Source organism: Lissotriton helveticus, chromosome 3_1, assembly GCF_964261635.1.
Source record: "Lissotriton helveticus chromosome 3_1, aLisHel1.1, whole genome shotgun sequence".
NCBI lineage: Eukaryota > Metazoa > Chordata > Amphibia > Caudata > Salamandridae > Lissotriton > Lissotriton helveticus.
Genome location: NC_136061.1, coordinates 929,025,818 through 929,314,175, shown reverse-complemented (window position 1 = coordinate 929,314,175; position 288,358 = coordinate 929,025,818).

The following is a 288,358-nucleotide window of genomic DNA, read 5'->3' as shown; positions in this document are numbered from 1 at the left end:
GGTGGAGGCACACCAAGAGACAAAGGAGGAGGATGAAGAGGTTGACCAGGACATGCTGGGGGAGGTAGAAGAGTTATTCCGCGATGAGGGGGAAAACTTACTCACCAAACCAATGTCCTATTCCAGTAAGGGCAGTAGCATCTCTGGGAGAAGCCTAACAGAAGCCGAGCTCACCGATAGGAGAGAGAAAAGACAGCTAAAGTGGGAGTTGGCTAAGTTGGACCAGGAGAAAGAGGAGAGGAGGATGGTCCATGAGTTTAGACTGAAGGAACTGGAGCTCCAAAGTCTGCGACGGGGGTCCTCTCCTGTTAGGAATGGTGGCAGCGAACCAAAAGAGTCAGCCAGGGAGACCAAACCCTATATTCCAAAGGACCTGATAGCGAGCTTCAGTCAGGGGGATGATGTAGCTAAGTGGCTGGCCGCTTATGAGGTTTCTTTGAAGGTTCATGGAGTGCAGGAGAAGCACTGGGGGGGTAGTTTGTACAAGTACATGCCTCCTGCTGGTCGGGACACCTTGCTGGCCCTGGATCCAGAGGAACAGACAAACTACCCCACCATGAAGTTGGCGTTATTGAGGAAGTTTGGGCTCACCCCAGAGAGGTACCGACAGAAGTTTAGGGGGAGTCACAAGATGGGCACTCAGAACTGGGTGGACTTCCTTGATTATGCCAGAAAGGCCTTAGAGGGTTGGGTCAAGGGCAGTGAGGTAAAGGATTATGAGGGGCTGTACAATTTATTTTTGAAAGAACACCTCCTCGAGAAATGTTTTCCCGAGCTGCGCCAACACCTGGTAGACAGCAAGCTGACCAATCCCCGGAAGCTTGCAGAGGAGGCGGACATCTGGACAAGTACTCGGGTGTCCTCCAAGGGGACTGGAGGGGAATCTCAAAAAGCCGGACAGGGCGCCCCCCAGAAGAAGGAGGGGGGGGAGAAAAAGAAAGAGTTCTCTAAAGGTCCCCAAAATAACTTCCAAGGGAAGGGAGCAGGTTTCACCCCTAGGGCAAACCCGCCCCGGAACCCTTATCCTGGCCAAAGCCAGCAGCCCAGGGTTCCCCACTGTTTTGAATGCGGTGGCGTTGGACATTATAAGGGAGATGTCAGATGCCCAAAGAGACCACCCCCTCCCACCGGAGGAAAGTCACCGGGAGTAGCTAGTGTAGCGCTCGGGGAGGAGTTGCCCTTAGATAAGGGGGGTGAGTGGGCGGGTGTCACCTTAGTGTCCCTGGGAGAGCGGGAGATGGTGCCAAAGATCCAGGTGCCCCCAAATACTACAAAGTATGGGCAATGGGTTACCATCAATGGCCAGAGAGGGGAGGCTCTGAGGGATACAGGAGCCAGCATGACTATGGTGAGAAGTCAGCTGGTGTCCCCAGAGCAGGTTGTTCCTAATGTACTCCACCCCGCCGCGATGGCTGACGGCAGAATGGGCCACTATCCAGTGGCTGAGGTTCCCTTTGAGTGGGAGGGGGTTGCAGGTTCACTTCGAGTTGCCGTAAGCCCTGCCGTGCCAGTCGATTGTTTGTTGGGGAATGACATGGAACACAACACTTGGAGAGAGGTGGAATACCGGACGCATTCTGCGATGCTGGGTACACCTAACTGGGCCTGTGTCAGCACAAGGTCTGCGACTGCCCGGAGAGGGAGTTCGCCTGGGTTGGAGCCTGGAACAATGGCCCAACCCGCTGCTAAAAAGGGTCAGAAACGGAGACAGGGACAGCCTGCTCCTGCTTCCACGCCCCATGTGACAGATCGGTCACCTGCAGTGGTAGGCCAGGAGTCCGTGGAGGGGGAAGTAGACTCTCTGGAGGATTTGCCCATCCCTGCTGAATGGCATGTGGAGGGAGGCCCTACCAGAGAGGAATTCTGTAGGGGGCAGAGGGAGTGCCCTACCCTTGAGGGACTGAGGCGTCAGGCTGAAGCCCAAGCAGCAGGTGATGCTACGGGACACCACCATATTTACTGGGAGGATGGCCTCCTCTACAGTGAACCTAAGGTTCCTCTACCTGGCTCATCAAGGGCCTTGGTGGTCCCGCAGCAATACCGAGCCTTTCTGTTGGAATTGGCTCATGCGATACCACTGGCAGGACACTTAGGCCAGGACAAGACCTTTGCACGGCTTGTTCTCCACTTTTACTGGCCTCAGATGAAAGCGGCGTCCAACACATACTGTAGGACATGTGTATCCTGCCAGGCCAGTGGGAAGACAGGGGTGAAGCTAAAGGCTCCCCTGGAACCACTTCCTGTCGTTAGCACCCCCTTTGAAAGGGTGGGCATCGACATTGTAGGGCCATTGGATCCACCAACAACAGCTGGTCACAGGTTCATCCTGGATCTGGTGGATCATGCCACACGGTACCCAGAGGCCATCCCTCTGAGGACTGTTACTGCACCTGTGGTGGCTAGGGCCCTGATGGGAATCTTTACTAGGGTAGGATTCCCAAAGGAGGTTGTGTCTGACAGGGGGACTAACTTCCTGTCTGCTTACATGCGGACTATGTGGAAGGAGTGTGGGGTGACCTACCGGTTCACCACTCCTTATCACCCCCAGTCCAATGGACTGGTTGAGAGGTTCAATAAGACCCTGAAGGGCATGATAAGAAGTCTGCCAGAGAGTTTACGGAGGAAGTGGGACATCCTCCTACCTTGCTTACTGTTCTCCTACAGGGAGGTGCCACAGAAAGGAGTGGGCTTCAGCCCATTTGAATTGTTGTATGGGCACCCAGTGCGTGGGCCTCTCAGCCTGGTGAAGGAAGGATGGGAGAAGTCTCCCAGAAAACCTCCCCAGGATGTGGTGAGCTACATGTTGGCCTTCAGAAGCCAGATGGCCAAGTTGTGGAAGCAGGCTGCTGACAACTTGGAGGCCAGTCAGGCAGTCATGAAGGAATGGTACGATCAGAATGCTCACCCGGTGGAGTTGGAGCCTGGCCAGAAAGTCTGGGTGATGGAACCTGGAGAGCTAAGTGCCCTTCAGGATCGTTGGACAGGCCCCTTTGAGGTGTTGGAGAAAAAGGGTAAGGCCACTTACTTGGTGGATCTTAAGACCCCGAGGCAGCCCCTACGGGTGCTGCATGCCAATCGCCTCAAACCCCACCATGAGAGGCCAGAGGTCATCCTGATGTTGGTGACTGATGGTGCTGAGGAAGCAGAAAGCGAGCCTCTCCCAGACCTCTTTTCATGTCAAGAGAAGGATGGGTCGGTGGAGGGAGTGATTCTCTCCCCGTCTCTCACTCCTGAGCAACGAGAGGACTGCCGACAGGTATTGGGGCAGTACTCTTCACTGTTTTCCCTTGTCCCAGGCAGAACCCACCTGTGTACCCATGATGTGGACACAGGAGACAGCCCCCCAGTGAAATCCAAGACCTATAGGCTGTCGGACAAGGTGAAGGCTAGCATCCATGGCGAAGTTGCCAAGATGTTGGAGCTAGGAGTGATAGAACCGTCCAGCAGCCCTTGGTCCAGTCCGGTGGTGCTAGTCCCAAAAGCTGCCCCACCGGGCACCACACCAGAACTGAGGTTCTGTGTGGATTACCGAGGACTGAACTCAGTTACCAAAACTGATGCTCATCCCATCCCCAGGGCGGATGAGTTAATTGACCGGCTAGGAGCTGCCCAATACCTAAGTACCTTTGACCTCACTTCAGGGTACTGGCAGATCTCCTTGACAGATGGAGCAAGGGAAAGGTCAGCCTTCTCCACGCCTGAGGGACACTTCCAGTTCTGTGTGATGCCCTTTGGGCTCAAGAACGCCCCTGCCACATTTCAGCGACTGGTGAACCAGGTCCTCTCTGGAATGGAGGGTTTCTCGGCTGCTTACCTGGATGACATTGCTGTCTTCAGTAGCAGTTGGGAGGACCACTTGCAACATTTGCAAGCAGTTCTCCAGGCGCTGAAACAAGCTGGATTGACCATCAAAGCCAGCAAATGCCAGATTGGGCAGGGGTCGGTTGTGTACCTTGGACACTTGGTGGGTAGGGGGTCCGTGCAACCCCTACAGGCGAAGATTGAGGCAATCATGGCCTGGGAACCCCCCAAGACACAGACTGAGGTCCGAGCTTTCCTGGGCCTCACAGGTTACTACCGTCGCTTTGTGAAGGGGTATGGCACTATTGTAGCGCCCCTCACAGAGCTCACCTCTAGGAAACAACCTCGACGGGTAGTTTGGACAAAGGCTTGTCAGCGAGCCTTTGAAAAGTTGAAGCAGGCAATGTGCGAAGCACCGGTCCTGAAGGCTCCCAATTTCTCCAAGGAGTTTATTGTGCAAACAGATGCATCCGAACATGGCATTGGGGCAGTGTTATCGCAACTCAATGAAGAGGGCCTGGATCAACCTATAGTCTTCTTATCCAGGAGACTACTTCCCCGGGAACAGAAGTGGAGTGCCATTGAGAGGGAAGCTTTTGCGGTGGTGTGGGCTCTGAAGAAGCTGCGGCCATACCTCTTTGGCTCGCACTTCCTGGTTCAGACCGACCACCGACCCCTTCGTTGGCTGATGCAAATGAAGGGGGAAAATCCCAAGTTGTTGAGGTGGTCCATATCCCTACAGGGAATGGACTTCCGGGTGGAACATCGGCCTGGAGTGGACCACGCCAATGCAGACGGTCTCTCCAGGTATTTCCGCCTTAGTGATGAGGACTCCCAAGGGGTTGGGTAGTTCTCCCCACTTTCAGCTGGGGGGGACGCGTGTTAGACCTGTCTGACTTTTTGGCGAAGTCCCTCCTAATTTTTATTTATTTTGTCCCCTTTTTGCCCCTCATACCCTTGTTAATTTTTGGGTCTACTGACTTTTTGTAGGTGTTGGTCAGGGGGATAGGTGTTTTCTCCCCCCCTCATAATCTTTTACCTGAGGCCCAGAGGCCTGTTCTGACAGGAAAGTTGGCACCACCTAAAATGGTGGCCACCAACTGCCCTAACTGTCACACACAGAACTTGGCCATAGCCTAACATAGGGCATTCTAGAACCTTCTGGTCCATTCTGGACCACTGTAGGGCAGCCTATATAAGGCGGAATGCGGGGCAGCCATTTTGTCTACCTGTGGAAGTCAGCTGGAGGACAGGTGGTAGCTAAGGGTGGGAAAAGGTTAGACTTAGGGTTGACCTCCTGAACTGGGAAGCTGCCTATTTGGTCCAAACCCCCAACTCCCCTTTTAGTTATTTGTCCTGGCCCCGCTGTGGGAAGTTTCTGGAGACCCTGGGCGCCTAACTTGCCCCTTTCTAAAATATAAAGGGGAAGTCTATAGGAGAAGGAGACTGCAGCGCTGCGGAGCGCAGTCCTCTGCTCAGCAGCTTGATTCTGTAGAGACTGTGAAGAAGGACTCTCCCACGGAGAGGGGCTTATCCTGGTGCCCTCTCTTTGCTCTGCTTGTACCCCAGTGCTGCCCAACTGTGGGAATCGCGCCCCCCCCTGGTGCCAAAACCCTTCTGTGACCGTCCCCCTACCTGAGACCACCAGGGCTGGAGAAGCGGAGACAGCGGGACCACAAGCGGTTCTACACCTGGGTCGGCAGGGGATTATTGAAGGAGCAGAAACGGCTGTTCAGCTGGCCGTGCTGTCCCTGCCTCGGTGTGGGCAAAGCGGGGCTGTTGTGGAGCTGTGATCGGAAGCTCTGAGGTGAGGAGCGGACTGCGCAAGCCCTCGTCAGTGTCCAAGGGGGCGGAAAAGGAAGGCGGCGACGATTGCAAAGCGCGACCTCAGGCGGTGAAACACTCGCCTTTCGCGCATGCCCATTGCGCTGCCGGGCTCCGTGAGGCGGGGCCGGATAGGAGAAGGCAGGTCCGGGAGAGAAGAGCGTCCTTCGCTGGAGGCTGCGCGTTGAGCGACGACATCAGCGTGTGCGGAGGAGCGCCGGTCACCGCTGCAGCTTGAGGAGGTGTTTGGCCTCACTCCCTCGCTCGAGCGCCAAACGGAGGAGCGGCGCGAGTGAGAGGCGAGAAACAGAGGAGCCGGCTGACTCCTAGTGAAGCGGTTGAAATCCATTCCCGCTCGAGCGCTACCAGAGGAACTCGCTCGAGTGGGAGAGGGGAACGCTGGTGTCCTGGAGACTGAGGTGCCTGGCTAGTGCTAAACATCCCTAACCTGGCACATGACCCGCTCCACCCGCTCTCTGACAACTCAGGACCCTGAAATGCAAGTAAGGTGGTAGTGTAAGGGGAAAGAGCCTTCTACCTAAGGGAACTCTGGCAGGTCTTAATAAACTATTGATCTGAGTGGTTCTTAACCAGTTGCTTTGGAGAGAGGAATAGAAGAAAAGCTGTACTGTTATCCATGCAACAGGGTGTTGCTCTGAACTGATTTATGTGTAGCTCTTGCCAACCTTTAACGTAATGCGGTGTTAAGAGTTAGGATAAGGTGCGCAGAGTACAGTAAATGAATAGCTTTCTCCCAAGATTCTAGCGGGTTAATAATTAGCCTGATTGAACCTGAAGTACAGTTTATCCGAATGTAAAAGTGTGATAAGAATTCAGAAATACAGTGACTGCTAGTAATTTAAAAAGTGATTATTTGCTAATGACTTAAAACGTGTAATTGCTAACCCTGAAAGTGATCTAAACTGATTTGAATTATTTATATGTGAATTACTGACGTGACAACACAGAGCATATTATTTTTATATAAAGCAACACGTATTTTCATATAAATTTTGGTGTAGTGTTTTTCTTTTTGAGTGCTATTGCGTGAAATTACTTTTGGGTGGTCTGCAACCTTTACACTGTGCCTCTAGATGTTAGTCTTGCCCTAGGCCAGGCTACCTAATTCCAACACAGCCTATCTGGGCTTCATTGACAAATTTACACCAGTTCTCCATAGGAGGCTTATTCGCTAGAAGATATTGGCACTATCTGAGAAAGATCAGGCTTGAGTTTGTCTGAAGTGGCAACTCAATCAGTTCCCTCAAAGTGGTCCGGGGGTGGGCCGGGGGGCTGGCAAATCATTACTGACTGACAGAAGATAACTCTGACCAAACAGGCGGCTAGAATCTCATCCTGTATTTTTAATTGGAGAGAGCAAAAAAAATCCTGTCTGTACAAAAAAACCTAGTGGTATAACCTTTATTTCACCCCCCATAGAGACACCTTGTAATTGCATATTTTGGAAAGTTGTGAGGCTATATTGAACCATACAAGGATATCTAAAATTCAAGATGATACAGTCCGCTTCCATAGTTTTCCTAGAGATTCCTATCCATTTGACTCTACCAACCATCAGAATTCCCATGAATAGCTGATCCACATAATAAACCCTTTGTGGTAGCCAGTGTACAACTTAGTTTTTAAGCTCCTAACAAGACTTGCTGCTTGAAGAGTTCAAACCAGGAATTACCTTGAATAAGGATAGCCCCCACTCCCAATCACCCACTTATCACTCCCCTCCAATGACCCAACCTCCCTCTGACCCCCAAACTCTCTCCCCCAACCACTCATGTACTCCACCGTCCTTTCCCCTCAAGCACCCACTTCACAGGAAACTCTGTACCCCCTGAACAACCTAACCCCTCCACTGACACTTAACAGTTCCATCACCCCTCACTCCTCACCTACCACCCAATCTCCCCACCCACACAACCGGCCACCTTTGGCAACTAATGAAGACCACTCCCTTTCCCCAGACCATATTCCTCTTTTCTCCTACGCCACTTCTATTCCTCCCCGTACCCGGATGGCTCCGAACCTACTCAACACCCAACTTAACCGATTTAATTTGACTATCGAACCCCTCACAACTCCCAGCCCCATCGCCCTCCACCACACATCTCCTTCCCCATCTCCCCCCTCACACACTAGTCCACCCTTCGCAAATAACACAGCCCGCGCCCTCTCGACACCTCACCTCACCTTAATTGCCCTGAGCCTACAAAACATTGAACGTGACCTTTCTAACTTAATTACTGTATTGGCCCGACTCAGAAAAGATTTTGACCCTCCCCCCACCATAAAACCCCCTCTCACCCTCCCTCAAAAATCCCTGACACCACACACAACTGGTGGAGATCACTCCCTCTCCGCTGTGGTATGCACAGACCTCACCGCACCTCTAACCATCTCTCCCCGTCTGACCTCGCCAACCTATGCAACTCATACCATCTTAATGCACCAACCACAAACCCCCCACTCCCCCAATCCCCCATCCCTGTTATCATAGATACTAATAGAACCCCTTCCTCTCCAGCTTCCCCCAGACCACCTCCCCAACTCACAAACCCTCCATTCCCCTACGCCCCATCCCTGTTATTATAGATACATATAGAACCCCTTCCTCCCCAGCTTCCCCTAGACCAACCGCTCCAACTCACGTCGATCCCCTCATGCCCACCCTCCATTTACAACCCCACACCACTGAAGTGTATGCTCATCAACTGCCGGTCTGCTGTTTTACACGCCACAGAAATTTTGGAAACAATCCTGAGTGAATCCATTGATATCGCATTCCTCACAGTATCCTGGCTAAATGACCACTCAATGAGCATTCTTGACCTACTCTCCCCTCCTGGATACACTATTCTTAGAAAAGATAGACCAGACAGAGTGGGGGGTGGTCTCGCTATTATCTTTAAAAATGATTTTCAGATATCCCTTGTCACTAACCCAGGCTACTCCTACTGCGAATACCTGGAAACTGAACTGTCAACTCAAATCTCCCTCCCAATTTGCCTACGCAACATCTATCACCCCCCGGGACCACCACAGCCCTTCATTGAGGACTCATCTGAGCTCCTGATAAAATCTGCATTATCCAGCTCAAAAAATCTCTTTCTTGGGGATCTTAACCCCCTTTGGAACGATACCAAATGACCCCACTATCTCCCTCCTCACTACTCTCCTTGAAATCAGTGAACTCAAACAACTTTGCTTATCCCCAACACACGCCAAAGGTTCCATACTTGACGTCATTCTGTCTAACAAAGATCTGTCCACCGTGACCAATATCATCCCCATTGTCTGGTCTGGCCATCACCTTATACTGTTCACCATCAATACCTCAGCAAGCCTCCCCGCCTCTAAAGTTAACAGGCCTGAAAATTGACAAGGAACCTAAAATGTATCCCCCAGACACTCTATAATCTAAACTCCAAGCTCAACTCCTGCAAATGAGCTCACTGAACTCTTCAATAATACTGTCACTGGTATTCTTGACGAACTGGGCCCTCCTAAACTAAAAAAACAAAGAAACACCCCCTCAAACTCTTGGTTTAATACCGAGATTAATAATGAAAGATGGGCACTCAGACTAGCGGAAAGAACCTGAAGACACCAGCCCTCACCCTCCCATCTTGCATGTCTCATACGTGCTAGATCCACGTACAAAAAACACATCCTCAAGCAAAAGGCATCCTTCTTCCGCACTCAACTTGATCGTGCCAAGAACAGACCCAGGGAACTCTTCAAAATCATTCGTAACCAAACTTCCCCAGCACCTCCTAATATGACAGCCTCCTCAGCCAGATGTGACAAAATTGCCCATTTCTTCATTGAAAAAATTGCCAAAATTGATCAATCCTTCCTTCCCACACAATCACCCTCCAACCCGCTCCCTAATGACCCTTCACACCCACCCACTTCTCTACCCCCCCAACCACTCCACTGGCCTCCCTGCGACCACTTCACCGGCTACCCTAACTCACAACTAAAAAACAATGCATCCTTGCTCGATTTCCTCCATGTCACTGTGCTATAAGTCCTCAAAATAATTGGCAATCTTAAACCATCCTCCCACACAAATGACCCTGTACCCTCCAACCTTGTCTCTATCCTTAAGCACATCATCGCCCCATTCTGGACCAAAATCATTAATACCTCTCTCTCCATGGGCTGTGTCCCCATCTCCCTTCAACTTGGACAAATATCGCCCATAATTAAATATCCAAGTGCTGACCCAAATGACCTAAACAATCTCCGCCCTATCACCAACCTCCCCCTTCTCTCAAAGGTCCTTGAAAAATGTGTGCTACTACAACTTGACAAACACATCGAAAACTTCAACCTACTTGACCCCCTTCAGTCTGGCATCAGGAAAGGCTGCAGCACCGAAATGGCAATGCTCAATTTCATAGATAACATCCATCAATCACTTGATAATGGCGAGACCTGCCATCTTATCCTCCTTTATCTCCCTCTCAGCGCTCGATACAGTCAATCATCCAGCCCTACTTAATGTTCTCAGGACCCGTTTCGGCCTTAATGGCACTGCCTTCAAATGGTTCACCTCTTACCTTCAACCCCGAACTCAGCAAATCAAAATTCAAAATTGTCTCTCTAAACCCACTCCAGTCTCCCTTGGAGTCCCCCAAGGATCCATTCTCTCTCCTTCCCTCTTCAACCTCTTTATGGAACCCCTCACTCTCATTCTTACACAAGCAGGTATAAACTACCACCTATACGCCGATGTCACCCAAATCTATTACAAGATTAAAACTCATGCTGACATCTTACACCTGAACAACACCCTTTACAAGATCCAAACCTGGTTCCATTCAAATCATCTCAAACTAAACCCTAATAAAACTGAAATCATTCTTTTCTCCCCTAAAAAGAACCTCGTCCCCGTTCAATCATGGATTTCAGACCTTAACGCACTCAACTGCTCACTCTCACTGTCAAACTCCGTCAAATCTCTTGGCATTACTATCAAGAACACCCTCACCCTTAATGTTCACATCAAAAACTCTGCCAAAAGGAGCTCTCTTCACTCTCCGTCACCTCAAGAAAATCAAACCATTCATACCCACTGATGATTTTCAAATTGCATTTCAATCACTTGGTCTTTCACGTATTGACTATGGATATGCCATCCTCAACGGAATCCCCAAGGTCCACCTTGCTCCAGTTAAAGCTGTCCTCAACCTTGCAGCCAGGCTCATCACCGACTGCAAACGCTTTGATCATATCTCCCCAGCTCTCAAATCTCTTAAATGGCTCCCTATCGAAGGGAGATCAGATTACAAAACTGCCTGCATTACTCATAAAGCCCTCCACCAAAAGACTCCCCAGTACCTATCCAAGAAACTCCTCATCGCTGGTACCACTCGTCATCTGAGAAGCACTAACGCCCTCCTCCTAATCCCACCTCTGCATAAAAAGAAAACCACACAATCTCGCTCCTTCTCTGGCAATTCTAACTACTATTGGGGATCCTAACATGTGCCCGACTGTGATCTCTTTTCACCATACCATATTTGTTTCAGTAATATATGTCCCTCTTCCTGTACTCCACCGTACCTAAATTACTTGTTAATGTATTGCTCCAGCTTCTGTTTTATTCCTTCTTGATTTGTAAATATGTTGTTTTTAACTTTGATATTTCACACTGCTTTCTCTGTTTTTTATGCTTTTATACCATGTTTGCCTTATACTATCTTGATCATGTAAAGCGATCTGATACCTCCGGGTCTAGCCAGCGCTATATAAAACTTTTTAAATAAATAAACTAAATAAATAAATAAATAAATCAATACATAGGGTGTGGCTTCTGGGAAAGATGCAAAACATCATTTGATGATAGAAAATTGGGGACCCCTACTGAAACATATCGTACACTGGTGACTCTTCCCCTGGTTTTACTAAATGCTTCACTCTTTGTTGTACTTCGATTACTTCCTCCAGATGAATATCCTTGCTTAGACCAAGTATCTGGCTGATTAGGCCTCTCTTGTACTTTCGTTGTATTACAGAGTCGCCATTGCCAAATCATTTGTAAATTCTGTCGCAACTTCACCAAGACTTTGCGTATGTACACATGAGATAAGAGACTGCCTCTCTAAAACTGCAAAGCATTAGTTATACTGTTTTTAGATTGGCAAGTTTATTAGCTATTCCCTCTGGGCCAACTTTACAAAGTTCTCCATGTTTTTCACCTGTATGACCAGTGGATGCCGGTAACTTTAGGAGGGAGGGGGCAGATGAGACACACACGCACACATACACATGCACACTCACAACCTTGCATTCACATGCATGCACACACACACACAAATATATCCATTGACAACACTCATTACAAAACATTCAAACATCCATGATCCATGTACGTATGCACGGACACACCAAACATTAAAAGAAACACACACACAATTACCTGCAGCTCTGCCTCAGAGGTCCCAAGAGGCTTGGGACTGCTGCCTTCCCACATTGGCTGAGCCTAAGGTCAGCCAATGAGAGAAGGCAGCAGTCCCAACATCATCAAAGAATGGGATGGAGTCATTGAGACTGCTGACCCCACTCCACCCCACCCCATTCTGTGATGAAGTGTCACTGATTGACAATCGGCACTGGGATCTTCAGGGCTTCAAACTGAAGTGCCAGGTGCGAAGCAATTAGTGACTCCACCCCTTGTCACTGAGGGGAGGGCCTCGGGGACCTTTGCTGAGCTGAGGAGGTCACGCCCACAGGAGCTGTGACTTCTTCAGCCCAGCAAAGTTCAGCTCAGGCAGCTAGGAGCCTGCGCATTTAGCGCATGTCTGACTCCTGGCTGTCCGACCTGAAAATGAACAGTGTATGTCAGGCTGACATTTGTTCAGCCAGACAGTCACTGTTTGTCAGGGGCAAAAGGTGGGGGGGCATGGCTCCTCAGCCCCATTGGACTGGCCACTGCTGCTGGGCGGGGAGTCACACCACTGTCCACCTTGAGGCCCACATAATGCTGTAGTTTTCCTTTGGGGCCAGACCATCCAAAACATCTGCCCCTGGCTACTGGCCTGCAATTAACTGCACTATACTTCCAGCCGCGGGCCGTGGAGGGAGTTACGGTGGGGCAGGGAGGCGGGGAGGGGGAGGGGCATGGTGGAGAGGGCTAAAAACCGGCATATGGATAATTACAGGTAAGTAAACAATTTAATTAATAAAACAAATTTCGTAGCGCGCACTGCATCGCATTTTGATTTTTAATTAAATTGTTTACTTACCTGTAATTATCCATATGCCGGTTTTTAGCCCTCTCCACCCTGCCCCTCCCCCTCCCTGCCCCACCGTAACTCCCTCCACGGCCTGAGGCTGTATACTTCACAACTAATTAAACTTTGTTTACTGTATTCAGGAAATCCATTTACAGGATGCCCTGAGATACAAAGGCGGCTCTTCAGTAATGGCAGAGGAGCATCGCCCCACTACTTAGAGCCAGCAGATGATAAATAAAATGATAATTAAAGAATGTTATTAGAATTTTATCACTGTTTGAGCTGCAAAGCCGAGGGAGTCTAGGGTGAGGCGGGGTCTTGCATGAAAGTGCGCATGGCGGTTTGGCCGGCTGTCCTAGGACTGCCACACCGACATGTGCACTTATGTTTCTCCATCCCAGCTGTGTTGCACAGTCAGGTGTAAAAAAAGGCACAGGCTCCCTGTTTCTGAGCGAGCGCAAGACAAGTCTGCTTAGGCCAATCCCGTCGCTTCTCTCATGCTAGGTATAGCATGAGAGCAGCATCTTGATTGGTTGGGGAGCCTGTGCTTTATGGCCCATCGACTGCCAGGACAAGAGAAGCAACGAGGTGGCTGGCAGCAGCAGCAGGAGTGGCAAGTATGCCATTTTATTTCACTAATATTCCCCAACACCCCTCCCGCACCGGCCTACTACTTTAGTTTGGCAGTGTCTCCACTGCTGAGGCGGTTCATTTCTCAAAATACCTGGGGCCGTTTTACAGAGACATTTATGAGTATGTGAATTAGTAATACATGAGTACTATTCTATGTACCCTTAAGTTGGCTTTGTGAATCAACCCTGAAACATACAGCTCCCTATTAATGACCAAAGTGCAATAATTGTATATGAATATTCTCTGAATATGTTATTCCCATTTCAGATGTTTTAGGGCCAACTCACATAGGTATTTAAGAGCATGTAAAATAGTTCTACTGGAGTACTAAGTTACATTCTCCAAAATACCTTGGTAAGTAGGCGCCCTGCAGTGCAGGAAGTTAGATGCACAGAGAGAGATCCGCATTATTTAGCCTAGTATGCATTATTCTAAGAGTAGACATTCTTCGAACATAGCCCGTTTAAGTGTGAAACAGTAACATGACATGCAATAATGATTAGCCCCCCAATAGGTCACTGGGGCGGCGTATTTCAAATATTGATGGAATCCTTCTAAAGAATGACACTAATGGATAACTGATGACAAAACACGGCGTGCAGTGGGACCGCTTTTCAACATTTCGATTCCTAATGCTTCAGACTCGGGTTACAACATATTTCCATTCAAACAGCCTCAGACATGCAAAGTGTGCTTCATATGCCTCCGCGCGAGGAAACGGTCACGTGATTTACTGTTTCTCAAGATGCAGCACCGGTTTTACTGAAAGGGGAAAGTATAGTGTGACCAAAAATAGGCATTTTACTTGCCGCAATGTTTGCCTTTTCAGTCCTATTATTGCTTTATTGTAACCCTTGTTTTAGCCTCTCCAGTTACCCTATACTTTGAAAACACACTTTAATTGCTGCGCATTAAATATTCAGCAAGCCTGGCATGCAGAAAATCAGTGTGCACGTGGTAAAATTCTAAATTGCGTCAACTGATTATTTCCAAATAATACCTTTGGATTCGGCAGAGGCTTATCCCATATTTTTTCAGATGTGCTAAATACATCGGGCTGATTGATTATAAGTGCCCCTGTTGGTTGAGATAATATTTTATTCCCGACACCCAGGTGAGAAAAAGATCACTTATTTCAGCATTTGAGGATTAACATACAGATGTTGGTGTTTACTGCACCAAAATCTGCACATCCTGTTTAACCAGATCTTTTAATTCAAGAAACGTAAGAGGATGCAAACGTTATCACAACCCGTTATAAACATCATATGGTTTATTATTTTAGTCCCTGTGGAAGCAGGTGCTTGCTCAGGAATAGCAATTTACCAGGCCACTCGGAACAATGTCTATAAGCCCAATTGTAAAAACAAAAAATACAAATAAATGGTACATTTATACCTGTAGTTTTAATCCTATCTTTAGAGTGAAATTATGATTTTGTGTCAATTCATTTAAAAAAAAGTCTATTTGTACGTGTATGTTCATGTTGAAATATATATATTTAAAAAAAATCCCTTCTTCTACACACCCAAAACCTTTTGGTATGTCCCATCACCATTTCAACCATGGGTAAGGATTTACTCCAGCTCATAAAAGGAGTACATTGTTTACCATATCCACGGCGGCGATGTGCTTTACAAAAGTTTACAAATACCCAGTTAACAAGATTGTGGGTGTTCTCCTACGTTTCAAAGCATCCTCCAACTGAAATGGACATCATTCTTCATCATCATTCATGAGGGGATTTTACTCCAGCATAAAATTACACTAGCATGGTGTAGCTTTATTTGTGGGTATATCATTTAAGAGTGTAAATGCACAAGTGGGCCTTTTACCTGCCTAATTTCAATTTAAATGCGCAATTGGCTTGAAGAAAAGGGATTATAATAATTCCCCGTCCTTCAACAAGTTCCCCTTTCCATCCAAGATGTGAAAATCTTGGTCTTGTGTCTCATAGGAAAAGCCTACACACCACATCATTGGTTGACAGTTAAACAAGTCAAGTAGTAGCAATATGGGTAGTGAACATCAACTACAAAAACAGGACAGATCAATTGTGCACCGTTTTGCTCCTAGTGTACGGTAGAAATTAAATTGTGCGTAATCCATACAATAGAAAATTATTTACAACGGGTCCATTTGAGAAAATAAATTGGGGACCATTTCCAAATGTATAGAAAAAGTAGCTGATTATTTTTTCGCATGAAACAGGGATTTTAACAAAGATAACCTATTTCATGAGCAAGATTTTTTTAAGCATCATAATATGGTCTGTTTTTTTGGCAATTATGTTTTGAAAAATGAAAAAAGCTGAATTTGCCTCAAACATTGCCCTATATTTCTCAGTTGAAAAGTGGATGCAAGTTAATTTTAATATATAAACAGGAAATGTAGTGTGAAATCAGTTTGTGCCATGTCTGCCTTAGAACAAAGAACATATGTGTTTCCCCATTAGACATGGATTTGCTGTTTTTTGAGAATCCGTACAAGGTTTTGCATTAAAGTGACTGTTGGCTTGTTGTATAATAACTTGTTATTTTATTGGTCCCTATTCATGCATTAGAACTACTGGGAGTGTTATACACAAATGTAAAACGGGTGCAAATAAAAATTAACAAATCCATTTGCAATTTGTTTTTAATTGTGTAATGGAGAATGGAGAAAACCATGGGATCAGCTCATGTGGCCATATTTTTGCGGTATTTTTATAATAACAAAGGAGAACACACTTTCTTCACTTTTAAATGTGTAAGGCACCTCACTGTCACTTTTTTATTTTTTAAAGAAATTCTTTTTTAAGAAAGATTATTATTGGATTAAGATTTATTTGTTAAAATCTCAATTGCACATAAACGATGATTTATAAAAATTATTGCTAGGCAAAATGTGTGTTAGATGCATTTGCATTAGTTCCACAATTTCGATTTTTTCATTTTGCTGCCTGGTTCTCTAGGGCCTGGCGACCCAAAGGCATTTAGGTGCCCTTATGAAAGGTACTGCCAGGCTCCTATTCGAGTTCAATGAATCACCAATGTACCTGCATTTTAGCCTTGGGCATACTGGTGGTAGCAAAGTCGAACAGTACTTTTAAAGAGTGGTACGGGCTAGTTATAAAAGAACATATATTACCCAGAATTAATATAATGTCCAAGAAGTGTGGTCAGTACAAAAGAAAAAGCAACAACCCTGCCTTAGATACACATGTGGGTCCTATAAAAGGATCCCTAAATTTACAGATGGGTGACTACAGATAGCATTAGAGCCAAAGACACATAGGGATTATTTAAACATAATTTTATCGATCATTTCCTTTTTTTTTTAAAAATCATAGAATATTTATTTCAACAATATCACAAGTGTTCGAATTGAATGGATGAGGCCTGATACAGGTTTTTAAAAAAACATTTTTTTATATACAGTAGCATACACATACAAGGTGTCCCACAAACAAACCGCTCATACCCACACTCTTTCCACTATCACACATACCAAATATCTACTCACATTCATCCATCCCATTCAAATACGAAAACAACAGGGTACGTCAATGCCTCAATGTGCAATCAGCATGGACAATATTGCACTAATAAGAAGGATTGGTTTAGGGCAGGGCAGAGATGGAATCGGTCATCAAGACCAGATGAAATTCTGTCACCAACAGGAAAATACGCCAACGCGCGTTTCGGGGTAGGGCCCAAATTAGGCCGCACCTTCGTCAGGGCAATGGGGTACCACGGTGTGAGGGACAACACAACTGTGAATAGAAAAATAAGTGCATATAAAATTCAACCACAATATAGATGATTAGACATTTATTATAACATAGACTTGTGTACTTGATCCATATGCAGTTTGGCTCTAATAGCTAGGGTCACTCCCTACAACAATAATTCCATAATCTAGAAGGACTTCATCCGACAACAACAAAAGGCTGAAGGAGCTGGAAACCACACACAAAAAAATCACATTTTATCATACATTTTCGGGTGTTTCTAACATTCATTCATGTTCCTTAGCCAGATTCCACAGAGTCGCATAGCTGAATACCTCCTGAGTTCATTAGGGAATCAGCGACTCCAATTAGGGGCCCCACTCCATGTCAATGTTATCAAAGAGAGCTAGATAAAGAGACCTATAAATCACACTTTCTTCACTTTTAAATGTGTAAGGCACCTCACCGTCACTTTTTTTTTAAAATAAATTATTTTTTAAGAAAGATTATTATTGGATTAAGATTTATTTGTTAAAATCTCAATTGCACATAAACGATGATTTATAAAAGTTATTGCTAGGCAAAATGTTTGTTAGATGCATTTGCAATAGTTCCACAATTTCGTTTTTTTCATTTTGCTGACTGGTTCTCTAGGGTCTGGCGACTCAAAGGCATTTAGGTGCCCATCTGAAAGGTACTGCGAGGCTCCTATTCGAGTTCACTGAATCGCCAATGTACCTGCATTTTAGCCTTGGGCATACTGGTGGTAGCAAAGTCGAACAGTACTTTTAAAGAGTGGTACGGGCTAGTTATAAAAGAATATATATTACCCCGAATTAATATAATGTCCAAGAAGTGTGGTCAGTCCAGACATAATATATTAAATGAGGAAATTTAAATAATCTTCACATCAGCAGCGAAAAAAATAGACAAAGATTTTTATTGTCAAGTTGCATAAAATGATCTTTAAGATTTTGTTTCTTGCTTATGATCAAATAAATGTGTTTTTTTTACACTTCCGAGAAAAAAAAGAAAAACAAGTAAATAATGTGTCGTTCATAGTTATTAAGATAATATGTTCAGTAACTTAATAGTTTTAATGGCATTTACAATACGTTTGCATAGCGTATTGAGTTAATCTGTGACAAAGTCAAAACATTTTTATTGATTTGGTACTCAACTGAGGACCACAATTTATATAACGACAATTTTCTGTACAAATCAATATAGTAACACAATAAGTTTTAAAAATTTGTAAAAATTATAACAGACAATTTCGTTGGGTGGGTGTTTACATGCAAGTACCAGTTCTTTTGCAGTAACTATTTTACAATTACGATATATAGGGTCTAGATATCTTGACCATGCTGTTACTACTTTTGCAGATGGGCATATGAATAAAAGGTGCTCTATGGTCTGGTTTCCCCCATGACAGAGGGAACATAACGGGGATCTGCCTGGAGACCACCTACAGGTGAAAGTTGACACTGGCAAAATACCCAACCGCAACATTACGATTGCTCTCCTAGCACCATGTGTAAGGGAATACCCCAAGTATGGCTGTTCATGCTTGTATTCCAATGATTCGATGTAAGGTTTGTACAATGATAGTTTACTACAGTGAGAAAAATCAAGATCAAAACTCAGTTTGGGGGTAAAACATTTTAGAAAAAGTTTAAGTTGTGAAGGTGTCCAAGTCAACAAAAGTTCAGAATTAATATTGGCTAATTGAAATGCCACTGACATGTTTCTACGGAATACTGAATATGAAGCATTTTGATCAAAAGACTCAGAAGCGTAATGAGCCTTCTTTGGCGTGAAGGATGTTATAGGCCCACCTAATTATATTAGCTACCGCTGTTGCGTATGCGCTAGTGATCGAAAATTCAAGTCTTAGCGCTTGCACCGGTGTTGCTGTGGAGACTTTCAAGATTTTCTTTAATATTTTTCCTTCTTTTTGATCCATATAGGACCACTGTTTTATGGCAATATGTTCAGTGGCGTACGATAAAACAGGAGGTATCTTTGCTCTGTACACCTTTAATAATGTAGAAAAATGCCTGTTCCCTGTAGTAGAATACAGTCTCAATAAAGCCCCAGCGTGTAGTTCAGATTTTATTTTTAGATGATTAATTTGTTTAAGATTTTTCAGATTCTTTGAAAAGATCCTACCTAAGTATGTATATTCCTCGACCTCTTCTATATGTTCTTCGCCCAACTTCCAGCAGTACTTTACTCTCTTTTTCTTAACGGTAAATGCAATCACTTTTGTTTTGTTTAGATTGGGAATTAGAAAGTTATCTTTTGAGTATTTGTGTAAGCTGTCGAGAAGACTTTGTAGTCCGAAGGGCGTTAGATCCAACATAACTATGTCGTCAGCATATAGTAGGGCATGTATGCTTTGTGTAGCGATCTTTGGGGGCAAACTGGAGCCTTGTTGCAGGTGAGATGGAAGGTCACTAAGGTACAGAGAAAATAAAATCGGTGCTAAAAGGCATCCTTGTTTGAGGCCGTTGAACGTGCTAATTATGTTGGTCAAACCTTTTTCGCTCCCCATCTGAACTTGGCACCATGTTTTGTTGTGGAGATTAACGACAACCCGTAGTAATTGTTCGGGGATACCCAACCTCCTCAATTTGTTCCACAGAGTTGGTCTATCAACCCGGTCGAAAGCAGTAGAGTAGTCGATGAAGGCTGCGTATATTGGTTGTGATCTCCCTACTGTGTATTTGTCTAATATGGACTGAAGAGTTGCTATATTATCTATAACGGAATGGTTGGGTCGGAATCCTGCTTGAAACATTGGTATGAGACCCTGCGAGAATGCCCATGATTTTAATCGATCTAATACTTCTGCAGCAAAAATTTTCCCAGACGCGTCCATCAATGCTATTTGCCGGTAGTTACTGGCTGTTTTTTTGTTCCCCTTTTTGTATATCGAAATAATTGTACTACCCAGCCAGGATTTCGGTATTTCTCCGGTTTCAAAAATGTAATTAAAAAGTGGAGAGAGCAACAGACTCCACTCCTTGGGGTCAATTTGGAGGACCTTGATGGGAATTTGGTCAGGGCCTGAAGCAGCAGTGCTTCTCGCTTTTCTGATGTGGATTGCAATGGAATTTGACGAGATCTTATTGATTTTTGTGTTGTTCCTTTCCGTAGTGGAATCAAAGTCCTTCCCTGCAAGGTCAGATGGGTTTGATTTATATAAATCATGCAGATATGTTTCCCAGTCCTTGGGCGAGACTGGAATAGCATCAAGTTTCTTTTTAGATCCAGTCATTTTAGCAATTAAAGACCAGTATTTTCGTTGATTGTGGTCTTTAGCGGCTATTTGTATGTCTACCCAATTACGGTCATGCAATATTTTTTTATGCTTGTTTTTCTCTCTTCGTATTTGGTTTTTGAGTTTATTGATTTCTGCCTTTGTTGTTATTGAAAAGTTCAGATGTTGTGCTCGAATGAGTCTATTGAGTTTTTTTGCAGCAGGAGAGTTGCGATTTTTATTTTTATTAGTGGTTATACTTTTTCCGTAACTGGCCTGCTGTGATTTATTTAAGAGTACATTCTTAAGGTTTTTGATTATGTATTCGAAATTTGTGATGGGATCATCTGAATGAGTGATAGTTAATAATTGAGTATGAGCAACCAATGTAGTGATATTGTCCAAAGTAGAGGAGTTCCAAAAGATCCGCCTCTGGCTAATATTAGCTTCAGTTGTAAATTTATGAAGTATTGGCTGTTTGGTGAGGGAGGTATATGCCATCCATAAAGTAGTTAGATGTAAGAGGGCGTGATCGCTTTCCTCTGTAAAGTAGATTTTCAGGTACATAACTGACTCCTTTATATCCATCCCACAGATTAGGTAGTCGAGAATAGAAGGAGTTCCCTTTCCCCGTCTAGTTTGTGATGCCGGTATGTCACCTTCCGTATTACCATTAAGTATTGTCCCATTTATACTTGGTAGTAAAGATAGTAGTGACCTACCTCTTTTATCAGATTTGTTACCTTTGGGGAATTTTGGTAAGGACATTTCCAAGGATTCTTCTTTAGCTGAATTGGCCCATTTTCCAATTTCACTATTAGAAATATTTCCGTTCAGGTCACCCATTATAAGAAATGGCATTTAGGTACGATCATCAAGGATATGACTGATTGTTTCCATTATCTCATCAAAAAGGACATCATGATTATTCCCTGGTGGGGCATATATGTTAAAAAGCAATATTGCTTTGCGGGGACCTGTGGGTAGTGATCTCAGTGCCACCTTAATACACTGCAGGTTTTCAGACTTTGTCTCGATATTTTCTTGGTACCATAGGTATTCTTCACTTAGCAGCATTGCCAGCCCGCCCTTTGCGTGGCCACGATTTGATTTTTTTGCTGGTATGTCGTAAACATAGTATCCTTTCTGGCAGAAAGTTGTTATTGCCCAAGTTTCCTGGAGGGCCAGGATATCGGGATGATTTTTTGTGGCATCGGTCATTTTGTTAGTAGTTTTCCCGGCCATATTCCATGATGTGATGCTCAAGCCGTTACTAACCAGAATATTGTTGATGGTTAATTATTTTATTACTGTTTAGTGTCTCCGATATCCAAGCCCAAGATTTTGTTGGTTTTTCGACAGCGCTTCCTTCTGAGTCTTGACTCCATACTGTCCTTTCTCCTTTGTTCACTTGGATTTTTAAAGTGTCATTACCCAAAACATATGGTACCGACTCTTCCCAATTAGTAAAGGAATTATGCTGACATTTCCTTGGTGTGACATTGTTAAATAATCCGTTAAATCCTTTATTATGTTTAATATTCCTGAGTTCTGTTCTTGCGATTACATCATAACCGTTTTTGTGTAATGTTTCTTTCTCGCTTAGAATTATCCCTGGAAGTACTGGTGACCAAAATAAAACCAACGCTAATTTGTTATTTTCTTTTTTCGGAAAAGACACCAAATCTAATTCATTACTTGTGAGCGAATGCAGGGAAGGTATTTGTTGAAGAAGATTGACTATTCTTCCTCGATTCAGTGGCACGTTGTCATTGGGGAAGAGTTCTTCAATTATAAGATACTTAGATGTTATTCCTTCCCCAGGTGTATATTTACTGATTTCTTTTTCTCTTATTCCATTAGTTATCGGCCCAGTTTTACAGAATGCTGTGACCGGAAGATATACATTTGCTTTTGGGTTTAAAGGTTTCGCATTCAATGTAATTTGATTAATTGAAGGTACCTCTGGTTTTGTAGCTTTAGAGTTTATAATAGCTTTTTTTCCCTCAGCAGTTATTATCGGAGTTGTTTGTTTTTGGAATTTGAGTTTGCGCACCTTTTTTTTGTGAATTCTTCTTAATGGCTTTCTTTTCCTTTTATTCCCCTTTGCGCTTATAATTCCATCTATTTCTGTGGTCTCATCCTTGGGATCATTTTCTAGTTCATTTTGAGTGGTGACTGCATGAACATCACCAGCGTGCTCGAGGTGTTATCGGTGCTGGCTGGGGGCGTGGCACTGTGAGGGGGCGCGGCTCAAGCGGGAAGAGGACCAGCTGAGGGTGTTGTATGCTGGTCCTCGCAGTCCCGGGGCCGGCGCCTCTCCCTCCTCTGCGGCCACGAGGTAGATTATGGACTGTCAGGCAAGTCCAACAGCAGTTCTGGATCCTTGTTAGCTACTCCAGTAGCGAGGCAAACACAACAGCAGCAGCTTCACTTTAGCGAGCGGCACCCACGAAGTGGGGGCCGCGAGAAGTTATCGGTGCTGGCTGGGGGCGTGGCACTGTGAGGGGGCGCGGCTCACGCGGGAAGAGGACCAGCTGAGGGTGTTGTATGCTGGTCCTCGCAGTCCCGGGGCCGGCGCCTCTCCCTCCTCTGCGGCCACGAGGTAGATTATGGACTGTCAGGCAAGTCCAACAGCAGTTCTGGATCCTTGTTAGCTACTCCAGTAGCGAGGCAAACACAACAGCAGCAGCTTCACTTTAGCGAGTTAATCTGTGACTATCATGTGCCCTGCAGGGAGAGTGCACATAGAAGATAGATGATACAGTTACGAATTGTATGAAACTGTACCACGGCCACTGGAATAGTAAAAAATATTAACTTCGCACATCGTTCACTCACCGATGCAGATTTTTCAGATTGTAACCAAAAATGTGTTTCGAGCTAAAACAGATCAAAATCTTTTTAAAATATACTGCATGTGGTTCACCACATTACAGAGATTAACTAGCCTTCTTCCAGTTACTTGCTTTTTTATTCAGGTATTAATTAGCTGGTTTATTTCCTGTACTTGATGGATTGGGGAATGGTGTTTGTCCATAGCAATAAAGAACATGATTCTGACATATTTGAATGGAATTGAAACTAGAAGGAAACAATGATAGATTTGATGTCATGAACATGTTTTCCTTGTGCCAGACCGTGTTACTGGGGCAACGGGGTAGTCAAGGGTTACTGACCCTCAACAGAAAGGGTTTGAGGTTATTTGCCACTGATGGTTCGGGGTCCATTCTATTATGACTGCAAACTGGGCCAAATCAATCCCTTCTGCTTTCATTCTTAGAATGGTCTGTGAGAGGAGCCATGGGCTTGTCATGGAGGTAATATGGGAGCGCTTGGGCTCAGAGTTCAGCAACCAACCAACAGACTAAAGTAAGTGAATGTCCAGCCCAGTGCTTAACTTTACAAGAAAGAAAAGTCGTACTAAATAATACACAATTCAATAGTCATATACAAATCAGTGTCTGGGCACAATCGCTCGTAGGTGCTGTACTGCTCTTTCTTTGTCCCTCTCTTAAGTCTTCCCCCCACCTCCCCGGTTCCGGTCACCCCCCCACCCACAGTGTGAATCAGGGTCAGGTGCAATTCAATCACTCTTAATTTATAGTGTGCTCAGTTGGAAGATTTACCCCTGGTGGGATGGAAGCGTTAATTTAAGGTGTCGTCAGGGTGATCTTACACTCTGGCAGCTCTCACACACAATCTCAAGAGCTGTGGCGCACTCAGTCTTGAGCAACATTCCTTCATGCTGGGTGCAGGGCTGCGTGCAGCAGCATGGACACCCAGTCTTTCTTTTACAATTATGGCTACCTGGATGGAGTGGCTACTCTGTGACCAGTGGAGACACTCACCGGACAATTGACAGTCCTGAAGATGTATCGATATTATCCTTTTATTTTTCCTATTGAAGTCAGTGGCTCTCAAGGTAGGGCGGGGCTGGCCACAGCAGGGAGAGAAGTGGTTTGCACTTAAGTGTGCATGACTGCTTGGCCAGCCCTCTCAAGCCGGCAAAACAGTCCTGCACACTTTGCATCTTCCCTACCAGGCTTGCTTAACACAGTCTGGTGAGGAACATGCAAAGCCTCCCAGTCCCCATCTGAGCTCAGTGGTTCGGCGCTCGGACCAATCTCAAAGTGGCACTGCAGCATTGTGATTGGCTATCGGGAGCCTGGGAGCCCGGATGCTTCCTATTGCTTCCTGCTGCCGGCAGAGACAAGAAGAAGAAGACAGAGAGGCGGTGGCCGACCTTCCCAGGTTAGTGTTTTTTTTGTTCATTTTCACCCGCCCATGCCTCACCACTCCCGATTGGTAGCAGCTGCTACTGTAACTTTCACAACGGAGATGTGGATCCACTGTCTCAAACTGTATAAAGAATTTGTAGTTATTCTTATATCAAGTGTCTTTTACAGAGTAATCTATAGACACAGCCTTTTTGCAGAATGATATTACTCACAGCAGGATAGTCTCATCCTGCAACACCCACCACAATGTCACAGAGGGTGAGGCTTCTGCACCTGACTGCAGGAGTAATCAGAGAAAAACAAAAGGTCAGGCCCATCTAAAAACTTCCTCACCTTTCACAATAGAGACTGCACTCTCACGACTCACCCCTACTATCCACCAAATGGCAGTGTTGGGGAAGACTCAGCAGCTTCCTGCTATCCAAAAGGCCTCATAGAATATCTAAAGGAGCCCTGTCTCTACTTCCCACACTTCAGTCTCTAGGTCACCTCCCTTCAGCTGCAGGTTTGTATGAAATGCACTGTCTGGGTGCACAGTCCTCACCGTCCATCTTTTGCAAGGTCAAGGAGATCTAAAATGAATCTACTGGCCTCTATCACTCTGGTTCACTTACAGATACCATGAATGTTCCCCACTAGCCACACACACAACACACTGAACACGCACTCGGAATGTTAGCGCAAGGCACTGAGCTAGTGCATAGATGTGGAGCATTACCCGGTTGGACCAGTACTTTTCCACTCCAGTGACTCAGACTAAAAGGTCCAGTCAAACTAATGACTCTAAAACACGGTGGGGCAGATTTACAATAACTGGCGTTTCCCTGCATATCAGCAGGGATGCGCCAGTTATTGTGAGTCACTGCTCCGCCACGATGGGTGCGCCACATTTACAATGCCTTATAACAATAACAATTGCCAGTACTGATGATCATTCAAAAAACTGATTTATTTCAGAATGTCCAATTTATACACATCTGAGAGCTCCTAAGTCGCTTTTTTAATTTCAATTTTTCATTTATCATGTAACAAAAAGCATTATTAACACATAATCAAGATATCAAAGACACCATTTATAATAATTCGGGGGACAAGTAGATAAATATTCATACCGTCAATCATTCCTATCAACAGCAATCCGCATTTATTCACATTCATACATCATAATATACATATATACACATGCCTCAACACTAGGACTGAGCCTATGGAGTAACAAAAGGTCTGCCACACAGTATATTCAACATTTGGTACTAGCAGGTGACTCGTCAATACACAAAATTGAACATTTGATACTTTTTTACAATTTGTCCATAAACCAATTTTTTTTCAAATTACGTCATCTCGAGGCAGCGCTGGTGTTCAGCTACGGAGACGAAAGGAATTTGGAGACTCGGAAGGTGATTTGAATCGACCACAGGGACCTGACATTGAACAATTGAAGCATCAGGTCAACATTAAAGTACTCCTCGCCGACGGGCGCCAGGAGATGGTGACCCAGTGAAGGCATCTTATCACGTGGCCATTCCAGACTTAGAGGCCACATAGCACTCCTTTGGGGACAGAAAACATGCACTTTTCCACCTGTGGGTGTGATTTGAAAGTGATTTCTATGGTCCTGATGAGAATCCCTACAACATTTGGGATTTGAAACGCGTAGACTTTCGGTGCTGCCACAAAATATCCATATAGATAACATTTTCTGAAAAGAATTGTCTCAATTGTCTCAAACCACAGTTTGAGAGGTCTGAGGTCACCATGTTTGGTGGTGACAAATGATGGGGAGGAAGGGGAGAGCAAACCTCTTCTTACCTCTACCCTCCAAAGGGAAGGATGGTTCAGTGGAAGGTGTAAACCTTTCCACGACCCTGACTTCAGAACAGCAGAGGGACTGTCACCAGTTTGCTGGGACAATTCTCCTCTCCGCTTTCCATCATTCCTGGGATTACCCATCAGTGTACCCATAATGTGGACTCAGCCCCCCTGTTAAGAATAAAATATATAGGCTGTCTGACAAAACGAGGGCCAGCATCAAGGATGATATATTCAAGTTGTTGGAGTTAGGCGTGATTAAACCCTCAAGAATCCCCTGGTCCAGCCCTATGGTGCTGGTACCATAAGCTGCCCCACCGGGCCCTACACCAGAACTCAGGTTCTGTGTGGATTCCAGGTGGCTCAATTCAGTTCTTAAGACTGATGGTCATCCCATTCCCCATGCTGATGTGCTAATTTAGAGGTTAGGGCAGCCCAGTTCCTGAGTACTGTTGACCTTATTTCAGGGTACTGGTAGATTGCCCTAACTGAAGAGGCCAAGAAGAGGTCAGCCTTCTCCACACGAGAGGGTCACTACCAATTTAAAGTGATGCCCTTTGGACTCAAGAATATCCCTGTCACCTTCCAGAGGCTGGTGAATCAGGGTTTGACTGAAATGGAGGCCTTCAGTGCTATCTCTGCTGTTAGGTCCCAAATGCACTTTTGGAAGGCACTTCCATTGAATATCATGAGCCACATCACAAGATGATAATCCTACCAAAATTAATATACTACTTTTCGAACCTACCGATCTATGTCCGACCAAAATTTTCTGTGAACTGGAACGTCTGTTCCGTGACTTAATCTGGAACAAGGGCAGGCCCCAGGTTGCATTGTGGAAACTATACGCCCCTACCAGCCAAGGAGTGCTGGCAGTCCTAAAGATGTAGCTATACTATTTGGCGGCCCAGCTGCAATGGGTGACAATGTGGCTGCGTGGCAAGGGATTAGAGGACAAGGCAACCATGCAGCAGCCGTGGACACAATCTCAGATCTGCCACTTGTTCCACCCTATTGCTAAAATCCTATGCTCATCTCTGATACATCTGGAGCTAGCACATAGGTGTTACAAGAGGAGCCTCCACCTCACGCAAGATGTGTCCGCCTATGCTCCAATACTGCCACTCACAGGGACACTTAGAGGGAGGGCAGGCACTTCAGACGGACTTCTTATATACTGCCATGCAGTGGGCCTAGAAATTTTGGGCGACCTCTATGCAGACGGCTCCCTGCTCTCTTTAGAGGCACTAACAGAGGACTATGACTTACCGGCAAGACAATTCCTTCTACATACTTCTATTACGAGATCTCTATCATCAGCATAGGGGGACATAACGATTGAACCGACAACACACCTGCTGTTGCAGTACTAGCACATTATGGGTGCAGGTTCACACATAGCACATTGGTTGGTGGACGCTCTACTTACACACACACTGAAGCCCATGTTGAGTCTTCGTACACATTGGGAAACAGATAGAGGGCAACCATGGACAGAGAAGGGATGGGCCACTATTCTTGCCAGTTCCTCACATATATCAAGGAGCCCAAAATTTAAGCTCATATAAACATACATAATACCGAGGACATACCTCTTGCCCAATAACATAAATAAGTATTTTAACATTGCCACCTCCGCGTGCCCACAATGTCAACAGATAAACGCAATCCTTTTACACATGCTCTGGTCCTGCACCTCCCTTCAACTCTATTGGCACACAGTTTCAACAGCACTCGCGAGCTGTACTGATGTGCCACTGCTGCACACATGGGAGGTCTGTATACTGGGCCTTTATGCCAGATCTAGAAAGAATAAAGTTACCTCCAGATTTAGAGACCTGGGACTGATAGTGACAAAGCACCTAATCACAAAGAGGTGGAAATGCAATGCCTCCCCCACCTCCCAGTAATAGTAATCTGGGAAAAATCACTCACAGTGTGGGCTCAGACAGAAAGTACAACACTACATAGGGAGGAAACCATGGGACTACGCAAGTACCCGATAGCGCAATACTGGGAAACCATCTTTACAGCATTCACACAAGGGTGCAGTAACGACAGCAGCGCCCCCCCCCCCCCCTTGCTGGAAGCTAACGCAAGCAACGGAGCCCTGAGCATGTAGACACATGTCACCTAATACCTCAGCTGTGATCCTTGACGACGTATACGTATGGCCTAATTTCACCGCCGCATACACACCCAGGATATCACCTGCTCCCCCACGAACCCGGCTCCCAACTGTGTGCACAAGCCGGCATGCCACCCTGACAAACTACCTGACTACGCATGTACAAGGCGCACACACCTAGGCTCTGCTGCGATACGTTCCTGATGGCAGTTTTAGAAAATTATTAGTTTAGTGGATTAAAAATATACATATATCTTGTTAGCATACTTCGCAGACTTCCTAGTTGTATACAGAGGTGACCCTGTATGTATAGCCTCCATGTGATATACAACTGTGCATTACAAGTGACAATTGAACGCAGCCGTGCTCGGTGCGATTGTGTGCCTCACGGGCACTATTATTTGTAAACAAAGGAATGAAGTGACACAGAACAAGACAGACATGGTGTACAATTGTTCACTTTAATACCACGAATACAGAAACATATATGTACGTGTCCTATAGATGTAACTGTATTATTGAACACCAGCTGCATGTACTCTTTCGCAATGTATGTCCATATGGGTATAAATAGTTTTGAACGACCTCTGTATGTTGAAAATTTTTAAAATGCAATAAAGATATTTAAACCAAAAAAAATGGAAGCATTCAGTGCTGCTAACGTGGATGATATTGCTGTCTTCAGTAACAGCTGGAAGGATTAATTTTTTCACCTGCAGGAAGTGCTTCAGACCATGCAAAATGCATGTCTGACTATCAATGCCAGTAAGTTCCAGATAGGACAGGGGTCTGTGGTATACTTGGGACACCTGGTGGAGAGGGGTAAGGGGCAGCCCCTCAAGGCCTAGATAGAAAGCATCATGGCTTTTAAAATGCTAGTGGGCCTGCAGCATTGATTTTGCCACCCACATAAGTAGCGCTTTACCATGTTGTCCTATGTCTTAACAGCCTACAGATACTCTCAACGGGCCGTTCTCATGTCGGTCCCAGATGCCATGAAATTGCACCTCCCTGAACGCGTCCTGTACTCACAATTCTACCAGCCCGAAGCCCTTCCTTCAAAATAAATTCTTTGGCCCCACAAGAAGATCGAAATGCGCCAGCGTATAAGACTGAGTGTCCAGGAGTCTTCCATACCTCAGTAAAGAAAGAAGAATACTTATATTAGGCAAAAAGTGTAGTAATACCTCTATGACCTTTTGGGAAAGATCTCTGACCACAAAAAGGGCATTCAAGTACCACTTGGACTGTAAAATTGAGGGTCAAAATATGTCACCACAAATCTAGAACATATAACCCACATAAGGTTATACTGTAGGACACTTTTCTTCACAAACACACATATGTTGTGACTAGATTTGGACAACGCATATATATGTAATGTGTTTGCGTAATAATTTTAAGATTTGTGAATATATGTTTTTCGTGTGTTTTTGTATCTATAAGGATTAATAGAAAGTGTCTATTATTTGTCTGCAGCACTCAAATAGAAGTAATATGGCTGATGTTTTGAAGTAAAAATAATGATATGTAATAAAAACACATCTTTTAAATGACATGTCTCCTCTTTACTCTGAGCTATACACTGGGTGAACAAATTGACTCTAACAATAGACAAGTGGTAGTTGAATGCTCAAGGACAAAGTGTAAATTGCATAGAGGTTATTACTGACAATAAGAGATACAATTGAATGGTGTATCTCTGTTGAAGAATCCTAGGGGGTACCCGTATTTTCAATAATAATAATTGATCCAAGCCCCCTACGCCCATAACAGGATCACACCCCATTGTGACAGAACTTTCTAAAAGTGGCATTTTCAGAATTGTGATTTAAAATCTGACTTTACCATTAAAGAGGAATTTAAATCACAATTCTTTTGAGACAAATTTGACTTTTTTACCTATTCCCAATTTAAAGTTAGCACTTCTTAAATCTAATATGGCAACTCAATGTTATCCTATTTGAGAGGTATGCCTCACAGCAGTGAAAAACAAATGTATTTTTTCTCTACCAGGACATGTCAAATCTAAAAGTACATGTTCAACATTTGAAATACAATAGCCCCTGCCAGCTGGGCTGTTAGGGGCCTACTGTAGGGACAAATTATACGTAAAGAAAATGGAAGGTTTAGGCCTTGCAAAAACGTTTTTTTACCAGGATGAAATGACAGTTTAAAACTGCACACTGACTGCAATGGCAGACCTGAGAGATGTTTAAAAAGGCTACTAAAGTGGGTGGCACAATAAGCGCTGCAGCCCTTATAGTAGCATTTAATTTACAGGCTGTGGGCATGTGTTACCACTTTACTGGGGTCTTACAAGTAAATGATATGTTCCAGTTGGGTGGAAGCCAATTTTACCATGTTTAGAGGAGTGAACACAAATTGTAGCACTGGTTAGCAGTGGTGAAGTGTACAGAGTCCTAATGCCAACAGAAAAAATTAAATGTAATCAAAACAGGAGAAGAGAAGGCAGAAGGTTTCGGGGAAAAGCACACCAGTGATTTCAGGTCTATCAACTGAATTCCCCCTGTCTCTGTGGATGAGCCTACAACCTTAGAAGCTAGACACACCCAGGGGAGGCAGCCCATAGGTACATCACTTGTCTTGCATCTAAGCATTCTAATGCACAGAACATACAATATTAGGCCAAATCATAACATACTACATGGATTTACTGATTACTTCAATGTTGGACATGCTAATGTATTGTGCTTGCTTTCAAAATTCAGTGCTGACCCATTGCTTTTCAATTGTCATCACACATTCCTTGCATTATAGGTAGTTTGTTACTTACCATTTATTTTATTTCACATGATATCTTGGGAGACGTATTGAGTGTGAGATACCATTGTATTGATTTTCCTAATATACCAAGGAAGATGCATTATGTGTGGATTGAAAGGTTAAGGGAATTAAGAGATAAGATGAATCAGGCTGTGGGAAATTATTTAATTTACACTATAGGGGATAGTCTCAATGGAGATTAATATTTGGTTTTTAAGACAGACCCTTTCTACATGCGCAGGAGATACCCAGCACATGGACTTTGGTGATCGTTCTCCATGTGAACTGAATGGAGCATGGTTCTGTGATTGTGGTCTAAGAGGATTATTGTGCCAATGGGTGGTTCACTGTGCAGTAATATATAGTTGTGACCTGTAACTCTTGTGCTATTTGTGATCTCTGGTTTTGTTTAGTCTGGTACATCCAAGTGGTCATCGCCGTAAAGGGATTGGTTTTTCCTCTCTTTTTTTGTTTTCCAGAATGAAAGGAGCCTGTTTCATCGTTTGACCTTATGGAACTGAGAGGTGTGATAGCACGCATCTGTGTATATGTTTCCATTTGAGCCTCCTTCATCAATGTGAGATAATGTCACAAAAGCCATCTCGACCCATGCACGTTAGTGAATGCCCCATTCACCTTGCACAGGTGCAAAATGTACACCTGGACATTGCACATTATGGAAAGGCTCACAAAAGTATCTTTACCCACTTCGATAATTTGGAAATGACCAGGAGTGTGAAAAGAAGTGCAGAGAGCATTTATAATCAGGCTCAGGCTTCAGGAATACTTATTGGGAATGGTCCTGAGATTCAGCAAAGAAGCAAAGTTTAGAAGCCTAACACACGTAAGGATGCTTGACGGGGATAAAGGGGTAACCATTTCCCAAATTAAACTGAGACCTTTAGTCCTTCAATGTTTATACCACTTTTTATTTTTCTCATTACTCATATTATGATAAAAAACAAACCCTAAAAATCCCATATACAAAACAAACACTAGCCTGTATAAAATGCAATCCTGCAAGAAACGTATCATTAGTAAATGGAAGTAAACATCAGCCATGAAGCACTTTATGGAAAATGTGTACACTGACGTCCACGTGCAAAAGTCAATCAATCAATCATTGCATTTATAGAGCGCACTACTCACCCGTGAGGGTCCCAAGGTGCTTGAGGATGAAGGGGGAGGGCGAATGCTGCTACTGATCGAACAGCCAGGTTTTGAGAAGTCTTCTTAAAGCCAGAAGGTCCTCGGTCTGTCGCAGGTGGGTGGGGAGAGTGTTCCATGTCTTGGCGGAGAGGTGTGATGGAGCGGGATAGAAAACAGAATTCTGTTTAAACCCGTGAAGTCACACTTCCATAAATAAATTAATAATGCTAACAATTTGTGATATGTGTATGCTAATTCAACCTAGTTTAAAGTTACATTACATTACAGAACACGCGGGAAATTAACATGTGTGCTCATAAATGTGCATTATGTTGCATTCTTATATATGTGGAAAATAATAAATTAATCCTGTCTATTGTCATGTCATAACTAATAGCAGCTGTTTTTAAAATAATGGCATGTGCTTATTTTGCTTCCCTTGTCTATGTGGTGTCACTATATTCTTTATAGGTGCATAAAGAACCCTGCTGGATTAAATGAAGACTGGTAGATATAAAATGCTGCTTTATTTGTGCTTTACTGCTAGGTAATTTAGACTAATGGGTTAATAATTAGCAATGATGGGAGGCAACAGAACAAACTGTATTTCTTTCATTAATTATTCTTTGTGTTTGTTTATATAATAGTTTTACAAGTGAAGCTTAGAGATGGCTGCAAGAAAATAGTACCCTTTTAAAAGTGACGCAAGGACAGTGGCGCAGAAAATTGACGCTTTCTGAAAGAGGCCTAATGATGAAAATGGCTCAAGTGAAAATAATTCTGAAAGGATGGAAAAGGCCTCTGAGCTTTTATTTTGAAAGGTTTTGGATTGAACTGCTAAAAAGATGACTTTTTGGAGAAATTTGCTAACGGTTGCTAACGTGCCACGGGAGTTCAGAGCTGACTGGCTCAAGGTTAAAAAGGAAGCTGCCGCTACAAAATGTAGCAGTCTAAGGAGAGCTGCCAAGACTTCTAAATGAACAATGAACTAGTGAATTTGCCCGGGCATGTAAGAAGGAGGTGTCACAGTTTACTGTGGTACGAGGTGGCTCAGCCAATGGAGAACTAGAATTCGTCTGCTGGAATGTGAAAAATAGTTAGCTCAGCTCAATTTAGGGTATAAGAATAGGTTCAGAGAACACATAGTTGGCTTACGCTCGAGAATTCTGGAGGACGATGTTATGCTGATGGACTTTACACGTGAGGACAGGAGTTTTTATTAATTACTTTATTACTAGGTGATGAGGGTAGAGACAGAGATATAGTTAGGATTTTGGGAAATGCTTAATTTTACTTATTCCTGCTAATGAATAATAATTCTTGATTTATGCTCTTTTTATTAATACTGAATAAATCTTTCTTTATGACATTTTCTAATGCTTGTTTAATAAAATACCAAAACCTAAGTTTTTCTAGATGTGTTAAAATAAACTTTCTAAAATGACAAGCTGGTCTTGATTATTGCAGATAGTTTAAACAACTATATTTAGATCTTATCGCCTCATGATTCAAGCGCTCTAATGTTGTTATGGGCCTAGTGTTGTAGTGTAAGTTTTGTGGTAGTAAATAGTGTCATTTGTGCAATATTTTGGTGAGAGCGCTGGATCAATTTCTGGTAGCCATCGGACGGTTTATATATGTTGTTTTTGACATACATGTTACATGCATGATACATATATGTTGGTAAAATCATAGGATTAAGTTTTAACACATGTTGAGTTTGTTTATTTTGTGCTATGTGTGTACCGGTACAAAAACTGTGTGATGAGAAGGTAGTCATGCAGAATATCTGATCTGTTTCTGTGATATCGCCGAGTATCACTGTTGGTATCGCCGTGTACCAGAAGTATTGTCGCCGTGCAATACAGTGTTGTCGCCGTGCAACACAGTTTTAGGGCTAGGTGTGAATCTTGTAATAGTGAGGGTTTTCTAAGAAATTAGAGCAGCATGAGAATAGGGACAAAGCGCCTCCTTAGTGTGAATAGCGCCGTCTATTCCGAAGTGTGGATACTTGAATGTATGTAAACTATCCTAATTAGAGAAGCAGACAGATGTGTTTCGTTTTATATATTCACTAAAATGTACCAAAAGTAATTCTAAGGTACTTAGGAAAGTTTAGTTAAAGTCTGTACCATTCTAAGACTTTCTAAAAGTATTGTGCAGTGTTTAAATACATTTAAAAGCTCTGCACGTTAATAAAATTCAAATCAAAAGTATTCAGCATAGTTGAAAAGTATAAAAAGGTGAACTGTGCTAATTTAAAACATTCAGGAGCATTTTAGAATGTTCTGTGTTAATTAGGCTATAATTAGGGTATTCCACGTTGTTAAACATTTTTAAGTAAATAAAAAGTGATTAGTATTGAATTTATAAACATTCCTCGCTTTAAATATAGTATTATACTGTTCTCCGTAGTTTAAAACCATTAAATTGTGCCCCGATCGAAAATTGTAAGGGAGGGGCTGGTTTTAGGAGTGAGAACGTGTGGGGAGAGAGCCTGCAGCTGCAGCAGCTGCCTACGTCAGAGCTTGCCGCGCTCTGGTTGGTAGAACTGTCTGAAGCGTCATCATTGACTAGTGCTCTGATTGGTTCAGGCGTTTAAAATGTCTTCTGGCAAAGCTGCTCTCTGATAGGTTCAGGCACAGCAAAACAGCGCTGTAATTCGTTGACAGTGTTTCTGTGTCTTGAGTGGTTGCGCAATGACTGCCTGATGCATACTGAATAAATTACTATAATTAAATATCCCCGTTTTTGTTCCCTTCCTTGCCGCGCTATTGTGGTAAAAGGGAGCAGCTGTGTGAGCCTGTGACGCTATCATTTAAAAGAAGAGCATAGTGCGCTCTGTTAAAATTCATTTTTGCGAGGGAGGGGCTGTTTTATTCGAGTGAAAAAGCGAAGGGGAGAGCTGCCAGCTGCAGCGGCTGCTTGCGTCAGCCGCCGCGCTGACATTGGCTGAAAGTTCCGACGTGTCATAGAAAAGTTATCCCCTGATTGGCTAAAACGTCGTGAAAAGCAGCTTTATGATTGGCTGTAGAGTGTTTCTGTTGATAAACTATCTACATGAACTGATGCCCAATATATAGTAAAATTAGAAAAGAATGACCGTTTTGATTTTCTTTGTTACAACGACGCTGTTGTTTTAAAGAAAAGCGTGTCATGGGAATAGCGCGCTTTGTTAAAATACATTTAGAGAGGGAGGGGCCGTTTGTCGAATGAGCAGTGAAGGGGAGAGCTGTAGACCGCAGCGACTGCCTACGTCACAGCCGCCGCGCTCCTATTTGTCAAGGTACTCGTAGCGTCATACCAGGGCCGCGACCCTATTGGTTAAGGCTCTGTGAGCCCCGCTCTGATTGGGCGAGGCTCTATGAACTGCGTGTAGGTTAGTTGCCGAGTTTTTTTTTAAGAAACGGAGATTGCAGTGACTGTAGGTGTCACACGAAAGGCGAGTTGGAAAAGGCTGTCGCATCAAAAGAAGAGCCGCGCTCTGGTAGATTGTGGCATCTGGAGCATCGGGCCGAGGGAGAGCTCTGATTTGCTAGAAGGTTCACCCAATGATAGCGAAGCTGCCTTGTAATTGGTTGAAACATCGCTAACAGCCCTGGGATTGGCCGAGACAAATTAACATTAAAAAACATTTATGAGAGTCCTCTGCAGCCGTATTATTAATGTCACTGCTAATAATAATTGTAGCAACTGTCAGCGAGCGTTGTTAAATAAATTAATTAAGCGCAAGGGTGTGATGGGAAAAAGAGAGCATCAACAGCAACTATAATGTGTTGAGATTGATTAAGTGTTGCGAGGGCAGTTCTTTGATTGGCTGGAACTGCCATATTATTTACAATTGTCCCCGCTTTGGTTTCCTTTCAAATGCGCTATTGTTTTAAAACGAAGCGCATTGCAGCTAATGTGAAAACTGAGCGTTGTGCGCTGTATATTGTATTGGAGCACGAGGGAAGGTGCGCTCTGATTTGCTAGCATAGTAAAGACATGCTGTGACTGGCTGTGACGTGTATAGTCACGAGAGAGAGGAGAAAGAGGTCTGCAATGATAGAGTGTGTCCAAGAGGGGAGGGTTTGATGTACATTGATCAGATAAAAGTGTCCGGAGATAAGGCAGTACATTGATTGACCAAAACAATTATAATGATGTAATTAGCTGGGTATCCGCTTTTGTTTTAATCACACCATTGTTTTTAAAGACTGATACAGTGAATATTGCTTGCTGAGTAGATTTGCATAAAATAAATATTACTGTTTTGAAATTTTCCAACCTTCAGCGTTTTGTGAACATTATATATTATTCACAATTTATTAGAATGTCATAGTAAAAATTTTATTACATTTTATTGATAAGGAGTTTAAAGGTTATTTACAAGCAAGAAATTATATGTAAATTAAGGCAAAATAGATTAGGTTTTCTTTTTTCACAGGTATACGTTGCAGAAGGTGTGTAAGTGAAAAATAAGTACATTTAAAACACACATGTGATTATATGTTGATATTATTGTTATAAATAAATATATTACGTTGTTATTGTTTTTCCAAATTGATATTTTTCTTTACAGGTTAAATTAAATTTAGTGATACAGGTAAATTAGGAGAAATATTAAATTGACCAAATTATAAAGTTTTCTACACCTGATAGTGTTAAATTAATTAATTAATTGATCAGCAAACGCTGCAAGGCAAATTTAGAGAGTACGTTTACCGAATTATATAAAGAGAAAGAAAATGTCTTCCTTGTATAAGAAAATGAAAAAGGTAGTAGCCAAATGTGAGAATAAATTAAAGATTCCAAAATTAGCAAAGATAAATAATAAAGGCGTCAGAGTAGAAAATATAGATCAGTGTACAATTGATGTTGTAAATATGGATCAGAACAGGAATACAAGAAGACCCCCAGAGCAGATTAATGTAACGCCAAAAGTGTCAGATCAAACTGATAAAGTGCCAGCTCAAACTTTTTATAAAATTAATGCGATAGAAAAGCATGATGAAATGCCGAGTACTTCTGGAATTAATATTTCTGATCATGTAAATTCATCAAATGATTTAAAGGAGTCCATGAAAATTATGAAAACAGAGATAGTCCCTGTGCTGGGAAAGGATGAAATTAGTTCAGCAGTTTTAAAGGTCCCATTAACTGAAAAGGTTTATTCTATTGTACTTGAGATTGAATTAGTAGGGACTACAGCTCAGCAAGAAACAGAGATGACTTCAGTTCTGGTAAGTGAGAAGTCTGATACTGATCTGATTGAATTAATACAGCCTGATGAGTCAAAATTCTGGTCAATTAAAAGGGAAACTGAGATAAATGAGATAAATAATGAGTTACAAATACAGCAACAGGTAAGAATTCAGCAGAATGACATGGCTTCATTGCCATTGCAAAATTTTGTTAATGAACAGACAGAGAATACAAATACAGGATTAAATAAAGAACAAGAAAACAGTCCGAAAAGATTAAATGCACTTCCAGAATGTTGGAATAAAAATGATGTTCTTTTAAGTGAAGACATTAAAATAAAGGATGCAATTGATCAACAGATTGAAACATTGACTTTTACAGGTTCGCTTTTCAAAAATGCAAATTTAATTAAAAGGTTGATTGATGATATTCAATTGGCAGAAAGGTTTGCTGGTATGATATGTGCAGCATACAAAATGAACGATGAACATGCTTTGAGTTCACTAATACTAACATCTGTAGTTGAAACATGGCAGGTAATCAAAGACTTACAAGATGATGCAACTCATGAGGAGAAAAACACATGGTTGAGAAACACATGGTTAAGAGCAGATTTTAAACAGCGAGATGAGGATGAGATTTGGATACACAAAGATGACAGAGTAGTTTTACCAAATAGCATGATTACTGACATGGACAGAATGTGCCATAAAATTGCAGAATTTCTTTACCAGAGGTGTCTGACTTATCTGCAAGTGAACACAATTAAGAGATCAATTGTGAGATTGGGAACAGAATTACAGGAGAGTGGTTCATTGACCAGATTACAAACGGATTTCCGTGAGATGTCACTGAATGACAAACTGTGCTACATTTTTGTGATTTACTGTTTGATTACAAAATGGTTTGAAACATTTCAGATGCGACATGATGATAAAATTACTGTTGCAAATTTAGCAGATGGCAAAAGACATATTGAAAACAGACTGTTTCATTGTGCAGATAGACTAGAAATTTCAGATGTTGAGGAGCATGAGAATGTTATTATAAAAGACAGAGATGCAAAAATGTGCCTAGCTGCAGGTACAAAGTGGACAGATGTTCTTCCACTTGTTTTGATGTTTCTGAGAAACACTACTGATAAAAAGACAGATTTAAGTCCACGTGAGATTATGATGGACAAGGTCATGAGACAGACATTTATACCAGAGAAAAGAATGATGCCTATCAATGATAGCATCAATTTGGAGAACTGCAGGAATTTATCAGATGAAATGATTTCTGTGTTTGATGAAGATGAAACTGAAGTGCAAACAAGAGAAAAAGAGCAAGCACTTGATTTGTTACCAGGTAAAAGAATAAGGAAAAAGGTTCGTCTAAAAAGAAATTCTCTAGTGCCAAGGTGGCAGAAAAGGAGGCTAGTCAGTCTTGTCACAACAAATGCAGAGAAGTGCAAAAGACTGAAGAGGTGGATTGACACTGGCCATACTTTTCGTGTATCTACACCTGAAAATCCTGATGAGGATAGTGTCACAACTGCTGATTCAGATTCTGAAGAAGAGCCTGAAGAGATCTTGGATCCAGATCTTGAAGGTCGACAAGTTGGTCGATATCTGGAGAACACGAAAAGAAAACAAGCCTTGATTGAAGAAGACTTGAACGTTGTGACAGAAGACTCAGAAAATGATGGAAATCTGCTAGAAAAAGAAGCAGAAGAAGAATGTGATCAGATTGTGATTCAAGACCAGGAGAGTATTGAAAAGCAGAAGAGTAGCTCTGAAAGCAGGAACAGGAATTCTGAAACTGGGAAGTTGAAGGTAATTGAAAATGAAGAAGATGAATTGCCAAGTACCAGCTACAAAGATGACGTTCCTAATGGAGTGAAGCTGCTGAGTAAAGAAGTACCTGAGTCCAGAATGAAAATATCTGACACTGAAACTGATGAGAATGATGAAGATTCTCAAATAAGAAAATTCAGAAAAGGTGCTTGGAGAACAGAATGTAATGTGACCAAGCAAAAGAAGAAATTACTAAGAAAAAGTGATAACTGGCCAGAAGAAAATGAAGGCCTAAAATTCAAATTGAGATACAGATCAAAGAAACAGATTGATGAAAAATCAAGTCAAAAAGATACTATAAAGAAAAGTGAGGCAGGAAAGAAAATAGAAATGACATCTGTAGTGGAGGTAAATGATGAGAGTCAAAAAGAGATTGAAAACAAAGGTGACAATGATTGAAGTACATACCTGTTAAATTTTAGGTATTCTGTTTTTGGCATAAGGCTGAAGAAATCTTGTTAGATGACACAAGGTCGAAGAAATTCTGTTAGCTGAAAAATTAATTTGTGACATTAGGTCGAAGAAAAACTGTTAGAAGGTTTAAAGAGTATATAAAAAAAAAAAAAAAAAAAAAATTTGAAAAAGGGGGGTGTTAGAAATTTTTAGAAAATTTAGGTAAAATTTTTAAAATTTTTGTTTTATTTTTCTTTGCAAGCTTAATGAAAATATAATTCTGCTTTGGTTAATTTAGGTTATTGTTCTTTTTGAAATTTACAAGGAGAAGTTTTAGGTCAATATGACAAGCAAGATACTGACAATTTATTAGTTATAGTTTTTGCAACACATTTATTGAAGCTTAGTTGTATGTTACACAAGAGAAAGAAATAGAACTAGAGGGGTTTCTTAAATATATATATGAGAATTGTAGATAAACTGATGAGATAAGTCTTTAGAAATACTAACACAGGTGAAATTGAATCATGTTCATCTTAGATAAAATTTTTGCTAAAATATTGGGTGGTGGTGTGGTGATTTGTTAATCACCAGATGAGGGAGTTGATGGAGCGGGATAGAAAACAGAATTCTGTTTAAACCCGTGAAGTCACACTTCCATAAATAAATTAATAATGCTAACAATTTGTGATATGTGTATGCTAATTCAACCTAGTTTAAAGTTACATTACATTACAGAACACGCGGGAAATTAACATGTGTGCTCATAAATGTGCATTATGTTGCATTCTTATATATGTGGAAAATAATAAATTAATCCTGTCTATTGTCATGTCATAACTAATAGCAGCTGTTTTTAAAATAATGGCATGTGCTTATTTTGCTTCCCTTGTCTATGTGGTGTCACTATATTCTTTATAGGTGCATAAAGAACCCTGCTGGATTAAATGAAGACTGGTAGATATAAAATGCTGCTTTATTTGTGCTTTACTGCTAGGTAATTTAGACTAATGGGTTAATAATTAGCAATGATGGGAGGCAACAGAACAAACTGTATTTCTTTCATTAATTATTCTTTGTGTTTGTTTATATAATAGTTTTACAAGTGAAGCTTAGAGATGGCTGCAAGAAAATAGTACCCTTTTAAAAGTGACGCAAGGACAGTGGCGCAGAAAATTGACGCTTTCTGAAAGAGGCCTAATGATGAAAATGGCTCAAGTGAAAATAATTCTGAAAGGATGGAAAAGGCCTCTGAGCTTTTATTTTGAAAGGTTTTGGATTGAACTGCTAAAAAGATGACTTTTTGGAGAAATTTGCTAACGGTTGCTAACGTGCCACGGGAGTTCAGAGCTGACTGGCTCAAGGTTAAAAAGGAAGCTGTCGCTACAAAATGTAGCAGTCTAAGGAGAGCTGCCAAGACTTCTAAATGAACAATGAACTAGTGAATTTGCCCGGGCATGTAAGAAGGAGGTGTCACAGTTTACTGTGGTACGAGGTGGCTCAGCCAATGGAGAACTAGAATTCGTCTGCTGGAATGTGAAAAATAGTTAGCTCAGCTCAATTTAGGGTATAAGAATAGGTTCAGAGAACACATAGTTGGCTTACGCTCGAGAATTCTGGAGGACGATGTTATGCTGATGGACTTTACACGTGAGGACAGGAGTTTTTATTAATTACTTTATTACTAGGTGATGAGGGTAGAGACAGAGATATAGTTAGGATTTTGGGAAATGCTTAATTTTACTTATTCCTGCTAATGAATAATAATTCTTGATTTATGCTCTTTTTATTAATACTGAATAAATCTTTCTTTATGACATTTTCTAATGCTTGTTTAATAAAATACCAAAACCTAAGTTTTTCTAGATGTGTTAAAATAAACTTTCTAAAATGACAAGCTGGTCTTGATTATTGCAGATAGTTTAAACAACTATATTTAGATCTTATCGCCTCATGATTCAAGCGCTCTAATGTTGTTATGGGCCTAGTGTTGTAGTGTAAGTTTTGTGGTAGTAAATAGTGTCATTTGTGCAATATTTTGGTGAGAGCGCTGGATCAGGTGGGAGAAAGATTTGCCTCCGATGGTCGATAGGTGGATGTGTGGGACGGTGGCGAGGTCAGTGGAGCTAAGCTGGCGGTTCGAGGTGCAGAAGGTGAGTCGTTTGTTGAGGTATGCTGGTCCGGCGTTGTGGAGTGGTTTGTGGCCGTGGGTGATCCTCTTGTTGATGGGGAGCCAGCGCATGTCTCTCAGGTGGGCAGTGATGTGGCTGTGGTGGGGGATGTCTAGGATGAGGCATACGGAGGCGTTCTGTATACGTTTGGAGTCTTTTCTGGAGTTTGGCCGTGGATCCCGGGTAGAGGGCGTTGCCATAGTCCAGCTTGCTGCTGACGAGGGTTTGGGTGACCGTCCTTCTGGTTCCCGTGGGGATTTATCTGTAGATCTTGCAAAGTATGCAGAGGGTGTTAAAGCAGGAGTAGGAGACAGCTTTGACTTGTTGGGTCATGGAGAGTGTTGAGTCCAGGATGACCCCCAGGTTGCGTGCGTGGTTGGTGGGTGTCAGTGCAGCTCCCAGCGTGGCTGGCCACCAGGATTCGTCCCAGGCAGAGGCGGTGGGGGCCGAGGATGAGGACGTCCATCTTATTAGAGTTCAGTTTCAGCAGGCTGGTCTTCATCCATTCTGCGATGCCTTTTATTCCTTCATGGAGGTTGGTTTTGGCGGTGGCCGGGTCCTTGGTGAGGGAGAGGATCAGCTGGGTGTTGTTGCCATACGAGACGATGTTGAGGTTGTTCGATCGGACGATGTTTGCGAGCGGTACCATGTAGAGGTTAGAAAGGGTCGGGCTGAGGGATGATCCTTGGGGTACGCCGCAGGTGATCTTGGTGGCTTTGGATCCGAAAGGGGGAGGCGGACTCTCTGGGTTCTGCCGGTGAGGGAGCAGGTGATCCAGTCCAGGGTTTTGTCGCGGATCCCTGTATTGTGGAGATGTGTGCGTAGGGTGTGGTGGCAGACGGTGTCAAAGGCAGCTGAGAGGTCCAGGAGGATGAGGGCCGCGGTTTCTCCATTGTCCAGCAGGGTCCTTATGTCGTCGGTGGCAGCGATGAGGGCGGTTTTGCTGATGTGGACGAGTCCAGGATGTTGTTTTCCTTTAGGAAGTGGGTCAGTTGTCTGTTGACAGTCTTCTCAATTACTTTTGCCGGGAACGGGGGCAGGGAGACAGGCCGAAAGTTCTTGAGGTCCTATGGGTCCGCCTTGTTTTTTTTGAGTAGGGCATTGATCTTGGCGTGTTTCCAGCTCTCCGGGGAGGTGGCAGTCTCGAAGGGGCTGTTGATGATCTTCCGGAGTTGGGGGGCGATGATGGAGCTCGCTTTGTTGAAGATGTTGTGGGAATCAGGAGGCCGGTGTGCTTGGGCGGCGGTGAGTCTGAAGTGTTGGCGTCTGTGGGGCGGGGGTCTGGGTGTTGAAGCTGTGGTGGATGTCAGCGATCTTGCGGTTTTGAAGAGTTTTCTGTGTCGCCCTCACTAATCAAGGGGAAGTTAACTCAGATAAGAGAAAGACCGCTGCCCCGTCTTTTGAAGAGCAAAGTTGATGTGATTCATTTCACGGTGCTCGAGGGGGAGCAGCATCTTGGTTTAAGGCTCCACAGAGAACTCTTCGAAATTTTCTAGCATATAGGCTCTCCGGCACTATTGCGTGACCCGTGCGGATAAGAATCCTGAATAAAGTTCGCAATAGACAAATAGATCGGCTGATCTATTAAAATTAAACAAGCTTTTTGATCCTGAGGAGAACACCAGATACATTGAAGGTGTTCAAAAGGTGTTGACATGTTTTTTTAACCTATTGAGTGTTTTCAATTATTGTAATTGTTCCTCGATTTTGACATGAATGATGTAAACTATGCACCTTAGGTCTTGTGATTTCTCAACAAATGTGTTTATGTTGAACCTTAAATTGTTAATGTGGTATTGAGTGTGTTCAGATGAATGAGTGTTTTTGTTCCGCATATTGTGTGAACTAGAGTGTGACAGTGTGCCTGTATTTTTATGGAAATTGGTAGGATGCGAGAATTGTTGTTTATTGTACTTTTTATTGTGTAATTATGACAAATATTGCAAAAACCCATACAAATAAAACTATGGTTTGATGAATTTTGAAAAATAAAAAACTAAAAGGCTACGTCTGTTTAGGTTTAGGTGACTCTATTGAAATTAAGTGAAACTAATTATCAGTACTGGCTTTCTATTGTTTTGTTCTCATTGTGTGGCTATGCCTTACTGATTATGAGTCCAAACCCTGGTTGTTCTCCATAGGGATGGATAGATGTCATCTAAAAAGGGCTCAAAATACTCGTCCTTCAGTGATAAAAATGTAGCCGTCAGACGTCTTATAGATGGATTCTCTTGCACCTCTGCTAGCTTGCTCATTCGGTAGACTTTTACTACTTCGGAACGGGAGATAGCAGAACAAGCTTCCTCTAGGTTACTCCACTGGCTTGGTTTATCAAGCTTGCTACATTCTTTTTTTATATAAGTAGGTAAACCAAGGGATTTTTGCTACTCCTGGAAAGCTCAATATCTCAGTTAATTCCACTCCGTAGACTGTCCGATCAGGCGATTTACTTGCACAAAATACCTAGCTTAGAATAATGTCTCTCTTCCATGCCTCTGTGGCACTAATTTGAATATAAAGCACAAACCAGCTGAAAAATTAGAACAAAATATTATATTTACCGTTTAATATCAAAATTAACAGAAAGTAACCGGCAGTAGTAATTTAACTGAGCAATGGATGACATGGGGTTTCCGTGAAACAGATTATGCTTTTCATTGTGATTGTGCTGGGTACAGTTAACAAACAAATGTTCCTTCACTTGAAGATACTCTTGACTTCACTTTTTTCAAATTCTTTTTTTTTAGGCCTTTTGCCAGTGCAATATTGTATGACAGGTGAATGACAACATAACATGTTTAGCAGAATTGACATAAGGCAACATGAACACATCAATCCGGGGGTGAGTCCGCTGTGGAGGGGCGCAGGGTGGGGGCTAAGCCATATACGGACACCGCCAGAAGAGGGAGAAATATATTCTTGACTCCATTGAGCACAATGTAACTCTCCCCACGTACATATCTTAAATATTCTTAATTATTTGTATATGGTTAAGGGGTGTTTAGATCGATAAAGTGGTAGGCCAACATGATTTAATCTTCCAGTTGACTATGCGGTAGGAATGAGCAATCACTCTGGCAGGCAAAGCAGCTCCATTGAGCCCAATGCAGTAGTGGTGAGGGGTATTAATAACTTTAAGAAAATAATATTCATTGTTCTTCTCTTTTCGGTGGTAGATGCCTTTCTTCTACACAATGTGGCAGCAGTGGGGTCCTCCATTGCGCCAGTGATGTCAGAGCTAATGGCATAATTTTTTTTTTTTTTTTTTTTAAAGACCTTTATTGTACATTCTGGATACATAACACAGCTGAAGGCCTACAACCCCGGGGGCCGGACGCGTCATTCGTTGTTGTCCGCCAGGGCTTGTGGATTGAGACACAGCCCTTCAGCCGACAACCCTGGGGTCCAGCGGCGAATATTATTGAGCGTACATGTGAGCAACTAGGTCATAGTTCGGATAAAACATAGGTCTAATATTTTTATTATTGTTTATGTAGATTGTAAACAACTTGCAACTTGAGCTCAAGATTTTAAACTTTCACGTTGGTCATTACCATGTCCATGCTTCCTTATAATGTATAAAGAATTATCAATAGAGACTGTGATGTGAGGTATTCTGTATGCAGTGGTGTATCCCAAAACTATCCACTTAGGTCAAATACCCCTCTATCTTCTTTCTATTCCCCCTCCTCCTCTTCATCTGAGCTAACGCTATCCTCTTCTGGTAGTGGGTCACACAAGTCACCTCTGTAAGTATTCCAGGCAGCCCATACCTTGTTCCACTTACGGGGGCATGCCCTAGTCACATACACCGCCCTCTCCGTCAGCATATCTAAGTTTCTGCTCCATTGCGACATCGTGGGTAGTTCCGATGCCCCCCATTTTTGTGCGATGTCTCGTTTCGCTACCATTATGGCTAGTGTACCCCATATGTGGCCGTATCTGGATAGCTCGGTCGGTTCCCATATATTCAGTATACACTTACGTGGTTCCGGCACCAGGGAGACTTTGAGAGTTTGCGAGAGAGTACGCATCACTTGACGCCAGTACTCAGCTATGAGTGGACAGTCCCAGAGTGTATGGAGCAAGGTGCCCTCCTCGCCACAGCCGCGAAGACAATATGGGTGTGGTGCTCTATGTAGTTTATGGAGCATGGGTCTAGTATAGTAACTGCGGTGTAGAATTTTAAGTTGCACTAATCTGAATTTAGCCGAGATTCCCACCTCCCTCGGTGACGCCAGTGCCTCATTCCATTCTGAATCATCAATATCTCCTACCTTTTCCGCCCACCGCTCTCGTAATTTCAGCGTAGGATCCAATAGGTTATTGAGTAGCTTCTTATATCTAAGTGAGGTTGCACCATGTTGCAGAAAATCAGTGAATAACATGTCCTCTAACGGGTGAGGATTCCGGGATGTCAGTGTCTGTTGGTATTGCCTGCAATAACGCGTGCCTGATTTGTACGTATCTGTATGTTTCGCGCGGACTCAGGTTATATTGTTGCTGGAGTAGTGTGAACGGGATCACAGTACCTTTATCCCACAGATCTCCCACCGTGGATATGCGATGCTGTCCCATTGCGCAAATCCCTTACTGTGCCGCAATCACCCTAGTGTTTTCGTGTCCCAGAGTGGGGTGAGTTTAGTGATGTTCCCCTTCCAGCTCAGTTTCGCCTGCGCGGTGTGCCACAACATGGCCGTGTGTTTCGTGGGTCCTAACAGCTTCGTTGCCTGGTGTCTGTTGTAGAGTACCGATAGCAGACTGTCTGTTCCTAATTGCGCCCTGTCGGTCCTGAAGGCCGGGTCCTCCCTTGGTGCGTGAATCCACTGATTCACAATTTTGAGTTGCGCAGCCCAATAGTATATTTCTAAGTTGGGTAGTGCAATCCCCCCTCATACCAACTTCTGTTCAGTTTGATATGGGCAATGTGTGACGGATGGTTACTCCATAATAAATTGGAAACTAACGCTGTGACCTGTTGGAAGTACCGCGGCGCGACCGGATAGGGCGTGTTTTCCAGGGCATATAGGAATCGCGGAAGCACCATCATTCTATAGAGCGCAGCGCGACCGAGAAGGGTCAGCGGCAAGGCCGCCCAATGTTTCACGTCAGTACGTAGACGCTCCAGGGGCGGTTTTAGATTTTTTTCTAAGAATTCCGTAGCATTGTCAGTGATATATAAGCCAAGATACTTGAAGGAGCCCGGTGTCTGCGTAGAGCAATACTCGGTCCTCCCATCCTCCCTTCCAACCAATCCCTTTCAGTAACGGCGTTGACCTAATAAGCGTAGCCAGTGGCTCCAAAACCAAGGCGAAGAGCAAGGGGGAAAGTGGATATCCCTGACGGGTTCCCCTCGCCAATGGAAATGTATGTGAAATGTGACCGTTAGCGGTGACATGAGCGACGGGGTTGGTGTATAAGAGACGGACCCAGGCAATGTAGTTAGGGCCAAAGCCCATATGGGACAAGACTGCGACCAAATATTCCCACTCCACCATGTCGAATGCCATTTTGGCATCTAAGGACAGGATCACTGCCGATTCGGACAGTGAAGGAGCATGTGCCAGGACCCCATGCACACGCCTGAGGTTCAGGGCTGTGCTCCTGTTGGGCATAAAGCCCGATTGATCAGGGTGGATCAACAGTGGGAGATGGTTCATTAGTCTGTTGGCCAATAGTTTTGCGAATATTTTCGCCTCTGCGTTTAGAAGGGAAATCGGGCGATACGATGAACAATCCGCCGGGGGTTTACCGGGTTTCGGTATAGCTACGATCGTTGCAGTACGTTGTTCCAGCGGGAGTTCCGCCTTTGCCAGGCTCTCAGTGTACATTGCTAACAGAGGCCTGCTGAGTTTGTCAGACATGAGCTTGTACCATTCTATGGGGATTCCATTCGGGCCCAGAGCTTTTCCTGACTGTATCGCAAGGATCGCTCGTTGCACCTCCTCCACCGTCAGGTCTGCCTCCAGATCATGGACAGCTTCCGGCAGAAGTGTCGGGGTTGTGATGGGACTGAGGGAGTCCAATGCCGCCTGTTCCATGACTTCCCTCTCTGGGGTATAAACAGCTTGGAAGTGATCCGCCAGTGTATGTACTATATCCTCGGGATGCGACTGCAGCTGCCCCTCACGGGTACATAACTGCTGTATGCCTCGGCTGCTCCCTCCTCGTTTGTCCAACCAGGCCAGCATTTTCCCTGCCTTGTCTCCAACATCATAAACTCTATGGGCCGAGTTGCTGATATCGTCGATTACTTGCGTTTTTAAATGGTCTTGGTACTGTTGCTGGCGCAGTTTCAATGTATGTGCGGAATCCATCGTGGAATCCACCATATGGGCCACGTTCGCTGTGTGAAGCGCCAGTTCTAGGTCCGAGAGTTCCCGACGGTGTGTGTGTTTGTGTCCCAAGATGGAAGCGATAGCCTGTCCCCGCAGGACTGTTTTGTAAGCTTCCCACAGGATCGAGGGGGAGGTCACTGACGATGCATTTTCAGCAAAGTAATAGGCGGTTGTTGTCTTAAGATCTTTTCTAATTTTAGGGATTTTTAGATAGTTCAGGTATATTGGATATATCCTTTTCTGAGTCTTCTCCCAACTGGAGAGGGTCAATACCACCGGAGAGTGATCCGATATGCCCCTAGGCAGGATACCTATGGTGTCTACGCCACCCATGCCATCGCCAAGCAACAAGAAATAGTCTATACGGGATAAACTATTGTGAACTGGTGAATGGTAGGTATATTGCTGTGCTCTGGGGTGTTTGAGTCTCCAGACATCTGCTAGGCCCATCGCCTCTAGAAATCCCGGGAAACTGGAGGGTCTTGGTGCTCGCGTCCGCACCGGGAATGTGTCTAGTGTCGGGTCCACAATGGAGTAAAAGTCCTCCCCAATGATGGTGTCTCCCCTTGGGAGATTCAGTAGAAACTCCCCTAGCGCTGGAAGTGCAACGGTGTGTAGGGCTGGTGGTATATAGACTGACACTATATTTAAAAGTCGGCCTTCCCATTGACCATGGATTGCTGCAAATCGGCCCTGATTGTCTTTCTTGTGTTGTATGATAATGAAGGTAGAGGTCTTTTTTACCAGTATACCTGTCCCTCTCGAGCCAGTGGTGAATTCTGAGTGCGCTGCCATTCTATAGCCCCGTCTATCTAATGCGTGGCACGCTTTTCCGGTAAGGTGTGTCTCCTGTTGTGACACCATGGCTGGGCCCTGGCGCTTGATTGCTTGTAGAACCAGCCCTCTCTTTATTTTGTCCCCCAGCCCTCTTACATTCCAGGTAAGTATTTTAAGAGGGGGAACTGCAGTATGGTGCATCGTGCCGTCAATGGCGGCGGATTGGGAGTGATGTGCCATCATGAGGTGTCCTGATTGCGCCCCTTCTGCCTGCCCTTAGCCTTGTAATACTCTTGTCGTCTCGTTGCAATGTGCGTGTGTTGTCCTTGACATAGTGTGTCCCAACGTGTGGACCTTGAGCCAAAACAATTAAACACCCCCCTAACCCCCCTCCCTGCCTCCCTGCTACACGGACATATAACCGCCCGCCCCCCCAACTTAGCAGAGTGCTTTACCCTTCCCCAACCCAGTGTACTTGCTTGCGGGGGTAAGGAGTCTCACCCGAGCGGCGGCAACGGCCACCCTCTTCAGCTTCTCCCGTTCTCGAGTCCAAGGGCAGCCCGCCCGTAACCGGAGAAGAGTTTCATCTTAACTGTGAGCCTGTGATATTCAGGAATCTGGCTGTTGTCTGCCGTCCTCGGATCCTGCCTCAGACGTCTGTTCCAGAAGCCCTGGCCCGATGCTTGCGTCTCTGTGGGTGTTCCGGCACGGTGGGGCCGCTGTCCTCTGTTGGTGCGGCGAGGTGCTCCTACTTGCCGCCAGCCCTCCAGCCAGTCCCGAGCTGTCTCAGGTGTGTCGAAGAACCATGTCTTCCCATCAGCAACAACTCGCAGCTTCGCCGGGAACAGCATGGAGTAGGGCAGCTCCTTCGCTCTTAGTGCCTTCTTAACCTCTAGGAAAATTTTCCGACGCCGGGCTACTTCCGCCGTGTAGTCTGGGAAGAAGATTCACGTCTGTAGATATCGAACCCACCGTAGCCTGCACATTGGACAATGTCCTCATGATGTCCTCTAGTGTCACCTTCTTGGCCCCTTCATTGTCTTAGCTTTTCCCCACAGAGGCGCGTCCTTCTGTTCGCGGCGAGTTGTTTTTGTCAAAAGCGTACTTGTCCAGTTTGGCTTGCGTCGACGTATGGCTGCCATGGCGTCAGTCCCTAATGTGACACAGGGAGTCGGTTACCTTGCCTCAGTGACCACTCCGACTGCTATGCTTTGTATGCCGAGTCTATGGGTTCAGCGCTATTCGGAAGCGGCCTGCAATAAACAAGGTCATGCCAGCATGAGTCTTCCGATACTATAGTTCGGTGTCCCAGGAGCGCGCCGGTATCCTCGCCGGCCAGGGCTGCGGTCACGCAATGTTCGCAGGGAGGGGCCTTCGTCTCATTAAATCTGCTGCCGATATATGCAGAGCTGTAGTATCTGTGGCTGCAGGCTTGTCACACAGTAGTGTGAGTCACGCACCCTGGTATGTCGTAAGTTTCCCTGGGAGTCACCGCTTTAGGTGTCTCGTTGGTAGGCTTCCTGCAATTATATACGGAGCTCCTTTTGACCTGTGTGTGCTGGTGTATCTCTGTGGTTCGCCGTGGTGTAGTCGGCTCAGGCGTCCCGGTCAGCGCCTTCCGTGCAGTATAGTCGTGGTTACGTTAAGGGTCATGTATCCCCTGGGCCTCCTGAGCGGTATCGCGCTGTGACTGCGCAGGGTTATACTTATGCCGGAGCGCTGGGTGCAACGTGTTCCGCGATGTATGTGCCACCTGGAAGTTGTCTCTAAGCGTCTCTCCACTCTTGGGCCCCGCCGCAGGTTTTCTACTGTGGGACAGAGTGCGGCGCTTTACCACGCAGCAGTAACCCAGTCCCAGGGGGTTGATCTGGCTGACTAGTTCATGTCCAGGGCTGCTGCAGTGGTACTATTGACCCACTGTGTCTGGTGACTTATATCAGACCGCCCTTGCGGTTGCGCTGCAATGCGAGGCCCTTCCATGCACTTCTCTCACATAGGATACTTGCCAGCCGCTGCCTTCTTGTTTTCCACTCCGCCCCTGCTCCAGCAGGTGGCGAATGGAGGCCGGGATAGTGACGATGATGTAAGGCCACGATCCGGGCCTCTAGGGTGGTTCCGGTTGCCGCAGTCAGTGCCCCAACAAGGTTGCGGCAGTCACTTCACCGTCGGAACGTTTCCGCTCTCACTCCTCCAAAGTATTAGGGCCTCCTAGCACAGGCACTCCCGCAGGGAGTGTTCCGGGCCTCCACCGGCGGCAGTTCCAGCGTCTCCTGGGCTTGTTCTGGGGGCACGTTCCGCTCCCTGTGCTGCTGTAACGGTGTCAGTGGTAGTCCGCCACAGGTCAGTTCTTCTATGACGCTGTTTACATCGGGCTTCTTCTCGATACCTCCGGGGCACTGGCCCACTTCCGTCTGCTGTGGCTGCCCACCCCTCACTTCCGCCTGGGCACGGGCGGACTCGAGGCCGGTGTCCCTGATCGGATGTTAGGCCACTTCCATCACCGAGTGGTCGTTCCGGTTCCCAGCGTCGGACGATCACCGGAGTCAGATCGGATGATGCGGGCCGCCCTCCGCTCTCGGGATCTGCCACCTGGGGTGAATTTAAGGCGGATAAGTGTTCGGATTAATGATAAACGCCGCTTCGCCTGCGGAGCTCCCTCTCTACGCAGCCATCATGCTTGGCTGCTAGCCACGCCCCCCCAATGGCATAATTTTTAAAGAAAACGGTGTTTACCCTGGTGAGAATGAGTGATATTATATACAGTCAATACTTCATCTTCAGTCGTGACCAATGTGAAAGGACAGATCCACATGCGATCATGCAGAAACAGTTAGAAAGAAAACTAGTTACAACACATTTAATTTCTAACATCCTATAGTAAAAATGTTAAAAAAAACACTGAAAAGTATTTACGAGGACAACCCTGATAATACGTGGCTGTCCCCCCCAAAGATGGCGGACCTATAATCAAGGCTCTGTAACAATGACTGAAAGATCCTTCCCTAACTTGCAGATTGTATAACACCGCAGAGTGAGTAATCATATTAACCATAGAGATATTATGCTAACATGCCCTTTTTGTAACTTGAGATAAAGCACAGAACACATCTAAATAATATGTTATTTGTTTTGTACACCTGCAAAAATTTAAAACAATCGAAATCTTAAAAAAGACTAAGGGGCAGATGAATAAAGAGACAGATCACGAGAAGTGCTCTCAAACTGCTCATTGAACTTTAGTGTTGCATTGCAAAATCTACAGTCACAGGGGGGTCACAAAATTACCTCCATAATGAACATTATTTAAACAGGTCCCTAGTTGTGACCCCACATAATCGGTTATAAACACAGGCCGGCAAGGAATAGCACAACGCCATCATGTGTTTGCGCGCCAAAACGCTCCTTAGAAAAATTCAGGGTTATATTTGCAAGCCCCCTGCACCCCCGGTGTGTCACTTTTAAAATGGGAAAAAGTGGCTAGGGTGACTAGACGTCCCGGACTTCCCCGGAAGGTCCCGGTTTTTAGAGAAGAGTCCAGGTGTCCCGACACTTTCCCCCAAATTAAAAATATGTCCCGGTTTTTGTGTAGTGCCCGGGTGAAGCAGAGAAATGTCCGTTTTTTTTGTTTATTCCCTGTATTGAGCATACCATTGGAGCCCTTGTTACAGAAGGATAAATTATGTTGTGACATCACTACGGTGAGTGTTGTAGCACGAAGGGAAATCCATTAAAAAGAGACATTTTTCTCTGGATTTCCCTCCTCTTTCTACAAAGGCTGGCCAACAGGGTGACCCTGCTCTGTCCTTTAAGGGTGCAAGCCTTGAATGTGTGTGTGTGTGTGTGTGTGTGTGTGTATGTGTCTGTGTGTGTGTATATATATATATATATATACATATATATATATATATATATATATATATATATATATATATATATATATATATATATATATATATCCAAAACAAAGTTTGCCTGAAAATGAGAAGGCCCAGACGAGGAGTAGAAAATCTGCAATTTATTTGATGGAGGATGCAGCGTGACGATACAGCAGAGTGCTTCACATCATCTTAGTCCAGCCCAACGCGTTTCATGCTTGCCGCACTTATTCATGGGCTCAGGGCTTGTTAAGAGTGCTGGCATACGGTGGTTTTATCCGGCATCCGTTCAAAAAACATTTTACACCCGCCCAGGTGGGCGTGGCCACGCTCGTGGCCTCTCGGTACTTGTGGTGCCTTTCATATTACTCTTGTGAGTCTCCTTTGCCATACTCCAAATGTCAATAATTAAAATCCCAAGTGGGTTGAGAGGCACTGCCTGCTGTTCTCACCCATCCGTTTCTTCCTCCATCTGCATTCCCGTCCTGAATTCGCCTCGACATTTAAGCGTTGCGACAGACTGCAAACATGCAGCCGGGCCCCTCACGCGGTTCAGACGGTACCGCTCAATATCCAAAACAAAGTTTGCCTGAAACTGAGAAGGCCCAGACGAGGAGTAGAAAATCTGCAATTTATTTGATGGAGGATGCAGCGTGACGATACAGCAGAGTGCTTCACATCATCTTAGTCCAGCCCAACGCGTTTCATGCTTGCCGCACTTATTCATGGGCTCAGGGCTTGTTAAGAGTGCTGGCATACGGTGGTTTTATCCGGCATCCGTTCAAAAAACATTTTACACCCGCCCAGGTGGGCGTGGCCACGCTCGTGGCCTCTCGGTACTTGTGGTGCCTTTCATATTACTCTTGTGAGTCTCCTTTGCCATACTCCAAATGTCAATAATTAAAATCCCAAGTGGGTTGAGAGGCACTGCCTGCTGTTCTCACCCATCCGTTTCTTCCTCCATCTGCATTCCCGTCCTGAATTCGCCTCGACATTTAAGCGTTGCGACAGACTGCAAACATGCAGCCGGGCCCCTCACGCGGTTCAGACGGTACCGCTCAATATCCAAAACAAAGTTTGCCTGAAAATGAGAAGGCCCAGACGAGGAGTAGAAAATCTGCAATTTATTTGATGGAGGATGCAGCGTGACGATACAGCAGAGTGCTTCACATCATCTTAGTCCAGCCCAACGCGTTTCATGCTTGCCGCACTTATTCATGGGCTCAGGGCTTGTTAAGAGTGCTGGCATACGGTGGTTTTATCCGGCATCCGTTCAAAAAACATTTTACACCCGCCCAGGTGGGCGTGGCCACGCTCGTGGCCTCTCGGTACTTGTGGTGCCTTTCATATTACTCTTGTGAGTCTCCATTGCCATACTCCAAATGTCAATAATTAAAATCCCAAGTGGGTTGAGAGGCACTGCCTGCTGTTCTCACCCATCCGTTTCTTCCTCCATCTGCATTCCCGTCCTGAATTCGCCTCGACATTTAAGCGTTGCGACAGACTGCAAACATGCAGCCGGGCCCCTCACGCGGTTCAGACGGTACCGCTCAATATCCAAAACAAAGTTTGCCTGAAAATGAGAAGGTCCAGACGAGGAGAAGAAAATCTGCAATTTATTTGATGGAGGATGCAGCGTGACGATACAGCAGAGTGCTTCACATCATCTTAGTCCAGCCCAACGCGTTTCATGCTTGCCGCACTTATTCATGGGCTCAGGGCTTGTTAAGAGTGCTGGCATACGGTGGTTTTATCCGGCATCCGTTCAAAAAACATTTTACACCCGCCCAGGTGGGCGTGGCCACGCTCGTGGCCTCTCGGTACTTGTGGTGCCTTTCATATTACTCTTGTGAGTCTCCTTTGCCATACTCCAAATGTCAATAATTAAAATCCCAAGTGGGTTGAGAGGCACTGCCTGCTGTTCTCACCCATCCGTTTCTTCCTCCATCTGCATTCCCGTCCTGAATTCGCCTCGACATTTAAGCGTTGCGACAGACTGCAAACATGCAGCCGGGCCCCTCACGCGGTTCAGACGGTACCGCTCAATATCCAAAACAAAGTTTGCCTGAAAATGAGAAGGCCCAGACGAGGAGTAGAAAATCTGCAATTTATTTGATGGAGGATGCAGCGTGACGATACAGCAGAGTGCTTCACATCATCTTAGTCCAGCCCAACGCGTTTCATGCTTGCCGCACTTATTCATGGGCTCAGGGCTTGTTAAGAGTGTTGGCATACGGTGGTTTTATCCGGCATCCGTTCAAAAAACATTTTACACCCGCCCAGGTGGGCGTGGCCACGCTCGTGGCCTCTCGGTACTTGTGGTGCCTTTCATATTACTCTTGTGAGTCTCCTTTCCCATACTCCAAATGTCAATAATTAAAATCCCAAGTGGGTTGGGAGGCACTGCCTGCTGTTCTCACCCATCCGTTTCTTCCTCCATCTGCATTCCCGTCCTGAATTCGCCTCGACATTTAAGCGTTGCGACAGACTGCAAACATGCAGCCGGGCCCCTCACGCGGTTCAGACGGTACCGCTCAATATCCAAAACAAAGTTTGCCTGAAAATGAGAAGGCCCAGACGAGGAGTAGAAAATCTGCAATTTATTTGATGGAGGATGCAGCGTGACGATACAGCAGAGTGCTTCACATCATCTTAGTCCAGCCCAACGCGTTTCATGCTTGCCGCACTTATTCATGGGCTCAGGGCTTGTTAAGAGTGCTGGCATACGGTGGTTTTATCCGGCATCCGTTCAAAAAACATTTTACACCCGCCCAGGTGGGCGTGGCCACGCTCGTGGCCTCTCGGTACTTGTGGTGCCTTTCATATTACTCTTGTGAGTCTCCTTTGCCATACTCCAAATGTCAATAATTAAAATCCCAAGTGGGTTGAGAGGCACTGCCTGCTGTTCTCACCCATCCGTTTCTTCCTCCATCAGCATTCCCGTCCTGAATTCGCCTCGACATTTAAGCGTTGCGACAGACTGCAAACATGCAGCCGGGCCCCTCACGCGGTTTAGACGGTACCGCTCAATATCCAAAACAAAGTTTGCCTGAAAATGAGAAGGCCCAGACGAGGAGTAGAAAATCTGCAATTTATTTGATGGAGGATGCAGCGTGACGATACAGCAGAGTGCTTCACATCATCTTAGTCCAGCCCAACGCGTTTCATGCTTGCCGCACTTATTCATGGGCTCAGGGCTTGTTAAGAGTGCTGGCATACGGTGGTTTTATCCGGCATCCGTTCAAAAAACATTTTACACCCGCCCAGGTGGGCGTGGCCACGCTCGTGGCCTCTCGGTACTTGTGGTGCCTTTCATATTACTCTTGTGAGTCTCCTTTGCCATACTCCAAATGTCAATAATTAAAATCCCAAGTGGGTTGAGAGGCACTGCCTGCTGTTCTCACCCATCCGTTTCTTCCTCCATCTGCATTCCCGTCCTGAATTCGCCTCGACATTTAAGCGTTGCGACAGACTGCAAACATGCAGCCGGGCCCCTCACGCGGTTCAGACGGTACCGCTCAATATCCAAAACAAAGTTTGCCTGAAAATGAGAAGGCCCAGACGAGGAGTAGAAAATCTGCAATTTATTTGATGGAGGATGCAGCGTGACGATACAGCAGAGTGCTTCACATCATCTTAGTCCAGCCCAATGCGTTTCATGCTTGCCGCACTTATTCATGGGCTCAGGGCTTGTTAAGAGTGCTGGCATACGGTGGTTTTATCCGGCATCCGTTCAAAAAACATTTTACACCCGCCCAAGTGGGCGTGGCCACGCTCGTGGCCTCTCGGTACTTGTGGTGCCTTTCATATTACTCTTGTGAGTCTCCTTTGCCATACTCCAAATGTCAATAATTAAAATCCCAAGTGGGTTGAGAGGCACTGCCTGCTGTTCTCACCCATCCGTTTCTTCCTCCATCTGCATTCCCGTCCTGAATTCGCCTCGACATTTAAGCGTTGCGACAGACTGCAAACATGCAGCCGGGCCCCTCACGCGGTTCAGACGGTACCGCTCAATATCCAAAACAAAGTTTGCCTGAAAATGAGAAGGCCCAGACGAGGAGTAGAAAATCTGCAATTTATTTGATGGAGGATGCAGCGTGACGATACAGCAGAGTGCTTCACATCATCTTAGTCCAGCCCAACGCGTTTCATGCTTGCCGCACTTATTCATGGGCTCAGGGCTTGTTAAGAGTGCTGGCATACGGTGGTTTTATCCGGCATCCGTTCAAAAAACATTTTACACCCGCCCAGGTGGGCGTGGCCACGCTCGTGGCCTCTCGGTACTTGTGGTGCCTTTCATATTACTCTTGTGAGTCTCCTTTGCCATACTCCAAATGTCAATAATTAAAATCCCAAGTGGGTTGAGAGGCACTGCCTGCTGTTCTCACCCATCCGTTTCTTCCTCCATCTGCATTCCCGTCCTGAATTCGCCTCGACATTTAAGCGTTGCGACAGACTGCAAACATGCAGCCGGGCCCCTCACGCGGTTCAGACGGTACCGCTCAATATCCAAAACAAAGTTTGCCTGAAAATGAGAAGGCCCAGACGAGGAGTAGAAAATCTGCAATTTATTTGATGGAGGATGCAGCGTGACGATACAGCAGAGTGCTTCACATCATCTTAGTCCAGCCCAACGCGTTTCATGCTTGCCGCACTTATTCATGGGCTCAGGGCTTGTTAAGAGTGCTGGCATACGGTGGTTTTATCCGGCATCCGTTCAAAAAACATTTTACACCCGCCCAGGTGGGCATGGCCACGCTCGTGGCCTCTCGGTACTTGTGGTGCCTTTCATATTACTCTTGTGAGTCTCCTTTGCCATACTCCAAATGTCAATAATTAAAATCCCAAGTGGGTTGAGAGGCACTGCCTGCTGTTCTCACCCATCCGTTTCTTCCTCCATCTGCATTCCCGTCCTGAATTCGCCTCGACATTTAAGCGTTGCGACAGACTGCAAACATGCAGCCGGGCCCCTCACGCGGTTCAGACGGTACCGCTCAATATCCAAAACAAAGTTTGCCTGAAAATGAGAAGGCCCAGACGAGGAGTAGAAAATCTGCAATTTATTTGATGGAGGATGCAGCGTGACGATACAGCAGAGTGCTTCACATCATCTTAGTCCAGCCCAATGCGTTTCATGCTTGCCGCACTTATTCATGGGCTCAGGGCTTGTTAAGAGTGCTGGCATACGGTGGTTTTATCCGGCATCCGTTCAAAAAACATTTTACACCCGCCCAAGTGGGCGTGGCCACGCTCGTGGCCTCTCGGTACTTGTGGTGCCTTTCATATTACTCTTGTGAGTCTCCTTTGCCATACTCCAAATGTCAATAATTAAAATCCCAAGTGGGTTGAGAGGCACTGCCTGCTGTTCTCACCCATCCGTTTCTTCCTCCATCTGCATTCCCGTCCTGAATTCGCCTCGACATTTAAGCGTTGCGACAGACTGCAAACATGCAGCCGGGCCCCTCACGCGGTTCAGACGGTACCGCTCAATATCCAAAACAAAGTTTGCCTGAAAATGAGAAGGCCCAGACGAGGAGTAGAAAATCTGCAATTTATTTGATGGAGGATGCAGCGTGACGATACAGCAGAGTGCTTCACATCATCTTAGTCCAGCCCAACGCGTTTCATGCTTGCCGCACTTATTCATGGGCTCAGGGCTTGTTAAGAGTGCTGGCATACGGTGGTTTTATCCGGCATCCGTTCAAAAAACATTTTACACCCGCCCAGGTGGGCGTGGCCACGCTCGTGGCCTCTCGGTACTTGTGGTGCCTTTCATATTACTCTTGTGAGTCTCCTTTGCCATACTCCAAATGTCAATAATTAAAATCCCAAGTGGGTTGAGAGGCACTGCCTGCTGTTCTCACCCATCCGTTTCTTCCTCCATCTGCATTCCCGTCCTGAATTCGCCTCGACATTTAAGCGTTGCGACAGACTGCAAACATGCAGCCGGGCCCCTCACGCGGTTCAGACGGTACCGCTCAATATCCAAAACAAAGTTTGCCTGAAAATGAGAAGGCCCAGACGAGGAGTAGAAAATCTGCAATTTATTTGATGGAGGATGCAGCGTGACGATACAGCAGAGTGCTTCACATCATCTTAGTCCAGCCCAACGCGTTTCATGCTTGCCGCACTTATTCATGGGCTCAGGGCTTGTTAAGAGTGCTGGCATACGGTGGTTTTATCCGGCATCCGTTCAAAAAACATTTTACACCCGCCCAGGTGGGCATGGCCACGCTCGTGGCCTCTCGGTACTTGTGGTGCCTTTCATATTACTCTTGTGAGTCTCCTTTGCCATACTCCAAATGTCAATAATTAAAATCCCAAGTGGGTTGAGAGGCACTGCCTGCTGTTCTCACCCATCCGTTTCTTCCTCCATCTGAATTCCCGTCCTGAATTCGCCTCGACATTTAAGCGTTGCGACAGACTGCAAACATGCAGCCGGGCCCCTCACGCGGTTCAGACGGTACCGCTCAATATCCAAAACAAAGTTTGCCTGAAAATGAGAAGGCCCAGACGAGGAGTAGAAAATCTGCAATTTATTTGATGGAGGATGCAGCGTGACGATACAGCAGAGTGCTTCACATCATCTTAGTCCAGCCCAACGCGTTTCATGCTTGCCGCACTTATTCATGGGCTCAGGGCTTGTTAAGAGTGCTGGCATACGGTGGTTTTATCCGGCATCCGTTCAAAAAACATTTTACACCCGCCCAGGTGGGCGTGGCCACGCTCGTGGCCTCTCGGTACTTGTGGTGCCTTTCATATTACTCTTGTGAGTCTCCTTTGCCATACTCCAAATGTCAATAATTAAAATCCCAAGTGGGTTGAGAGGCACTGCCTGCTGTTCTCACCCATCCGTTTCTTCCTCCATCTGCATTCCCGTCCTGAATTCGCCTCGACATTTAAGCGTTGCGACAGACTGCAAACATGCAGCCGGGCCCCTCACGCGGTTCAGACGGTACCGCTCAATATCCAAAACAAAGTTTGCCTGAAAATGAGAAGGCCCAGACGAGGAGTAGAAAATCTGCAATTTATTTGATGGAGGATGCAGCGTGACGATACAGCAGAGTGCTTCACATCATCTTAGTCCAGCCCAACGCGTTTCATGCTTGCCGCACTTATTCATGGGCTCAGGGCTTGTTAAGAGTGCTGGCATACGGTGGTTTTATCCGGCATCCGTTCCAAAAACATTTTACACCCGATATATATATATATCCACACACAGTAAATCATCAATAGTTCGCAATCACAAACCATTGGTACATGCCTTACCGAATCAGAGTTAGATGGGGACGCACCTTTCATACCCCTTCCAAATTGCGATTCAATATTCGTCACTAAATCCATTTCGCATGTCAGAAGATTTAATACATACATAAAAGTCATTTTGGGGATAAAATCCCCATGATTTAGCAAATTGCAGGGTTTGTAGGTGCAAAATGGCTTTGTAAATCTAGCCCCAAAACCGATTGAAAAGATTCTTCTTCTAAAATGCAATACGGGTCTCTAATGATGCAAAATGGTGAAAAGGTGCACCCTTGCCTTTATACAAGTAATTACAATGAATTTCATTATCCTTAATTTACTGATAAGACCAAAATAAAATGAACAGTGAACAGAAATAACTTGTTGAATCATGAATTTTGAAACCAACGTGCTTTGTGAGAAAACTAAAGTTGGGAAAAGGTATTGAAAATGTTATTGTGAGTTAAGAATTGTAATAACATTCTTGACTATTTGCAAGTTACTAATAGATTTTTCCTCCTGTTGTTTCTTTCTCTTTTCTTTAAATTATTTCTCAATTTTTTTTGTCTTTTGCTTTTTTACAACAAGGTGGATGAGATGTAGTTTGAGAAGGTGCAGCTATAACATAATATGCATAGTGGTTGTTTTAATGAAACAATTTTAATAATTAAAAAGTCAGAAAACAAATGTTGGCAAGTTGCTGTGGCAAGATGGGTTCCAGAAAATACAGCAGGTTGAACTTTACCCTTTAAACATAGCAAATTAAAAAATAAATAATATATATATTTGATAAAGTAACAAAGTGCCTCTAATTGTAATATTGAGTAAAAATAAAGGGGCCAAGGTGTAAAAAAACCTATCCATGACTAAAGGGGTTAGGGAAAGATTCGGTATTGTGTGGTAAAGGGTTAGTATGAAAGAAAGTGAAACGATCGAACATCTTCCGCGGCACAGATGCATTTTTTTCATTCTTGTTTTCCAATGTCGTCACAGGCCATGTCAGACGATAAAATACACACATTGTCTCATGAACATCTGCCTGGTTTTAGCAGTGCGGTTGACCCGAAATTTTAAGTGCTTTTTGAGCACATCGTCGAGGAGGTGTGGACAAACGGGGCAAGATCAGTGTTAAGTAGATTAATCATCGATGCCTCAAGCAATCGATTCTAAGGCTTCAGCCTTGACATTCTGTCAAACAGCTGATATTTTAAAGTGCTGAAATTAACATTAAACAGTACACTCTGGCCCATTTAATCACTTCAGCAAGCTAATTATATAGGGTCACAGCTTTCCCACATTGATTAAAGAAACACAAAACACAGACCCATGTGTAATCATCATGCAGTTGCTGTAGCAGGAGATCATGACTGGGGACACCACTCAGTGCCTCATTCGGAAGTCCCTGCAAAAATTCAACTGGTAATTCCACCTGGAGTTACCGATACAAGGGGTACCCACAATTCATGGGGAGGGAATTACCACAGATTGAAAGTGGGATCCTGAGGATCGCCTAAGAAATAAGGAATTGTCATGGAAGTAGGTAATATCTATCCCGATTCCCATGGTTATTCCTCATTAATCAAAAAAGTTTCACTCAGAGACTCCAACTGCCCTTAGTTGCTGGTCCACAGAATTTCCACAGATCTTCTAATCCCAATTCGTCCGGCAACTCCTGTTACCTGCAGAATCAAGAATCCTGGAACCATGTAATGCGCCATCAGTGTTTCGAGGGGCACTTTGGAAGAGCAGACAGAATATGATTCAATCAATCAATCAATCAGAGTACTTGTAGAGCGTGCTACTTACCCATGAGGGTGTCAAGGCGCTGAGGGGAGGGGGTGCTGCTACTGCTCAAAAAGCCAGGTCTTGAGGAGTCTTCTGAAGGCGAGTAGGTCTTGTGTCTGCCATATGTGGGTAGGGAGGGTGTTCCAGGTCTTGGCGGTGAGATAGGAGAAGGATCTGTCACCGGAGGTCGTTCGTTGGATGCGGGGGACAGCGGCGAGGGCGAGGCTGGTGGAACAGAGCTGGCGTATGGGGGTGTAGAAGCTGAGTCTGCTGTTAAGGTAGGCTGGTCCGGCATTGTGGAGTGCTTTGTGTGCGTGGGTGAGGAGCTTGAAGGTGATCCTCTTGTCGACGGGGAGCCAGTGTAGGTCTCTCAGGTGGGAGGTGATGTGGCTCTGGTGGGGGACGTTGACGATGAGTCAGGCGGAAGCGTTTTGGATGCGTTGTAGTCATCATAGGTGTTTGGCTGGGATTCCTGCGTAGAGTGCGTTGCCGTAGTCCAGTCTGCTGCTGACGAGGGCCTGTGTCACCATTCTTCTTGTTTCGGTCGGGATCCACTTGTAGATCCTGCAGAGCATGCGGAGGTTGTTGTAGCAGGAGGAGGAGATGGCGTTGACCTGCTTAGCCATGGAGAGGGAGGAGTCAAGGATGAATCCTAGGTTGCATGCATGGTCGGTGGGTGTTGGTGCTGTTCCCAGTGTGGTCGGCCATCAGGAGTCGTCCCAGGCAGAGGGGGTGGGAGGATGAGTACCTCCATCTTGTCCAAGTTTAGCTTCAGACGGTTGCTCCTCATCCAGTCGGCGACGTCCTTCATTCCCTCGTGGAGGTTGGTTTTGTGTGGGTCCTTGGTGAGAGAGAGGATGAGATGGGTGTCGTCGGCGTAGGAGATGATGTTGAGGTTGTGCTGGCGGGCCACTTTTGCGAGGGGGGCCATGTAGATGTTGAACAGCGTCGGGCTGAGGGATGAGGCCTGGAGGGCGCCGCAGATGATGTCGGTGGCTTTGAATCGAAGGGTGGGAGGTGGACGCTCTGGGTTCTACCGGAGAGGAAGGACGTGGTCCAGTCAAGGGCCTTCTCTTGGATTCTGGCTTCTAGGAGGCGTGTCTTTAGAGTGTGATGGCAGACCATGTCAAAGGCGGCCCACAGGTCCAGGAGGATGAGGGATGATGTTTTGCCGTTGTCTAGTTGGCACCTGATGTCGTCTGCAGCGGCGATGAGGGCTGTCTCGGTGCTGTGGTTTCGTCTGAATCCGGACAGGGACGGGTCCGAGATATTGTTGTCTTCCAGGTGGTGGGCCAATTGCCTGTTGATGATTTTCTCGATGACCCTTGCCGGAAATGGGAGCAGGGAGATGGGCCTGAAGTTCTTGAGGTCCTTGAGGTCTGCCTTGGGCTTCTTGAGGAGGGCATTGATTTCGGCGTGCCCCCAGCTTTCCGGGAATGTCGCTGGTTCGAAGGAGATGTTGATGACCTTCCGTAGTTGGGGTGCGATGGCTGCGTCTGCTTTGTTGAATACGTGGTGTGGGCACGGGTATAATGGAGATCCTGAGTGGATGGAGTTCATGACCTTGTGTGTCTCGTCGTTGTTGACGTTAGACCAGGAGGTCAGGCGGGTGGCGCTGGTGGTGTTCGCAAGGGTGGTGGAGTCTGGCGTAGTCGGGGCGGTTGTAGTCTTGAAGCTGTCGTGGATGTCAGCGATCTTTCGGTGGAAGAATATGGCTAGTGAGTTGCACAGTTCTTGTGAGGGCAGGATGTCATTGGCGTTGGCGAGTTCCTTTACGATGCTGAAGAGCTCTTTGCTGTCATGTACTTTGTTGTCCAAGCGGTCTTTGAAGGAGGATCTCTTGGCTAATCTGATGAGGTGGTGATGTCTGCGGGTGGCGTCCTTGTGGGCTGCGTGGTTGTCCGTTGTGCGTTGGTGGAGCCATATTTTTTCCAGTTTCCGGAATGTGCGTTTGGAGGTCTGGAGCTCGTCGGTGAACCAGGTGGCTCTCTTGCTGGTGTGGCTGTTGGAGGGTTTCTTGAGCGGGGCGAGGGTGTTGGCTCAGTCATCGATCCACTGTCTGAGGTTGCGGGCTGCGGTGTCTGGGATGGTGGGGTTGGTGGGTTGGTTCTGGGCAAGGGTGGTGATCAGCCGGTCTTCGGTGACTTTGCTCCAGCAGCAGTGAGGCAGCTGTTTGGTGTGGTGGTGCGTGGTTGGTTTCTTGAAGGAGAAATTAATGCAGCGGTGGTCAGTCCAGTTGAGTTCGGTGGTGTGGTCGAAGGTGACGTGGGTGTCTATGGAGAAGACGGGGTCCGGCGTGTGGCCTGCGGCGTGGGTGGGTGCAGTGATGAGTTGTTTGAGGCTGAGGTGGGCGAAGTTGTCGATCAGGGTGGCGGAGTTGGCATCGTTGTTGTTCTCAACGTGGAAGTTCAGGTCCCCGAGGAGGATGTAGTCCGTGGAGGCGAGTGTGTGGGTGCTGGCGAGGTCGGCGATGGCGTCGCTGAACTGAGCCCGGGGTCCGGGGGGTCTGTAGATGAGAGTTCCTCTGAGGGTGGTGCTGGAGTCGGTGTGGATCGGAAGTGCAGGTGTTCGGCGTTGTGGAGGGTGTCATCTGCGTGGGTGGCGACCTTGAGGGTGGACTTATGGACGATGGCTATTCCTCCTCTGGTTCCGTTGACGCGATCCCTGTGGGTGATCTTGTAGCCGTCCGGGATGGCTATGGCGATGTCGGGCGCCGAGGAGTCATTCCACCAGGTCTCGGTCAAGAAGGCCACGTCTGGGGCGGAGGTGTCGAGCAGATCCCAGATCTCAATGGCGTGTTTGCGAGCTGGAGCGGGTGTTGAGGAGTATGCAGCGGAGGTGGTTGGGTCCAGTCCTTGGACGTTTGGTGGTTCTGTCGCAGGTGAAGCTACAGGTGCGGCAGGAGAAGGGTCTGTGGGTCCGTTTCGGGGTGGCCTGGAAGCAGGTGTGGTTTCGGCCGGCGTTGAGTGTGTGGAGGCAGCTGGCGTCGTAGTGGAGTCTGGTGTTGTGGTGTTTGTGGCGCCAGCTGCGCCTCCGCTGCGCATCCCACACAGCTGCCACCATTTAAAGGGGAGCTGGGAGGGAGGAGCAGCTGGGAGGCGGGAGATGGGAGGCAGGGGACTGCAAATGGATACGGGGGGCGGGGCCACAGGAGCAGCAGCGGCAGGAAATGAGCAGTGGGCACGGGGGAGAGGGAGAGAGCAGCACCCAGAAAACAGACCAAGATGCGGGCACAAGGGCAGGTGGAGATGCAGCGGGGGGGAGCGACCTACCTGGAAGGTCAAGGGTCGCTCTGCTCATCACGCAGCTGCTGCCTTTTGAAGGGGAGCTGGGAGGGAGGAGCAGCTGGGAGGCTGGAGGCGGGAGGTGGGAGGCAGGGGACTGCGAATGGGCACGGGGGCGGGGCCGCAGGGGCAGCAGCGGCGGTAAATGAGCAGTGGGCACGGGGGTGGGGCGAGGGAAAGAGCAGCGCCCAGGAATGGGCAGAAAACAGACCAAGATGCGGGCACAAGCGCAGGTGGAACTGCAGCAGGGGAAGTGACCTACCTGGAAGGTCAAGGGTCGCATGTCCTAAAAAAGTGTAGCAAAGGAAATTGGTGATAGCTGATCTCTACGATTCTTCATCATCACTGAAAGAAGGAAATTATTAATACATAGACTTTTTACCCATTCTCACAACATAGATTTATTTATAATCATGAGAACGGCCTAAAAATGGAGGCCCATTGCATTTTCATTGAGATATGCCTAGGAGGGTATTCAAAAGTGGGTTTGCTACTTTCATAGAGTTCATCATTTATTTATAAAGTTTTAAATAGCACGAACATGATCCCGAAGGATATCAGAGCGCTTCACAATTAAGGATGGTCAGGCAGGCATCAAATACAAATCAAAGGAAACAGTTACAGAGGTTACAACAAAGCAGTACAATAGTTGAAGAAACAAAATAGAGGGAACTGGGAGGGGAAGTAATAATTGGTATGATCTGTATGTCAGAATATATTAGCAAAAGTGGTATGACACAATGGGGCATATTTACAAGCCCCTATCGCCACAGGAACATCACTTTTAGTGAAGTGGTGTTGGCGATTCGGAATTCGCCTTATTTACAAGACAGCATTAAGCCACTTAATGTGGTTTAACACAGCCTTGTAAATATGGCACCCTTTCACACTATATTTAGTGTGAAAGGGGAGGGTAAAGGGTGTTGCTGTGGGTGTTCCACCCCAACACACATTAATTTTGACGCTGCCCCATATATACAAGGGTGGAGTAAATATAAGGTAGAAGCAAAATGAAGACAAAAAAAAAACCTGGTCTTACTCTGGAAAAACAAAGAGTAATGCTTTAATTCTCCTTGTATTTGCTGTTTCTATCTGTGCTGCATTGTGCAGCACACATAAAAACAGCTAAAATGCCATTGATTGTTTATGTGCAGGAAGGTGTCCCTTCCTGCACACAATCTTTTTAAAAATATGACGAGTTGCAACTTCCATGTGCACTGCATTCTGCGGCACACATGGAAGTTACAAAACGCCATAGGTGATTGTTGATATGCAGGAAGGGACACCTTCATACACATAAACAATTGTTCACTATAACACAGGCATCCTTGCACAATGGCGCAAGAGCACCTGCATTGGCGCAAGGCAGCTGCAATTATCGCAAGTGGAGGGAGAAATGCAGTCTGCACCGCATTCTTGTAAATACTGTGCTGCCCTGCAATTCTGAAGTGGCAGACACAGAGTTAGGCCAACAAGGCTAACACCACACTCTGTCACTTCATTGTGAATAGGCCCCAATATGTTGTCCTAAATAATACTTACAACAATATAATCCCATTCAGCGTAGATTTTCTGTCACCATCTCCAAAAGGGGGTAAAGTCTTTGTAAAAAAAAATTAGGACACTATATTTTTGTCAGACGATATTTCGGTACCATACCATTAGCTACTTTTTTTTAAAATAAATAATTTTCACTTGCTTAGCTTGATAATTACTTAGCTGTCTGAAAGCCGTGGCTAATTGGGCAAATCTCTTTAAACTATTGCTCTATATCACAAGAGAGTGATGAATCCCTTTCAACAATCGTTCTATACCATAACTGTCTGAGAAATGCTTTTCAACTATCTTTCTATACCATAACTGACCGAGGAATGTCGTTCAACTATCGCTCTATACCAATACTGAGGGAATAATCCCTTTCAACCAATGCTCTATACCATAACTGAGTGAGTAATGCCTTTCAACCATCTCTCTATATCAAAATAGGATGGAATACTTTTAAACTATTGCTTTTTCCCATAAGTGAGTGAGGAATGCCTTTCAACTGTTGCTCTATACTATATCTCAGGAAGAAATCCTGTTCAACTATCGCTCTGTACCATAACGGAGTAAAAAATGCCTGTCAACTTCCGCTTTATACCATAACTGAGTGAGAAATGCCTTTCAGCTATTTCTGTTACCATAAATGAGTGAAGAGTCCCTTTCGACCATCGCGTTATATCATTGTTAAGTGAGGTATCCTTTTCAACTTCCGATCTCTATCATAACAGAGCTATTGCTCTATACCATGAGTGAGGGAGGAATGCCCTTCAGCTATCACTCTATACCATAACTGAGTGAGGAATGCCTTTCAACTATACGCTCTTTACCATCACGGAGTGACTAATGCCTTTCAACTATTGCTTTATACAAACTGGGTGAGGAGAGCCTTTCAACTATCACTCTGTACAATTACTGAGTGACAAATGCCTTTCAACTATTGGTCTATACTATAACTAAGTGAGGGATGCGTTCCAGCTATCACTCTATAACATAACAATTCTACTTCTCCCAATTCAACAGCACACCCTTAATACAGAGTCTCCTAGAAAATCAGCAATCTGGTTTTGCCATGTCAGGATCCAATAAGAACCATAAGGGCTGTCAGGAAGCAGCTGTTTCCCAGATTGGATGAACACTAAGTTGGTGCTCTAATTCTGCTGAGAATTTGATGTTTGACCGAATTGCTTAAACAACAAGAAGATCAAATAGGGTTGTTAAAAATGGGGGTCTCTAATTGGCAAAGGCATGCACCTTTGTCCAAGTAGTGACCATTCAATCTAGTCAGGGTAAGGGGATTACACACTTTAGATAACCCCTGCTCACCCCCTTGGTAGCTTGGCACGAGCAGACAGGCTTATCCCTAAGTCAATGTGTAAAGTATTTGTATCCAAGCACACAATAACACAGTAAAGACACCACAAATGAACACCACACCAGTTTAGAAAAATAAAACATCTTCATCTAAACCAAACAAGATCAAAACGATAAACATCCAACATACATAACTCAAAATATGACTTTTAAAAGGTTTCTGCAACCGTGTCCATAGAAATCTATGGATGCTGCAATTCTTACACAACGCACCTCACAAGGGTCACAATTCCAAGGTCCAAAGGGCAGTGGAGGAGGGAAGCAATGCGTCAGTTCCTGAGCCCTTGGGGAGGCAATACGACAGTCCTGCTGCACCCAGGAGAAGTAGTGCATCAAATCCAGATTGTAGGGGGAAGTGAGGCATCACTTTCCCAGGGATTTTGGTCTGCGGGTGTTGCATCAAAAAAACTTGCAGCTCAGGTGCCTTGCAGGAGAAAATCCAGCCACTATGGGTGTTGTATCAATTTTTGTAGCCGCTGACCATTGGTGCGTCAATTCTTTTAGCCGTTCAACAGGGCCTGTGGGGGATTCGGTGCATAGGACTTGGCGTGCATAGATTTCTTGGGCCACGAGCAGGAGCTGCGTGTGATTTACGGCCGCACAGCAGCCGAGTGGGGAATTTCTCCCATTCTGTGGTGCTGCGTCAGACAAACAGCTGCTAGAAGAGCCCAGCATCAAGTTGGGACAGCGTCTTGAAGCAGAAACAATCACCAGAGGCCCAGAACTGGAACAGGCACCCCCTGGCAGGTCAGAACTCCCAGCAGTGGAGTTCAGAGAAGTTGGTGGTGAAGTCTTTGTGTCCCTGAGACTTCAGAACAGGAGGCCAGAACACACAAGCCCTTGGAGATTCTTCTCAAGTAGATTCACAGCAAAGTCCAGTCTTTGTCCTCTCCTTGGCAGAAGCAGCAATTGCAGCTCAACCCAGAAAAGCAACACACAGTAAAGGGGCAGTACTCCTCCTTACAGCTCTTCTCCTTGACAGAGGTTCCTCTTGATTCCAGAAGTGATCAGATTCTCTGGGGTTTAAGGTCCAATACTTATACCCCATTTTCTCTTTGTGGCATGAGTCTCTGAGCCCAGTCCAATCCAGTTCTGCCCTCTTTAGCCCAGCTTCAATACAGGAGGAGGGGACAGCATTGTGCAAAGTAGACACGGCCTATTCAGGTGCTAGTGAAACTCCTCCCACTACTCTAAATGCAGCCCAGGTCTATCTTGCCCACTATGAGTCATCCAGGAAAGGCAGGACACACTTCCATCCCCCTTTGGGACTGTCCAGAGTAAATTCACATTCCCAGGCCCTGTCAATCCAAAACCAGACAGTGAATACACAACAGACAGAGGCACATTGAATGGTTGAACAAGAAAACGCATACTTTCTATAAGTGGAATTTTTAAACGCACAATTTAAAAACTATACCAAAATATATGGTATTAAATTCTGAGTTCAGAGAGCCTAAACTCCATTTCTCAATCTTGTACCAATGGAAAGCTATTCTTGTCGGATGTTACAAAGCAACTCCCATGTTAGCCTAGGGGACAGGTAGCCTTTCAATAGTGAAAGACGAAATTGCCAGTATTTCGCTATTAGGACATGTAAACCACACCAGCGTATGTCCTACCTTTCACTTACACTGCACCCTGCTTATGAGTGTAACTTGGGCCTACCTGAGGGGTGCTTTACATGTAAGAAAAGGGAAGGTTAAGGGGCTGGTAAGTGGTTGCAAATGCCAGGTCAACATGGCAGTTACAAACTATGTGTGCAGACACTACAGTGGTAGGTCTGAGAGAGATTTCCAGGGCTACTCATGTTGGTAGCACAAGCAGTGTCGCAGGCCCATTTGTAGCATTTGCTTTACAGGCCTGGCAGACTCAGTGCACTTTACTAGGGACTTACCAGTACATCAAATATGCCATTTATGGATAACCAATCATATTTACAACTCAGACGGGAAGCACTGCACTTCGACACTGATCAGCAGTAGCAAAGTGTCCAAAGCATCTACGACAGCAAAAACGAAACTCATCACATAGTTGAAAAATACAGGAGGCAGAGGCAACAATTCAGGGGAAACCACGCCAAGGGTGTCAAGTCTAACAGGGGGTAAAGGGCTCAGCTATGACTTCCAAATTCCTGTCCTTTTCATATAGAAGATACTGGCTCAGACGGAGGAGTGTTCTTCGCTGAAAGGATGGAAATTAGTTTTTAGCTCTTCAGAGCCTCTCCATATTCCATCTTGTTTATTCAGTAGACAAATTGTTTAAAGATCATATTCTAGTGTCTGATTTTTCTTTATTAATCTTCGCTTTGTAAACCTTCCAAATCTCATAGATCACAGCCTGCGTAAGTCACACACTTACCTGGATGTGAGGCAGCTGTCGTTGGCTTATTGGAGGAAACACAATGATCCTTCTTATTCGGAGTGATACATATGTCACATTGTTCATTGACAACTGTCTCTCTATCTCTGTTCAACAGAGTGGTGCAGTCAGTTTACTGAAGGCTACCAGTGCTGTAGGGAGAAGTGGAAATCTTATCACTAGCAAAAACTCTGACTGCTAACATCTCCACTTAAACCGTTACTCTTTAAATGTTAAGCTTTCTCCAAAGAGCATTTGCTAGCACCAAGAAACTGGCAGCGAGGGCGCTTTACAAATAAATAACTTTACTATACTACATGTGGAATCACACACATCTTCCTCAAGTATGCGTGATGTGGTACGAAGGGTTCTATGATCAAACGAAAATGGAGGGAACAATTAAAAAGATTGAGATTGCTTTTTCTCATATGATGTGAAACAGACTGACATCTCATCAGTATTAAAGTATCAAATTGAACAACTTTGTAAGGCAAGGCCTAAAAAAATTTGTTTAGAAGATAGGATTTCTTGAAGCCTATTCTCGGAAAACACCCTCTTGATAGAGGCCGCGTCGTGTAAGTAAAGTTCATAGAATCAAGTGCATTTGTTTACTTGACCTGACTGACACATGCATTGATTATCTACTTACAGTTCATTCATAAAAGCAAATTGAGCTGGCCTGGCAGACAGAACAGCCTTTTAGCCAGACCCTTAGGGAGCCCAAATAATGTCTTCTTCTGAAATGAGAATGTTGGAAAGGAAATATGTACCAATGGATCTGTTCTGATCACTTCATTAATACACTAAAATTTCACTTAAGATAAAAGATGTGTTAAAATCGTGTAGGAGTTTGTAGTCTCGGTCATTAGCAGGGAAGCAACACAGTCTGTCATGTTACAAGCAGGGGAAATACTCCAGTGAAAGCAATAAACAGCCTTCTGGCCAAGCGCCAGGGCAACTTATACCGAGTGGCTCCATGTACAGTCGCAGTCATAATGCAATATCTTTCACTTTTATCATATTATGTAACATTTCTCCACCTAAAGAGCCTGCAATATAATAACTTGTTTATTGATAGCACTAGCCCGACGGTGTGTCTATTCAAGAATCCATTTATAAATGTTTATTTTTTAAACTGAACGCCTGACAAATGGGGGCTCTGTTTTAGAGTGTTCTGTCTCTTTAGTGAAAGGAAGCGCTAAGGTTCCACTGTGATTGTCTGGTTTATATTGCAAAGTACAGAGTTGGATTTAAACCAGGGCTGTGCGAAGTTGCAAAGCGTGTCGGCAAGCACCTTCCGCAGCTTTTTTTAAAAAAAATTAAAAATAGCTTTCTAGCTGTGCTAAGTATGAAGTTTAGTTGGAAAAAAAGGCAGGAACTTGGCAATTTGATGAAGCTGCAAATTTCTGTTGCCATGCTTGTAGTGGCAGCTACTTGCCTTCTCTTCAGCAGGTGCATTTCTCCGTTCTCCTATCCCAGAAACACCACGGAAAGACTTCCGGGTCATGGACTGGCCGAAGACATGACCAAACTGCTTCAGTTGTGTTTACCCGCTGGCACCTGACTCCAGCCTGATGTGCTGTCCATGTTAGTTGGGACATCAAGTTGCAGGGATTGAAATGTAACAACTTCAAATGGGCATATTTAGGGTACTTCATAGTTCTTTCTGAAGCACAAAATTGCCAGACTGTTGCCCTCCCTTGCATAAAGTATGAAGTAGAAAAGAAGTTGCCCTTCCTTGCATAAACTATGACGTAGAAAAGAAGAGAACTAATGAAGAATAAGGCAAACGTTTTAGGATATCCTTCTCCATTTGCTAGACACAACCTTAGTAGATACTTTGGGTATGCATGAAAGAGTTTGCCAGAAACTTTCTGCAGGCCAGAATTTAAAAACACCAAGTGTGACTGCAGGCCTTAGCCTTACACCTATGACTTTGTAAATAAATATATTAATTTTTGGGAATTTACTTTAATCTGCTGGAGTGCACCTGGACATATTTGAGAATCGCAGATTTGCAGGCATACTGCCCTTTTCTCATTTAAATTAAAAATAAAATGAAACTTACCTCCTCGCCGCATCTTACTGGTCGCATCTATCCTCCTCGACCCTCTGGCCGGAACACGGACCAGGAAGCACCCAGGCTCCCCTGATCCAATCACAATTCAGCTTTGTGATTGAGCTGAGCGCAGGGGTTCGGCGCTCAGATGGGGACTGGGAGCCTGGGCATATTCTCCACCCCGGCTATAATGCAGCCTTGGTGGAGAACATGCTCAGTGTGCATGAATGTTTAGCGGGCCCGAGACGGCCAGCCACACATTCATGCGCACTGTGGGAGTGAAAACTATGTCTGGGTAGTTACCTCCACTCCACTCGCAGAGTTTGTGGAGATTTCTGCACTTCGCGTTACGCGGAACTCACGGAGTTCCGAAAAACTCCACTCCGCATAGCGGAGCAGAGTTTTTCTCTGGCTTGCGTTCGTCAACGCCAAGTTGGCGAGTGAGAAAAATACACCTCCCGGTGAGATTTTTCCTCGTTCGCGATCATCAACATCAAGTTGGCGAGCGTGAGAAATCAACCTCAGGGCGAGATTTCTCAACACGTGCAGTCATGTTTCACATTGAGAGTGCACGTGTATGCTCGTGACCACTCGTGTTGAGAAACTGTCCGTTCGCGTTGAAAAAACTGCTGCTGAAGTAAAAATCTACTCAAGTGGCAGAAAGGAAGCAACACCCGCTTGTGCTGTGCCTGGTGCCGTTCGTGATGATTGCAAAGTGCAGACAAGCACCTGCGACTGAAAATCACAGCGAACAGCATTTATCTAACACACTCCGCCACTTGCAGAGCGGCAGAATTTATTTTGCACTTCGGGGAGTTCCGCGTAGCAGAACTCCGCGAACTCCGCCCAGGCTTAGTGAAAACCTCTCCTCCCTTCCCCTGCTCCATTAGCAGAGCAGCTCCGCCCCACGTGGCAAAGCTGCAGCGGCTGCATCAGGAAAAAATAAAATGATAATAACATGGAGTTATTATCATTTTGTTTATCCTTACACTGCTGAAAAGCAGTGGGGCGACGCTCCTCCATCGGAGGAGCTGTCACTGAAATACATGCATGTTTAATAAAACTTTCAGTGCTTAATTTGAGCTGGTGTTTGCCGGTGAGGGCCACGGGCACTCATTCTTGATGACTGGCACATATTTTTCCTGTTTGGACATTTCTCTAGAGGACAAGAGAGAAAATTCCACAAAGTGGAGCGAAGGAGGAGGAGAAACATGGAAAACTGCCACACAGGGAGAGAGCAGGAACCTGAAAGAGTGAGATAAAGGAGGCATGAAGTGGATGGAAGAATACGCAGCCTGGGATTCAGTATGGTGACATGTAATAACACTGACCGTAGTCTTCTGAGCACAGCTTTGGCCACCAGCACTTATTAATTCACAAAGTAAGCTCTGAACTATTTCACTCCCAGAACACATATTTATTAAACATTCATTCATAGTTATGTCAGGTACACATTTAGGTCCGGGTATGGCACTGAACAATTTTATATTATCTGTATTTGTAAAGAGCACTATCACCCGTGGGGGTATCCTTGTGCTGAGCAGGTGACTGCTTAATGCTAGGATACTTAAAAAGTTCAGACTTTGTACTTTTCTATAAAATTCACAATGGACATCACTCCCTACTCTCACGTGGGTACTCCCATATGTTCATCTCTTTCCTAAACTTACAATCACTAGAAAATCTGCCCACCTGTTGGATGGCCAAAAATGATCTCTAGTCCTGATTTTATGAATCTGGATTTGTCATTTGTGGTCCCAGGTGATATTTTTAGACATTTAAGTGAAAAACTTGAGTGTGCAAAAATCTCAGTGAATCTGGTTACCTTCTATATGAAATCATAAATCCAGCATACACATATGGTGTATTTTCAAAATTCCTGTTATTGCTCAGACTGTTTGATGCTCATTAGTTCCTTCAAATATACCCATGAATGTGTGTGTGGGAACCGGTTCGGGGCCATTGTGCATCATTCAAGTCCATTTATGTCTACTGTTGCAGGCCCTACCTTCTATCATACTGAAAACTGAGCACCAGTACACCCATTTAAAAGTTGAAATTCAGGATAGCTATGGAGAGTGGTGAAAGACTTACTTCTGCATGTGATTTGTGCTTACGACTCAAAACGCAATACACCACAGACTAATGCATAATCAATCAGTGTTTATTAAGTGCTTTATCTTAGTTAAAGTAAAACTACTTTATTCTTTAATCACAAGCTAGTAAAACAAAGAGTAATATGGTAGGACTGCCTGCTACCTTTGAAACAGCAGACTAACAGCCAGATGCATCAACAGATAGATATGCGATTCCTAAATAGCGATTTATAAGGAATCGCTATTTAGAAATCGCAAAAGCCTATTCATGTAGGAATCGCTATACAATTAGCGATTCCTACACTTTCCTTGATTGCGACTCGCAAATTGCGAGTCGCAATTAATTAAAATCTCTCCATTCATTCCTATGGGCCTAGAGGCCCATAGGAATGAATGGGAAGACAATCTCAATTTGCTAATCGCAATTAGTGATTAGCAAATTGAGATTGCGATTTCAAGGGTGCAGGGGTGTCCAAAGGACACCCTGTTGCACCCCTGAAATGATGTTTGCACATATGTTGCGCACACACATGCCCTTAGGGCATGTGTGTGCACAACAAGAAACTTTGAAAAATGCACTTAAGTGCATTTTTCAAAGTTTTTGCAAATTACCATGAAGTTGTACTTCATGGCAATTTGCGTGCCCTAATAGCGAATTCGCAATTGTTTTCACTTTCATGCATTGCATTTAAGGAATCTCAATTTGAGATTCCTTAAATGCAAAGAATCGCAATTTAGCGAATTCTTAATTAGCGATTTCTGCATTTGGGATGATGCATACCAAATGCAAAAATATCGGTCGCAAAGGGGCAGATTCTGAGAATCTGCCCGTTTGTGACCGGTTTTTAGGTTGATGCATCTGGCTGAATGTTCACAGTGTGTTCTTAATATTGCCCATGACCTAGAGGTCTGGCCGTATATATATTTTAACATTTATGTGCCCATTTTTGTGAATATCAGACTAGTGAGGTTGGAATCGGGCTCTTACTAATCCTGCTTATGCCTAAGTCTCTTGAAAGCTTTTGCCTTGCAATCCCTGTGATGTGGATCAGCTTGAAGCTGCACCATTTTGGCCACAATACCTTTTCATGTGACTCTCCCTGGCCCTGCCTGTTTCCATGCACGCCTCAGTAGTCATGCTGAGAGGGCATGCTGTAGCCAGGATTGATCGTGGTCAGATTCAGTGGCTGTCGCGGGTTGAATCAAACTAGGGGCGTAACACAGGCCCCTGCAGCCCCCGCGGTGCGGGGGGGCCCTCACCCTCCAGGGGCCCCCGTCAGCACCCCACTTCTGCTGGGGAGCTCTAGATTGAGTCTGGAGGGGGCCCCTTCAAGTACCCTGTTCGGGGCCCCCTCAAGGTTCAGTACGCCACTGAATCAAACCAGGACAAACAAAGAGGAGAGACCAACTAGAAGTCAGATCGAAGGGGGGCTCCCCCAGCACATGAGGCAGGAGTCTGTAGGGGATTAGAAACGTTCCCTGGAGCCACGCTCCAGGACCCCTAGTTTGCAGTAGTAATGGGGGTCAATGAACTCACCATGAAGGTGAGCTTTCTACCGTGCACCCTTGGAGAGCTGGAAAAAAACAACTGCTGATTTTGATTTTATGTTCTAAGCTTTTTGTGCTTTGAGGAGCTTTAGGGAGAACCTCCAGAGCTTTTAAAGTCTTTTGGTGCAGAGGAATTCCCAGGTGTTGGATCTGGGCCTCTCTGCAGTGTCACCCCAGATGTTTGCCTTCCTCTGCTTTCCTTTGCCAAATCCGGTTTGTTGGCTTTTAGGACTTTGTTAACTTTTTCCCTACTAACGAGTGATAAAGTGCTAGGCATTTTGAAAACATGGTAAAATTGGCCTACACATAATTGGTATATTTAATTTACTTATATGCCTCTGGTAAACGGTACTACATGCACCAGGGCCTGTAAATTAAAGGCTACAAGTGAGCTGCAAGCATTCATTGTGGCACCGACTAGAGCAGATCTGTAAAACCAATCAGGCCTGCAACTGCCATTTTGAGCTGGAAAGTTAAACCTTTTGCCAGGCCTAAACCTTCCTTTTTAATATTTATAAATCACGCCATATGTAGGCCCTAAAGGCTCTTGGAGCATAGTTCATGGTATTTAAAAAGTAGGACATGTGGGTTTAAGTTTTACATGTCCAAGGAGTGAAAAGTCATTTTTCACCTCTGTAAGGCTACCTCTCCCATAGACAAATACTTGGTTGCCTTACTACATTTAATAAATACTAATTTCAGATTATGAGCAGATAGAGAAATTATGTTTACACTCAAAAGATTTGTAATCCCTTTTTAATGATAAAGTCGATTTTTAAGTTGGAATTTTGAAAATGCCCCTTTTGGAAAGTTGTCATTTTCTTGTCCAAACCAACTGTGCCTTTCTGCCAGAGTCCTGGGTCACATAACTGTGAGAGGCTCTGCTGTTGTGGGTAGTTTATTTCTTCCAGACAGGGAGACAAAAGAAGCCTAGGTGTGAGAGAAGATGTCCTTTCTGACAGGATGTCTAGGGATGTGCAGTACCCTGCTCTGATTACACTTCAAAGGGCCCTGCCTACAGTACACCGAAAGAGCCTGGCAACAGTCCTGCCACTGCTTTTGTCACTCTAAATAGTTTGAAGTGAGGACTAGGGGAAGACGAAGAATTGATCAGACTGTATTTGGACGTAGATCAGGGAATTCCCCACACAAATGATGGCACCAGTTATAAAAGTGGGACATTTGGAACCCTTCTTGAGAACACTCCTAGTCCTGTGGAAGAATCAGAAGAAGAACTACCTTCTGAGGAAGAGGGACTGTCCTGCTGATCGAGGAAAGGATTTACCTACTGGCCTTGCACCCATAATACCAAGTGTGACTCCAAGGGTCAGTTGCCTGACCTCCTGTGTGAGCTACAGGGACATAACAAACTTCCAGATGCCTCCCAGGAACTGGCCAGCTGAGCAGCACCAACTGGACCTGCCTGAACCATGCTGCTGGCCTCTGCTGTAGTGAGCCCTAATCCACAAGAGGAGCCCTAGGTCCTCGTTCCTTGGCTGGCACCAGTGTGTACTTCTCCTAAGGAAAAGATGAAACTAAAATAATTGCCTCTACTTTCAGCCTGATTGCTATTATGCTAAGCACAGGTTAATTTAGTGACTGCTGCGGTTCACCCTGGCACGGATGGTGTTTATTATTTGAGTGGGGCCTCTTCCCTCTCAACTAATAACCTAATTTCTTACATTGATCCTCAATGTTGTGTTCTGGTATCACTCAGTGATTTGTGCAAAACTAAAAATCTGTAATTATAATCTGCCATCAGATTTGACTTCTTTTTAAATTCTCCTTTTTTTAAAGCTGTTTTTATTAATTTTGCAATATGACAAAACCATACAGAATAAAAAGAAAGAAGGAAACAACTCAATAAAATCTCAGTAGGCAGTAGACGTGGATCCAATATAATTAACAAAATGAAGGCCAGTAGAGCTGGAGCTCAAACCTCCAAGAGAGAAGAACACAAGCCCATAGGAGGTTCCAGCCCCTTAGCAAAGCCCATGCACCCTCTATATGACAGTCATCTGAGCGCCGATCCACTCTACAATACACTGCAACATGCCCATACAGTCCATGTCAAACCCTGTCACAGAGGGGCCACCCCACCTCAGTTATCGACCTGAACCTGCACCATGGCCAACTCAACCATAGCATGTGAAGAGTCTGAATCATCCAGAACAATATGCCCCTCATGACTCACCCAAGGACAAGCCATCATTATTGTGCACCATGTAAGCAAAATCGCACCTTCCACATTCCTCTGGCCTCTTCCCAGTAAAGGACCTCCCTTTCAAAGTCAGCACATTTTTCCAGCTCTAACCCCCATCGATATATGTCCAGACCCTGAGATGATTCCCAACTCATCATTATCTTCCTAAGAGCAAGAATCAGGGCAGGGTGTAGAATTGTATCCATAACCTTCTGGCCGTAGCGCTCTCCTCAATACCCAGGAGACACAGCTGGGGACTAAGGCTGACTATCCGATCAATAGCCCGATGAACCACCTGAAGGACGAACGTCCAATATGGCTACAACAAGGGGGAAATTCACCCCATATGCAAAAAGCCGGCATCCTCAACTGCACCACTCAGGCACACCGACGTTGCTAAAGGAAACACGGCGTGTAAACGCCAAGAGGTAAGCTAAGCCTGATGCACAAAATAAAACTGGGTAATCTTGAAGCGTCCATTCTGGGACACCCTCGAGGTGCACTCCACTACACTTCTCCACAGTCAGTCAGCAGCGTTCCAAAATCCTGGTCTCAGTGCACCTGGAGCTCCAAAAGTTCCAACCTAAGTTCTAACAGGGTCCCCAGCAGGAGGGACCTGTACAACAGGGGGAGGGGACCGTTTTTGTCCAGCCTGTGACGAGGAAAAGAAGGTGAAGACAATCATGTTCTGGTGATTCCGCCGCTACTGAGTTCCACCACTCATGCATCCTACACATCAGCATGCAGTGCAACATGAAATTCCCTGCTGGGAGGTCGTAAGACTCCTGGAGGGTTAAGAAGGAACACCATACACTCCCCACGACCACGACCCCGGCTTCCGTCCAGCGATGGACACCAGGCCAACCTCTTCATCACTCTCAGCATTGAGCCACCAGGAGTGGGAGCTCGTGTATATCTAAGGTTTCATGGTATGTGTCTCCTAAGGTCTGTGGCAAAAACATAGCGAGCTGTTCCATTCCGCTCATGGGGTGGCCTCAACTCTATCCTGGTCAGTATTTCCCTATTCGGGGAACCACTGTCTTGACTATCCACAGCATTCCATAGGTAGGTCCACCAGTAAGCAACCTATTGCAGCTGCTCTGCTGGATAATAGAATTCCAAACTGGGGGTCACCAAATAGCCCTCCAGCACCGGCAGGTGTAATTTCCAAAGCACCACACAGTGTTACGATGTGCCCCAATAGAAGGATTACAAGACACTATTGAGTTCTCAAAATAACTTCTGGTACAACTCAAGCGGAGGAGCCGCAAACAAATAGAGGAGACGGGGCACGAAAACTATCTCGGATACAGCAACCCTGTCACTCACAGAAAGCAGCAACATTGAGTTGAGTTTGAGTTTAAGGTATTTCTATAGCGCGCGTACACCAGGCGGTTTCATGGCGCTTTTTGTAGTACTACAAACCCAAGAGGACGAAAAGAACTAGAAGCCAGGTGCGAAGGTTTAAGAGGGAAATGCCTGGGAGAAAAGAAAAGTTTTAAGAGCTTTGCGGAAAAGGGAATACTGGGGACAAGATCTCAAGGAAAGTGGGAGAGAATTCCAGAAGGCAGGAGCCACAGTTGAAAACTTGGATCCTCCCCATTTTTTCCGTTTAAAACGGGGAACGGTGAGAAGTAGTTGGGTGGACGAGCGCAATTCTCTGGTCGGGGTATAATCTTGGATGGCAGAACTGATGAAGGCAGGGGCAGAACCAGACCGAACATTAAAAATTATACAGCCCAGCTTAAAAAGAGCACGTTGCTGGACAGGGAGCCAGTGTAAAGATAAGAGAAAGGGGGTGACGTGGTGTGACTTGGGTAGGTTAAACAGAAGGCGAGCAGCCTGGTTCTGGACCAACTGGAGACGCCGCATGAGGTACGCCGGCATGCCGCAATAAAGGGCATTGCCGTAGTCCAAGCGGGACGTCACCATAGCCAGAAGTTTAAGTTTAAGAGCAGATGGGGTAAAAAACCGGGAGACTTTACGTATAGTCCGTAGGGAAAGAAAAGCTGAAGAAACAACCGCACCAACTTGAGAGTGAAGGGAAAGTTGATCATTAAATTTAAAACCAAGGGTTTTAACTGAGGAGACAGGGGTGGGTGAGGGACCTAAAGAAGGGGGCCAAAAAAGTGAAGACCAAGGACTGGAGCAACCACCCGTCAACACCAACTCCGTTTTATCGGGATTGAGTTTCAGGTGGTTGTGATTCATCCAGTCCTGGATGAAGGTCATAACAGAGTGAAAATTGGATATAGACACAGAGGAGGGAGAAAGTGAGAAGATAAGCTGGAGATCGTCTGCGTAATTGTAGACAGAGACTTCCAGCTGCTGTAACGCAAAAATAAGAGGAGCAATGTATAAATTAAACAGCAGTGGTGACAATGAGGAACCTTGGGGGACCCCACACTGCACAGACCGGGAATCAGCTGAAAAATCGCCCAAGCGAACTGCTTGGGTGCGACCGCTCAGAAAAGAGGACAGCCAGACCAAGGCGGACCCCCCGATCCCCGCCGCCTCGACACATGAGAGTAAGATGGCATGATCCACCGTGTCGAAAGCGGCGGAGAGATCGAGAAGGACCAGGGCCTGGGGCTGATTAGCATCCATGCCCTCTCGGAGAGTGTCCAGGACGGAAATGGCCACCGATTCTGTCGAGTGCACAGGGCGGAAGCCGGCCTGCCTAGGGGCCAAGACACTGTTCCCTTCCACAAAGGTACTCAATGTACTAACTACGTGGCGTTCCAGTACCTTAGCTAGCAAAGGCAGGAGTGAGATGGGGCGGTAATTGGCTAAAACAGAGGGATCAGCACCTGTTTTTTTTAAGAGAGGTACAATTACCGCCGCTTTAAGAGAAGGAGTGACAATACCCTGGGACAGTGAACTGTTCAAAAACATAAGAGGTGGTGAGGGACAGGAACAGTAAATCTGTTTCAGGATATAGGTGGGACAAGGGTCCAATGGGGAGCCAGACTTAGTCGAAGAGAGAAGAGACAGAAAGGAGTCAACCGTGAGAGGAGGAAAGGAATCTAAGCGTGCTGCAGCCAGAGGAAGAGGAGGGTTGGTGAAGGAACGGGATGGAAGTGGAATATTAGCTCTGATCTTACTAATTTTATCGAGGAAAAAAGAATTAAGGGAGTCACAGAGGGATTGGGAAGGAGAGGGTTTGAGTGACGTCCTGTCAGAATAGGCTAGGTCTTGGACGATGTCGAAGATTTCTTTTGAACGGTTCTCAGCAAGCTGGATTTTAGCAGAGAAATAAGCCTTCTTAGTCTCCAAGATAGATTTTTTATAGAGGGCCAGGAGATTGGTGTAAAGATTTCTAGAAATAGGACAGTAGTCCCGTCTCCAGAGGCGCTCCGCTCGTCGAAGATTAAGTTTTTGAGTCTTCAACTCCTCTGAGAACCATCGGTTGGCATCTTTAGAACGCTTAGACGTGATCCGCTTAAGAGGGGCGACTGCGTCGCAACCGGCCCGCAGCCAGCCCTCAATGGATTCTGCTTGTCCAAGGGATGACAGTCCTGAGAGATCCGGGCTAGATGCTGAGAGTATGGTCGACAAAGCGGCCACCTCGACTCGGTTCCATGATCGTGCCCAGATGTTTTTAGCAAGAGGGGGCTTAGGGACTGGACGAAGAGATAGAGAAAAGCAAATAAGAAAGTGGTCAGACCAGAGGCAAGGGGAAATGGAAAGTGAGGTGACCGGACAGTCTCGATACCAAATTTGGTCGAGAGTGTGACCCAAGTTGTGGGTAGGGGCGTGAACAGCAGAGATGAAATTAAGAGAAAGGAGTGATTCAGAGAACTCCTTAGATGTTGTACATTCCGCGGGATCGGAGGGCCAGAAATTAAAATCACCAAGGACCATAACTGACGAATGATTGACCGTCAAGGTAGCCACCAGATCTATAAAATTAGGGAGAAATGAATGCGGGGAGGATGGGGGTCGATAAATGAGGACACATGTAAGGGGGGGAGTGAGGGAAAGTGAGCGAGCCACCAGGCAATCTGAGGATCCCAAGGGAGAACCAATTAACGGTTGAAAAATGATTTCTTTCCGGGCAATCAATGCGACTCCTCCACCTGGCTTGCCGGGGGAGCGATCCACTCGGAGAGCGTAATAAGATGGAGGAAGGATTGCCAGGAGAGAGGGAAGGGAGCTATCGGAGAGCCAAGTCTCGGTGAGAAATAAAAGGTCCGGTTTGCGCGACTCCAATAGCGTGAAGAGGTCCAGCTGATGCTTGACAGCTGATCTGGTATTGAGATATATCGCAGAGAGAACCGTTGGGGGAGAGCCAGTGGGTGGGCAGGTAACAAAGCACCCGCTCGATACCACAGAAGGAGGACAGGCGTGGGAAAAGACGTTAGGTTTAAGGAGGCCCAGCCTGTTAATTCGGGCCGATATAGAACCCTCTAGGGGCCACCGGCCTTGAAGATCAGTCAACTGAGCAGGTGTATATTGAATTAGAGGGGCAGAGTGACTAGCCCCTAGCCTCGGTCGGCCGCGGACGGGCGCAGACGGGCTTTCCTTTGGCGCGCCTTCGGCACGCCATCGTCGCGCCCGCTGCGCTCGTCCGCTGCGCTTCCGAGGGAGACACATATTTTATAGTGGAGGGCGGTGGGCGTGGCCTCTAAGGGGGCGTGGCCTGCGGGCAGAACGAGGCGCTGGGAGAGCGTCCCTCGCTTGGCGAAATCTGCGCTAAGTTTGCAGGTCTAGGCGTCGAGTAGTGAGGTAGGTAAGTTTAAAACACTAAGATCACACAAATGAAGAATCACAATTTTTAAAATACACAGCCTCCCGGCTTTCCACCTCAGGAGGGTAGTGCTTGCAAATGGCGACGCTCGTACTCAGCGTCCCACTTGTAGTGGAGGGCGGTGGGCGTGGCCTCTAAGGGGGCATGGCCTGCGGGCAGAACGAGGCGCTGGGAGAGCGTCCCTCGCTTGGCGAAATCTGCGCTAAGTTTGCAGGTCTAGGCGTCGAGTAGTGAGGTAGGTAAGTTTAAAACACAAAGATCACACAAATGAAGAATCACAATTTTTAAAATACACAGCCTCCCGGCTTTCCGCCTCAGGAGGGTAGTGCTTGCAAATGGCGACGCTCGTACTCAGCGTCCCACTTGTAGTGGAGGGCGGTGGGCGTGGCCTCTAAGGGGGCGTGGCCTGCGGGCAGAACGAGGCGCTGGGAGAGCGTCCCTCGCTTGGCGAAATCTGCGCTAAGTTTGCAGGTCTAGGCGTCGAGTAGTGAGGTAGGTAAGTTTAAAACACAAAGATCACACAAATGAAGAATCACAATTTTTAAAATACACAGCCTCCCGGCTTTCCGCCTCAGGAGGGTAGTGCTTGCAAATGGCGACGCTCGTACTCAGCGTCCCACTTGTAGTGGAGGGCGGTGGGCGTGGCCTCTAAGGGGGCGTGGCCTGCGGGCAGAATGAGGCGCTGGGAGAGTGTCCCTCGCTTGGCGAAATCTGCGCTAAGTTTGCAGGTCTAGGCGTCGAGTAGTGAGGTAGGTAAGTTTAAAACACAAAGATCACACAAATGAAGAATCACAATTTTTAAAATACACAGCCTCCCGGCTTTCCGCCTCAGGAGGGTAGTGCTTGCAAATGGCGACGCTCGTACTCAGCGTCCCACTTGTAGTCGAGGGCGGTGGGCGTGGCCTCTAAGGGGGCGTGGCCTGCGGGCAGAACGAGGCGCTGGGAGAGCGTCCCTCGCTTGGCGAAATCTGCGCTAAGTTTGCAGGTCTAGGCGTCGAGTAGTGAGGTAGGTAAGTTTAAAACACAAAGATCACACAAATGAAGAATCACAATTTTTAAAATACACAGCCTCCCGGCTTTCCGCCTCAGGAGGGTAGTGCTTGCAAATGGCGACGCTCGTACTCAGCGTCCCACTTGTAGTGGAGGGCGGTGGGCATGGCCTCTAAGGGGGAGTGGCCTGCGGGCAGAACGAGGCGCTGGGAGAGCGTCCCTCGCTTGGCGAAATCTGCGCTAAGTTTGCAGGTCTAGGTGTCGAGTAGTGAGGTAGGTAAGTTTAAAACACAAACATCACACAAATGAAGAATCACAATTTTTAAAATACACAGCCTCCCGGCTTTCCGCCTCAGGAGGGTAGTGCTTGCAGACTTATCCCTTTCTGCATGTGCCCTGGCCACATAAAAGTTATAGTCAAAGAGTTGCAAGCGTTCGACCAATTCAAACAACTTCTCCTTTTCCTCCAGCAGTTTATGCCACCCATCTGGAGTCCCCTCCAACTCACATGGTTGCTCATCAACCACGTCTCCTGACACTGCACATCTAAGAACAGTTGGGACCGTACCACTGCTTTATTAGAGATACAATAACCCCTAAGCATCACTTTCATGGCCTCCAATTCGAATCCCACTAACAAGGCCAAGCTCGCATTATCTAAACAAAAATTTGTGATATAATGACCTAAGAGGACCCGGGCATCCTGATCTTAAAACATCGCTGGATCCAAGCACCAGGTTGGGATTGTGGGTCGAGCAGAGGACCTTTGCAAGATGTACAAGATGGGGGAGTAATAAGAGTTTGTCTTCGCCAAGTGTTCAGTGCCCACCACCCTACCATACTATGTCCACTACTAGGTGTATAGTCGGTCAAGCCGGATCTCAAGGCCATGCATACCTAAATGGTAGGAGCAGACATGAGAACTTGGGTTGTGAGTCTTCCAACAATCAACTAAGTCCCAATGAGCCGCCCAAGAGTGCACCAAGTACCCCAGTTTAATCACCTGTGATCTAACAAAATATCCACCACACAATTAAAGTCCCCCCCAACATGTCTACAATAAGGTACCATGAGTGCTAAAAGAGGAGCCAACCCAGACAGGAATGCTGATTGGACAATATTCAGTGTGTAGACATTCAATAACCCACATCCCTTCAGTGCAGTCGACCCAATGCCTCCAGATCCACGACTGCCCTATGCAACTAAAAAGGGACCCCGGGCCAGACCCAAATAAGAGCTCCACGAGAGAAAGAAGAGTAAGTGGTGACATATAATTGACCTCGCCAGTGCCCCTCGAGGACCTGGAACTCAGATTTCACGAGAAGTGTCTCTTCTAAAAACGCAATTTAAACTCCCCTCAGTTTTAAATAAGCAATGATGTTATACCGCTTAGTAGGGGAGGCAAGTCCTTGCACATTCCATGTAATCACCTTAACCTGCATTGCCATACTTGGTAGCCCAATGGGCGAGAAGCGGAAGCGGCCCACTAAGGTCCAGCACCACCAACACCACCAATCGCTCATCACTCCAAACAAACGAATTCCACTGCCGCATACACACTGCCTGCAAAGAATGAAAGAATAAAACAGCAAATAATAAAAAACACACAAACCCTCCTCCCCCGACCAGAACTGAGACATACAACCATCCTTCCCAAACACTCCAGCATGCAAGGCTCACCAAGGACCCAAACACAGGCCAATGGGCCAACAAATTCCATAACAGAGAAAAGCAACTAAAGAAGGGGATCGCCAACTACAGTAGAAGAAAGGAGCACACTGGCAAACCAACAAATACAAGCAGACGTGTCCTGCAAGCACCCCATTACAGCCCGGCTCCCCCATCCCATTCTTGTCGGGATTCCACACAAGAGGAATGGACCACACACACAACCCGCACATCAACAGAACAGTAGAAACAAATGAAAATGATAACAAGGTAATATAAAAAAACATTACTAGCATAGATATAATTAAACAATATCATCCTGTGACCCCAGGGTGTCCCCCAGAAGAGTGTTTTCAAGCCATGGGATAAATGAGTCACCAGACTCAGATGTGGAGCTGCAATGTTACAGGGAAGGAAGTGAAGGAGCGCCCTCATGGGTTCCCAGTGACGCAGCAGTATTTATCGCAGCAGCCTCAACTGCCCTCGTTTGCTCCGACGCACATCTATGCCTCGATTGTTGATGCCATGGGAGTGGAGGACGCTGGGACTCCGGCACCTCAGTGCACACCGTACCCTTATCATATAGTTCAAGCCAATCCCAAGCGGCAGACGGGTCAGTAAAGAAGTATACCTTGTCCTCAGCCGGAACTCGCAGTAGGCGGGGAAAAGTAGAGAGTAAGCCAATCCTAGGTTGCACAACTTCTTCTTCATGCTAAAAACAAAGCTCTCTGAGTCTGAACCTGCAGTGTAAAATCAGGATACATAAATACCCTCGCATTTTCCATTGTGAAAGGGCCATGAGCACATGCCTGTTAAAGGAGGTGATCCCTATTGTGAAAATACAAAAAGCGTGCCACCACCAGGGCAAGGCAGTTGGTCCGGCCCTCTGTGTGCATGCTCTAAGGCAAAGGATTTGGATAGGCCCTCAGGGGCCAACCCCTCCTGCAATCTTCTACATATGCCAGCAGGTAGTCCTCCTCAAACCTCTCGTGCAGCCCAACAACACAGACATTATTCCAATGCGTACTACCCTCCTGATACTCCAGTTGCACAGCCAGGCACAGAGTCTGAGCCTCATGGGTTCTGATGCAGTGCTCTGCAGATTGGATAGTTGGGGCCAGAGACTTCACGGTGCTCTCCAGAAAATGGACCCTCTCAACAGTTTCTACGAGTATTCACAGATGAGACCCAGTACCACTGATAACAAATCAGTTTTGCCTTACAATCACTCACCAGAAGAGTTAATGGCTGCCAAGAGTGCCTCAAACTTGCGTCCATAAATCCCCTCCTGGGGGGCACAGGTGGCTGCATATTATTTGGAGCCTTGCATGCACCCCATGACGGTCCAGGCAAAGCAGGAAGGTACACCCATCTGAGTGTAATCATTCCCAAAGTCCCAAGACAATTCAGAAAACAGTTTGTGGGCAGCGCACCAACCGGCAGGACCCAGAAGCAGTTCAGACCATCAGACCCACCACGGGGTAGGTATGGAGAGACAGAAATAGATCCCCAGGCCAGCACCACTCTAGAATGGAAAGTAGTGATTACCCCAGCAATGATTACTAGGCATAAGCACAAAAAGCATAAATGTTTCCATGGGGATCAAAAGGAAGGCAGGCTGAGTCGCACGGAAGTCCCCTCAGCCCTCCAAAGTAGAAAGGCAAAAACACATCCTGTAGAGGTCAGATCCAGCAACACCTTCAAGTAGTATGTTCCCCACAGTATGACGTGAAGCAGGTCACCAGCTGCAATGCAAGGCACTGAACCCCTGTCCCGGTCCATCACGGACAGCACAGTCATGCACATAATTCCCTCCCAGGCACCAACAGATCATGCCCAAGACTGGGAGTGTGGCCCCGTGATCCGTGCATGGCTGCCAAGTCAATCAGGACCAAAAAACAACTGCAGAGTACTTTGAGGCAATGTGGGACACAGAGGCAAAACACCAAATTAATCCCGGGAGCCACGACGCATGTTGAAGCAGGAAGTCTAGCCCTACTGGACCACCAGGGTCCATTGTGCAGTTCCCCCCTGGCCAGTGACAATGGGAAAGTGCCAATCAATGCCCACAAGACGAAAGGGCTGGTTGCCACGTTCAGAGTGGGGCCACCATCTTGGGTGTGTTAAGATTCTCCGTGTCCCCACATCCATTGCCGATCCAGGCAATGCAGGAAAGCAGGGGTCATCCAGGTACTGCGGGTAGGAGGCAGGTATCTCCCAACACAGCCGCAGACAGGAATTAGAGAGACCGCCATTGTGCGAGCTGAAAGAGACTCCAGGAGTTGGGGACCGTCCATCACATGGAACTCCATCGTCAGTGCCAGGCTCGCTACCAGAGGCACCCAAGGGCTGTCACACATCCTTAGGAATCATTCCTGTGTCTGTGGGATCGAACGTGATGAACAGGAGTGGCCGGGGATTGCGGGTGGTGGAGAGCTGAAGCTGACCATATCCTCAGGCCATGGAGCTTGGCTCGGCCCCCTTTTTAAATTCCCCTTGATTAAATATTTTTCAATTTTTTATATTTAACTCCTGACTCACATTTGTGCACCTGTAAGACTTTGCAAGCATGCAGTCCGATCTCACAACATTGACAGCTGCTGTATGCAGAGCTGAAGAAGTTGTGCAGGGAGAGGGGACTGATGCTGCCCAAGGGCTAACCAAAGTTTGGGTCCCAGATAGCTTTCCGAGCCTTTGATGCGATCCGGATGTTGCAAGCGGCAGGGCAGGAGCAGGATGATTATGATGAGGAGGATGAAACAAAACGGAAGAGGGGGATGGAGAAGAGGATAACTTGGCAACAGTCCTAGAGCTAGAAGAAGAGGAGAACCTCTTGTCCCTGGTCCCAGATCCAGAGGATAGAGAGATACCCAGAGGAGTATAGGCCCCAGCTGGATCCGAGTAAGGGAGCAGTGTGTCCTCCCACAACCTGTACTCTGAGGAGTTGGAGGACAGGAACACAGAAAGAGAGTTTAAACTGCAACTGGCCCAGCTAGAACTACCTGCAGAAGAAAAAAGGATTGTGGCAGAGTGAGCCTTAGCAGAGAGGAAGGCTGAGGCAAAGAGAGCTCTAGCACAGAATTGGGCCTTGGAGGAGATAAACCTAACTTTGGAGGAAAAGAAACTAATGTTGGCCCATGAAGTAAGTCTAAAAGAGTTGGACTTGAAAATGAAGAAGCTTACAAAGTGTAAGCCATGGGGCAAGAAGGAGCTACTGGGCCCAATTTTGATGTTTGAGGCCTTTTACTCCTGATGTCCTGGGGCCCGACCTACTAGGCCTACTAAGCAACTAGGCCAAGTACCCCTTCTGTACTTGACTCTCAGTTGTAGCTGTGAGTGCGTAGTCAAAGGCTCCCTCAGGGGCAGGCAGTGTAGATACAGATAAGTGAACATGATTCCTAACTCAAAGTGCATACATTATGAACAATATATCCGTGTCCAGTTCAATACTTACTTTTAGAAGAAAAAGAAGTATTTAATTTCTAACTCTATACATCCAAAGGAATAACAATACTCATTTGCAATAACACACTCCCCTTGATGTCGGGGTTCTAGTAATTATCAGGCAAATCCCTGCCCCACCCTCTTCCATGTATTGTGTTTGGGGTAATTCCCTATTGACTGGGGGCTTCATCCATGAATTGCGTGCTAGTAGGCCGTACTCAAGACTTTCCCTTTGATTCCTTAATTGTTAGTCAAAAGTGTCTATAGTGCAGCAGCACCATTAGCAGCGAGAGGGGGGTATTCTATTGCTCCAGACTAGAGCTTCAGCAAAGGTATGCCATCTTCGGCTGTGTCCTAGTGCACCTCAGGGAATCAGTCAGGTGCAGTTAGCTGGCTGGACCAGCTGGGCATGGCAGTAATCCTCTTGTCTGGGCTACGTTCTGAACATGTGGCCATAGTGGTGCTGGCAGCCCCTCCTGACATATGAGGTTGCTGCGTTACTCATAATTGGCCACAGACTCATCTGGTGCAAAAGCCCTCACTACGTTGGCCCCTCCTGGTATACGGGGATATTGATCTCAGAGGACATGCCCCTAGTCCAGATAAGTTTAATGGTACCCCCCACACTCTGGCAAATGGGGTCACCGTGGTGCAGCAGTGTGGGATGGGCACTTCTTGCATGGCGCTTCACACAGGTCTTAAATGACCCAATTGGTGCACAGCTGGTCTCTTCACACCTTTCTTAGGAAGTCCGCTCAATAGAGTTCCTCATTGGATTTTTCACCCTCCAATGTTCTTTCTGTCAGGCACACTGGTCTTGGCACACATGCAGACACTAGTGCTCCAGGGCGGGTAATCTTGGTTTCTCAGGGAAATGTCACTTCACCCAGCAGGGAGATTAGCAGGCCTTGGCCCCCAGTCCTGGTCACCTGCAGAAGCCATACAGAGCTTCCCCTTCCCACACAGCCTCTCTGGCTTCTTGACAGATGACAACATTTGGGGTCTCAACCTCCCCTTCTTATAATCCATTTCTAAACACCAACATGTTATTTATGTTTTGAGTCTTTGAAGATTTATGTTGGGGTCCAGCTCCTTTTGAAGTGTCCACTTCTCTTTTTCCTTTGAAAGAATGTATGTCACAGTAGCCACTCTATAGTTGTAGTTAGGGTGACCTGAGAGGAATTTTGTGGATTTTTGTCCCTTAATAACTTTTCACCCTTTTGCCGTATGTCCAAAAACTGTGCAGACCTGCTGCCCCCATTGTTTCATTGCTGGAGTCCTGAAAGTTTTGCAGTGTTTTATTATAGGGATGCCAAGAAAAACGGGGATCCAAAATGGGTGTAAAATCCAAAGCATTTTACATAGACTTTTGTATTTGGAGAAGCGCGGAAACCGTCTGTCAGATTTTTACTAAGTTTGGAAAGATTATAGCTTATGGAGCACAGATGATTCTTTGGGGTACTGCAGGTAAATAGGGTAATACTGTTTAGCTGTTTTAAGTGTTTTTAATCTAACTATATCTGCGGCTGCTGTAGTATCACAGTACTCCTGAATTATATAGGGAAGACAAGTCATTAGATGATTCTCTAATAACGGCCCTTAAAAAGTAAAAGGCTGTCATCTTGTTTTCAGCTTGAGGTTCCCCGTGTTCTGTGTTACGCCATTCAATCTAGGTAAGTATAGGTTTGGTGTTTTTCCAATACCTATTACCGTTAGTGAAGTGGTGATAGGTAGGAAAAATAATTCTCCGTTTATATATATCTTTTAAAAAAATGGGAGTTTTGAGGTACCAAAAAATAAAACTGGCAATACAGTAAACTAAAGTGTGTTAGTTAGAGCAAAAAAAAAAAACCTAATGCTTACCTACATCAGAAGGGATACATTTCAACAAGGGGAAAGTGTACCCAAAAACAACACGTTTGCCTTTAACTTTTGTAAAGCCAATTATTACCTAATCAGCTAATGGCTTGCACCAACTATGTACTGTGGGTGTATAGCAAAATTCTCCAGCATTTTGTAAAAATACTGCAATAATAAATATTTCTAATTGTTAATACTTTAAAATGTACTTGCATTACAAAAAATAAACATGTGCTCACCATATTATGTAATCTTGCTAAGTGTAAACAAAGTATGACTCCCGTTTTTCGCTCGCAAGACAAATTTTAAATGTGTACATTAAGTTACCTCAATTTAAGCATGGTTTGGGACACCCTCTTTTTCTTTACACCCCCTTCAGCCAGCCCCATAAAACCTTTACCACTCCCACAATTAAACTGATGGAAGAACTCTGCTAAAATGTGCAGACATTCCTCAAATGGGAGCAAAGTTATTAAGGGATATTTTACTCTATTTGGCCAAATCCTGCCACTCTCTATAGAATTCTACATATATTTGCCCTTTTCTGAAAATATTCTGGATACTTCATAAATTGGTATAAATCACTCCTATATATACTCGTGGGAAGAGGTTTTGTTCCATCCATGAATTGTGAAGCCAGAGTGGTCAATGACGGCTTTCGATACTTGGGGAATTTTGTCACACCTGACCCGGTAGCATTTTATGACCAAAACTTGACCCCCCCGCTCCGTCGCCTACAAGACAATGTGAAGCACTGGAAAACCTTGCCACTGACGTCGCGGCGAAGAGCCGCACTATATAAAATGATGGACCTACCCAGATTCGTTTTTGCCCTATATAATGGTAAACAACCTTTACAACGTGGTCAAAACACCGCAGTGCCATCACAACGCAGATTTTACAACGCAAGTCGTTACCACGACTTGCACTGGAGGGCGCACTAGACTAAGGAATAGTAGATTTACTATTCCAACACCTTCCCTACTGTACGTAGGCTGGAATTGGAATAGTACATCCTACTATTCCTAAGTCCAGCACCATACAGTGCAAGTCGTGGTAACGACTTGCATTGTAAAAGCTGCGTTGTGATGTACCACGATCATTTTGATCGCGTGCTAACATCATACATCCTACAGAATACACCGTACCTTGTCCCAAATCAATACTTTCAGGTGGTGAACTCAGAAGTCCGGTCCCTTCTTTGGAATAATGGCCCTCCTCGCATCTCATTGCCAAAACTTACCAAGAGCTGGTTTGATGGGGGAATTGCCCTCCTGCCCTCAAAGGTACTACTGGGCATTTCAGCTTGTGGTAAGGAATCATTGGGTACACTGTCCGGTAACTGATCCTGCATATAGAATGGATAGATATAACATGACATCAGGGTCATATCAAAGGGCATTATATGGAGGAAAGACACATAGCCCAAGGTATATTCCAATGTGGACTCCAGTCACGGTCTGGCAGGCCGCCACGTCCGCATTGGGATGGAAAACAAGATTACGCAGGCCACTCCCCTTCTGGAGACGGTTCAACTTCAGCTTTTGGCAAAATTTGCTGGATTTGACAAATGGGACTTGATTGGGCTCTCAAGGGTTGGAGACGTCTGGGCGGGAGCTAAGGTAGTCCCCTTCAGTACCCTCCAAAGAGATTATGAGTTGAGTTTTGGGGAAACTTTTAGATATCTACAGGTCAGGAATGAGTTACACAGGGCTATTCCAAAGGATACAGACCTACCACCCGCCTCGCCATTGGAGGATAGACTCCATGATGACTAACTCAAAGACAAAGCAATCTCGTTGACTTACAGGAAGATATTAAATAACAACCCAGATGCGTTGGAGAAAATCCGAGCCAATTGGGCAGAGGATGTGGATGACTTAGATGATGATAAATGGCACGAGGCACTGACACCCCCTCGGGAGGTGGCTATTCGGTCCAGGTTCAAATTAATGCAGCTTAAACGTCTGCATCAAGTATATTATACCAGTGTCAGGTTGGTCTAAATGGGTGCGTTGAACTCCCCTTCATGCCCTAGAGGCTGTGGCCAGGAAGGGACGTATCTACACCAGTGGTGGGACTACCCGAAAGTAAACTTATATTGGGGGAAGGTGACATCCAAAATGTGGGAGATTTGTAGGAAATCGATGGAAGTCATGCCCTGGTTATGTCTTCTTAACATATGGGAGGCCACTGATTTGACGGCAAAGGAAAGAACGTGGGTCATCTTAGGAAATGAGATAGCTAAACGTTTTATTGCGAGAACTTGGAAGGGAGCAACGACGCCCAAATTCCACGTTTGGGTGACTGATATGGACTGAAGCTTGCAGATGGAGAGGGTAATATATGAGGCGAGAGGGTGCCCACAAAAATGGACAAAGATCAGGGGGGGCAGTAACAAATACAGAGGGATGTTGTGTGCATCATTGAAAGCGTCCCCCCTCTACTGGAGTAATGGCTACCTTGATGCGGTGTGGCCACAAATATAATTGTAAAAGCTGCAAGATGCAGAATATGTTGTTCTGTAAGCATTAAAAGATTGTATATTCTCCATGCACTGTTTAATTTTATTATCCATTGCGAATAATTTGTTTTTCTTCCTTAATAAATAGAGTTTAAAAAAAAAGTTAAGGAATATTATTTTAAAAAATCCATAGGTCTAGTATAAATAGAATTTCAAAACAAAAACCTTAACCTATTACTACTTCATAAAAGTGGTACTAGATTGTTAACAATAATCAAACCTACTAATTAACTATATGTAACACCCTAACCCAGAAGTTAGCAAAATGCTGATCGTTCAATAATGCAAAATTGTCATTAAAACTACATGGCTGATTTCTACTTTTGGTAAATACAACCATTAACCAATCACTTCACCAGTTCTAAGCTCCATGTGCTATGTCATACTGTGAACTATGCATGATATACCATAGCTCAATGTATAACTGTGTTTTATAAATGTATTAACTTACAATTACTTACACTATTTATATATACATCCAGAAATATAACATTTAGATATACATTTCAAATTTTTCAGATATAACATTTACATGTTTTCACGTAATTTTACTGTACCTTTCCTTTTAGTTACATACTTCACTTTATGCCACTCAGGCTTTCCTTCACAGCCTGTCCACAGCCTGTCCTTCACAGCGACAACGATCTACTTGTTGCCACATGTCAACGCAAAGCCCCATCTGAGCTCCTCACATCAATTGAACTTTAAGAAAGTAAACCCTCCACCTGGACGGACCTAGTCCCTTTGTCTGACCTGTGCTCCATCGAGGTCAGCTTGAACTTCTGACTTTCTCCTAGTCCGGCACAACCAGATAACCTTGAGTGGTGTTTTGTGCTTTTTGTGCTCTCTTCACCTGAAAATTTAAAAATTCATATTTATAACTCCGGTTTTACTGATCGGAATTCTGCTGTTTTTGTGTAATTTTATTTATATAATTTTGCTCTATTTTTCTTAATTAGATTGTTTTTTTTGTTGTGTTTTCACTATATTACTGTTTGAGTGCTGCATAACTACTTTACATTAACCCTGACTGCTTTATGCCAAGGCACCAGATGGTTAACAGATTTATTTAGTGACCTTTGTGGTTCACCTTGACAAAGATTGTGTTTATTAATTGAGTGGGGCTACTACCCTTTGCAACTAATACCTCCATTTCTTGTAACCACCTCCTTAAAAATCCTTTATTGAAGGAAAGTATTCATGGATTTCAGAAGGTCTGTTGCAACTCTTTTGAAAAAGGACTCTCTGGACCTCTTTGGCCGTTCTGTCCCCTATGTTTCCAACCTTTCCTGTTGTGCTAATACCCTGGAATAAATGTGACCTGTCACCCGAAGTCATTCCCATATTAAGTAAATTGCCTTTTCTATTTCAAGTAGGCTACAATACAATTGCAGTAAATGTGCCAATCCTGATTGTTCTTCTTGTCATCATAGATGAGCTGAGACAGTCCCTTAATGGTAATAAAGCAGGCAGGGCCGGCTTTAGGGCAGTGCAACTGGTGCAGCCTCACTGGGAGCTGACCTGTGGAAGGGGCGCTGACCTCAGGGGGGTGTGCTGTGTTTAGCAATAACTTATGATTGGAGAGGCACGTATGTCAGGTGGTAGTGAGAGAATCCGAGGAGGCAGTCATAGGGTCTGGGGGCACCAAAAATGATTGTCGCAACAGGCGCCACCAGCGCCAAAGCCGGCCCTGAAAGCAGGGGCTGTCACATTAATTTTTCCTTTTGTCGACATTTAATACTGTTGACACACCATCTTGAGCCACTGTCGGGTGAATATGGGAATGCAGGACTTGGTCCTTAAGTGGTTGATAATCTTCCTTACAAACAGCTCCTAATGGGTGTGAGTTCCACCTTTCACTTCCTATTCACAGCCTCTTCTCTATAGAGATTGCTCAAGTTCCTTTTTTTACATGTATGGATGATACCCATATTTTATATCACTTTCATACCAAGAAGCATGGAATGCTAGGTCACATAACATCTCATCACGTAATACAAAATCACATGACAATGCACGGTGCAACACCATATCACACAACATAGCATAAGCCCAACATCACACAACAAATATAACATCATACAAGACCTCTGAACACCAGACAATACAGCAAAGAACATTTCAGAACAACACTTCAAATTGCGACATATAGCTTACGACATTTCAGAGATAGTCGATCCTCCTGGCCATTGTGCACCTTTTGTTTTCTAACTTTCACTTTCCCTGGCTATGAGAGAACTCTGGCTGTAACATCTAAAATCCCTTTGGTGATTGATTGGGTTAGTTTGGCTGATCTTACTTCCTGGCCTGTGGGTCCTTCCTTGCTCTCATGCTCCTTGTGATGACCCTTTGTACGCTACTGTTGGTTTCGGATCTGATTCAGTTGTGTTTGTTTATTTCTGATTTACACTGTTCTCAAAGAAGACTATCTAGCATGGGCTCAGTATTGTAACATTTCTCCAAGCCTCTTCTGCCAGCATGCTGCAGTAGTAGTCGGTGGTGGGAGTAGCAGCCGGGCGGTAATGTGGGGAGGGGGAGGGGCAGGGTGCGGGGTAGTAATCTATGGATTATGGAGGGTTACAGGTAAGTAAACATATAAATAAGTAAAACAAATGTTGTTGCGTGCACGGCATCACATTTGGGGATGCAGTGCACGCAACGAAATTTGTGGTATTGCATTCATTCACAATGGTTCACTTTTGTTTATAAAACTAAGGGCCTTATTATCAAGAAAGGGTGATACATTATCGCCACTTTTATCGGCAGGAAACTGCCGCTAAAGCGGCGATAATGGGCTTGATAATATGCCCTTGTAAATTCCCATAGAAGCCCAGGTTCTGGTGTTAACCTGGGCTTCCATGGGAATTCACAAGGGCATATTATCAAGCTCATTATTGCCGCTTAACAGCAGTTTCTTGCCGATAAAAGTAGCTATAATGTATCGCCCTTTCTTGATAATAAGGCCCCAATTCGTTCTGAAGCCTCCGGATGGTATTAGGTCAGAGGGGGCTGAATCAATATTCATGGGGTTTCTCCACTGACCTTGCGGGAGTGCTGTTCCTGTTTTGCCCGTTGCTTCTGGCCGTTAAGCCACGCATCGCGGCCCCCGCTTCGCGGGAGCCGCTCGCAGGCAAAGACTTTGTTGGGATTTTGTCTTGGGTCCCTGTTTGTGCATTGGAGCAGCAACGCGCCTTCAGTAAGTGTCCATCTCCAGACCAAGGCTAGAGGCGGGACTGCGAGGACCAGCGTGCTGAGCGGCGCTGATCGGCCGCAGCTGGTCCTCTTCCCGCCCCCTCCACCCGTTAAAACCACCGCGGAGTGTGAGCTGCCTGGGTTTCTCCACTGACCTTGCAGGAGTGCTGTTCCTGTTTTGCCCGTTGCTTCTGGCCGTTAATCCACGCCTCGCGGCCCCCGCTTCGCGGGAGCCGCTCGCAGGCAAAGACTTTGTTGGGATTTTGTCTTGGGTCCCTGTTTGTGCATTGGAGCACCAACGCGCCTTCAGTAAGTGTCCATCTCCAGACCAAGGCTAGAGGCGGGACTGCGAGGACCAGCGTGCTGAGCGGCGCTGATCGGCCGCAGCTGGTCCTCTTCCCGCCCCCTCCACCCGTTAAAACCACCGCGGAGTGTGAGCTGCCTGGGTTTCTCCACTGACCTTGCGGGAGTGCTGTTCCTGTTTTGCCCGTTGCTTTTGGCCGTTAAGCCACGCCTCGCGGCCCCCGCTTCGCGGGAGCCGCTCGCAGGCAAAGACTTTGTTGGGATTTTGTCTTGGGTCCCTGTTTGTGCATTGGAGCACCAACGCGCCTTCAGTAAGTGTCCATCTCCAGACCAAGGCTAGAGGCGGGACTGCGAGGACCAGCGTGCTGAGCGGCGCTGATCGGCTGCAGCTGGTCCTCTTCCCGCCCCCTCCACCCGTTAAAACCACCGCGGAGTGTGAGCTGCCTGGGTTTCTCCACTGACCTTGCGGGAGTGCTGTTCCTATTTTGCCCGTTGCTTCTGGCCGTTAAGCCACGCCTCGCGGCCCCCGCTTCGCGGGAGCCGCTCGCAGGCAAAGACTTTGTTGGGATTTTGTCTTGGGTCCCTGTTTGTGCATTGGAGCACCAACGCGCCTTCAGTAAGTGTCCATCTCCAGACCAAGGCTAGAGGCGGGACTGCGAGGACCAGCGTGCTGAGCGGCGCTGATCGGCCGCAGCTGGTCCTCTTCCCGCCCCCTCTACACGCCCTTTTTCTTGATAATCAGTGTCAGTAACGCGCACGCGGGACGCGCGCGGGGCAAAGGCCGGGGCGAAGACCGGGCTAAGAGCGGGCCGTTTGAGGCCGTTCGAGGTCTGAGCGGTCTGGTCTGGGCCCTTTCTCTTTCACCCTAGCCTTATTTTCTTATTCGCCATTCGAACTGTCATTGGACATTATTATTGTTTTGGCTGGTAGTTTTTCTATGCCCTAATGTGCACGCGTGTAACTCGTAATAGGGCGGCCAAGGGGGGGTTGGTTCACAATGGTCCTATGGACGATTTTATTACACGCACTAATATTGCCATAGACCATGAAATTACTAAACTCCAAACTAGAGTGTCCCTTGACCTGGAAGCTGCTAGGAAGTTGTCACTCGAATTTGCGAATTCTAAGAAATCTTCTCTCGGGCATATAGCATCTGCCATCACGCCAAATCGCGCACATAACCCAAAGTGCGTATTAACAATGGCTAATGTTCACGACACTCCTGTTTTGTCTATCCCCTCGCCACCTCCGCATTCTTTATCCCTGCATGAAGGTGTGGCCATTCCTGTGGGAAGCCCTCCCCATCTTCTCACTTCTATTTCTTATTCTTCTGATATCTCTGTTGCATCCACTTCTTATGGTAGACTGGATAGTATCCCGGCCAATCCGCATAAAAGAAAACGTTTTCCCAGTATAACTTCTTCACAAAAAAAGATCAAAAACCAGGGGGCTAACCTTACTAATGCTGGTATCACCCCAGCCGACGGTAGTTTGGGAATGCTCTACACTCCTCCTCAGGCTCCTTGGTGTAACGTTAATGTGGAGTTAGCTCCTGCTGCTCCCAAAAACATTTCATCAACTGAGAGAGCAGATCTTGCAACTAATGATCAGGAGGGGAGGGAAAGGGAATTTATAGGAGTGGTTTGGGATACCTTGAAAAGTCTCCTATCTCCCCTGGATTTAAGACTCTCTCGAATCGAGAACAACCTCCTAGAAATGGAGAAAAGCATTATAGCTTTGGCCACAATTGGCCTGAGAGGCCTTGAACGCCAGGGTTTGATAGATAATAATTCGGCTCCCCAGGTCCCCACACCTTCCCCCACAGTTTTGCTTGGCCTGTCTCTCGACCCCATTGTGCCTTGTCCCACTCAACCCATCCCTAAACCACGTACTAAGAGAGTTGCCAACTTAAACCCGACACCCCAGCCTAGGGCTAACACCCCAAACTCTTCCACTTTGCAACCACACACCCGTACTAGGAAGGCTGCCCCGAGGACACAGAATCTTAATAGTTCCAGCCTCCGTTCCACCCAGGTCTATCAGGGAAAAACCTCTACTCACTCTACTGGGGGTCCTTATACCAAAAGCAATTTCCGAGGGGGATATATTGATCTCCCTCCCGAAGCCAATGAGTACGTGGTGGTTTTGACGGGTGTGCCAGAGATAGAGAATGGCCATCACGAATACCAGCATTCTTTACATAATAAGGTCATGCACTGGCTTAACACCTATAGACCGATTCCCAATGGCAGAAGGAGCAGAGTCACAATGGTACGTAGAGTACCGTGGGTGGGATCAACAAGGAAATCCATTCCCGGTGACTGTATAGTCGTGACGTTTGACGATCTCTTCACGGCTAATCATATCTGCACCTGGGTGAGCCAAGAGGGGGGTTCTTCCATTGCCCCGAGGCCTTTGTCATTCTTTTATCCACCACGTGTTGCATACCCACAGGGGGGCAATTGGGCTTTGGGTCCTCAACAGCCTAGTTGGGGGTACTCCTTTAGGGAGCATAATTCGACTAGAGGCTGGTGCGGGATCACAACTTCAAATAGGTTCGGCAGCCTTGAGGAGGTTGACTGACTCCCTATGTCTCCCACTCCGGTACCATCAACCCAACCCATGGCCTTTTTGCTGGAAGCTGATATCCGCCCCTTGTCGACTACCCTGGCTGTGACGAGTACTGCCCTTCCGATGCAAACTAGGACCCAGGTCTTACCTGTTCAGGGCCTGTTGTATTTTTCCAACGTTGACGGTAATACCAGTACTCCCGATACTGTGAGTGAGATAGCCCTTGACCTGCCGCCATCTATAGCTCCTCTCCAGTCCTCCTGGCTTGTCGGTCACGATGCTGCTCCTTTAGTCCCTGCCCCCCTGACCTGCAAAAGATCTGCAGGCAATTCCCAGCTTAGGATTTTAAGCTGGAATGTGGCAGGGCTTGCGCGAAATTTCGACAAGCCAGATTGGAACTCCTTTGTGGAGCCTTTCGGAATTTGTCTTCTCCAAGAAACATGGTGCCTGGAGCCCTTGCACAGGGTGGGTTTTACGACGTACTTTGTACCAGCATCTAAACCTAAGGGCAGTAAAGGCCGCCCTTCTGGTGGCCTTCTTATCTGGGTTAGTATTACACTGGGGCTCTCCATCAAACACATAAACACCCAATCTCCAGACCTGATGAGACTTACCATACAGTGTCCGGGGGGCAGGTTCTTAGAAGTGTTTAACCTGTATCTTAGGGGGGTCAGGGGGGGGAACTCTTCTTTATCTTCAACTAGAGTTGAAGAGGAGCTTAGTGGTTGCAACATTGACTCCCTTATCGTCCTGGCTGGGGATTTTAATTGCTGTTTTGAACCGTTGGCCAGTGAAGACATTCTGGACACCTGGGAAGACGATGCCAAGAGAGGTATCCCTTTGCTTGTTCTTGACCCAATCAAAAAATGGACACAGAATGCCATTGACATTAATTCTCTCTGTTTAGAATATGACCTCAGGGCCACTAATGGCCGTTCTAAATCAGATACCAGGGGTGCGCACACCTTCAACAGGGTGGGCAGCACCTCGAGAATAGATTATATACTGCTAAACCACAACTTATGGCAGTATTTCAAAGACATGGAAGTCCAACAAACAATGGATAGTGACCATAATCCTCTGGTCCTGTCACTTGCCATCCCGTGGGTATTAGGGAACTCATCATCACCCAGCTCTAACTGGAAATCGTCCCACGAGGTAGTTCCATCCAATTGTGGCAGGCGATTAAAATGGGCAAAGATCGCCAGGGACGAAACGAGAATGGCCCAAGTTGGGACCATAATGACGAAAGCTAAGCTCCTTTTAGGTGCGTTGAATTCCGATAATGCCGTCCTTACGACATTTACGGAGACCATTGCATCGCTCAGTAACCTGTTTTTAGTTCCTCAGGGAAAGGCCAGGGCTATTCGGAGAGCTGCAACTAGGGGTAGAGACCAATGGTACACCCCCGCCTGTCGTGCAGCCAAAAGCGAACTGATCCGGGCAGTTGGCAAGAAAGTGCCCGCTCTGATCTCACTCGCTAGGAAAAACTATAAAAAAGCCCAAGCAGTGGCAAAGGTTACCCATGAAACAAACTTCTGGAGAGATCTAATGGATGCTTGCTCCAGTAAGGACTCGAGGGGTTTTTGGGCCTTGCTTAGAGGAAGGGACAGGCCGGTCGACTCACTGTTGACATGTAACATCTCAGGGGTGGCCTGGTTGGCTCATTTTTCCAAACTGTACTCTGACCCATCAGGGGCCTTGGATCAGACTAGGGGTCCCAGTTACAGAGTACCTGACGCTAGCATAGATTTAGACCCCATTTTTACATCTAAGGAGGTCGAAGTAGCGATCAGTTGCCTTGTGCCCAATAAGGCGGCAGGCCCAGATGGCGTTCCGGGCGACTTGCTCCGGATTAACTTGGAGGTGTGGAGCCTACTCATTGCCCAACTCCTGAATGAGGCCATGAAGGGCGGTGGCTTCCCAGATTCATGGAGGGGTGCGGAAGTCGTCCCTATTTTTAAAAAAGGCTGTAGGGACGACCCTGCCAACTACCGACCCATAAGTCTGCTTGATTCTACTCAGAAGGTAGCAGGGAAGGTAGTTTTAGGGAGGATTTTGCAGTGGGCCAATGAAAACCAGGTCTTGTCTGACTTCCAGGCCGGTTTTAGAACAGGTACTGGCACGATTGAGCAGACATTTCGTTTCCTAATGCTTTATTGGAAAGTGGTAAAGCTGGGCAAAGGCAGTCTGTATCTCGCCTTCATAGATTTGCGGACTGCCTTTGACCTAGTCCCACGCAATCAATTGTGGGCTGTTCTTGAGGGCATGGGCATGCCCACGTACTTGCTCGCATTGATTATTAAATTCCATGAAAGCAATTTTGCTCAAGTCAGATGGGGGGCGCAGGGCGAAAAAACACCTCGCATCTCTGTAGACAGGGGTGTCCGCCAGGGGTGTGTGCTAGCCCCCACTCTGTTTTCATTATATCTAAACGGAGTGGTGGAGCATCTTCTTAAACTACCAGCAGATGCACCCTCCCTGGCGGGCAGGAAGATACCAACTCTCCTGTTTGCAGATGATACCCTGCTGATCTCGAAATCCCCTCTAGGCCTTCAAACTCTGTTATCAAGGTTCAAGGGTTTTTGTGATTCCAGGGGCTTGGCTATTAACATCAGCAAAACCAAGTTCCTGGTGCTGAATCCCCCTAGGAAGACAGTACACCCCCCAACCCTTGACTCAATTCCACTAGAAAGGGTAAGGGAATTCGATTATCTGGGCATCCGAATTTGTGACTCTATGAGTTGGAAGGCACATCACCAAAAAACTATTCTGTCTCATAGGAGGGTCACGGGTGCGCTATTAAAAGAACATCGTGCCTCTCCCCTTAAACCTATCGGGCGATACTAGATATCTATAGGGCCAAAGCTGTGAGTGCGGCGTTATATGGGGTGGAGCTGTGGGGCACACAGAAATTTGACACTTTGTCTCAACTTGAGAATAAATTTCACAAAGACCTAATGAGGCTCCCACAGAGCTCTCCCACTCTCCCTCTATTTCTTGACACAGGCACACGCCCTATTGCTGAGCAGGCTAAGCTACGCCCTCTTTTATTGTGGGCCCGCATATGGAATGTCCCTGAACTCTCAAGCTATGCTGATGCATTAGGTGAACTCCTCTCAACCCCGGGTTGGTATAAGATCGGATGGCTCCTGGAAGTGAAGCGCCTCCTTTGCGTATTGGGCCTGGGAGACGCATGGGCCAACAGATCTTCACCACCTAAACAGCTACTAAAGAAAACATTCTGGTCGTGGGTGGATAATGAGAGAGGGAGCCATCCCAATCTATGTAGATCGGCTGCTGAGTTTTTGGTCATCAAAAATCTCCCTTTTAGAGAACCTTATTTGGATGTGATCTCTAATCCAACAGACAGGGCACTGTATTTTAAATTTAGGGTCGGAGTTTTGCTCCTCGACACACGGACAGCGATGTGGAAACCCCCCTGGCAAACTATAGCAACCTGCCCTTTCTGTGCTAGTAGGGATGAATCCATTGCCTACTTAATGTTTGAATGTTCGGCGTATGCTGCTCCTCGCCGCAGATGGCTGAAACCGCTTTGTCTGAGGCTGGGCACCCGGTCACATGTGGAGGCCATACAGTTGTTAAGATCAGACACGCATCCCTTCATTGCTTGTGGACTGGCAAAATTTTTGGGATGGGTTTGGAGGATAAGATCTGCAAGAAAAATGATCCTCCAGTAAAGTCATCTACCCCGTTCCCTCTGGTTTTAGCCATTTATTGCTGTGCTCTTTTTCTCCCTAAGGATGATATATTGTTAAATGTGTATAAATGTATTTTAGACGGCTGATTTGTACAATTGCTGTATATTTTATACTGTCCTCTATTGATTTGCTTGTTTGTACTAATGGTCGAATTGTATAATTGTTTATATTTTATAACTATTTTTACACTGTAATGCTTTTAAGAAATGACAAATATTTCGAAATAAAGCTATACAACAACAAAATATTCATGTGGTGGTTAGTGCTTAGGTGGAAAGGCTGTATGCCAGTTCTAAAGTCTTATTTCTGATTAGATGAAAATGTATTTCTTTTGCTCATCATGATGAACCTGCAAATTCCATGCTTGTCAATGGGGCCTAGATAAACACTCGATTTTAGGAGAATTAAACTACTACTAGGAATGCTATCTAATTTCTTACTGACTTTGTTGCAAATTTGAGACATAGACTTTTTTTATTTTGCCTATCATCCTGTATTGTCCTATTACTGAGAGCCTTGGTGGCACTGACTTCGGAGTTGCACTTTACATTTTTTTATTGCACTATTTTTATTTTTGTAATAAATCTTTATACATTTCAAATTCCGCCCTGAAACTTATTTTATTGATTCTGTCCTTAACTGTAAATTTTCCATATGCTGCTTTGTATCTTATCCTGGGACACAATGCTTCATGAATTTAAAATGTAACACCATCCCCAATCATCCTACCCAAAGGCATGCCTATGAGGTGTACGAACTTTAGGGGTACACCACATTCATGAAGGGCTGCAAAAGCCTTTCTCTGAATCATAACTATTTTTTTCTGACTTGTAAAAGAGCTTTTGTGCATTATTATAAGCCCTTTTGTGTTCTTAAACCCTGTGAATCACATAATGTGTTACTGCAAAAGGGCATTTGATATATGTCCCTTAATCTCTAATTCTCTGTAAATCATATTTTAGGCAAGAGAGTGTAACTGTGGAGCACTTTTCACATTTTTAGAAACATTTTCAAAGAGTTTGTAATTTGTATATTATTTCTATGATCCAACCATGTACTCTTTAGTGGAAGCAAATCTGGAACTAAAGTAATTTCTTAAAAGATATAATGAACAAACCATTCCCAATAAGGAGAAAATATAACTTCCAACTATCATGCAAAAGTATTCAAATGTATCCTTTTTTATTTTGTTTTCATTTAGGTGAAAAAATATGAATGCCATTTGTATGTTTTAGGCAAACTAAATTAGGTACATTTTCGTCGTCTAAATAATTAACTTCCTGTTTAGATCTGCCCTCAAGGTCTTCCTTTACTCTGTCGTAAAAAATGCAAAGGTAATATTTTTGCTCACTTATGTTGCTGGTGGCTCATTCCAAACTAATGGGTCTGGTCATGGTGGTGACATTTGTGCTGCTTATATTTTTTATTTCATTGTCAACTGTGTAATTTACCTAAATGAAAAAAATGTCATCAACATTTGTGGAAGTTAGTTTTGTTAAATGACCCTACAATCTCCACGCTGCTTTTGGATCTTATTGCAGTGTTCACCAAGAATAGCCCTTCAGTATTTAATAAACCTCTGGCAAAGGCTAGATTAGGAGGAAGAGCAGTGACATTCTGCCATCCCTTTCTTTCCGAATGGTCTTCATGTGTTGATCTTATAGGATCTGTATCTCCTTTGCTTTCTCCAGCATGTGATGTCTCTGAGGGATGGGCATTGACAGCAGTCTACTTTAATGTTTACTTGAGCCCTGGGATCTCATTTATCCAGTGTTTATACTGCAGGTGTATGTGGGTGACATGCACACATTTGTTAATCTGTTCACAAAAAGATCAGATAGTGGTAATGAATTAAGGCAATGCAAGTCAGCAATACACACCCGGGAGACAGAGAACAGGTTCGAATAAAAAAACACTGGTGCTTGGGCAATGAAACTCCACTTTGCGGCTCAGCTTCTTGGCCAACTGATCTATGTAGCCCAGTGCCCCAAATTAGGCTCATAAATCGGTAATTTGGTAGTCATCTTTGATAAATGGCTCTGTAAGGATGCTCTGATTTTCATTTTCAGTCTTTGAGGAAACTGTTTCTTAAGCTGTCTAATGTCCTAGAAGTGGGGGCCACTGTGTCACTTCTGCTTCCCAATATAAACGTGTAGGACAGCAGATTACCAAAGAGGATGCCCTCAGAGACCACACACCTCCACTGCTTGCCCCCAGTTGGGTCTAGTATAGAGGGTATGCGACAGCAGATGGTTGGTGTCTTAATTGTTGCCTCTAAGATGGAGGACTAGGTTTAAAATCAGTTGCATTGTTCTACTTCGTTTACTGTAATAGTGGCCAGTCTTTCTCTATCAGAATATTCATGCTGGCTAATCCTTGTTGTTTTAGACGTGCATTCTGAAGGCTGCTATGTTCCATATAACTCGAAGAGTGGGCTGTTCTTCCTCTGTGTTGAACCTTTCCACTTGAGCATACATCCCTGAAGGCATCACCCAATACAACACCCAGCCAGTAGGACATTCTAATTTACCTGTCAACAAAATTAATCTGTGGAGGCCCCCGCTCTCACTTGAGATGTAAAATGATTGTTTATATGACTCACTTAGCTCCGGGATGCCTTTAGTTGAAGGCTGCACTTTATCAGCTGAAATAACATAGCATAAGATAGCATAAACAAGTGACTGAATTTTGTTAAGCTCAGCAAAGAAAATGTGTAGTTTAGAAATATCCTATTTTACTACCTGATAGAAGCAGTTTGCATAAGGCAATATATAACGTTTGCTATAGAGACACTGTGAGAATATATGTTTAATTTGTCAAGATAGATGGAGTGGGACCTTTAGAGAGGCTTACAGGCGGCGTGGTAGACCCAGCAATAGTGGGGCAATATCAGACTACATAACAGCAACAGTACGCACGTCTAGTGTGAGGACTCAGTGAGCGCGGCTGAGAGGATTATAACAGACATATTCACCTAGCTGGTCTATAGCGCTAGACTTTCATCATTCTTTAGGTTTCAAGCTGCAGCAGAGGGCAGACGAAGATGGTGCGTGACAGTGACTCATGTCTGACCTATGGGCCAACACTGCAGAAGGAGATTCACAAAGAGGGGAAGAAACAGCGATTAACGCTATTGACCAGCTGAGCGGTCAATAATGCTATTAGCACATGAAGTGTCACCTCTGTCACCCCTTCCTCCAGACGCCCCCCCTCCTCCCAACCAGCATTTAGTTCTTACTCCTTCCTAGATTTCACATGGTTTAACTATTGTACACCACAGATAAGTATGGTGTTCCCATGAACATAAAACGAGGAATTATCCTACAAACGTGATATTGGAGAATACACCAAAAAGGACAACACTGCACAAATCTTTACAATTTATAGACATTCTACGTGGGAGATTTAACAAAGCACGTCATCTCTGGGCGAGCAGGGAACACATTGATCCTTCTCGGAGGCGTTTATTCATTTTGCTGTCCTTATAAAATATTCATTGGCTTCCTTAAATAGTTATGAAGGGCAAGACTGCATTATCCTATGCAGTTGGGCTTTGTGGTCATTTTAGAGGAAACTACCTGCAGAAGATTAATGGTCCTCATGGCCCCCTGTGCATCCTGCTCTGGAGTGCACCATTAGGAGCTGGGGTCTCTGGTGCTCTGAAGGCCTGTCACGCCAAGTTCAACACATCTCTGGGTTTGGTCCTAGTAACCTAAACTGTGCCCCATGCTCAGGATAATAAACACACACAATACCTTGTCATGGTGACTCAGCAGTGTCATCTTAAGGATATAGGGGGCCCTGGGCAAGACATGTTATGGGGGTCTCGTTTGGGACAGCTTTGAATTGTATTACCCATTTTTTGCTACTTCAAGCCCTATGTTGTAAAACAATATAGAATTGTATTTTAAAAGTTGAGATACGAAAATATACAGAATGAGCTAGAGAGAAAGTTAACTTTTCTAGGGGGGGCATGGAAGGCGGGACCATGGGCAGTTGTTCACTTTGCCCATGCATCAAAGCATCACTGAGACTCAGTACAATCCTGGTCTAGGGGGAACGCCGAAATTTAGTTGCTGCCTTCCATGAAAAATGATTACATTTGGGCCTTTACTTCCTGTTCCAGTTTCAGCCTTCACGGCTCCAGAGACCAGTGCTAACATGGCCCGTGTTAGTAGTGCGTACTGTGGCCATCTGGACAGCCTTGCCAGCGTTACTGTAAACGTGTTTTAAGCATATTAAGCCCACTTGACATCTTAAATTGCCCCACAAGAATCCTCACAACTAAGCACGACTGTTTGTGAATCTCTCCAAAGGGGTGACAAAATGTCACGCGTGACGCTGTGGCCAACACCCTGCTTAGATAAATATATTTACACATATTTTTAATCTTGAGAGATTTTGCGAATTTTTCACCTGGGTGCCAACTGCATTAACAATATGTTATGATAAGGGATCCCCAATTCGTGTGTGATCTGAGCTAGCGATTCAGCACCATGGACAACCGGTGATGAGCATGGAATGTTACATTTTGTCTTTGAGTTTTGTGGTTTTCGTAGTTTGCTATTTCTGTCATGCAACCGCTGTTTTATATGCTAGAAAGCAGGGTTGAATGCGAGTATATCTTAATATGTAGCAGAGGCTTTTTATTATTATACATTATTTGGTGTAGGAACTTCCCTTTCAACCGTTGCTACCTCGTTAAAAACTAAGATTACTCTTGAGTTGCATACAATCTAAGTTTTTACAGCTTGTTAACCATTTCAGGTGTTTGGATGAAGTAACCTTTTCTCCATGTTAGCAAATGATTCCTGGGACATCTATACCTTTTATATTTAGTAAAATTATTTGCTTCAACACATTGTGCGAAAAACGAATGTCTTCAAAGGTCTTAGCACACTGAGCTGAGCCATGTGTGAATGAGGCACGCGATGGTCAACAAATGTCACAGGTGTAACACAGGCTCCAGTAGCCCCTGCGGTGCAGGGTGGTTGCAAACCCTTAAGGCGGCCCCAACCCTTTATGGGGCCTCTTTTAAGCCCAAAGCCTTTGTATAATTTTGAGATATTGGAGTGGGGGGCCCTTATCACATTCTGCAAGAGGGCCCCATCATTTAGTGCCTGCCACTACCCAAAAAACAGTCCACTTGAGAAGCATTGTCGGACAGGGACAACAAAAATTAACCTGGACACAAAATAAAAGTAGCTTCCATTAGGGAAGCAAATAGCTAGAAAAGTGTCCCACATTTGCAAATTAGCCCCGTTTTAAACTTGTAAAGACACGCTGTATGGGTAGTTTGCAAGGTATGGGAGACTGCATGCATTTACGTTTGCTGCAGGCAATGTTTATTGTAATATCAGGGAAATCAACAGTAAAAACCGTCCCACCTGGTCATAAAATAGGATCATGAATTGCTTAAAAAAACAGCCCACACATTGACCCGTCAGACCAGCTCATTGGACACTGCCTGATTGGGCTCAAAGCCAGGTCGACCTTGCCGAGGAGTAAGGAAACCTCTGGCTGCATGGGGTTTGGCAAATGTGTATGAAATGAGCAGGCAGAGACTCAGTGTGGTGTGTGTCGACGGTAAGTGTGCATTCGAGGATCTTTGTGGCGGCCAATTATCATACAAACAAAATATTTTCCCAGTAATTACGCAGACTATGTGTCACCCCATAAATATATATGTTTCCATTTAGCATTGCTAAAATAAAACAAGGCTTTAGACAAGCCAGCATCACCACCTCATCCTGTCAATATGGACGTCCAGACCATCCCATCCTAGATGGACCTGCTGGGCTGTGGCATAGAGGTCATACTCACCGCGTCATACTGTCGCTCTTAAATGTTTGTGGTTGACATATAATAGTTTATGAACCTATATTTGAACAGTAAAACAATATAGGATTTAAAGACGAATGTATATGGAACTTGGGGGATCTCCCCAATGCCATTTTAAACATTAAGGTCACACCATAGGGCATTCGCAGTAAATAATGCATTTGAGGCAAGTAACATTGATCTAAACCTCACGATTGTAGTGATTTGTTGGTTTTCCCTAAAAAAGCACTCAGGGAAAAACATAGAGGTAACTGGCGCCTTCTGACAATGGACCAGTAGCGTTGGCCAAAACTTGATGAAACTGTGGGGTCTTTCTAAATGAATGTACACATAACGAGGGCAAAGTTGCATTGCACCATTAACACTGCCAGTTTCCACATTAAAACCCAATGCATATCTCTCTGCTTCATTCGCTTCTCCTATCCTCCGACCTTTGCCCAGAATCACAGGATGTTGAGCAGACCTTGAGGCTCGAACCAGCTCGGAAGTCGGCAGCTCTATCCATTATTCCACACCCTCTCCCCACTTTCTGGTTAGTCATTGGTTCTGTTTTAGGCGGCGCTAACAGCAGACATGGACAGGTGCAGGCTGCCTCCTGAGGAGAGCCCCTGCACTTATTTTTTTAACAAATTAACCACTGCACTATAGTGCCCCTGTGGATGGTTCATTGAGGCCTTTGTACGGCTCGCAATGTTTAGGACCTTAATTTGCATTTAAAAATAAAGGCGTCATAATACTTCCACACCTAGGCATCGCAATTGCTACGGACGAGTTCCTACCGCAGGATGCTGCGGTGACAGAAAAAAGGAAGGCAGAGTCCCACCTGGTTGATGCTCAGCACTGGAAGAGTCATTTCTAATGCTTATTGGCTTATTTTCTGCACTCTGCTGTGGTCTGAGACCAAATTGTAAATACTGGTTGCTAACAGAACTGCACGAACATAGCTGGTGAACCACAGCCCATTCCATTACCCGGGCCAAAGGAGGAAGGTTAATAAGGTTGTAGTCAGAGACGACTGTGAGGTTTGAAAAGGATTTCAAGAGAATCCAAGCAATGGCGACCGCTAATTTTAACCGGTATTCGTGGCCTGAGATGTATTAGTGAGGTGAGTGATGAATGAAGCCGTTCATTGGTGCAGACCCGCCGGGCCAAAGGTCACGGCGAAGTGTGTGGTTGACCCTGCTAGGCTGATAAATCAAAGGCCGGTAAGGAGCTTCAGTGCATGGCTACTATCCTGGAAGCGGGAGCACGCGCTGTGGGTGATCATGGAAGGGTATGTTTATGACCCCCTTTGCATCGCTCTTGCGACAGGCCACCTTGCGTGGTCCTGCGTGGCTTCATAGATCTCAAGTAATGTAACGCACTGCAAATCTCTGCATTGCTACTCCACGCCAGGGAGGCATTTTTATGTGGGATCCCTGGGTGTTTCCACATAACGTCCAAGGATTTTGAGGCATTCCCAGAGTTAAAAAGCTTGTAAACCCAGGAATGCGCCAAAAAGATATGCCTCCCGAGGAGAGGAGTAACAAAAAGAAATATCTTTATTTCTCTTCAATTTTTCCTCTTTGTATGTGTGCTGCATTCTGCAGCGCACATAGAAAGTGAAAAAACCCTCTCAGGATTGTTTTTGTGCAGGAAGGTGGCCCTTCCTGCACAAAAGCAACCCTGCATTCAACGCAAAGATGTCGGCGTTGGAGCTAGGTCCAATGTGAGCCAGTGCAGGGGAAAGGACAGGAATGTGCCGTATTGACTTAAATACGGCGCAATCCTGTCCTTTCCCAGTGATGCAGCAGAGTGATTTGCCACACTGCACTGCACTGCGCTGCACCACCTTTTCATAAAAATGGTCCCCTTGGTCACTATCACGTCTTGTTTTTTTCTACGTATGTGAGCACTTTACTCCTTTCATGGATCATCATGTATGTTCTCTTTCTTTACACCCAAAATTTACACCTGTCTAAATATATGCTCATAAATACATCAGAACCAGGATTAATATGTAGGTAAGACTGAATTATGCCAGTTTTCATAACTCTTCTAGTGTGTAGTATCTGCATTGCGGAGAAGAAGACAAATTGTTAGTTGTTGTGTCCTATTCTTTTCTCTCTGTATTTATTTTATTGAGCTTGGGACGCTCCCCCAAATTCATCCTTCACATATCCCGTGAGAAGCCGGCATATTCTTACACTTTTATTCACTTTTGCACCACTTTAACTTAACCACCAGGGAGTAAGTGTCAAGAAGAGTGTTGTGCATTCATGCACATGTTTCTGAATTATACTTTGAAGGTGTTAGACTAATTTGCACCGCAAACTCTATTCAGGGTCCGAAATTTTACAGGATCTACTAAACATGCAAGTGCAATTATGTCAGAGGGCTACGGAAATAAGCAGGAGGTGGTGGGTTCAGCCGTGTGGGCTGACACTTTTTACCATTGATGTTCCGAACCCGACGTACTATGGATCCCGAGCAGCTGGGCCAAGTACCTGTTCAGCACTTCACTCTCAGAAATAGCATGGTCTGAGCAGTCCAAGGCTCCCTTGAGAAGGGGAGGGGGTGGTAAAGTGGATATATGGGGTGAGCACAGGCTCACACCTCAAAATACACACAGTAGCAGCAATAAATTATTGTGCAGCCAAATATTCACTTTTAGGATAAGAGAAGTATTTTATTTTACAACTATTAACACAATTAATATGACATTCAAAAACCACTACCCAGTCCCCCTGAGGTCAGGGTTCTAGTGTTTTGTATGCATTTCCCTGTGCCCCACTACTTCCTCTCCCGAGCGATAGTGGATATTTTGCATTCACTATAGGGAACATCCAGCGTAAGCCCCACTAGTAATCTAAGTCTCAAGAGTCCACTCTAAATCGGCATTTAAGTCACAACTGTACAGCTCCAAGGAGTGACCTAGCAAGCAAGTTCCCCCGGAGCTGACTGGCTGAAATCAATTTTACCCACACCTGTGGGGTCATGCAGCAGCTAGTTTAAGTGAGTTCACTGCATGTAGCCCAGGTAGGCTGCACTAAGCAGTCCCCGATTTCCTCACATGCAGTCATGCAAACGCAGTGACTTGAGGCTCCTCACAGCTCCTTGTGGCTGGGTAAGTTTTTGGTCCATCAGATGGTGGGGGGGAGTAGTGCAAGGATCCAGATACCTCGCCCTATGTCTGTGCATAGGGTTCTCCAGGGCGGCCTCACTACTCCAGCGACGATCCTGATCAGATCACACTTTTTGCAGGGCCCAGTGACCCCCCCGGGTATACAGGGTCACCATATCTCTAAATGAGCTTTAATGTTATCAGCACCGGAGATTTCTTCACTGTGGCTCTTCCTGACATACAGGGTCTCTGGCAATTTTCATGGTGCAAAGTCTACAGCCCACACAGCCCGGCAATCTGTCCACGGAGCCCCTCCTGGCATACAGATTCGCCAATCCATCATTGCCCATGGGCTCCAGGAAGAAAGGCACATTAACAACTACAGTTCACTTCGTGGCAGCTGCCGTCTCCTTACACCTCACAAAGGGAGTTCACTCACTCGGATTCCCCACTGGACCTCGCTCCCTCTAATGTTCTCCTCTTCCAAGTGCTGGTGCTCCAGGCTCCAGGACAGGTGGTCTTGGATTCTCTGGGAGATGTCCCCTCACCCAGCTAGGAGACTAACAGGCCTTGTCCTCTAGTCTTGGTCACAGACAGATGTCTTGTACAGCTTCTCCTCCTTGCACATCCCGGCTGGCTGCTTGACAGTTTACTATTTTGGGGTCTCAAGCTCCCTTCATATAGTCCATTTGTAAGTATCAAATGTGATTCACAGTCAGAGCCATTGAAATTTATGTTGAGGGTCTGCTTCCTCTTGAAGTGCTCACTCCTCCACCCTCTTTTCCTCTAGAAAGCAGTCTGTCACAGTAGGAGTGATTCCAAGGCCGATCACCTGACAACACAGGCCATGGGAGTGACTAGAGTTCACACTTGGCTGTCAGACACAGACCAGGGCAGCAGCCGCACTCTTTATGGTTTTCTTATTACCTGCAACTCCTTCCTGAAATGTGTCAACGCCTCTTCCTGGTGACCTCGCTCTGAATCAAAGCGCACCGTTAGAAGTATACTGGGGGAGCCTGGCTCTCTCTTCTCCAGTGTGTCCTGCTCAGCTTACAGGAATGCATCAATACAAAAATTTGTCTGAGCAGATTCCTCTACTTCCTCTCCTCATTTTTAGGGCTTGCCCCTTTCCTATTCCGCAGGAATAGGAAAAGAGCCCTAATGCAGCCAAACCATTCTTTAAGCCAAGGGCTCTCCAGCGGATTTCGGGAAGTGCACGCCTCGTGCACGAGCTTGCCTGAGCCTTCTGCCTATCAGCCTGCCAGTTCTCCTCCCCTAATTATTCACTTCACTGACTCTGGCTCTTCAAAGGCTCTGCTCCCCGCCCCCCGCCTGCACTTCGCGGCCGCTTGCCTTCTGTCGCTTAATCTCCCCGTGACTCCACCCTCACCTCTCCCACTCCACTGCTTCAGGCCCCCACCATTTGCACAGGACATTGCTTGTTTTTTCTTCCGTCACCCTATGTTTCGTGGGTCCTTTACATCCCAGTCTTTCATCTTGTGCCACTGTTTTATTATCTTTCTTTCCCCCTTTCTCTATTTAATGATTTCCTCTTTCCTGCTCAAGGTGAAAGTCTGATGACAAAAGGGCTGCTGGCTAAAAATGAGTGGCACTGGTAGCGCGCTCCACTTCCAGCCACAAATTAAGGACTAAGGCACAGATTACTAAATCTTTGTGCCGGCATAAAGCAACTGAAGTGATGCGTTTTATTTATTATCTAGCACAAAAGGTGTGTTGCAGGTTTTGTCCTGGAAGGGCATCCTTTTCGCAGCACAAAGACACTTTGCGGTCAATGCTTGTTATTTTATTTACCGTGCTTTCCCCTCAGCCTCCGTCCGATCACTTTCACTTTCGCGGCTTGTTATAATAATATGGGTAAACAACGGAACATACACTGTGGAAGAAATAAACTATAATAACACACATTAAATGCTATTTAAAATAAAAACATCGTAACTTGTCAATGTATTTCTAATCCATACATACACGTTTCAGAGTGTTATATTGACATTTAAACTTAGTCTGGAAATATTTCTGGTTTGCCCTCGTTTCTCTGCCTGGTTCACCAATGGAAGCTACACCCCGGGACCAAACGCGTCGCACACACGTGTGTTTCAGTCATGGTACCGCCACGCAGCTCACGATTGGCTCAGAGTCACACGCAGAGCACATGTTTCACACACGTCGAGACAGGCACCGCCGCATCATATGCAGCATGCATGTTTCAGGAGACAGGGGTCACACGCAGAGCATGTGTTTTAATCACATCGAGCGAGACACCGCCGCATGTGCAGCATGCATGTTTCAAGAGACAGGGTCGCCACGCAGAGCATATGTTTCACACACGGAGCCACCCTGTGCATGTACTTTTAGTTTTTAAATGTTTTGTGATGTAGAGGTCTATTTTCTTTCCTGAAAATGTTTCACTTTTACAAATGTTTGAAATCGGTTTCTTCCAAATTGAGCAGTGCGTTTACATTTTTGTGTGCACGATTGGCCAAATGCACGATTTTTGGACACATGGCATTGTCCTTTCCACAGTACGTGACTATCCTGCTTTTATTTTATGTATTTACACCATCCAACTACTTTTCTGTTTAATTCTATAAAAGCCACGGATCAGCGGGCGCGCGCGCGCACCACTCGAATGCTTCCCCCATCCTCCCCCCATCACTTTACCTGTTAGCATAACCCCCCTCCCTTCTCGCCCAGTCCTTCTTGTCACCTCGGCATGCACTCACCCCTCCTTTCTCCCCTTTCGGTCGCTTTGATGTTCTCGTCTCAGTGACCTGCGCGTGGGTATTGTGAGCAGCAGCAGCAGGACATGCTCTGCAATGATGTGCTGCCTGAGGGAGAAGAGGAAAATATACGTGCATCTGGACCCATTCAATCTCTGGCCTCTTTACTGAGGCTGCCAAGGAAGCAATATGAATGAATGTATTTTTAGGTCTCGTGACCTATCAATGCGCATGCGCATTGAGAGAAGCGAGACTATAGGGCTTTAAACAAAGTTTACCTAACTGTGGCGATTTGGTGCTGTGCCCGTGGCTTTTAGGTCAATGCGCAAGCGCATTGACCTAAAATGCGCGTGCACATCATCAAATCGCCGTCTGTTCCCTCAGCCGCACTCCTCCCACACCTTTGAAGTGAAGCTTAGCTTCACTTCAAAGGCCCCGGCTGCTTCACACCCTCATGCCGCTCTCCCCGCTCCGCCCCCTCCCGCCGTGTCGCATTTCTCCTCCCCCACTTTCACTTTGACGGCCGCAGGCCGTCTCTCGTGTTTCTCCTTGTTTTCTTACTACACTTCCCTTTCCTGCCTTTATTACAGGTACTCTTGAAGTATATCCACGGTGACACCGCCTGGAAGAATGCGGTATAAAGCGATCTGTACACTGAAAGCTTCCTTTGCAAGTAGCCATTTCCTTTTCTGTGTGTAGTAGAGAATAATAATACATACCGAGGCAGATGGAAGTCAGTGCAAAGATTTTTATTTGTGAATCACGCACATGGATATCTTGTTTTTTTATGTAGCGCTTTAGATCGCGTCCGTGCCATTTCTAAGCGCTGCAAAGGGCATGCGCTAATGTTTCCTAATGTAATATTACCCGATCTAGCCACCTCTGAGTGTTGAAAGGCTGGTCGTCTATGTCCTTACACTAAGGAACTTGTGACACGGAGACCACCGCATGTCTCAGCCGCGATCGTGCAAAATCATGGCGCTAGCTATCCTACCGGCATAAATTAGCTTGAATTAGTGCAGCAGCGTAAACAAGGCTGCGACACAGCACACCGCAGCGACGGACATTAGGCGGCCTCTGCTACAAATAAAAGGGAATATCAATGCAATAAATTCGCTGAAGTGCCTGTGTGCTTCAAATAGCGCACTACCACGCCACGCGTCCTTGAAACGAGGTTAACTTACTGCAAGGGAAGACTATTAAACAGCTTTAATGGAAAGCTGCAGACACGGTGTGGTGCTGCATTAAGCTGTCTCTTGAGGAAGTAGGCCTTAAGTGCTTGTTGTTGCGCTGCGCGCTCAGTGCCCGGTCTGTCTGAGCATCCCGGCTTCATCCACCACCACATCCACCACCACCACATCCACCGCATCCACCACCACCACATTCACCATCACCACCACATCCACCAGCACATCCACCACCCCATCCACCACTACATCCATCACATCCACCACCACATCCACCACCACCACATCCACCACACCCACCACAACATCCACCACACCCACCACCACTTCATCCACCACCGCATCCACCACCACCGCATCCACCACCACCACCACATCCACCACCACATCCACCGCATCCACCAGCACATCCATCACCACATCCACCACCACATCCATCACCACATCCACCACCACATCCACCACTACATCCATCACATCCACCGCCACATCCACCGCCACATCCACCACCACATCCACCACCACCACATCCACCACACCCACCACCACATCCACCACACCCACCACCACTACATCCACCACCGCATCCACCACCACCGCATCCACCACCGCCACATCCACCACCACATCCACCACCACCACATCCACCACACCCACCACCACATCCACCACACCCACCACCACTACATCCACCACCGCATCCACCACCACCGCATCCACCACCACCACACCCACCACCACATCCACCACCACCGCATCCACCACCGCCACATCCACCAGCACATCCACCATCACCACCACATCCACCACCACATCCACCATCACCTCCACATCCACCATGACATCCACCGCCGCCACATCCACCACCACCACATCCACCACATGCACCACCACCGCATCCACCACCGCATCCACCAGCACATCCACCACCACATCCACCACCACATCCACCGCATCCACCACCACCACATCCATCACATCCACCACCACATCCACCACCACATCCACCACCACATCCACCACCACATCCAACACATCCACCACCACTTCCACCACCACATCCACCACATCCACCACCGCATCCACCACCACATCCACCATCACATCCACCACCACATCCACCACCAACACATCCACCACATCCACATCCACCACCACATCCACCACCACCACATCCACCGCATCCACCACCATCACATCCACCGCATCCATCACCACCACATCTACCACCGCATCCACCACCGCATCCACCACCACATCCACCACCAAAATCACCACCACATCCACCGCCACATCCACCACCACCACATCCACCACATCCACCACCACCACCACATCCACTGCATCCACCACCACTGCATCCACCACCACTGCATCCACCACCACTGCATCCACCACCACTGCATCCACCACCACATCCACCACACCTACCACATCCACCGCCACACCCACCACCACGTCCACCACCACATCCACCGCATCCACCACCACATCCACCACCACATCCACCACCACCACATCCACCACACCCACCACCACATCCACCACACCCACCACCACTACATCCACCACCGCATCCACCACCACCACATCCACCATCACCACCACATCCACCACCACATCCACCATCACCTCCACATCCACCATGACATCCACCGCCGCCACATCCACCACCACCACATCCACCACATGCACCACCACCGCATCCACCACCGCATCCACCACCACATCCACCACCACATCCACCACCACATCCACCGCATCCACCACCACCACATCCATCACATCCACCACCACATCCACCACCACATCCACCACCACATCCACCACCACATCCAACACATCCACCACCACTTCCACCACCACATCCACCACATCCACCACCGCATCCACCACCACATCCACCCTCACATCCACCACCACATCCACCACCAACACATCCACCACATCCACATCCACCACCACATCCACCACCACCACATCCACCGCATCCACCACCACCACATCCACCGCATCCATCACCACCACATCCACCACCGCATCCACCACCGCATCCACCACCACCACATCCACCACCACATCCAACACATCCACCACCACTTCCACCACCACATCCACCACATCCACCACCGCATCCACCACCACATCCACCATCACATCCACCACCACATCCACCACCAACACATCCACCACATCCACATCCACCACCACATCCACCACCACCACATCCACCGCATCCACCACCACCACATCCACCGCATCCATCACCACCACATCCACCGCCACATCCACCACCACCACATCCACCACATCCACCACCACCACATCCACTGCATCCACCACCAGTGCATCCACCACCACTGCATCCACCACCACTGCATCCACCACCACTGCATCCACCACCACATCCACCACACCTACCACATCCACCGCCACACCCACCACCACATCCACCACCACATCCACCGCATCCACCACCACATCCACCACCACATCCAACACATCCACCACCACCGCATCCACCACCACCACATCCACCACCACCGCATCCACCACCACATCCACATCCACCACCTCATCCACCACCACCACATCCACCACCACATCCACCACCTCATCCACCACCGCATCCACCACCACCACATCCACCACACCCACCACCATCACTTCCACCACCACATCCACCACCACATCTACCACCACCACATCCACCACCTCCACCACATCCACCACCACATCCACCACCACCACATCCACCACCTCCACCACATCCACCACCACCACATCCACATCCACCACCACCCCCACATCCACCCCCACATCCACCACCACATCCAACCCCACATCCACCCCATCACCACCACATCCACCATCACCACCACCACATCCACCACCACCATATCCCCCAGATCCACCACCATCACCACATCTATATGTGTGTGTGTGTGTGTGTGTGTGTGTGTGTGGCTTTGTGTGTGTGTAGGTGCAAATGCAATGTTCTTGGATTTTCGTCACAATAAAATACACTGAACATAATCTTCACAAAAGTGATTTACAAACGTTTAAGCTATTGCCATTATAAATTACAATACATTTTATTTAAGTAATTATTTACAAAATTAAAAGCCATTGTTATTTGTAATATCAATACATGTAAGTCACGTAAATACAACACACATTGCATTACAAATGCTATAGGTGTCACATTTGCGAAAGTTAAAACTATTGACATTGTAACTGACAAAGCTATTAATTTAGCTATTTTCAAAACCAACACATAAATAAAAAAAATCAAACTTTCCTAATGCGAGACCTATTGCATTTCCAATGCTTGTTTATATTTGTATTTAGTCATTTGAAAAGTGTCGACGCGATTTGCATCCTCAGTTTCTTGAAGAGCAACAACTTTCTAGTATGTAAAAAATAAAAACGCTGCATACAATATTAAAAGCGAAAACGTAAGTATTATTTTTGGCCCAGGATCTGTGACTGCGTTATCTTGCTGACGGGACTGAAAAACATGCAGTCTCTTGCATCACTTCTTAGCCTCCATATGTCCAGGTCTTATCGAGGAATCTCGTCCTACAAGCACACCATCTGCGAAACGTACTAAACATTAGGTTCGACAGTCCCACTTGTGAACTAGTGCTTCGAAAACCAGTCAAAGGAGCAGCTCGTCCCCACCAGTGCAAAGACTGGTAGCCGGCGCAGGTCCACCCAAATGCACACAATATAGCCAGTCAGGGCTCCGAGTGCCACTGCCTTACCTACTACAAATTAACATGGAAGTCAAGCCGTTCCAAACGAACGCATACAAAAGCAGTATTTTCTTTCTGCCGCTCGCCAGTCAGGCTGCAGGAGTACAGACCAGCCCCCTCCACACACCCGAGAGGTACACATCTCATTAAGCGCCCGCGATCACTTTGGCGGCAACCCTTTGATGACCTCAGTGAGTCTCTTGGTGTATACATCCAGCCCCTCCATGAGCCCTCACAGAGTCCAGGTCTGCCCGCACATGCCTTTGAAATGTCTCTAAAGGACAGACAGGCTGCCTACTGGGGTGAGCCAACCCTTTCAATGCCTCTTTGATAAGCCCCGTCACCGCATCAGCAGGGGCTCTTCGAGACCCCCTGACATTTCTGCCACTCTTTTAAAGGCAGCTACACAGACTGTTTGGCTTCTGTGCCTGCCTGCTCACTTCCTCTGCTCTTTCCCACATTGCTTTCAACCCCGAATTAAACACAGCAAATTAAGCTTTCAACAACGCCATGCAGACCCTGCCCACAAACATGGCTTCTTCTGATCTTTTTTTAATCACACATGTGCCCACTCCTTATGCATCCTTCCCAGAAGCAGTTCTTTTTTGCTATCTTTATGTGGGTATTGTGAGCAGCCATGCCCACAAACATGGCTTCTTCTTATCTATTTTTAATCACACACGTGTCCACTGCTATCTTTATGTGGGTATTGTGAGCAGCAGGACATGCTCTGCAATGATGTGCTGCCTGAGGGAGAAGAGGGGAATATCTGTGTGCATCTGTGCCCATTCAATCTCTGGCCTCTTTTCTGAGGCTGCCAAGGAAGCAATATGAATGAATGTATGTCCATCTAATTTAAAGCTTCATCATTCGCCAGCAGTCTTTACATTTAAATATCTTGCGCATATCATTCAATTCCTTGATGTCCCTCCAGCGACTAGAACGCATGTAGTTAAACATTAACAAATGCCTCCTAGGGGGGAGGAGCTACGCTAGCAACCAAGATGGCCGCGTAAGCTTCTGGCTCCGCCGACCTCCGCCAGCAGCTCGAATATCCTGCCGTTAATCCTGGACTCACACCTGATTTCCGTGTTCGTGAAGTTTTTCTGCTTCTAAAGGTGCAATCCCGAGTTTTCTACCTCAACCGCAGACGAAGATACGCCGTGTTTCTACTCTCGGCCTAACAACGTGTGGAAGCCGGGGCCTCGATTTCTAGTCTATCCGGATCGGAATTGATCAACATCGGCCGTGAGACCTGGACTGAGCCCGGTCTCCCGAAGTGTGCCGTGAATTGTTGATTTTTGGTGACGATCCTGTGAACAGTCTGCACCGAGGACACACCGGCGTGCCACACTGGCTGCCGTGGTGGGGGTCTGGTGCCCGGAGACCTTGCTACCCTCTCTGGGTCGACGGGCTGGGGCCCTCGCTAGCGGCGACGGTGTGTTATGCCAGGCGAGGAGCGCCCACTGTTTGACATTTGATTTGCGTGGCCTGTTACCCTGGAGTAGCCGGCCTCCGGGGTTCAAGTCCTGCTCTATCGCCTATTGAGAGGGGATGGAGCGGACGGAAGGCACGCCTTCACTGCAGGCCGTCATGGCCGCCATTGGGGCGCTCCATTTGCACACCATCGCTGTGTTCCGGACGCTGACTGCAAAAGTGGGCGGTATCCTGGGACCGGAGGACGACTCTCCGTTAACTTTCCGGCTAGCTGTGGTGCCAGCGTTGCACTGCACATCTGAGATCGAGGTCCCCGTGCTGATACCGGATTTAATTAGCCTTGGCGGTCCCCAATTAACAACAAGCCAGCCCGTGCTTATCGCCAGCGTCTCCTGCGCGAATCTGCTGCCGCCTAATACATCTATAGACGGGTTTCTGTGTGGTAACAAGTTCCTCAGTGACTGTTGGAGATATTCGTTGTTCCTGGACACCTTTCCTCGTTCGATTGGTGGACTTCGTGAACTTTTATCCTGTTTTCGATCCTTCTGCACTGACGTGAACTTTTATGAACGCTCTGCCTTTTCCATCAAGATGGCGGCTCGAGTGAAAAAGACTCTTATGAAGGACCGTACTGGCCAGGGCTGAGCTTGATCGCTTGGATCTGATACAATAACTTTATACAATGCCGGGGTTGTGCCTACAATGTGACGGGAGTCGGGTGGTTATTGACTATACTCCCCCGACTGGTTTGTATAGTTTGCCGGATATTGATTTTACTATGTCTCGGGGTGGTCGCTACTGGCGGGGGGGTATGGGAGACCGGAAGTGCGTTTGCTTTTTCCTCCTCCACTTTCTCTCTTTTTCCCTTCTTTTAGGGTAGTTCTTGGGCGACAGGCACGCTGCTAGTGGGGTTAGGCCGTAGCCATTGCAGGGGTGCAGGGTGGGGGGTTCGGGGAGGTTTTTTTTATTTTGCCTTTGTTTTGTTCTATGGCCCCTTTTGTCTTTCCTTTTTCCTTTTCACGAGAGGTGGGCTGTTTCTTCTTCACGGATCCTTTATTGTCCGCGTGTCTACACTGGCTCTAATTATCCTGTATCATTGAGGACTGGGTCACGCGGATGGGATTGTTTTTGATCGCCTAATAGACTGTTTATTTCTCTTTTTCTTTTATGCGTAATCGCGATAGGCCATGTGTTCCTTACGATGGTTATTTGTATGTATAGTTCCCCCGCCTGTCCCTGATCTGCATTTTACTGTTTGACACCTGATATCTGTAATGCCTACTCTTGTCTTACTGTTAAAATAAAAAAATATATTAACAAAAAAAAAAAATGCCTCTTAACTGACACGCAGCTGGTCAGTGGACTTCGCAGTGCTAACTGCTTCAGATTGCACGCAGCGCCGATGGCTCTTAACCAATCTAACAAGGTTACTAACACAGTCTCAAGTGTGACCTTTCGATATCAGGCAGAATTTCATGTAGAAAGTCTTCTTTTTTTTAAAAATAGAAAAACGTCTCAGCGCTGCTCTCCTCGACAAGTTGGGTCCTTTATTTCCCACATTTGGGTTAATCTACCCTCTTCACTGTATCACCTTTCCCATCTGGCAAGAGTACAAGCGTCGCCAAATTTGTTGTAGTTAGAAAAGCAGGAAGACACAAAAGGGTATCTTCAGGTGTGTTTATTATAAATGAATAAAGAGCCCAAACAGCCTCTTGCCAGTCACAGCTGGGCCAACTGTCCCTAATGCCACTGGGATGACATCAGGCTAGAATCCCACAACATCACCTGAATGAACATTCCAGGTTACATCTTAAAGAAACATAACAGGGGCCTCTCGTACAATTCTTCAAGAAGAGCTTTGCTGTGGTTTGTTGAACAGGTTCTCAGAGCACCCGTTTTTAGACCTGGGGAAAAGGGCGGCTCTTACAAGAGAACGCGTTTCATGGGCAACAAAGTAGTAACATCACACATTTAAGAAATAAAAACATACGTATGTCCATGAAGAAGACAGTAAAATAAATGCTTTTTGTTTTGATGGAATACAAATTTTGAAAATAGAAATGTTTGCACGTGTGACCTTCCTAGGACTATTATGTGTTCCTTTCTCACTGTCACGGTCCCATTGCTTGTTTTTATTCCCACTTAAAGCCCTGCCTCACCCTGCATCTTTGACTGCCCATAGTAATCTTGGCCTTCTAATTCACAAGAGCTTATGTTTTCTGTAGTGTTTCCATCCAAACCCCCCCCACTCCATTCATCCATCCATCCCCCCATTCTACCCTATCCACCACTCTAGCGCCCACACTCTAGCACCCACACTCTAGCGCCCACAATCTAGCACCACAACTCTACCCGCCCACCACTCTACCCTCCAACTCCACCCTCAAAATCCACCATCCAAATCCACCATCCAAGCACTACTGCACCCTCCAAATACACCCTCCGACTCCACCCTCCAACTCCACCACCCAACTCCACCCTCCAACTCAACACTCCAACTCCACCCTCCAAATCAACACTCCAACTCCTTCCTCCAACTACAAATCCACCCTCCAAAAACACCATCCAACTCCACACTCCAACTACAACTCCAACATCCAAATCCACCCTCCAACTATAACTCCAGCCTCCAAATCCAGCCTCCAAATCCACCCGCAAACTACAACTCCAGACACCAAATCCACCCTCCAAATCCACCCGCAAACTACAACTCCAGCCTCCAAATCCACCCTCCAACTCTAGCCTCCAAATACACCCTCCAACTCCACCCTCCAACTCCACCCTCCAACTCCACCCTCCAACTCCACCCTCCAACTCCACCCTCTAACTCCACCATCAAACTACACCATCCAAATCAAAATCCTACATCCAAATCCACCCTCCAAATCCACCCTCCACCCTCCAACTCCACCCTCCAACTCAAACTCCACCCTCCAAATCATCTCCCCAACTCCACCCTCCTACTCCACCCTCCAACTCCACCCTCCAACACAACCCCTCAACGCCACAGCATCACTCAACGCCACAGCACCACTCAGCGCACAGCATCCCTCAACGCCACAGCATCACTCAACGCCACGTCATCACTCAACGCCACAGCATTAATCAACGCCACAGCATCACTCAACGCCACAGCATCAATCAACGCCACAGCATCAATCAACGCCACAGCATCACTCAACGCCACAGCATCACTGAATGCCACAGCATCACTCAGCACTACTTAACACCACAGCACCACTCAACGTCACAGCACCACTCAACGTCACAGCACCACTCAACACCACAGCATCCCTCAATGCCACAGCATCCCTCAACGCCACAGCATCACTCAGCGTCACAGTATTACTCAACGCAACAGCATTACTCAATGCCACAACATCTCTTAACGCCACAGCATCACTCAACGCCACAGCATCACTCAGCACCACTCAACGCCACAACACCACTGAATGCCACAGCATCACTCAGCACCACTGAATGCCACAGCATCACTCAGCACCACTGAAGGCCACAGCATCACTCAGCACCACTGAAGGCCACAGCATCACTCAGCACCACTGAACGCCACAGCATCACTCTGTGCAACCATTCAACAACAACTGGTTCTAATATGTTCTCTCAATGTTTCACAATTTATTACAAATGTCACAAAAAGACGTTAATATTTCACTTCTGTTCTTGGATTTTCATCACAATAAAATACACTGAACATAATCTTCCCAAAAGTTATTTACAAAAGTTTAAGCTATTGCCATTATAAATTACAATAACTTTTATTTAAGTATTCATTATTAAAAAATAAATAAAAGCCATTGTTATTTGTAATGTTAATACATCTAAGTCATGTAAATACAACACATATTGCATTACAAATGCTATAGGTGTCACGTTTGCGAAAGTTAAAACTATTGGCATTGTTAATGACAAAGCTATTAATTTTGCTATTTTCAAAACCAACACATAAATAAAAAAATTGTCATTTACAATACCAATACCTCAAACTTTCCTAATGCGAGACCTATTGCATTGCAAATGCTTGTTCTCTATGCTGCCAGGCATCTTTCTAAAATGGAACCTAGAATCCTTTATGTATTGTACCCCTTACGGGTACACATAAACCCACACATACACCCAGCACATACAATTTACATACACACACTACACAGCACTGTATCCTTCATTTACTGTACCACTCAGAGACACATACTCCCAGTACATGGATTTAAAATGCAGGCACTGCAAAGCACTACATCCTTAATGTATTGTACCACTCAGGCACACATACACCTTGCACATGCATTTAACATGCATGCACTGCATAGTACTATATCCTTCATATATCGTACCACTCACAGGCACATAAACACCCAGCAGAAGCATTTAACATGCAAACATGCACAGTACTACACTATCCATGCAATGTACCCTTCCCAGGAATACATACATGCAGGGCAGGTACACCACTCATGCGCTGCGCAGTACTCCATACCAAATCGATGTAGGCCAAAGAGTGTGTTAAATACACAGCAGCTGAACTTTAAATGAGTGATCCTGTAGGCCTCATCAAGAGACACAGGTTACAGTGCCCAGTCCAGCTACAATGAATGGTGGGAAATTGAATGATTGATTAGCAGCACTGGATACACTCTTATTTTGAGTGAGAATATGGTATCATGGAGAGGAAGCTGGGACTGCATCATGGCCCACTGATGTAACTGGGATTTATTATTTATGTAATTATTTATGGTTTTATATAGACCAATCGTCGAGTTTTCATATCTACTTAGTGCTAGTATTCCTACAGGGAATGAGGAAAATTCCAAGAATTGGATGAGGTGGCCTCACTCATGTAATGAGACATGCTACATCATTGCCACCTCATCCCACCCTAGTGAGATTATACTAGCCAGGATGATTCAACCTCAGGGGGTATGACCTGAGGGAGTTCTTAGAAATTAATTTTTTCTCTTGATAAACTATTTGGATCCAGCTTATGTCTTTAGGGTATGCCACAACGCATCTTGTTTTCAGGTGGTACCCTAGGCTTAAATAAAAAATACCATAAGGTAGCCTCAGAGGATGTATGTGGTTACTATGACCTTTAAGAACCTCTGAAGTTTTGTGCCAACATATTTTTGCCCTTCTTATAGAGCCTAAAAGAGGTCTCAGGCATTCATCAGGGCTGGAGGCATGTATCCTTAGACTTTATTGTTTATAGCGAAGGGTACAGTGGTAAATACTGAGAAGATCTACCTCTCTTCAATCAATCACCAGGATCGAGTACCTAGTAGAGGGAAGAAAGATAAACACAGAAACAGTGGTAGGGACAAAAAGGTACACCTACTTTATCGGCACACACACCAGTATCAACTTATATTGCAGTGTGATATCGTAAAATGCACATTAAATCAGGAGCAGGGGCCCCTCCATGTACCTTGCTGGGGGGCCCCATCAAGTTTCATTACGCCACTGCAAGTGGCCTCATTGTCACAAATGAACCTAGGATTTATTTTGAGTACAAAGAATTCAGGAAACACTGGTCCTTGATAGCCTGGAAGTGTAACAAGGTAACCCAAATAAAAACACACGAAATTGCTCTTAAAACTCAGGGGCATATTATCAACAAATAGCGATATTTATCGCTATGTAGGGTTAGAGACAATTTTTTTATCGCTAAGTATCGCTAAGCATCGCCTTTTTTTATCGCTTAGGAACCTTGCTATTATCAAGGTTTATCTCCTAAGCGATAAAAATCGGCCGAAATGCATGAATATCGCTGAAAAGTCAGCGATATTCATCCATTATCGAGCTAATGCTCTTAGCCATGTTATCCACCTCCCATTGGATAACATGGCTAAGAACTGCTCAGGGGCAGGTGTTAGCTTTTGGAGATATTCGCTATCTCCTACTAGCTGTCGCTAACTTTCTTGGCTTTCTTGGCTTTTAAAGCCAAAAAAGCGGAGATAAACCCCCTTGATAATATGCCCCTCAGTTTTTCATCACAGTTTACAAAAAGAAACTGGAAGAAGTGAATAAGGGACTAACAGAATTTAAAGACTATCTTACGCAATCAAAGGTAAATACATTCTTAAAAGACCTGCACAAATTCTCACATGAGAAAATATATCCGTACTCAAGAGAACACTACGTGGGAAGAGAAAGTGACTCTTCCTTCACACCAACTGGCCCACTGTCCCACATGTCTGGGCATAATGCTAGGACCTTCCACGGCCCCCTGGCTGCTTGGGCAGCCAAAGCCATGTGCGCAACACACTGGGGAGCGGGGGAGTGTATCCCACTCCTTCCTTGTCACCTAAAAGAAATGACCCCACGTTGCAGCTGCCCGGGCTCTAGCGGTGCAGCTGAGGTAAAATTAGGCTTGGCACCACAGTGCCTTGAGAGTCCCACTCCGGGACTCTTAAACAAAATCGCCCCCACATGCAGCTGCCCGTGCTTCTGCGGTGCAGCTGTGGAATTAGCCAGTGGCACTAAAAATCCCAATGTGAGCCCCACTCACCAGGACTCTTTGTCAGCTCCTTCGGTCTCCTCCAACGCGGGACATCCGGCTGCCATACGCGGGCTCTCCCTGTCACAACAGGAGCCCCGCCTGGAATTAGGCACAAGGTTGCCTGACTTGTGCTCTGGCCTCCACGCTCTTTTCCTGTCTCTCACCATGCCCCAGACCAGGCTCTCTACACCTGACTTCCAGGCGGCGCCCTCGGAATGAGCGGAGCGCGAGCCCTTCCTCCTGGGCTCAGGAATACAAGGAAAATGAAACGCTGGAGTGCTCGCCAAACACTCTGCAGACAAAGTTGGAGCCCACCTTTCTCAGCCTTGCAGCAACCCGCTGGGCTCTCCACACCACTCTGGGTGCCCTGCCCACAGTCAGGCTAAGTCTCAGCCTGACTTCCTCTGTTTAGGATTTCACCGGCGGAGTCTCCATCTGGGCCCCTCTTTGCTGACAGTACGAAGGACCGTGGTAACAGTGCCCACCACGTGCTTCCACTGCGGCCCTTGGTCCATGGAAAGGGAAGTGCTCAGCATGCGCTGGTGCCCATGAGGGTAAACAACCTTTACAACAAAACTATTACAACGCACTACCATTACAACGCGGTCATTACAACGCAAACCATTACAACGCATTGCGCTGGGGGGGCGCTCTAGGATAGGGAATAAGTTTAATTTTCTATCCAACACCTTCCCTAGTGTCCACGGGGACTGGAGTTGGAATAGAAAATTATACTTACCACTATCCAGCACCTCTAAGCGCTATGCGTTGTAAAGGTTTGCGATGTAAAAACCATGTTGTAAAGGCAGGCATTGTAATAGCCTGCGTTGTAACGTCATACATCCGCCCATGAGCCCAGGTCCAGGGCAAGGAACATAGCTAACAGTGATCAGCCCGTCTCACCCCGGCAGATACCACCAGACAACAGCCAGCACTTCTCCACCCTGCTACTGGGGACCCCAGCAGCTTCCAGCCGGTTTAGTGCTGTAGTGCACCAACGCTCCCCTTGTCCTGGGGCAGCTGACAGATGGAGCAGCGCTCACGAGGTGCTTGAATTCCAAAGGTCCAGGGCAAAGGTTGACCCCAGGCAGGCCAGCTCACAGAGTCCTCCAGCAGGGAGGCAGTCCCTCATGGCGGTTCCTCCTGGGGCCCAGCAGCAGCAAGTCCCAAATCACAAGGAAGCACACTTTGCATGGGGTAACAGCCCCATTATTTATACAACCTTTTCCATTTGTCTGCCCTGGCACAGGGCTTGGGGTAACAAGCCTCAACTGGTTCATGGGGGTGTTGAAGCACTCTGTTTACCAGGCATCCACCCTCCTTTGTCAGATGGGGCTCAGTCCTCAGAAACAACACAGGGCGGTGATACCATCATTCACCTAGGCAGGCACAGACCTATTCAGGGTCAGGGGACTACTCCTCCCACTACTTCAATTGCAAATCTCCTATTCAGCCTAGCGCTGACTCTCCCTGCCCTCCCTGGAGCCACCCACCTTACCAGCCCCTGTCACTCCAGAGCCAGACATGCAATACACATCAGGCAGGCAGACACATAGCACACAGAAATGCTAACTTCTAAAAGTGGCATTTATAAAATAGTGATAATAAATCTGCGCACACCATTGCACAGGGTTTATTAGTACTATTCCATATATAACAAACTTGACCATGCTGCTCCTCTGGACATGTCACACACTTAAGGTACATGTCCTACCTTTTACTTACAATGCACCCTGCCCATAGGGCTAGCTAGGGCCTACCTTAGGGGGTTACTGATACGCAGTAAAAGGGGGTCACAGATGTGGCACACACTTTAGTTGCCACCTCACAGCTGTAGTAAAACTGCGCGCACAGGACCTGCAATGGCAGAGGCCTGAGACAGGTTTAAAAGGCTACTTTGGTGGGTGGCGCAAGCAGCGCTTCAAGCCCACCAGTAGATTTTAATTTACTGGCCCCGGGTATATTAGATAACACTTTACTGGGGACTGGAAGGTAAATTAAATATGTCAAACAGGTGTAGACCAATCTTACAACGTTTTACCACAGAGAGCACATGCAGTTTACACTGGACAGCAGTGCTAAAGTGATTAGAGTCCTAAAATCACCAACACCATGTCAGAAAAAAAGGCTTAGGAGGAAGGCAAAAAGTTCAGGGATGACCCTGCAAAAAGGGCAAAGTCCAACAGATCATGAAGCAAAAGGCCCCCTGGCACTAGGTAAACAAATTGATGTTGATCATCACTGGTATTACATATGTCACATGTGCCACGGATTCAAGTTAACGTGGCTGATGAAGGGTGTTACCCAGAAACCGGTCCCAGGATGCTTGTTTCCAGTTCAGGGAAGACCTGGCTTGGCAGTTCGGGCTGGACTGTTCCCATGAGGCACAGGGTCAAGACTGATTCGCATATAGCTGTGTCTGAACTGGGGTGGCAAAGTGAGCGAAAGAACGATGATGGATTCAACCCAGATCTATAACTTGGGGTGAGTGTCTGAAAAGTTTCATCTCTCCGTCCATCATCTCCTTGTATTTGCTTTTTCACCCTAAATTGGCAGGGTATGCCCAGACGTGGGTCCCTTGATCACTTTGCCACTGGATTCAAGCTAGCCTGGCTGATGAAGGGTGTTACCCAGAAACCAGTCCCAGTATGCTTGTTTCCTGTTCATGGATGACCTGTCTTGGCAGTACGGGCTGGAATGTTCCCATGAGGCACAGCGTCAACACTGATTTACATATAGCTGTGTCTGAACTGGGGTGGCGAAGTGAGCTAAAGAATGATGATGGATTCAACCCAGATTCATGACTGGGGGTGAGTGTCTGAAAAGTTTCAGCTCTCCGTCCATCATCTCCGTGTGTTTTCTTTTTCACCCTAGCATGGCTGATGAGGGCTGTTAGCCCAAAACTGGTCCCAGTATGCTTGTTTCCGGGCCAAGGAAGACATGGCTTGGCAGTTCGGACTGGACTGTTCCCATGAGGCACAGGGTCAAGACTGATTTGCTTAAAGCCGTGTCTGAACTGAGTTGGCGAAGTGAGATAAAGAATGATGATGGATTCAACCCAGATCTGTGACTGGGGGTGAGTGTCTGAAAAGCTTCAGCTCTCCATCAATCATCTCCTTGTGTTTAGTTTAAGTAAGTGTCTGGCTTCGATTGGGAGCCAGTTGAGGTTGACCAGAATGGTAGTGATGTGGTCTCCCCTATTGGCTACTGATGCTAGAGACACTGTACAGTTTAATGTAGCTCTTAGTAGTGTTAGGTGAGTTTTGAGATACCGGTTTAGATGGTCTTTCCATAGACAAGTTTACAGAGTACTAGGGATTGGACTACGGTCTTTAAGTCTTCCCTCAAGATGCAGGGTTTAATGATTAGAAAGAGACTGATTGGATGCTGGATACCCTTTGCTAAGTTATTAATGTGGCTCTGAAGATTTGCTTTGGGGTTGCTTTGGGGAGGAGAGATATAGAGGTATTCTGTTTTCTGTCGGTTGATTTTTGGGTAGTGTTTGGTTATTCAAGATTGCGGGTCTTTTAGTACAGAACCACCCACCTTATTAATGTCTTGTTGGGAGGAGATCTTCTAGTATAGCTGGTTATCATCTGCATACAAATTGAATGGGATGTTTATGCATTTTGCAAAACAATCTTTATAGGTTTTGTGTAAAGGTTAAAGAAGGAGTGTGAATGTTTGGAACCTTGGGGAACTCCTTGGTTGAAAGGCGATGATGTTGATAAGTTGTTAGCTATTTTTATGTGATGTATGGTTGACAATGCTGAATTCCACTGATAGATCTAGTAGGGACAACAGGCATGAGTCCTTGTCTAAGATGGCGAGTGCGTTATTTATTATCTGCAGCGTAGCAGGTTCTATGCTGCATCTGGATCTGAATCCTGATTGGTGGGTGTCAAGTAGGTTATTTTCTTCTATGCAGGTTTTCAAGTGTTTTCCATGTAGCTTTCCAGAACTTTTGGCATGAATGGAAGGTTGGATCTTGGTCAGAAATTGTTGTCTTCTGGGTCAGCGTGGTATTGTTTTCAGCAGAGGTGTTACATGGTCTATTTTAAGATTGTCAGGGGCTATCCCTTGAGTGAGCATGTCATTTATCATTTTGATTAGGCGGGGAGTGTAGGCATTGGTGATGCTTTTGATGATTTTTGATGGAATGGGTTAAGAGAAGTGATTGTAGTGATGTAGTTTGGAGATGACTGGGATGGCATCATCTTGTGTTACTTCTTTGAAAGTAGACCATTTTGAAGGAGATTTGTTGGTTTGTTGAGCTGCTGGGTGGCTGTTGGTAGTTGGGTCTAGAGAGAACTATGTTGCTCTTACTTTGTTGTTGAAGAATCTGGAAGCATTTTTGCAGAATTCTTTAGGGTTTTTAAATGCCATCTCAAGGAGAGGTCTGTGAGACCAGTATTCCAATAAAGGGGTTCAAACAACGGGGTGATTTGATTTTAAGTACTCTAGCAGAAAAGACATAAAACATATATGTATTGATATTTCATTAGTACAAATGCAGCCAGGGAGGGCCAGTGTGCTGCACATTATTAAGCCTGTTGAGAGAGAATACAATGTTGTGTACATCAAGTAGGCTTGTATACATTTCAGTTACACTGTTGCCAATTCATCCTTGTGCCCAGGGCACCCCCATTTTTTATTGACTGGTACTGGTGGTAACTGCCTCAGACTGTCCATGGGCTCTGCTTAACCAGACCCAGGGCCAGTGCTGTGCTGAATACACACATAGACTACAGTGAAAACACCTACATACACTAGGGCACACTATGAGTTAGGGTTGCACTGTGATTGGCATGACCGCATCTATAAGGCCCTAGTACATAATATGGCATGGGGATTAGAACTACCTTTAAGTCCCTAGTAAATAATAGGGTATATTTCCAATGCGGAGGCCTGAGGTCAGTCTAAAAGCAGCCCTGAGTTGCAAGAGTGTTTTTCACATGTATATTGTGCACAAGCTCGACTTTGGTGGTTGGGGCACTTACAACTTAATAAACTTCAATATTTCGGCATAATATTTACCCCCAGGGTCTCCCCATGTTGCCCCAGTGGTGGGGGTGTCAGTATTTATACTGTGACCTTGATAAATTAAGTTTATTATGCCCTGGGTTTAGTGAATGTGCACATTTCACTTTCCACATTGTAGTAAAGTGCTTCCTAAAATCGAATTTGTCATAGGAGCACTTTGGAGTTGGGATTTGCAATATTTTTAACATATTCAGAACCCCTAAAGTCACTTCTAGGTGTTCCAGAGGTGAGGTGCTCTGTAGATGTAGGCAAAGTCCTTATAAAATATGTTTTATAAGCCCTGATATTAGAGAAATTGCCTAGTTAATTTTACCTAGACAAATAAGTTAAGATGGCAAGAAGTTATTAACTAAAAATTCTCACCATGAGAATCACAAAATATCATTTAAGGACTTACTAGAATGGGATTGATAAATCAAACAATGTGCTATTGTTGAATTTATACTAAAATGTACAGACAAGAAGTTATAAGACTTTCTTGTCTGGAAGCCAAAATTCAGCCTTCCAGTGCTATGTCCTGATTGGTCAGAGTAAAATGGATTAGCCCGGCTGCTTTGATGAGTTGATAAGTAGCCCTGAGGCAAAGGAGCCCTTATAGGAGGAGGAATGTTCTGCTACATAGGAATGCCAAAGCCCGGGGGAGGACTGGTAAAAGATAATCTTAAATAGAAGGAGGAGACAGACAGGAGAAACCATTTTCATTGCACCCCTGCTCTTAGAACCCAGCCCAGCCAGATGGCAGGCTTAAGAAAGGAATTTGCAGACACCAGGGAGAGGGAGAATGTGGAGACGAGCCATCTGGGAGGGTGGTTTAGTTAGCTCTTGTCTCTCTGCTGGGACTTAAGACATATTGAATTTTGGAGAAATAGTGCTTTCTGGGAGGCCATTGTGCAACACTTTGGAGGAAATGGAAATGCTCTTGGGTTTTGTCCTGCACCTCACAGGACAGGATTTCCCTCCCGTGTGACCCCAGAGAATATTGAATAGGTATCTGAAAGTGGCAGTGCCTCTCAGATCTGCTACTTGAAACTACAGAAGAGGAAGGGTCCATGCTGGAATTTTGAACTGCACCAACCAGGTCCTGCACTCTGACTGACAGCGCCTGGTTGACAATCTGGAACTATAGCCATGTGGATCAAACCCGCTTCATAAGGACTAAAGAGTAGATTCCCTGCATGCTACAGTTTAACAGAGCTCACCTGGACCATCCCAACCAAGAATCCCCAGCTTGGAGTATTACCAGTCTATTTGTACAAGTTTTTCCAAGTAGATTGTGGGAATTGAAGTCCCAAATTTTCAAGGACCATCTTGGAGCGTCCAGACCCTTGGAGTACGGTTTGGACACTTTGGGACCCTCAATGGAACTTCAGAAGAAGTTCCAGAAGTTTGATGAAGTTTGGAACAACTTTGGGAATAAGCTTCATAAGTGGACCGACTTGACCCGACCAGCCAATAAACCGACCCTCAACAACGAGCTGGCCTGCCCTTCAGGTTAGTCCCGGTGAAAAGCTGTGGAGGTCCGACTTCCAGAGTTTGACCAGGAGCTGAATGAAACCCATGCCGGTGAACACTCACTGAATCCGGCCTGGTGAAGAGCATTGAGAGACCTTGGGAGAAAATCTCTGTAAAGCCTTGAAGGTCTGACTTCCATAGATTTAGCCTGAAACGTTTAATTTTTCCCAGTCCAGCGCAACCAGATGTTCCAATAGGCGGTATAGGTTGCTCTGTGCAACAAAGTGCAACATCTTTAAAAATTCATATCTCTGGTTCCCCATATTGAATGTTTTTCATTTTGGTGTCATTTTAAAGATACAAATATTTCCTATATTCATAAATTGGTGTTGGATTTTTATTGTGAGTTGTGTCTTAATTAGGTGCTGAATTGGTGTTTTTAAATGATTTACATACCTGTCTGTGAAGTTGAGCCTGCCTGCTCGCAATCAAGCTACCAAGGGTTGAGCATGACAATAAATCTAAGAATAAAAAAATCAATTTTTAGCACTTTATTGTGTTAGTGGTATTATTGCCAGTGGTATATGTAAATTTACCACTGCTAATGATCTACTTTCTAACATATACCATCACATTATCCACAAAATTGCCTTCAATGTGATCAATTCAAAGTTAAAATTTTAGGGAAAGGGAAATTAAGAGATTTTCCAAGAACAACATGATTTTTAATCAAGTGACAGACCTATAATTAAAAACGAGGTCACCAGGCTCCTGATTGGGCAGTTTATTAGCCAGGCCACTAGGAGTGGAATATTGGCCACTGCAGCTCTTGGAGCACAAGAGCACCCGTCCGCCATTCAGCCTAAGGCCTATGCATTTCTGTCAGATATCGTACTCTGATGGGGCCCCTCTCCACATTCTGCAGGGTGGGTGCCATCATTTTACATTACGCTATTGCAGACCACATATGTTTTCTGATAAAAAAAATATTGCAAAGCAATAAGGGCGTGGGTATAGTGCCGTCTTGGGCCCTTTTGTTTCCAGCACTATTGTAGCGTTTGCGGATATATGGCCAATTGGTATCGCCCTGCTGCTTGTGCCCTGGACATCTGCCTAGTCCTGCATCTACCAGGAACTGGCTAGAAACCAATCAGAAAACCGAAAACGTTGGGAAGAAACCTCACTGTCAGGGTCACTGCAATTATGTGGCAAGGCTGACTAAATTATGCTGCTAGAACCCACCAGTAGATTTTAATTTACTGGCCCCGGGTATATTAGATAACACTTTACTGGGGACTGGAAGGTAAATTAAATATGTCAAACAGGTGTAGACCAATCTTACAACGTTTTACCACAGAGAGCACATGCAGTTTACACTGGACAGCAAATTATGCCGCACTTTCTGTGACTTTTTAAAGTTATTTTGACATTTTACCAAACATAGGGGTCGATTATGATAGCGGACGGAGGTGGAGGGACCGTCCGCAGAGTCAGCGGCGTTCCCTCCGTTGGAATTAGGATGTGACCGCCACCCTGGCGGTCACATCCCATATATTTCACATTGCGGCGGGTGCTGCTTTAAGCATCACCCGCCGCAAAGTTAAAAATGCATGCTGTGCATTTGCATGCACAAAGCGGCAGGCACCGCGCGGTTCCTACCGCATTGTGCATACAACTGCAGGGGGGTACCATAGGTATCCCCCATGTGCACCCCCCACCACCCCCTTCACCCTGGGGGTCCGCAACGGGCCCCCAATGCAAGGACCGTATTGCCGCCACGGAAAGGCATAGCCCCCAGCACATCCTAATATGGCTGGCGGTGTCTGATAGACACCGCCACCATACTAGAGCTTTTCCGCCGCGGTCGCCTTGGTGGACGGTCTCCCCGTCCGCCACGGTCTCACCCGCCATTGTGATATGGCGGGGGGAAATAGGTGGCCGACGGGCAAGGATGGCGGACGGATCGCCACCGACTGCATGGCGGTGGCGATCCGTCCGCCATCCTAATTGACCCCAGTATTAATTGTTCAAAAGGAGCCAAATATTGTAGAAGATAAAGGGATTTCTTAAGAAATTAAATAAGCACATTTAACAGATGATATTCAAAATGGTATCTATAATAAATATTGATTACTGTTTGAATTAAAGTGGAGAAATGTAATTCTGTTAATATTATCTGTTCCTCTAGAGTAAAGTGGTTTGTCTAAAACATGCATGGATGCATTTATGAAGAGACAAGTCCACATACACACACCTTGTAATACAACGTACACTTCTCCTATTCTGCATTGTTCTGTTGGGTTTATTCTGTGTTAACACTATGGGGTGCTTAGAAGCACCTTTATCCAGCAAGAAACAGCTCGGGAGACCCAGGTTGTAGATTAGACATTTACCTTTTATTGTGTGAATAGAGGACACTTAAACATTCAAGACTTCAGATCTAAAAAGAGATGCAGGAGGTCTCGCTTTAAATAACTGGTGCCTTGAAAACACCAGAAAGGATATATGACGGTACCACGCGTACTTTTACAACGCGTACCGTTACAACGCTACTTTTACCACGCAAGTCGTTACAACGACTTGCGTGGAGGGGCGCTGGATAGTAAATTTTTTAATTTACTATTCCAACTCCAGTCCCCGTGGACCCTAGGGAAAGGAGTTGGATAGTAAATTAATCTATTGACTATCCTGGAGCGCCCCCCAGCGCAAGTCGTTGTATCGACTTGCGTGGTAAAAGTAGCGTGGTAACGGTACCGCGTTGTAAAAAATGCGTGGTTACCGTTGTATACCCACCAGAAAACACTGTAGAGTGAATATTTCAAAACATCCTGACAAATATGGCATCACACTTTCTACCATCTTTTTTTGAGGGGCAGTTTTACATTGCGCAAACTTGACTTGAAGGTACCAAAGCACTTTACAGACGGACACATTTAGTTTTATTTTCTAGGAAGGGGAGATTAAAGGCCTGATTTTGATGTCGGTCGGAGTTGCCTCTGACCACCACCATTTCCGTGAGGGAATCACCCAACCATAGTTCTGCGGTTCCACACACCTGGTTACGATGCAACCGCATAGTGTGGTCTCAAGTTCTCATTTCTCTATGGGAGCTTGTGTGGCGGGTGGAAATCGCCCGCAGCACAAGCGCCCTTTGACACCCGACGCACAAGCTCCCATTGAGAAATGGGAGTTTGTTAAAATCCCTGCACCATGTGCCACATAAGGAGGACCAGGTGGGAAGGGGGCCCTGCCAGGGTCCCCTAAAGTCACTTTCCAACAGCCTTTCCATGTTGAAGCTCCAACATGGAAAGGATGTCGAAAACCGACATCATAATCCAGTCGGCGGAAACGCTGTCCTTAAGGGATTATGATGCCATTTCGACTGGCCGATGGGCTCGGAACCGTGTCGTATCCCCCGGCCGGTTTAAACTCCGACCACCATCATTGTAATATGGCTGTTGGACTTCAAACATACCATGTTGGTCAGAAACCCTCCGACCAGCGGTCCGAGGCTTTCCGAGCGACATCGCAATCAGGCCCTAAGTGATTTGGCCAGAATCACAGAATGTTTGAGCCTCCCACCAGGCTCGAGCCTGGTACCCCAGCTTCGAGGTCAGTCGCTCCAGCCGTTAAGCCACACCCTCTCTCACCCATCTTCAAATGTACAGTCATTGTATCCGGTTGAAGGCAAAAGCCCTACTTTCAGTTCCTCAGTTGTACCATTTCGGTGCGATTGCTTCCTCTTTAGTTCCTCTTTAGTTCCTTAGAATAGCAGTTAACAAGCTGAAGGTAACTGCTTAACTTTTACTCTCTGCCTCCCGTGTTTTTAATAACTTTTGATTTGTTTGAGATAATGATTTTTGTTTTAAATTTTCAACTTATGTAAAAATTATACTTTATGTCGAAAACCCAGCATACGAAGAATCCCATAATTGCACTGCAATGTGTAGTTTAAAGAGCAGGTCAACTAAGCGCTGTGTTGTTGTGAATTTAAGAAAATAAACATCTGGTCTATAAGCCGGCGCATTAATGGTCAGGCTGAGTCATGGACACGAGTGTCACAACTGGAAAGTGCTTTAAGTGAACAAAGCAGACTCCATCCCATAAACAGTAATGCGCCTGATTGCTTATTCGCAGACCTGCGGTTTCAATGCCTTTTACGTCCCTGAGTGCCGGCCTGTCTGACGGATACTTTTAGGGCCTGATCAATGTGGCATTCTTCAGAAAAATACCAAAGAGTGTATCTGGCTGCGCAGATCTGGCGAGGGGCAAGTATGTGAATAGAGCATGTACGTCGGGTTTTGGTGCAAGAAAATGATTTGAAAACTCGGGGCTTTGCATCATGCAGGGCTCGTGCCTTTTGTCCAAACAATTCCTACAGATATAACATATGAGTACCATGGCCCATAAAAGCTGTTAAGCGTATCCCTAAAATGATGGGCCCGAGTCGAAGATAAGCCTCAATTATGGAGCAAGGGGCAATTAACTACCATTATGGCCCTTCGGTATTTGATACTAATGATGCAGTAATGCTAATACAAAGATATTGGGGCATATTACCAAGGGCAAGTATTGCCGCTTTCTCGGCGAATTGTACCGAGAAAGCGGCGATACTGCCAGAGCCCTATTCACAAGCGCATTTTAAAGCCTGCCCAAACCCACTTTGCATGTCGGCGATAAACATCGCTAATGACATGCAAAGTGGGCGTTCCCACGTCCAACCACATGATAAATGTGGTTGGAGGTGGGAACACCCTATTACCAAGGAAGGCGATGGGAGGAAAAGACCTGCGATAAACTCATTTATAGCAGGTCTCCCAACGCCTGCTCTGACCAGGCGTTAGGCATTGATAACATGGGGGTGTGGATCATAAAGCTGAATCCACCCCCTCCATATTATCAAGGCCCACATTAGCGCGTGAAAACAATGTTTGTTTTCATGCGCTAATGTGCCTATCGCCGTATTTTTATTCGCCTGCCTGATGCGCATTGATAATTGCGCGCTAAAAAGGCGATGAAATCCGGCGATAGCCGGCGATACGAGAATGTGCGTTGTGCGTTTTCCAACGCACTCCTCGGTAATATGCCCCATTATTTCTTGTAATTCTTTTTACTGCTATGTTGTGATAATTTGAAGACTACCTTACAATCTACAAGCCTTGATTACACAGTGCACCACACATTATTGAGTACACATTTCACCAAAGATGGCTCTTAGACGAGTCAGGGAGGGTTAATATATTTTAATGCACAATATTCTAACGCTTTCAGCATATTGTTTATATATATCATAATAATGACATTTTTGTTTAATCGTGTGTTAAAATATGAAGGTTTTTATATTGGCCTACAAAAATATTGACTCTAGAATATAGACAAGAACAATATCGTCAAGGTTAGTATATGTAGGTATTAATATTAATTACATTATTAAATTGAATTTGTAGGGTGCACAGCTACCTCAAGGGGTTTCACGGCGCCGTCCTGGTAGGAAAGAAAAGGTAATGAACGAAAGAAAAGGATTTAGAGATTGAACAACCAAGTCTTCAAACTTTTGCGGAATACACCATACACGGGTTCCTCGCGTAGTAAGACAGGTAGAGAGTTCCACAGGGATGGTCCTAAATAAGAAAAGGACCGACCACGCATGCGGTAGAGTTTGACTTTTTTGGGACAATATAGATTTGCTACTTTTAATGACACATCAACATATCTTAATAATGTATATAAAATATACGGATGTCAATGTGTAGAATAGAAAATTAGTATTTGATACCCTGAATTCAATATTTGTGTTGGTCGATATAAATAAAAGTGATAAAGTGATGGGACAATAAAGTTCTGTACCAAACTTCTAAGTGCTGTAGGTGACAGGAGTTACTATTCACCAACCTAATAGTGCTCAATTTACCAACTTAAGAAAGAGAAAGGCCTTGTCGGCTCTGCCTGGCTTCAAACTCATGACTTCCAGACAAGGGAGTAGCCAGAAGAATAAACGCAACCCTCATTTAGCCGTATGGCACCAAATCACTACGCACAGCAATCAATTCTGACTTTACAGATGAAGGTCAGTGAGAATATATCCTCCACTGAAAATTTGCATAGAATGGTGCAAAATGGTGCTTTGTACAGCATGACTTTAAAAGAAATTGGGCAAAAATTACACAATTAGCATCATTGCTTATTAATTTTCTTTCTTATGTTCACCTTCTTTACTTTATCCTTCTTTTATTTATGTGCTGCTTTCTTTCCATTATTCCATTTTTATTTCTCTCCATTCTCCTTTCATCCATTCTTTCTTTTCTACTGTCCAGTCATCTTTGATTTAATCTCTTTCATTCTAGTTTTCTGTCCTTCATATTCCTTTATCCTTTTTTCCTGCTTTTATTTCGTGTTTCCATTCTTACAATGTTTGCGTGTTCCTTCCTTTCTTCTTTTAAGTCTCTTGTCCTGCCTCCCCTTTCTTTCTACCCTTGCTTCTATTTGTGTTCATTCCGTTCATTCTTTCTCTTTTTTCTTTCCATCATCATTTATTCTTTTCATCATTTCATTCCGTTTTCCTTCTTTTCTTCTGTCCATCCTGATCCTGCAAAACAATGTTTTAGTCCTTCCTTCATTTTCTTGCTGCCCTTCTTTTACATCCTTCGTTTTTCTTTCCTTTCTTTCTCGCTTCTTCATACCTTTATTTTTCTTTCCTTTTTACGTCCTGTATTTGTGTCTCCCGTCCATCGTGCTACCTTTTTCTTTGTTTGTTTATTTCCTTATTTGGATTCTGTCCGTGGTCCTTCCGTTGCGCGCTCTCACTTCATTTGTCTCGACAATAATTGATCTTTGTCATTTTCATAATGTACCTTTCTTTCTGCCATCATTGTTGACTTCTTTAGCAACCTTTACCCCCACTCCATTGCTGTGGCATTGTACTTTAATTTTGCAATATTTAATAATTTCGGCTTTTGTCTTGCCCTACCTGGGAGCCATGGATTAAGTTGAGAAAGCCAGGAAACAATTCAGTCTTCTGTAGTGGCACCCCCCCTTAAACTGCTAAAGCAGGGTCTTTCGGATCAATCGAAAGATGGAGAGATGGTGGGTGAGACCCTAGTGGATAGTTCCACCTAAATGAACATTTTAGAACTCCGTCCACGTAACAGGCGAGGTTTGACCGGCTGCCATCACCGGCAGATAGAATCTTGACCCGAGGAATAGGCACCCCTACTTTAAAGCACGGCAAACACGCAGATAAGCTACCTGATTCAACCATTGGAGCTATCTAGAATCTGCGAATAATCCCAATTCTCTAAGGTAATAATTTACCATGGTGCCTGAATGAATCTTTGAATCCTCACCGAGATGTGGTGACAATGGAATCCACATAATAAGGAAAACTAATAGGAAAGTTGGAATTCAGGACCATTTCCTCTTGCTTTTCGTTTTGTTGAAGGGGTTATTATTATCCCTTGGTTGCCTACGTTCGTTCTCCAGTCCTGATGAAGACTCGCAATCCCAAGGTTTAAATCACCAGTTGGGCATAAGACGAGTCGAAACGTCGACAGTATCCCTAATTACCCTTGGACCAACTCATGAACTGTATATAGTGCAAAATAATTTTCAGACATATGTCTATTTAAAAAATGTTTAAAAAATGTTCTAAAAAACTCAAAATTAGTTGGCCAGGGTCCCAATATGACTGAGTAGAAAGTCTGTTAATGCTTTGAAAATAATGTGAATAGTTGTTTCTTCACTCTTTAATTTGTTTCCTTTCCGTTCACTTGCTTTCACACTTCTGATCACCTCCTTTGCACAATTTTTCTCTTGGGCAACCTCTGTTTTTATCAATTTGGAAATGAAATGTAATATCTGTGTATAATATGAACTGTAAAAACATACAAAAATATCAAGAAAGATGATGAATAAGTTAATAAATCAAAAGTAATCTCTTGTTGGTGGTTTAGGTTTTCGTGTGGTACAAAAAGTTTTTTTTAGTACAATAGAGCAGATGGACTGTGTTTGCTCTACCTAAAAACATTTTTGATACTATTGATTTAAGTCAATCTGTATAATTAATAGGTCTAGGACCATTGTTGTTTTGATACCATTAAATGCCCAGGTCCATACCTTATGGGTTGCCCCATTTTCTTAATGGTTTCATTTTAGAACTCCTGCTGGAGTTTTTGCCTAGGAAACTCTTGGTCCATTCCAGAGAGATATGTATGAAGTTCGCTGTAGCTCTGAAACCCACACAGATAATTGTTCAAATATTAGAAATAGTGCAAGTCAATAGATTTGTTACACATCTTAATCCAGACTATCAACAGGTCAGACAAAAATAGATGGCTGATTGATTGCCGGAGATGCATGATCTGTCGAAATGCCTCTGATCAGATTACAAAAACATAATGGGCAATGCTAGATTTTAATCAGTACAGTTTATTAGCCTCCACAGAACCAGCTTAATACTTCAAAAGCTAAGTAGGATCTATGCCAAAAGGTCTTCGTCTTGTTAAAGCTGGAAGGAGTACAATTCAGACGTTCTCCATGTGCCCTGCAAACAGTCTTTTTTTGGAGAGGATTGGTAAACACATTTTAGCTGCTTGTGGATGGACTGGCTACTCCAACCCTAGAAAATGAGGAAGAAATTTGCAATATTTGGCTGCAGTGCTGGTTAAGCAGTGTATCGTTGCACACAGGCCGCATGCCTAAGTGCTACATTTAGGGCCGTATTATGAGTCTGGCGGTACACAGACCGCCAGACTCGTGGTGGCGGATCCAGCCATGCTGAAAGTTCGACTGCCCGATTGATTACGACTCGGGCAGTCGGACTACACTAGGACTGACGGCCTTGCTAGGGAACAACAGTTCCCTGGCGTATGAATGACAGTCAGAGGCCACTATATGCTTTGCGGGCCCACCACAGTCACGCCAAGCATATTACGGGTTTCCTCTCTGCCAGGCTTTTCATGGCAGTTCTACCGCCATGAAAAGCCTGGAGGAGAGGAAACAAAGGAAGCCCCACAGGGCCCCCCTGTGCCGCAGGCATATGTGGATGCACATATGGGTACATAACATATGCCCCCCTGTGTGGCTGCACATGGGTTCCTGCACAGCATGGACTTTCGAGTCCATAGCATGCAGGAACCTTACCATAAGGGTTTCGGGCCCAGAATTAGATGGGACACTGCTAAAGAGGTACGTACGGAAATCTCCAGGTGAGTTGATAAACTAAGGGAGGGTCTCTTTGAGTGCAAGGAAATGTGATATAGCTTATCATATCTATCAACTGCTAGACCACGGTGAATGGGGAGTGATGTGGGTTTTGAGAAAAAGAAAGGTGACCACTTCTTTGAGGCTACCCTATACATGAGCACTCACGATCAATAAGAATAGCACAGATAAGAATCTGCCTAAATACAATAGAGGGACAAATTAGCATGGTAAATACTGGAAACACCAACTCACAAAGAAGGGGAGAGGGTCAATAATTCTCCACCACCCCAAACCCCCTAGTTTAACATATTAACACAAAGAGGGGTAGAGAGAAAAATACAAATACAATTGTAGACATGCAGTGGCACAATCCGTGTGTCTAGAAAACTGCCCTCACTCACACACAAATGTGTGTGACATGCTTCATCATCGGGTCCGCTAACAAAACATCCTGGCGTAGCCACGCACAGGACGGAGCATAGGGAGGGGGAAAATCAAAACGAATACAAAAGTTATAAACAGTGATAACAGAGTGTGTGTTACCCTGTGACTAGGTACAGTGATAGAAAAAAGTGCAGCGATAGAAAGTGCTTAAAACTGGCTCATGGATACCCTTCGCGAGACCATTATTCTTGGGTTCCACGGTCAGGATTAAAATAGTGAAGGATGGAAAGTATTATAGAGAATGTCAAGTTCCAAAAACACCCCTCCTTAGACTGCAAATGCCAATATGTTTCAACCGTTTTACTGTGCCTCCCACTAAACAGGTCACACTGGTCTTCCTCAGAACCACTAACAGTCCCAGTCCACTATCCCACCTTACCTCAGTCTGGTTAATAGATAGGGTGAAAAGATCATTATCGATCAGAAACGTGTTGAGGTAAATCCCGCCATCACGGGATACAGATACTGTAGAGAAACACAAAATGTACAAATATCATGAAGAAGACTCACACTAATTGGAGCAACTAGTCCAATAAGAATGCTTCATTGTGAATGCCCAATTCTAATATTCTAATAGCAGTTAAGTTAAGCACCCACTCGAAGGGATTATTGTATTATAAATCCCCTTGTACACCATTATAGTTATCTAACAAGGCAACCTCTCAGGGAGTGTGCTAATCTACCCCTTGGCGAGCACAAATAGTATTAAAAGTAATTGTTGCCAAGCAGACCGTAACATCCTCTTTTGATTAAAAACAACTCTTCCATTACAAAATTACACAGGGGAGTACATACAGGCTCACCCCTCTGAACCAGTATTGACCGAGCTTATCAAAAAACCAAGCTCGAAATAGCGTTGGGCAGGGCAAACTCCAAAGAACACAACTTGTGTTCAAAAAGAAGGAAAAATGCATAACTGTTAGTAATTTACAATGCCACCCCGTGCTCTAAGGCTGTAACGACAGCGTTGTGATTCCCTGCGGGGAGAAATACAGCGGAATAATGTCACACATTCCTTGCAGACATCGCCACCATATCAGGCCCCTTTTTCCGCCTGGTCACCTGTGTGACTGGCGGAAAACCAGCAGACGGTCTTTCCGTCCACCTGGTTGCCCCCCGCCATCCTAATATGGTGAGGGGAAATGGGTTCCGGGCAGGGAATAATGTCTGGCGGATCACCACCGCCATACGGGCGGTGGTGATCCGCCTGACATTATAACAGACCCCTATGTATGTATATAATTAAAAAAATGAAATTATGAGATATAATTAATACATCAATACAACTAAAAACGTACCATTCATTACTAAAGTTAAAATGTTTTGAAAAAGAAAATGCAGAAAATTTAAACTATGTAAAATATAAATGTAAAATTAAAATGAAAATATATTTTTAAGAAATGCTGCTAAAAATAAAATCCAACAGGCCATAACAAAATATATATACAACTTGGATACGAAGGGATACTTTTTGCAATTCTAACTCCAATTTAATAGATAATAAAAATACATAAAAAACATACCATAGTAGCTCAATTAACAAAAATCAAGAGCACATAAAATGCATACATACAGAAAATCAAATTTACTATTCCAACTTCAGCCTGAACAACAGTTGAGAAAATGCTATACTTTGGGAAGGTCATATTTACTACTCCCACTTCAAATTGAACAACAGCAGGAAAAGTGTAGGACACTGAAGACGTCAGATTTAGTATACCCTCTCCAAACCTAACAAAGTTGTGGAAAATGTTGTACTTTGGAGGGGTAAGATTTATTATTCCTACTCCAACCTGAGCAACAGTGTTAAAAATGCATGCATGCATTTGCATACACGAAGCGGCAGGCACCGCGCGGTGCCTGCTGCTTTGTGTATGCAAATGCTGGGGGGTACCCCCCCGTGTGCATCCCCCACCTCTCCTTCACTCTGGGGGCCCGCAGAGTGAAGACCTCATGCCTTTCCATGGGCATCTCACCAAGCCCATCTTGATATGGCTGGCGGTGTCTAATAGACACCGCCACCATATTAATCCTTTTCTGCCACGGCCGCAAGGCGACTGGGCGGAAAAGCGTCGGACAGTATTTCCGTCCGCCGCGGTCCCCCCGCCATACTAATATGGCGGGGGGGAATTCAGGTGCAGATGGCGGGCGGATTGCCTCCACCAGGCCGGCAGTGGCTACCGCCAGCCTGGCGGGGGCAATCTGCCCACCATTCTAATAGTTAACACCAACAGAGGCTGTCCAATACCCCTGAACCAGGGACAAATGATAATAACACCAAACAAGAGGTTCAGATATCAAAATTAGATAACAAGATGGAGATTCACATGAAAGGAAATTCATGAAGCAAAAGAAATCAATCAATCAATCAATCAGAGCATTTATATAGCGCACTACTCACCCAGAGGGTCTCAAGGCGCTAGGGGAGGGGGGTCCGCTACTGCTCGAACAGCCAGGTCTTGAGTTGCTTCCTGAAGGCGAGGTGGTCCTGGGTCAGGCGGAGGTGGGTCGGGAGGGAGTTCCATGTCTTGGCGGCGAGGTAGGAGAAGGACCGTCCCCCTGTGGTGGCTCTTCGGATGCGGGGGACGGCGGCGAGGGCGTGGCCGGTCGATCGAAGCTGGCGTTTGGGAGCGTAGAAGTTGAGGCGACTGTTGAGGTACCCTGGGCCTTGGTTGTGTAGGGCTTTGTGTGCGTGGGTGAGGAGACGGAAGGTGATTCTCTTGTTGACCGGGAGCCAGTGCAGGTCTCTCAGGTGTCCGGAGATGTGGCTGCGACGGGGGATGTCCAGGATGAGTCGTGCTGAGGCGTTCTGGATCCGCTGGAGTCTCTTCTGGAGTTTGGCGGTGGTTCCGGCGTAGAGGGAGTTGCCATAGTCCAGGCGGCTGGTGACGAGGTCTTCCTGGTCTCGGTGGGGATCCACCGGAAGATCTTACGTAGCATGCGCAGGATGTTGAATCACGACGAGGAGACGGCGTTGACTTGTCTGGTCATGGAGAGGGAGGAGTCCAGGATGAATCCCAGGTTGCGTGCGTGGTCTGTTGGTTTGGGTGCGCTGCCTAGGGCGGGGGGCCACCAGGAGTCGTCCCAGGCGGAGGGAGAGGATCCCAGGATGAGGACTTCCGTCTTGTCCGAGTTCAGTTTCAGGTGGCTGTTCTTCATCCATTCGGCTACCTCTTTCATCCCTTCGTGAAGGTTGGCTCTGGCGGTGGCAGGGTCGTTGGTGAGGGAGAGGATCAGCTGGGTGTCATCGGCGTGGGAGATGATGTTGAGGTTGTGCTGGCGTGCGATGGCTGCGAGGGGGCTCATGTAGACGTTGAAGAGGGTTGGGCTGAGCGAGGAGCCTTGGGGAACGCCGCAGATGACTTCGGTGGCTTCAGATCTGAACGGGGGGAGGCGGACTCTCTGTGTCCTTCCGGCGAGGAAGGAGGTGATCCACTCCAGTGCCTTCTCCTGGATTCCGACGTTGCTGAGACGCTGTACTAGTGTACGGTGGCAGACAGTGTCGAAGGCCGCGGAGAGGTCTAGGAGGATGAGGGCTGCTGTTTCTCCGTTGTCAAGCAGTGCTCGGATGTCATCGGTGGCTGCGATCAGGGCGGTCTCGGTGCTGTGGTTGGCCCGGAATCCAGACTGTGAGAGGTCGAGGGATCCGTTCGTCTCGAGGAAGGCGGCCAGCTGCTTGTTGACGGTCTTCTCGATGACTTTTGCAGGGAACGGGAGGAGCGAGATGGGGCGGTAGTTCTTGAGGTCGGTGGGGTCGGCTGATTGCTTCTTGAGAAGAGCGCTGAGTTCGGCGTGCTTCCAGCTCTCCGGGAAGGTAGCGGTGTCGAAGGAGGTGTTGATGATGTCCCGCAGGTGGGGTTCGATGACAGCGTCGGCCTTGTTGAAGACGTGGTGGGGGCAGGGGTCGGTCGGAGAGCCGGAGTGGATGGAGTTCATCATGCGGACGGTGTCTTCGGTGCTGATCGGGGTCCAGGCGCGGAGGGTGGTGGTGGGGGGCGGTGGTTCGGTCGTGGCGTGCGTCAGTTGAGTGCTGAAGCTGTTGTGTATGTCCGCGATCTTGTTGTGGAAGTAGGAGGCGAGGGAGTTGCAGAGGTCTTGCGAAGGGGTGATGTCGTTGTTTCCGGCATTGGGGTTGGAGAGCTCTTTGACGATGTTGAAGAGTTCCTTGCTGTTGTGTGCGTTGTAGTCCAGTCGTTCCTTGAAAGCAGTTTTCTTGGTGGCGCGGATGAGTTGGTGGTGTTTTCGGGTGGCGAGCTTGAGGGCAGTCATGTTGTCTGGTGTTGGGTCTCTGCGCCAGGTTCTCTCGAGGGCTCGGCAGTTCTTCTTGGAGAAAGAAAGAAAGAAGCCTATATTCCCAAATTAGTTTCAGAGAAATGATCTTAATTTATTAAGCATGTAAATTCAGATAAAACACATTATAGATAAAAACAAACGCTCAAAGAAAAGTGTTGGCAAAAAACAAAGACAATCAACTCATATTACCAAACACGTGGCTAACATACAAACATTACATGTACAAAAGGAACAACAGCAAGACATATAGTATGTCCTTCACAAATTATGGCCACAAGAAGCGTCGACGGCGTTTCAACCGCTGGAGAACTATGCGGTCATCATCAGGACGAACAGTGATTTGAGCGTTTTGAGTAACAGCATAAGAGGAAGCCCATTCAAAATTCGAATGGCATATGCAATACGTTAAAACTAAATAAGTAAGTCAACTGTCCTCATATCTGGAGTCGAGGAATAATATAAAAACTTTTTATTCAGGATTGTCTCGGCACGAAAGGAAAATCAGTGAAGACCAATTAATTGTGGCCCAACGATAGCTAAATCAATCAGCATGAATCCGTTAGTTATGCCGGGAAAATTCGCAGCACTGCTAAACTCGGCGTGCTCGATAAATTAAGAGCATTTCTCTGAAACTAATTTGGGAATATAGGCTTCTTTCTTTCTTTCTTTTGCTTCATGAATTTCCTTTCACGTGAATCTCCATCTTGTTATCTAATTTTGGTACCTGAACCTCTTGTTTGGGGTTATCACCGTCCTAATGAGCCCCTTAATATATTGGTGTGTTGCTATGTCACCCACCTTCACCACTCACGAGGAACTCAGTCTACCGTATGTGGCCCATGATGTTAACTTGGCTCCTCTGATGCTGTGGTGTTCCATCTGGCGAAACCCTGTGGTCTACCTGAATAAGGTGATTATCAGGGTTTGCCTCACATATGACGGAGCTAAAACAGAATATTGAGTTGGAAATGTTTACTTACACAAATATCGAGTTGTAAATATCGTGATTCAGAAATGTCGATAATGATTTTTTAATTAGTGTTATGTAGTTTAGTTTATATTTTTAATGTATAATGTAAGTTTTCATGTATAAGTATTGTTTATGTTTTTAAATATGTGTTTACTGTTTAGTAGTTAGAAATTAAATGTTAATTAAATTTGCATTTTTTAGTTTTGTAGCGGCTTGTGGGTTTATAGGGGAATTGAATGGGAAGTAATTTAATTATAATAAATTATGTATTATTTTTTATTTATTTAATTTAGATTTTATAGCGTTAATTGTGGGAAGTAATTTATTTTTGATTAATTGGTTGTTAATTAATATTATATATATAATATCTATATATATAAAAACGAAAGTATGTCTGTCTGTCTGTCTGTCTGTTTGTCCTTTATGCATTACATTGGGAAGTTGTTGAGTACACTCCCGCAAAGGTTTCTGGCATAATTTTTTTTTAAATATGGGCCCCCCAGGGCCTTCATAATCTTTTGAATACTGATGTACGCACCAGACGGAAAAATAACAAATCGTGTATCCACAAGCACTCGAATAAATAAATAGAATTAAAACACCATTCATCTGATCGCCATAAAACTTTGGGAAGTTGTTGAGTACACTCCCGCGAAGGTTTCTGGCATAAAATGTTTTTAAATATCGTCCCCCCAGGGCCCTCATAATCTTTCGAATACGGATGTACGCACAAGACGGAAAAACAAAAAATCGTGTATCCACAGCACTCAAATAAATAAATAGAATTAAAACACCATTCATCTGATCGCCATAAAACTTTGGGAAGTTGTTGAGTACACTCCCGCGAAGGTTTCTGGCATAAAATGTTTTTAAATATCGTCCCCCCAGGGCCCTCATAATCTTTCGAATACGGATGTACGCACAAGACGGAAAAACAAAAAATCGTGTATCCACAAGCACTCAAATAAATAAATAGAATTAAAACAGCATTCATCCGATTGGCAGGAAACTTTGGAAAGTTGTTGAGTACACTCCCGCAAAGGTTTCAGGCATAAAAAGTTTTAAAATATCGGCCCCCCAGGGCCCTCATAATCTTTCGAATACTGATGTACGCACCAGACGGAAAAACAAAAAATCGTGTATCCACAAGCACTTGAATAAATAAATAGAATAAAAATGACACTTTGAAAGGTTTTCCATATTAAAATGAATAACTTTAAAAAAAAAAATGACACAATGTAAATTGAATGTTATCATAACGAGTTTCCTTGAATTTCCATTCTTCGGAGATTGCAGCAACGCGCAATGGGTAAGCTAGTTAATGTATCAAAAAAATTAGGTGTGAGTTGTGGGGTTTACAGGGGCAAAGGGTGGAAAGTAATTTATTTTTGATTAATAATTACTTGTTAATCGATATTAATTAATTGATTGAAAATTAATTTGGGTTATTCTGTGATTTATTTTTGGTGTGGTTTGTGGGGTTTATGGGGTAAAGGGTGGGAGTAGTTTAATTTTAATTAATTAGTAAATAGTTCTCAATTAATATTACTTAATTGATAGACAATGAATGTAGGAAATTGTGTAATTAATTTTAGGTGCAGGTTGCGGGTTTTATAGGGGTAAAGGGTGGGAAGCAATTTATGTTTAATTAATTAATAATTTGTTTGAATTAATATTAATTAATTAATTGAAAATTAAATATGGAATTTGTGTAATTAATTTTAGGTGTAGGTTATGGGGTTTATAGGGGTAAAGGCTCCATCTTGAGCCCATTACTTTTCAATATGTATGTCCGCCCTCTGGCCAACATTGCTGAGAAGTCAGGTTTAACTATTTTTTCCTATGCCGATGATACCCAGACTGTTTTCTCCCTTTCTGCTGCCCAGCACCAAGATCCTTCCTTGTTGCAGCTTGGCTTGAGGAATGTCTCTTTGTGGCTGTCTGGTAATGCTCTTAAGCTTAATAGCACCAAACTCAGGTGCTCATTCTTCGTAATAACCCTGAGCTTTGGGGAATTAAACATTGACCTGATAATTTGGGCCCGGTACCTGCCTCTGTCCCCAAAGTCAAAAACCTAGTTTGTATCATTGATAAGAAGTTGTCCCTCAAGTCTCAGGTCTCCAGGGTTGCAGCATCTTACTTTGCTACTCTTAGGTGCATCAAAAAAATCCTCTGGCTAATTCCACTCCCAGCTCAGAGAACGGTCCTGTTTGGTGATGTCCAGGCTAGACTACGGCAAGGAGCTGTACCTTGGGGCTGACAAAGCCTCTATACATCGCTTTCAGGTCATTCAAAATGCTGCTGCTCGCCTTCTTTTCCACCTAGATATGCTTCTGCATCCCCTCCACTCCGTCAACTTCACTGGCTTGGTGTTAACAAGTGCATTGAGTTCAAGGCCCTATGTTATATGTTTTGTGCTAAATGTGGCCTTGCCCGTTCTTATATTCAAAGTTTGGTTACAACCTATGTTCCAGCTCAACAGTTGAGATCTTCCAGCCTCTCACTGTTTTCAGTTCTAAGATTCCGACTTGCCTATATCAGAGGTAGCTCATTTGCCTGTCTTGGCTCCAAGCTCTGGAATTCCCTTTCAATTGCACTTAGGAACTGCCAATCCTTGCTACCTTTATGTAAAGGTTTAAATACATTTCTGTTTAGTAACTCAGCTTGATCTCTGTGTGCTCCTTTTATGCCTGTTGCCTAAATTTGGTTGTTTGCCTCCACATGCTCTCAGCAACAAGAAACGCTTTTGGGTAGTTGTGCGCCTTACAAGTGCAATACATAAATTAATAAAAGGGTGGGAAGCAATTTTTTTAAATTAATTTAAATTAGTTGATCATTAATATTAATTAATTAATTTATATTTAATTAGGGTATTTTTTATATTTTTTTGCTTGTATGTTTTATTGTGATAGGGGTACAGTGTGGGGAGTAAATTAATTTTACTTACTTTATAATTAGTTGTTAAATACTATTACGTTTTTAATTGAAAAGAAGTTTTAATTGTGTAATTCATTTTTTTACAATTTAATTTTAGCTGCGGTTTGTGGGGATTATAGGGGTAAAGTGTGAGAAGTTAAATCATTTTTTATGAGTTTTAATTAGTTTTTTAGTTAATAGTATTTCTCTAATTGGTAATTAATTATGTTAGTTGAGGAAGCACGTTGGTAATTTTATTTAGATGTGGGTTGTGAATTGTGTGATGTTATAAAGTAGGAATTAAAAAAGTTAATTTATGTGATAATTATTGTTTTTGTTTCTAATGAATTTCCAATTAAAAATATTTTTGTTTGGAAATTTTGTTTTATTTTATTTAATATAATATTTGTCGTTATTTGTTATATGTATTTGATATTATAACATGTTTGTTTGAAAAATGTAATATTAAATAGATTTGTATTTTAATTTGTAACATATTTATGTTTTTTAATTTAGTTTATTTAAATGTTTTTATTGTTGTTAAAATGTTTTTTTAACTGACTGGAGTGAGAATATTAATGGTTACTCCTCTGCAATCCTACACTTTCCCTACCGCCACACTCATTCGTGTTGGAATAGTAATTTTTACTCCTCCGCTATCCAACACTGTCCCTACTGTTGCACTCACTGGAGTGGGAGTAGTAATTTTTAACCCTCCGCTATCCAACAGTTTCACTACTGTAGCACTCACTTGTGTGGGAAATTTAAGTTTGAAATAGTTTAATGTTTTAATTTATAATATATATTTTTTATTAGATTCCATATATGTATATATATATATTTGTTCATTTTCATAACATTTTAAAATGATCACATAAATTAAAATTAATAGTTTTTTACTTGTTTAAAAGTAAATATATATGAATTATTATGTAGGTCTGTTTAACTTTTTTTAATTAAGTTTATTCAATATATATTTTTTAATTTATATTCAGGGCCTGATTCTGATCAAGGTTGGAAAGCTTCCCGACCGAATCGGTTTGGACATTGTTTCCGACCCCACCCGGATCGGAAGAGTCCGACCGACGGAGTAGGATGAATCCGGATGCTTCCAGATATGATTTGGTTGGACTCCCAATGACTTCAATGGGAGCGTATGTTCCAAACCGCATCATAATTGGGCCCTGGGTCAGGAAGACACGTTCCTGACCCGATTTAGAAGGAGCAAATGTCACTAGGAGGCCTTCCTAACCAGAATCAGGCCCTAGGTGGGAATGCTTTCCTAACGGCATCAGAATCAGACCCTTAATCTACTTTATTTTTTATATTAATTTTATTATTTAACATATTTAATTTAGATATATATATATATATATATATATATATGTATATATATTTATTTTTATTTATTTATTTATTTTTTAAACTTATAAAGCGCAACAAATACCACGAATGGTGTCTCGGCGCTGGGCAGACAGAGAGGCACCTCCTGTGCATTATTGGATGAATAGCCATGTCTTCACTTGCTTTCTGAAAATCATCAGTGAGGAACTGCTTTTTATATGGTGGGGCAAGGTGTTCCAGAGCTTCGAGGCGGCTACCAGGAAGCGTCTGTCTCCCCATGTAACTGTTCTCACCCGTTGAATGCATAGAGATGCGGATGAAGCAGATCTTAAAGCTCTATTAGGGACATACACCAACAGTGATTCCCTAAAAAAGTCAGGTCCTAGGCTGTTCAATGCTCTATAGATGATACATAAAGCCTTAAATTTGGTTCTCTTTTTTACTGGGAGCCAGTGAAGTTGGTAAACAATAGGAGAGATGGATGCGAACTTGGGAGTTTTGGTCAGAATTCGTGCAGCAGCGTTCTGCACCATTTGTAGTTTTTTAAAAACCTGCTCCTGGGCATTCAACAGAAGCCCATTACAATAATCCACCTTCCACCTTGGATAACACCAAGGAGGACATAAGGGTTTTTCCCGCAGACAGGGGAAGGAAAGGTAACAACTTTTTCACTTTTCGTAACGTGAAAAAGGAAGAGGAAACTACCGCATTAGCATGACTGGTAAAGCTTAGTTTGTTGTCAAACAACACTCCCAGGTTTCTAACCTTTGAAACTGGGGTGGGTGGATTACCCATTTCTGGTGGCCACCAGACCGGGGACCAAGATGGTTTTAGGTCTCCAAACACCATTACCTCGTTCTTATCGGTGTTTAATTTTAGACAATTACTGTCCATCCAGTGACTAATGGCTCTCATACCTGACTGAAAGTTGGCTGCCACCTCACTCCCATTTTTATGCACCGCTAGCACCAACTGAGTATCGTCGGCATACGAAGTCACTCCCATTCCATGGGTTTTAATGACCCTCGCCAAGTCCGACACATAGATGTTAAAGAGTGTCGGACTTAGCGAGGATCCCTGGGGGACTCCGCAGGGCAGCACAAACGTTGGTGAATAGAAGCTCCCCATCTTTACCGACTGTTCTCTGTTAGACAGGAAAGAAGCCAAGAGCTCCGCAGCTTTACCCTGTATGCCCATAGCAGTGACACGGTCGATCAGGATGTTATGATCGACCGTGTCAAAGGCCGCTGAGAGATCCAGCAAGATCAGGACTGCCGTGCCACCCTGGTCCATGATCTGTCTGATCTCCTCAGAAGCCTTTATGAGCGCCGTCTCCGTTCCATGGCCTCTCCTAAACCCGAACTGAGTGTTGTCTAGCAGGTTATTATAGTCAATGTAGTTGGCCAGCTGTTTATTTATAATTTTTTCAAGTATTTTAGAAGGAAATGAGAGCGCTGCTATAGGGCGATAACTTTTTAATTCCAAGGTGTTAAGAGTGGGTTTCTTTAGAAGTGGCTTTATTATAGCTGTTTTCCATCTTTGAGGATAGTTTCCTGATTCGCAGATGGTACTGCAGATGTTTTCCAAGACTGGAGCTACCACATCAGTTATTGATTTTATGATGGTCGGTGGGCAGGGATCCAAGGGGGAACCCGACATTGTAGATTTAATAAGATCTTTTATTTCTGACAGTGATGGGGGGAGAAATTCATTCAAAAATGAGGATGTGAGTTGTGTGTTCTTGAGGCTTTCTGATGATTCCCCTGCCATGTTATTGTTAAATTTATCAAAGATTTCTGTGACCTTGGTCCTAAAAAAATCAGCCATTTGATTGCAGAAGTCTTGGGTGATATCTGCAGTATTAGCTGTTGGTATATTTGTTAATGTTGCCACTACCTGGTATAATTGCTTACTGGAGTTCTGGGCCTTCTATATCTGTTCACAAAAGTATTTACTCTTTTCCAGTCTCAACAGCTTCCTGTAGCCTGATAGTGCTTGTTTGTACCTTTCTTTATCGTTATTATCATAATTAACTCGCCAACATCTTTCTAGATTGCGGCATTTCTGTCTCTCCAATCTTAAAGGTTCAGAGAACCAAGGGGCTGATGGTGTTGCGCGATTTGGACGCATTTTCTTTAAAGGCACTACCTGATTAAAAGTGTCTGTGAGCCATTGGTTGTAGTTATTTGCTGCTAATTGAGAATCTAACGCTTTAGATGGTTTATTATTTTCTAGTTTCTCAGATAGTGTTTTTATATCTATATTTTTCCAGTCCCTGCACATCCTAAGTTGCCTTTTAGCCGAATGTTGATTTTTGTGTTTTTTAACACAAATATGAAAGACCACCACTGCGTGATCTGACCATACAATTGGAACAACAGTAGGGGGGGTAATGGCCAGGTTATTCGTGAATAGGCCGTCAAGAACATGACCTGCTTTGTGCGTGGCTGTAGTAACTAACTGGTTTAGCCCAGCTGCCTTAAGATCCTCAATAAGGCTCAATGTATCTTTGTCTGTTATATTTTCTAAATGAAAATTAAAATCTCCCAGTATTGTGAAGTCGGAGGTTTCTGCCACTAGTTCTAATAAGGTACTAATGGATTGGAGAAAAGGCGCTCGAGCCGCTGGGGGGCGATAAAGCAGAACACCATTAAACTTTTGGATGGGAGACAAAGTAATAGAGAAGGCTAGTGTTTCTGCGGGAATACTATCTAGTGTTCCTGTTTTTAATGCTAGTTCTAACCGTAAAATTATGGCGAGGCCGCCCCCTTTTTTCCCTGTCGGTCTATCTTGTCTGACGATGTAGTAGCCCTCAGGAATGGCTGCCACAAGGTCAGGGTCGGAAGCCAAATCGGCCCATGTCTCTGTTATAAACAGGATATCTAGTTTGTGTGCCGAGATTAATTCGGCCACATCTTCTCTATGTTTGCACATAGATCTAGCATTCACCAGTGCGCATTTAATGCGTTTGGCCTCATTAAAAGAAGCCCCTAGGACTGGTGGTATCTGAGTGAGGGAACGAGTGAATTTAAAATTACAGTTTAAGCAAGCTACATGAGACATGTTAGAGCACTCTTCTAAATTGAAGTGTGTACATTTTTCCAAGGCCATCGTATTTTTTATATCTAACAGGTCAGATGAAGTGTATTTCAATAACTTACTGGAATGGTGTAGTACCCGGCCAGGAATTAAGGCACTAGGCACGGGTCCGGCGCGGACTGGTGCAGACTGGCACCCCTTTGGCGCGGCTTCGGCGCGCTGGAGGCGCTCCCGCTGAGCTCGTCCGCTCCGCTTGGTGAAGCGCATCTTTATGATTTATATATATATGTATATATATATATATATATATATATATATATATATATATATATATTACCTACTGGCGGTCGCCAGTAGGTATATATAGTTAGGATTTTTTCTCTATGGGATTTTTGAAAATTCTATGTCTAATAACTTTGGCGTTTGTGGACGGAATTGGCTGAAATTTTCAGGAAAATGGAACATTCTGTTTCTGAGCAGCCCCTGAAAATTTGGGGGGGTTGCGTCAAGAGGGGGCTGAGAAAAAAGGGGGGTCCCAAAACGTGTTTTTAACATTGAGTTTCCCATAGGGCGGTTGGCCTCACTTTTAGCCCGAACGGCTGAATGGATTTGCATGAAACTTGGCAAAATTGTAGGGACTGGTAGCCCGATGTGCCTTTGCTAGGTCTCAATATATGTGCTTCAGTGGATTTTGAGAAATTAACGTTCAAAAAAAGATATATATCTGTAACAGCGGACCGGGCAGCGCTCCGGTTCGCGGACTTTTCACGGTACGGAGCTTTGTGAAGCGAAGCTGATTGGTTCTCCGGCGTCTGTGAACATTCCAAACAGTCCGTAGCGGCCGCCATCTTGTCTCTCGGTAGGATCGAGAGACAAGAGGAGGCCAAAGCGAAGGGGCAAATGACCATAAGGGGGCATAGTAGATCCTCGCTGACTCCCTAGGTTTGATGTGGAGGTTTTAAAAGGGCCCCGCGGGGCAAAAAAAAAAATAATAATAATAATCGAACGGCTGAATGGATTTGCACGAAACTTGGCAAAATATTAGGGACTGGTAGCCCGATGTGCCTTTGCTAGGTCTCAATATATGTGCTCCAGTGGATTTTGAGAAATTAACGTTCAAAAAAAGATATATATCTGTAACAGCGCTCCGCTTCGCGTACTTTTCGCGTTACGGAGCTTTGCGAAGCTGATTGGTTCTCCGGCGTCTGTAAACATTCCAAACAGTCCGTAGCGGCCGCCATCTTGTCTCTCGGTAGGATCGAGAGACAAGAGGAGGCCAAAGCGAAGGGGCAAATGACCATAAGGGGGCATAGTAGATCCTTCCTGACCTCTTAGGTTTGATGTACCATTTTGCCAAGTTTGGTGTAATTCCGTTCAGCCATTCAGGCTGTAGACGTATGTAAATGTCCTATGGAAAATTGCATGGGGAAAACACATTTGAAAGTGTTGAAATTTAGAACCAATTAAAATGTTACTTTGGTTTTGTATTTGTGTGTGATGAAAGTTAATTGGTTATGTATATATCTCAAATGAGAGGAAACCACAGCCATTTTGTGATACTACTGTCTGAGGTACATTTGTGAGGAATTTTTGGTGGTGAATTTCTGGTGTTTGATTTACACAGTACTAACACTTCTCCTACTTTTAAAAAGGTGAGTTGTTAATTTGTAAGGGGAACTATGTTGTACACTTGAAGATAATTTGAAAAATGTTTTCTGTTATTTATTTGCAGTCCTTCTGTTATACTAAATACTTGATAAAGTTAGTTTTATATTATGTATTACTAAAAACGATAAATGAAAGTGATTATTTTTTTCTGCAATTTACAGCAAGCAATTTCAAAATAAAATGGCTCACAATGAAGAGACCGTGGCAATTTCTTTTGAATTGTCCACTACATTGATTGAAATTGACAGCACCAATAATGAAATATTGTCACAAGGAGGAGATGACTTGAATGATTCCACTACATTGATTGAAATTGACAGCACCAATAATGAAATATTGTCACAAGGAGGAGATGACTTGAATGATTTTTTTGATCAATCTGTTGATGGCGAATTTATCGAATGTTTGGAGACCATAGAGTTACAAGAATCATCATTGCAGACTTTTAATGAGGAGATTCCAGATGAGATGATTGAAGAGGAAATTCCTGATGAGGACATGTTACTAGTTCTTTCAAATTTAGAAAATTCAGAAGAATAAATTTATATTTAGAAATCAAAAATTGTTTGAGACATTATTCATTTTTATTTTTAATTCATGAGGTTGTAGCGAAGTGATTGTAGTATAAAATGAGACTTATAGTATAGAGTGCAACATTTTTATGTTACATGGTAAGTTTACTCATATTTACTTCCCTTCTCCCACTATATTATCTCCAATGTGTATTTGACATCTCTTCTTCATCTCCGGCCTCCTTTCTCTCACTGTGTGTCTCTGATGCATCTTATCGCTGCTATTTTGTGTAATTACAGAAGAGAGTAAAATAAAATAGTTCGGAACGTGAAAAGGGGGCAAAGTAGAGTACCCCTCACCCCCTAGGCCTTCTCAGGCGGTCCCAAAAGGATCAGTTTCTGCTTTCCTGAGAGATTATGGTATGAGTTCCATATACCACAATAATTTGCATTACAACATGCAAGATATATATCTCCTATTACCAACTTTATATCTCCAAATATCTCCAAAAACTAACACCTGCCCTGAGCAGTTCTTAGCCATGTTATCCAATGGGAGGTGGATAACATGGCTAAGAGCATTAGCTCGGTAATGCATGAATATCGCTGAGTTTTCAGCGATATTAATGCATTGCGGTCGTTTTTTATCGCATTTGCGATAAACCTTGATAATAGCAAGGTTTATCTTCGATAATTTCTGACGATGCTTAGCGGTAAAAAATTTGTTGGTAAGCATCGTTAGCGATAAATATCGCTTAACTTTGGTAATATGCACCAACGTCTGTTAACGTTCGATTCGAAGGAAATGAGGAAGTGTTGAAAAACATTGTTTGCGCCATCTTGCCTTTTTTGAAATGCCACACTTTTGTCGTGCACGGCAGCCATTTTAGATGCCTTGACCAGACCCACTCTCTGCACGCTGTCGATTCGTAGCATGGCTCCCCCTCGCAAGTATCTTCCCCAGGCACTGGTCACCCCCGCTCTCTGTGTTATGCATGGGCAATAAACCTCTCCCCATCTGCGCTGCTCTTCCCTGAGAATCACACTCTGTGCCCGCCCGACACCTCCCTTTCGCCCTATTCACTACCGCACCCTCTGACACTCCTCTTCCTCTGTGTCCGATTGTCCAGGCTATCAGCTAGCCCTGCAGATGTAGTTTATGGCCCCAGCTGTAAAGAATCACAGTTATAGTAGATCAAGGCCCACACCCGATGAGATCCGTCACACCACACGTGTTCCTACTATCTGAAAACCATCCTGTATTGTGATTGGGGAGGGGACCGAGCCTGAAGCGGAAGATTCCAGGGATGACTCTTTGTACATCAAAGTTTTTACATTTATGTGTCACATTAAAAATATATAGCACTCCAACAAAGTAGTAGGATTATAAAACTTTAATAACTTATAAATATATACAACAAAACAAAAACAGTAAAAACATTTAAACAACGAAGAGACCGTGGCAATTTCTTTTGAATTATCCAATACATTTATTGAAATTGACAGCACCAATAATAAAATATTCTCACAAGGAGGAGATGACTTGAATGATTTTTTTGATCAATCTCTTGATGGCGAATTTATCGAATGTTTGGAGACCATAGAGTTACAAGAATCATCATTGCAGACTTTTCATGAGGAAATTCCTGATGAGGACATGTTACTAGTTCTTTCAAATTATGAAAATTCAGAAGATGTTGCCTGGGGGTGTGTCGTCAGTAGCAGTCTGTTGTGCGAATAGTTCCAAGGCAGCAGAACGCGCTGAAATCTAGATGGCACGAAGGTGATGTCTAGTAAGTTGCCGCCCAGCAAATAACGGCGTGGGGCGCCGCGGGGGTGAGTGAGTCCAGTAGGCACCACAGCTATTCTTACCGGCATTGCAGAATTACTGCTGGGGACAATGCCTGTGCTGTAGCAGGGTCACAGCAGAAACAAAAAGGATTCTGTTGAAGATGTTGTTGGTTTTCAATTTGAAAACAGTTCTGGTGTCAACTGCTATGCTAATGTAGTGGTTAATGTTTTGTTTTCTCTAGAAAATGTAAAAGAGGGGGAGGCAGTCCAAAGTTCTGGTAAAAGGGCAAAGGAAAGGATCGGTGGTTTGAACTATCAGTCAAAAAGGGGAGGGGGTGCAACAATTTTTCCTACCGGGTCACAGTGTGCTTTCACCGGAACTGAGGTTTGCAGGATTCTAGTAATTCAAAGTGAGGCTGGCGCCAGCATGGGAGCGCCGACGTCCCGCGGATACAGTTTCGTCACTCCACGGGCGATCATGGCAGTCATTCCCCATCGGGGGTGTCTGCGGGGGTCGGAGACTCCCGCGGCTCCTCTAGAATCTTCAAGGTCGTGGAGGACTACGGTGGTGGAGTCAACCAGTGACCGGGCCATTTCTTTATGCTGGGCCCGCTCTTGCCAGGTCGATCGCCATTTTGAGAGTTCGGTAGCTACTGGCGATCGCGGGGTCAAATGAGCGGACGGGCTCCACCCTGCCGGGCGAGACGTTGCAGCATCGCCACAGTGGAAGAACCCTTTTCCGGGCGCCTGGAGCGCTGAGAGTGCAGGTGGGTTTTCTGAACCTTGAGGAAGGCAAAATCTGGCAACAAAGATCACACACTAACTGTAACAGCACATTTGTGATCTACCTTATCCGATGTAGCTGTGACAAGCCCTATGTGGGCATGACGACAAGAAAGGTCAAGCAACGAATAGCGGAACATCGTAGCACAATTCGATGCAAAAAAACGAACACCAGGCTCACTGATCACTTTCTCACAGCCCATCACACACCCAACGACATGAGATGGACTGTGATTGAGCAAATCCAACCAGGTCCCAATGCACAAGCACGACTTTTTGAAAAAGAGCAGCGATGGATCTATCGTCTTTCCTCCCATAAAATTGGGCTCAACGACAATATCCCATGGAACTCGGTCCTGAAATGAGACTCTATCCCTATGGTCACCAAGACCAAGAATTAACAACAGAGCTCTGCCACCTGATACTCTTAATATATTCCCAAGCTTTGCTTTACTGAGCGCTTAACTTATTGTTCCTCACACCACTAAATACCATAGCATGAATCACCTTGGCCCCACTGAGCCGCTCTGACGCCCCTGCGTTGGGCTTTTTTCCCACTTGATCCAGCAGTGTTAATTTGTTCATTTATTAAAATTTATTAAAATGTATCACCCTCAGAAACCTTGTAATAAGGCTCCTTTTGACACTGTGGCACCTCACTTACCAGTGATTAGACACAGGTCTCCAGTCCAAACGCAGTGTAAATTATAATGTCCACAACCACTTGCTGCGTAAATAACTGTTTATACTATGTAAGTCCTGGCGTGAACCTCACGCTTCGTTTTCATTTCTTTCCAGCACTGCGGAGCTACCCCGCGAGCCAACCGACCCTGCTATGTGTAGTTATACAACCTAACCTGCTGGCTGTATCTTCACGGTAGCCTAGCTACCGACAGCACGCCACCGCGTACTGCTAGCCCCGCCCCCTACACGCCCAGGCCGCGCCCAAACCCGGAAGCGGTCGACTCCTCTTTACCGCGTCCAGCTGCCATCGGAATTACTAGCCGAGCAGTGGACGCGAGGAGTAGGTCGACTCTGATCTTACCTGCCTGAAACTGTAAGTAGATTCATGATACCAGGCCCCGGGTACACATCCATGTACCGGGTCCACGAGGGCGCCGCCCACCACCCACACAGCGTCCTGAGCGGCGCAGAGATTTACAACGCTCGCGCACTGTTTGTCTCTTACAGAATTTGTTATTATACAGGCATTGACCCTACGCCCTGCCCGTTGAAGCGCAGAGCACTCAAATTTGAGTAAGCATATTCCCAAGTCATTCTGAACTTAAGTGTGTCCTTCAGTGTTACATGTATGTTTGTTCTTGTTTGTTGACTTAATGTTATTCACTTACACGTTTGAGTCGGTTGCTGACAAATGTATATAGCACTACCGAGTTACATCTATGCCCTAATTCACTTCACCGTACTTTCAACTGTAATGGAATAGGTTCCGCCCTGTCATTTAATATCCAGCGAGTAGCCTAGGCACCACGTGACAGACCTGTTCCGTGTAGCACAAGTATCTTACACCTAATACTCAAACCCCCCCTGGGTCGTGCTAGCACTGCATGCAACTTGCGTGCACCTACCCTTTGCCATAGATGTTGACTAGTATCACCCCACCTCGGTATAACGTATATCTGGAGAACCATCCACTTCATTTGGCACTATATATCAATTGCACTGAGAGACTGCACGACGTTACAGGAGAGTAAGTCTATCACTCAATACCTGATTGTTCTTTATCCACCCTTCTCTCCTTACAGGTCTCTTTTTTACCCGCCAGCTCACTTATTTTATTGAGCGGCACTCACCACTGGCAATTTTTGCCAGTAGGCACACAGGGGATCAAGGACGGGTGTGCTTTTTAGGGAGCACGCACCCCCTGTCCACCTGTTTTTTCTGGTCCTGACGAATACCGGGCAATAGCCCTTATGGTAGAAACATGTTGACCACTCAACACATATAGAGATCCCTGGGTCGTAACCCTCCCTACCAGGATCTCGCCAGTATTAATTTTAAAACATTGTTCAGTTGCTCTAAAAATAAAACTACTTTTTCTGAGTACAACCAGGACAATTTTTAACATTTTTTTGCACCTACAGCCACAACCCGCTCCACTGTAGTCCAGGTGTTGCAGCACACCTTGGTGTCGCTAGGACGCCAAGGTGGACCCCGATGATGAAGCATGTCACCACTAGGTGGTGAGTGAGGGGTTTCTATCAAAAGGATGAATTTCCTTCTTTTTGCCAAGAACCGGTCCTCCAGATACGTCTGTTCTTCAAAATCATAGTGGATACTCCTCTCTTTGTTTTTGCCATATCTCCTCCCAGGGGAATAGGAGAAGTCTCTAGTTCACTTTTGGGTGAACGAACTCCCTTACTCTCTTCTTTGTTTGGAACAGTGCAGGTGGGAAGCCTCCACTGGGGAGGCGGGAGAGGCCTGTTCGCACCGTCTCTCCCTCCCAGTGCACCCCACGGCGTCTCGCTTGAGATTTGTTATGGCCGGACCAGGCGATGTGGACGAGGGGGGGGGGTCGGAGGCATGTGCAAGACATCCCCCCCAGTGTTGTGAAAGCCATTATTGAAGAAAGAAGAAATGTCCCGTCCGTCTTCGGGCCGGGCTTCCGGTGGATGTCGGCCGGACGCCCCTTGCTCTGGCCCCATGAACGGGTTCCTTGGTTTATCGGCTGCAGCCGGATCCCATCGGCCCCGGCCGTTGGTGGCCGGACCGGTAGAGAATGTGGCGGGACTACCTGAAACTGTCAAGGGCCACCGCGGCCGGACTGGGAGAGAGAGGGGAGGGTCGAGGACACGGACATTCCCCCCCCTGCAACTCTCCAGCGTAGTCAATCCCCCTGGCCGGGTCCCGCTGGCCTCGGCCTCGGCCTCTCCTCCGGCTACACCCTACGTGATGATCTCCGAGGCGTGGCAGCAGGACCCGCCTTATATGTGTTGCTTCCGGCTGGGCGTAGCCGAAAACCTGTTGCCCTTTGGAAGTTTCTAGAATGGGGCGGATGTCTGCTGACTTCTATCTTTCCCAGTTTGCCGTTATTTGGCCGTGGCAGGACAGACACGTTTTGGGGCAGTGAGGGGCGATGTTTTCAGGTTTCTTATTACGGGCTTACTTCTAACGTTTCTTGTTTCTAGGACAATAATAGGTTTTATCATTACGTATTGTTATCGTTTCTTTGTTTGTTATTTAATAAAAAGTTCATCAGTGGCCTACTGATTTTCGTTTTCCTATTCTTTTCTTTCCAGGTTGTTTCATGCTAAAGTTTCTGTTAACAGGATACAGTGATCACTTCGTTATTATTGCATATGTCCTTTTCACTAGGGGTGCTCTCTTGTTGGGCCAGATGACCTATCTCTAGTAAATGGTCCGGGTGAAACAGGTGCATCAATCAGTGGGGAGTAGATAGGCATGACCGATTACAACGGGGGAGAAAGGTCCGCATTACCTACACTTTCACTACTTGCAAAGATTTTCCTACGTTTATTTGCAAACAGGGAATACCTCCAAAAAGAACTAATTCCCAAACAGTCAATGTTCGAACAATCAATCAATCAATGAGGAATGAAATAGGTACGACGTGTTAAAGGCTTGCGTTACCTACCCTTCACTATCTGCAAAGGGAGAGAGAATATTCCTATTCTTCCTCGTTTGCAGGCAGAGAAGATCCTTAAGAGAACCAACTTCGAACAATTCAATGCTCGATTCAAACAATCAACAAGGGGTACTGTGAACACAAATGAACGCCGCTTATGTACATACACATTGCTATTTTCAACAGGTTGTTCCTAATGTTTCTATTTTAGCGAGGTCAAAAAGAGATCCCATTAGTGGCCTACTGATTTTGCTCGATTCCTTTTGTTTTTTTACACGATTTTTCGCTATCTGCAAAGACTAAACAGAGTATTCCGACTCTGTGCTTGTTTGTAAATAGAGAATGAACCAAAGAGAACAATCAAATGGAGAGAGAAGCAGGCACGACGGATTACAAGGGGGGAAAGGCCTGCGTTAACTACCCTTCACTATCTGCAAAGAGAGAGTACTCCTAATAGAAATGAGGGGTGGGGGGCAGCATTCAAAGCAGATCAGTGTGCATAAACACGAAAATGTTTTTACTTACCACGTACTTGACATTCGACAGCTTATGATATTTGCTATTAAAAAACCATTGAAATTCACTGAAAAAACCATAGGTTATAGACCATATATAGTTAGGAATTAGCATTTACAAAACCTTGAAAATTCACTGAAAAAACCATAGGTTATAGACCATATATAGTTAGGAATTAGCGTTTACAAAACCTTGAAAATTCACTGAAATCAAGCTGCTTCTCGTGTGCTACTCAAAGGTGGACAACCTTGGAGCAACAATTTATACGCGGCCATCCAGCCGCGGAGTATGCACCACCCCTTCATCCTTGGGGTCACGGAAGTGAAACAGCAGCCGTACACGGGATCGAGGACGGTCCCACTTGCGGGGTCCATACAGGACTTGATTATGTGCTTTCCGCACCACACTTCCCATAATACACAATCTCATTTGAGCCTCCCATTGGTGGGTGTGTCATATGGAAAATGGTGAAGTGGGTCAGTGGTTGCGCACACCGCTTCCGTCAAAGCCCCTGAAGAGAAGCATATGGAGCTTCGAAACGCGTCGGGCAGATCCATTACGGAGCGGCATCTACAAGCGGATCCCCGTCCTCACCTCTACATAAATCAAGCTGCTGCTCGTGTGCTACTCAAAGGTGGACAACCTTGGAGCGACAATTTATACGCAGCCGTCCAGCCGCGGAGTATGTACCACCCCGTCATCCTTGGGGGTCACGTTAGTGAAACAGCAGCCGTACACGGGATCGAGGACGGTCCCACTTGCAGGATCCATACAGGACTTGATTATGTGCTTTCCGCACCACACTTCCCATAATACACAGTCTCATTTGAGCCTCCCATTGGTGGGTGTCTCATATGGAAAATGGTGAAGTGGGTCACCGGTTGCGCACACCGCTTCCGTTAAAGCCCCTGAAGAGAAGCATATGGAGCTTCGAAACGCGTCGGGCAGATCCATTACGGAGCAGCATCTACAAGCGGATCCCCGTCCTCACCTATACATAAATCAAGCTGCTGCTCGTGTGCTACTCAAAGGTGGACAACCTTGGAGCGACAATTTATACTCTCCCATCCAGCCACGGAGTATGCACCACCCCGTCATCCTTGGGGGTCACGGAAGTGAAACAGCAGCCGTACACGGGATCGAGGACGGTCCCACTTGCGGGGTCCATACAGGACTTGATTATGTGCTTTCTGCACCACACTTCCCATAATACACAGTCTCATTTGAGCCTCCCATTGGTGGGTGTGTCATATGGAAAATGGTGAAGTGGGTCAGCGGTTGCGCACACCGCTTCTGTTAAAGCCCCTGAAGAGAAGCATATGGAGCTTCGAAACGCGTCGGGCAGATCCATTACGGAGCGGCATCTACAAGCGAATCCCCATCCCCACCTATACATAAATCAAGCTGCTGCTCGTGTGCTACTCAAAGGTGGACAACCTTGGAGCGACAATTTATACGTGGCCGTCCAGCCGCGGAGTATGCACCACCCCGTCATCCTTGGGGGTCACGGAAGTGAAACAGCAACCGTACACGGGATTGAGGACCTTCCCACTTGCGGGGTCCATACAGGACTTGATTATGTGCTTTCCACACCACACTTCCCATAATACACAGTCTCATTTGAGCCTCCCATTGGTGGGTGTGTCATATGGAAAATGGTGAAATGGGTCAGCGGTTGCGCACACCACTTCTGTTAAAGCCCCTGAAGAGAAGCATATGGAGCTTCGAAACGCATCGGGCAGATCTATTACGGAGCGGCGTCTACAAGCGGATCCCCGTCCTCACCTATACATAAATCAAGCTGCTGCTCGTGTGCTACTCAAAGGTGGACAACCTTGGAGCGACAATTTATACGCGGCCATCCAGCCGCGGAGTATGCACCACCCCGTCATCCTTGGGGGTCACGGAAGTGAAACAGCAGCCGTACACGGGATCGAGGATGGTCCCACTTGCGGGGTCCATACAGGACTTGATTATGTGCTTTCCGCACCGCACTTCCCATAATACACAGTCTCATTTGAGCCTCCCATTGGTGGGTGTGTCATATGGAAAATGGTGAAGTGGGTCACCGGTTGTGCACACCGCTTCCGTTAATGCCCCTGAAGAGAAGCATATGGAGCTTCGAAACGCGTCGGGCAGATCCATTACGGAGCAGCATCTACAAGCGGATCCCCGTCCTCACCTATACATAAATCAAGCTGCTGCTCGTGTGCTACTCAAAGGTGGACCACCTTGGAGCGACAATTTATACTCTCCCATCCAGCCACGGAGTATGCACCACCCCGTCATCCTTGGAGGTCACGGAAGTGAAACAGCAGCCGTACACGGGATCGAGGACGGTTCCACTTGCGGGGTCCATACAGGACTTGATTATGTGCTTTCCGCACCACACTTCCCATAATACACAGTCTCATTTGAGCCTCCCATTGGTGGGTGTGTCATATGGAAAATGGTGAAGTGGGTCAGCGGTTGCGCACACCGCTTCTGTTAAAGCCCCTGAAGAGAAGCATATGGAGCTTCGAAACGCGTCGGGCAGATCTATTACGGAGCGGCATCTACAAGCGAATCCCCATCCCCACCTATACATAAATCAAGCTGCTGCTCGTGTGCTACTCAAAGGTGGACAACCTTGGAGCGACAATTTATACGTGGCCGTCCAGCCGCGGAGTATGCATCACCCCGTCATCCTTGGGGGTCACGGAAGTGAAACAGCAACCGTACACGGGATTGAGGACCTTCCCACTTGCGGGGTCCATACAGGACTTGATTATGTGCTTTCCACACCACACTTCCCATAATACACAGTCTCATTTGAGCCTCCCATTGGTGGGTGTGTCATATGGAAAATGGTGAAATGGGTCAGCGGTTGCGCACACCACTTCTGTTAAAGCCCCTGAAGAGAAGCATATGGAGCTTCGAAACGCATCGGGCAGATCTATTACGGAGCGGCATCTACAAGCGGATCCCGGTCCTCACCTATACATAAATCAAGCTGCTGCTCGTGTGCTACTCAAAGGTGGACAACCTTGGAGCGACAATTTATACGCGGCCATCCAGCCGCGGAGTATGCACCACCCCGTCATCCTTGGGGGTCACGGAAGTGAAACAGCAACCGTACACGGGATTGAGGACCGTCCCACTTGCGGGGTCCATACAGGACTTGATTATGTGCTTTCCACACCACACTTCCCATAATACACAGTCTCATTTGAGCCTCCCATTGGTGGGTGTGTCATATGGAAAATGGTGAAATGGGTCAGCGGTTGCGCTCACCACTTCTGTTAAAGCCCCTGAAGAGAAGCATATGGAGCTTCGAAACGCATCGGGCAGATCTATTACGGAGCGGCATCTACAAGCGGATCCCCGTCCTCACCTATACATAAATCAAGCTGCTGCTCGTGTGCTACTCAAAGGTGGACAACCTTGGAGCGACAATTTATACGCGGCCATCCAGCCGCGGAGTATGCACCACCCCGTCATGCTTGGGGGTCACGGAAGTGAAACAGCAGCCGTACACGGGATTGAGGACGGTCCCACTTGCGGGGTCCATACAGGACTTGATTATGTGCTTTCCGCACCGCACTTCCCATAATACACAGTCTCATTTGAGCCTCCCATTGGTGGGTGTGTCATATGGAAAATGGTGAAGTGGGTCACCGGTTGTGCACACCGCTTCCGTTAAAGCCCCTGAAGAGAAGCATATGGAGCTTCGAAACGCGTCGGGCAGATCCATTACGGAGCAGCATCTACAAGCAGATCCCCGTCCTCACCTATACATAAATCAAGCTGCTGCTCGTGTGCTACTCAAAGGTGGACCACCTTGGAGCGACAATTTATACTCTCCCATCCAGCCACGGAGTATGCACCACCCCGTCATCCTTGGGGGTCACGGAAGTGAAACAGCAGCCGTACACGGGATCGAGGACGGTCCCACTTGCGGGGTCCATACAGGACTTGATTATGTGCTTTCCGCACCACACTTCCCATAATACACAGTCTCATTTGAGCCTCCCATTGGTGGGTGTGTCATATGGAAAATGGTGAAGTGGGTCAGCGGTTGCGCACACCGCTTCCGTTAAAGCCCCTGAAGAGAAGCATATGGAGCTTCGAAACGCGTCGGGCAGATCCATTACGGAGCGGCATCTACAAGCGGATCCCCGTCCTCACCTATACATAAATCAAGCTGCTGCTTGTGTGCTACTCAAAGGTGGACAAACTTGGAGCGACAATTTATACGCGGCCGTCCAGCGGCGGAGTATGCACCACCCCGTCATCCTTGGGGGTCACGGAAGTGAAACAGCAGCCGTACACGGGAACAAGGACGGTCCCACTTGCGGGGTCCATACAGGACTTGATTATGTGCTTTCCGCACCACACTTCCCATAATACACAGTCTCATTTGAGCCTCCCATTGGTGGGTATGTCATATGGAAAATGGTGGTGGGTCAGCGGTTGCGCACACCGCTTCCGTTAAAGCCCCTGAAGAGAAGCATATGGACCTTCGAAACGCGTCGTGCAGATCCATTACGGAGCGGCATCTACAAGCAGATCCCCGTCCTCACCTACACATAAATCAAGCTGCTGCTCGTGTGCTACTCAAAGGTGGACAACCTTGGAGCGACAATTTATACGCGGCCGTCCAGCCGCGGAGTATGCACCACCACGTCATCCTTGGGGGTCACGGAAGTAAAACAGCAGCCGTACACGGGATCGAGGACGGTCCCACTTGCAGGGTCCATACAGGACTTGATTATGTGCTTTCCGCACCACACTTCCCATAATACACAGTCTCATTTGAGCCTCCCATTGGTGGGTGTGTCATATGGAAAATGGTGAAGTGGGTCAGCGGTTGCGCACACCGCTTCCGTTAAAGCCCCTGAAGAGAAGCATATGGAGCTTCAAAACGCGCCGGGCAGATCCATTACGGAGCGGCATCTACAAGCGGATCTCCGTCCTCACCTATACATAAATCAAGCTGCTGCTCATGTGCTACTCAAAGGTGGACAACCTTGGAGCGACAATACACACACGCATATATATATATATATATATCTATATATATCTATATATATATATATATATATATATATATATATATAGATATATATATATATAGATATATATAGATATATATATATATATATATATAACGAAACCGAGTGGGAGCGCTTATTAGACATTTATTAATTGCCTACAGTAAAAATTTTGGCAGACATTACTAAGACAGCCAAAAGGTTGTTTATTTAAACGAACATGGGAACTGTATTATGTGAGAGCAATTTCACTGCTGTAACAAAGTATAAGAACTCTCATTATACCAATGGAACATTCTCAAACAGAAAGCAAACGGATCTTGACTCTAACTTAAATCAGTGGGTAGAAAAGTGTTATTTGTATGCTTTGTGTCCCACTGTTGCAAATTAAGGGTTCATGGAACTAGTCTGGGGATAAAAATAGACAAAGCCACTTTTGAAACCGATCCTCCAAATAATAGACCACATCCTCTGTCCATGTCCTTCTCTACAGGACTTGAGAAAAAAGTACCTGAAACCTCTTTTCGAGAAGCAGGCATTAAAACACTCAAAGAAGGAACAATGTATTGTTTCACTGGGAGCAGTAACAATTTAATTGGTTGTACAACCAAATGTATTTCTTTGATGGGTTGCATCTTAGGGACCAACAGAAATTATTTACCCTGTTCACGTTATATTATACGTTTTTTTCATGAACTTTTTCCAATGATTAATCATGATTGCATTTTACAACCAGTAGTGTCTATTTGGCTGTTGTTCTATATTTTATTGGATTGCTTTTTTAAGTAAATTATACAACAAACATTTATATTTACCTTACCTGTCACAAAAATTACAAATACACAAAAATAAATTTTGAACTATCTATTGACTTAGTTAATTTACATAGTTAATACCCCATTAACCAATTAAAAAAATGATTAACAATATACTAAATAATAAACAACAACATTGTACTACACTTCCCAGTCTACTAACCTACAAATCCAAAAACATACCAATAAATCTAAAAAATTAAGTATAACTCTTTCAATATGCCATCAAGCTAAAAAATCAATAAACCATATGACAGATGATTACAACTAATTAGCACTACAATATTAATAACTGGTACAGCTCAAACTAATTACCAGTTTAAAAAACACAATATGATACTTTGTACAAGAATATTAAATGTAACAAGATTAAATATTCAGTTAGTATCAAGAAAATAAAAAAGTACAATATTCTTGCCTGTGAAATTATATCCTATGATTTTCGGGACATTGCAATATTTTTGCAATGCTGTTAAAGAATAATGATATTTTTGAGATAATATTACAGTCAACATCTCCATCAGGCTAAATTATAGAGTCATTTCTCTTGCTGTTATAATGGTCACATGAATCCTCTATCTCACTGCATGGTCACAGCCTAGTTAGATATTTTCTAATCATAGAAGACTATTTACTGCAGGGATTTTAGAATTCTTTAACTGTTACTTCTGGCATCACCTCATCATTTGATGAGAAGCACACACTTCCAAATGAAAAGGTGAGTTACCTCATATAGTGGAAAAGCTGTGAGGCGTTAAGATTCAGGAAGTAATAGTGAAAGAGCTCAAAATCCCTGCCCTAGATTGACTTCTAGGATTAGAAACATACCTGACAAGGTTATGACTGCCAAGTGAGCTTGAGTCTGCCTGCGTATATTGTAACAGGAAGCAAAGTATCATTAAGGATTTATCCTGATGGACAGAGTCTATGGTAGCACAAATTATTTCATAGAGAAGTAGCCAGTATCTGGTCAAGATGGTAATAAGAAGTGTTCTTAATTTAACATGACATGTTTATAAAATACTAAACTCTGAGTGAGAAAGTACATACAAGGATGTTTGAGTGTCATTTGTAACCAACTGAAAAATAGGGAGTCTGTATATTGTTTAAAAAGTATGTTCTATTATGTTATTATTTTCCTAATGAAGGTATTGTAAATGGTTGGTAAAGGACCAAAACATGCATCAACATGTGATGTAAGGTCATTGCGACAGGAAAGTCCACTCAGCAGAGAGAGTGCAACAGTTCGGTTCAGCGTTGGGCCTTGCAGCAGAGAAGATGCATCGGTCGGTTGTATCCACAGATGGGCTGGCAGAGCTCCTTCAATCCCAGTCCTAAGGGTCCAGGACTGGGGTTGCAGCACTTGGCAGGGTAGACCTCACAGTAGCTGAGACCAGGTGCTGGCTACAAGAGACTATCCCTTGGAGTCTCTCTGGTGGTCCTGGGCACTTGGAAGTGGGTATTAAATGCTGTATCTACAAAAATCCACACATCAACGATGCTGCACCTGTCGGAATCGAGGCGACTCCCTCGATGCCAACACATTGTCGCTACCACAATGACTGAGGATATCACATTGACATCTACGCGGCTCATCGCCTCCAGCTCTCAATGCATTGCCTACAGTCTGCAACTCAAGGACGATGTATCCAGAGTTGCACGGCTCAACAGCGACTCATCGCCTATGAATCCTGTACTTCATCACCGATGCATCGTCTCCTAATCCATGCATCTCTGCTCCGTTGTGGGTGTAACCAACTTTTCAGCAGTACGAACTTGGTGCCTGTATGCGACCCACCCAGTCAATCACGTCCAGATAGCCCCGGTTTGTTTATACTTTTCAGCACTATATTTTGATATATTCATATTTCAAGATATTCTTAACAAATTCATAACTTCAGTTCGTATTGGATTTTTGTCATTTTGGTCATGTTTTGCTCATTAAATTAAGCTCTATCTTTCTAACCAGGCGTGATATCTCTTTGTGTGGTTTTTTCACGGCTTTACTGTATTAAGTGTAGCACAAATACTTTAAACATTGCCTTTTAAGTTAAGCCAGAGTGCTGTGTTAAGCTACCAGGTGTGCATCCAACGGAATCCTGGTAGGAGGCCGTAGCAGGTATGAGGAGCGTGCCAGTGACCTCGACAAATGTAGGACTCCAGGTCCATCTCCCTCACAGGTTTCATGTTGCTCACATTTAAATTCTCATCATTTTGAGCAATCTGAGGGACAAATCCTCCTTCATTAAATGCACCTTAGCATGTGCGGTGCCACTTATGGCCTAGAAAACCACACCTGACCATCACTAATCCACTTCACACATAGGTCGTGACGAACGCCAGCACACATGGCAGCCTGGCTGAAACATGTAGACCTGACCTTTTAAAATCAGGATATTAGAGACATAATTTTACCTCCTCATATATCTGCCATGTTGTTTTTAAAGCCAGAGGAACAGAAGGCCATTCAAACTGTGTGTGTCTCCAGCAGCCATGCTGATTACTCAAGTATCCCATCAGGCTGAACCTGATACCGGCCGTACCGGTACCGGTCAAACATCGGGAGTACAGCATCTATGTGTAGGCATTTTAGATTATATGGTAGAGATGAAGAATAGTATTGGCTACGAGTAGGTCATCGTGGAGTGTGAAAAGGTTTAATAATTCTGAGAAGTTGATGGACACCATTTGCTTATTGCACTCGGACTCATGCAATGCGTAGAATATGATTCCAAGTTGCATTAAAATCTCTTCTTCCAGATTCATCTGTGGCTTGCATGATGCTATCCTGGGGTGCTTTGTCCCGAGCTTTTAAATGTATTCACTACCTTATCTCCCTTAAACTGTTTTCCTCTGTTGACATTGATGGAGTGGGATTTTCGTGAAATAAAATCTGCTAGAATTGAACACTCATTAACAAATATGAACAGTGTGCGGTGAAAAACGAATGCGGAAAAGTGCTTAATTGAACCCTCGGTAACAAATATTAACAGTGTGCAGTGAAAAATTCAATGCGGAAAAGTGCTTAACATGAGGTAAAATGCTACTGCACAAGTTCGTACTAAAGCACTGGACTAGGCCACAAATGCTTTTCGACAAAACAAAAATAAAAAGACTAATACTGCTTTTGTGCACTTTATTAACGTTTGCTGGGAAAATAATATTACCTTGGGATGCACATAGATGAATGCAGCATTGGGAGGGTGTGTAATGGAAAGCATTATAAGTGATTAATAATGCCTGTATTTGTTTTCCGTAGCAGCATGGTTTTATGCTCAGCAGAGAACATTTGAGGTTAATGAAAATAAGAAATAAAGCATCACTATAAGCAAGAACCATAACAGGTTCAGGACTGTTGGGGTCCAAGAGAATGCCAAGTTCACCTTGGTCATACCACCCCAACATAGAAGGCCTCTTTTTTGAAACATATAATTTACCATGGCTTTCACGACTCTTGTACCTAAAAACCAAATTTTTGAAACCCAATAAATCGATTCTCTCCCCAGAATAACCCTCAGGAGAAATGTCAGTATCTTCCAGATCAGCACCCAATTGTGGAGAAAAAAAGATACAGAGGTTATCGGAGTTTGTGTCTATATGTGAATGCCCAATACAGTCCTCAATTGTACTTCTTCAGAGCCCGTCACCATGCGGTCATCTGGTTCAAAGGTTTTGAAACCTTTGAACCATGGTGAAGGGCGTGAACATTCTATGAGACACTTTGCTTGACTCCTGAGCTGCTAAAATGATATCACATAGTCGTTTGAATACATATAATTTTCAAACCTTTCGGGTTCTAGTAACTGGAAACAATTTAATGAAACGAGCCCATTTACCACGTAAGCCCTGAAGAAGTCGGATTGAGGACGAAACGCGTTGGCGGTTTCGAATTTTAAAAGAACATGAATAAAGAATATTTTTAATATCACAAGACCTGATTGACTATCTTCATTTTTGGGAAGACTACTGTTCATTATCAATCGTCTATAATATAGATATGTTTAAATAAATTGTATATGTATACACTTGAACTTGTTGAATAGTGCAGGGCCGTTGTGTTCATATTATCTTAGAGTGATCAAGTGATCTGTTTTCTCTTGTTCCTCTATTTGGGACATTATGGGATTGTGTCCTAAGCCCGTTTGCACCTTCTCTCATTGAACATTAGTGTTTGGGAATGTTAGGACTGGTGCAGGCATTAATGCTTTGATCCCTATTTTTGTGTACGTGATCAAGCATTATTTGATTTGTGCCAACAACTTGTGAGAGCAGATCTAACACTCAACTTAGGAAAGTGTGAAATAAACAAATCTGAGTTAACATTTTATGGTCATATATTTTCTCAAAAAGGAATCAAACGTGATCCAAAAAAGATATTGTCTTTAAATTCAACAGCTATTCCCAAAGATGTGTCTGAATTGAGATCATTTTTTGGGAATGTCCAGTTACTGCTTGTGGTACCAAAAAGAGTATGCACTATAAGTACACAGCTCTGAGAATTAACAAAGAAAGTTCAAAAATGTATATGGGATGAAGCCTGTGGGAATGGATGTATGACGTTATAACGCATACTATTACTCCGCAGACCATTACAACGCGACTTTTACTCCGCATACCGTTACAACGCATAGCGCCTTGGGGCGCTGGATAGTGGTAAGTATAATTTACTATTCTAACTCCAGTCCCCCTGGACCCTAGGGAAGGTGTTGGATAGTAAATTATACTTATTCCCTATCCTAGAGCGCCCCCCAGCGCAATGCGTTGTAATGGTATGCGGAGTAATGGTCGCGTTGTAATGGTAGTGCGGAGTAAAAGATCCGTTGTAACGGGTGTATACCGTGGGAATGCTTTTAAACAAATAAAAGATGACATATTGTCTGCAGGCAATTGAAGTATTTTGTTCCACTATTGTGCACTGAGGTAGTGTGGATGCCAGTCCTGTGGAACTTTATGCAATGTTGGTGCAGCATAAACCTGGCAAAGAAACTCCATGGTATGTGATTTCACATGCCAGTTAAAGTGTGTCTAATGTTGAATGGAGATACTCTCGACCATAAAAAGAAAGTCTTGCCGTAGTTTGGGCTTGTAAATATTATCATGATTTTGTATATGGCAAGCCATTTGTTATGATTACATCAATGATTTGTTTCAATTTATGGAAACCCAAAAATGTAAATGTCAGCACTTATTGAAAGAGGGGGATGTGACTGATGGATTATGATTTCAAGATCATTCACAAAGTGGAAAAATAATTTAATCCAGTGGATTATTTGTCCAGGTACCCCACTGAAATAGAGATAAAAGAACAATGGGAGGCACACACATACGTATGTTTTATTATCAGGTCTACAGTGCCAAGCAACAGAAAAAGAGTTAGTTCAAATAACTCAGAAAGATTAAACACTCAAAGAAGTAAAAACAAAATATTTTTGAAAATAAAGGAATAATAAATGCTGCAACACAGTTTTAAGCAAATGTAAAGATAATTACCCTGTCATTTAGGATTATATATTTACAGCTATCAATAGCATCTTCTGGAGTGCTTCTAAGAAGGAATAAATTGATAATTCTGTGAAGCTAACAAAGACGTGTAATTGATCTGGCACATTAAAGCCACACCGGTGTGTCAGTGACAAAGAACGTATTGAGAGGAAAAATTTGATTTTCATGGCTGGATCGTCAAGTAGAGGAAATTGTAGGAACATGTCATCTATGTCAATGCACTACAAAACAGTAATGGAAGAATTACACAAACCCAAATTACCTGATGCAGTGTGGTCTAGTGTGGCAGCAGATTTTTATGGACCACTAGATTCAGGAGTCTATTTGCTAGCATTGATTGATGAATAGTATCTGTTCCTGATTATAAAAGTAGTATCATCAACTTCAATGTCAGCTGTGTTCCTATCCTTGATGAATGTTTTTCGACATGGTTAAAATTCAGGATTATTTGGGAATAACTCATAGAATTACACCAATATCGCCACGAGCTAGTGGAATGGTGGAAACACGAATGCCCACCATCAAGAAAGCTGGACAAAGAGCAAAACCATCTCAAATTTCAATAAATCAGGCATTGTGATCAGTTTGCAAGATTACAGAAATATTCCTAGTGGGTCTTAGGGCAAATGCCCTTCTGAGTTAATGTTTGGTCAGTCAAGACAAGTGCATCTGCCACATCTTCCATCTGTTCGACCTCAAGATAATGCTTTAGGAAAATTAAACACTATGTTGATAGCAAGTAATCTTTCGAGGTCAGGATTACAGTGTAGGAGATGCAGTATTAGTAAATTAATAGCGACTATGGAAGTACCAAGGTAAGTTCCATCAAGCTCCTTTGGAAGTGACAAAAATTAATGGGACTGCAGTTACTGCAAAAATTTGACTGCAGAGTAACAACAAGGAATAAAACGATTAAAAAAATCCATAAATTCCAATCAAATACCATGTAATGAGGAAAGGATCGCTTCAAACCCATGAGTGTCAGGCTAGTTGCAATTCAAAATATGCTCCTGTGCTGTTAGAAAATATGATGCATGCTTAAAAACATAAGAATGAAAACTTTGTATAGTTTCACAGATACATGCTCACGTGATACCATCTATGAAGGAAGGAGATAACGCATAAGGGTATGTTTGATTGTGCTGACATCATGTGGCAGTACCAACTTGAGTCAAGAGGTATGCTATTTTTATTTGTAGCAAATGGTTAGTGATAAGATATCACGACCTTACCGAGCGCACAGCAGTGCTATTATCTCACCTCCTGTTCTTGTTTTGAAGAACTTTACTCTACACTTTTGAAAATTGATTTCATGAAATTTTCATATTTATTAGAGAATTTTCATTTGATTTTTTTGATTGCTATTCAAGTTCAAATCATGAATCATTACATTCAATTCTGATTTTCAACATTACATTGAATCATTCATTTGTATTATAATTCATACAAGTATTGTTAACATTTTACGTCGATTGTTGAAGCGGTTGGCCCGATGCATTTCAGGACCGATGTCCCTTCTTCAGGGGCCTCTGTAAAAAAATTTGGTGAACATGTATGAATAACGCGTCACGCTCAATTTCATTTACAACTTAGAAATACATTAGCCACTTTCAGCTATTGAGTGCACCACCGTAGTTCAGCCATAATTCAAATTTGCATTGCATTAATGGGACTGCAGTTACTGCATAAATGTGATAACAGAGTAACAACAAGGAATAAAACGATTTAAAAAAAACATAAATTACAATCAAATACCATATAATGAGGAAAGGACCGCTTCAAACCCATGAGTGTCAGGCTAGTTGCAATTCAAAATATGCTCCTGTGCTGTTAGAAAATATGATGCATGCTTAAAAACATAAGAATGAAAACTTTGTATAGTTTCACAGATACATGCTCACGTGGTACCATCTATGAAGGAAGGAGATAACCATAAGGGTATGTTTGATTGTGCTGACATCATGTGGCAGTACCAACTTGAGTCAAGAGGTATGCTATTTTTATTTACCAACACACATCACTAGTCAGATGTCAAGACAACCCATGCCAAGAGCCATTCAAGCATCCTCATGTAAGTGACTTTGTATTCCAGCACATGTACCCATGAGTTACAAATGGCATCAAATACTACAAGTACGAGAGTGCACCCACTCACAGCTGGCCAAGATAATTTACTAACATAGAACCAACACATAGTTGTTAACGTTTGTCATATTGAGTTAAAATGAGACGCATTATGTTGGAATTGTTTGGAGAACACACTAGTGGGTTTCACAATTGTTAGTACTTTGATATGCACACAAGTGATGTTTTCACTGTGAGTGTTTTATTGCGTCTGGCCACACTGCTGCAAAATGCTTCTGTCTGAAATGCCTGACCTAGTTGCAAGTTTTGCATATGACATGGGTGTCACGTGGTAGGTTGACACCAGCCAAGACAAGTACATTCAGAAGAATAAATACGCATAAACATAGGGTAATGAAAAAATGATTTTTTCTTACAATTGTGAAATATAAGCAATATGCGTGTGTTAATTGGGAAAACATGTTGAAGCAGCTGTCTTTGCTGAGGAAACACTTTTAAACACAGTGTTTGCACAAAATACTTCAATGCTGTGGACAATGCAATGATTGAGTTTTACTTAGCTTATATTATTTGCAATAGTGTTAAATGTGAATGACATTTGTAATGTGCCACATTTTTTGTATGTCACTACAGAGGCATTTGTGTCCCTTTTCTTTGGAACATCGAGATTCTTACACCTATCACACAAGAACACTGCCTGTGACCTCCGAGGAGAGGTGCAGCATTACAGACTGGTTTCAAGGTCACACTACATGTTTCCTCCTTGGAGAGGTGCAGCATTGCAGACTGGTTTCAAGGTCACACTGCCCGTGTCCTCGTGGAGAGGTGACCGTTGCAGACAGGTTGCAAGGTCACACTGGGTCACTGTCTCTGTCCTCAAGGGAGAAGTGCAGCATTGCAGTCTGCTTTTAAGTTTTGTTTATGGCATTTCTGGGCCCATTGCTGGAGGGCTGGAAATGTACCCTCAAAGTGAGGGAAGCCAGGAGATGCCTAAATAATCGTCTGTTTAACGTGATGCGGTATCACAGCATGTCAGAAACTTTAGGCATTCATTTTACTGAAAGTCTAACCACCATTTCTACGGTGGTGCAGGACATGATGGCAGACTAATCACCCAAGATTGGACCTCCCTGTGAAACTAATTGTAAATTTGAATTACAGGATTTTGTGGTTGAAAATATATTTACTTCACATATAGCAGCTCTATTCGTCAAGGCTCTGAAAGGTCTCTCAGTCCTCTGTTGTTGTCCAGTGTATGTTTTTCTTTGCACATGGTACATAGAGCCCGTGTGCTTAGTGTTAAAACAGGACTGTAGGTACCAAAATGCAAAGCTAAAGGCTAGAATAGATGAGTTGCTCATGCATGAAACTAAGAAACTTTAAGGCTCTGGGTTCAGTTGGTGCCTGTTATCTAGCGGAACTGCCCATTACAGCAATCTATTGCATAGGATCTTAAATGTTCCTAGTGATATATAAACACTGACTCCTGGTAAATACTTGAAATATTTTGCTGATGACCACAGGCATTTACAAATGGAGTGTCCGGGCCCCACCCAGGGAACCGAATGTGCCTTGGGTGTGCTGCAACATCTGTTTACAGCGGAGCGGATTGTGTTAGGTGAGTGTGCAGTGGTGGTGTTAGGAGTGTAGGTTAGAGCACTGTCCTAAGGGTCCCAAAGACCAAAAGGAAATTTTATTAAAGGGCCTTCAGCAGTGTTAAAAGCAAGGCGATGGATGTGTGTGGAGGTAACTATGAGCTCCCACATGCATTGTTCGTCAACATGTTTCAGCCAGGCCTTGTGTTAATACTGGCTTTCATCAGGACCTTAAGTGTATGTGGTGAATAGAATAGGAAGTATACAGATTTTGTTATAGCTCCTAAGTGACACACTATCTAAGGTGCGAGATATGTAAGAGGAGGATTTCCTCTAGTTTAGCACCTGTGGACAAAAGGGAGGGGTTTCGGGCGGGAGTGGTATTAGATAAGGCACCATTGCATTGTGTGACTAAACATCATCTCGCCTGTGTGATACACGGTACATGTCAGCGCGTGATTCCGGATTGTCCTTTTGATCATATGCGGTAACGTGCTATAAACTCAAATAGCGGAAAAATTACTCTACAGGTACAAAACTAGAGGAAATTCTCCTCTTACATATATCGCAGTGTAAATGGAATAAGAAATATGACTCTAAAGAAAAAGAAAGATTTAAATTTGCCGTAGCAACTATAAATCCTCTTACTCAAAGAAAAAACATCCTACTTCACCCAAAAAATAATGGCCACAGACAAATCATCCAAAGAACTGTTCAGGGTGATATCTAATTTAACCTCACCACTTAGGAGTATCAACCCAAATAAGCGCCAAGCTTTCTGTGAAACCATGGCTAACGTTTTCTTGGATAAGGTGGCTCAGATTTTTAGTAAATTTAATAAACATCTATCTCAAAATGTAACAATTAAACTCAAGTCACCCCTGACAAAAGATCTTCCTAAACTTTTTTAATTCTCCCCACCATCATTACCAAAGGTAATTTCCTTAAATTTGTTTTTTTTAATGAGAATTCATGTGGTACAAAAGAGAAATACAATGTACAGAGGAATCAGATGAATGATACAGCGAATCTTCAAGATGTTAGAAAATTACGTCATATTAAAAAACAGTTCATGAAAAAAGCTTCGCAGACAATCCATAAAAAGACATGTGTAAATAAATATATAAATATCTATATAAATATGTATAAAGCTAGCAGACTAGACAGGGGTGCATGGGTGAGAAGGGGGTGAGAGCGTTTCAAGTATTTACAAGTTATCCATAAAATATATCCAGAATGTTTTTTTACAAACATAGGGTTCAAGTCCCCACAAACCCAGGCCTAGTTAATTATAACTGGCCCTCCCTCCAGGCTTTCAGGGGAGCCCAGATTTTACATCCAAGATCCCGCAGTTTCCTACCCTTGTACAAATACAGTGCGGATTCAATATTATGGATTCCGAGAAGCCTGGTCAGCCACATTTGAAAAGTTGGAGCATTTGAGTCTTTCCAGGCTGCCGCTAGCAGAATACGCAGTACAGCGACAGCTAAGAAGACTAATGCCTCTTTTTCCCTGTTATTAAGGCCAAGCTTACTATCGCTGCCGAGAATCATCACTGTCGGGAATAGACTGATCTTGGAACCTAGCAGCCCCTCCAGGAATTTCTCAATCTCAGTTTTGATTATACTAAGCTTCTCGCAGTAAAAAAACATGTGCAGGAGATCCCCAGGCCCTTTGTGACACCTGGGACAGTTACTATCCATCCTCATACCCAATCATGTAATTTAGATGGTGTATAATACAGATTGAAGAGTGTTTTAAAATGCTGCACCTTCATATTTGAGGACCGCAGTATCTGTTTGTCCAGATATAGAGCTTTATCTAGATCCACATCCGGGTCTTGCAATTTAACTGCCCAGGCGGCCTTGTGCTTCTCGAGATCGTCGGGCACCCTTTCGATTAGGTTCTGATATAAAACCCGAATCCTATTCCCTCCTGTTGCAAGGTATTCAATCATAGGGCATTGGGCGTCGATGGCTACATCAGAACTAGCAGCAATAAGCGTTTGTGAAACTCGAAGATACTTAAAGCTTTGACCGCTAGATAGACCATACTTCTGCTGTATGGCAGCAAAGCTCATGATGCTAACCTTCTGCATTACGTCGCCCGCCGTCTGGATACCCTGCTGTTCCCAGATTTTCCATGCACCGTCCAAACTTAGATTTGGAAAGTGACCTGATTTCCATAACGGCGTGTGCATGTTGGCTCTGGGAACGTGTAGCCATTTCTGCAATTTTTTCCACAGATCCCAGGCGCTTATAGGAGCCTTGTACCGGGTTTTCGTAAAAAATCTGCGGCCAGTTTTTCTCAATAGTACGCGCACGGCTTCCTTTCCCATCAGTAATTCGTAATTTGATGGGATAACATATAGATCGGAGGATGGATCATGAGTAGCTCTCTCATTAGGTGCTGATTCAAATAGAATGGGCATCTGCGCCAGCAGACAGGCCCAGTGGTAGAACCTTATGTTTGGGGCTCCTAAACCTCCACGTTCCTGAGGGAGAGTCATGAGTCTTGTTGACCGCCTGGTCTTACCATACTGCCATAAAAAGCTATTAAAAATAGACTACATTTTTTTCAACACCTTCTCCTCAATCAAATATGGGATGGATCTAAACAGATAGAGAAGCTTGGGCAGCATCGTCATTTTTAGCACATTTGTCCTTCCTATGAGGGACAAATGTAATACATCCATACGTTTCAAATCCATCTCCATTTTTTTGAGGAGTGGGTCAAAATTATCCTGGATAATTGAGCTTGTTGATGCATTAATTATTACCCCAAGATATGTCGCTGAGTTGACATACCTTTGATCAACTTTCACAACATCCTTTGAGCATATTATCTGGGTTTTTGCCTCATTAAGGCGATATCCAGAGTAGTATCCAAATTTCCGAGTAACTTCCACCAGAGTTTGCATAGTCTCGGGAGGCTCAGATGTAATCACTGCTAAATCGTCAGCATATGTTAGAATCTTGCTCTCGAATCCGCTGGTGGTTACTGGCTTGATTTCATGATTTCCCAGGATTTGCCTGACCAGCGGGTCGATGTACAATGCAAACGAAATGGGCGAGCAGGGGCACCCCTGACGGGTGCCCCTACTGATAGTGATCTTTTCTGAACTTTGACCCATTATCTGAATTCTGGCCACTGGATCGCAATACATAGCCTTTATAGCCTTCAGAATTTTTGGGCCAAACCCTCTACCAGCGAGGACATCCCACAGATACCGCCATCTGACGCGGTCAAACGCTTTCTCCACGTCGAGGAGGATCATAGCAACCCGCCTCCCCCCCACAGCATTAGCCTTGAACAACATAATTGCTCTTCTGATATGTTCTGTTGTCCCTTTTCCGGGGATGAACCCATGCTGCCAGGGGGAGACGAGGCCACCAATGACCCTCCCGAACCGCGTAGCCAAGATTTTTGCATATAGCTTGTTATCCGAATTTATGAGGGAAATTGGCCTATAGGACCCAGGGCTTTCTCTTAGACCGATAGGCACTTGTACAACTCCAAAGGGATGCTATCTGGCCCTGCGGCTTTACCAACAGCCATGTCAAGTAGAGCCTCCCGAATCTCATCAGCCGTTACATCTCGCTCTAGGTGTTCTATCTCGGACGATCCCAATTTGGGCCCTGTATCCGGATATCTGCCAAGTGGATGCTCACCCCCTATTTCTTCCTTGTACATGGTTTGATAGAATTCCGCAAATACCGAAAGGATATCTTGGGGCTCCACAAAATCCCGTCCATTTACATGGATATTAGTTATTACATTTTTGGTATTATCTTGTCTGATTCTCAGCGCCAGTGCCTTCCCTGCCTGCTCCCCCGTCTCATATAGTTTCCTCCTAGACGTCCAGTATTCCGTTTCTCGGCCAGCTGTTTTTGTAATCCCACTTTAATGAGGCAGATACTAGTTTGGCTCTCCTTGCCTTCCTTCCCTTGCCTTATATCCTGACAGTGCTGTTTTTCTGCTTTAACTAAATCTGCTAGTAGCTTGTTCTTACCACCCTGCAATTTTTTCCTAGACTGAGCGGTATAACTAGTGACCTCTCCCATCAGTGAAGCTTTAAATGTGTCCCAAACACAGTTCCTTGATGAGCTAAAGCGGTTGGCATCAAAGAATTCCCGAGCCCATTTCTGCAAGTACTCAACAAAAGGGGGATCAGCTAGGAGTTTCCGATTAAATGTCCATGCCCTTGCTTTTCTAACTGGCCCTACACCATTATATCTAATTACCAAAGGGTTATGGCCTGAGAGGACCTTGGGGAGATTCCTGATATTAACCCTATTATTCTCTCCTGATGAAATTAAAAAATAGTCCAGCTTACTATATTTCTGATGGGGGCACGAAAAATATGTAAATCCAGGATCATCAGACTCTTTTGCAACCCCCAGACATCTATTAGCCCATGTGACTGCATCATTGAGCGGAGTGCCCAAGAAACCCTTTGCTTACTGCCCGTATATGGATTTGGACTTCTCTCGATCAAATCAATATCTATATTGAAATCCCCACACACCAAAATAGGCAAGGGCCACCTTGACAATTCCCCCTCCAGTGTTTCATATACCTCTGGATCGTCCTGGTTTGACCCATATATCCCACAAATCGTTAAACCACACTCCAACTCAGCCAGGACCCATCTACCCCATGCATCTGATTTAACCCGTTTAGCTCCCCCAGCATTGTTTTGCCTAATAACACTACCCCCTAACTGTAGAGGTCTGAGAGGAACATGCCAAAATATCAAACCCACCAAACCTGAGAAGTTGTTTTTCCCCCAGGGTAGATGCGTTTCCTGGAGGCACAGAATATCTATGGGATCAGATTTAATAAACTCTGTCAATCTAGCTCTCTTTCTCCAATCATTCAACCCGCCAATATTGATTGAATATATATTAAGACTCAACATCCCTATTTTTTCCCAATAGTCTCCATGATCTTATCACCAAAGATTGAAAAAGAAGCAATTCCCATGGCATATCCACTGTGTCCCCCCAGAGCAAAAAAACAGCTTTGTACCATAAATTCTCTTTTTTTTAATGCTTTTTACCCCCCCTGACCCAACCACCCGGTCACCCCAACCCCACCCTGAAAGCCCGCCCCATCCTCCCTCCCCTCCTTTCCCCCCTACTCCCACTGGGAGCGCTCAGACCGAAGTCTGGGCTTGTGATGGGTGTGTGCAGTAGCGTGGTGGACCGGTGCAACTGCCATTTAAGACATATATACCAAAATTAGCATAACCGACCCCCAGGAGAGAAGAGAAAAAGAAAAGAAAAAAGAACACCTGCAAAAATAGAAGAACAGTCAAGTAGAAAGTCAAAAAACCCTCTACCTAAGCCAATTGTCATATATAAGACAAGTACTATTTGTAATTTTTCAGGTCCCTGGACCAGGACCAGACATTCTCTTAAGCAATCTTAAATAGGTTACAGAGAGTCCAGGAACTCCTTTGCTTTTACTTCAGACAAGAAGAATTGAGTCCTGCCATCTCTCACTACCTTAAGCTGTGCTGGATTAACTAAGTAGACCTGCGTATGTTTATCTTGGAACGGCTTGATCAGCTGTCGGAGTCTCCAGCGCCTCTCGACTGTTGCATGGCAATAGTCCGGTCTAACAAAAAAGGACACCCCCTCACAGGATCTTCTTGCATCAGGTCGGGCCTTTTCGGAAATCATTTGTTGGAGAATAAAGTTCCCTAGAAAGATTAGAACTGCTCTTGGCTTGTCGCCACTTCCTGCCCCAGAGCGAACTTTGAACGTGGTGCGGTGGGCTCTCTGAATTTCTGCTGCCCAGTTCCATTCCGAGAGTTCCGGAAATGCTGTCTTGAAAAGATTTATCATATAGGCCCTCAGATCTGAGCCCTCCAGAATTTCTGGAACCCCAGTACCCGTAGGTTGTTACGCCTTAGCCTATTTTCCATGTCCTCCAGTTTTCATGGACATCGATCACCTGGGTGCTCTGAGAGTCGACTTTAAGTGAAGCTGCAGCAGTTTCTGTTTCGGTTGCCACAATCGTTCCTCTAGATTGGTCACCCTGTCACCCACATTAGCATATGCCTTAGATAGTTTTCGCACAACACCTTGCATCTTACGCATTGCCGCCTGTGATTTCCGGGTGTCCTGCCGGGCTTCTTCCCTGTGCGTAAGGATAGTCTGATAGATGACATCAAGGAGAGGAGGGTAGGTCGCAGTGGCCTCAGTATTGGGACTTCCCTGGAGCGGCATAGCTGAAGAATGGTCCCAGTCCTAACCCCGGTAGGTTTGTGCATGAGCATACCCCTGCCCCTGAGCAGCTGGTCTTTTGGCCGTACTAGGGGGGTTCTGTTCCAGATCGTTATCAGACTCCAATTCAGCCCCCTCGAGGGAGGAGCACCTCTCGTCGTCAGACCATTCTGAGACAGTGAAAAAGCCCTCACTGCTGTCCTTTTCCCTCTCCTGCTCTTTATCTTTATGGTCTGTTAGAGTGACTTGAGACATGGGGGAAATATCAATATGCTCGCTTTCTCCTTGACCCCATCTTTTGCCACATCTCCTCCTGTTGCCCTTATTTGACCCTGATCCACCTCTTGTTGCCCAGCACTTGTCAATAAGGGTGTCTGCACCACTTTGAAGTGTGTCTTCGCTAGAAGCTGCATTGCCAGCAGTAGCCTCAGCAGTAGCCTCATTGACTTGCTCGACTAACTCCGGGGGGTCTAAGATTTCCTGTACTGACTCTAGTCTCCCATATTCAGTCAAATCAGCGGGCAGGCCAACAGTCATCTCTGCAATGTCTTCTGCATCTAAATCCTGAGGCAAAGGGGTATGCGCAGCGCTGGTACCTGAAATTTTGCTCTCCATAGAAATTCCCCCATTATAGTTAGTTCAGATAACTATAAATTGCGCGCCTGCAATGCACTGCTGATGACATTTGGGGGGTCATCAATGATGTCACTGACCATGTCATGAATGATGTAATATGTGACATCATCAGCAGTGGATTTCGGGCGCCCGTGTTATAGTGAGTCCAACCAATTATAACGGAGGAATTTCAATGGTTCTGAACGAGTGAAATGTCCAGCTAACTATAACACCCCTAAAACGTATGGTTTTTTTCAGTGAATTACTAAGGTTTTTTAAATGCTAATTCCTAACTATAACATCTGTAAAACCTATGTTTTTTTCAGTGAATTTCAAAGGTTTTTTAAATGCTAATTTCTAACTATAATGTACCTGAAACCTATGGTTTTTTCAGTGAATTTCAAAGTTTTTTTCAATGATAAGTTTTAAATATTAATAGTTATTTTTTTTTTTCATATTTTTAGTACATTTAAAAAAAAATCACATTACACATTTTTTATAATATATTTTTTTTAATTAAAAATATTTAACTTTAATTTTTTTATATTTTTAAAATGTATTTATAATATTTTCTTTATTGTTTCTTATTTTTTTCAAAATTTTTTCGGGAGTCGTGCACCCAAAGCGCACCTTACTCGATTACCGCGCGGAACATAGCCGCCATTTTAGGATTATTGTGTTAGATCCGCGTAGGATGTGTGATGCGTGCGTATTTCTCTACGCGATGGATAAACAGCCCGTACACGACTTCAAGTGCGTACGGGACATATACATACCACGCTACGTGACGCTCCCGTGTTTACACATGATGTCATCTACGTGCTCAACGTGGTGGGCGCACGACTTCTGTGAAATTTTTCGATGTCCCAAAAGATATATATATTTATTTAATATAAATATTAAGGCAAGACGTTATTTGAACTAATCAAAAAATATATATATTGTTTTAGTTTTAATAAACGTATTACTTTTAAATGCAATTTCGTGAAGTCGCGCTGGGTGCATGCTGTGTGTACGCACCCAGCGCGGATCCCATGTGACCAAAAAAAAAGTGAGTTGATTGGTTTATAACACTTACTATTCTAACTATTAAAGAACCCCACTCGTTTTATTCAATCTTCTAGACCTTCCTTCGGAGACACCTGTCCTGAGAAAAACCTCACTTTTGATTCATTGGAGACCTGAATTTATTTTTTTTTAGACAAAAAGGACTACACCACTAGAAGAATCATCTGATTCTGATAATTTTGTTGCTGAAGAATTTCTACCAGAACCTCCCCCTCCCGAAAAATACACATCAATCGTATGGACATTTTTTACTTTTCCGCAGGGGCAAAAGAAATGTAATGCAACCAAGGTGACTTGCAAGATTTGCCAGGCAGTGCTGTCCAGAGGAGATCCTAACAAAAAATAATCCTAAGGCACTGCTAGGATCCGCAAGCACCTTCGATCCCTGCATCCTGTTAACTATGCTCACAAAGAATGTAGAAGACTGCACCAAAATGTAGCTCCACCACCAGCAATACCAAGTACCTCTGGGGCATCAGCGTCAACCTCGCAACCAGACATACGTCCCCAATTTGGAAAAGTTAGAATGCACTGCGTGAAGTGTAATTGTTTAATTTGTGATGGGGACCAATCGGTAGACCTAATTTGCACAGCAATTGATAACCACCAATGCTATTTTTTTCCCCCTCAAAGTTCATGGTTTTGTTAATCCTATTGACTTTTTTTCATTTAAAAAAACCTCAAAAAAGAAAAAAAGTTAAAAAAATCTAAATAAATATATAAAACTACAAAAAAAAGTTATTTTCAGAACTACCTACTCCGGTTAAAAAAGAGCTAAATATGTATGCTAGTGTGTAAATGTTTAGATGAATGTATACATAGTGCATAATTGACTGAAAGAATGCATTTGTGGTGTATGGTGAATGTATAACTGCAGAACTATAAAGAAGTGCTGTATCATGACAATGTAAGCATATTCTGGGTAAATTGTGTAGACCCAGAACATACATCCAAAAGATTCCGAATATAAATTTTTCATAAACGCAATGCAACAATGAGAAAAATGTTTTTTCCCGATTCTCCATAATTTGCTGTTACAAAGCTCCAAGAAAAAAAACAACATTGACCACTACATTATCATAGCAGTTGACACCTGAACTATTTTCAAACTGAGAACCAACAATCTCTTCAACAGTGTCCTTTTTCTTTTTGCTCGCATTCACATTATCTTGTTTTTTCCCTTCTCTATACCTTCACTACAATGTTCTCATACCTTCTTTTTTGACCTATCACATGCTTTTCAGATACAGGATATTGACCTAAATTGGGAGCATATACTCTTCTTAACCTATTGTACTCTTTTACACAGTTTGCATCTGCAGTAACCTTTGTATCATCAAAATCAATCAAAAACAAACCAGATAAAGACACGGGACAAAGCAATATATGCCTTAGCCTCTTGAAACACGGTACTTCCAATGTTCACCAAAGCACTATCTACACTTAAACCTTGAGATTCATGAATAGTCACTGCATATGCCAGAGAAACTGGAAACGGTTTTCTACGGACATATAAATCTTTAATAAGCAAAAAACGAACTGAACAATGACCAATTTGTTTCATTTCTTCAATCGATTAAATTAAATTTTTAAGAACTCAATTCCATCTTTATTGGGATAATTAACAAAATCCACAACTTTGCCCATTGCTCCATTAACTAAACCTTTGTCTACATCCAAATTACGCCTTAAAATTACCCTACAGTTTCTACATGCACATAGATTCTTTTCCAAACCAGCAGTTTTAGTTTTAGTACATGGGGTACGGTGCGTACACCCATTGCACATGGGGTATGGTGCGTACACCCATCATACATGGGGTACGGTGCGTACACCCATCGTACATGGGGTACGGTGCGTACACCCATCGTACATGGGGTACGGTGCATACACCCATCGTACATGGGGTACGGTGCATACCCCTGCGATCATGGGGGGTACAGACCGTACAGTGTGTATGTGTTTGTGTGCTTTTCCATACGACTCGCCCTTACCTGACGTGGACCGTAAGAATCGCGTCCTCATACCCCGGTCTGGATCATACTCATCGGGTCATACGGCATGTGTACGAGTCATACGGCATGTGTACGAGTCGTATGGTTCACGGTTTCAGCCTTGCAATACGTACGGTTCACGACGATTCGGACGGATTCACGCAATACGGATCGTACTACGCGACTCGGACGGATGGGTACGATTCGTATGGAGAGGGCTCCGGATACAAATCGTACTGACTTTTTTTTCCCGAATCGGAATCGACCCCCAAGTGTCTTGTATTCAATATTTTTTATATTGGAATTTGCCTCTCGAAGAAATTCAAGTAAATCATCCCAAGCGTACTCAGCACAGCTAAGTTCCGTAGCATACATTTCAGTTCTCCATGACGACGGTACCAATATTCATTAGTGCCACGCTGACATGCCATCAGATTAATCAGCTGAGATTGCAAGTGATCATCCCTTTGGTGTACTTTATCCATAAAATCCTTTGCAGAAACATTTTGTAGATTTACTCCTGTTTTCAATATGTTATTGACTGCATATGAAAGTCCAGACAAGTCACTTTCAAACAAAAGATGAAACATATAAGGGATACATTGTCGAAATCTTGGATCTTCTGCATATAATCTTGTTGTCCGATATTCAGATGCAGGAATCTGCACAGTTCGTTCCTCATATCGTCCTCCTGTTGGAAACAACTGCGGAAAACAACGAGCTTCCAAGCTCTCTTCCCATACACTCATGGGACTTCCCTTTGCTGTTTTCATTTGGAACAACTCAATAGTGTTCCCCATCACTTATTTAGAATGAAGTGGACGTACACTGTAATGTTCATAGATTTCTTCACTTCTTGACATGTACACTTTTTTAATTTGTCCACTTGATGTTTCAGTATCTTCTGCTAAAACTATTTCTTCTTCTCCCATATAAACATTTTTATAGTACTCATTGTTTTGATAAGATACAATGTTGCCTTTTGCACTCTCCTAACATCCACTAACTCCTGCCAGATTTTCTTACTCTTAGTAGGCACACCAGTAACTAGAATAACTAATGGTTAATTTTCTACACTCTCTACACCAATAGTTGCAATATTTTTCTTTAAATCTAATGGTAAATATACAACTCTTCCTTTTAATCTTCTTTATAAGTCTAAAGGAGGCAATTTACCTGTTTTAGGCTCCATACGAACAATAACCTGAAACGGGTGCACACATTGAATGAGAATAGACTCATAGGTATTTAAATCTATCAGTTCTGGAGGAAAAGCAACCAACTCTAGATTATTATGGACAGCTCTAGCGGGCATTTTATTCTCATCTAATTTGATATAACAATATTTACAAATACGCTGATCAGAACCCAAATCAAAACAATTCTCTACCAACAAGTAAGTTGCAAATTCCTTCCACTTAATATTATTTTGTTTTTCACTTTTTAAATACAGATCAACAGTCCTAGTCTGATTTTAATAGTAGGTTCACCAACAACAAATACAAGAAAAATGTGGCCTTTCACCTGAAATATATATAATTTTTTCTAGTAGTATGTTGCACTTCTCTTCAACATTTTCTTCTACTAATGTATCAGTTTCTGCACTCTCTTGTTCAGGACCAAAGTAACAAAACTCAATTTCATCACAAACCCTTTTCACATCTGATACTGATCCACACAATAGAGCATTGTTCAATTCATTTAACATAAGTGTTGGACTTTTTGCATAATACAATTTTCTAACTAACTTCCGCATTTGAGTATGATGTACTACTAACATCCTGAAATGGTGAAAAACACTTTGACATACTTTTCTAGAAAGACAAGCCAGAGAATGAACTTGCAAACCAGTATTTTTTCTAACTCAGCAAGGGTCTAGCCCTTGCAACATCTTAATCTTTTGTTTAACACTTTTTTATTATATTCTCGTAAAAAATTCTGAAAAAGATCAACAGATTCTTGTAGTACACTACAAATACTACTGCAATCCCAAGTGTACACTGGGGCTTTAGGACGTCTGTCTAGAACTTCATCAGCTTCTGCATTTCTGGGAACAATTTTTTCTTTGTCAATTGGGCAACCATTTCTAACCTCATAAGCTCGACCACTGGTGTCAACTGCATGCAACAAATCCTTGGTCTAAAAATAGATCTCTTCATTAAAGAAAGGCTCTGAACTTGAACTGTGTTTCCATTGCCCCCAAAAAACATCACAAAAATTAGTTCTGTTAATTAATCTTTTTCTCTTACTTTTGGCCTTCATTACATGCATTGGTTTATCATGTGATCAAATTATGTTTAAAACTAAAATAAATAGTTTCCTTTTTATTTCAAAAGCCTTTTCAACAATGGATTCAATATGCTTCTTCTTTTTATAAAATAGTGTTCTCTTTTTACATTTCTTCATATCTTTCAGCAAATGATGTACTATATTATAAAATAATTTTTTACGTATCTCTTTATACTGATTCTCTCTTCTTTTACCATATGTCGAATGTTTTGATTGTACATTTGCTTTTTTTCCTTTCCTATTATTTTGATTATTTTTTGTGGTTGAAGCATTGTCAGTGGTTACAACATTCTGAACATTCTTTTTCGGTCTAGAAAGATGTTTAATACATTTCTTAGTAGTCTTACCAGAACATTTTGTCTTTTTAGCCACATGATGTTGCTCATCCAATACTTGTTGTTGACTTTTCTTCAAGTAACTGTCCTTTAGCTCTCTTTTTCTCTTTCTAAATTTTTCAGGCATGATAACTTTATTGTAATAACGATAAAGAATATCTGTAAAAAATAAACATAAATAAATATATATTAATAACTTTATAAATTATACTTTTCTATTACTATACAAACACATTCTATATTGATACTGACAGAGAAACTGTACACCTTAAATACAAGTGTGAAGGTGGTTAGACCACTACATGCATAGTGCATAAGAGTTTGAAACACTCCATGTCCTAACACCTGGTTCACTGTATGAGTATATGCATACTAACTGAATAATTGAAGTAGTACAAGAAAAGACACTGGGTGAATTTATAACTGGTTCAGTTTTACTTTACTGAATGGATTAAAACATAGTACTGAAAGATTCACTATGACATTGCAAGAGCAGTGACAGGGTGTTTGCTGTAGTGTAGGTATACTGACTGGGGAATTGTAGGCCTGAAACACAAATGTAAAGATGTTTAGACCAGTACATGCATAGTGTATAGGAGTTTAAAACAGTCCATGTCCTAAAACATGTTTTTTTTTAAAACTGAGAAATGTGCGCAGGGTGCATGGATCCGCAGTATAAAAATAAAAACTAAATACGGGTTCCTGTGCTTGTTTAAAAATTAGATACCTGGGAGGGCCAAATCCCGGGGTCTAAAATATTAAAGAGCAGATCTACAAGAAAGTGGCGCAGCGTGGCACCGCAAGCCCTTTGGCTGCACCACGCTGCGGCACTTTCAGACCACAGGAATGCGACATATCTACAATGATATGTCGCATTTCTGTGCTCTCCCCTGCACTGGCACAGAAACAGCTGCCAAGCACCGGCACAGGCACCCTTGCACCATGGTGCAAGGATGCCTGCACTATGGGGAAATTGTTTTTGTGCAGGAAGGGGTACTCACTTAAGGCTTTTTCCACTTTCAATGCGTGCTGTAGAATGCAGCACGCATTGAAAGAGGAAAAAACGAGGAGAAATGAAAACATTTCTCCACGTTGCGTCTCGCTACACCACCTCTAGAGTGGCGTAGCATTCTGACACATCTCCAGATGTACGATTTCTCGTAAATCTGGAGATGTGTCTTGTTCCATGGGTGTTGCATGGGAACACCCACAGCAATACCCATGGAACGCCCCTTCACCGCAAAGTGCTGCGTTTGAAGGGGCCTTATTTACATGGAAAGGAAAAGTCATGCAGAGTGACTTTTCCTCTTCTTGTAAATATGGAGCAGCTCCCTGTGCCACCAGTACATCACGAAAAGTTTTGTAAATCTGCGCCAAAATTTGATGGAGGTCCAGAGGGACCCTGTAGCCCAGGGACCAACATCCCTCAGTGCTACAAAATAATCGGGTGGGGGGACTCAAAGGTACTCCCCAGTAAAATACAGCTACTCTTTGAGGTTTTGAAAAACAATGGGTCGGAGGCTCAAAGGTCCCTCTAAGCCCCGGTCATCACCAACCTCCAGAGCTTTTTATATTGTAGGAGAGAGGCCGCGTGGCCCCCATTCTGGAGCACTCGAGGGCCTTGGGGAACACCACTTCCCAGGGCAGGCTCCTACTGTGTCTCGGGGTACCTACCCCCTGGACACCGCTGTTTGCTATAGCAGGGTGGGAGTTGAGGTTCTAGGTCTGGAATAGCAAACTTGACGGCATATTAACAAGTGCCATTTTGCCGCATTATTTAAAAAAAAGCCAAAAATGCAGTGAAAATGATATCGCCCTATTTACTAGGTGACGCTAAGATGCATTAACACATGTTAGCAGCTGGTTTGGTAACAGCTAGCCTCACATCTCCAATGAGTTGCAATGTAGGCGTTCCCAGAGGCAAGGTAAGTTTTCTTATGACAATAGAACATGGAAGAGGGAAGTACGACAATAGCGTTGTATTTACAAGGTAACCATGCACTTGAGGAGCGATAGCAAAACTCTCTCTAATTGCGGTTTATGCACGATCCTAACATGTGCTCTGAAGAAGACTTAAGCATGTTAAATATGGGAGGTGGATTGATACTTGATAACTTAACAACAATAAAGGTTTTTAAGCACTTATATGCCTGTAAACACATGAGGTACCCAAGGCTTCTCTCACAATTTTCCCAAATACACACTGACTCACTGTGTGATTCTAGACAAATAACAGCATCCTTTCACTTTACCAAAAATCATTTACTAGTCTGCAACAAGTGAAATGACTGCACACATCCCACTGAGCAGATCTACAAGAAAGTGCCACAGCCCGGCACTGCAAACCCTTTAGATGCGCCACACTACGGCACTTTCAGAGCACAGGAATGCGACAGATGTACAATGATTTTTCGCATTCCTGTGCGCTCCCTGGCACTAGCAAAAAAACAGCTGCCATGCGTCGGTGCAGGCACCCTTGCACCATGGTGCAAGGATGCCTGCGCCATGGGGAGATTGCTTTTCTGAAGGAAGGGTCCCCTTCCTGCACAAAAGCAATCACTGCAGGCATTTTCCTCTTTCAAAGCGCGCTGTAGAATACAGCATGCTTTCAAAGAGGAAAAAACGAGGACAAATGAGAACATCTCTTCTAGTTTCTCTTGCCTACGCCACCCCTATGGTGGCGCAGCAAACTGACGCATTTCCAGTTTTACAATTTCTCGTAAATCTGGAAATGCATCAGTAGAAATGGGAGTTGCGTGGGAACACCCACAGCAACACCCATGTCACGCTCTTAACATGCAAAATGTTGTGTGAACAAGGGCGATATTTACAACCACAGGTTAAGTCACGCAGGGTGACTTTACCTGTGCTCGTAAATATCCCTTAACAGGCTGCGTCACTGGTGCATCACACAAAGTGATGCACTGGCGGCACAAGGGGCTTGTAAATCTCACAATGTGATTCTAGACAAGTAACACTACTACCTGGATTTTACCAGGAAAAACATATTAATCGTATTAAAAACAAAAAACCTGCATAAAAAGCCTCACAAATTACTAACTTACCTTTCAAATTGATTTGTAGATTAAGAAGAATGTCAGTAACACACCACATTTTCTTATATAGAATCTCTGAACTGCACTACTCAGCAAAACCCAAAAAGAATTGCAAACTTTCCCTCTCATTCTGCACACATATACATATAAATATCAAATCATATTGCTTCCCACATTAATGCAAAAGGTAACACACATTTCTATTGGTTACACATTTTAACCCTTTCCAATTGACATAAGTTTGAAGCCTACCCCCAATCTGCTTACTGCCTGTTACCATGGTAACATTACATGGAACACTCAACTGACCACACAGGTCACAAGTTCAGCACACAATGTTGCTAATCCAAACAGCAAGTGTGCTTGACTTTTCAACATATAACAGAGGAGAGCCTCGGCTCCCGCCCTACCATAGCAAACAGCAGTGGCAGTCCTCGGGACAGGAGGGGCCTTTGAGCCCCCCTCAACTGTTTCTGAAAAAGTGCCGGAGGGTAGCGGGCCGTTTTGCTGGTGGGGGGGGGGGCGGTTGAGCCACCCCCAAACACCCATTAATGTTTTAGCCCCTCCGGGGTGGCGATCCTCGGAGCTAGGAAGCCCCTCTGGGACCCCATAAAATGTAAAACTTTTGCCCCCGGGATTTGGCCCCCCGGTAGCTGATTATTAAAGCTGCGCTTCGTTTTACTTTTTTGTTTACGGCATGATCCGCGCACCCTAAGCACAAACAAGAGAATTTAGGGGGCCCTGGGAGTCGTTGTGGGACCCTCTAAGCAGGTATAGAGGGTCAAGATATTTCTACCCTGCCCCCTTTATACGTTTTGCACACTTGTTCCACTGACTTCTTCAGCCTCGCTTCTACCAAGGCACAAAATGGCTTCCAACACTTCCTGGCTTCGAATGTTGACAACCACTTCACAGCCAATTATCATTCAGTGCGTGATCGGGACGGTGCGCTTAGGATGCGCGGATAAACAAGGCCATAGATATGTCTGTACTTTTAATTGTGATTTTCCCAAGAACTACTTAACGGATTTACACCATTTAAGAAAAAGGCACAAGTCTGAACTAAGGACTACCATTTTGCCAAATTTGGTGTAATACCGTTCAGTAGTTCGGGCTGTAGCCGCGATGAACGGTTCCTATGAACAATTGCATGGGGGAAACATGTTTTGGGACCCCCTTTTTTCTCAGCCCCTGCTTCACTTATCACCCCAAGACTTTCAGGATAGGAGCGTACCAGAGCACCCCACTAATTTTGAAAATTTCGCGAAGATTCGTCAACCTGCGCCAAAGTTATTCCAAATAGAATGCGGGTACGCAGACAGCAAATAAGAACGCCAGAGCCGGACTTCAAATCGTGATGCTTTTATTTAGTGCAAAATCGGTGCATGTCGTCAGACGCGTTTCGGGCACGTCCGTGCCCTTGCTCACTGATACTGGACAGTAACACAACACTGCATTTTAAAAGGAACGGGTCCTCTACAATTTTTTCGCGGCAACTCGTAATTGAAACATGGCAATAGACATAGGGCTGTGCAGAGAATGTCATCGGTAAACCTTGGGAACTACGGACGCCATTTTAAAATGCATATAAAATAACATATTGACATCAGACAACTCAATACAAAGTAAACAAATATTCACATTAAAACTTTCTTTGTGTCCTCTATGTATTACCGGAACTTATTTAAAGTGCAAAAGTGCTGTTGGTAAATAGCAAGAGTATTTTTGTAGAGAACAATCGTCAAAACATTATATATATATATATTGAATATAGGATCCTCCAACAGGCACCAGACAATCATCCGGCACTCCAAGGTAGGATTTAAAACTTACTCAGTTGTATTTTCAAATGACGAGTTCACGTCAACGCGTTTCAGGAGTCAAGCTTCCTTGTTCACGATGTTCTACCACCATTTTTTTCAGATTAAAATACACATTACAGTGATAGTAGAAAGCGATAATGGACACAGAGTTGCGTGTGGGACTCTGTCTAGTGGAATACAGCAGCCATATTTAAATGTGTTACTTTTACCAGCATTCACATATATATATATTTACCAAAAAAAAGCTTAATTTCCAATTATTCTCTTTCATCAATTCTTGGTTAAAATCAATATAAAAAAATGTAACCATATATATTAATTGGGGATATCACTTCCTCAATTTTGTACAAATAAAATAATCGCAAATTAAAGTATTTTTATAAAGAGATTGTACGTTCTAGAATTTCAAAAAGTGCAAGTGCTGTCAAGAATTTGCAATTTTCAGTTTGTTTAAAAATATGGTGGGAAGTGCCTATTTCCATTGGTTCTTAGTTCTTGCAAATTTCAAAGTGTCAGTGCAACCATACAATTCCACATTATTCATGCCTTGTTAATTAAGACTAAAAGATAATTTACTGAAAATCGGAAACACAAATCAAAATGATTTCCTATGATCTATATACCTATCATGAATTCATATCAATTCAAAAAAAGATTACAAACATCTAGAATCAACGTATGATTCTCCAATTACCTTTGAAACATGAAAAGTGCTTGTGCTTATGTAAACAATGATAATTTCTCAATGTAAACATCTCACTCCTTTCAATGTAAACCAATTTACGATACAGTATTCTATTTAAGGAATAAAGTGCAAGTGCATAGGTAATCTAGATACCATTTCTTATGTAAACAATGATAATTTCTCAATGTAAACATTTCAATCCTTTCAATGTAAACCATCTTCAATACAGTACTCTATTAAGAAATAAAGTGCAAGTGCATATGTAAACTAGATACCATTTCTCTCAGTAAACATTTCCACTCTTTTCAATTTCTAAAATCCATTTCATTTCAGTGCAAACATATCATAAAGCGCAAATGCATAATAATTCCTAAATTGCAAGAACTATTTTTACCCACTTAATACCACCGGTCCTATTATTACATATATCAAAAATACTATCACTGTAGAAAAAAAGAAGTTTTCTGAAAAACACAATCAATTCATGGTTCTAAGTGCAGGTTTATATATTATAAACTCTTCATCATATTTATCAAGACACGCAAGTATAAAGGTCCTCATCTACGTTAAGCCCATGCGGTTCCTTGCAATTAAATTCCAGAATGAAGTATGTCTCTAACTTCCGGAGTTCTCTTTCCCTGTCTCCCCCTCTCTTTCTCTTGGGGACATCCGCTATACATGTATATTTCAGGCTGACAGTCTTGCTTTGATGATGGGACTCAAAATGGTTAAAATTTTGTCAAAAAATGTTCTAAAATCGGTGGCATGCCTTAGATTTAGTACATTTTTTAAAACCAGGTTTTTGTTTTAGCCAGTTCGAAATACCCTTCTTTTTCTCGATGAATTCACTTCTAACAATCAGGTCTTTGAGCGATTTGGATTTCCGAGAAGTAACCTCAGGGTTTCAATTAAACTCTAGGTTCCAACACCAGATCATTTCTTACAAGATACCAGTGTTTTCTCAGGATAGATCTAACTTCCTTATGTTTTATATTAAAGGTAGTTATGACTCTATTATTATCCTGGTTACTCAAATGTGTATTCTGTTCCTGCTGTTTTTTTGTTCTAGAATGTTCAAACAGTATCTTTTGTCGCACCAGATTTTTAGCTTTAGTAGATGTCCCTTTCAATATGTCTGGTCTGTATCTCCTTTGGATAAATCTTTGGGTCATTTATTTTTCAATTTTATCAAATTCTTCCTCGCTGCTACAAGTTCTCCTAGCTCTCTAGAATTCCCCAAACGGAATGCTTCTAATTAATGCGGCTGGATGAACACTTTCTGCATGGAGAACAGAATTTCCAGCAGTAGCCTTGTGAAAAACAGTTGTTTTCAGTTTACCATCAAGGGGTCTGATCCGAACGTCCAGAAAATCTATTGTGGTTTTACTGTAATGACCTACTAACTCTAGATTTAAAGAGTTTTGATTGAGGTCATTGATAAACAGTTCGATGTCTGTCTCCGTGCTCTGCCACAGCACAAAGACATCATCGATAAACCTAACCCACAACAGGACAGGTTCAGTCCACTGGTCGAGGGGACCACCCCCGAGCACCCGGTCCTCCCACCAGCCGAGATGTAAGTTGGCATAACTGGGGGCGAAACAGGTGCCCATCGCAGTCCCCCGTTCCTGCAGAAAGAAATCATCGCCAAAAAGAAAAACATTTTTAGTGAGGCACCACTCCATAAGTTCTAAAATCATTCTATTCTGGGCGGCAAATCGAGCTGGTATTCTGTTAGGATAGTATTCTCCCCTTTGTCTGAGGGCTTTATCAGGAGTCCATCTTCATCCTGTAGTTTTTTCACTGTCTTGTGAAATAAAGCTTTCTTTGGATCTATTTTCCGTTTTCTTTGATTCACCACAGAATATAGATTTTTAAGATCCCTAGTTACATTTTCTCCAAACAAATCCAAATTATCTCTTACGGTTTGTGGTAAAAATCTGGATGGCGCCCTAAATGGTGTATGGTCGCTCTTATCCAAACCAGATCCTGTTCCAATTAGATCCTCCCTTTCAGTCTGATTAATATGATTTAATAGAGTAATCATGTCCTCTAAGGCCGGTATATCATTCACATTCAGGAAGATTGTATTGCTATTGGGAGTAGGAGTCAATTCTTCAGCTTGAAGATTATTATTTTCATGCTGTCCTGTATGCAACTTTGATAACTTGAGTTTACGGATGTAGCGATATAGGTCCATTCTGCAATTAGGATAATTATACTCATTATTGTCACAGTAAGATAGTCCTAATTTCAACATCATTTCTTCATCCTCTGTTATCTCCACAGAACTCAAGTTAATGAATGATGCATTATCAGTTGATCTCTTAATTATTTCTTTGTGTTCGAGCGCAATGATCTTTTTGTTTGCCAACCTTTCGCTCCTCCTATATCCCTCGCCTCCTCTTCTTTGTCTCCTCTTCCTCTGCCTCTTCCCATGCGATGGTCGGACTGTTGTTCCATATATATATATATTTGGACATTTGATGCACTAAATAAACATCATTAAGCAACAAGTCTTGCCTGCTTAGTCTGTTTCCCGCTCCCTGTGAAGGTTGCATCGCTGGGATCCTGATGTGATATATATATATATATATATATATATATATATATATATATATATATATATATATATTTTAAAGACATTGGCAAAATCAATGCGGAAATTGCGAAAAAGGAAGATGCTGGTTCCGCAGGCACCAAGAAATTGCTTGAGGCTATGAATGAACAATTAAATAAACATGAGGAAAAAATAAAAATTAGAAAGGCACATAAATTCGCCAGAGACCAGGCGGACTACAATAATGGTCAAATTTTTGCGTATGCCCAGAAGTATAGTGTAGTAAAACGGCAAGAATTCAGTAAGAAAGTAACGACAACAGCATTGCCACAGAGTGCCACAACCTCAAATGTAATAGCCAATACAGCCAACATTGAAATCTGCAGCAAGAAATGGATTTTGTGGTGGAAGAGAGGTTACAAACGCTGAGACCAAGGCAGCAAAAGAAGGAAGGAGAAAGAGGAAAAACCAGCAGAGACGAGAAAGGAAACGTAGATCCAAACAAAAATCAACAGCAAAAAAAGAAATAGAGCACTTGGGTGAGGAAACAAAAGTAGCAGAAAACAGCATCGTTAATTTATCTTCAGTTGTTCTCACCAAGGCGGAGGAGCAACTGTTGTCTTTGGGCTTGAATTTCTGTCCAGGGCAAAGTTTCAATTACGCCAAAACCCGTATTGATGTTTTCTGCTTTATCAGAAAGTTAAAATTGCAAAAGTTTTTCTCTTTGAAAACAGCCAAGGAGAATGGTGATTTGGAAAAGGATACAGTTCCCACTAATATTAAAAATGTGTTATCCTCTGATGTGTCGGCTTTCCTTTTGTTGCATGACCTCCATGCAGCCACTGCATCTCAACAATTGGGACCAGATGTAGATTTAGCTACGCAAGCACGTTTGAATAAAATTAATATTACACAAAAGGGCGCAGGGCTAAGCCCTTACAAATCAAAATCAAGTTTTATTCCTTTGATGACAAAAGACGCATTGGACACTTTTCACGACTGTGTCATTGATATGAAACAACTATATCAGCATACTAGGAGCAATAAATATAAGAAAATACACTATAAAAATACGGAATATGCAAACCTGATCAAAAAACTCAGCAACAATAATAAAATTGTAATAAAAAAATCTGACAAAGGAGGAAATTTGGTGATTTGGCCCAAAAAGGATTATATTACTGAGGCCAAGAGACAATTAAGTGATGGAGATTGTTATACTAAAACAACATACAAGGAATATTTGAAAGCAAATGTGACTTTATTTAAGCAATTGTCTGCATGGCGCAGGGAGGGGTTAATTTCGAATGATGAGTGTAAATTTATGAACAATGAGTTCCCAGTCCTCCCTGTCCTCTATTTAATACCCAAAATCCACAAAGAGAGGGCTGGGGAACAGGTGAGTCGTTATGTGGATTTTTACCTCCAAGATCTAGTTAAAGAATTACCTAGCTATGTGAAAAATATCAGCGATTTTTTAACGAAGATTAATGATTTGAGTTGGAGTGATGACATGTTGCTTATAACATTAGACGTTGAGTCTCTTTATACTAGTTTCAATCATGTACAAGGTTTGGTTGCTGTGGAATATTTTTTGTCTAAGAGACCTGGTGAGTTTTATGAACATAATAAGGTTTTGATTAAGCTCATTGAATGCTGCTTGTTTAATAATTTCTTTTTTATTTGGTAAAGACCTGTATAAACAACTAAGAGGAGTGGCAATGGGATCCTGTTTCTCCCCCAGCTACGCGTGTTTACACGTGGGCTCGTGGGAGGAACAGGTCCTTAAGACTCAGCATAAGGCATGGGTTCGAGAAAAAATAATATGTTATCTCCGATACATTGATGATATTTTCATCTTATGGCAAGGAGATGAATGTGAAGCCCGGGCTTTTGTGGATGAAATTAACCAAAACTCGCTTAATTTAAAATGTACTTCCCACATAGATAATAACAGTGTGGAATTCTTAGATGTGAAACTTTACATCAAGAATGAAAGAATAGAGACTTCCTTATTTAGGAAACCCACAGCCGGAAATGCCACCCTCCATGCCACAAGTCTGCACCCCAAGCACTTAATAGCCAGTATACCTAACGGAGAAATTTTGAGGCTAAAAAGAATATGTAGCACAGAACCTGATTTCAACAACTATATCGAAGAAATGCTAAAACGACTCAAAGCACGGGGTTATTCTGAAGGTATTTTGCAGAATGCAGTAGAAAAGGCGGAGTTAAGATCTAGGGAGAGCCTCTTCAAAAATAACGAAGTAGCTGCATCTTTTGAATCTAATAAAACCACACAAGAAGCTAGTATGAATGGCAATACTAAAAGTCCAAGGCTAATTACATCATATAGCAATGAAGAGAGAAAGATTAGGGCCATTGTGAAGAAAAATTGACCGATCCTGTTGACTGACAATGTATTGGGTTCAAGCCTACCAAGTGGTCCCACTATAACTTTCAGAAAGGCGAGAAGTATGGGGACTACTCTAGACAAAAGCAGTCCTGAGACAGTTATATATATATCACTCGCAAACCGTCCTGTCGCAGAGGGAGCACTTAGAAGCTGGTGCTGGAGTCAGGACCAGGACGGGGTCCCGAAGTTTATTTTTCACAAAATAAGGAACCAGCACTCCGCCCGTTAGTATCAGTAGATTTATTAACACACTGCTAACAGCCTACGCGTTTCGAACCAACAGGTTCCTTCTCACATATATTCTCATATATATATATATATATCATAGATATATATGAAGGGGACTGGGTAGGAATACCCTGACCCCCTAGGCCTCTTGGTGGGGGGGGTCCCTGTCAGGGCAAAATTTTAGAACAACTTTTGCGGGAGCCGCAACTGCAAGGCATAGGCTCGAGCACTTCTCTATTATTTATCGCACAAGTGGGCCAGGTCTCAGGGGCATGCGGCCATAAATGAAATGTAAGGATGGGCTTGTGCGGCCCTCCTACTGGAGCTATAGATGGCCCTGGGGACCAACATGCCCTAGGGCCAGCGACATAAATGTTTGCTGTAGTTTGGCAGGAGCTGTAGCCGCTCCTGCCAAGCCACAGCAAACACTCTACTTTCAGCAAGCGAGAACAATGAAATTCTCCTGCTTGCTGGAAACGGAGCATTCATCTGTTTTCATGCCAATGTCTAGCGAGCATGGAAATCGACAAATTGCTTTCACACACTGGGAGCTGAATGTTTAGCAGCTCCCTGCGTGTGAAAGAAATGCCAGCTTCTGCAGGAGTTGGGGAGCAAAACAAGAAAAAAGCCTGGTAACTTGTTGGAGGCCAGGCACACACCCTATCTCCACCACTCTGCAAACGTGCCTTATGGGCCGCTACTGGTTGGGGGATGAAGGTCTTAGGAGTGAAGTGGACTTCTTCCTCCAAACCCTAATGTGCCAGCAGGCGCATTTGCAGAGTGGTGGAGAAAGGGGGCTTGGCCTCTGACTACATCTCAGCAATCCATCTTTGTAGGTCTTACTGGAGGTCACAGGAGGGCTTGTTGGCCCTCAAGGACCCTCTGGAGCCAAGGTGACTTCATCCCCCAACCAGCAGTGCCTCAGGAGACAGGTTTGCAGAGTGGCTGTGAAAGGGGGTGTCGCTTTTGAAGACATCTCAGCCTTGGGCCTTGTTGGAGGTAACAGGAGGGCTTGTTGGCCAGGAAACACATTTGCAGAGTGGTGGAGAAAGGGGCCACTGCCTTCCAATACCTCTGAGCAATCCCGCTTTGTGGGCCTTAGTGGAGGTAACAGGAAGGCGTGTTGTCCCCCAAGGACCATCTGGAGCCAAGGGGACTTCATCTCCCGTCCATTTGCAGAAAGGTGGAGAAAGGGGGCATGGCCTTCTGAACACCTCTCAGCAATTGCGCTGTGTGGGACTTACTGGATGTAACAGTTGTTGACCCCCAAGGATGTCGTTGTGGGCCAACTACCTCTCCTGTTACCTTCAGTAAGTCCCACACAGTGAGGTTGCTGAGGGGTCCTGCCTTCTTTCTCTACCACTCTGCAAACATGCCTCCTGGAGCACTACCAGTTGCAGGATTAAGAACCCTTGGCTGCTGAGGATGTCCTTGGGGCCAACTAGCCCTCATGTTACCTCTAATAAATCCCTCACAGCAGGATTGCTGAGGTCTGCGGAGGCCACGTCTCACTTTGTCCTCCACTCTACAAAAGCTCCTCCTAGAAAACTACTGGTTATGGGATGAAGTCCACTTTACTCCTGAGGGACATGGGGGCCGAAGAAACCCTCTTGGCACCTCCTATAAGTCCCACAGAGTGGGATTCCTGAGAGCTGGTCGGGCGCCCAACCCCTTTTCTCCACAACTCTGCAAACGCGACTACTACTTAAAAAAAATAGATATTTTAAAAACCAAATGGTACAGGGATGTTATAGTTAGGAATTAGCATTTAAAAAGTCTTAGAAATTCACAGAAAAAATCAAAGGTTACAGGAACATTATAGTTAAGCTCAGATTTCACTCGTACAAAATCAGTAAAATTCAACAGTTATAGTTAGCTGAGCTAACTATAACTTGTCCCCCACGTGCTGCAACGATATTGCATCACTGATGACATTTCAAATTACATCACTGATGACATCACCCATATTGCACTTCTTTCTTGGATGTTTGTGACTCATTGTTCATCTTCTAACATATACCTATAACATGAGTCACAAAGAAATTAAACATCAAAGAAAGAAGTGACTGAAACAGATGGACATACTATTCAAACTGAAGAACACAGTTTCTATAGAAAGTTTTAAAGGCACCCATTTCGTCCTTACAATTATATTCTCACAATGCATTGGGCATTCCATATATAGAAGACTACATTAGAGCTCGCCCACCATTATTAAGGTTGGCCGTCTGGAAAAACAAGGAGGCGACTCTTACTAGAGACATTATTACAGACTAACTTAGCAGTGACAATGGTCTTAAGATCCCCTAGCTTGCCAGCTTGGATTCTGGTCTGCACTCTGTTAATTTGCAACAGTCCTTCTCTGACCCCAAGAGGCATTTTAGCATCACCAAAAGACAGTTAGAGCAGGCCCTAATGATTTAGCAACCACATAACAAATGCTCACTGAAAGACGAAAAGTAAGTGTTGCTGCTTAAATAGAATCTGTATCACTTGGCCAGATAGTCAGATATATGACCAGGACAACAGGGCACTGGGAAAGGAGCCCATTGTTCCGTTATAGAGCTGGCACAATTAAATATTTATTATGTTTTCCTCTGGGTTTTAATTCTAATCTTGATCTCTTGCCATGCCCCTGTAATGGGAATTCTGGTTAAAAAATGTGGCATTTAAATATTTTGTGTGGATTTTATGTAATTTATATTAGACATTTTCTGATTCCCTTATGAGGAAACGATGCATTAATAATCTCAGACAAGATTCAAATGTTCTTTTTCAACTAATGGATAATGACTTTTGCTTTTCTGAGAGCGGCGGTCAGAGCACGTGATATCATGAACACTGATTAGATCTGTTGTAATTATTGGAGTACCGCTTTGAATGTGGTCACCGGGGAATCAAACTTTTAATAGTTTTATCCTTTTGACTTTACTTATTTTATTTTATGTATTTCATTGTATATGCTTGTCCTTTTATGTGTACCTCTGGTATTAGAATAAAGTTTGAATTGATTGATTGATTGAGATGGACTCATCAAAGAACAAACATATATTTCCACTTCAATGTTTCAGTTTCCGCCTTCCTCAGGTAGTACAAGATGGTTTGCTCAGTGGCTGCACAGTTGTCACTGCTGTATTTTTCAAAAAGCATCTTGAGTGAAGATTCCATTTGGAATGTGAATTCAATGCAGTCCTGAGATCTCTTGAGTTATGCAGTAATCAGGTGGTATTGTCAGGAATGTTAAGTCCATTTGGATGCAGTGATTTTAAATGGTACATCCTGGTTTTCTCTGGAGTCCAGTAGTTCTTCTTTTAAGACATGTTCCAATGGGAAAATCTTCAAATCTGATAGTAAATGATCCACTTGGTTAAAATAATTGGCTACAGGATGGTCAAGTTTCCTATTAATTATTGCAAATTTTTGGTTCCTGAATCATGTGCGGAGGTTATTCACTGTTTAGCATACATATTGTTTTTTATAGTTTTGGCGTTGGTACTGAATCACATGAGTAATGCATGCTGACCGACTTTTAAGATGATGTGTTATTCCATAGGTGATTCTCGTACCAGAACTAGTTGCTGATGATATTTGTAAATGGTATTCACAAGTGATGCACCTTTTAGAGTCGCAGCACTGAACCCCTGCATTTGTTACAGCTTGTTTAAGCTCTGTTCACAAAATAAGAGATCATAAAATGGGAGCTCTGCGGTGAGCCATGACTGGCAGTTTTGGAAAAACTTGTTGCTGGGTCTCTGTTGACCTCCCCCTCACTCTACTGGAGGGAACCTGAACCAACCTTCTTGGGGACATTCCCAGGTACCTTGTTGTACACTCTGGTGCTGAACCAGAGGTATGCCTCCTCAGAAAGCTTCCTGGGGTCAGTCAACTTCCTATCTACCAGGTATTGGCGTAGCTCAGTAAAACAGTTATCAAACATGTGCACCCTAAAAATTAGATTGTAAAGCCCAGTGTCATCTACCATGCTGTCCCTCACCCAGCCCTTCAGTGCCTTGCTGGGATAATCTAGGAAGTTCACCCAGGTCTGTGTGGAAAGTTTATGGCTGCTCCTAAACTTGTCTATACCTCTCAGGGGTCAACCCAAACATATGGACATGTATTACCTTAATGGGAGTGCATTGCATCTGGTCCTCTAACTCTAGTGTTAGGAGTATGTCCCTCCCCACTGTGGGCATGTACTTCCACAGGCTACCCCACCCAATACTCCTCAGGCACCGTGTCCTCCCCACCACATAACGGGGTACAAAATCCTATGAGATGCACACCTTTCCTTCCCCAGTGGACACTGCAGGTATGCTGCCAATATTATTGCTGGACTCCACTTGCAGGGTTTTAATGTCCAGCTGCCTGAGGCTCAGCTCATGAGCCATTTGCTTTTTGTACATGACCAGCCTCCTTTCTTCCAAAGCTTGCTCTTTCTCCAGCTAAGCAAGCTCTAACTTAAGCTTTCTCTCCTGTCCTCAAGCTCCTCTGGGGACAGGCCTCTGGATGACACTCTGCTCCCTGCCCGGGGTGGAAACATCACTTCTGATGTGTTCCCCTACTCCACAGGTAGTAGTCCCAGACTCTCCTGTGAGTCTTGGTCCAAGTCTTTCTCTTCATCCATCTCCTCGTCCTCCTCTGGGCCTGCATCCATACTAGCACAAGCTTCGGCCCAAGCCCTTAGCAACTTTGGCAGCTCCAGCTTCCTGGAGGAGCTCTTTATAGAGAGCCCAACTCCTTATCAGAAATCCTTGAGCTGATCCGCAGTATAACCTTCCAGGTTGGTCAGCTCAAAGTCAATTTTTGCAGGTTTAGGGGGTGTAGAACGTGCAGATGTAGAACATCCAGTTAGAGACATGATTTTTAAGAACAAAATAAAATGACAATCAAGGAGAAAAGAAACAAATGCTAATCAGGGAGAATAGAAAAAAATTATAATCTTATCAATAAGAATTGATTTGAATTGGTCTTAGGTATGGATTGGTAGTGTATATCAAATAATTGTAAGGTACTGCACAAACACAAGTACTATCCTCACCTCTGAACAACAATGTTAGAAATTGGGTTTCTGGTTGGCAGGGGTATGCACCTAGTCCAAGCAGGAACCACAATCCTAGTGCTTACCCCCTGGTAGCTTGGCACAGAGGAGTCAGGCTTAACTGAAGAGGCAATGTGTAAAGTATTTGTGCAATACTTAATACGTAAAGCAGACAAAACACCACGCAAAAAGATACCACTCCCATTTAGAAAATAAAAAGCTTGATTAATAAGTAAAATGTTGTGGCAAGATGTATGGTGTAGGAAAGTAATAGCAGTGAAGTAACCAGAAACCTTTAACAGTATCGTGGAAAAGGAAGAAAACCATCTGAAAATATTTGTAGCGCCTTGTTATTTTGAGAAATCTTTCTAAGTTACTGCAAAACTCAAACTAAACTGTTGCCCAACCAGCTGCAGCCAATACCAAAGATTTAAGGGAATTGCCTATGATGGGGTAACGCATCACAATAATGAGTATAAACCAGTAATGTTTAGAAAGAAATCCAAAGAATTTATCCTCTGCTCTGCTTCCTGTAATGCTTCTAATGAAGAGTTTGACACGAGAAACAGCATGGATTTTAACTAAGTACTTTTAACGTTCAAGACACAGCTGCTAGAAAAACGAGTGAATCAGGTGGACACATGATCATTAATCTGTAAATGAAATGAATCATTTAGAGTCACGAACGGCAGAAACAAGTTCAAGTTCATCTACTGTGAATCTTTAGTGCTTGTTAATACCGTTATTTTCCCTTCGTGTTGATCCGATCTTCACCATGGCAGTTTTACTACTGATGACGCATTAGAATCTCTGTGGGACTCAGCGGAGTAGCAGTCTGTTCTAAAGTGTTGTTCTGTGTCCAGCGTCATTTCAGCGTGTGGAGGAAGCCTGGGTGCATCATCCCGAAAGCCGTGCTGCGTGAAACGTCACTGCGCAGCGTCAAGTATCCATTTTGTAATTCCATTCTCCGTGGTTTTTTTTGTTTTGTTTCCATGACAACATGGTTTCCTGAACTCAACGCAACTCTCTCTAAGGGCGGTGTCTAGAGCTGCATTAACTCACCACGAGTTTTAAGACTCTTAAAAAATCAAGTGGACGTGAGAGAAGTGAAAGGAGTTCTGCGTGTGTTTTGTTTCAGAATGATGCCTGCCGGAAATCATAAACATATGGAGAAATGAGGTATTGTCAGTTTCACGCTGTATGTAGGAATATCGATTTCAATGTGTATTCCATTCAGGAGTCAAAGAGCTGTTTTCCAGTGAACTCTTTAACAACAGTGCCATCCAGTGGTTATTTCCTGTATTTATTAATATTTTGGCAGAATATAAGAAACGTGTCAGTGAGCAAGCATAAGAAAATGTACTGTGTTTCGTGAAGCCACTATTATTTTGATCATTTTGCCTATGCTGTTTACTACCAACTGGAAATTAAAATTAGTTAAACTTCAATGTGCGGATTATTACTAGGGTACATAACTGAGGCAAAGAAGCCAAGTGTGACACAAAAAAAAAAAAAAAAAAAGTACAGTGCGTCCAGGAACAAGAAAGAGAAGCACAAATCAGTTAAGGAGCAGAGGCTGTTCAGAGGATCTAGAACAGAAATAAAGTCCCACACAATTAGAAGATGGTCGAAGAGCCTGAAAAAAAAAACAGAGCATGGACAATGGTCTTGCAAGTAGAGTCAAGTTTGCAAGATGAACAAAATGTTCACAACCGGGACAAAGGTCCCAGGTGAGAGTCTCGACGGAAGGTCCACATCGGGGACAGAGGTCCCAAGTGAGACTCTGGATAGTAAGTTCACAACGGGGACAAAGGTCCTGGTCCCATGTGAGTCTGTGGACGGTAAGTCCATAATGGGGACAGTGGTCCCAGGTGAGAGTCTTGGCGATAAGTTACGGGGACAACGGTCCCACGTGAGACTCTGGACGGTACGTCCACAACAGGGACAGAGGTTCCAGGTGAGACTCGGGACGGTGAGTTCACAATGGGGACAGAGGATCCACGTGTGACTCTGGACGGTAAGTCCACAACGGGGACAAAAGTTCCAAGTGAGTGTCTGGACAGAAAGTCCACAACGGGAACAGTGGTCCTAAGTCAGAGTTTGGACATGAAGTAAGCCTGTTCTTGGAAAAAAAAGGTTCCAAGATCTACAGCAGGGATGGACGAATCCATCTTTTGGAGTGAAAGCTTCAAGAAGGAAAATGAATTTCTTTACATTGCTTATGATACTGGGAGAGGACGAAGAATATCAAAGGACAAAGATTCTAGCATCTAAACAGGAGAGGGCAAACGATGTCAAGGAGAAGTGAAGGAGTCCAGAATAGTGGCGTGGAGTCTAGAGACTCCGAAACAGGAACAGTGAGTTCTGAACTGGGTCGGTGAACAAGGTAGAGTCAAAACCTATCTGGTGTCTCGGGACCGGAAAGAGACATGGATTCAAGTGTCTAGCTGGGAGAGGACAATGTTTACCGTCAAGTGGCCGGGACTGAGATTGTACTGATGGTGACTCCAAAACTTGGTAAAATCTGAATTGGGACTGTGAGTCCGGAAGTATGTCAATGAAGCAGGGTGAGGATTCTGTGTCGGAACGATGTTGACAGAGATGTTTCAAGTTGATTAAAGAAGAAAGTTAAAGTCCCTGTTTCAAGAGGTAAATTTGAGACTGAAGGGTTTCAAGATCTTCCAGGTCTAAGGATTTGTGACAGCGAGTTGTTACAGAGAGGTTCTAAGAGGAACCAGGACTACGAGCTATTGTGTCTTGTTGTTAGGCAGCTCATTAGCTTGTATTTTGGGGGTCAATGTGGAAAGTGTGTGGCTGTTCTTTCCCATGGCGGTGTCTTTTACCCAATGGTGTACCCTTCTTCGGGGAGGGGGTGGGGCCAGTCGGTACCCATGGTATACTCTATGTAGGGTGTGTTGGGGTATAAATTCCAAGGTGTGAACCTTGTGCAACGTTTGTTCTAGCTTGTATTTTGGGGGTCAATGTGGAAAGTGTGTGGCTGTTCTTTCACATGGCGGTGTCTTTTACCCAATGGTGTACCCTTCTTCGGGGAGGGGGTGGGGCCAGTCGGTACCCATGGTATACTCTATGTAGGGCATTTTAGAGTATAAATTCCAAGCTGTGAACCTTTTGCAACGTTTCTTGTCACCCTGTTTTGTTGTGTTGTTGGTGGTTAGGTCACCGAAATTGTTAGTAAATGTTGCATGATTGTGAGAGATCAACACCAGGTGTGTGATGACGGTTTCATGGGTCTCTTCTCCTTTTGTATTCTTTATTATGAGGTTGCACTAACATTTAGTGTCTCATTCTAGTCTGCAGGGCCATTTCCTCCGATGTACTCTATCTAGGAGGGCTTATGTGTTTTTCCTGGTGTGTTTAACCTTTTGAGCGTTTTGGGGGTCAGTGTGGAAAGTGTTTTGAGGTACCCATGGTATACCCTATGTAGGGCATGTTGGTGTATAAGTTCCATGTGCAACCTGTGAGAGTTGTTGTTGTTGTACTTTCCTATGGTGGTGTTTTTACCCATTGGTGTACCCTTCTTTGGGGAGGGTGTGGGGCCTGTTGGTACCCATGGTATACTCTTTGTAGGGCATGCTGTAGGTTTGGTTGCAGGGTTTGAACTCTGTGTTGTACCCTTCTTTGGAGAAATAGTGTTGGTAGTTAGTCAATCTCCAGGTTAACCATCCTGTGCTGTCGTGTGGTGTAGCCTACTTTGGAGGGTGTGGAGTTGGTGAATAATCAATACCTATATTAGTTCTCAGGTTGACTGGTTACGTTTTTCTGAAATAGGTTGTAGTGTTAGTGCTGCTCTTATTGGTCATTGGCCATGTAAGTTCCCTGGTTGTCTATCCTGAGGTATACCCTGTTTAAGGAAAGTTGTGTTATTTACCAGGCTTAGTTTCTTATGTTGTTCCTTATTTTGAGGGGTCTTGTTTACACTGTCTGTGTGTCCGTAAAAAGGGAACTGTTGGTTTCTTTAACTTTCTTGGGGTATATTGTGTTTCTCCCAATCTCTAAGGGAGGGGAATGGAGTGTAATGATATTTCGGATTTATCTTGTTATTGTACAACATGGGGTAGGTGTTGTTTGAGTGTTTTGTTTCACCTCACTCTTCTCTTTTCTTCCTGTGTCTCTGAATACTCGTTTGTCTTTGTGGTTGTCGTTGCAGTCTTTTGTATTGTAATCTTTGTTTTCCTTTATTTCTTTTCTTTTCTATAAAGGAGGGAGATGTGTTGTACATTGATTCTTCATGTAATATGGTTGTCTTTTGTCTTAGTCCTTTCTTTGTGTTTTCTTGTTCTCTGTCTACCACAATGCCTATGTATGTTCTGACTTCTACCTGGAGGATTCCACTAGTGTCAGTTGGTGGTCTGGTCAGCTGGCGAGGTTGTGTGCTTGGCTGTGTCCTACAATAAATCTACATGTAATCAACTGGAAGTATCTTGTCATCTGTGGCCATCCTATTTACAACATAAAACCATACCAAAATGACAAATATCCAATTAGTAGAACCGGGGTCATGAATTTTTAAAGAATATCTTGAAATATAGTGTTTAAAAGTATAGAGTGCCCACCAGGGCTATCTGGTCACACTTGATTGGGTCAAATCTGAAAGTTCAAGCCAACCACGATGGAGTGCATGTCGGATACAGGAACATAGTTGGTCCAGCTCAAATGTTGAGCCGCGCAACTTGGGGATGCATTGTCATTGAGCTGTAGACTGTAGGTGATGTGTGGAGAGCTGGCGGCAATGAGGTTCACAGACACGATGCGATTTCCCCAGTCTTGCAGCAGCTGCGTTGCATTGAGGCAGTTGCGTCAATTACAACTGGAGCACCATCATCGATGCGTGGATTTTGGTAGTTGCAGCACTTTATACCCACTTCCAAGGGTCCTGGACTAGATTGGCACCACTTTGTAGGGTAAGAATGGCCGCAGACAAGCTACAGGAGTTGCTGCAGGTGGAAGAGGAGTCGTTGATGTCTCTGAGACTGAGACAAGGAGGCAAGCAGACAAGCCCTTGTAGTCCCTCTGGGCTCAAGTGGTGTAGGTCCAGTCCTTCTCAGCAGGCAAGGAAGGCAGCAGTCAGGTCAGCACAGCAAAAAAGCAGTTTTTCCAGAGCAGCTCCAGCAGAGTGGCAGTCCTTCAGCAGCAAAAGGTTCCTTTCTTCCTGGCAGAGTAGCTACAGGGCCAACAATGTACTCAGTTGGTAGGGTCAAAAGTCCAGTTTTTATAGCCAGTGGTGGCTTTCAAGTGCAGGAGACTTCAAAGAGGGGGTTGGAAGTGCACATAGGTAATCTCTTTCCGGTCCTAGCTCTATACTCAACACAGGGGGTTAAGCACCCCTTTGTGTGGGGACAGGACACAGCCCTTTCAGGTGAAAGTGTCAGCTCCTCCCCCCATCCTGACCAGGATGGCCCATCAGAATGTGGTTGGCCCATCAGTCACACCTAATCTCCATTTGTGTGTGGCTGTCTGGAGGTAATGCACCAAGCCCAGTTGTCACACACCCCAGATGTGTATTCAGAGACAGGCTTAAGGCACCAAATGGCTAAAGTAAGAAAAAGCCAACTTTCTAAAAGTGGCATTTTCAGAATTACAATTAAAAATCTAACTACACCAAAAGTTAGGTTTTTAAAGTCGGATTCCAGAGACACCCAACTTGGGGGTTTCACCTTTTCCCAATTGGAAATTACACTTATAAGATGTATTAAGGTAATAGCAATGTTAACCTGTGTGAGAGATAGGCCTTACAGTACTAGAACTACCAAGACATGTAAAACTTAAAAGTGCATGTCATGCATTTTAAATACACTGCACTCTGCCCTTGGGTTGTCCAGGGCCTACCTCAGGGGTGACTTATATGTATTTAAAAGGAAGGTTTGGGCCTCACAAGAGGGTCAACTTGCCAGGCCAACATGGCAGTTTAAAATTATACACAACAGCTATGCAGTAGCTGGCCTAAGGCATGTTTAAAGGGCTACTTAAGTGGGTGGCACATCAGTGCTGCAGTAGTAGCACTTAATTTACAGGCCCTAGGCACATGTAGTGCATTTTGCTGGGTACTTAAAAAGCAAAATAAATATGCCAGTTTTGGATAAGCCAATGTTGCCATGTCTAAAGCAAAGAGCAAAAGCACTTTAGCACTGGTGAGCAGTGGTAAAGTGTCCAGAGTCCTAAAGCTAATAAACCTATTTCAGCAAAAAAGGGGAGAAGAAAGGCAAAATATTTGAGGGTGACCTTGCAGAAAGGGCCAGGTCCAACAGGGTGGAAAACCATGTCCACTGTTGTTAGTAGATAGGGTTTTGCATCAAAAACCATGGGTGGTGCATGGAAATGCCCATGCATCTCCCAGTTTTCAGAAATGTCTGGGATTGGTAGGGTACCCTAAATGGCTGCCAAACCCTGTACCTAAACCGGAGATGCCCCCTTGAAAAACCAGGTCATTTTGCGATAGATAGGGGACATCTGTGTTTTTGGTCCTGGGTTCGGCAACCATCTATGGAAACCTACCAAACCCAAACATTTCTGAAATCTATACACACCTGGGGGAGTCCACAGAGGTGTGAATTGTATGGACCCCCCAACGTTTTCCTACCCCAAACCCCCTGTTAACCTCAAATTTAGCTACACCTATTTCTCACATTTATGTGTGGGAAAGTTGTGGGATCACTGGGCTGACACAAATTTCCAACCACCCAATGTTTCCTCAGGTCTCCTGATAAAAATGGTACCTCACTTGTGTGCTTGTGCCAAGTATCTTTGGCAGGGAAGGGCCCAAAACATGCAGTTATTGCTGTGCAAAATGCACTTATCTGTTATGAGCATACAAAACACATTCTGCTCCGGAATTGCTCATTCATCAAATAATCTGATCTGATAATGTGCACGCACAAAATGTGCCAAGCTCCTTCCACATCACTGTCCAACATCACCTGAAGGAGGGCCCTGGTCATAAGCAGAAATAGATAAAGGGTTCTCAGATAATTGGGTACTACCGAAGCCCACAGTGACAAGAGCCCTGAATGAGAGATTTCAAGGAGAACTTGCCTGCCATTCCTGACCCTGTCCAGTCAGATGCTAACACACAGCTGTCTCAAAAACCTCTGCTCTGAAATTCAGCACAACCTGCGGATACCATCATAAAACCAATACAAGACCCGCACCTAGTTTGAACAATGCACCTCAATACTGAAAATCCACACAGCCCACTCTTCCAGTTCTCACACCCATGTGTGTATGACTTTTCCAATTCACCTCAATAATGGTTTGCAATGCCCCCTCCTATATTCACAATATAGTCTGAATACAGCTCTGCCAAGACACTTCAATCATGACCCATATCACCTCTCCAAGAATTAGGATTCAAACACAGTTGTACCTATGCATCTCACTCTGGATGGCAGCACCCAATATAGCTCCTAATCTTGCACTGAGAGGCAAAACTCCACCAGGGAGACATGGACATAGGAAATCATGCTCAGGAGAGAAACTGGCACAGAGACATGGGCAGGGGAAGACATTGTCATCTGGAGAGATTGACATGGAGCGGTCATAAGTCACATAGGGACATGGCCATCAGGAGAGCTTTGTTGAACACTTGGGTATCCTACCACCCTAACGACCAAGCATAAGCTCAGTTTGAACGTATTCCTGCAGAAAGAAGAAAAACATAAATATGGACCTTCTTAGTATGTTCTTTTTTTAGGAGGAATGGGTACTGAAATGAGCTTAGGCTTGCTTATAAGTGTGGTAGGATACCTAAATGTTAAACAAATGGGATAGGGAGACAGTATCCTGCAATTCCTCTATGCACATTGAACATCTCTCTCCCCTCCCCGCATAGGAATGTGGGTATAGGGTAAAGGAATGAGGGGAGATTGACATGAAGCAACATGCTCACTTGAAGATACTGAAACAGGAGACGTGGTAAAATGAAGACACTGACACACGGAGACCTGGACCAGGGAAGATATTGACTCCGGGTCACATTGACACTAAAAGACACAAGAAGATAAGGTTCCAAGGAAACATGTAACTAGGCCCGGGTGGAGTTCGTAGAGTTTTACTCCGCAGAATTCCACAAAGTGACAGAAAAGCTCCATGGAGTTTGAAAAAGCATCAGAGTATATTAGGCTGGGAGGTTCGCCCTCATTTTAAGTGCTGGGATTTTGTCTCGTTCTGTAAAATAAGCACAAAAGGCATTCTGCATCACGACTGACAGCGCTGTTGCTTTCAGCTGCTTGAGTAGACATTCTACTCTAGCAGCAGCTTCAACGCAAGTGGAAGATTTCTTAACACGGGTGGCCACAACCTGACATGACCGCCTGCATTGAGAAATCTTACAGAGAGGAGGTCCAGTGCGATTTTTGCCTCACGAGGGTTTGCTTACTTACCACTTGCGAGCAGCAAAAGAGAAAAAACTCGGCTCTGCATCACTTCGAGGAGGTTTGTGGAACTCCGCACAGAGCGCAAAGTGGGCAAAACTCCACAAACTCCACAGGCAGAGAGGAATTCTTCCTCCACCACTCCATGTAATGCAAACGATAGGGTCAATGGGCAACAATTAACTTTAGAGGCATGCTGACAGGGTTGACATTGCCAGGGAGAGACATGGACAATGGAGACAAGGTTAAAGTTGGAAACGGAAGTTTGTGCTATAGAGACTGATGGACCAAGAGGATACTTTTTCAGTGGAGAACAAGGAGATAAAAGGAAACAAGTAAATATTGGCTCGGCCAGATGTAGACATAGAGTGATAGCGATATTGGTTAGCCGATAAAGGAAACAATGGTACAGGGGTGCACCAACAGCCAGACACAACACCAGGACAAGGAGATGTGGAGATGGGTAAATGGTGATCAGTCTTCAGATGAAGGACAGGGAGATGAAAGGAAATACCATCATTCTGACTAGAAGACATGACGAAGCGCCAGTGACATTGACTCAAGGGAAAGGATAAATAGGCATGTGGCAAGGAGACACAGACCCCAACTGCAGAACAGGGGGACATGCACAGAGGACAAGACAGTTTCATCTCTGTCAGGACTCAACAAGCACTCCCATCTATTTTAGAGCAAACAGCCAAACAAAGCTCCAACAATGCAGGTATATAAAACTCAGATAAACCCCTTGCTATTCTAGTACTGGACCAAACAAACGGTTTGTTCATTACATATCTATGCTGCCCTTCAGCATCTCCTTTCATTCAAGCAGTGATACCAATAGACAAGCCTGTCTTCTACCACTGGGGCTTAAACCTAGTTCTTCCAGTCCACCCCAAGTCTGGTCTACAGCATCTACTACTGCTCCAGTGCAGAGATTCAACATACAAATCCATATTGATTTACACCTCCTAATGATATTCCCTTACTGACACCTTAACACAGCACAGCCAATGTAATTCTATCTTGAGAATTTTAGAACTTTAAACCACACAGAGCTCCAGCAGAGCTCTTCATTAAGGACAGGCAGACCCCTTGATATTCCATCACCGGGCCCTGTAAGACATTTCCATTTTATAGCTTGGGGTTTAGCAGTATCAAGAATAAAGATGGGTGTGTTCTGCTTCAGATAAAAAGATAGGATAGGCCTATCTTTTTATATGGGAGTTCTCTGCAGAGTCTTCACAGTTGCAACCTTACTCATTTACTTACTTATTAACTCTTTCTTTGTGAATATCAAAAAATTGTTTTTAAGAGTTTATGGGTGTTAAACATATAAACTTACCTACTACAAAAGTTTAATTAATATACTAGGTGCACTACTATTGAGCGATACTACTTTGAACATATATTATATGGGTGTTAAACATATATAATCACCTACTACAAAAATTAAATTAATATACTAGGGGCCAGATGTAGGTAATTCATATTTACCGACTCTTAAATACCGAATTTTACCGATTCGGTATTTAAGAGTCAGTAAATATGAAGGGGGGAGATGTAGGTATTACAGAATCTGTAAATACCGAATCTTTAAGATTCGGTATTTACCGATTCTGTAAATACCGAATCGGTATTGCCCATTGATTCCTTTGGGCCTTGAAGCCCATAGGAATCGGTAAATACCGATTTTAGCAAGGGTGCAGGGGGTGTCACTTTGACACCCTCTAGCACCCCAAAGACGGGCATGTGAGCCATGTGGCACACAGACATGCCCTGAGGGCATGTCTGTCTGTCACATGGCTAGGGTGTGCATGCACACATGTGCATGCACACCTGGATTCGGTATTTTACCACACAATTGGATTGTGTGGTAAAATACCGAATCTGTAAGGCCTGTGGCACTCTCAGGAGTGCCACCTACATTTGGATATACCGAATCGGTAAAAAATACCGATTCGGTATTTTACCAAATCGGTAAATTTACCGATTCTGTAAAAATATGCCCCTACATACCAATTCATACATACCGGTCGGTAACGGCCGAAAATACCGATTTTCGGACGTTACCGACCGACCTACATCTGGCCCCTAGGTGCACTAATATTGAGTGATACTACTTTGAATATATGTTATGTGAGTGGCAGTGTGTCTGTATGTATCCTTGTGTGTGTATGAGGGGTGAGTGGCTGTATGGTTGTAGAAGTGGGTGTGTGAGTAGCTGTGTGGGTGAGTGAGATGCTGTGTGAGTGGCTGTATTGGTGAGTGAGTGGGTAGGTTAGTGGCTGTAAGTAAGTGAGTGGCAGTATGTATGGCTATATGAATGGGTATGGGTGAATGAGTGGGTATCTGAATGGCTGTATGAGTGAGTGACTGGGTGAGTAAGTGCATGTATGGGTAGGTGAGTGGCTTTTTGAGTGGGTGTTTGGTTGAGTGAGTTGGTGTGTGAGTAGCTGTATTGGAGAGTAAATATCTGTGTGAATGGCTGTATAGATGAGTGAGCGGATGTGTGAGTGTCTGTGTGGATGTGTGAATGGGTATGTAAGTGGCTGTGTGGGTGTGTGAGAAAGTGTGTGCATACTGGTATGGTTGAGTGAGTGGCTGTGTTGAGAGGCTTCATGAGTGAGTGGGTGCGTGAGTAACTGTGTAGGTAAATAAGTGGGTATGTGAGTAGCGGTATGGGTGAGTGTGTGGCTATGTGACTGGGTATCCAGGTGAGTGACTGGTCGTGTGAGTAGCTGCTGTATGAGTGAGTGCGTGTGAGAGTGACTCCAAGGAGGAGTGAATGGGTGTGTGAGCACTGGTATGTGTCTGTCAACGGGTATGTAGGTGGGTGTGAGGGTGTGTGAGTGGGAACACGAGAAGTTGTATGGGGTGTGAGTGGGAGTGGGAGTGGTACTGTGCATGTCATCAGTGATGTCATCAGTCATGTCATTTGAGATACCATCAGTGATGTCACTGACCATGTCATGAGTGATGTCATATGTAAGGTCATAAGCAATGCAGTGCGGGCAATAAGTTATAATTAGCTCAGGTAACTATAACTGCTGAATTTCACTGGATTTGTACGAGTGGAATCTGAGCCTCAGTAAAACATCTCTGTGCCATTTGTTTTATTCAGTGAATTTCTAAGGTTTTTTAAATTCTATTTCCTGACTTTAACGTTCCTGTAACCATTGTTTTTTGAGTGAATTTCTATGGTTCTTTTAACTTGTAATCGTGTTTGCAAATTAGTGGAGACAGGAGGCGGGTCCTCTGACTAGCGCTCAGCAATCGTGCTGCGTGAGACTTACTGGTTGTAACAGGAGGGGTTCTTGGCCCCAAAGACCCTCAGCAACCAAGGGGACTTCATCCCCCAACCCGTAGTGTGCCAAAAGGCGCGTTTGCAAATTGGTGGAGAAAGGGGGCGGGTCCTCTGACCTACTTTCAGCAATCCCACTGTGTGTGACTTACTGGAGATAACAAGAGGAGTTCCTGGTCCCAAGGACCCTCAGCAGTATAGGGGACTTCATCCCACAACCAGTAGTCTGCTACAAGGCACGTTTGCAATGTGGTGGAGAAAGGGGCGGGGAATGCTCGCTGTGTGGGACTTACATGAGGTAACAGGAGAGGTAGTTGGTCCTAAGGACCTTCAGCAATTCTCGGGACTTCATAGCCTATCTAGTAGTGTTCCAGGAGGCGCATCAGCAGAGTCGTGGTGAAAGGGAGAAGGGTCTTGGGCAGCTTGCCTGGGCCGGCCTTTTTACTTTTTTGATTTAATTAGGGATGGGGGACCGTGTGGCTTCCCTTGGCCGATTTCAGCACCAGGAACCCTATCCCCCGGGGCCCAGTCTTTTTATATATATACTTTTTTTTAGAGTATGGGAGGGGGGTGTGTGCCCCCCCCTCCCGGGCTGGTTTTGGCCCAGGGACCCCATCCCTTGGAGCCCAGCCTTCATTCTGGGTGCCCTGGGGGTAGCATGAAGGCCCTCGTGATCCCTGATGGCTCCTGCCTCCAGTGGGAGACTGCATTGCTTTCAGACACAGGGAGCCACTGGAAAGGCACCTCCCTCGTTGTGAAAGCAATTCTGCTCTGCTTCCAGCAAGCAAGAGCATTTTTGATGCTCTCCTTTGCTGGAAGCAGAATGTTTGCTTTGGCTTTGATGGAGCTGAAAAGTTTCTGACAAGCCACAGCAAACAGCTATGTCTCAGGGTCGGGCACACCAGGACATAGCAGGAGCCAGCTAAGCCTTAGCAGTGAACTCCACTCCGTTTGCGGAGTTTGCTTAGTTTTTCGCACTTTGCTGCGCTCCCCGGAGTGCGTGGATTTCCGAAGAACTCCACCGGCAACCATCAGCTCAAATCGAGCACTGTTAATCCCAGTTTACTACAAACATCCACTTTGAAACACAATAAGGCATCAGTAATATTAAATCTTACAGATCTGGACTAACGTTTCAGTTTGGATGATTGGCTGCCATCTGTTCAATATTTGCACAGCTGTCTGTCCAAAAGATACTATTCTTTTTTGTCAACAGGTCACACAAAACCAAATATGCCTTCCTCTGTTCTATGGAGCATAGTGTGAATTTCTAGGGGGCATATTATCAAGGAACGGCGTTCAAATTATCGCTGCTTTAGCGGCAGGAAACAGCCGCTAAAGCGGCGATAATGGGCTTGATAATATGCCCTTGAGAATTCCAATAGAAGCCCATGTTCTGGTGTTAACATGGGCTTCTATTGGAATTCTCTACTGCATATTATCAAGCCCTTTATTGCCATTTTAGCAGCAGTTTCCTGCCGCTAAAGCGACGTTAATTTTAACGCCGTTCCTTGATAATATGCCCCACAGTGATTAGTTTTCTCTCTCTTTTTACCTTACTTCCTTTGCTGTACTATTGGTAATCATTATGTGGTGACCACAAATATCTTTTCCCTACACATTTTCGAAAAAGAAGTGAAGAACGTATTCTGAGTTGCCTGCAGAACCTGGAGACAATAGCCAGAAGTCGTAATCCCATTATTATAATCAAATATAGGGTTAGAATGGATAAAAGGAGGAATACCCTGCAGCACAGTTATTACTGCAAGTCTTTTTTTATCACTTTCCTACAAGCAGCTTCTAATTTTTGGTAACAAGTGCGCCAATCTCAGCGCAGTGACGCGAAGTTTGTGCATCACTCGCACTGGAGTTCAGGGCTGAAACATACGCTAAGTCGGTTATACCTCATTTTTGTCTTACTCCAGAACTTTGTTCTTCAAAACTGAACTTTACATAAGCATATAGACAGAACCAGCCCATGTCCAACCAGGACAACCACCAGTGACGTTGTGCTCCTCTCACTCGCTGCCATCATTCCTGATCCTGTTTGCGGCGATCTTGAAGTTGTACATACTACAGAACAGATACATGATAAAGGTGGGTTCTACACTGCAATGAGTCTTCTATTTAAGCAATATTACCAGGCTCATCCCTCATGGGCCATCACAGAAATTCAACACGAAGAATCTAAATGGAAGCAATCTTTTTTCTATGATGTGATCACTTCGACAGAGCAAGCCACAGAGCAGATATTCAAATTGGATTGTGATGTATAATATAGAGAGGTCCTGGAAGAGCTTTCAATGTCAGGAATCCGCATAACTTGTTTGGAGAATTTGCCAGTTCTATCGCTCTACTGCATTGAGCAAAGGAAAAGGTCCAGTGTTTGTTTTTATTGAGGAGTAACGTAGAGTCTGTGGTAAAATAAAGAAAAGAATTGAGGGTTCCGCGATCACAATGTTTAGTGGAAATCACAAAGAAATGTTGGCATTATTGCTTAGACCTTGAGATCATGATGTAGAACAAGTATTTGCACGATGAGAGAACAAATCATTTGTTGACATTTTCCGTGCCTGAGAAATTCAGGCAAATTTTGGGTTAGTAGTTGAATGCATCAGATGAAAACTGTTCTCATCTGTACTCTTTAGTGATCTTCAGGGTCGGCATTTGCTCATGTTGGTGAACAACTTTTCCATATCCCTTGTCACTGATGCTTGAAATGTGTAAAATTAAATCTAGCTCCTGACTCTACAGTGGCTTTAACAGAACAAACCTTGGACTAACATTGCTACAATCTGTCAAAGTTTCTCCTCAATGCTCATTGGTGTAGGGTAGTCAAGCATTTGCTGAAGACCTAAGGCTGCCAGCATGTTGTTGATATTATCAAAAAGGTATATTTATTATATTTTATGTACTAGGCCTGGGCAGAGTTAATGGAATTTCAGTGTGAACTGCACCATGTGCAACGCAAGAGGGCACTGCTTCTTTCTGCAGCTCAAGTAGATGTTCTACTCGAGAGGCAGCTTCCTCAATGCGGATTGAAGGTTTCTCAATGCGAGCAGTAGCGGCCATCTGCGACCAACAACTTTGAGAAATCTCGCCAGGAGGTGGTCCGGAGTAAGATTCTCCTCGCCTGCGCTCACCAACTTTATGTTGGCGAGCACAAGTGACCAAAACTTTCTACTGTGCTACGCGCAGTTCCGCAAACAGTGAAGTGCAATAGGATGCGCTGTTTGTGCTGATTTTTAGCACTGGGTGCTTGTCAAGTGCTGTAAAATCAGCAGGAACTGCACCACGCACAGCTCAAGTGGGCGCTGCTTCTTTTTATGGCTCGAGTAGCAGCTTCCTCAACGCAAACAGAAGATTTCTCAACATGAGCAATAGCTGTCATCCGCAACCGCCCGCATTGAGGTGGTCTGGAGTATGATTTTCCTCACTTGCACTCTCCAACCTAATATTGGCAGGCAAAAGCGAGGAAAAAACTCTGGTCTGCAGAGTTTGTTTAACTCTGCACGCTACGCTGAGCGTGCAGTGGGAAAAACTCTGCAAACTCCAGGAGCGTAGTTCAATTTCATGCCCAGGCCTACTATGTACCCCAAAATTGGTATTTTGTAAAGCAATATGGTCAATATCATAGCAATTCGCATTCCACGCAGGATCCACCCCCAGCAGATGCGTGAGTCTACATGTGCATAGTCACATCGGTGCACAGCAGCACATATGCAACTATGCAATCACTTTCACACATGGAGAGGTTGTCTATCTTCCTTATCACCAAAAGTCCCCTCAAAACACAGCTTTAAAACAATTCAAATGTACAACAGTCTATTTTTTAAAATCAAAGACGCTGACATGATTAGAAACGTGTCATAACACCCTTTGCACCGAACTGAAACTTAAGAGAAAGTAAACCTCAAAATTATCAAGACAATATGGTCTTGAAACAAGGATCTTACTGAGAAAATTCTCAGATAGCAGACACAGTTTAAAATACACCGGAATCAAGATAATCCAAAATAGTACTGTACTTTGAATTCACATTCCTCTTGCATTCTTTAAAGAATTCAAACCGCTGAAATATTTCCAAAACACCAAATACCTCTCACTACCTGAGCAAAACCTGAAAGTATGTATGTGGCTGACGTGCAGTAAAAAATGAAAGCAGTAAGGGGGTGTCTTCTGTATTTAAGGTTATAAAATATCACGAGTTTTTAACATATTCTTGTACTCTTGCTGCAAGTGGCAGGCATTAAGCACAACATCCCCATTGTCTGAAAATGGAATGATCCCATTAAAGTAACATTTCATGAATGTGGCAACTGCTCCAGACACTGCTCATTACTTAGGAGGGGTGATTGATAATGATGATTGGAAGCCTAGAATACTCATGTGACGCCACACTACTCACTCGTTAACTAGTAGATGTAAAGCTGCTCCCTCGACTGGTTTCTGATGGCGACGACAAATTGCCGCTTCATGACTAAATGGGTCCTTAAAGTACTTTGTGCATTATTGATCAGTGTCTGATAGACTCCAGTGCTCTGTTGTCGAGTAGTCCTTGAGGCAGCTGTCAGCGCCGCATTATATCTCTGGCACAGCTCTCTTGGCTGTATGATACACGGATTGGGTAAATGTTCCCATAGGATCTGTACAGCTTGTCACAGCTCATATAACACACTCTGTGTGATAGAGTTTACACTGTCCATTATTTCCAATTTGGAGAATACACTTGTTGGCATATGATTTATACTCTCTGTATTAGCAGCCTTGTGTTGAAATACAAACACGTTCTCACTTCAGGGAGGTTACATTGGTATCGAGGTACTTTGCACCCTAAAACATCCTAAGGAATGTATGAAATGTCGTCTCCAAAATGGGTTCCCTCCACTCCACACACCTCATGCAACAGGAAAGAGAACACAACGTAAAACACAACCTGAAAACCATCATAAAAATGTGAAATAGAAAAACAACACAATTTATAAACCGCAAAACAATCGAAAGCATAGGATTACATGTTTGAGTGTTTCTGGGGCACAACATGGAATTATTAAACACTGGTACTTCATAGTGAGCCGTGAAAATATTTTATGGGTTGCAGTAAAATATGGAATTCATACTCATATGACAGCCTCTCAAATCAACTTTACTATTGTCAGTCAAGGATTATGTGGCAATGTACGACTTAAAATGTGTCAGGTTTTTTAAGTTATGCAGCAAGAAAAAGCAAATTGAGCAGCAATATGTGGCACATATCTCTGGGATAATCTCTGAGATTATTATTTTTATATATTTGCTCTAGAAATAACAGGTTTGTGGCAAGTGCATGCAGTAAATGCACAATTATACAGAACCGGCCCTGAGAAGGTGCTCGTCCGGCCCTCCCCCCCCCTGCAAAATTGGCCCTGTAACAAAAACGGCCCCCAGGGGCCCAAAACCGACCCCACCTGTGCGGCGCACCGAGGGATTGCCCAGTGCCCGCTACGGCCAGTCCAGCCCTGTAAGCAAACCAAAATCTAACTATCTTAGCTACCTACTGCAGTTAGCTAACCACCATATTTGCCTTTCACCTCCCAGCTGCTCCTCCCTCCCACCTCCCCATATAGGTCGGCCGCTACACGGTGAGGACAGTGACCCTTGACCCCACCAGGTAGGTCGCTCCCCTCCGCACAGCACCGCCTGTGTGTCCTTGGCCCAGCTGCCGCTGCTGAGGAAGTTCGAGGCCCTCCACCACCCGCAGGCTACCACCTGCGCCTCATCCCTGGTGGCCAGTGGTAAACCTTAGGTTTGTTTGTCATTTGTCATTCCATTGTATTGCACTCTCTTGATGTCCGTGACTGCTGTTTTCTGTCTCCCCTTCGTTGCCCCCGTGATTCTGTGTCTTTTTTCTCCTTCTGTTCCCTTCGCTGCCCCGGTGATTCTGTGCCTTTTTTCTCCTTCTGTCCCCTTCGCTGCCCCGTGATTCTGTGCCTTTGTCTCCTTCTGTCCCCTCTGTTGCCCCCGGGATTCTGTGCCCTTGCTTCTGTCCCGCCACTGCATCCCCCACTGCCCCACACCACTGACTGCCCATTTGCTGCCCAGCCTCCCACCTCCCAGCTGCTCCTCCCTGCCACCTACCCATATATGGCGGCTGCTGCCCGTCCGCGCCACAGGCGCGCCAAAGGCATGCCTGAGGTAAGCCCGTCTGTGCCCGTCCGTGCCTGGACCGTGCCCAGCGCCAGAACCCCTGGCCCCCGCGCCCACCACGACGACTGCTGCCGCTACGATGGCAGCATACTGCATGCCCTCAACCTCGGATGGACCCACACCTGCATCAAGGCATCACCGAAACACACACATGGTCCCTTCACCTGCCGGAACTGCAGCTACACAAGCCTCAGAGCTGCCGAACCGACCGCCAAGAAAAACCTCAACCACCTCTGATGCATCCTACTGTACACCCCCTCCGACTGCAAGCACGCCGTTGAGCTCTGGGACCTGATCGACACATCATTCACAGACGTCGCCTTCCTGACAGAGGCCTGGATGAATGGCTTCTCCACACCCGACATCACCATAGCCATCCCAGACAGCTACAAGATCACCCAAAGAGACCGCACCAACTTAGTCGGAGGAGGAATCGCCATCGTCCACAAGAACAGCGTCAGGGTCTCGACCAACACCAACGACACTCTCAGCACCGCCGAACACATGCACTTCCAGATCCACACAGACCCTAACACCACCCTCAGAGGTACCCTCATCTACAGACCCCCCGGACCCGACCCCAATTCAGCTACTCCATCGCCCACTTCATCAGCATGCACGCCCTGACCTCCACCGACTCCATCCTCCTCGGAGACCTGAACTTTCACCTTGAGAACAACAACGACAGCAAATCCACCACCCTGATCGACAACCTCATCAACCTCGGACTGAGGCAGCTCGTCACAACACCTACCCATTCCGCCAGCCACACGCTCGACCCCGTATTCTCCTCAAGCTCCCACGTCTCCTTCAGCCACACCACCAAACTCCTCTGGACCGACCACCGCTGCATCCACTTCACCTTTCAGAAATCCACCACACACCACCGCACCCAACAGATCCCCCGCTGCCGCAAAATCACGGAAGACCAACTACACGCAAACCTCGCTCTCAGTCCACCCACCGACACCTCCAACATCGACGCCGCCTGCAACTTCAGAAGCTGGATCAACTACTGCGCCAACACCCTTGCCCTGCTGAGGGAACCCACCCACATAGACACCAGCAAGAGAGCTAGCTGGTTCACCCCAGAACTCCTAGCCTCCAAGCGAACCTGCCGGAAACTAGAGAAGAAACGGAACAATGAAAAGACACCGGACAGCCTCGCAGCCCACAAAGACGCCATCCGCAAACACCATCACCTCATCAGGTCTGCCAAGAAGACCTCCTTCAAAGACTGCCTCGACAACAACGCACACAACAGCAAGGAGCTCTTCAACATCTTAAAAGAACTCTCCAATCCCAGCTCCAACACAAACGACATCCCGCCGTCGCAAGTCCTGTGCGACCCCCTCGCCACCTTCCTCCACCGCAAGATCACTGACATTCACGACACCGAGACTGCTCTCATCGCCGCCACTGCCACTGATGACATCAGGACCCTGCTGGACAACGGTAAGACCGCAGCCCTCATCTTCCTGGACTTCTCCGCCGCCTTTGACACCGTCTGCCACCGCACACTACGCACACACCTCCACGATGCAGGGATCAGAGACAAGGAATGGACAACCTCCTTCCTCTCCGGCAGAACCCAGAGTGTCTGCCTCCCCCCATTCTGATCCGAAGCCTCCAAGATCATCTGCAGCGTACCCCAGTGATTATCCCTCAGCCCGACACTGTTCAACATCTACCTGGCCCCCCTCGTGCAAGTCGCCCGACAGCATGACCTCAGCATAATCTCCTATGCGGATGACACTCAACTGATCCTCTCCCTCACTAAGGACCCCCTCACCGCCAAATCTAACCTCCACGAAGGAATGAAGGCCGTCGCCGACTGGATGAAGATCAGCCTGCTGAAGCTGAACACGGACAAGACGGAGGTCCTCATACTTGGCTCCAACACTTCAGCCTGGGACGACTCCTGGTGGCCTATGGCACTGGGAGCAGCCCCGACACCCACCGACCAGGCACGCAACCTGGGAGTCATCCTCGACTCAACACTCTCCATGACCAAGCAAGTCAACGCAGTCTCCTCCTCCTGCCTCAACACCCTCTGCATTGCTCTGCAAGATCTTCAGGTGGATCCTGACAGATACTAGAAGAATAGTCACCCAGGCCCTCGTCAGTAGCAGACTCGACTATGGAAACGCCCTCTACGCAGGAGCCCCGGCCAAGCTTATCAAACAACTGCAACGCACTCAAAGGGCCTCTGCACGCCTGATCCTCGATGTACCACGCCACAGACACATCACCCCCCACCCGAGAAACCTGCACTGGCTCCCATTCAACAAGAGGATTTCCTTCAAGCTCCTCATCCACGCACACAAGGCACACCACAAGCCCGGCTCAGCCTTCCTTAACAGACGACTCTTCTTCTACATCCCCAACCGCCAGCTCCGTTTTGCCGACCATGCCCTCGCCACGTCCCTCGCATCCGAAGATGAACCGCCGGCAGCATATCCTTCTTCCACCTCGCCGCCAAGACCTGGAACACCCTCCCACTGAGCCTACGACAGACCCAAGACCTGCTGACCTTCAGGAGGCTACTCAAGACCTGGCTGTTCGATCAGTAGTGCCCCCCTTTTTTCCCCCAGCGACTTGAGAACCTCACGGGTAAGTAGTGCGCTGTACAAATTCTTGATTGATTGATATATTTAAGCATTTCAGTTACTGCTTTAAATAAATATTTCCCTATTTGATAAAGCACATTTTAAGCTAACTACCACAAACTAAACTTGTAATATAAATACTGCATAGCAAGCAACATTTGTTTTATGATCCTAAATCAGTATATCATCATTGTGATGACATTTATATATCACTCAGCGTTCGACTTCCTGGTTTTTGATGTCACCAAAGCACTTCAATGGCAACACTGGACCATAATACACAGTAATTTGTGATATATATTTGGTATATAAACCATGATGAAACAGCGTAAAACACGACCTAACATAAAAATAACATAACAGGGTGTAACATAAGCCCTATTGCTCACCAAAGCCTGCCGCATGAAGTTCTTTTGAGCCTCCATTAATTATTGGAAATGGGAGGATGTGTCAGTGTCATAATTAACTGAAAATGATCATGCATCCATGTCAAACTTGCCAGCCACAGTCTATTGCTAGGTCTCCATCACCCCAAGCCAGCCTAGCGAGCGTCCCACCCTCAGTCCATGCTACCCCATGGGCGATCCCTGCAAGTAGGGAAAGAGGGCCCATGGATCCCCTACATAGACCCCTACAGGGGGTGAAGTCACTCACTGCACCTACCTGCAGGGGATATCTATTCTTCTTTCACCTACACAGTGAAAGTCAGAGTGGCTGCTTCAAACAGTTGGTCTGCCTTTCACTAGTGACCTGTTTCCAGGGCAGCGCCACATCGCGGCTGCCCTGGGGGCAGCACATATCTGTAATAGGGTTAATTGTCCCTGTTTGAGCCCAGCCAACATTGGTAAAGATCCAGCACAGTGAGAAGCAGGGATCCTACGCCATGGCATAATTATTACTCCAGGTTAGTGCATTATTTAATATTATTTTAGACAAACAGCTGAGAAACTGAAAGAGGCATACTCTGTTCACTGTTTCCAAGTGTACTATCTGAGATGGAAGCCCTAACTCAGAGAAATAAATGGTTAAATGAAATCACCTTACACACTGCAGACGCATCAAAAGTGTCATGATCAGTCCATCATGACAGGGCCCCTGCAGTGCAAATGACACAAGACAAAAGTTCTGCTCATCCCTGCACACACAAAATCGAACACAGAGGGGCATATTTACAAGCCCCTATCACCACAGGATCATCACTTTTATCAACGTTCCAGTGGCGATATGGGCACCACCTTATTTACAAGGCTGCATTAAGCCACTTAACATGGCTTAGCACTGCCTCGTAAATAAGGCCCCCTTTCACGCTATACTTAGCATGAAAGGAGCAGGCAATGGGTGTCGCTTCCTGCACATAAACAATCTTTCCATACAGAGCAGACACCTTTGCACTATGGTGCAAGGGTGTCTGCATTGGCGTTATGCAGCTAAAGTTTGCGCCAGCACAGTTAGAAATCACAAGGCTGCACAGCATCCTTGTAAATACGGTGCAGACCTGCGTTTTGGAAGCAGCGGAGTGCTGCATTAGGCCAATATGGCTAACACCACGCTCCAGCACTACCTAGTAAATATGTCCCAGAGTGTGATGTGAGATCCTCTGTTGGAAAATAAGAGAAGTATGCAGCTTAGTTTATTTTATTATCCGTAACTCAATTTTGACTTACTCCATCTTTGTGTAGAGATAAAGAGACATCCTTGCTATGGAAGCAGGTGTAACTCATTTACCCCATTTTGTGAATCAGGCAGCAAACTACAATGTAATACCTACACTTTGTGCAAATCATTTCACGCATCCTTGTACATACCCATTTTACATACATAGAAGAGGTTATTTGACTGGTCAGACTTAATTCCCACTAGCAGTTTGCACATGAATAAGTTCTGCACATGGACTCTGTTGCTGCACAAGTTTACTGTACAGATATTTTGCATGTTTTTAATTTATACACCTTTTTCCCCAAAAAATATTGGTTTGTGAAAACTATTTTGTGATTAGGAACTTTGATTTGTATTTGGAGCATTTTGTTTGAGTTTAAAATGTTTTATTGAGATTAGAAAATCGATGTAAAACATCAGTACAAAATCTAGCAGAACAGGAAGTTTGATAACATGGAATATGAAGCAAAAGCGAGGTGACATAATATCCTTAAGAAATAAAACTGTACTTAGTGAAAAAGCATCTTAGAAAATTTTAACGTAAGAAGAGAGGAGAAAAAGAAAGAAAAGAGAAGAGAGAAAGAAAAGGAAAAGAAAGAAGGAGGGGAAGGAAGAGAGAAAAGTCCTGATAGAGGAAGAGTACTAGGAAAAGAAAAATATTGCAAACCATGTACAGTTTAAAATGGATAACAGTTCAAAAATAGTAACAATAAAGGTTAAAGGTTGACGTTCTGGATAAGTTAGTTAAAGGTTACCATAATAAATCTCTTTTACTCAACACGGAGGTGGAGGTTGCATATGGTCTGTCCATTCTGTGATGATGACATAATAAATTCCACCATGCTTGTTAAGAGATTTTGGAAGTATCCTTCCAGTTATCAGTAATAATCTGAAAAGTAATAGCTAAGAACAGATTAATAAAAGTACCTACATCCTTATGGTTAACAAACACTGTGGAAAAACTACCCAGTAAAACATGGTTAATGTGAAATGGTATATCTAATAGGAGGATATCATTGAGTTTATTCCAAATAGTAATCCATAAGGTTTCGACTAGGGGACATTGAAAAAACATATGGAGTAAGTGTGCCGTAACATGAGGGCATGACCAACACTTGGGAGAATCAATTAAATTAAAACGATGTAGGTCACTGGGGGTCAAGAAAAGTCTATTGTAAAAATAATATAAAGTCTGCGTCGTGCTAGCTGAACGGGAGGTGGTATGAATCTTATACCAGAGAAGATCCCAAGTACGCACAGGAAGATCAAGGTTTAAGTCTTTTTCCCATAATAATTCGAGATGGGATTTAACTCTCATGGAAGGGGGATGGGATAGTAATTTATAGATGGTAGCTGCTTTGAATTGGGTGGAGAAGTCAATAGGGTTAGAGGGAGGAGGTGAGTGGTCGGAAAAGGTAATAGAATTAGAGTTTGCAGGGGAGTAATAACAGGTGAAAGCATCTTTGAGTGTATTATAGTGGGAGGCGTGTTGTGAGGAGATTTTATATAGAGATTGAAGCTCAGAAAAAGACATGAAAGTGCCACCTTTCATCAATTGTTGAGGGGTAATGATACCTTTATCTATCCACTCCTTCCAAAACAATGCGCGATTATTAATATTAAAATGTTTGTTATACCAAAGAGGGATGTCCATGGAGCGGGTGTTGAAAGAGAGATGGACACGAAGCGAGGAGAGAACTAGTGCCTTAGAATGAACAAGAGTGGGGAAAGAAATGCGTTTTGGATGCAAAGTAATCTGAATGGCAGAAAGAAGAGAAAAGGGAGAATATTGAGCCTGTTCTAAGGCACTCCATGCCGTACAAGACGAAGAAGTGGAGTCAGACAGAAAGGTCCAAACTTGTTTCAAGGTGAAAGCTGAGTGATATAATCTAAGGTTAGGGAAATTAACTCCTCCCAAATCTTTAGGGAGTTGAAGTCGGGCAAGTGAGATTCTAGATTTGCGATTATTCTATAGAAACTTGATGAGGATACTATTAATGGTACAAAAGAAAGTATTGGGAAGAGAAATAGGGAGCATAGAGAGATAAAAATTAATAATTGGAAGAAGCATCATTTTGATCGTAGCTAATCTACCCCACCATGAAAGTAAAAGAAGGGACCAACTATCAATGAGGGCCGAAATTTTCTTAAGATTTTCAGTATGATTGATTTTAACAAGGTCATTAAGATTGTTACAGTATAAGATACCGAGACATTTGATTTGAGAAGAGGACCATTCGAAATCAGAGTCAATAATCATAGAGGGGAGGCAAAATGTATTTAAAGAAAAGATTTCAGTTTTATCAACATTCAACTTGTATCCCGAAACATTAGAATAACTATTTAATAGGGAAAAAATGCCGGTAGGGAGACAGATGGATTTGAAATAAAGAGTAAGATGTCATCGGCATAAGCAGTAAATTTTATGTCCACATTTTGAAACTGAAAACCCGTATAGCATTTAGAGCAGGGGTCTCCAACCTTTTGTGTAGTGAGAGCTACTTCTGGTCAGTAAAAATCGTCGTGAGCTACTAAACCCCAAGCAACTCGCACACTTTTCCGAGTGACCTCCCCCGCCCAGTTTCATTGGTGTTAAGCCTATTTCTTCAGAACCCATGGGCCCCATACTGTGGTTTGAACACAATAACACTGAAAGAAAAGACTTTGCATGACAGCACCTTGAAATGCATAAGTTGAAGGTACACTGTAAAACAGCTTTGAGGCCACACAAAGCCACCCTGTGTGGCCTTTAATGGCCTCAGAGATATGGAGGCAAGGCAGCGTAAATCGATGTGCTGCGTTACTCTACCCCCGCGAGGTGTTCCATGAGTGGAGCATGGGTGCCCTTTCCTGTGTAAAAAGAAATCAGGGGTGCCTATGTTGGCACTAGGGGGCAGCAGTTTGTGTGCCAGTGCAGGGTAAGAATAGGAATGCATCATATTATGTTAAAATTTCAATGCAGTGCATTGACTGCCACAACAGTGAGACAAACAACTAAAGCACAAGCCACAACAATGACACAACAAAAGCACAAGCTGTGCAAGCGGAGGCCAATGCTTGTCGGACTGGGACAGGAAAGAGGCCCTGGCACCAACTTAGAATTATTTGCCCCATAAGCCGGGTCTGTTGGCTCAGTGCACTAAAGCAGCCACTGCAGGGGCCTGGGTCCGACCTCATGGTCACAGGTTGAAATCCCAGCAGGTCCACTCAGCCTTTCATCCATTTGAGGTCAATAAAATGAGTACCATTGAGTTGGGTAACAATAAACATCTGTTATTCAGCGCCAGGACACCTTCGGGTAATCGTGCACTTTACAAATAGACCTGTTCAGTTATGTTATGTTGTTAATATAGGGCAGGCAAATCAAATAGCTGAAAAAAGTGGCCCACATTTGCAAACTAAGTTTTTAAACTTAGACATGTTGTATATAGGTGGTGTTCTTCAAGGTATGGAAGACTTCAGTAGGCTATTTGTGCTTGCAGCAGGCAATGTTGGTACTATTTGAAAAATTAACAAAACAAAAAAGCCCACCAGGCAATAAAATCGGCACACAAGATGCCGGAAATCCACAGACATTCTGCAAAGAAGGGGTTTGGCCCAACAGGATGAAGGAGAGAAGGTAGGGCCTATTAACGAGGAAAAACAACTTGTGTACCTTCTCAACAAATTTTCAGGAAATGTTACTTATATGAGGAAATAAACGAAAATGAATGCGTTTATCCCAGCCATCGAATTCGGCTGATTAGTATTTTCTGATACTATATCAAATTCCAAAAAAGAACACACAATCTGCTAAACAGACAATCTCATTATGTACAATCTCAAAAAACAATACCACAAACATTTAAAAAAAAAAACACAATTATTTACAATAATCACAAAAAACAAGTGAAATAACAATAATTCACAAAGATGACTACAAATAAACAGTTGTAACATGTGACTGAAAATCACATTCTCGCATTTAAACAACGCATCATGTTCCCAAAGTAAACTGATGAATAATTGCAAAAGACTTCTTTTATGCAAAAACGATGTTAAATATAGTTGCCAAACTATGTTTAGTATAGTTGCCGACGCGTTTCGAGTCCCGGTTTTTTTGTATTGCCGGACTCTCCTCAGGGCTGGGTGAGTCTTTTGATACAAGCCAACTGTTTATAGTGAAAAAAACAACAAAAAATAAATTGTAATGCGCTTCCCATTAAGTCTAAAAACTGATGTCGTGTTTATCTGAACAAAAGCCAACATACCTGGCCAAAACCAGCGCAATTTAGGGGCTTGTGGTGTATTTTCATGCAGTGCTCGTCACTCTGCAACAAAATAGCAGGGACTGAATAGTCTTGTAAACAAACTAGCGTAAACTTGTGTTACTATATCTCAAGAAGAAGGGTTACCTTGAAAGTGCTCTTGTGGGGCGTAATGTTGTAAAGACTTCACATTCTGTGTCCAAGGTCACAGCACTTGGGGTCATAAAATCTAAATGGATGAAAACGGTTCAAAATACCTATTAGAAACTTGTCCCCTTTATTTTTAACGACGCAAAAAAAGCGTTCGAGTGTGTTGTACTTACACTAGGGTCGATTTCAGTTCGGGCAAAACGCCACGACTTTTTAGTGTTCAAATCTGTTCCAATTCTAGTTCTGGAAAGGAGAACAGATAAAGTACATTAGCGGTTAAACACCACCGCATGTTTTGAAGATTATGCGTATGCGCGGACCGGATAAGGACACAGAGACACGCTTACCTTTTGTGCAAGCCTCATGGTCGTTTAAAGTAAATCACTCATAATCAGTAAGAGCGAGAGCTTGCCGCCATACTCCAAACGTCTTTACCGGGTTCGAAAGAACACATGGTGTAGGGAAGGCGGAACTGCACAACTACTCAAAGCAGTGAATTCTGGGATTTGTATTTCTGATATGTGCATTGAGAAGGCAACAATGCAACCCATATTAATTATCCGTGATGTCATGAAGAGATGGAGTAAAACAGGTAGTTAAACTCGGTTAAGCTCACTCATACAGTTTAGTCCTCGACTTATGCTGTCAAATTTCATGATCAGGTAGGCTTCTTTACGTAACAAGGCACTTTCAATACCCGTGGAACGATGTCCAGAATCAAATGCGAACAAAATAGTCCATTTAAATTGGTTCTCATTATGTTTTAAGGACAAAAAATGTTCGACCATAGGGGCAGATTGAACCCCCTTCTTTATTCTTGATCTGTGTTGTGTTATCCTTATGTTTATTTGTTGACTTGTTTTGCCGATATAAATTTTATTACAAGGGCATAGCACTGCATAAACTACATTTTTTGTTTTGCAGTTCGTGAACTGTTTGTGCTTCCATATTGTACCGTTATGGTCAAAAACATCTCCCTTCAACGTTGACGGACAGGCAACACAATTACCACATCTGTGGTGTCCAGTGATTGGTGGTAGGTTCCATTGTGTTAAAAGATTGCTTTTAGGTATTGGAATGTAGCTGTCAGCACGTATTAGTTGCTGGCCAACACTCAAATTCTTCTTCATAGCAAAAATTGGTTTTGACATTGGACAGTCAAGATTCTCCAACAAGTGCCAGTTTCTTAAGACAATTTGTCTGAACCTGTTAGTGTGAGATCCAAAGGTTGTCACACAGACAAGCTTATCCAAATCAGACTTGACCTTTTTATCTAATAGAGTCTCTCTAGGGGTGAACCTAGCTCTTTTCTTCGAGTGTTTCAAGAGTTTTTTAGGGTATCCTCTATCTATCATTTCTTTACAGAAAGAATCTGCATGCACATCGAAATCCGCCAACTCAGTGCAGTTTCTTCTGATCCGTAATAGTTGTCCATACGGTAAATTTTGTTATAGGCACTGTGGGTGCGAGCTTTTATAGTGCAGAATAGTATTTCTATCAGTTTCTTTCTTGTACAGTGATGTGACTAGTTTTTCATCTTGACAACAGAGTGAAACGTCAAGAAATGTCATTTTGCTTTTGCTGGATTGTATGGAGAATTTTATATCATTGTGTCGTGAATTGACCCAATCATGGAATTGATCTAACTCGGTCTGGCTCCCCTGCCACAGGAGCCAGACGTCGTCTATGTACCTCCACCATTGAAGTATGTTACTTGAAAAGGGATTGTTGTTGTATATAAACCTTTCCTCGAATTGAGCCATATACAACACCGCCATTTCCGGCGCATAAGGGCAGCCCATGGCCGTGCCCTTAACCTGTACAAAGAACTCATTTTCAAACTTGAAGTAATTACTTCGAAGTGATATCTCAGCCAATTAAATTATGAAAGATGTAGGGACCCTGTGCGGTCTTTGCCTTGACTCCAAGTATACTTCTATCACCTCAAGAGCTTCGTCCTGAGGGATTTGTGTATATAAAGATGTTACGTCCATTGTGGCCATAATCTGTGAGTCTCTATTAAAATGGAAACCCTCCACCTTTGTTATGAAATCTGTAGTATCTCTAAGATAAGATGTTACACTAGAGAGAAACGGTTTCAAAAAGAAATCAATGTACTTAGAGGCTGGTTCTAAAACTGAATCACAACCCGAGACAATCGGTCTTCCCGGTGGTTCCAAGTTATTTTTATGTATTTTGGGTAAAAAATACAATACCGGTGTTCTCGGTTGTTTCCTATTTAAGAACTCGAACTCTTTCGGACCTAGAAAGCCTTGTTCTAGAGCAACTTTAGTCAGTTTGTCAATTTTATCCTGAATCTCATGGACAGGATCTTCCCTAACCGGTCGATACCATTCGCGGTTCTCCACATGTGCTTTCCCTACAGACAAATACATAGAGCGGGGCCAAATCACTACCGCACCGCCCTTGTCAGCTTGTTTGATGACAATAGAATTATCTGCCTTAAGGTTCTGTATAGCTGCCGATTGTCCAATACTGATGTTATTTTTTACAAAACATTTAGCTTTTTTCAGCTTTGTTATGGACGATAGGACAGCCTGCTCGAAGGCATAGATCTGCTTCGGTATATTCATTGTTGGGGTAAATTTGGACTTCACTCTAAGGCCAGTTATTTCTTGATTTTTAGCAACTTCTGCTCCCGAAAAGTAAGATTTAAGACCAATCTTACGGCAGAATTCAAGTGCCTCTAATTTCATTTTGGTAAAGTCTGTGCGTCTTGTTGGAACAAATTTAAGGCCCAAACTAAGGATACTTATTTCGTCCGCTGTAAGTTGTTTGTCAGAGAGATTCACTATAGTAGAGTGCTCTAATTGTTGTACTGTCTGTTCCTCGTCCGCATCACCCAGGGTTGTTTGAACCGGACCCGGGTTTGTTGTCCCCGGCCTAAAAAAGGCTGGTTCGGATTCCCTTGTTTGTTTGATTGCCCAGGGCGGGAATCAGGGGAAGAATCGGAAGAAGAAGTGTCAGAGAAACCAATGAATCGGTTTCTTGAACGCCCTTGAAAAGAGGTTAGGGCTCGCCTGGAATCTGTTGTTGTATAATAGTCTTCCTTGAGGAACGGGTAAATCTGCTCTATTTTAAATGCTTTTGAATCTCTCTCAAACTGTGTGGTTTTGACATTAATTGTATGATCTTTAAAGGAGACGATCTCCTTTTCAACCTTTTCGATTAATGCTTTAGCATCCGATATAGTTGGATTTTCAGAAATTGCTTTAAGGAGATCCTCTATCTCCTTTTCTTCTTGGCTACACAGTCTCTGTGCCGTTTCAATGGTGTGTACCATTAAATCCCTACTACATTTTGTATTGATGTAACTAAAACCTTTTTTGTATTCTGGGTCTTCTGTGAAAATGACAGGGATATTTTTAATCTGTAATCCCTAAGGGATGGTGCCTGCCCGCAAGTGTTGGAGGAGGAAGTAACCATGTAGTTCGGTTCTAATATGTTTTTTGCGCAGCCTTGTTAATTTATCAACCTCATTCTGTTGTTTTGCTGAGGTGCTCAAAGATAGAGACGAAAAAGGGGAAGAAGCAATTAAGTCTTGAATGTGACTCTCTGTAAAGGATAGCGTGTCCTTTTCTGCCATAATACGCAGTGAACGAGTCCACTGCTATCGATATAATCGTGAACAGTAAAAAAGACACCTTGGTGTCCAATTGCCCACTCGGGTTAAGACCCGCTCTACAACTTTCTGCAAAGAAGGGGTTTGGCCCAACAGGATGAAGGAGAGAAGGTAGGGCCTATTAACGAGGAAAAACAACTTGTGTACCTTCTCAACCAATTTTCAGGAAATGTTACTTATATGAGGAAATAAACGAAAATGAATGCGTTTATCCCAGCCATCGAATTCGGCTGATTAGTTTTAATTATTTTCTGATACTATATCAAATTCCAAAAAAGAACACATAATCTGCTAAACAGACAATCTCATTATGTACAATCTCAAAAAACAATACCACAAACATTTTAAAAAAAAAACACAATTATTTACAATAATCACAAAAAAACAAGTGAAATAACAATAATTCACAAAGATGACTACAAATAAACAGTTGTAACATGTGACTGAAAATCACATTCTCGCATTTAAACAACACATCATGTTCCCAAAGTAAACTGATGAATAATTGCAAAAGACTTCTTTAATGCAAAAACGATGTTAAATATAGTTGCCAAACTATGTTTAGTATAGTTGCCGACGCGTTTCGAGTCCCGGTTTTTTTGTATTGCCGGACTCTCCTCAGGGCTGGGTGAGTCTTTTGATACAAGCCAACTGTTTATAGTGAAAAAAACAACAAAAAAATAAATTGTAATGCGCTTCCCATTAAGTCTAAAAACTGATGTCGTGTTTATCTGAACAAAAGCCAACATACCTGGCCAAAACCAGCGCAATTTAGGGGCTTGTGGTGTATTTTCATGCAGTGCTCGTCACTCTGCAACAAAATAGCAGGGACTGAATAGTCTTGTAAACAAACTAGCGTAAACTTGTGTTACTATATCTCAAGAAGAAGGGTTACCTTGAAAGTGCTCTTGTGGGGCGTAACGTTTTAAAGACTTCACATTCTGTGTCCAAGGTCACAGCGCTTGGGGTCATAAAATCTAAATCGATGAAAACGTTTCAAAATACCTATTAGAAACTTGTCCCCTTTATTTTTAACGACGCAAAAAAGCGTTCGAGTGTGTTGTACTTACACTAGGGTCGATTTCAGTTCGGGCAAAACGCCACGACTTTTTAGTGTTCAAATCTGTTCCAATTCTAGTTCTGGAAAGGAGAACAGATAAAGTACATTAGCGGTTAAACACCACCGCATGTTTTGAAGATTATGCGTATGCGCGGACCGGATAAGGACACAGAGACACGCTTACCTTTTGTGCAAGCCTCATGGTCGTTTAAAGTAAATCACTCATAATCAGTAAGAGCGAGAGCTTGCCGCCATACTCCAAACGTCTTTACCGGGTTCGAAAGAACACGTGGTGTAGGGAAGGCGGAACTGCACAACTACTCAAAGCAGTGAATTCTGGGATTTGTATTTCTGATATGTGCATTGAGAAGGCAACAATGCAACCCATATTAATTATCCGTGATGTCATGAAGAGATGGAGTAAAACAGGTAGTTAAAGTCGGTTAAGCTCACTCATACAGTTTAGTCCTCGACTTATGCTGTCAAATTTCATGATCAGGTAGGCTTCTTTACGTAACAAGGCACTTTCAATACCCGTGGAATGATGTCCAGAATCAAATGCGAACAAAATAGTCCATTTAAATTGGTTCTCATTATGTTTTAAGGACAAAAAATGTTCGACCATAGGGGCAGATTGAACCCCCTTCTTTATTCTTGATCTGTGTTGTGTTATCCTTATGTTTATTTGTTGACTTGTTTTGCCGATATAAATTTTATTACAAGGGCATAGCACTGCATAAACTACATTTTTTGTTTTGCAGTTCGTGAACTGTTTGTGCTTCCATATTGTACCGTTATGGTCAAAAACATCTCCCTCCAACGTTGACGGACAGGCAACACAATTACCACATCTGTGGTGTCCAGTGATTGGTGGTAGGTTCCATTGTGTTAAAAGATTGCTGTTAGGTATTGGAATGTAGCTGTCAGCACGTATTAGTTGCTGGCCAATACTCAAATTCTTCTTCATAGCAAAAATTGGTTTTGACATAGGACAGTCAAGATTCTCCAACAAGTGCCAGTTTCTTAAGACAATTTGTCTGAACCTGTTAGTGTGAGATCCAAAGGTTGTCACACAGACAAGCTTATCCAAATCAGACTTGACCTTTTTATCTAATAGAGTCTCTCTAGGGGTGAACCTAGCTCTTTTCTTCGAGTGTTTTAAGAGTTTTTTAGGGTATCCTCTATCTATCATTTCTTTACAGAAAGAATCTGCATGCACATCGAAAATCCGCCAACTCAGTGCAGTTTCTTCTGATCCGTAATAGTTGTCCATACGGTAAATTTTGTTATAGGCACTGTGGGTGCGAGCTTTTATAGTGCAGAATAGTATTTCTATCAGTTTCTTTCTTGTACAGTGATGTGACAAGTTTTTCATCTTGATAACAGATTGAAACGTCAAGAAATGTCATTTTGCTTTTGCTGGATTGTATGGAGAATTTTATATCATTGTGTCGTGAATTGACCCAATCATGGAATTGATCTAACTCGGTCTGGCTCCCCTGCCACAGGAGCCAGACGTCGTCTATGTACCTCCACCATTGAAGTATGTTACTTGAAAAGGGATTGTTGTTGTATATAAACCTTTCCTCGTATTGAGCCATATACAACACCGCCATTTCCGGCGCATAAGGGCAGCCCATGGCCGTGCCCTTAACCTGTACAAAGAATTCATTTTCAAACTTGAAGTAATTACTTCGAAGTGATATCTCAGCCAATGAAATTATGAAAGATGTAGGGACCCTGTGCGGTCTTTGCCTTGACTCCAAGTATACTTTTATCACCTCAAGAGCTTCGTCCTGAGGGATTTGTGTATATAAAGATGTTACGTCCATTGTGGCCATAATCTGTGTGTCTCTATTAAAATGGAAATCCTCCACCTTTGTTATGAAATCTGTAGTATCTCTAAGATAAGATGTTACACTAGAGAGAAACGGTTTCAAAAAGAAATCAATGTACTTAGAGGCTGGTTCTAAAACTGAATCACAACCCGAGACAATCGGTCTTCCCGGTGGTTCCAAGTTATTTTTATGTATTTTGGGTAAAAAATACAATACCGGTGTTCTCGGTTGTTTCCTATTTAAGAACTCGAACTCTTTCGGACCTAGAAAGCCTTGTTCTAGAGCAACTTTAGTCAGTTTGTCAATTTTATCCTGAATCTCATGGACAGGATCTTCCCTAACCGGTCGATACCATTCGCGGTTCTCCACATGTGCTTTCCCTACAGACAAATACATAGAGCGGGGCCAAATCACTACCGCACCGCCCTTGTCAGCTTGTTTGATGACAATAGAATTATCTGCCTTAAGGTTCTGTATAGCTGCCGATTGTCCAATACTGATGTTATTTTTTACAAAACATTTAGCTTTTTCCAGCTTTGTTATGGACGATAGGACAGGCTGCTCGAAGGCATAGATCTGCTTCGGTATATTCATTGTTGGGGTAAATTTGGACTACACTATAAGGCCAGTTATTTCTTGATTTTTAGCAACTTCTGCTCCCGAAAAGTAAGATTTAAGCCTAATCTTACGGCAGAATTCAAGTGCCTCTAATTTCATTTTGGTAAAGTCTGTGAGTCTTGTTGGAACAAATTTAAGGCCCAAACTAAGGATACTTATTTCGTCCGCTGTAAGTTGTTTGTCAGAGAGATTCACTATAGTAGAGTGCTCTAATTGTTGTACTGTCTGTTCCTCGTCCGCATCACCCAGGGTTGTTTGAACCGGACCCGGGTTTGTTGTCCCCGGCCTAAAAAAGGCTGGTTCGGATTCCCTTGTTTGTTTGATTGCCCAGGGCGGGAATCAGGGGAAGAATCGGAAGAAGAAGTGTCAGAGAAACCAATGAATCGGTTTCTTGAACGCCCTTGAAAAGAGGTTAGGGCGCGCCTGGAATCTGTTGTTGTATAATAGTCTTCCTTGAGGAACGGGTAAACCTGCTCTATTTTAAATGCTTTAGAATCTCTCTCAAACTGTGTGGTTTTGACATTAATTGTATGATCTTTAAAGGAGACGATCTCCTTTTCAACCTTTTCGATTAATGCTTTAGCATCCGATATAGTTGGATTTTCAGAAATTGCTTTAAGGAGATCCTCTATCTCCTTTTCTTCTTGGCTACACAGTCTCTGTGCCGTTTCAATGGTGTGTACCATTAAATCCCTACTACATTTTGTATTGATGTAACTAAAACCTTTTTTGTATTCTGGGTCTTATGTGAAAATGACAGGGATATTTTTAATCTGTAATCCCCAAGGGATGGTGCCTGCCCGCAAGTGTTGGAGGAGGAAGTAACCATGTAGTTCGGTTCTAATATGTTTTTTGCGCAGCCTTGTTAATTTATCAACCTCATTCTGTTGTTTTGCTGAGGTGCTCAAAGATAGAGACGAAAAAGGGGAAGAAGCAATTAAGTCTTGAATGTGACTCTCTGTAAACGATAGCGTGTCCTTTTCTGCCATAATACGCAGTGAACGAGTTCACTGCTATCGATATAATCGTGAACAGTAAAAAAGACACCTTAGTGTCCAATTGCCCACTCGGGTTAAGACCCGCTCTACAACTTTATGCAAAGAAGGGGTTTGGCCCAACAGGATGAAGGAGAGAAGGTAGGGCCTATTAACGAGGAAAAACAACTTGTGTACCTTCTCAACCAATTTTCAGGAAATTTTACTTATATGAGGAAATAAACGAAAATGAATGCGTTTATCCCAGCCATCGAATTCGGCTGATTAGTTTTAATTATTTTCTGATACTATATCAAATTCCAAAAAAGAACACATAATCTGCTAAACAGACAATCTCATTATGTACAATCTCAAAAAACAATACCACAAACATTTAAAAAAAAACACAATTATTTACAATAATCACAAAAAAACAAGTGAAATAACAATAATTCACAAAGATGACTACAAATAAACAGTTGTAACATGGGACTGAAAATCACATTCTCGCATTTAAACAACACATCATGTTCCCAAAGTAAACTGATGAATAATTGCAAAATACTTCTTTTATGCAAAAACGATGTTAAATATAGTTGCCAAACTATGTTTAGTATAGTTGCCGACGCGTTTCGAGTCCCGGTTTTTTTGTATTGCCGGACTCTCCTCAGGGCTGGGTGAGTCTTTTGATACAAGCCAACTGTTTATAGTGAAAAAAACAACAAAAAAATAAATTGTAATGCGCTTCCCATTAAGCCTAAAAACTGATGTCGTGTTTATCTGAACAAAAGCCATCATACCTGGCCAAAACCAGCGCAATTTAGGGGCTTGTGGTGTATTTTCATGCAGTGCTCGTCACTCTGCAACAAAATAGCAGGGACTGAATAGTCTTGTAAACAAACTAGCGTAAACTTGTGTTACTATATCTCAAGAAGAAGGGTTACCTTGAAAGTGCTCTTGTGGGGCGTAACGTTTTAAAGACTTCACATTCTGTGTCAAGGTCACAGCGCTTGGGGTCATAAAATCTAAATGGATGAAAACGGTTCAAAATACCTATTAGAAACTTGTCCCCTTTATTTTTAACGACGCAAAAAAGCGTTCGAGTGTATTGTACTTACACTAGGGTCGATTTCAGTTCGGGCAAAACGCCACGACTTTTTAGTGTTCAAATCTGTTCCAATTCTAGTTCTGGAAAGGAGAACAGATAAAGTACATTAGCGGTTAAACACCACCGCATGTTTTGAAGATTATGCGTATGCGCGGACCGGATAAGGACACAGAGACACGCTTACCTTTTGTGCAAGCCTCATGGTCGTTTAAAGTAAATCACTCATAATCAGTAAGAGCGAGAGCTTGCTGCCATACTCCAAACGTCTTTACCGGGTTCGAAAGAATACGTGGTGTAGGGAAGGCGGAACTGCACAACTACTCAAAGCAGTGAATTCTGGGATTTCTATTTCTGATATGTGCATTGAGAAGGCAACAATGCAACCCATATTAATTATCCGTGATGTCATGAAGAGATGGAGTAAAACAGGTAGTTAAACTCGGTTAAGCTCACTCATACAGTTTAGTCCTCGACTTATGCTGTCAAATTTCATGATCAGGTAGGCTTCTTTACGTAACAAGGCACTTTCAATACCTGTGGAACGATGTCCAGAATCAAATGCGAACAAAATAGTCCATTTAAATTGGTTCTCATTATGTTTTAAGGACAAAAAATGTTCGACCATAGGGGCAGATTGAACCCCCTTCTTTATTCTTGATCTGTGTTGTGTTATCCTTATGTTTATTTGTTGACTTGTTTTGCCGATATAAATTTTATTACAAGGGCATAGCACTGCATAAACTACATTTTTTGTTTTGCAGTTCGTGAACTGTTTGTGCTTCCATATTGTACCGTTATGGTCAAAAACATCTCCCTCCAACGTTGACGGACAGGCAACACAATTACCACATCTGTGGTGTCCAGTGATTGGTGGTAGGTTCCATTGTGTTAAAAGATTGCTTTTAGGTATTGGAATGTAGCTGTCAGCACGTATTAGTTGCTGGCCAACACTCAAATTCTTCTTCATAGCAAAAATTGGTTTTGACATAGGACAGTCAAGATTCTCCAACAAGTGCCAGTTTCTTAAGACAATTTGTCTGAACCTGTTAGTGTGAGATCCAAAGGTTGTCACACAGACAAGCTTATCCAAATCAGACTTGACCTTTTTATCTAATAGAGTCTCTCTAGGGGTGAACCTAGCTCTTTTCTTCGAGTGTTTTAAGAGTTTTTTAGGGTATCCTCTATCTATCATTTCTTTACAGAAAGAAACTGCATGCACATCGAAATCCGCCAACTCAGTGCAGTTTCTTCTGATCCGTAATAGTTGTCCATACGGTAAATTTTGTTTTAGGCACTGTGGGTGCGAGCTTTTATAGTGCAGAATAGTATTTCTATCAGTTTCTTTCTTGTACAGTGATGTGACTAGTTTTTCATCTTGACAACAGATTGAAACTTCAAGAAATTTCATTTTGCTTTTGCTGGATTGTATGGAGAATTTTATATCATTGTGTCGTGAATTGACCCAATCATGGAATTGATCTAACTCGGTCTGGCTCCCCTGCCACAGGAGCCAGACGTCGTCTATGTACCTCCACCATTGAAGTATGTTACTTGAAAAGGGATTGTTGTTGTATATAAACCTTTCCTCGTATTGAGCCATATACAACACCGCCATTTCCGGCGCATAAGGGCAGCCCATGGCCGTGCCCTTAACCTGTACAAAGAATTCACTTTCAAACTTGAAGTAATTACTTCGAAGTGATATCTCAGCCAATGAAATTATGAAAGATGTAGGGACCCTGTGCGGTCTTTGCCTTGACTCCAAGTATACTTCTATCACCTCAAGAGCTTCGTCCTGAGGGATTTGTGTATATAAAGATGTTACGTCCATTGTGGCCATAATCTGTGTGTCTCTATTAAAATGGAAACCCTCCACCTTTGTTATGAAATCTGTAGTATCTCTAAGATAAGATGTTACACTAGAGAGAAACGGTTTCAAAAACAAATCAATGTACTTAGAGGCTGGTTCTAAAACTGAATCACAACCCGAGACAATCGGTCTTCCCGGTGGTTCCAAGTTATTTTTATGTATTTTGGGTAAAAAATACAATACCGGTGTTCTCGGTTGTTTCCTATTTAAGAACTCGAACTCTTTCGGACCTAGAAAGCCTTGTTCTAGAGCAACTTTAGTCAGTTTGTCAATTTTATCCTGAATCTCATGGACAGGATCTTCCCTAACCGGTCGATACCATTCGCGGTTCTCCACATGTGCTTTCCCTACAGACAAATACATAGAGCGGGGCCAAATCACTACCGCACCGCCCTTGTCAGCTTGTTTGATGACAATAGAATTATCTGCCTTAAGGTTCTGTATAGCTGCCAATTGTCCAATACTGATGTTATTTTTTACAAAACATTTAGCTTTTTCCAGCTTTGTTATGGACGATAGGACAGCCTGCTCGAAGGCATAGATCTGCTTCGGTATATTCATTGTTGGGGTAAATTTGGACTTCACTCTAAGGCCAGTTATTTCTTGATTTTTAGCAACTTCTGCTCCCGAAAAGTAAGATTTAAGCCTAATCTTACGGCAGAATTCAAGTGCCTCTAATTTCATTTTGGTAAAGTCTGTGCGTCTTGTTGGAACAAATTTAAGGCCCAAACTAAGGATACTTATTTCGTCCGCTGTAAGTTGTTTGTCAGAGAGATTCACTATAGTAGAGTGCTCTAATTGTTGTACTGTCTGTTCCTCGTCCGCATCACCCAGGGTTGTTTGAACCGGACCCGGGTTTGTTGTCCCCGGCCTAAAAAAGGCTGGTTCGGATTCCCTTGTTTGTTTGATTGCCCAGGGCGGGAATCAGGGGAAGAATCGGAAGAAGAAGTGTCAGAGAAACCAATGAATCGGTTTCTTGAACGCCCTTGAAAAGAGGTTAGGGCTCGCCTGGAATCTGTTGTTGTATAATAGTCTTCCTTGAGGAACGGGTAAACCTGCTCTATTTTAAATGCTTTTGAATCTCTCTCAAACTGTGTGGTTTTGACATTAATTGTATGATCTTTAAAGGAGACGATCTCCTTTTCAACCTTTTCGATTAATGCTTTAGCATCCGATATAGTTGGATTTTCAGAAATTGCTTTAAGGAGATCCTCTATCTCCTTTTCTTCTTGGCTACACAGTCTCTGTGCCGTTTCAATGGTGTGTACCATTAAATCCCTACTACATTTTGTATTGATGTAACTAAAACCTTTTTTGTATTCTGGGTCTTCTGTGAAAATGACAGGGATATTTTTAATCTGTAATCCCCAAGGGATGGTGCCTGCCCGCAAGTGTTAGAGGAGGAAGTAACCATGTAGTTCGGTTCTAATATGTTTTTTGCGCAGCCTTGTTAATTTATCAACCTCATTCTGTTGTTTTGCTGAGGTGCTCAAAGATAGAGACGAAAAAGGGGAAGAAGCAATTAAGTCTTGAATGTGACTCTCTGTAAAGGATAGCGTGTCCTTTTCTGCCATAATATGCAGTGAACGAGTCCACTGCTATCGATATAATCGTGAACAGTAAAAAAGACACCTTGGTGTCCAATTGCCCACTCGGGTTAAGACCCGCTCTACAACTTTCTGCAAAGAAGGGGTTTGGCCCAACAGGATGAAGGAGAGAAGGTAGGGCCTATTAACGAGGAAAAACAACTTGTGTACCTTCTCAACCAATTTTCAGGAAATGTTACTTATATGAGGAAATAAACGAAAATGAATGCGTTTATCCCAGCCATCGAATTCGGCTGATTAGTTTTAATTATTTTCTGATACTATATCAAATTCCAAAAAAGAACACATAATCTGCTAAACAGACAATCTCATTATGTACAATCTCAAAAAACAATTCCACAAACATTTCAAAAAACCCACAATTATTTACAATAATCACAAAAAAACAAGTGAAATAACAATAATTCACAAAGATGACTACAAATAAACAGTTGTAACATGTGACTGAAAATCTCATTCTCGCATTTAAACAACACATCATGTTCCCAAAGTAAACTGATGAAATCCACAGACAAGCATTGGCACAGACCACCAACCAATAAAATCGTCCCACAAACAGCCCAAAAAACAACCTATATATAACACCCGAGTGGCCACACGACACCATGGAGCAGTCAAGGCCTCACTGTAGAGAGGCCGGAGCTGGGAAGCCAGAGCTGCCTGTGTCCCTGAAGAGCGCACAGTGGTCAGTGAGTGCAAAGTGGTGACGAAGCAAAGGGCTGTGAGCTGTGTGAGGAGGTAGAGCAGGTACAGGTTCAGGTGGCTTGATGGCCCTGTACTGAACAGTTTCTGGGGGGGTGTCAGGATTGGAGTCTCTGTCTGGACTCTGGACTCAGTGTGGCCTTTGCCAATGTGGAGTGGAACTGTGGAGGACAAGGGTGGTTGGTGAGGAGGAGCACACTGTGACCAGGGCCAGTGGGTATCTATTGCTCCCCACTGAAACTGAAGCAGTTAAGTGTGGTGTGGTGTGGGTGAGGGGCCGAACAAGATCTCAGGGTGCAAAGACATAATGTAATCACCTGTTCACTACACCACTGAGAACCCTAAAACTGTGTGTGCTGCTGACCCACCTGCTTGCAACACGAAGGGGCACCCCAGCTGCCACCGCAATGTGGTCCCAGTGCTCTGGTTACCTGTCAACGGAGACTCACTGATTGTAGAAGCCTGCACTTCACCTGGCAGCAAGAGGGCTGCATGGTGAAGGAAGTCCTGCACAACTCAATGTTACTCAGCAAGAACCCCCCACCATGCTGCCCCTCCCAGGGCAAAATAGACAGTGATATGAACATCCACCTACCAAGAAGCACAGTTTCATGCCAAGGCTGCTGAGCCAACATCTTATTTTGTGAATGCGCTTTTGATTCAGTATTTAGTTCTCACACCTAGACAATGCCTACTCTGTGACTTTGAGACCTTTTGTTTCCTACTAGTGGGCTTTCTTAGACATCTCCTTAACATTGGTTGGCTTCACTGCCACGCTCATTTATTTGCTTGGTATTGGTCAATCACTGTAGTCTTCCTTCCCCTTACAGTTTTTGTACCTCACACCCATTCCTCCAGATCATGGACACATTACTTGTGTCATTCCACTGCTCATTTTTATGGAGGGCTAGGTAGCTTCTTCTTTGTGTTTACTATTGTATCAGTGACTCCCCTTCTGCTGGCAGTCTCCCCCCCCCAAATCTGCCCCCATCCTTACGCTGACTCCTGTGTTGCTGCTCCCTCCCCCACTCCTTCTGTTGCCCGTGTTGCTTGCCCCCTCCCTCCTGCCCTCCGTTGTTACTGGTTCCCACCCGCCCTCTGTTGCTTGCCTCAACCATCCTCCATGTGTTGTTGATTGCCGACCCGTCATCCACCTGCACACCCTTCCTACTTACTTGCATCCCTCTGTTGTTGCTTAACCCACCTGCCCTCCCACCATCCGTTATTGTGAACTATTCATTACCAATCGTAATCAATGGGACCCAAGCGAGATCTTGTACAGCTCCATTTTCTGCTTTGCAAAAGGGTATTGTGGGGGTGAGCACTGTAGAGGTGCGGTCTTCAACGGGTCAGGCAATGGCTCCAATATGCATTGAGGCCTAATGATAATCGGATAGGAACTGGAGTAGGGAGTGGAATCTGAGCCCCAAATCTGTTTTACAGAACCACTGCATTTTTTCCTCAAGTCTAGTATCTCGGGATACTAATAATTATTGCTCGCTATCATAAAGGAAGAGTCCAAGTTGGCAAAAATGTGGTCATGGTTAACAGCTGGGGGAAAAGGAGGCGTGAATATGGGAAAAAGTATTGTAGTTTACTTAATCATTTTAGCACATTTTTCAGTTTCACTGGGAATATATTTCACCCTCACACCCAACCTCAGACACTGGCACCACCGAGTCTGCACTAACAAAACAACTCGGACAATTTGGGGATCTGCGCAGATATACAGCACGGTGCAATGAGGAAAAAGGCATGCGTGGGTCCCAGCAGTACTTTGATGTGAAAACCAGCAAGGAGAAACCGGGGGTGCGCCGTAGAGTAACAATTACAACGCACAAAGGAGAGGAACAGGGCAGACGTGGCAATCGAGAGCGGTCCCATGCACGGTCATTGCACATGGCACGACGTCACTTCACTCTTAGTCTTACATTACTTATACCGGGGGGGCCATCCTCAACTGTGGTATAACTAAATCTTACCTGCTGCAAATCGGGTGCATGTTTGTACGCGTGGGTCCGAGCCTGCGAACTGCTCCTCAATGCTCTGCCCTACCGTGCCTGCCTGAGCTCCGCACCCGCACAATGGACAGTGAGGTGCCGGTGACAAAAAGGCAGGGGGCATTTAAACATCACGAGACTCTGCGCGCGCCCGGTCACGAGACTCTGCAGCAGGAAGTCATCCTCTTCAGCCCGCCCCACCCTAGCTAAGCTCAAGCCAATCAGGGAGCTGCTTTGGGTGAGGGCGGGCAATGGACACTGAAAACAGCCTGAATAGCCCAAATAATGCTAATATGCTACTAACTTGAGCAGCCCTCGGCGCGAGCTACTCACAGGGTCTCGGCGAGCTACCAGTAGCTCGCGATCGACCGGTTAGAGACCCCTGATTTAGAGCGTCTAATAGTCTCTAAAAAGGGCTCAAGGGCGAGAATGAAGAGGAGGGGAGAAACAGGACAACCCTGTCTAGTACCTCTAAGAAGAGGGAAGTATTGAGATTGACATCCGTTAACCCAAACAGATTTAGTTGGAGGAGAATATAAAAGTTTAATGAGTTTAATGATAGTGGGACTAAAACCATGCCATTTCAAAGACCCGAAAATAAAGTCCCAACTTACCCTATCAAAAGCTTTTTCAGCGTCAAGGGTAATAGCTGCGATGGGAGATTCAGATTTTGAGGCTAAATGTATGATATTAAGAAGGGTACGTGAATTGTCTGTAATAGAACAGCCTTTCATAAAACCAGATTGATATATATTAACTAAGTCGATTATGACCTTATTGATGCGGAGGGCGAGAAGCTTAGCATACATTTTACAATCAGTGTTGATTAAGGAGATTGGTCTATAATTCTTACACCGAGTGGGATCTTTGTCCTTTTTAGGTATGAGGCAAAGCATTGCTTGCATGAAAGAACCCTGTGATTCGCCAGCGAGCAAAAAGGAATTTACCAATGACAGTAGATGAGGGGTTAAAAGAGTTATAAAATGTAGAAGAAATCGAACAGTGAAGCCATGGTGTTTTGTCTTTGGGTAGTAGGGTCGTCGCCTCAATGAGTTCCATGGCAGAAATGGGTTCGTCAAGGGACATAAGGTCGGGGACATTGTCGAGGGATTTAGGGATGTTTTGAAAAAAGGAATCTAGAAGATGAGAAGGTGGAGAAGTCTCGGGTGTATATACAGAGGAATAATATTTAAAGAAGCAGTCAAGTATGGAGGAATCAGAAAAATGTAAAGTTCCTAATTCGTCCTTAATGGCTACAATTTTAGACTTTTGTTTCTTAATCTTAAGATAATTCGCTAGGGATGTACCTGCCTTATTGCGGCCACCATACATTTTGGCATTAAATTTAAGGAGAGTATTGTTAGCCGAGTCCCAAGAACGTTTATTATATTGCATTTTGGCTTGAATAAGAAGAGGTAAGTTATCGTGAGTATCTAAAAGGAGAGAATTATTAAAGCGCCATCTCTTGGAAGCAGAAGAGGGAAAGGGGTAATCCATATCAAGAATAACAGGGGCATGGTAAGATATGAGTATGGAACCAATTTCAACCTTGTTCATATATTAAAAAGCAGGCTGTGTGAGAAAGAAGTAATCAATCCGTGAGTGTGATTTGTGAACAGGGGAAAAGAAGGAAAATTCTAGAGTATCAAGATGAGAAGTGCGCCAGGTGTCTATTAGTCCCCTATTGGTAATAGTCTTAAAAAAGCCTTTCTGCATCCTATTAGGGATATATCTGGTCTGGGATTTTCGATCAAGGAATGGGTCCATAAGTTGGTTGCAGTCTCCACCCAGGATTAAGTGTTCAGCAGAATGTGAGGAAAGGAAGGTGGAAAAGTCACTCCAAAAGGATGCTTCTACACCATTTGGACCTTAAACATTGCATAGGGAGAATTGATGATTGTTAGCTTTAACATCTAAATATAACCATCTACCATTAGTATATGCAAACTCGTTCTGTAATAAAACATTTAGGGCCAGATGTAGGTAATTCTATTTTACCACTTCTTAAATACCGAATCAAACCGATTCGGTATTTAAGAAGTGGTAAAATAGAGAGGGGGGGGGATGTAGGTAATACAGACTCTGTAAATACCGAATCGTTAAGATTCGGTATTTACCGATTCTGTAAATACCGATTCGGTTATGCCCATTGATTCCTATGGGCATTGAAGCCCATAGGAATCAATGGGCATTACCGAATCAGTATTTACAGAATCGGTAAATACCGATTTTAGCAAGGGTGCAGGGGGTGTCACTTTGACACCCTCTAGCACCCCAAATACAGGCATGTGTGCCATGTGGCACACAGACATGCCCTAAGGGCATGTCTGTCTGTCACATGGCATAGGTGTGCATGCATACTTGTGCATGCACACCTGGATTCGGTATTTTACCACCCAATTGGATTGGGTGGTAAAATACCAAATCTGAAAGGCATTTGGGACTCAGAAGAGTCCCACCTACATCTGGAAATTACCGAATCGGTAAAAATACCGAATCGGGATTTTACAGATTCGGTAAATTTACAGATTCGGTAATTTTACCGAATCTGTAAAATGATGCCCCTACATCTCAATCACCAAATACCGGTCGGTAACGGCCGAATTTGGCCGTTACCAACCGGTATTTGTCCTCCTACATATGGCCCTTATAGATTTAAGAAATAAAATAATCACAACGTTCTTGTTATTGACAGCGGGTGAACAAAAGATCTCACCAACCCAATGTGTAACATAGATAAATCTTGGAGCCTGAGATGGGATTCTTGCAACATTGCAATTTGACAATTCAATCTAGCAAGGTGTGATAACACCCGTTGTCTTTTAATTGGATTGCGCAATCCCTTAACATTCCACGTTATAATGCGCAATCCTTTCATAAGAAAGGAATGAAGAAAGATAGAGAATTAAAAAAGGGAGTGTATTGAAGAAAAACAGAAACAATTGGTAACTTGAGACTAACGAAAGAATGATTAAAAAATTTACACAAATGAGTAAGAAAGAATAAAAGAAAAGAAATGGAAGGAGAAGGAGGAGTCATGTAATGAAAGAAAAGGAAGTGAGGGGGGAAAAAAATCCAAAGGTCATGAAATAAGTCAAACAATAAGAACTGGAAGGATGCAGGAAGAAGAAATAAGAAGTAAAAATGACAAAGAAGGATAAGGGTTAAAAAACATGAGCGGACCCAGAGAAAAAGAAAAAGGGAAGCGAGGAAAAGAAGGGAGCAAGAAACAGAGGAAGAGGAGGTGGAGGATAGGACTCCACCAAAACAGATATCAAGAAGAAGATGACCAAAAGTCCACAGACTATTGTCAAAGAGCGCTTCTAAGGGGAAGACATTGAAAAGGGAGGGGGGGAGCGAAAGGTAAAACAGCCACACAAAAGAGGAACATCGAGAAGAATGAAGTGATAAAGTGGTACAGAAAGGAGAGAAAATACATATTTGAATATAAAGTAGAAGGGGAAAAGAATTAGTTGTAAACGGGAATAAAAATAAAGAAAAATAAAGGGAGCTTACCATTCACTGGGGAAGAACGAGGCCATGGAGTAATATAGCACACACATAACGTATAGGAGGGCAACAAGTGGCAGGAAAGTCGTCGATCAGAACAGGGAAAACAAACCTGGAAAACGTAGAAGGGAATAATGAGGAGATATTAAACAATTATCAGGAGCAAAACAAACAAAAACTGAAACACACTTAAGGAACAATGAAATATTACCATGGCTTGCTAAGTTCCATCAGTTCTCCTTGAGAGTGGATAAACTTTCGAAGGTCAGCTGGATACTCAAAACTCAGAGTTCTGTCTTTATACATAACAAAAACAAGGATGGATTAGTTCATATCGTGCATTCATAGATCGAAGTGCAGGTCTCAAATCAAGGAATTCCTTCCGGCGACTGGCGGTTGACTTGGCGACATCTTGACTGAAGAAGATTCTGTGACCAGAACAGAAGAGTTGTTTATGTTGTTTCGCAGCACTAAGAATTGCCATGAGGTCTGAGTAGAGGAGGAAATAAGCAATGATGCCACGTGGCTTGGAAGTATTAGAGGTACTCTGAGGCCCAAGTCTATGCCCCCTCTGGACAATGAAGTCCATGGTCTTTGGGAGACCAACAAGCTGAAGGACTCGAGTTTTCAAGAACGTAATCAAGTCATTACCTTCAGAGTTCTCTGGAATACCATAAATGTGCACTTTTTTGCGCCTGTTGCGATTTTCCTCCGTGGTCTTCTTCAATTGATTAACTTCTTTTGTAAGACTTTCAACAGTGCTAACAACATCTTGGGCATCACTAACCTTCTGCTCGACGTCTGAAAGTCTGGAGTCAAGACTTGACCATTTGTCTTCAATGCGTTGTAGGGCGGCGGTAGTGTCAGTCATAAAAGGCCTAATGAGACGCAGTTCCTCCATAATATCTTCCAGCGTGAGAGGAAGTGGCGATTTGGAGGGAGAAGGTGGATCCTTTTTAAGGCATTTACAGGAACCAGCATTGGTATCTTTGCGCCCACCAGTTGAGGGACCTTGAGATTTTTGTGAATGTTCCATGTTTGCAAACTGTATAGAGCAAACCAATTGAAGATGCGCCAAAACCACAAAATGGGCATCAGAGAGGCTTCAAAGAGAAGATGGCACAAGAAAGGAGGAACAAAATAGGAAAAAGTGAGCTTATCCTGAAAAACTGGTGCAAAGAAGATCGCTGAAAGTAGTGTATTAGCACAATAAACCTGGCACCACAGTGCGGCAGCTGGTGCCGTATTCAGCAATATAAAACTCTCCAAAACTCTGGCATATGGAGCAGAGGGAAAGAGAAGAAATGTTTGCACCCCAAAAAACAATGTATTCAGGCTGATAGAAGGTGGGGAAATGAGGCAAAAGAGCAAATGCGGCACAGCAACATCGCACTGACAGAGAATGCAGCGCGGGAAGGAAAACACCCAAAATGGCGGCCGCAAATGCTCGGAAAAAACTAGAGTAAATAAAGAGTCATTCAGACCTTGTTTAGGTCTGATACTTGAAAGAAGGTGCCCCCATGGGTTCCGACATCGGAATCCGTCGTCTGAGCGTAGCAGAAAGTCCTATGAGAGGTCCCTTTTCATCCGAGCGCTGCTCGATGTGACGGGACTCCTCAAGTGGCGACCATCTTGCTTTGCCGCACTGCACCACCCCGATTTGGAGCATTTTGATTTTATTCTGTTGCTGTTGGAAGAGGGAGCTATGCTGGTCATGCTTGTCATCGCTGCACCGCTGGGGACTACCAGTCCCAGGATCCTCATGGCCCGCATCCGCTTTGAAAAGCACAATGCAGCCCCATGGCCGAATTAGCCACCAGCACATCTGTTGCTGTTGGGAAGAGGAGCAGTGCTGGTCATCGCTGCACTGCTGGGGACTACCAGTCCCAGGAACCTCTTGGCCCTCATCCATGCTTAAAGCGCGACACAGCCCCATGGCACGGCATGCGTGTGGGACGCTTCCAAGGAACACCCATCCAAGCCTGCCGGAGCCGGAGGAGGCTGGGCCCTCCCTCTAACACCTGACACCAGACAGCCTGAAGAAAGACTCCACAGGATCCAAGATCATCATGGGAAAAAAGAAGACAAACCCTTCAGACTTAACAGGGGTAACTATATCTACTCTAGATTCCTTCCAGCCACTAATGCCATTTCAAATGAGATCGCTTTATCAGAAAGGAGATTTTCTTAGGTGGAGGAGGGCTCTACCTGTAATGTAATGACGCCGCTTATTTATGAGGCAAATGTTGAACCAGTGATTAAAGTGGCTGCCAGAGGACATTGGCTCACAACCTGTTCCATAGGCACCTTCCCCTGATACATCTGCCCCCTCTCAATCGTCAAAACGAAGATTCTCCCTTCTATGCTTACATCTTGCAAAAGGAAACGAGGTCCTTTAAAAGAACCTGTCTTTACAAAATTGAAGAAACCAAGAAAGTTTACTCCAACACAGTCTAACACAAACTTTGAAAAAGATGCCTCTGAGACATTGCGGACAATCTCCATCATGGAGGATCTTTTTGACAAGATAACTTCTTTGCTATATCCAATATTGTTATGGTTGGATTTCATTGAACTCAAGATGTAAGAGCTATTAAAAAATGGGTCATCCTTTTTGCACACGGTCGGGGGATGCACAGCTTTCCAACATTTTTGGTCGAGTGTGTTGTCTTGCCTGGGGTGGCCGCTAGTATGGGACTATCCTGCAGACCCTCGACTGACTCTTCTCCATAGTACGGACGACATTGGGGGGGAACATATACAAACGGAATTTGTTATTTCGGGGACTTACTTTGGCCAAGCGGGACATAGCGCAACAGTAGAAGTCCTCTTCCCCCCCCCCCGGGGTGGTGGCCTGGAAATCCGCTTTAGACAAATGTATGTCGGCTGAAGTGGCGGTGTTTCAAGCCCAGTGTTGCCCGCAGAAGCACGGGAAGATCTGGAAGGCGTGGGCTGCTTATCGTGGCATAGACCTCTCCCTCTTATCACCATCAGCAGATTCAGACCCGATAGACAGACTTAGTATTTAGTGAATCCTCACTTGAAGACGCGGATGAACCAACGTAAAGATATGCTCATATGCTTTTGTGCCTGTACAATGTTTTTAGTGGGAAATGCGGTGCACGGGAGGGGGATGGCGGGTGGTGGCGGTTATTGGTTTCAATGCGACACTGCTCCTCAAATGCTACCCACGTCAGCAGTTTCTGTTTCTGTAATTCGTGACTCGCATGATTTCTATTTGCCGGGGTACCTCCCCATTGGTTGTAAAATTTCAATAACATTTTATTTGTCCCCCCAAAAAAAAATGGGTCATTCTCAGCGTCAAACACAGTTGTCAAAACCCAACTAACACACTCTCAAAATAGCTGTTCTAACTTGGTTAGCACTTCAACATTAATACCAACACAAACAGAATCCAGTCATTGGCTCACTCACCATACTAGATCAGGGCACCTAGTCCAGAACCATCTCATCATGGCTAGGAGAACCCCTTGGGTAGGACCAACCTCAAAGGCTTTCAAGAGTGATTGTATTGTCTTAAACTTTGATAGCCCCCGGATTGTGGGTGACATTCTATTTCAGCCACCAGCAGCACATGCAGTAGTGACCCAGATCTTTCCCATACAGTTGGGTTTCTTCTATAAACCGCATAGTTCTCATGAGGCAAGGCACCAAACAATGTTATGGAACCTCCCACAGGCAGTGGCAGGACACTGATTACTGAAACTGTGGGTCTTCTCACTTTAAATAGGTTCACCCCACTATCAAATCTGGATGCTTGCGATTGATTCAAGAATGACACCCAGAGATTCCAGTCAATAACTCGGCAAGAGTGTAATGGGAGGGAGGGAAACAGTGCACTAAGAGGGAAAAATGGGGAGGCAGGGCAGGGATGGCGTCATGGCACTCACCCTTCTGGCTTACTCTATAATGATGCAAGGGACTCCATCTACGGTGAAAATAACAAACTATTCCTTACTTTCTGGGAACATAGCAGGTTATAATAGCAACCGGAACAATGAAGAGTGGCATAAAGTTATGGTAGAATTTCAGATTATCTTTTCTGGGCCCAAGTAACCTGGGAGATCATTACAATTTATGTAAATGGATATCGGTCTTTTCAGTCACTGGCATTACCGTCTAAAGGGGGTAGGGCGAAGGGGGGCCACTCACATTGATATCCAACAAGGTTTCATTTAAAATTATGAATTTTGTAAACAATTCTATTTACTTCCACATCCTGGTTATTAAAGGCCATGATACTTGGGACTTAATGTTAATACCTTATTTTAACAACAATTGTATAAACCCTGACGTGGTTGTTGAGCACCTAGGTAACACTTTAGAGGACCTAGCTGAGCACCACCCAAACCCTTTCCAACTTTTCTGGGTTGGAGATTTTAGTGTAAATGCATGCCCAAGAAGTCAAGAGAATATATGTGGGATAGTAGACTATAAGGCAGATCCTATCACCCACTTCAATCATAACACTAAGGGAAATTTTTCTAGCTTATTGATGACATGGCAACTTGAGCTCTGTAATGAAGTCGATCCAGATACTGGTCAATTATTTTCCACCTTTCAGAATTCAGAACGTGGTTCTACGATCGACTATATAATCACCTCCGATTTCCTTTAAACTAGTATCACCAAGACGAAGGTTAAATTCACGCAATTTAGTGATCACGCCATGCTCTCATGCGCCTTATCCTGGAATGAACTTAGAAAAAGAAATGGCAATCTGGCACCAAATCTGATTTTAGCACAAAAAAATGGCTTCATTTTAAAATGGGATAAGATAGATGAGACCAAGCATCTCACAAATCTGACAATGAAAAACTATGAGGACATTCTTCTGTGTTTAGATCCACAGCCAACTATTATTCAGGTGATCAAAGCGTTTGGCAACATCTTAACAAATCTTAGAGTACAACTAACTTGTTTGATACATATAAAAGATACTCCCACAGCATCTCTGGTTTGATAAGAACTGCTCAGTAGCCTCCTCAACCCTCCAAAAAGCTCTAAAAACCTTAACCAGAGACAAACATCAAGTTCGCACGTTGAGGAACATCTACAAATTAGCTAGAGAAAATAGGCTGAAGCAGCTAAAATCCGAGTTGTGGGAAAGCTTAAAGCAAGCATCTTCTCTCCACAATAGTAAAGCATTTTGGAAGGTGATTAATTCATCCTTTTTGACTGATAAGGCCGGGCCCTCTCTGTATGTACACATAGATGAAGAATCATGGATAAGGTACTTCCAGGATATCTTCCAAAAATCACACTCATCGGATGTCCATCCTCATATCAAGGTCAAAACTTACCGCTCTTTTGACCTTGAGGAAATACAGCTCGCCCTGTCTCAGTCATCAACATTGAAAGCAGCAGGGCCTGATGGGTCCCTATGGATATTTTTCATACAAATAATTCATTATGATCCCCCTTATTAACCGTTGTTTTTAATTTGAAAGCCAACTCTGGACCTGTACCCTCTTGGAATAAATCTGTGATAATTTCGATTCATGAAAAATGGGATGCCCTAAACCCAGCCAACTATCACCCCATTTAATTACTAGATAGTACTGCTAAATTCATGGGCCGATTATTGCTACGCAAGCTTGAAACATGGGTAGCGACCAAGAAGATTCTCGCCGAATTACAGTACGGGTTTGGGCAGGGCAGAGGCACTATAGAACAGTGCCTTAACCTGACATTAATAGCGGCAAAGCATTCTATGATAAAAAAGGTAAATTATACATGGCGTTCATGGATTTTTCCAAGGCCTTCGACTCAGTGGTACACAGCAAATTTTGGGACATCATGGAGGAAATGGGAGTTGAGGCCGCGAAAATCAATTTTATAAGAGAGCTATACACTGATGCTGCTGCTGTGGTTCATCATGGGAGACAAGACAAATGTACTAACACATTTAAAATTGAAAGGGCCGTTAGACAGAGGTGTGTCTTAGCCCCATTCTTATTCACCCTTTATACGAATAAATTGAACAAGGCATTGATTAACAACAGAAAGATACCCCTTGAGTGCAGTCGACTCCCCACCCAATCCTGTTATATGCAGATGACGCAGTCTTGCTAGCAAGAAAAGAACTCCTATGGCCCTCCAAAATCTTATTGTAGAATACTCGACCTTCATGACCAATTTTGACCTCCATGTAAAAAAAAGAAAACTTTTATTATTGCTGTGAGGGGAAGGGGGGGGGCTAAAAAGAAGCCAATAAGATTCCATCTAGCTGGGGGAAAAGTAGAACAATTTTACTGTTTTAATTACCTAGCTGTTGTTTTTTACTTTAAACTAAGTTGGAAGGAGATGGTACAGAATAGAGTAAATCACATGGGTAAAAGCATTGCCACAATCTTTAGATTCTCTAAAAAATTTGGCAATACAGGAAATGAATAAAATCTATCTGGCTAAAACCACATCTATTGCCACTTATGGGGCAGCAATTTGGGGGACAACGGACATGGAGGTACTCCAAGTCATAGAAGACAAATTTGATAAAAGACTACTGTCTGTCCTACTAGCATGTAGTAATTTTAATGCACATAAGGAAGAATGCTTGCCCTACATTAGTGATGTTATCAAACTGGTCCAGTTAAACGCTATGGCTGTCAGTCTGGAAAAGGAGCACTGTACTTCTGAATCAAAGGATTTTAACAGACATCATGCATTCAGATTATGCTTATAAAATTCCAGTGATATCCTACGTCCGACATACATCAATAGGGCTAGCATATTTTTATGATGCACCCACCCTCTGCGTGTGCTTTCCCAAATCAAGATTAAAAGATCTTTTAGAATGAAACATTTTATTGTGCGGCCAGAAAACATTGTACACAGCCCAGCTGCCTACATCAAGTCGCCGGCAGAGCGTAAGCAAGCAAAAGGTGAACACAGCGTTCGGACCTACAACCCGGAGGTCGGTCCCGCGTTGCAAGAACTGTAGTAGCCCCCCGCCAGTAGTGCTTTGTCCGCAATTTTACAGAGAAGAAGTCTGACAAAAACCAGAAGAGACATTTTAAACAACCCCAACAACCTCCCACCCGTGTCCTCTACCCCCCGCCTTACCCACTCAGCCCTTCCCCACCCTCCCCCTTCCGCATCAGACTCGAACATGGCCGTACCCTTCATAATCACGTCCCCCCCCCATCCGCTTTCATCCCTGGGTCTCAAGTGCACAGACGGCACCCATCGGCTCCAGCGAAATAAGCCGCAGAATTCGCAAGTACTTCGGGCATGTAACTTCCTTGAGGTCTTTAGACAGGAGTCGCAAGAACGGTGCCCACAAAGTAGCGTATTCAGAGCCCTTGCCATCTATAGACAATGAAAGGCATTCCATCGCCAGCAAATGCCACAGGCGCATCAGCCAATCGCGGAAGTCAGGCACCTCCGGTGAGCCCCAGCGCGCCAACAACACCTGTCTCGCAGCCAAATGCGCCAGCGCCATTTGACGTCCCAGTAATGTGCGCAGGGGAAAGCAGGTAGGATGAGGTAAGCCTAGCAAGGTGTGCTCGGGGAGCCTGGGCAACATGACTTGGAACACACTGTCTAATTCGTCCAGCACCGTCGTCCAATAACTCTCCAATTTAGGACAATGCCACAACAGGTGAAGGAGATTCCCAGACACCCCACAGCCCCTCCAGCAAAGACTCGACTTCGCCTTGTCCCACGTCGCCACCCGGGGCGGTGTATAGTACCAGTATGTCGCTGTTTTGTAGGCCGACTCCGTACCCGCCGTGTTAGCGGTCGTGTGATGTGCTCGATAAAACACTTGCTCCCATTCTCTGTTCGAGGGGAGGTGCCCTAATTCCACCTCCCATCTCACCTGTGCCTGTGTGCGCTGTCGCCGTGGACTTTGCAAAATCATCGCATACAATTCGGAGATGAGGCTCCGGTCGTCTTTTTTGCGTATGAGCCAGCACTCAAAAGTCGTGAGTGGACGCGACATTAGTGCCATATTGGCCGGATGGGTCACCCAGTGCGCTGCCTGAGCGTGGTAAAAACAGTCAGCTGCATCCAGCGGATAGTATTCCGATCGCAGCACAGAGAAGGGGATCAGCTCTTCTATATCAAAAAGCATGCCCGCCCTTTTACATCCCTTCTCTCGCCAGCGATGGAAAACCGGAGATGCACGACCGGGGGGAAAGGCAGGATTGTCTACTATCGGTGTCATGGGCGAGGGAAAGGACGTCCAGCCCTTACGAAGTGCCAACTGGTCCCATGCCCTAAGCGTCGGAGACGTCACTGGTGAGGAATACAGTCCCCACGCCCTATCCTTGCGCGGTAGCCAAAGTTCTCGCCAGATATTGCACCCTGCCACAGCTTGGTCCATGAATAACCAATGCTTACTAGATTCAGGCCTATTCCACTCGACCACGTACCGCAGGCAGGAGGCCTGGAAGTAGGCCGCCAGGTGCGGAAAACCCAGTCCACCAGCCGACTTCGGGAGCATGGTCGTCACAAAGGCAGCCCGAGGACGCTTGTTAATATCAGATTGAGTCCACCGAAAATCAAAATCCCTCTGCAAGTCATCCCCCTCTGCAGGCGGGATAGATATATTCAAAATTTCGGATTTCGCAAAGTTGACCTTAAAGCCCGCACCACCCTGGAAGGTCCTGATCTCTGTGGACAGGTGACGCAGGGAGGTGGAAGGGTTCTGCAGAAATAATATGACATCGTTAGCATACAGGCTAATTTTATGGTCATCCGCTCCGAAATGAATGCCAGATATACCAGGGTGGGCCCTGACGCTTTGGGTGAACGGCTCCATGTAAAACGCAAAGAGGAGCGGCGAGAGGGGACACCCTGCCGCGTGCCTCTGGTGATTGAAAAAGGATCCGATTTGCAGCCATTGACCCGGACAACCGCTTTAGGGGCCACATAGAGGCACTGAACCCAGCGCAAACCCCAGTCAACGCGATCGAAGGCCTTCTCTGCGTCAATGGACAGGAGAAAGGCCTGCGTCTTCGAGCGATGTACACCATCTAGCAAATGGAGTAGCCTCTTGGTGTTATCACTCCCTTGCCGAGTGGGGATAAAGCCTGACTGGTCAGGGTCAACCACTCCATCCATGAGGGGGCTGAGGCGTGCCGCCAGGATGCCCGCGAACAGTTTAGCTTTGATGTTAAGAAGCGAGATTGGTCTATAAGAGCCACATTCGGCCGGGTCCTTGCCAGGTTTAAGAATGACCGTGATGGCTGCGTCAGACATAGATGGAGTGACCGAGCCAGTGTCAAGAAAAGAGTTGAACAGGCGGGTCAAGAACGGAGCCAGTTCCCTACAAAAGGTTTTGTAAAAAATTGCGGAGAAGCCATCAGGCCCCGGGGACTTAGCCAACTTAGGCCGGGAGATGGCAGATATAACCTCCTCCACACGAATCTCCGCATCCAGTTCCTCCACCGCACTGGGAGCAGAGGCGTAACACCCAAACTCTCAATGTATCGGCTGACATCAGCGGGCGATGTCTCTTCCCCAGTGTACAAGGTCTGGTAAAAGCGGCTAAAGGCAGTGACGATCTCCGCGTCAGTGGTGTGGGGTGTGGCGCGGTGGTCCCGAATTTCTGTGATCGCCTGAGATTGGACCTGTGCACGCAGGCGGTGTGCCAGCATCCTGCCGCCCTTGTCGCCACTGAGGTAGAACTTGTGACGGAGTCGCAGCAGTGCATGCTCTGCCCTATCTAGGTCTAAATGCTTAAGCATGCGTCTCTTGGTTTCAAACTGCCTCCAGACCCTGCGCGCCCTGGTACGCTTGTGTATAGATTCCAGCCCATGCACCTCAGTTTTTAGCTCCTCTCTCTTCTCCCTGCGCAACTTAGCATATGTGGCCGCTAGCGCAATGACGTCTCCTCTAACCACTAGTTTCAATGCCTCCCAAACAGACTCTATTACTGTGTCCTCAGTCGTGTTTTCAGTGAGGTAGTGAGTGATAGTATCCCTGATCTTGGCCACTACTGAATCAACGTGCAGCATAGAATCGCGGAGGTGCCAACCAACCAGGGAAATCTGGACCGACAAAGGAGCATGATCAGAAAGGGAGTGAGGGGCAATATCAGCATCCAGGAGGTGGGGTAGGAAGGCAGATGAGGCCAGGAAGTGGTCAAGATGCGCATAAGTCTTGTGGGCAGCTGAATAGTAGGTGTAGTCGCGCTCTTGGGGGTGCCGCAGCTGCCACACATCATGCAACCCAGCGTCCGCCAGCCACTGCTTTCCCTCCCGTGACCAGGCCCCAGAGGGATACAGCCTATTTGCAGACCTATCAAGATCCCCGTCCATCACAATGTTGAAATCACCCCTCACCAGGAGAAGCGGATCAGGGGAAGCAAGGATCTGGGCCAAGGCTGTGCGCAGGAAAGGCTCCTGTTGCGTGTTCGGAGCGTACACAGACCCCACGGTGAAGACCGTATCTCGCTACTGCACCCTCACCGCTAGGCATCTCCCTCTGATATCCACAAGCCGAGCCAGGACCTTGCAATGCACATGTGAACTGAACAGGAGAGCCACTCCGTTTGTCTTAGTAGGGCCCGAGGACCAGAGCTGCAGTGGGAATCGCTTATCTTGCATCCGCCGCTCATCCTTGTGGAGGAGGAGGCACACATCCCCGCCTGTTTGCTCCAATAAGGACAGGACAGCTTAGTGTTTCACAGGATTGTTGAGCCCCTGACATTGAGGCTCACCACTTTCAATTCCCTAGGCATTGTTCCTGAAACAGACCAATACCGCAGTCATCCACACCCATAGCCGTGGCAGACTGCCAGTTTCTCACCGTCCCCCCAGTCCTCCACTCGTCCACTCCAGCGGGTCGAACAACACCCAGCTGACCACGATCATCCTGCGTCTGATGCGGAAACCCTCCCACCCCCAACTCACCCTCCCAACCCCCCAAGCGCACAAAACTCATACCCGACAACATGAAATAGAGGAAAAACAAGAAAAAATAGTCTACGAAAGTTCGTAACATAGGCCACAAAGGCAAGGGAAGGTGGCACCAATCACCAGACGACCAATTCCCGATGCGGGACTCCCTCTCATGGCAGGACATAGAGGACAAAAGATACCTGTAGGAGGTGGCCCCCTCCAACACCCGCTGTGTGAGCTCCCGGGACTTCATGGCACTTTAGCATCACCCTCCGTCTCCGCCTCCGTCACCAAGGCCACAGAAGCCACCTTTCTTGCTGGCACACTGTGGGGTCGGGCCCCCTCCTCGGACCGGGGCTGCCTACTTTCTGCCATTCCGTCGACCGCCGTCGTCGTCTGGGGGCAGATCCAGCTCCATCCGCAGCTGACTCCTCCTGCTCCAGACCCAAGAGCTCCATGGCGGCCGTGAGGGAGCAAATCTGCACCAATTTATTCTGCCAGCGGAATATAAGCCAAAACGGGTGACCCCAGGAGTAGGCAATGCCACTGTCTCTCAGGTGGTTGGTGACTGGTTTAAATTCTTTCCGCTTCTGCAGTGTCGATGCGGCCAAGTCCTGGAAGAGCAGGGGACGATGGTCTCTGAACTGCAGCGGTGTGTGGTCACGTGCCATCCTGAGGATACGCTCTTTCAATTGAAAGTCATGAACGCAGACAAGAATGTCCGGCGGCAGAGCCCTCTGGCCCCGGGGGAGACCGACGCGATGAACTCTATCCATGCGGATCTCTTGCTCCCCCTCCATCCCCAAGACATTTTAAATAGGGCTTCAACGTATTCCCGTAGGTCCGCTCCCTCGCCCTTCCATGGGACTGTCCATATCCGTATGTTGTTGCGACGGGAGCGGTTCTCTAGATCTTCAGCATGAGCCTGCAGGTCCAAGTTCTGTTCCGTTAAGCGCAAGACGTCCTGCTGAAGCTGGTGTATGTCGCCCGCCGTCGCCAGATCGTGGTCCTCGAGGGTCGCCACCCTCTCCCCGACCCCGTCTACGTCTCTCCGGACCTCCTGTAGATCCGAGGCCAGTTGGGAGCGGAGTTCCGCTATATCTACCTTAATTGCTGGGAAGAGCTCGACCATGAAGGCCTTGGTCGCAGGTTCCTCAGCCGCCCCCTGCTGGGGACTTCTCGGATGCCGGTGGCTCCGACTGCGCCACGTTCTTCGGTAGGCCATCCTTACCCGCCTTGTCTTTCTTTAACCTTGCTGCTGCCATGGCGGGGCGCTGCCAAGACCGCCAAGCGATCACCCCCGGGTTCACGGGAGAGGGTGCCTCGCTGCTCAGGAAGGCGTCGCCGTCGTTGCAGGCTCAAATGCAGGAAAGGGGGCCCCCCTCCGAAACACCCAGGCCCACAGGCCTCACCTTCCAGATGCCAACGCCGTGCAGGGTCACCGACTCGCTCTTTCCCCAGGCAACACTGTGGCTCCCAAAAGGCAGTGTGCTGTGGCCAGTCAATTTGCCCCACTCTAGCTCTGAAGGTCCCGAGAACACCCCTCTCGTAGAATGCGCCGAGAGCGCTTAGATCAGGGCGCTGCCACATCTCTCCAACGGCTGCTAGGGCGCCTCTGCTCAGCGTCCTTCACTACCAGTTCTTGCTGCCGCAAGTCATGTGGGGCCGACGTCCCCATCCCACCGCCTCAGGTCAGACCCTCCACAGGAGAAAAACGCCCGACAGCCTCACCACGTGTCACGGGGCTCTTGTCTTACCGGCCCGTCTCCGCCTCTGTACTCTCGGCAGTCTGGAGCGGAGGTCTCGTCAGGCGATCGCCGGGGAACCGTTGCCGTTTTGTCCGCAAGAGCTCCGTAGGCCCCGGAGCCTCGGGCTCACCTAGGCCCGCCGCCGCACCTCCTTCACGTTGACTCGGGCCGTTGTCCGCGCCCCGCCTGGTGCACCTTCTCCGTCGAGGGCGCTGCTGTGCTGCAGGAACATTATCGCCGCAGGGCACCAAGGGTGTGTGCACCTCTGCAGGGAGACCCAGCTCGGCCTTCGTCACAGCACTCCGCCCGCCCAGCCGCGACCAGACCTCCGGTAGCAAGGCCGGTCGTTTCTCCGATCTCGGTGCTCCGGGCCAGCGGAGTCACACAAAGCAACCGGAAGGACGCCCACGGTAACGGTGAGCTATCGGCAGGGTTTACCGGGCTGGTCACGTCCCGGCAATGGTGCAAGGCAATGCTATATAAAACGTGGCGCCGGAGGGACTCGGAGACATGTCCTAGTCCGCCGCCATCTTGGCCACGCCCCTCTAAAAGATCTTTTTAATAAGAAAGCGGCATCATACAGGTGGGAAAGATGCAGAGGGAAAACATCTGTAATTATATATTAAGGGATACCCCACTTAATCCAAGGTGCCTGCTCTTACCTCTCATTTGTAGAGAATACACAGCATCGATACATTCTGACTAGTTTTCGATTCAGCTATATTCCGTTAATGTTGGGGTATCAAAGAATGTATTTTCAACATGTCACCTTCCCCTTTGCCCATGAGATGTTGAGTCGAATCAATCGATCTTGCACATTTTGTTCTATTGCCCTTTTTATGCAACAAAGCGTAAAAATTATATTATTCCACTTCTGAAAAATGTAGCTTGCGTTCCCCAGCACTAGCTCTATTTATGCTATACCAACTAGATACCCCTTATCTATGTTATGCATTGGCTTCGTTCCTGCTGGCTGCTGAAAAATCCACAAGGTTTCTAGTGCGACACAAGCCCCACTTTAAGGAATTGACCTCATACTAGTACTCCGACTCTGTTTGGCTAGTAGATTATGAACTTATAAATGAACTTTGTGATAACGTGTATGTTGTCTAGCAACCCATTAATTAATTGGTCTCTTTCGCTATTAATGTATTGCAAGTTCATAAAAACAGATGCAATGGTACCTCCACATATGTAACACAGTCATTCTGCCTTCTATGAGTACGATTATCCTGCGCTTTGCTTTTTAAAGATTGGTGTTCTTAGTAATGTTTTAAAATCTGTAATTATTTCCCCCTGATATCACTGACTTCTTTTGAGACAGCTTATGTTCCGCACCATTTGAGATTTGATTTTAAGATGAAGTTTAACATCTCTTTCAAATGTTCACTTGCACTGTAAATGTACTTTTAAAAACTACCTTCTGTATGTAATGAATTGTTTTTATCTATGTACCTTTATCCATTTTATCTAAATGCGGAAAAATGTCTATTCTGTAGTACTCTTTTTTTAAACTATCAGAGAAAATAAGGAATTTAAAAAAAAATGAACACGCCTAGTTTGGGAATCAATAACTAGTATCCGGAGGCCAAAGTCGACACGTTTCCATAAAGAAGTGCGTACACCTCGTATTATGTTTAGTTTTAATTTTTTGCTTAAAATCAATTTTTTCACTTCGGAATTTTATCTGCGTGACATCTGGAAAAAACAATGACAGAAGCCTTCTGTCCGCCATGTATTATGGCCCTGTCGTATCTCACTTTATTTTACAACTCCTAATGTGTAACTGTACCCCAGGGACAGCTTGTCACAACTTATATGGCGCACTGTGCATAAGGGAACAGACATGTCAGATTCAGTCATTTACAATATTTGTAACATATAGAATGACGCAGTGTTTAGGCTATTGTCAGTGGCAGCCCATTTCTCCCATACAGATCTCAAGCTACATCAGGAAGCTTAAAGCACAATTACTTGGAGGGAAAACAAATTCAAGAGACACGAGATAAAATAGAACTCGGGTCACCAGACAGTAAAATCTAAGACGCGGTTGCAGGATATTCAAAATGAATGTGTGACGAAGATTTACATATAAGGAAGTTCATCAGAGGTTATTACTGTAATTGTTCTTTGCTACCCAGAAAACTTGACTAGATGTTAATATTTGGTAGGTTGACAAGCCCAGCCCCAAATAACCTATCCTTTTTCTAAATTCATAAACGTATCTATAAATGACTACAGTATAGTTATCATTTCAATTTCCTTACTATCCTTTTTTATTTTACAGAGTGAAGACTTGAAAATAATTGAAATATACAGAGTTCCGCGTTTTTCTTAGCATACTTACTTTATCTTTTCCTGCCTCATGAATTAAAAGGAATATTGGTATTTTACATTTCCTTGAGAATGACACATTTAATCAGACATAATTGTTACACAATGTTTCTCGCCTAAAATCGTGAGAAGCTCTAATGTTCTAAGAGACTGTGCACGGATCCATGCACACTAATGCTGTCTATGAAAGTTGTGGGAGAAATACAAGCTGAGGGATTTATCTGAGAATCGGGAGACTTGCTATGCATAAAAAGCAGGCAATAATGGAACAGACCCATTGTTTGCTATATGGCAAATTACATTATTTAGGGCCTCATGTATAAGAAGTGACGCATCGCTGTGTGAAAGCAGCGATGCGTCACTTCTCAGTGCGCCCTCCTTGCGACATGATTGATGCATCATATTTACTGTATGACGGATCATGTCGCAAGGAGTTACAGATACGTCAGTATTTCTGACGTATCTGTATGGCGCAAAAGTGACGCATTGCTGGAATGTGTCACAAAAGTTATGCAACTCCAGCAATGTGTCCTTTCACATGGGGCAAGCCCCATGTGAAAGGGCCTGCGTCAGTTTTACGCCTGCTGTGAGGCAGGCATAAAATATTGACGCATTTGTGTCCTAGAAGTGGCGCAGTGAAATCTCATAGATTTTACTGCGTCACTTCTAAGAACCTTTCTTGCGTCAATACGCCATCCCTTGCATACATTATACCTGACGCAGGTATAATGTGGCGCGGGGGTTTACAAAGTGACACATCTACCTAGATGCGTGACTTTGTAAATATGGCGCAACAAGGCACATTTTTTACGCCACTGGTGCGTCACATAAAGTGATGCACAGCCTCATAAATGAGGCCCTTAGAGTTTAGTGGAGTGGGACAGCTACGAAACAGCGGCAGATGCCCCGTTTGCAGTATTTAGAGTACCATTTAGATCAATGCACTTTTGATAAGGTGGACCTGATGCCCACCACTTTTTGGTGGATGTCCCTCATCCACCAAACTCTAAATGAGACACAGAATATCTAGAAACTGTAACTAAATATTTTAAATCAAATAACTGTAAACTATCAAAATGCCGCATTTTGATTGGCACAGAGCTGGTCAATATGTTCCCTGGAATTTCAAAGCTAGTACCTGAGATAAGCCTCATTAGAGCATCAGCCAACTTATCAATATGGGCCTCATTTATGAAAAGTGATGCATCGCTGCGTGAAAACAGCGATGCGTCACTTTTCATTGCGCCATCCTTGCGAGACCAATGATGCGTCATATTTACAGTATGACGCATCATGGCGCAAGGAGTTACAGATACGTCAGTATTTCTGACGTATCTGTAAGCGCAAAAGTCACGCATTGCTGGAATGTTTCACAAAAGTGACGCAACTCCAGCAATGCGTCCTTTCACATGGGGAAAGCCCCATGTGAAAGGGCTTGCGTCAGTCTTACACCTGCTGTGAGGCAGGCGCAAGATTTTGACGCAACAGCGTCCTAAAAGTGATGCAGTGAAATCTCATAGATTTCACTGCGTCACTTTTACGAGGCTTTTTGCATGGGAACGCCCCCTCTGCATACATTATACCATACTTGTCTGTATGTTATCTTGTCCACATGTAGGGACCACTGTTTTTTGTAAATTGATACTGCCCAAGGTCCCTATGGCATACCTTTCGGGTTCCCTTGTCTTTGTGAAAACGCAGGTATAATGTAACGCAGGGGTTTACAAAGTGACGCATCTGCTTAGATGCGTCACTTTGTAAATAGTGCCCAACAGGAGGCATGTTTTACGCCGCCGATGCGTCACAAAAAGTGACGCATCGGAAGCGCAAAACTGACGCAAGGCCTCATAAATGAGGCCCTATGTATTTTTCCCTTAACAGCTTCCTGCTTGAACGTTCATCAAAGAATGTGTCCGCATGGAGAGATATACTTCTCGGGCATGTCCAAGATGGCGCCAGGAGCAGTCAGCTTTCTGTAAGGCTCCACTCTTGTCTTGGCCCATCAGGGCACAAGTCCTATAAAAAGAAGTGGGGGGACTGACCAAGTTGCAGGCAGTATGCAAGTGACATGACGCGTGCCAGCACTGACATCATGACGCCTGCCAACACAGCACATGACCTCCAACACCTGAGATCTTACATGGCATCACAGGAAGTGGCCTCACTGGAAGACTCTGCATTAGGATGAGTAGCTCTAGAATAGAAATAAAATAGCGCTATTTATATTGGTATTTGTGTGAATACTGGGACAGATCATCCCATCTGACATTCTTACAGTGTGTGCACTTATATACAGGGACTGCAAAAAGTTAAAAGCATGCATCTCTTAAGTATCTGTGAAGAGATAACAAGCTGTGTGCTTTTGTTTCCTCTCCTGTGCATTTGCATTTAAGTGAGAGGTTCCAGGCCACCTCCCGTCTGATTATAGATCAACAGGAGGCCTGATGGCCCCTTAACTTGATGCACAAGTAGCTGATGAGAATGAAAAGCAGACAACGTACTGGAGCTGCTGAACGTTTCCCGGTGTCTGAAAATGACACTGGGACAAGTTCAACTTATTTCTGTGGGGCCCAACTTCCTGGCAGGGGGGACGGCGTCCACCCTGTGAAAATAGTGGGTGGATGCCGTGTACCCACGTGTACCCCGACTCGTGCCCTGGTGCCCATCTATAGCCGTCCTGCGCCTAAGAGGATGAATTCCCCATAGGGGTAGGGGAACCTCCATTGTAACTGCTGGCCAGTTTTTGGCTACGCCGGGCCACTGGCCCCTGGAGAGAGAAGTGACACAGCAAAAGTTTACCCTGCTGACCCCACTGCAAAGCCTGGCCTACACTCAAGGCAGCCTCGTGGACACGCCATGGACTGCTGCCACCCCCATCTGGGGGTGGGTATCCTACTGTTGGCCACTGAGGAGATCGATTGGGGATGAAGAAGTAAACCCCTTTTCCAGGGGGTGCGGACCTGTACAGCGACGCGAGAGGCAGATGGTGCAGAGCAACTTCACTGGGGAGCGATGCAGCACACTTTTGCTTTGGACAGACAGAGCCCTTCTAGACACGGTCAATAGGGATACCATCAGCGCACAGTTAACTCATTAATTCAAGGAGAACAAGGGCTCTGCTGGACTAGGGAACACAGAATGGGATGCTATGAAGGTAGTCATGCGGGCGAGATTATCCCTACTCTGCAGTGTATCAGATATGGAGGCCCTCTTAAGGATTGCAGTGATGGTGAATGATGTGCGATGAGTCGAGACAACAGACTAATTTAGACTATAGGCTTCCCTGGCTCACCAACATGCTGATGAGGACAAGCCAGGGCATACCTTGACATGGTTACAGAGATCGACAATCCCTAGAACTCTTATAGGATCAATCCGCAACACTGCTGCCTCCACCCCCCTCCCCGCCCCCCACACCCCCCCTTCATGCAGACGAAAGGGACGGCCATGGGATGTCCTTATGCCCCAGAGATGGCCATCCTATACATGGCTGAGTATGAAAGAAAGTTCATTGACAATGATAATCCATTTAGTGGAAATATCAAACAATGGTATCGCTACATCGACGACGTGTGGCTCCTGTGGCAGGGGAGCCACACCGAACTGATCCAGTTCCATGCATGGCTAAATGCCAAACATTTGGATATAAAATTTTCAATGGAACATAGCGACAGGCGAATGACTTTTCTTGATGTGGAGATCACATGCATTGAAGGACGGCTAATTTCCTCCTTGTATAGGAAAAAGACTGATAAGAACACTATGTTACACCATCAAAGTGCCCACCCCAGAAATCTGAAGTCAAATCTTCCTTATGGTCAACTGCTCCGCATTAGGAGGAACTGCACAGCGTCAGCAGACTATGAAAGACATGCGAGTCGTTTCTGTGAGGAACTAACAGAGAGAGGTTACCCTAAAAAGCTGCTAAAGCATTCGTTCAAGAGGGCACGATATACACCTCGAGAGTGTCTGCTGCAGACTAGAATTAAACCTGAATTGGACCGATTGGTCTGTGTAACAACCTTTGGGCCCGACACTAACAAATTGAGACAGGTGGTTTTAAAAAACTGGCACCTGCTGGAAAATTTGGATTGTTCTTTTCCACGTCCACTTTTTGTGTATCGCAAAAACAGAAGTATCGGGCAGCAATTAGTAAGGGCTGATATTGCACTACCCAAACCAAAAAGCGACTTATTGTCCCAATGGGGGATGAAACCAGTCGAGGGACACCACAAATGTGGTTCCTGTGTGGCATGTGGAAACACGATGGAAGGGAAGGAATTCCGACATGGATCTGTCAGATGTAAACACTTGCATTTTTCTAACTGCAGAACACGCAATGTCGTGTACGTCATAGTGTGTCCATGCCAAAAACTCTATATTGGCAAGACAACACAACAAGTGAACACACAAATGACACAGCACAAATCAAGATTAAAAAACAAAATTTTGACTGCCCCAATGGTAGAACATTTCATCGATAAAAACCATACTGAAAACGACTTTAAGTGGTCAGTTTTGTATGTCCTACAACACAGTAGGTCCATGGATCCAGATCAAATACTGTTAAAAAAGGAGGCATATTTAATACTGAAATTCAATAGTGCACAACACGGTATGAATTCGCTATCTGAAATTGCAAGGCTGTGAGATATAAGATGCGCCAGAGCCACAATGATTTAAGTTATGGGGCCGATTGATTGGTATAGAGATGAATCTAGCATGCTAAAGAGTTGCTTTATTCTAATCACAAATGGTTCATAACCTTCAAATAAACCCCTTCAAAGATGGCCGCCACAGATTATTGGAAGTTTCCTTTGAGTAACCATCATGGTTAAAAAGCCCTTGTAAGATGGCCGCCGCATCCACAGACTTACTAAGGAGGTCGCCGGATTGCCACGGTTGGAAGTAAGTGTTACCGAAGATCTAACTAGAAACCCCAATTCGCTGCCCGCAGTCGAAAATAAGATAAACTTTAATTCTATTCAAATTTACATACACAGGAGAATAGCGGATATTTCGACCGCGAATGGGATTTTGAAACTGACGTAGAATACACAGAGACGCTGCAGTTAAAGTCGAAACCGGCGTGAACGCCAGGTATGCCTTATCGAGTGTGAAATGCCTTTTTGTGTAAAACCGAAGAATCAAATTAGGCAGAAATGTTTAGTACTGTCATACCGTTTTAGGCTGACACGCAGAAGAAACAGAGAAGCGCTGCAGCCCTGATTCGAATTAGGCGAAAACGCCAGGTATGTTTTCCTCGAGTTTTGAACTCCTTCTCTAGCTTTGAGGTCAATGATTATAAATTTTTAAGTAATGCACTGTCACTTTCAGGCAGTTAAATACCTTGAAGAACAGAGAAAAATAACTCGGAGGATCTTCATAGATCTCTGCCTACATATTGAGGTATGCCAAATTTAAGTACGTGCATTCTCATTTGTATGCAACTTGAGGAGAAAGTTATACAATTCCCTTACCCACCTACAGGTCCAAGTTATTCCAGTTGAAAATAACCACAGTACCTGCGGACCGGCGGCTGCTGGGACAAAGGTAAAAAATGGTGACACTAGAGTATGTAGATGAAAAGCAGACGGCGTATAGATTAATGAGTAAAAACACTTTGTTTTATATATTTCTAGAAAAATTCAAGAGATCGAGCCCTGATGAGAACTCGACAATTCAATACATCGAGTTCGAAACGCGTCGGCACACAGAAAAAGATTAGCTATTAGTTGTTCAGTAGACCACAGAATTAATTTATGGTGTATAAATCATTAAAAAACTGCATTTTGTCCATAGCTGAATCATTTCGTGAGTCGTAAGCTTGACCCTTGCCCCTCTTTTGGGAAATAATAGTCTGTATATATGGTAACAAAGGTTTGTTTTTGTAAGTGTTGTATTGTTTGATTGTATTGTATATTTGTATATATAATGAAATATTGTGATAAATGTGGAAGAACGTAAAGTGTCCTTTTCATACAATATGTTTACACTTTGAAAAAAAATAAAAATAGATTAAAAGGGTACGAATAAAATATACCCCCATTACCTTGGAGTATCACTTGGTTTGTTTTTCCCTTGAATAGTGGGTTTAAAACAATTTGTAGTTGGTAAAAAAAAATTCTTTATTCAAGTATTTTGGTCCAACTGACTACAAGTCCCAGGACCTAACTCCCCACGCTTTCCTAAGATGAGGACAAGCCAGGGCATACCTTGACATGGTTACAGAGATCGACAATCCCTAGAACTCTTATAGGATCAATCCGCAACACTGCTGCCTCCACCCCCCTCCCCGCCCCCCACCCCCCCCCCCCCCTCCGGGTTTCCTTCAGGTCACATTTGAGGTTATACCTGGGAGGTTACCCTTCATTGCCTGACACCCCTCCAGGTACAGGAGCAGAAGCAACCTCTCCAAATAGAGGAGATACATGCGGCGATCCTTCATATGGGTCGGAATAAGGCTTATGGGCTGAGACCCGATGTCCAAGATGATCGTTGTACCACGTGTCTTATACTTCTTTGCAGCAATACTAGTGGTACCAGATAGATCCTTCTTTGGAGAGCTGAGGGTATTCATCTCTGATCTGATATGGGCTGGCGGTCGGAAAAGGGTGTCCATTCACGCGCTTCCGCATCTGCTATTATAGCGTGACTTGGGGGCATCTGACCTCTAGCTTTATTTTGCTGTGGTGCAGTTACAGTGGCCCATGCAGTCACTGGAGATCTACTGTCTAAGGGTAGAGCTATTAGGGTAGAGCTGGGCGACCTGCTTTGCTAGAATAGACACATCCAGCCTAGGTGTGGCCCATGCCTTATGCTCCACAACTGCGTCTGTGGAGTGTGCCTGAGATGAAAGCCTTACTGTCTGCACGTGATTCAACTCTGTGGGCGAGAAGCGGGCATGTCCCAAAAAGGTGACTTGTATGATGAGGGTTCCTTACACTCTTTCCAGGACCTACAGGACATCTATGACCTGGGGTCTGATCTTTTATGGCATATCATGCATTGGTTCTGGTGGTACGGAATACCTGGGAGGTAGGTGAGGAGGAACCACACGGTCATCATGGGTTACAGTGCATTCTCACAAAAAGGATGGGTAGACAAGAGTTCATGGTGCTCTGCACAGGACTGCAAGCTGCTGACACAGCCCGCACATTGCACAGGAAGCCCCTCTGGGAGACATGTATGGGGGTGGTTTTGATGGCCAAACATTGGGGAATGGCTGGAACAAGTGAAACTCATCCCTTGGAATGCCTGCCTGATATTTAATTACCTGCATCAAACCTACATCATGCTGCACCGGCTCCAGGCAATGTTTCCTGGGAACAGCCCATCCCAAACTGCCAGACGAGGCCTCCTCCGGAAGAGGCGACAAGCAACCAAAGATTGGTTTCGGCATATCTCTGAATGATTCTCAAGGCGTAGCTTGAGCCCTATGGCACAGTGAGCAGGGGCCACACGTCTGGACATGCAGATTGCACTTTGTGTATCAAAGGCAACAAACAGCAATGTAATGGATGGAATGATTGAATTAATCTCAGTCAATAATCTCATCCACTGGTGTTGGGTTCCTTGTGCTCTGATTCCGAGGGGACCTGGCCTGGGCAGTTCGGACTGGACCAAAGTTGATTTGCATAAGGCTTGTTCCTGTTTGAGAAGTCATGGTGGGCAAAAAAAGATAGACGGGGGTGCAACCCTGAGTAATTACAAGTGACGGAGGTTAATTCAAACATGTCACCCACTACATTTTTGTATTTCTCAGTGTAACAAGTATGCCAGAACATGGGTCCTGTGCTCACTGTGCCAATGGAACTAAGCTGCCCCTACTGAAGAGGCCCAAATAGGGAAAAACTGGTGTGGGGTTACTTGTGTTTTCAGTAGTGGCCAGTCCCCTACCAAAGTGACGGGGCGGGCCGGAAGAGGGAGGTGGGGAGAAGGGGTTTGGGAACAAAACAATTAAAATAAAATAAAATAACTTACCTGAATGCCGCTGGCCCTCCGCATTGTGCTCTTCCAGTCTTCTTCTGGGCACAGGTTCCCAGACAGCACTGTGGCCAATCCTAATGCTGCATGAAAGCAGCATCAGGATTGGCCTGAGCGCTGTCAACTTGCACTCCCAGGCAGACTGGGAGCCTGTGCCTGTTCTCTCCAGCCCCAGCAATGCAGCTGGAACTGGAGAGAGCTTTAGTGTGCATGACGGTTTGGCCAGCCTGAGACAGCCAGCCAAACCGTCATGCTCACTGTAACAGTGCCCACTACTCCCCCACCAGCAGCGTTTTCCTCTTGAATCTGCCCCAATACTCGTCAGAGTCCTGAGTGTAGGTCCAGGGGGATTAAACTAAAACGATAATAAAAATGGGTTGAAAAATTGTTTTAATTGAAGGTGGTGGTGGGGGGGGGTGCATCGCTCCTCCGCCTCAATGGAGGGGCCGTCGCGGTGTGTTCTTGTTTAGAGGGTATCTGGCATGGCAGTTACGCCTGGATTGTTCCTATTGGAGCAGGACTAAGGCTGATTTGTATATGGGTGGCCCTGTCTGAGGTGGCACAGTGGGTAAAAAAACGATGGACTGGGGTGTGGCCCTGAGTAATTACAAGTGGCTGGGATTAAATTAAGTAATCCACCCATCATGTTAGTGTATTCCTCAGTTGCAGGAATCAGCTGAGGGCAGAGAACTATGGAAAATGAGTGACTGGAAAATCTCCTCCTCTAAATGAACGTTTCCACACAGGGCCGGACTGGCTACCAGGTGTTATGGAATGCTGCTGAGCTGGGGGCTGATTTAGTTGATGGGGACCTGCGTGTACTGAACGAAATTAGTTTTGCTTTAATTATTTCGAAGTACACGCAGGTCTCCATGAACGATATCAGCCCCCACCGCAGTGAAATGAGCCCCCAGCTCGGCAGAATTCCAAAACGCCTGGTAGTCAGTCCGGCCCTGTTTCCACGCCATACTTCCCCTGACTGCTTTTTTACCACTTTATCTCTGACAGGCGATGGGTCAGCCAACTCAGCAACTACACGCAAGCCTCTGACAAGGTGGCAAAAGGTGGAGCTACAGCAAAGATGATAGTCTCATCTCCTTCCATAGACGCATGCTATAACCAAGACCAACATTTTCAGCTATGGTCCTACAGTACTTCTTAATTGTGGGTTTCTAAAGCGCTAGAATCGACTCCTGAAGGAGTATCTCTGCGCTGTAGACCGCTGGGGAACCCGTCCTGGCTTTCCCTGTGAGATGGTCCCTACTGGGTATCTCCAAGGTGAAACCAGGCATCCCCGGCGTATGTGGGGGGCCGCTGTGGAGATGAGGCAAGCTAATGCCCAGAGTTACCGAGTGTGATCCCTGGTTAGAGTAGGCACCGAGGCGAGAATTATCGAGTCCGCTGACACTGGTCCACGACCCTGCTGCGTCGGGGATAGAACCCTGGTCCCGGCCGTCCTCTGCCTCCGGGTCTGCCGCCTCTAACCAGTGAGCCACACCACTCCACTTCTGTGGGAATTTGGGAGGGCTGAACAAGGCTGTGACCTTCACAATCCCCACGCATGCACACTCAGCTTTTGACAGTCAGCCCATTAGTGTACAGTGTTCTTTGAAGCGCTATGTCCTTTATTGAACAGCAATATGCTATCAAAATAAAAGGGCAAAAATGTTATTTCTCAAAAAACTATCAACATACTCTAGTAAATAAACACAGAGTCTGACACACCGAGTGTACCCCACTGAGACAGAGTCTTAGAGCAGCTCTAAGTATGACACCGTTTGTTACACAGCAATACATCTGCCACACTTATGAAGGACGCCAAATCTTACACCACAATGTGCAGAATCCCACAGTTACAAAGTTTTACATTCTGACACACTGAGACAAATTATTTCTTTTATTTACATATAGTTCGTTCATTACATTGTTTTAGATGATCGGTTTATTTTTATGCAATTGAGTAATTAAATGTGTTTATATTTTGGTTTACGAGGTAGACTATTCTTTGGAGTATTCATTTTATTACCTTTCTGTTTATTCCCTGGAAGGTACGTGTACACTGCTACCAGTGGTGTTTATTGTAATTTGATAATAAACTATTTCTTCGCTGATTTAATTATATTTATTTTCTTATTGTAATCCTTTTCTTTATGCATCTTTGGGCTGGAATCGTGCGTTAGATTCATTATCATGCAAATTAACTCAATGCAAATACGGATTTTATATAGTTGTTGGGGCAGGGAATATTTCTTTGCTTTCTTTTATTTGTAAGAGCAGGGCACGTGAAGGGTAGATTAACGAAATACTGTTTTTTACCATCATTTCTATTAGTAAATGTTTGTTTTCTTTTTGCCAATTTTTTACCCTCTGGATGCAGTCTATTGTTGAGAAGATGTATTTGATTTGTACATTAATATATCCTAAACCCTTCTACTTATTTGTCTGGGATAGGTGTAGTCCGTTGTTGTTCAAAGTATTTATTTTAATGCTTTGCACATTTTATATTGTCTCATTTAATGCTTATAGTTGGCTACTAACAGAATAATTTCATTATTTTATTTGTGAACGAATTGGGCTTATATTTATCATATCACGATTCATTGTATATTTGAGATATTTTGAGATATAAATGAGTCCCTCTTTTATTGCAATGCAAAAAGTCAATATAAGGTGGAATGATGCACTAAAAAGCAAAAACCATAAGATGAGAGTTGATATGGAGACTATTACTTCTGTGGGTTCTAGCCAAAGGTATTTGTTTCATAATTGTTTGAATAGATCTTGCAGACTGCTTCTCTGACCCAGATCTAAAAACACAAATAGTTAAATTGGCACAGATGAAAGGCATCTTATCTGCGCGGATATGTTGAACCTTTATCAGACTTAACAGAGTAATCCGGGCAAGGAAAAGGTAAAACACATTTTAAGAATATAGCGATGGGAGACGTGTCTTACCTTTGCCACTGCTGCTTTCTTTTATCCGGGTTTATAGAATTCGGTTATTGGCTATGCCCGTTGTGTTTTCTGGAACTTTGATTAAAGTCCTGACTTAGTATTACAGATCCCAATTGTGCCAATTTCACTATATCTATATACTATACATCTTTATCTACTAATTCAGCACTAATCCCTAATGGGTTCCGGAGTAGCGCGCTACTCCCCTAAAAAGCGCTTCGACGCCTCGTCAGAGGTAGTAAGCGCTATATAAATGCAATTACAATACAATACAATATCTATTTTAATATGTAGCTTAAGTGCTTACAGGTCACCAAACCAAATATTAAATAGTTTATAAACATGAACATAGCTGTGATCTATTATTCATGCCAACAGATGTTTGCATGTACCCAAAAACGATTGCGTTTTTTTAGGTTAATAACACCAGTGCATGTAAAATTAATACCTGATATTGAATAATATTATTTTGAGAACAAAGCTGTGCGATTGTGTATTGTTTCGTAGTAGAATGGCCCTCCAAGAAATGAAAGGAAGTATATTGAATAAATATTACCAAGGCTGTTGTTACAATTGCGGACAAAACCACTGTGGTGCTCCCAAAACCAACTCAGTTGTTGTTAACATTCATTGGTTATTGCTCGTTGTGATGTTAATCAACCGACCTCAGTGCAGAGGCTGCTCATTGCTCATGTAGCTCCCTGCCCCCTCGACGAGCTGTTGCCTTCAATGCATCTTGTGTTCGGTTTATGGGTACAGAAAGACACTGAATATTTCTGGAAGACTATTTGTGGACTTCCCTTGGCCATCAATCACCAGCTGAACAGCAACAAAGGCTCATCTCTAACCTCAAGCAGCATCTAATGCAGCCAAGCTATTTAATGGGGATGTTGATTTTTCTGATGCCATTATTACAGAATACATAATAACATCAATAATTAAGTATAAATTGAATTTAATATTTTATGCTGGCGACATGTAATTTACACTCTTCCCTGGAAATCAAAGGTCATGTCTGAAATAAATGGGAACATGTCTAACTTTCATTGAAGAAGGAACAATGTCTTCTGCGGCTAACAAGAGCAGTATAAATATATTGCGAAGTTAAGCAAAATGTTTGATGAGCAATGTTGAGCTACAGCAGCCTTTGTATGTACAGGTCTGGAGATTTGTGGTATTACAAGCTGGAGGTATGGGTGCTATCACTTTGATGCAAAAGCTTTTTGGAACATGGCCAAAACTCAATGGGCGCCTTCATGTGACTTAAGAGATGCCATGTGCAGGATCATGCTCTGCACACTATTTGTTTTCAAAGGCAGACTGTTGTTCTCTGTCTTGTAAGAGGTTTGGCAGTTGTTTTTATTTAGCTTTTTCATCAGTTTTTGTTTGCTTTTGTTCTTTCCACGATTCTTTTAGCATCTTTCAGCTTTGGGGTATTATTTTCCACCCTTGCTTTGAGAATTAGGGAAGGCAATGATGCTTCAAACTGAGACAAAGCATTCCTTGTAAAAGTACAGGTCTAGATTTCAAGTGACTTTGGTAATTGACAACCCCTGTAATAACTCCTGTTTGCACAGGAGTTGCATAGAAAAGTGGGTCAAAGTTTATAGTAACTAATAGTTACTAAGCGGCCGATTACACAATGTCGGGCGGAAAGCCTCCTCCCAACAGTCGGTATCTCCTTGACTTTGTCAGAACTTTTCCAACCGACTTTGTCGGTTTACATTCTGACCTATTGATTACGATGTTTGCGGACGGAACATAAACCGGTCGGTCATTCCAAAATGGTTCCTATTGGCTCTCGGAGTATTCGTGTCGGTCGGAACCGTGCACATGCACCTCCATGGACAGCGTTTTCGACCGACCGATTATGATGTTGAGTTCCAACAGCCTTTCCAAGTTGGCCTGTCCAACACGAAAAGGCTGTCGGAAAGTGACTCTGGGGTCCACGAGAAAGAGGTGAAGAAACCATAACATATATAGCCCGCAGAAGGTAGTGTTTTGAATTCTAAGGATAGGTGTGTAAGATTATTTATCCATATATTGTGGTGATACACCACTCCACGTAACTTCACTCTATGTCAACCTACTTTGCAACACCTCACTCTATGTCACTGCATTCTACGCCAGTGCACTCTACTCTGTAGCGCTCCACTGTATGCCAGTGCAGTCTATGCCAATCCCCTCTATGCCACTCACATCTATGCTGCACCACTGCACTCTACTCTGAAACAATCTACTCACTGACACTCTACTCTTCATGACTGCACTCTATGCCACCACACTCTACTCTGCACTAAGGGTGAACAGAGTTACCTAAGAACTCAGCAAGATCCCACAGAGTTTCACGCACAGCGGAATTCCGGTCCGCCAACTGTGGTACACATTAGACATTGGTTTCTTAGCTTTAGATGGAATAGCCCATGCCTTGGCCATTGAAAATAGTGCATTTCCACAGCAGATGTTGCACTGCTTAGTACCCAGACCAGTTTTCAAATCTTGTAAAGCCACATTTGCAATGCACAAGGAAATGGCAAAAAGTCATTTTGTCAGAACAAGTGGAACATAATTTTAATTTGTTTAAAACAAAGCAAAATATAAAGGTGGGGTGACCTTCCTGACTCACCCACTGTGGCAAGCCTATCCAAGTCTCCTAGCTGGTACTGCTGCTGCGGCTCCTCTCTGTAAGTGCCAGTGGCTCCTGCAGGGAAGAAAGTGGGCACCAGCTTACCTCCTCTCCTTGCTCTTTTCCAGGGCTGCTCACCGGGCCGCCTGGCACTCTAGCCACTCCAACATCCATTGGAGGAGACCCCACTCACAGCTACAGTGTGGGCCACGGAATCTCCTGTTGGACACCACCCCATAGGCCAGAATACATAGAGCATTAGGGCCCTGGTGATCTGCAGCAAGGTCACCTCACAGGGAAGGTATGTAGACTTCGCCGGGGGACAAGGAGAACACCCACTGCTGGCAGCAGCATCCAGCAAGCTAGCTAGCTACTACAAACGGCTTGGAACATACCATCCACCCACTGAACAACAACTAGCCAATACTAAACATCTTCGGGCATGGCACCTTGCCTCAATTGGCTTCAGCACATCCAAAGACAAAGAGGTGACGCAGAAGTCAGGGAAGGCTCTGCTTACTGTGTTCTAGGGTATTGAATGTGTTGCATTGCATGGCTCTCAATCTCTGACTGAAACTAAACTATTTAACACAGCGTACTGCAACTTTTCTGCTAATTTGACATTTTTCGACAACCCGTGATGAATTGGTGCCTGTCGCTTGTTTGTGGACAACTCACACTCCAAAAGGAGAATATTGTAAATCGGACAATCAATCATAACACTAACACTGCAAAATGCATACCTAATCAGATGGAGCACAGCAAAGCACGTAATATTTCAAGAACGTGTGAACCAATCAGTGCGTTCCCCAGATCTGAATGAGAGTACTATTCTAAGAGTTTGAACTTTGACTTTGCCCTATGCCAACGGGTGAGTGCACTAGTAAACTCTGCTATAAAGCGGATTGCAGAGTTTTTGCTGAACTCCATGCTCCAGGCAGAGCGCAGAGTAGCGCAAATCTGCAAACTCTGCTGGCACGCTACTGGACTGTATGCCATTGCACTCTACTCTGCACCACTTTATTATATGCCAATGCTCTCTTCGACACTCTCCTCTGCAGCACTGAATTCTCTGCCACTGAACTATATGCCGCTCTACTCTATGTCTCTTTCGGCCACATGCATCATCCCGGCCGTTTGCGACTTCCAAATTGCGAAAAATACCGAATCGCAATTTGGAAGTCGCAAAACGGGATGCATGATTATTTTTTCTTAATATTTGCGATTCGGTAAAATTCGCTTTTTTTGCCGGTTCGCAAATATTATGCGACTTCTAATTTGCAAATTCGCATTTCCCGCGAATTTGCAAATTAGAAGTCGCATAATGTTGATGCATTCCATGGGTGCAGGGGGGGGTCCACAGGACCCCTCCTTGCACCCCTGAAATGTATTTTTAAGTGGATGTTTCACACACACATGTCCTAAGGACATGTGTGTCTGTAACATGTCAGTTTTAAAAATGCATTTTTTTACGTTTTTGAGGATTTTCGCAAATTAACACGAGGCTCAACCTCGTGTTAATTTGCACTTCCAATTTTCAAATTCGCTATTTGTTAGAAAATGATGCATTGCATTTAAGGAATCGCACAAATGCGATTCCTTAAATGCAATTGCATTTTTAAGAAATGCTAAAAATAGCGAATTAAGCACAAAGGTTTGATGCATCCCAAAAACGGATTTTGCATTCGCAAACGGCCGATTTTTCCGAATCGCACCGTTTGCGAATGCAAAACACGTTGATGCATGTGGCCGTTTGCTCTGTGCCAGTTTACTCTATGCCACTGCACTCTACTCTGCACCACTGTTTGCATCTCTACTGCACTGTAAGCCAATGTACTCCATGCCAGTGCACCCTACACCATTCTAATCTACTGGGCACTACTGCACTCTATGATATTGTACTCCATGCTATTTCACTCTATGTGTCTCTACTCTACTCTGCACCACTTTGCTCTATGCCAGTGCACTCTACCCCACTTTATTATGCACCACTGCACTCTTTGCCCCTGCACTTTAAACCACTCCAATCTAGGCTTATCCACTCGGTGCCACTCCACTCTGCACCACTCCACTCTGCAACACTGCCTTCTATGCCAATGTCCTTTATGCTATTACTCTATACCATGCCACTCTCCCCTGCAGCATGCCACTCTGCCTTGCACAACCCCACTCTCCGCCACTTCACTCTACTCTTTAACAATATACCAAGCACTGTATACCACTGCACTTTACGCCACTCTACTCTACTCTGGGCCTCTCCACTCTATGCCACTCCACTCTGCAACACTTCCCTCTATGCCACTACTCTATGCCAATACTCTATACCACTGCACTCTACCTGAACCACTTCACTCTACCCTGCAGCACTCCACTCTATGTCACTGCAATCAACACGGCACCACTCTAGTCTGTGCAACTGAGTTCTACGACACTACTCTATGCCACTGCATTCTACACTGCACTACTATACTCTACCCTGCAGTACTCTACTCCACTGTACTCTGAAATTATCCCCTCTACGCCTCTGACAGATTGAATAGATATCAAAGCAGATTAAACCTTTCTTAATGAAAATGCTGCTATTTTAATGTGTACTGAATCTGTACAGTTCCAGTTACTTTGTTCAGCGGACTCGGGAAATCGAAAGGGTGGACTGGATATGTTACAATTGTTTTAACCTGACAAATTTCTAAATTAATCGACTGGTCTCGAATTCACTACAATGTGCACTTTGTTTTTCGGCTGTAAGCATGGTTAGCCATCTTAGTATGGCCACTACAGCAGCTAGTGTTGACAGTGTAGTTGCTGCCACTCTACTAATTGCAATCTAGGCATTAGCCATATAATGGACTCCGATGCGTGGATGTGTCCCTGATGCACTGAAGGCATGGAATGCCAGTCTGCGCCCGTCCGTGCCTAGACAGTGATAGCAGACAGGAAGCCTGCCCCTCCATCCTCAAACAGGCTAGTTTACTCCTCACTCCAACTACATGGTCTAAATCGTGCCAAACAGAATAGTTGTCTGCACCAGTGTAAACCAGTGGAGCTCTCCTTTGAAAGAAAGTCCTGTGGGTTCACACCCAACACACCTGGAGCTACCACTACACTCAATCCTTACTCTCAACCATGCTCCACCATGTGTAAGATATTCAGCATCAGTTGCCGTTCTTTGGTTTGTTATCATGCTGACATCTTAGACTTTATTCAGGGCCCCTCCCCTGAGCTAGTGTTGTTTATGGAAACGTGACTGGGGCCCTTTACGATACCGGAACCGGCTCTAGCACTCCCCCCTAGTTATAGCCTTAAGCACTGTAGTAGAGTCAGCTGCAGGGGAGGTGACATAGCCATTGTCTATAAAACAGCGCTAGGCTGCAGACTAACCCAGTGCACTATTCAAGATTTGTGAAAGCACTTATACCGCTCAATAGCAACTTCACCTTCTCTGGGCTGCTAATATACGCCCCCACTTCCCAGGTCCTTCTAAATTGTTCGGAGACACACACATATAAACTTCATATCCCTGTGAGTCATAAAATATTCACATTTAAATATCATTGGTGAACTCAACTTCCACTTTGATGTGATCCATGAGAGTGAAATTAATGACTTTCTGGATAACCTTTCAGCCATGCAACTATACCAACTAGTCACGGACGCAACCTTCTTTTTCTCAGATTTTCTAATCTATACAACCTACAAGTTTTGGCCACCTGGCCAATGACATGAATGGACCACTTTATGATCCCCATGTCCATCTTACACCAGGACTCCATCTCACCCATTGACACCATCCTGAAACATCCCTGACTGAAACTAGATCTGCAAGAGGTTGGCCCTTTCCTACTTGCCACCCATCCCCTCTGCTCTTTCGATGTAGAGGCCGCTAATAACACGCTTGAATTATGGCTGACCTCCGCTCTCGACACTCTCCAGCTAGGTTCGGGTCAAAAAGAACCATTCTGCCCTGTGGTGTAATGAGTCCCTCATGACTGCAAAAAAACTCCTGGAGAGAGCCTGGAGGAAAATGTACGATCCCTCCACAAAAGTACAGTATAGGTCAGCTGTGAAGGCTTAACAGAAACTGATTATGAAGACTGGGGCTGCATTCCTCTCTAATAAACTCAGCAATAGCAACAATCTTGCCAAATAAATTTTCAATGTAGTTAATAGCCTGCTGATGCCAGCTCTATCGGCTGCACCTATGGAAGCCTCAAACGAACACTGCAACAATCTAGCTGAATATTTTACAGTCAAAATTGAGGAAATTTGCTCTAATTTCTCCACTAATATGATGTCCTTTATGTGGGACGGCATTGTTCCTTCAGAGACCATCAATCCTAAGGCCACAGGGAGTGCTCTACCTCTCATCAGTTTGCCCTCAATACAAGCTCTTTGTAGTCAAGTGATGTCTGGCTCACCGGATGACCCCATCAGACCAAGCTCATATTAAAACCTCAGAATTTCTTGTTCCCAGGCTTCGTACTATAAATATTTCACTTTCATCCGCCTCAGTTCTTTGCTCATGGAAGCATGCCAAAGTCATTCCCCTGCTTAACCCCTTGCATGCTGATGACGAGCTCAGCTCGTCATCAGCGTTACCTGCCGTGTGCTGATGACGAGCCGAGCTCGTCATGTAACGCGGTAATTTTTAAAATGCCGCATACCGCGGGAAAAGCCGCCGCACGCATGAGGTTAAAAAACCCTCTCTGGATCCCACTAAACCCGAAAACTACTGTCCCTTCTCCTTTCTACCTTTTTGGGCCAAGGTAATGGAGAAACATGTCCACAGCATCCTGTCAGGGTCTCTGGAAGAACATCATATCTTTGACATCTTTCAATACTGCTTTTGGTCTGCCCACAGTACCAAACGCACCCTATTAGCAGTAGTAGAGACTCTCCGCAGTTCTCTGGATGAGGGCAAGTCATCTGCCTTAATCCTGTTAGACTTGACAGCAGCACTTGACACAGTCTCACATAAAACACTTCTCCAGCACTTACATAACATCGTAATACGGTGGTCAGCTCTGACCCGGTTTTATTCCTTTCTGACCTAGCATTCTTTTCAACTTTGCCTACAGCAATCCCTAACTATTGAGTCCCCCAGGGCTCTTCCTTGAGCCAGACCTTATTCAATATCTATGTCCAA